This window comes from Chlamydotis macqueenii, chromosome 4 (assembly GCF_036417535.1).
Source record: "Chlamydotis macqueenii isolate bChlMac1 chromosome 4, bChlMac1.mat, whole genome shotgun sequence".
NCBI lineage: Eukaryota > Metazoa > Chordata > Aves > Otidiformes > Otididae > Chlamydotis > Chlamydotis macqueenii.
The window spans coordinates 1154883-1443240 of NC_141559.1; the positions used below are offsets into that span (position 1 = coordinate 1154883).

General features: G+C 39.5%; 2 protein-coding genes, 1 long non-coding RNA gene and 1 other non-coding gene across 10 annotated transcripts; 1 reads left to right on the forward strand and 3 right to left on the reverse strand.

The window, feature by feature from the left end:
- Positions 1-489: 489 nt before the first annotated feature.
- PRSS12 (serine protease 12) lies at positions 490-40765 on the forward strand. The gene is made up of 13 exons (XM_086746837.1): positions 490-754; positions 9159-9297; positions 11567-11745; positions 13930-14080; positions 18610-18788; positions 19458-19599; positions 20520-20716; positions 23710-23851; positions 25919-26124; positions 26760-26838; positions 28461-28583; positions 35750-36030; positions 37980-40765. The coding sequence occupies exons 1-13, from the start codon at positions 490-492 to the stop codon at positions 38285-38287; spliced, it is 2391 nt and encodes a 796-aa protein (XP_086602963.1). The 3' UTR covers positions 38288-40765.
- On the reverse strand, positions 4469-44512 carry LOC147600755 (uncharacterized). 6 transcript variants are annotated; one of them, XR_015258434.1, is made up of 6 exons: positions 44391-44512; positions 43895-43960; positions 43252-43349; positions 16882-17002; positions 11593-11740; positions 4469-4513 (listed from the first exon to the last, which is right to left on the reverse strand). It is a non-coding gene; the product is annotated as an uncharacterized LOC147600755 (long non-coding RNA). The 6 variants fall into 6 exon arrangements; XR_015258433.1 differs by lacking the exon at positions 4469-4513 and adding an exon at positions 7539-8916; XR_015258432.1 differs by lacking the exon at positions 4469-4513 and adding an exon at positions 9314-9566.
- On the reverse strand, positions 44128-44259 carry LOC147600756 (small nucleolar RNA SNORA24). The gene has a single exon (XR_015258588.1). It is a non-coding gene; the product is annotated as a small nucleolar RNA SNORA24 (small nucleolar RNA).
- A 5745-nt stretch (positions 44513-50257) lies between the features above and the next one.
- On the reverse strand, positions 50258-159179 carry LOC104482331 (N-deacetylase and N-sulfotransferase 3). 2 transcript variants are annotated; one of them, XM_086746379.1, is made up of 14 exons: positions 159109-159179; positions 104977-106102; positions 84691-84778; positions 81649-81803; positions 77833-78018; positions 75015-75143; positions 63010-63192; positions 61256-61352; positions 59793-59916; positions 56383-56557; positions 55209-55379; positions 54029-54138; positions 53325-53427; positions 50258-52694 (listed from the first exon to the last, which is right to left on the reverse strand). In XM_086746379.1, the coding sequence occupies exons 2-14, from the start codon at positions 105955-105957 to the stop codon at positions 52575-52577; spliced, it is 2622 nt and encodes an 873-aa protein (XP_086602505.1). In that variant the 5' UTR covers positions 105958-106102; positions 159109-159179; the 3' UTR covers positions 50258-52574. The 2 variants fall into 2 exon arrangements, with proteins under 2 accessions (XP_086602505.1, XP_086602504.1); XM_086746378.1 differs by lacking the exon at positions 159109-159179 and adding an exon at positions 114002-114172.
- Between the last annotated feature and the right edge of the window lie 129179 nt (positions 159180-288358).

Genomic DNA, 288358 nt, shown 5'->3' on the forward strand with positions numbered 1-288358 from the left:
CTGGGATCAGCCTAAACCCTCGAAGACATTTCTTTTCGCGGTGTTTGTTTCCAGTCCCTTTGTTTCCCGCAGACGCGTCTGGGGCTCTCTCCCTCCAGCGGGTCCGTTTTGTCCCTCTTCCCCCGAAGCTCCGTCCCCAAGCCCCGGGCCAGGCTTTGCCCGGGGCTCCTTCTGCTCTTCGTGCGGCTGTCGGAGGGGTCGGGGCGGCCACAGCCGCGGGGGCAGAGAAGGTGGTGGCTGGTAGGGGAGCCCCAAAGTGCGAGAGAGAAGCGGGGTGGCAGGGGAGCAGGGATCCCCGCTCCGAGGCTGCCGGAGGGTCCGCCCCGCTCCCCCCCCCCCCCCCCCCCCCCCCCGCAGCCAGGGGAGCCGGGGGGAGGGCGGCGGGGGTGTGCGGGGGAGATTAGCGGGCCGCCGCGGCCCCGCCTTCCCCCTTCGCATCCCGGGCGCGATGAGAGGGGGAGATGGACCCGCGCCGGCGGGACTGGCACCATGACATTCGCCGGCTTCGTGGTGGCGCTGGTGATCGGGGCGATCCCCGCAGCCCGCGGGTTGGGGCAGGTCCCCGCCAGCCTCCCGGCCGCCCGCCACCCGCAGCCCCTCGCCCCGTCGCCGCCTCCCCCCGGCGCCGGGGGCTTCTCCGCGGCCCAACGCCCCTGGTCACCGACGGCTCCCGCCCCGGGCCGGGGGTCGCGGGGCCGCCGCAGCTCCTGCGCCCTGCCCGGGGGCGGCCGGGACCGCGCTGCCTGCGAGCAAGGTGAGCTTGGGGGGAGGCTTGGCCGAGGGGGGTGCGGCGTGTTCCCCGTCCCCCCGGCGGCGGAGGGGACAGGCGGCTCTTGCCACAGTGACAGCGAGCAGCTTTTCGGGGAGGAGAGGGGAAACTTTCACGCCCGCAGATGCAGGGGAAAGGCGAGGGTCCCGCCTGGCTGTGTGTACTCCGCCGCTGTTCCCGTCCCAGGTGAATCGCGTTAGGAAGCCGTGCCCGGAGCGCTCCGTCAGCCACGTTCCCCTTCCTGCCATCGGACGCGCTTCCCTGGGAAGCGCTGGGTCCGCAGAAGTTAAGCGGCAGAAGGAAAAGCATCGAGGATGCCTTGCTCTAAACGCGAACTGCTCAGCTAGCACCTCTCGCTTTCTTCGCCCCCCCCGCCACGTCTCGGGATAACGGCGTTTGCAAGCCAGCGCTGGAGCTTGAGGACATCAGTGACCCTGCCTCCCCCCCACCCGCTCCCAGCCAAACGCGCAGTGACTCCCCTGGAAGTTTTCAGTAAGGGCTGAACGGCAATTTCAGCTTTACATTCCAGCGGCGCTGGCACCCCCCACAGCGTTAAATGTATTTATGTACAGTCTGGTTTTGAATGACTTCACATTTTCTCCTGCATCGCTCTGGTATTATCTCCTACCTAAATATGAATTACATCCTATCTATAGCTATACTAAAAATGATCAAGCAAAATTGCTGCAACAAAATCTAAAATTCCCTCCTTTGTTGCCCTTCCTGTCGCATATTTGGTAATATCACAAGGTCAGCAAGGAAGTTGATCTTTAATATTATTATTATTATTACCAATAATGTTGTTCTTGTGGAAGCTGTTTTTGGTTTATTTTTTTCATTAATTTAGTCGTAAATCTCTAAAGAAAGATGCTTGTTCTCCTTCTCCTCCAACAGTAGCCCTAGAAGGTGTGTGAAAAAAAGATGCTAATTTGAACCATGTGATAATTATACATATTGGTATAAAATATCATGTGAAGAGCATATGCAGCTGCCAAGGTCCATACTGATCATTTGTGCATTTAAAAAATGCAGCTTCCAAAGCTGCGTTCCAAGTCAAATGTTGTACTTCTTCAAGAAGACAGGATGATGTTATGCATTACAGATGTTTCCCTGGAGAGAATACCAGGCAGCTGATGCCACAGAGGAGAAAACAGATAACTAGACACAGATGAAAAAAAAATCCAGAAGACTTCATACCCTTTAACTGGTCTCAGTCTGGGAGAGGGTGCCACAGTTGCTTCTTTGATTTAGCCCATCATATTTACAACTTTTTTTTTTCAGAATTCTTCCATCTGGTTCCCAAAATATTTTGTGAGGACTTGGTCTAATATGTTACAGTGAAGAAGAACATGGCATTTTACTGCTAAGAACTTAATATTGCACTTCTTAAAGTAAATTCCAGAATCCCCTCTAAGTTCAGCGTGAATGTGATTTAGGTAAAAAAATGTCCCCAAAACTGCATGGTTTGGGTTTAGCTGTGTTTCATCAGTCTTTTCAGAATGATGCTTTTTTGTTTTTTTTTTTTTTTTTCTGCTCAGAAGAAGGAAATACAGGTTAGCCCCAGTTAAAAGCGAGGACATAGCTACTGACCAATAGCCAATACTTTCTAATAGAAAGGTCATCTGCTTCTGTTGGACTCAGTGGTAAACTCTTAGTGACACCAACAGGGTAAGCGCCTGTCCAAAAGCCTTCGTGGAGGCCATACGAAAGAATTAGAGGGTGTGTGAGACGGCTTGAGGTGGAATATGGAAACAAATCAAGCCATTTGTCCTGAAGTATGTTCCTTTCTCACAAGAAGCAAAGAAATGCAAGTAAGACAATGTTTTGGTGCAGTTTAGGACTAGAGAAGGACAGACTATTCAGAGAGAACCTCACTGCATCTGTTGCTTTAGTACATGTGCTAAGGAAGCCTCAGTTGTTAGGCAACTGCAATAACTAAAGACAATACCATGTTCAAAGCCTCCTGGCTTTTCTAGCTTAAATATTAAGACTTATTGGCAAAGTTAATTGGCTAAACTTAGTGCTTGTGCATATATTAAATTGCTTTATACATAAACATTAACAACGAAAAATTAAAAAAAGAAAAGCGCCTTTGCAATTATACTATGTGGTACCAGTCTAAAATCAGTTTTACAGTTTAAAATAATAGATTTTGGTGTTTAATTTCCTTCCTTCTAAAGTGAGAGACATCTGGGTAATATTATTTATTCATGCCTTGAAAGCAAGAAAACCAAACACAAATATATATATATATAAATTATCACAATTAACCAAGGTAATCATAGAGGAAAATAAATGAGTATGAGAGTACTCTGCACACAGAGCGAATGTAAGTCCAGCAGAATTTAGTATTTTAGTTACTGCTAATAACAACTTACCTGTAATGTACTCGTGCCTCAAAACAGAGGCCTACCTTAGTGCCTAGAAACAACTGCTGCCACACAGTCTTTACATGGCATGTAATTTCAGTACTCTGCATGATATGTTGTTCATGCTATGTTGTTACACATCTAATTTAAAGTTCTTTGAGTAAAGCAGGTTAACTATTTTTCTTTATTTTACGAAGGCGAAACAATACCAGAGAGGGTAAGTGTCTTTGCCAGAGGTCAGGCTACCAATCAGTGGCAGGACTGGAAATAAAATACACATCTCCAGAACGGCCAGATTGCAGAGTCTTTCCATTTAAATTGCTTTTACCACAGGGCAATTCCACTAATGCCAATCAAATAATGCTTCACTAAACTTTTGTGAGAGAAGAATCAAGCCTCAGGCTCATAGTCTAAACACTAGATTATTCTCCCTACCTGTTGTAGGGGAACAACAAAGCTCCCTACCACAGCCCAGGCCGCTGATGGAAGGTCTTTAGGGGTTTTTATTACAGGGTTAAAGAAAAAAATATTAAAAATTAAACACGAATGTCTATATTTTCCTTCTAAGAAGCAGCTCTTCTGGAACCATTCTTATTACAGCTGCATAGCATGAAATGAGCATCATTTTCTGCAGCTCTGTATGACATAAGACAACTGCAGTTCTTTAGAGCCCGTTGCATTTCTTACACTTCAGTTTATCTTTTCAGAGCCTTAAACCATTGCTCATTGACATGATGAATCTCACTGCTGCAGAGGAACCAATTCAGCGCATTACACACTCAATATATACAATATTTATGAAACTTCTAATATAAGGATCCTTGACTATGCAATACTGCTATCCACTGAAGTTCTCCAGATAGTTCTTAAAAGGTGGTTCTGATGGATGCACCCTTTTTTCAAGGTTAAAATACCAGGAGAAAATAGTTATAATTTTAGACTAAGAGCAGGGCTCAGGAAAGTGGTGGACAACAGCATTAATTGATCGCAGTGAGCATCATGCATAGTTTTGCTGAAGTCAACAGGATTAATTTCTTTGCTTTTAGCCAGGCCTCATCCTGGAAGGGAAGAGAACTTTCCATTGATTTGAACTGGTGTTAGATTTCACCTATGCTACAGGTAGCTTTTTACAAGGACCTCATGCAAACCCATGAACTAGTTTAATTCTGAAACTGGGATAGACTCTTTTTGATGTATTGTGAATCATCCGCTAGTGTTCTGAAATACTGCGCGTTGTCATGTGGTTACCTTAGCATGTCTCAATGGGAAAGCCTCACACTTCATGTCCATTTGGACTTACCTCATTGACTCCGAGGCAACGGAGACGAATTATCAGTGCAGGGCCTTTCTGTGGCACTACCCCACATTGTAACACCTTGGAAATGAAAGCACGAATAAAAATTATTTGTTGTTTTTACAGATTTCCAAAATTCAAAATACTTCTGCTGTGCTTTAAATCTGCGATTTCAGAGCACTCTGCACCAGCGTGAAAGGCAACTTCCACTTCTGATCCCCCACTGCTGCAGCACTTACACGTACAGCAAAAGCAGAAGTGACTCCCGTTCTATTTTCAATTCAGCCACACACAGTAACAATGCTTGTTCTCAGTGAAATGCAGAAAATTAAATGGGGTTTGAAGTTACCCAGCATCTCTGGATTTAAGAATAATATAGGAAAAGAAGCCAAGCAAAACAGCACAATTCCTTTGAAGCTCTTCTGCTTTTTGGAGTTAATTAAAAGTTGGCTGAGATGTTTTCCTCTCCCTTTTTTCCTGTGTGTCTCATCATGAGCCTACATGGCAGGTGTTGCGGAGCAAGCCTCAGCAGCACCCACTGGATACCCTTACTTCCTTGCATTTGCAAGTATAACTTAATCTCTTTCAAATGGTGATAGCAGATAGGGAAGGCTCTGACTTGGGCAGATACCAGGGCAACTAAAATTATCAGACTGTATGTAAACAACATGAATTGGCCATTAATAACCTTGGCTAGAACATAATTAGAAGAAATATATATGTATTTTTTGAATCTATATAAATAAATGAGTTTCTGTCAAGACAGTAGATTTGTATTCTTCAGTACAGGGCTGAATTAAGTCTGTTGTAAGACCACAGTTCGTGTCCTAGAGCTGCTCAGTGGGCCTCCTTTGTGATCCTTTGGCCTTGTTTCTACCTCTGGTGGGGTCAGTTCACCTCTCCTCATCCTTCCTCTTCCTGACCGGTGCTGAGGGCGGCATTGAGAGCCATGGGAGCGCCTGTACCCGTGTTCCCTGCTGTTGAGGCAGTGAAGGTTTGAGAAGCACTTTAAGCAGAGGCTTGACACCGTATTGAGTTGGTGGAGAGGGGGGAGAGAGTGAGTTTCCTCAGAACACTGCATAAAAGCCAGAGTAGCTCTTACTGCATCAGCTCCACTCTCAACACATTTACTCTTCTTCAGCAACTGAAAGAGCTGAAAACTTATAGCTTAAAAAATTGAGATGCTACCGTATCTGCAACTCCAGAAACCTACAGCCTCCAATGCATATACTTAATCCAGACCTGTTTTCTAAAAAGTAATTAAGATGCTCTTCTCCAGATCTTCTTATGCCCTAGGAGGAGCACAGAAGGAAGCACCTTGGGCACACATTTTGAGGTGCAGGATGGGCTTGAGGTGTTAAAATGTAACAGGAGAAGACTTACGCAGCAAAATTAAGAATTAACCAGGATCCTTTTAATCATGCTAAATGTTAGTTTTCTTGCTGCCTATGAAGTGAAAGAATGTTTCTGGGTTATTATAACAATGCAAACACTGGTTATCTTGCAAATAAAATATTAACACATTCTTAATATCAAAGATTGAATCTAGAGTAATAAACAGATACTTGGTAATACAGCGTAAACGTATGTGATGGCAGATAATGTTGGTCAGCTTGCAATTCCCTATGATCAATTTGCACATGAAACACAGATCTGTGTTTTATAATGAAGTAAAAGTTTTATCTACTGCAAAGAAAAAATAAGCTACTGAAATGAAACTCTATATTTCAAAGTTCTGTTATGTTTTATGAGGTATCCATGTTACTAATAAGATAACTAATGTTATCTCTTGATCCAGTAAAATAACTACCAGGGGTCTGAATACTGCAACATTTTGAGTAAACAACAGAGCAATCATTTGCTCATTAGCTGGCTCTTTGATTTGTTTGCAACAAAATAATGACTTGTTATATGATATAGGTTGATACATGCTTCAAAGTGCATATCAACAAAAAGTACGGTATCATTTTACTCCTGTTAGATCCAGTGCTGAAATACTGAGCTAGAAACACTTAGACTGGACTTAGAAAAATATGTTAGAGATACTAACCTTTCAAAGGGTTTTCAGTTCTGACTTTTCTTTAAAAAAATAGTTTTTTACTTCTTGTTTTGCTTGAGGAGAGCATGCTGGATTCTGCCCTGGATGGTTTAGGTTAATCATAGCTGTAGATATCAATACTGTCCTACGAGGAGAGTAGTGAGGCTGCAACCAGCATGTTAGAATTATTATACCATATATTTGGTTAACTGTTAAACAGCAGCCCTTGTAAGATGTTTAATATTAGTTGCATGTCAAAATAGGATTTCATTTTATTTCTTTCTAGATTAACTTATCAGGTGAAAATCAAGAATATTTTTAATTTATTAGAAAATTACCTTTAACAATCACCTCATGTGTTTTCTCTTCTATATAATAAAAGCTGTTTTTTAAATCGTATTTTCTTGTGAGATGAAAAAAGGTCTATTATGAATGCTACTGCCCCTTCATAAAACACTGATAGTCCTATATGCAGTTGTAAATCTACAGGAAAAAGGCAAACTAAAATATTTGGTTGAGATATTAGACAATTTAAAAAAAAAAATCCCTCACTTATTGTTTCCATGTACGTCTTTTCCCACAAGCACGTGGAATAAGGCACTGTCCCTTCTGGTCATCCTCCCTTCTTTACCAACTGATACCAGTAGTGTGTTTTCCCACTTCAACAGGGACCAGAAGTCACCCGGGGTTCTTAGGGGAGTGGGTGGCGAGGGAAAGGCTGTTTTCTTTGGTTAATGGCACATGCCAGCAGTGAGAACTGTGCTTTTCAGGCTTATTTCCTGAGGCTTCTACCCAAGATGCAAAGGATTTCAGATTTGTTTCATTTTTAATTGTTGGGAAAAGAGTTTCTGAGTGCAAAAGTTCTTTCTTTTGCTCTGTATATGTGAATGAACTCTTCCACTGTTCTAACTGGGAACTCTGTAAATGCAGGAGGAGGAAATAAGCCAAATTCTGCCATGGAGATCTCAGAAGAGAATTTTATTCATCAAGTAGTCCCTTATTCAAATATTTGAATAGAAATATTGTGCAATGTGTACTCAGGAAACACTGTATTGATTTCAGTAGGTGTCATGCAGGACTGTAAGCAGTCATGTACAAAAGTAAATTTATTTTTGGAGATGACATCTTCACAATTGCTTTCTGGTATGTCAGGAATCACTTTGCTATGACTGCAGTTGATGCTTCAAGTGAAAAGAATAGTCTATACAACAGTCTGGTGAAGAGCACACATAAACAAAATTCCAGACTCTCTGTCTGTATGCGACAGAAAAAGACAAAGAGAAAAATTCTAAAGACAGATAAACAATGTGCAACATGCCTACAGTATTGTTACAATTAACTCATTAATAATCCTCTGTTTGGAATGATAGCTCACTCTGTAACATGAGTTGAATAAATTTTGTTTGTAATTTACTGCACAATAAGTTATTGCTGAGAAAGTAAATAGGAGGCAAAAAGGAACACACAAAACCAAGTTTGAGGTTAATTAATTCCTCGAGCCATTTGGCTTCGTGGTTTTATGACACATACTGAACTAAATTAAAAGCAGGACACAAACTGAGTGAAAGCTGAGAAGAAAAAGTGGACCTACCTATGATTATTATTATTTACACATAGACAAACACATATACAATGAAATGCAGGCACAAACATTGACTCTTTTCTCCCATTGCTAAAACCCCTGCAAACTGGATGATGGTGTACCTTCTGATTCTAAGTGGATTACAGAACAGAGGCAGATGCCTGAGAATTCAGGCAATACTAATGCACACAATTAGGCTATGTTTGATAATGTAACAAAAATGTATTCTTATTGAATTACTGCTCTGTTATGACTCTTCTGCTCCTGTAGAGTTACACCTATGACCAGCTTTTCCCTACCTTTACCAGGGGCACTTCGCTGCCTCCAAGAGCAGATGCAGCTGACATCTCAAGTAAAACTATTTTAATATAAAAATGCAAAATCTATTAATTTTCTTGGATTTCTGTGTTCTGTGCCTCTCAAGAAGCTGATTTTTTTTTCCACTTCTTTTAGATGATTCCTCATGTTTTTAGCTTGTTTTAAGAATTTGGTAAAGATATCTCATGAATGAATAGAACTACATCCAGTGTTTTTCTGTCTGAGAACAAGCACGAACAAATGCATTCTTTGGCTAAAATAAATCTGCTAACATTCACAACACGCATAATGTTACATGGGTCAGAGCAAAAGCTATGCAATCCATGTGGTTGTTTTCCGATTGCATTAAGTTGGATGGAATTATGGAGAAGACAAAAGTATACACTCCCTATACTTTTTGCTCATTTGGGTAGAGGTAAATACATTTAAATAATTATGTGTCATCTGTACATACTTTTTTTTTGGTTGGATCTTGAACTAAGTTGTGGTATCAGAAGGATCAGAAATGTGACGTAATTTCAGCATAAGAAGCAAAACGTTTTCCTCCTGTAAAAAATAAGGTTACCTCCTTTTGTTTCGCCATGTATGTAGGATAGTACATGTGCCAGAGTGCTTTTTAGAAGCAGCTCACCCAAAGAGCACAAAGATGGTAATACATAAATCAGGAACTCTCTCTGCAGAGGGAAAAATCAGGTTCGGAGTCTTTTGTGTGGGATACATCAATTGAGCAATGGAATATCTTGGAGGCTTAATTTAATTTTTTTTTTTTTTTTTTTTTTTTTAACTAGGGTCAGTGAGAATCCAGGGTGGCAAGAATGAGTTTGAAGGTACAGTGGAGGTTTATTTGAATGGAATCTGGGGAACAATCTGTGGGAGCCATTGGGACAATAACGATGCAACAGTCATATGTCGACAGCTTGCGCTTGGGTAAGTTTCAGTTGGAGTAAAAATCAGTCAACTTATTTTAGTGATGTTCCAGTATATAGGGCAACCTGTTTTGCAAATCCCGAGGGCTTTTTGTGTTTGATGATTTTTTTTTTTTTGTTTGAAAGTTGTTGAATGCTGAAGTTGTTCTTCCCAGAATCCTTCACTTCCTTCACTTGCATTTACTTCCGAGAGGTTGCTGTGAGAATCAGTATTTCATTTGAAAGCCGCATATGGAATCTAGAGAGGAGCAGGCCAGGACGGATGCTTTGCTTTCAAAGTGAAAAGTGTGAACAGGTCAGAAAAGCTTAAGGCAAACAAAAAGTCCTTTACTAGGCTTCTAGGAGATGTCCACAAGGGCAGAAATATGAGGTCTGATCCTGATCTCACTTATTAAAGTGTCAATAAAGAACAGCTCCAGTGAGGTTACTTGACACTCCAAAAATCTAAATGTGGCCAGAACTAGACTCAACATGGGCTCCTAATCATAGGAAAATTCCTGGTTCTCAGGAGCATGGGGTTACCCTGGTAATCATCCATGCTATCCTGCCAAAGAACATCTGAGACTCATCCTAGGATTTTGGAAAATGTGGTATTTTTGTTGTGCATGTCTTCATCTAGCTAGATAATCTGTATGCACACTGGTAACTAAACCCCAAACCAGACAAGTTTTGCAGCTTTACCTTTTCATGGAAACATTTTACAGAGTTATAGTAATATCGGACAGGTTGACATTTCCTGCATTGTTCTCATTGACCACTACTTCACACTGCTGTCACAATGGAGTTAATCTACAGGACCCTTTAACATAATTTGGTCATTAAACTCTAGATGGTGCCTACAGTGACGCTGCAACTGCAATAGTAAGATGAAACTGAGGTAAGGAAGAAAGTGCCCATACCAAAAGGGAGTTTTAAAAATAAAATGCAATTTCAGCTACTAAAAAATAAAAATAAAAAATCATTGCTGTTCAAGTTAGCAAACAAATTACTTTAATATTCCCCCTTAGCACCCCATTCAGTTTGCACATTCTCAATCAGCCACAAAGTATGGCTGACTTTATTGCCTTTCTAACATTTCTTTCAGTCACATAACAAAGCAGTGATTTTGTCTGCTGCAAGCAGTAAGGGGCTTTTATAGCAAACTTGCACTGTGACATTCCTAATGATTATTCCACTTTTTAAGACTGCTAGCCAGAACTAAATCTAAGCTGTTTTAGAATGTTCAGTACTAATCTGGACACACCATGCCAACTTATAAAAATATGAGGATTAGATGAGATAAAAGTTCAGCCATCTGGAAGCTGTGGTTTTGCTTACGACTTCAGCTGTCTACGTGCAAGGTTTCCTTTCCTCATTTTCATTTAAGTTCTTTTTGCCTTCTGTACCCTAAACATTTCAGTTGAACAAGACCGCTATTAGCAAAAGTAGTTCAGTGATATGGGTGAACGGTTTGGTCTTTTCAACAGAAATGGCTAAAATCTGAATCCAGGCCAAAAAGCCCCAGGCAAACAGTAGTTGAAAGTTTCTGTTCTCATGAGTTTTTGGCAGAAATTTGGATCTATATACTACAAGGTGAACTCACTAGGTATTATCAGTGCTTTTCAGGTGCTTCCATCTGTCTGTTTCTTTGATTTGACAATATTTGGACTCTGTTTTTTATTTATTGTTAGGCATTGTATGGAAGAAAAGATGGCCCAATAATTGTCACTGTAGATTCAATATGGGGAGCAAAGGAAGCTGTTTATAAATACTCTGGATGGATGGGAATGGGTGAATAGAGAATAAAGGCCATGGGCCTGATCTAATGGAGTATGAGCTGGCTTCACTGCCACACGGTCACAGCCATATTATACAGCATGTCTATGGGCAGAGCACTGGTACGTTTTAACGGAGGAAAGGAGAAGATAAGGGTGAAGGCCCCTTAGCATCACCTCTCCTGAAGTATAACTGCAGTGGGATGTTACTGTAGATTCAACTATGGACTGTGGACTCTGTGTTAATTTTTGTAGTTAAGAACCAGGAGAACAGGAATGTAGCTGGCCCTGCAGCAACACAGGCCACTGTACTAAAATATCCCACAACAAAATGGTGAGAACTGGGTCACATCTGTTACATTTCTTTGTGCAGAAGACAATGCTGAACTGTATGAAAATGTGATGAATTTACACTGCTGAAGAAAGCCCTTTCTTTTTTAGTCCAAGTTTATATATGAGAAAATGTTCCACTTCCCCTCCTCCCACTCTAATGTCCTATCCCAATTGTTCTTACAGTGAAAAAGGTACAGCAAAACACATACCATTTTCTGGACTGGGCCTTATTCCTGTTTACTGGAGTGAAGTGCGTTGTCGTGGTGATGAAGAAAATATACTGTTATGTGAAAAAGACATCTGGCAGGATGGAACATGCCCTCAAAAAATGGCAGCTGCTGTCACATGTCTTTCTTCCTTGGGTAAAGAAAAATACATATGGTTTGCTTAACTCCTTACCTTATTTAAATAGAAGTAGTAATAATTACTCATTATTAAATTAGGAAAAAAAAAAAAGACTTCTTGGAACAGGAAATCAAGCAGATTGAATCATCACATCATTAACTGTTTCAAATCCCTCTATGCTATGCCAGTAGTAGCATGAACCACTTTTTACCTTTCCATAATCCAAAAGCAAATTATTGCTTTGAGATGTAGGTTGTGAGAAAGGGTGAAGCAGGGAGAATCTCTGGCTGTAAAAGTAGGATTGTTTCCTCCCACATTAAAAAAAAAAAAAAAATTATTTACTCACAGGCTGTCTTTGGTAGTGTTGTGGTTTAGCCCCACTAAGCAGCTAAAATACCACACAGTCAGTCACTCCTCCCCTCACCTCCCCACAGTGGGATGGAGAGGAGAATAAGGAAAGAAAAGAAAGCAAAACTGTGGGTTGAGATAAAAACCGTATAAGAGAACAACAGAGGAAAGGAAAGCAGAGATGGAAAACAAAACCAATTATAGAATATACTTAAGCATGTAATTTAGAAGACAATAGCTCACCGTGGATCCTGATGCCCAGCTCCCTCCTAAGCAGCAAAAACCTGCCCCTCCACACCTTCCCCACTTTATACACCGAGCATGAGGTCACATGGTGTGGAACAGCCCCTTGGGTAATTTGGGTAAGCTGTCCCAGCTGTGTCCCCCAGCCACAGGTGCCACCAGCTCCAGCTCCAATCCCAGCTCAGGTGAAATTTAACTCTATCCTAGCCAGAGCCAGGACATTATCCAGCCCTTATTCTATACCATCTACATCACGCCCAGATCCTACTCTTTCCAATTAATGACCACAATTTTTTTTTACTGTTTTTGAGATATATATACACACACACACACAGATACCACTCCCTTAGCCTATGGGCCATCCCTCCAAAATGTCTGTTGAGTTCATTTAGCCCATGACTTTGAGCTCCACCTGTCATAACAGTCTCTCAGGGCAGGAGAGATGACGCAGCGTTTGCTCAGCTGGTGTGTCTGGTGCGACTGGTGTATCATGTCCACGGTCTGCAGGTTGAAGATGTCGATCTCGACTTGCTGGGTGCCAGTTGCTAAAGCCAGTTCTGGTTCCATCACCACTGCACTTTGCTCAGTTTTATCAAAGTTCATTCTTTGTTAATCTAGGTGATTCTCCCTGTAACATCTTTGATATGACATATAACTATAGAAGTGATAAGATACAGTATTACATAGCAATGAGGAATATTTTGATAAATTACTTTTAAAAAGTCTTTTTGGTCTTAATTTAGAAAACTATAGTGTAGAGGGAAGGCAAAATCTTTTTAAGCTAGGAGACAAGCTGAAGGACCAAAGCAAGAGAAATAGTTTTGCCTAAAGAAACTGAAAACTACAAATTTGCAAATTATACTTTTAGATCATGAGGTTTGCCTTCTGTTTGTGGACATTTTCATCAGAAAACTTTGTTTTGCTTAGATAAATTTATTAAAGGATTGTTCTCTGTTTCAATTATGCTGAAAAGAAGTTTAGCAGTGATTTAGAGTCCAGGATATCTAAAATGAATTAAATTGATCCTGAGTTTCAGTGGACTAGATGAAATTTCATGTTTTGCAGATTCTACTGCAACTAGCCTTTTTAAATAATTACAAAAATCATATTGCATACCAGTGAAATAGTAAGATGAAATTGGAGAAATGTCCTAAATTTTCTTTTTTTTTTTTTTAAGCCAAGAAATAGATGAAGTAGCAGCATTAATTGGTTGGAAGGCCTACACAAAAATTTAACACATTTTAAAGCATTCAGATGTTAGATATGGTGAAACTTTTAAAAATACTATAGCAGTTATCTTTTTAATATGGTTTTAGGCTGTTTCCATTATTACAGCTTTATGCAGAAGTGATGCTTTCAAGACAATTTCTTGCTGGACCAGAAAAGGGCTAATGATTTGAAAAGACAAAAAATCAAACCGTATCTCAGAAACAGGAAGGGAACAATGTAACACAATTAAAGTGAGACTACACAGTCAAAGAGATTTCACTGTTGACTGGTTCTTGAGTGATGTCAGATAAACCGTTAAGTTATCTTCTTTTTTTCTTTATTATCAGGATAACATTTTGGGAAAGAAATGACCTTTTCCTATATTCTGTGTTTGATCACAGCCCCTGTCTTTACTCCGATCCGGCTGGCTGGCGGGAACAAAGCTCACGAAGGAAGAGTAGAAGTCTACCATGCTGGCCAGTGGGGGACTGTCTGTGATGATCAGTGGGATGATGCAGATGCTGAAGTTGTCTGTCGTCAGCTTGGCCTTGGGTTTGTTTTTCATATATTTTCTAGTCCAGCAGCAAAGCAGGAGAGCTAGTCAGATACAGAGCCTGGAATTGTGAAAAGATGCTCCTTTAAAATTGCACTAATATGTTGAAGCAGTAAGTAAGTCCATAGAAGGTTCAGGTACAGCACCATTACTTTCAATTCCCTGGAACTCTGATTTATAGGATCCAGTTTTCAGTGTCATATGATAGGGGCAATTTTGTCTGTAGAACAGACAAAGGATGTGTCTCAGAATAAATAACTACTTTTTAGTGAAAACTCAATACAATTTCAGTAAAGTTTCAATCAGAACCTGTAGGTGAAGAAAAGGAAGTTGCTTTGGTAAAATCCTTACATCCATTTTACTGAAGAGTCTAACAGCTTCCTTACTTTGGAGTAAGAGCGCTGCTTTGTCAGACAGGATATGTCTTTTGGCATGCCTGTGAGAATCTCTCAAGATTTGTTTAAGTCACGAGTCTCTGGAGATTGTCAGTTTGCATATACTGAGTAAAGATCTGTTTGAAGTTTTGACAGCTAAGCTTGTCAGTGATTCAGTCTGAACTAAGCATGGTCCATAATATAGTCACAGCAGCAGAACAAGATTTTCTTGCTTCTCTTCTGAACAGCCGGGGGTGATTTTGATACCACACAGAAGATAAACATTCAGTATTTGAGGAAAGATGCTGCAGAAGTGGGAGACAAAGAGGAATACTGCTGGATCAGAGAGAAAGGAGATAGGGACAATTGAGATGAAAGGCCAGATGGAGAGGAGATACTAAGATGTAAGCCCCAGGAGGAGAAGGGGATTATGTCTGAAACAGACTAGATGAGAACTAAGCAGGTCAGTGCAGAGGAGACTGGAACAGAACTTGCCTGTTCAACCCTGCTGGGATTATGATGAATTAAAAGAAGTGGCATTGAAGGTAGCAAGCTTTGTGGCATTAATGGGTGGCTCCCAGAGCGTACTTGTTTTGTAACGTGAAACTGAGGCCTTGGACTGCTGGTGCCATCCAACTTAGCTTAAAGGGATGAGAACTGTGCAGTAGTTAAAAAGCTTCTAGATCTCAGAGTGAGCCATGTGGGAATCAAAATGCTCTTCTGGCATCAGATTTTAATTTTTCCCCAGTTTATTTTATGCTATATTTCTATATTCCTGTACATTTTAAATTGGGAATACCTAATAGAAAGTCTGTCTTCTTACAGGCTTTTTCTGCTTTTGAATTGGGCCACTACTACTAAGGTTGGAGAGTTCCTAAGCTATGCTTTACATTTCTGTACACTAATGATGAATGTCGTTCTCTTAATCTGCCTCCTTACTGATTACGCTAAACCATTTGATTACTTACATTTAATGTTCAGAAACTGCAGTTCTGAGATGCTTCTAATTTGATTCATTTTTCTGAGTAAGTAAATTGTATTAAGATGGTGCTAAGTCTTTCTGAAATATGTCTAGAGATTTACAGAATTTCTCAAGTAATCAAGATGTCTTGACAAATGTGCTCATTACTGTGAAGTGAAATTTTACCAACAGTGGCAGTAGACCAGTTATGAAGTAATAAAAATAATCTAAATCTGCATACTGTTAATCCATCTGCAAACATGCCACAAATTGTAGAAGTAAAGCATCTCAGTAAGTAGCTTCCCACAGCCTTTCAACTTTTCTGTAGCACTCCTATAAAACTTCAGAATATTAATTTACCATTAATAGGTGAAAAATAATGATAATTTATTTTATTATTTGGTTTGATAAATACTTTTTGCTTGATATAAATTGTCCTTGTTATAGTAACAGGATGCGTTGTCTCTACTTTATTGGAACTCCAGAGAATCTTACTAGATTATAGTATAATTTGTTTTCAAGATTCAGAGTAGTCAAGCATTATCTCTTTGATTTCAGACAGCTTTTTATTTTTTCCTAACATTTTCTATACATTTGTACCAGCATCAGAACTTTAAAAATACAAGGAACGGAAGCTATGTACGAGAACTTACTTTTTTTCTGTAAGGTTTGTTTATATGCAAATACTACTCAATAAACTTAAATGAAGATACATATAAATGTTCCAAAGTACCATCATCTTAAAAACTATCAGTAAACCAGGCTTTCTGTAATAAGCCTATAATATATTTAGGGTAATATTAATAAAGACAGGTATCCTAAAAGTTGCTCTTCAATCCATATTTATTCAATTCTACAAAAATATCCAGATGTGCTGAGAACTCACACAGCCTATCCCGGTACATCAGAAAGATATCCTGGAAAACCAAGACATTTGTATTTATTTAGATGCTTATAAATGAGATACCTAGATTTGAAATAAGTATTATACTTAGTGTACCCTATGGATTATATTTTCTTAGTTTACTATATAGTCATTCACAATTGCAACGAGTTTGAAAAACAGCTCTTCATGAAATATAAGAGATGGAGGACTTGGCTCTTTTTTCCCATTACAGGCATTGCAAAATACAAGTGTTCAGTAAATTAATGCTACATATAAAATACATGGTTACTTAACAAACTAAATGAAAAAATAATAAGGGCAATCAGGAAATGTTTGCAAATCTCAGGGAAAAATATAATTTCCAATCTATTAGAATTCTTCTTAGGTTTGCTAAAGGAAAAAAAATAAAGCAAGATATCTGTTAATATGTTATTTGGAATCAGGAAGGTCATTAGTAAGAAAAGGTAATGTCTAATTAAAAATCTCTCTCAAAAATAAGGTACTAACTTCAGACTGAAGCTATGTGTTTTGCTAAAATGTTGCTTACTGAATTTTTGAGGATATTTTTTGTTTGCTTACCTGCTTCTTTGAAGCACTTGCAGATTATAACTTTTCTCCCTGCTGAGTAAATAAGACTTGCTTTTTGATATTTTCCATATTCTCCACCGCTTGAAGAAGGTATCGGGTCATCAGAAACAGTCTGAAAATTAACAGTGCATTTTCAAGATTAATGACGCTTGAAAATATTAAAAACAAATTGATGTTAAACAAAATGAAAATGCAAACCACAGATTATTTAATTTACCTTTCTCATGTGTGCTTTTATTTACTGAGCACTACACAGTGTCTACCATGAATTTTCACATCCTTCCTTTTTATAAACTTTTCCCTGATCCTGATTTAATTTTTATAAGCCTCTTTTACTGTTGTTATTTTTCCCATACCCCTTTACTGTTTATCAAGAATTTGTATGATTGCTAATTTTAAGTTTAGTATTGTTTTCCTTTAAAAAAAAAAAGCGAGAGATTGTTACATATTTATACAAAGCACTAGAAATGAAATCCACATCTATCTAAATCCATACATGGATCAATGAGTCAGTGCCTTAAAAACGTGAACTACTGCAACTTACATTAAAAAAAAATCAATCACAGCAATGTACTAGTCTGCCACACAGCTGCAAAAGCCAGTTAAGAGTTTCAGTCATGGTTTCAGTATAAGCTGAACGTACCAATAGGTGTTAGGTGTTACGTGACAATATATGGCTGCTAGCGGAAAACTCTCTTTAAAGCAAGTTAATAATTAGTATAAAGCCCCGCACTCAAACTGTATGTTAATTAATTTTAACTAATCCTTTAGCTAGTTAATTCATTATAATAAAAAATTTAGATGAACATTTCAATCTTACAAGTTGAAAAAGAAGACAGATACTGAGAATACTCCTACAAAAACTATACTGGATATATGAGGAGAGCAACTATTGAGTGGAAAGAAACCAAACCATGAAAAACATTTCATATAAAAGTCATGGTATCTTGAAGGCAATTGGAAAAACCCTGATAGATCATCAAGTGTTAACACTGCATAATTTTTGTAATGCTGAAATGATGGAGCATTTTCAATTTACCTAGGTTTTTGTGCTCAGAATCCTCTATGCTGACATAAAGACTGTAACACATGCAAAACTAGTCGTTGGTCTGCTTTCTGTTCTTATTTTTACCACTGATTGGTAGCATGACATTGTGAAGTCACTTAAGATCTCTTTGCCATGGTTTTACATGACTAAATGGGGAACAATCAGTTTTATCTGCCTCATCTGGGTATCTGAGATTTGATTAATGTGCTTTGAGGACAACAGATGAAAGTCACTGTAGAAATACATAGGATTATTTTTACTACATATAAACATTAAATGAAAATTAAAATTAGAATCCTTATACCCAAGCTGTACGTGTATAATCTCTTCTAGGAAAGGTATGCCTAAAAATCAAAAGGGACAGGAAAGGAAAGTCTCATAGATATAAACCAATAGAAATGGATGTTCTAAGTACGTTCAAACCACGGAGGTGTGGAAACAGCGTGTTTAAGTCGCTCTATAGCCTCAGCTGAGACTGGAGTTGGCTGTGGACCCACATCACATTACATGACACAACGCGGGCTGCGTCGTCAGTTAGCAGTGCAGGGGCTATTCAGGCAGTCCCGTCTGCTATTTTAGAAGGCGGATATGCAACATTTCAGCTCTTCCCACCAAGTCCCAGACTCTTCGACTTGCTTGTTGTTGACTGGGTGTTTGTTACATTTTGGCAGGGGTGTTGCCAAGGCATGGAGCCAGGCTTATTTCGGAGAAGGCTCCGGCCCTGTGCTGCTGGATGAAGTGCGGTGCACAGGAAATGAACTATCAATAGAACAGTGTCCAAAAAGCTCCTGGCGAGAACACAACTGCGGCCACAAAGAAGATGCTGGCGTTTCCTGTACACCTCTCACAGGTACTTCAATTACTAATAGTCACACAGTAATACAGGGACAAATGCAGAGATCACAGCTCTAGAAAGAGAATTTTTAAAGTTTGCAGATGTACAAAACCCCACAGTAATAAAGTGTTCTGGCAGTATCAAAATGAACCAGCTGTTGGCTATGGAAATTGGAAATTGCTGGCTCTGGAAAGGTACAGAAACTCTCAATATTCAACATAAAGCCTTGGTTCCTCTGTAACATGTTAGCTGCCACTTACTATGTGGCGCATGCCTTAAATGTCTATCACATCTATCAATGGCAGTAGGCATTTCAGTATAAAAGCAATGAGAAACCACACAATATACAAAGGAAAATATAAGATGTATATACAGGGAAATTACGTAATCAGAGCCCACTCCTGCGGACTTGGCATGTAATAAGGGTTTGGGGCATCAATATCCTGTGCTGTTTCTCTTGCGCTTAAGCAATTGCACTATGCAACACTTCACAGCTGACGAGGCGCATTACGGCATTTCTTTCATCTCATTAAATGACGCCCGGTGATCAGCACCAGATTTAGTAGTCGAATATTCTGATCAGATGCAGTAACGGCAATGTTATTAATTTTGTTTTAGAACAATACTTGGACCTAAGAAAAACTCATTCTTGTTTTTGTTTTTCCTTACTTGTTAATGACACAGATGGTGCACTAAGACTAACAAGTGGGAAAGGCGGTCATGAGGGACGCCTGGAGGTCTATCATACGGGGCAGTGGGGCACAATCTGCGATGACGGGTGGACAGAGCTGAACACACAGGTGGTTTGCCGGCAGCTGGGATTTAAGTAAGATTACTTGATATTAGATATCTGACTCTTTGACTTGACAATGATGACAAACATTTACTTGAACCCTAAATTATTCCAGAGTCCAGTTTTTTTTTTTAATATTAGCTAAGTGCTTCATAAAAACTACTGAGTTAAAATCCATTAAAGCCTCCTTCCCTCAGTCTTGAAGAGATATTTATGGCTTCGGTTTAGGTAGAAGAAAAAGCTTCAACTGAGGTTGTGATTCAGCAGTCTTTCTTCACCGAGTTCCTTCCAATCATCTTTTTGGCTAACTAAGATCAATGCTTATAAAAGCCTGATTTTTCAAAATCTTTGTAGTCATTAAAAACCACAGACATTTGCAAGGTGTAAGTCCTTCTGCATCTAGCTCACAAAAACCCACAGTCTGGTCCTGGAACACTGTTACGTATTGAAATGCACATTTTAGAAAAAAATCCCATTAAGAGTTTCATGCATTCACTCCACTACTTTTCCTACTGACTGTGGCTATAAAGATACATTCTCAGTAGGTGATTGTTGTCTTGCCTTCAGATTATAACAGCTCACATTAAAAAAATAATTTTGTCTCATTTTTCTCCAGACTGTGTTACATTTAAATGTATATATAATACTAAGAACACACTTTAAGACTCAAAATCAGTGGGACTGCCATATGTTTGGTTGAGGGGAGGCCTTAATCAAAGGTACTACATTCGCAAGTTTGTATTAATGTAACAGTAATTTCTTAAACACTACCAAAAAAGCAGTGTATGGTGCTTTCATTGAATTTAATGCCAACTGAACCTGTTCTGTCATGGTTAACAGTTACTACTTGAGAAACTTTTATTTCTTCAAAAATAATTTATTTTCTTTCTAATACTTAAGTACCACATGCTCACTGTGGACCAAAACGTTATGTATATGTATGTGTTACACAGATATGGAAAAAGCACTTCTGAGAGCCACTCGGAAGGAAGCTCTGGGCCCATCTGGTTGGATGATGTCAGCTGCTCAGGGAAGGAGACAAACCTTCTGCAGTGCTCAAGGAGAGAGTGGGGAAAGCATGACTGCAACCATCAGGAGGATGTCAGACTCATTTGCCATCCAGATAACGACAGCCATAAACTCTCACTTGGTAAGGCATCTCTTCGGTAAAGTCACAGCGTGAATGCTGTGGTGGGTGCAGCTCCGAGTTTCGTATACTTAAGGATGCTCAAAATCTTAGTATTTGGCAGATGCGTGCAAAGAAGGTACAGGAAGGGAAAAAAAGTTCACTTTTCTCCTGAAGATCATACAAAGTAGTCAAGCTTTTTTTTTAAAGGAACTTTTGCTATCAAAAGTTAGAGACATACGCAAGCACTGAGGAATATAAAGCAATAGTATATCCTCCTATGGCCTTACATTCAGGCAATCCAAAAAAAGAGATATGGAGAAAGAGGGAAGTTCAGAGACAGCAAGAAGGAAGGGTGAGAAGCATGACATTATTTCTGTATTACTGTTGCCTATCATTTATATTGTGCCTGGGTGCATGGGCCCCGCTTGCTGACCAGGACAGAATGATACTACAAATGCAGATCAAAGAGCCAGTTCCAATGTCAAAAAAGCCTACAAACTTGTATGAAAAATGCATAAAAAGGCTGATAAGAAAATAAATTAGATAAAAATACTAATTATACAGTGGTATTGCAGAAGAAAATATATACAAATGAATTCCAAAGATTCCTAAATCCATATGTAGTTAATTAAACAAGAATTCTTGTTTAATCTGATAGCCTATCTGCTATCAGATAGGCACAGTAAAAATTATAGGGGAACAATAGGCTTTTCAGCAATTCCGAAAAAGTTTCCTTTTTAAAATCTGCTACGTAGGTTGTCAGTAGGTAGCCTTTTACAAAACTGTTGCTGATATTCTTTAGTTTACCCAAGTATATTTTAGTTGATTTTGAAATTAGAATTATGACTAGTGGAGTTAGACGCATAGCTTCTACTGAAATCTAATGGATTTGAATGCCTGGGTGCCTGAAGTTCTCTGGAAACTACAGGCTAGAGGTCTGTCCTGCACACTAAGACACGGATTTACTGCATGACATTGCTACCTGCTATCAGAACAATTGGCACTTCCACATGTACCTTTCTAGTCTCTCCCTCTTTATAGTATTTTTCTTTACAGCCTTTTGACCTCTTGACAATCCAATACATGTTTTATGTTGCTGTACAGTTCAATTATGTGTGGATGATGTCAAATTGTACTTGGTAGAAAGAATTTTCTCAGACCAAAAATAACAGGAATTCTAATCATGACTGCTGTCTTTACAGATGCAAACCATCTGTGCTGCTTTGCTCAAGTTCCTATAAAATATAATCCTAGCTGAAGGAGGTCTGGTTCAGTTAAATGCATCCATATGGTAACATTCTCACATCCCCCATTACTAGAAAGTTATATTAATTTTGTGGTCATAACTAGATATGTTTTTTTTCTAAAACACAGAAGATGAAATAACAATAAAATACATATATGGAATCATTAATATCCCATGCATCTAGCTGGGTAATACAAGTATAGTTTTCACCTAAATCACAGTCTTCCAGAATAACACATCATTTCAACAGAAAATGAAGACAGTGTATCTGACATTTCCTACAATATTTCTGATTGGAAAGTGGACAAAGACTCTATTGTTACCATTTACTTCCCAGCACTTGAAAAAAAAACCCTGTTTCCTCCCTGTAAGGATGAATTTAGTGGAAAAATATGATGAATTAGTAGATCACATGACATGAGGAAATACAGACGTTAAGAAACACTAAAAATGAGATAGAATACAGTACAATAACTACAACATTTATTTAGTATGCAAGATCATGACAATGTAGCTAAACAGAAAGTTGACGAAGCTAATTCATGTAACCATTCAGACAGTATGAACTCCAGTATAAACAATATGCTTTAAGTGACATTTGAAGCAAACAGACTTTACTTTTGTTCTCAGATCTTTTCTCTTTTAATTAATGAATTAAGCTAGATTTCACTAGCTCTGATCCAGAGTAAGGTTTGGTATACAAAGTCTGGCATACAAATTATTCATACCCTGAATTAATCTGAGTTAAATTTCAAATGCAAATGTCTTAAAATACTGAGAGCATAATTAAGTAATTTATCATCCTTACAGGGTTAGAAGAGATCAGGAGCAGGTTAGAAGGATGAGCAACAATCTTTCCAATTATTCTAAAAATAAACACTAATTAGTGTATTAAGGATTTTAAAGTATGACATACAAAAGATTTAGAAGGTGATTCTCACTTAAACATTATAAAGAGGCCTCAGAGGAATCCATAACTGTTTTAAGGATACTTGCGTTGCTACCATGCTGTAAAGGAGTTTCAACATAAGTGAGAATCAAGTATGTACTTCGCTTAGTAATCCAAAAATAACTACAGGCCAAGCACTGAACGAATCATGATTAATTAAGTTGGACTAACCTGCATAAGTGAGATTTTGTGTTATGAACATGTCTGAATACGCAATTAATTTAAATTGCTAGAAAAATAATCACACATTAGTCTAGAATAACATGCTGTGAAACATTATGCTATCACATAAAATACACTACAGAACAGCATGCGTGATGATAAGCAGTAACTGAATTTCACCACAATGCTGCACTTTTTTTCTGAGACAGTGGCTAAGAGGAGTAGTAGCAACCAGTTTGAGAATGGATTTATGAATTGAGATATAGTTAAATTCACCCATAAAGTTTCTGCACGGAAAATGCGTCCAGCTTGTACGGATGTTATATCAAAGATATGTTGCATGTATTCTGCCTAGAGGGGGAGAATCTCTCTGTGCCCATTGTGGTCAAATTCTGAGCTATGTCACATTTTTGTATGAAATGGCGGAACCAGATGAACTCTGAAGTTTAAAGTACAGTAGTAGTTCATATTTGTCTCATAATTTGTACAAACTGCTTCCTTTTTCCAGCCAGCAAAAATATGACTACTTTAACAGCTGATATTAGACTTGTTGAACATAAACATCAATAGATCCTATAGACTGAACATGATGAAAATGACTTGAGTACTAGTTCTTGCTTCTGTTTTTGTGAGTTGACAGCAGTAATCTATTCTCAGGTCCTCCCATCAGGCTGATGGATGGTGAGAATAAGAAGGAAGGACGTGTAGAGATTTTTATCAATGGCCAGTGGGGCACAATTTGTGATGACGGATGGTCTGATAAGGATGCAGCTGTAGTCTGCCGACAGCTTGGCTACAAGTAAGTAAACTCATTAAGCTGTTTCTCAACTTATCTGTTTGCTGTATCTAAAAATGTTAAGTTTCTGCAACTGCATATCACCAACTTGTGTCTGATAACATAATACATGCCTTTTAAAACTTGCCGTTTGGCATTCTTTTAGAAAAGTGTATTTATACTATTTGTATAAGAAGCAGTAGGCTATGTCTTCAAAAAGGAGTATTCATTAACTAGCATACCTGGAAAAGGAATTTTAATATTCAAAGGCATATCACAGTCTGACTGGCAACAGAAATGTAAGTTATAAAATTTTTTTTTAGAATTTAAATATTCCAAATTACTAAGCTATTGACTAAATACTATCTTTTATTTGTCACTTATGGAACTACATGTCTATATGACACCAATTTTTTTTTTTTTTTTTTTTTACACTTAGTTGCATTGATGTAACTGAGAAGATAATTTGATTTAGTGTATCTGCTCTGTGCTCTTTGCAACTTAAACTGTTCTTAATTTACTTCTTTCATCTTCAGTTTTCAGATTTCTAAACATTTTTTAAAAGTTGGAGTGAAATGTCTATTTTGGAAAAAATGAGGGAAACCAATATTAGCATCTAGAACAGCACAGACGATTACATGTTCTGTGAACTATGTAGAGTCTCTGGTTTGTTTGTGATCTTGTGTCTGAGCTCTATACGTTTCACCATACTTAAGTGACAATTTTCAGTCATATAACAATTCTCACCTATCTTCCCCAACACTGCAGGCGTATTAAAAGAGGTATAAAAGCAAGTGTAAAGGGAAAGAAATACTTTCTTGCCTAATACATTTTCATTGTTAAACTCTCTCTACTCCAGCATTTCATGGTATATGCAGTTACCCTTTTGCATACATAGAAGTATTGTCCTTTACAATATGCAATAACATATCTTTTAAAATGGAAACCTATGACATAGTGCAACATTTCAGTTATCTAGCATTCCATATATTCTTATAACAATAAAATATCAGTAAATTGCTCTTAACTGATACATAAACTTGTAGTTCAGACACACCTAAAGGCAGCTGTGGCTCTCTGTATAGCCGGCTGGGTGGTCTCCCACTCATAATTCTGACACAAACTACATACAACAAACCCTCTACCTTTAGATTAAGAAGCATTATTCTAAGTAATTAAAAGAAAATCTTTCACAAGAGTGGCCAAATTAGATGCTTACATGCACAATTCCTGTTGGTTTTTTATTGTGTTTGTTCACCTACTCCCTCATTTGGGAAAAAAGTTCATCTTTCAGAAGAGGTCATTCACACAACTGATGCTGCAGTCACTGCTGAAGCTGCATGGCACTACATACAAGCGATAAGGATCGGGACTTCAAACCTTAATAAAATGTCCTACGCCTGACATTTAAGTACTTAGGTTTGATACTTACACAAGCACAGGATTATCACACTCCCCTTCTCTGTAAAGTGCCTTGAGGCCTACGTACGAAAATGCTACACAACCACTAAGTATGGGATTCCCCCCAGGAAAAGGTAGGTGCTGAGACTGAACTGGGTTCAACTGTGGGGTACACTTTAAAAATGGCATGGTAATAAAATATGTTAATAACTATGAACAACTTATAGATCTGTACATCACAGGTCCTACTACACTGCAAGTATACAGTATTTAACTGGCTCATCTTTCTGAGGGAATCAGACTAGATCAAATTATTTTTAGCATTCACAGATGCTGGTTTTATAGGAGGATTAAAGAGATTATGAAACAGTAGCTTTCAGATATTTTACTTTATAGATATTTGTAACACTGTTACAATGTAAAATACTTTGCATAATGCCTTCTAACTAGATACATTAAAGCACTTTTTAAACATTAATGAACCGTAGCAATGTTGTTACACTTTTTTTTTTTCTACTTCCCAGAGTAACAAAGGCAATGAGGAGAACAGTTGTCATCAAGGGAATCAGTGACAGGACTTGGAATAAAAGCTCAATACCTTTCACTACTTGCTTTGAAATATTTCAGTTGAGTAAAATGTAGAATAATGCCTCAAAATGCTTAATAAATTAAAATATGCTCTGTTTCCAGAGGTCCAGCTAGAGCAAGGACAATGGCTTATTTTGGGGAGGGCAAAGGCCCGATCCACGTGGATAATGTGAAATGTACAGGAAATGAGAGATCCTTGGCAGACTGCATTAAGCAGGACATTGGGAAACACAACTGCCGCCACAGCGAGGACGCGGGGGTGATCTGTGACCACCTAAGCAAGAAGGCCCCTGGGAACAGCAATAAAGGTGAAGCCCCATTGTGAGTGGCAGGCCAACAGGTTCGGGTGGGGAACTGTCACAGTAGGAACAGACAGACTTACACAATCCCACCTCACGGAGGAAACAGTGATATCAAAAGAATTACGGAAACAAAAGTGGTGGGAAATCCTTTCTGCTTACACTGTGTGATCTTATTGCTGTGCCAGCTGCTCAAAGGAATCAAAGACTACTCAGATGATACAGGGTATTTGTTTACCGTAGTTTGCAGCAGTCATGTTTCATAAGTTGTACAAGGGACATGAAAATGCAAAAACCCAGACAGCTACTTTCAACTTTTTGAGGTACAGGTTATCTTCAGCTGAGGACTGAGACCTATGTGGTATGCCAAGCTCTGCTTCCACTTCCATAAAGGAAGGAAGAATTTTATTAAAAATCCTATACTTGAGAAGCAGGGCACAAATGTCTAAATTGTTCTGTGATCACAGTCAAAATATCTCAGCTAAAAAGAATTTCTATGTCTGAGAATTTGGTTGTTAAAAACTACCATGAAACAGAATAACTTCAGCCTTTGTGATTTTTTTTTTTTTTAATTAACTCTCATTGAAGATCAGCTACATTTCATTTTGAGTTTAATGCTGTCTACATTTCTCTTTCTGATTTAGATTCTCTTGCTTCTGTTTGTGGATTGAGGTTACTACATCGTCGACAAAAGCGAATAATTGGTGGGAAAAATTCTTTACGGTAAATATTTGGTAAAGACAAGTAATTTTGAAAATAAAGCTTCTATGACATGTTATTTGCCATAAGCAGTTCACCTGATTAATGATTTTATTCTAAGTTTGTTGTTTGTTTTTCTTTTGGCTTGTCATGAGGTAGAAGCAGAAATATACCCAAAGCAAACAATCTTACAAAAGGGATTGTAAAAAATACACTTATAGTATCACTATATGACACTGTTCAACCTGTTTCAAAGTACATGCACAGCATCAATCAATTCATTTCAAAAAAGACACTGCCTAAGTGGAGGAGCCTCAAAGAGCAGTAACAAGAGGGAGCCCAGAAAAGCATTTAAATGCAGTCAGACAAAGTAGGATTACTTACCTTAGTGAAGAGACAAATGAGCATTGTACAGAAAAAGAATTATTGTCTTAGAATATATGTATAAAGGACACTGGACGAAATGAAACGGTGGCAAATAATGGATTGCGCTATTGAGTCAGAGCAAGAAACTTGCTTTCATAGTAAGTAAGCACAGGGACGTTAGATAAAGAAAAAAAAAGGTGAGAGAAATCCAGTAGTGCACTTAGAAATGCTTCAAAATCAAGAGGGGGAACATATGAACAGTGTCAGAAAAGGACTTGTCACAAGAAGTCCTTAAGACAAAGAACCTAACAAAGTTTGAAAAGGAACTGCTTACATACATAGCAGGAAATCCAAAGCTGTCTGAATTACCCCATTTTGGAAAGACATATTAAATCCCATCTTCCAAAACTGAAAAATGACTAAATTGTTTTATGCTTTATGGGAAGTAAATTCCTTCACCTTACTTTAAAACATTTGGCACTGGCAACTCTGAGATAGGATGCTGGACTAGATGATCCTGAGCAGCTCTGGTACTCCAGCATTACTTACTCAAGTTGATAGTAATTAGAAACACCTAAACCTACCTGTTGCTTATTCTTGGATATTGCTGTTGCTTACAGGTGCATCTCTCTCCCCCTCCCTTCTCTCTGATTCCATCTTTTGCTCCTCTATTAAACTGGTGAAAAATAATCCATCCTGTCTTGATAGGCCTGCAAATATGTGTCCCAGATGTACTATACAAAACTGATGATAACAGGCTGAAAAAAAGTCCTCATCTGTTACTTGTGGTTTCTTCAGTTGCTTTAGACCTCTTGGTTTGCCAGCTTCCTGATTCAAACAGCTCAGAATCGGCAAAGATATTAATGCAGACAGGAAAGGACACTGGGTTAAGCTTTTCAAGAAATTCCCTTCTTTCGCCTCTCCAGTTGACAGGAAATTTCTGGTTTGTGATTTGGACGGTATTTGGCGAGGACCCCACAGAATGCATTTTTGGCACAATGAATGCAATCTGAGAAGGGAAAATTAAAATAATTGACAGTGGGAGGAAGTGCTCAGAGTGCTGGCTGCCCAAAACAATCCGTAAAGTAGTCCTGACCATTGTTAAATGGAATTCTGAATACTGCAGGAATACAAAGGTATTCTCAACTGCTACGCAATAAATAACACAGTTTGTAAGCTATGTCAAAGAAACCAAATAGCATTTACATTCAAGGTAATTGATAAGCTACCTTAACTTTCCATTGTTGTACCCTGAACACAATGTCTGATGTCCTCTGTAGGGGTGGCTGGCCATGGCAGGTTGCACTCCGGCTGAAATCTTCTCACGGTGATGGAAGACTCCTGTGTGGTGCTACTCTCATCAGCAGCTGCTGGGTCCTCACTGCTGCACACTGTTTCAAAAGGTAGGTCTCCCTTCAATAGTGAAGTGTGTTTTCAAACTATTTTGTTGTCCTGGGTATAGGCAAAAACATTCCAATTGAAGTCCACTGAAAACTGTTCCAAAGAGTTGGTCTTTGGTTTTTTTTAAAAAAACCAACCAACCAGTCTCTTTTCTGCCAAAATAAAACAAATAAAAAAAAACCCCTAATAGATTGAAATTATTATAGGTGTCATCATTCACAGGATTTATGTTCATATCCATATTAGGGTAAAGCACTATTACACATTTTGCTGAGTCTAATAGGAAAGCAAATTTGGACACTGGATGCTAGTGAGATCAAGCTGTTTTGCTTATTTTTCACAAACAGGCTGGAGCAACTGACTTACCCTATTATAGTTCATAAAGAATTGTCTTTTGTAGCTATCTAAACAAAGGTCCCACCCCCTTTAACAAAGAAATAATTGTCTAAGCGGTTATACTGGTATAATTCTCTGACACTGGGATCTAATACAACTATGACAAGTTTTCCATACATTTAGCAACTGGTTTGCAATTTACTCTACCTTGTAAACAACATTTCATCTATTTGCTCTAACTTCCGTAATTCTTAGTACTAAGCTAATATCTAGCTTTTCTAAATGTCTTTTCCTATTTTTTTTAGAAACAGGTACTCTCTTACTGATAGTTCTCCTGTTCAGTTTTTGTATCTCCTCTCCAGTACTTTTGACATCAGGAATCACTGCTAATGAAGTTACTGTAGTGTAAAAACACTGACTTGCACAGTAAGGAAGTTAGTCTAATATAATAAGAGTCAGATACACTTTTATTTGAGTGGAAACTGTTACCTTTGCTTAGCATCAGATGCACATCTTTTAATTTTCATATTTCATAAAAATCATGAAGGACTTTCCTTGGTAGTATTTGAAGCTGAAGCGGTCAAAGTCAGTAAAATTTCCACTACTTCTATTGATGTCCCAGTTGTTTTGGTGGAACTATGAAAGCACTTAAGTTTCTACCATCAAAATTTACAGAAAATGGCTTCCTCTTCCCTCGTTCATAATCTCTATCAAGCCTCCTGAGGATGCAACTTAAACTCTTGAGAAAGCCTTTGAAATGCTTGAAAACAAAGCAGCCTTTTCTGTTCTTTTACCTCAAAGATCCTCTTCAAGGAAAAAAAAAAAAAGGGAGGTCACAGGAAGCCAGTTATGTTTTCTGCGTGCAAATCAAGATCCTACTGACCCAGCTCTGCCTTTCTAGAACCCTTTCACAAAGTTTGCTGAAACAAGTTTGTACTTGCTGTGCTGCCGCAATTACAGTGCCGTCTTACAGTAAGCACTCCCACAGAATACATCACCTGTTCTTCCCAACGCCTTGCCCACATAGCTGGGGCTCCAAGCCGTTCTGAGTGCACTGCCAAGGCGTGTCCCCTTTGGATACTTGGCTGAACACGCACATGATGGGGCAGTGTTATGGATGACCACCAGCATGGCTGGAGCACTGTACACTGTGATACTTCCAGACCTGTGCAGGCACTTGAGGGTCTGTTACAGGCTATCCTAAACCCGTTATGTGTGGTCTCAGGGACCAAAGTATTGTTTTGCCCCAGATGTTGCATTTAAAACTGTGCAATCTAGATCCAAGCATGCAACTCCGACAGTCTGTGGACGCACTACTGTTGACTGTAAAAGAGAGAAGGCACCTTTAGCTCTAAGTTGACACTGGGTAGACTGGGCTGAACTTCCTAATGATCTCAGATTTTAAGGGGCTATGTTTCCAAGAGCTATCTATAGATCAAGCGCCTTCTTCACATATTTTCCACAGACAGACAAGAGAAAGGCCAGTATACCATTTCTCCTATCCTGGAAATTGGAACACTGCTTAAGTAACAAAAGTGGGCTCATCTGTATTATGGATTAAAAATTAAATACAATTTTATGCATGATGATTGGAATTGTTCACCAGTAGTAGAGCAGCGTTACTGGTTTCTGTAATTTCTTGGACACATAATTTAAGATCAAAAATTGTTTGAAGCTGTTTTTCCTTTTATAACCCACCCATCTTATTAGTGAGTTTTGTCCTGAATGGTTTTGACAGCTGTAGGGAATTTGCAGGTCTATACATAACAAAATATTAACTTTGGATAGTAACATGAGGCATAGAAAAAAGGAAATTATAATGACCATGATGTCATTTCAGGAAATATGGTGTTCCTTCAACATTGTCCTGTTCTAATAATATAACCATTATGTAAGTACTGCTTTAGGCATTCCTGAATGCCAATTGTACTTCAACATAGTGCCGGTGATTTTTAGAACTAGGGACTCTGAGGCACAGTGGAACCAAATACTCAGTAAGACACTGGAAACCAAAGTAGATAACCAGAATCAGAATTCAGTTTTCTTAAATTCAACATGAACGGTGAGATAAATTCAGGTGTGCCCTCAATGTCAGTACGTTACTTGACTGGCAGCAGGATGATATTAGCATGGTGGCCAATTACTAATCCGTCCTCCAGTTGGCTGAGAAATAAACCAGCCAGGAGGTGCTAAGGTCAACGCTGGCAGGCTGCACTACAGCTTAAAGTGAGCCCAACCCAGCCATCCGACAGAGGGGTAATACCCTGAAAGCAACATCATTTCCCACCCATGAAGCACTCCCAGACTCCTCCTCTGCCTCCACCCTTCAAATGGGATGTGCGTGTGGTGGCTCTCTGCCATTTCATAGCTGACTTTTAGGTGAGGAAGACCGGACACCCCTGAGCTAGACTACTGTGCTTTTTTTTTTTTTTAGGTACTGAGGCTCTATTACAGTATTTACACATTTGGCAAAGATCAACTACTAGAGGGGAAGATAACTGTCTACAAATTTTAAAAAAAACAGTTTAAGGCAGCCTTATGTGTGTGAGTGTGCACAGAAATACGGTAAATCTGTGCAGAGACTGCTCATTAAGCATCTCACTAGAAGCCTTGTAGCTATTAAAGTTTCACACATTTGCATGAGAAGAAGCACTTCTCATTCTATTAAATGTTTAAAATCAGTACTTTTAATTAAGATGAGCTTTCCTGGACCTCCTTTCTTCATTATTCTGCTATAAATGACCATCATCCATAACACAGAAAACCAGCGGGAACCTATTAAAAGGAACAGTGTTCCTTTTGTCAAAATCAAGCATGTAACACTAAATAGAAGCAGCAAGTTTTCTGCTATACTATCTGATATATGGCTGACAGGAGAGCACTCATTATCACTAGTCATAAACTACTTCATGCTTAGGCTTACGAATCAACAAACAATTAAAAATCAAGTTCCTTTGATTATTAAATCAGTTCAGGAAGGAAGTGGGTTCATTTCTCATTTTAAAAATATAAAGAAACAATTAGCATAGCACTGATAGGTGATTTGCTGCACAGAGCCAAAAGTGTATCTGTAAATTATGAGGTGACCTTTTGGAAATGCTTTTGGTAGATTATGTCAGGCAAATATATATTTAATGCTCATGACCTTGTACATTTGTATTCCAATATGACTCTCAGACATATACAAAAAATTGCTAAAATATTACTTTCAAACATTCAAAGATCATATCTAGCAATACATTCTAGGGTACAGAATACTATATAAAGGCAATGAGATCAACAGTTATAAACAACGACTGTAGCAAAAATTATTAAATTATTTAATATTGATTAACTGGCAAAGGAAACAGCATAATTTTACTTAACTTACTGGGGTCAGTTGCTGTACAATTTAGATTCTTAAGTGGAATGTCATCATGCAATTATGAAATTTGAGCAGAAAAATACATCAGATATGTCAGTAACAAAACCAACTCTTCCATTTATTTTAGTGAGGGTTTTGCATGTAAGTTAGAGTAATTCAAATGAAAATAACACAAAGCCATTTTACTGCAATAGTAAGTAAAGTACTTTCAGTTTCAGCTTCCTTTTCTAAAATACTCTGAGGAAAATAGATCTTACAAAGTTGGCTAATGCATCAGCCAAGATTGTTTGTAATCTTGCCCATGCAAGAAGTGACACCAGAGAAGTACTTCGTTGGCTGCGTAACCCATCCCAGTGGTACTGCACTCTTTACGTTCTGAGCATTACATCTGTTCTGTAAATAGATTTTGTAAAAGTGAAAGACAGTTTGACACTCTGCACCCTGACCATTCAGCTACCTGCCTCTACACTGACCTCATCCACTTTGGAGAGGACGCAGGAATTGCGCCGTCAAGTGTGTAAAACATTTTACAGCTGGATGTTTTATTCTTCTGTTCCACGAGTTTCACAGAGGACCAATGCATTGATCAGCTTATACAATAAAGTGAGCTACCAGGATCTGTCAGTTTGGTTTTCATAGTGTTTTCAAACTGCCTTATATAGCATAGTAGCATGCTTTCTGTCAATCAATCAACGTTATGGGTTGCCCATACAATACACTTGCCCTTGATTTGGTACTTTCTCGTGCTGCAACCAACTCAGAAATCTGTAAGCTGTAGTTCTAGGAAATACACCACGAGGTTATATAGCCTCCACATGAAGAGACAAATCACCATTTAACGTATATAAATACTGAACAGCAGAGGCAACTTTCTGCAGAACACAGGATTAAACTAAGGAATCAGATTAATTTCCCTACTAATATCTTTCCTTAACTAGAGGAATTAAAAGTACTTTCCCCTCTGATTTGTATATTTATATAAAAATATATTTCTAACTTTGAATGCTATGATTTTGTCAAAGCACTACTGGAAATTTTTGCAGACGGGCCAGGAAAATTCGCTTTCAAGTCTGCCTATATGTAAACATGTTAAATTAAACTCTGAATTATAGTTTCTAAAAAGTCCTAGAAGCAATAGCGAGCAAATACATAAAACCTCTTGAGTACGAACTGGTACTGAAATGTACCAAGCATTTTATTGTAAAGTTGCACAACTTATTCATAAAAAAGTCACTTTCATAGAAATAATACTAGAAGAAAACTGTGTTAAATAATGCCTGTACTATACAGTATTTTAACGTACTGAGGATGCTCCTTACTCCTTGCTGTATTAAGGAAAGCCAAATTGATGGCAGAAGAAAAAACAAAGAAGAAACTCCCCCAAGGTCACAGATCAGATCACAGCACTGCTGTTCTCTAGCCAGCGCCCGATTATACTTTTACTGGCTCCCACATCATAGCTCAGAGTAACAATAACAGAAGTGCAGAAGTTTACAAAGTGTCTTGGCAAAGTACGGTAAGATTAGCCTTTTCTAATGTAAGATGTGTAGCAACAGTGACCCAGGAGGGGATTCATCAGCATCAGAGCAGAAATTCTTGGCAGGCAGCAGACGGCAAGGATTTAACAGACAATCTACAGGGATGCAGAATTTAGGATTTCACTGATGTCATACTTCAGGTGGCCAAATACAGATGGATATCGAGAACTCCAGAAACTAATTAAGACCTAACAGCCTTCTTTACTCTGAAGACTCTCCTTAAAGGCAACAAAAATAAAAGCAATCTATCAGGTGCCAACCCTACTTCCATGGAATTTTGCCACTTATTTTATCAGGAAAGAATCAACTGTGAAGTCTTAGTGAGCTTTTAAAACTGGAAAAAACACACAAGGTGATCTAGAAATTAGAATGTGAGATCTAGTACAAGACAGAGATGCAAATATTTGGTTTTTTTTTAAAAAAGCTTACAAATAAATACCGCCATTCTAGAAACTTTGACTGGAGTCAGAATACCTGGAGAACCAGGGCTCATGCTTTCGCCTTTTCTGATGTTCTTTTCCTATTCATGCTCTCATTTCTTAATGGAAAATTCCTAATGAAAATTGATTCAGTGGCAAGTTATAAAATATTAGCACTTTTGTGGTCAAACCAGAGAGATTAGTAATGTGACACACAAATACAATTTTTTTCTTTGAGAAAGTATCTTTGAGATAAACATACTGATCCACAAATCTAAATGGCCTTGAGCTATTTTTTTCAGGGAGGAAATAAATAATGTATTTGGTAAAATACACATTTTCTCAGTTCTCCCTGTGAGACTAAAATCAGTATGAATACTTTTTTAAACACCCCTGTAAACTTTAAAAGTCTGCATCAGTTGCATCTCTTCCCTTCTGGCTGCTACGGAATTTTGATTTCCAACCATAAGGAAAATAAAGTATCGTGAGAGTCTTTCACACAGTGAAATTTTGCTCATAAAAGACCTGAAGGAGAGGGGCAGAATTTGACAAAGCAAGCTTTGCAGGCAACCAGGAATGCAACTCACAATTAGAATAAATATTCAGTGGTGCAGCTATATATTGTTCAGAAGAAACTGTAGTGTTCCTGCTTTGCCTGCTGCTCCCCAAGCAAGCCTTAGAAAGCTATGGAGATCAGCACACTGCTGGAGGGTATAAAAAGAACAAGTGTAGGTTAGAAGGTGACGGAACACTGTAGGGTATTTTCTGCACATGTATTACAAATTCCCTGTTGAAGGAGAGAGAGAAGTCAAAGGAAAAATATTTGAGTTAGCTTAGCCAGATTTTAAAATAAATGAAGGTACCCAACAGTACTCCTTTGTTTGCATTTTCCTGAGAAGGGCTGTGTCCCCTGTAATCCAAAACTCTCCAAAGGCATGTGCAGAAAATTGTTATTTCAGCCACAGTAATCATCTCTAAGGTATTTAGCGTTTAGTCTATGATGTGAAAGAAATTGAGGTCACATTAGCAGCAAAACAAGTCTTAAGATTGACAAGCCTTCTGTCACATTGCAGTAGGAGCTTGTGATGCAGATATGCTTTGCTTTCCTTATCATAACTTCAATTAACATAATGGGTTTTTATCAAGTTATCTAAGTCTCTAGAATTTCTCAACCAACCTACAAAGCAAGCTTGAACACTGTTCTCATTTCAGTAATTATTTGGAGCATCACAATGATGTTCGTACTCAGGTATTCGTTATAATTACTGGCAGTTTGTGTTACCTTTACTAAATAAATTTATAATGCACACCTTGCTTGCACCTTTGAAATAAGTGGGAGTCATGGCAGACGGCCATAAGAAACCTTGCCTGTGAAAATATTTTTGTTCTTTAAAAAAACCCTTTTTGAGTTGTTATTTATATGAGCAATAAAGACCCTGATCAAATCTGTTTGCATGCTTAGGACCTGACATTGCATGAGCCAGCCCTATTTGTTTTCATCTCAATCTTAGGTATGGCAACAACACTCGGAACTATGCTGTGCGGGTTGGAGACTATCACACGCTGGTACCAGAAGAGTACGAGGAAGAAATTGGAGTCCAACAGATTGTGATGCATAAAGAGTACAGGCCGGACAGCAGCGACTATGACATTGCATTAGTGAGGCTACAGGGGCCAGAGGAACAGTGTGCCAGATTCAGTACCCACGTCTTACCTGCTTGTTTGCCATTAAGGAGAGAGAGACCACAGAAAACTGCTCCCAACTGTTATATCACTGGATGGGGTGACACAGGTAAATATGTTTTAATGATTTCATCCACTGATCTTGTTACCTGAGGCTGCTTATTGAAAAAAAACCAAACAAAACCAAAAAATATCTCTAAATACTTAAAATAATAAAATGCTTAAAATGGAAGAATTATACTCTTTTTATATAGAGGAATATTTTCCCTCCTGATCTTTAAACAGGAATTATAACATTTTGTTTACTGAATTTAGTTTGTGTTTGCAAAGCGGTGATTAACCATGTCACTAAACCGCAGAACCAGTCAGTAAAATGGTCTCATTAAGACTGACAAGCATGAATGAAAAGCTTATTTGTTGCCAGGCGCACTCTTTGCAACAGCTTATCACCCCCTGCCTCAGAACGTAACTAAAGGCCCTAATACATTTGAGGTTTTTAAGGTAAGTGCAATGAATATTTTAGAAAGGTTATTTCAATTAACACTACTTCAATAGAAAAAATATACGGAAAATACACACATATTAGAATTCCAAATACCATTTTTTGTCTCCCTTGTTACCACTGACATTTTCAATCAGCAGTTAGATTTAAATAAGAGAACATCTTACCAAAATTTACAAGAGCCACAATGCAAGCGGCAATCCAGGCTTTTGGAACAGACTATCTAGTCACTTTTTAGGTCAATACAAAATTCTTCCTCTTCAAAGGTCTTTGTCCTTTAAATGTTTTACAAATTACTAATCATGTTTTACTTTCATGTTTTTATGGTGCTGAACACAATGCAAGACAGCAACCGCACTTGAGCCTTTGTTCCACTGACTCATGCAAACTGGCAAGCAGAAAAGGCAGCAAGGCCAAATATCAGTTCTTCCTCTGTATTGCGTTAATCTGTGTGCACAAATGTCTGGGTCACTGTACTACAATAAAGGAGAGAGACCTGTAGGGTGGGGTTTTTTTTGCTAAAAACAATTGCTAAGCTCTGTCTAGCTTTTTACACAATTCACCAAAAGTTCTGCAATATTGTTAACTTAGGACATCTCTTTAACGAAACATTAATCACTGCAATAATTGGCTTTAATTATGGTAAGACATGACATCATTGCAGTACTTCAGTTGAAATTTCACACTTACCATATGAATCATAATTACAAGTATTACAATTTTACTTAAAAAAAACCCCAGCACTGACTTTAATTTCCCATATTTCCAACTGAAAAAGAGGTGCAAGCTACAGAAAAAAAGCCGAATGATTTAAATACTGACATTTCACAAGCAGAGCACTGCTTATACAATGCAGGATTCACTACAGATAAAGAAAACGGAAGGACAGGTTCTGCTCGCCCTGACAAAATGAAGCTTCCTGTTGGTCAGGAGTCCCATTAGTACGCTGGTACACGGAAGTTACCAGGATCCGATGGGATTCAAATGACACTGCCAGTCTCTACCAGAGCACTCGTGGGCTCAGTAACATTAGCTCCTCAGTGGCGGTGACAAGCAAGCTTCCGTGTACTTACAGGGCATAAATGCGATGGTTGGCTGGATGCTCTGCTTGGAAGCCAACAGAGGATGCAGCATCTGACAGGCTGAGCTAGACTAGATTTGAACTGGTGACCCAGAAACAAAGTACTTCTACAGCTTTAGTCTCCACTGCTCAAGACTCCCAAAATTAGCTTCCCCATTTAAGTATTAAGGCATATCTTATAGAAGACACAAAGTGTGTTTGGAATAAAATAAATCCTAGCCTTGGAAAGATCCAGTGACACAAGCAGTAAAGTTACATCCTATTTTTTTAAAAGCATCTATATTCCATATTTACAATATCTACATAGTATTTTAGTATTCTATTTAATGCACAGTATATTTTTCAGTATTTAGTCTTGTTTTCAGTCATTTAATGACAGAGTGTGAAGGACTGACAGCAAAAATTGGATTAAATCATATTTATGTTTCCAGGACCAAGCATCATCATAAGACAATAATTTGGGTCCTCTTTTCAGGAAGGGCTTATTCAAGAACATTACAACAGGCTGCCATCCCCTTACTTCCCAAGAGGGTATGTGAAGAGCGTTACAAAAGAAGATTCACAGGAAGAATGCTCTGTGCTGGAAACGTTCAGGAACAGAAACGTGTTGATAGCTGTCAAGGAGACAGTGGCGGACCACTGATGTGTGAACGTCCAGGGGAAAGCTGGGTTGTGTATGGTGTGACCTCCTGGGGCTATGGCTGTGGCGTGAAAGATTCTCCAGGTGTCTACACAAAAGTATCATCTTTTGTACCCTGGATAAAAAGTGTGACCAAACTATGAATGTCCATAATGAAAACCAAACTTTATTAACAAAGTTTGAGGTAAGACAACTTGAACTGCGCAGACAGCGCACAGCTGGGGCCCACAATGGGTGGAAACAGACACATTTTCCTGATTCATCTGTATTTCTTTTTATTAAATCCAAGCTGTACACACACACAGCCTTTCCAGTTAGGGATTACTATCCAAACAAAATCCTTCTGTGTTAAGGAAGTTTATATATTGCACAAACAAGTTACCATGTATCTAAGATAAGGGGAAAAGTGATAGCCAGCTTAGAGTAACACTGGAGCAGGACAGCTGGAGAGTTCACCTTAAGATTCACTGCCCCAGGGAGACTGTACTAGCTTCAAGCTATTTATGCTCCAAGCTTCTCTAGAATTTATTACAGATCCCAAAATTAATCTTCAGTCTAGTTTACTTTATCAGTTCTTGACTGTTTTCCTATTATTCCTATGATCTTACCCTCAGCCCTCTAATTTTGACTCATGTTTCACTAGCTAATGAGACCATTAGGAGGCTGATTCTTGGCAAGTAATTCTGAGTATGTATTAAACATTAGAAGGAAAATAATTGTCAGTAATTAGATCCCCAGCTATTCTGATAAATGTTCTCACAGCTTAGTGTGCAGAAAGTACATTCCCAAGTAAAATAGACAGTACACTGGAAGTTAGTTTTCCTGCAAACATCCTGCACACCTGCAAGAGCCAGATCAAAAACAAATGACCTCGTTTTCTTTTCTCTAGATAAGTAGCATTTGTGTTCTTTCTGAATTTCAAAATTTTCAATGCATACAGCATTTCAGATAGAATTTATTTTTCCTATTTATCACTAGCTGTCAGTACAGTATCAGACTACAAACGTCCCAGTTCTCTCATTGCTGGTTTTGGAGGGGGCTTTACTCAACACTAGGAACCCCTGTCAGTCCTACAAGAGAAAGTTATAAGTACGTGCAATGCAAATACTGGAGATGTTGATCCAAAACCTGCCTGGAAAAGTCTATAAAGTCTTAAACTACTATTTTCTACAAGATAATATTTAGACAACTCTCTCCCGCTTAGTTGCAATACTGGTTCAGACTGATCTTACAAGAAAGGTGAAAATTAGACAGTTTTCTGTGACTTCTATAGTATTAACATATCCTGATGCCATTTAATTCCTTCTACAGATACTGTTCCCCGCACTATGAAAACCTTAATGGTTTATTATAAAAATGCACTGATAAAAAGTTCCTCTCGATTTACAGGACAACTTACTATCCTTTTACAAAGGGCCACCTCACAGAATGCAGGAAGTAACCACCATCTTTAGGGCAACACTTACGGGTATCAGTCTTGAAAATACCTGTGACTGACTGCAGTCAAGAGGGAGACAGGAAAGTTCAGTGCTACCTTTACAATCCCTGTTGAAGGCCATTCTATCTGCAAGAGTGCTCCAATTACATGAACAAACATGCTTCTTAAAAAGGTGAAATGAAAGCTCCGTGGGCTGTGAAACACTCCCGTGTGACAAGTGTGGCAGATGTGTGTCACCACGTAGTGATTCTGCAAACTGTGACTATCAGTGACTATTTTCCTGTGTTTTCTATCCCCAAACACTCTGGCTACCAGTGTCGTGTGGCCTTTTGTGAACAAAGTGGGATGTTTGTATTGATGTTGTTAAGCTGGCAATCATTCATTTCTGTATGGTTCTGTGTCTCTCCGGTGTTGTAACAAACATCCAAGACAACTCAATCTGCATACAAAGGCAATGATATTGCAGAAGCCCATGTGACTGAAGTCTCGGCCCTTAATTTCTCTCCAACCTCAAACATAGTTTTCAAGGGTCACGAGTAGTTTAAATATATTGTTGGAACTGGTGCTAAACTAGTACACAAGGTGCTTTAATACGTTTTACTCTTCTGTAATTCCACACTATTTGAAATAGTGTGAAGTATTTTATTTAAAAACATGTTAAAAATCATAGTACTGTGATCACCTACTGTCAGATCTATACGAAATTCTCTGCTAGTCAACCTTAAAACCATTCATGTTTTTACTTACACATAGTCCTTTATAACTAACAGGGAAGTAAGTCCATTAAAAACGTGTCTACTTGTAGCATCAAAGCTTTGCTATACAAGACCCATTATTTTGAGACTTGTGGTGAACTAGGCTATTTAGTGCAATACATGTTTTGTGTACAGGGGAAATAATTTTCTTTTAGAAGCTGCACCACAGAAATACAATACTTAGGTGGAAAAAAATTAAGCCTGCATACTAAATGTACTAAACATTTAGATTTAGTAGAGTAGTTCATTAGTTTTGCTCTTTTAATAGGATGCTTTATTAGATTTTAAAACGTTGCACTACTGCTGTTTTCATGCAGAGCATGCCTTTTCAGTTTCTAACTAAATGAAATTGTCTTTGTTACGCCATTCTAATTTTTGTTCAATGAGCCCGATTATGTAAATGTATACAATAAAAACTGCCACACTGACCAACTTTTATACATTAATTCTGTGGATAACATACAAGCAGATGCTGTAGGAACGTCAGCTGGATAAACTTCATGTGAGCTTTCTTAAGTGAAAAAGGGTGCTCTTGAAAGCATTTTCTTCAAAGCATATAAGCTTTGGGTCATCTCCTCAGAGATGGAAGTTTGTTCTGTACAATGGAATTCCTAATGCTGGATATGACTGGATGCTCATGGAAAGCTCCAGCCATAGGAAAGGCTATATAACCTCACTGAGCACTAGTAAGGTATACCCACAGCAAACATTATTAGTTTATACTTTTGTATTTGACCATAATCTTGAAAGTTAAACTTCTCTTGATTCAAACCCACTGTTCTACCTTTGCAAGCTCTAAATATCTGATGAAGAGCTCAAAACTGAATGTTCACAAATCTAACTGGCAGGCCAGATCAAGCCACCAGGCCCATTAATTCAGATGGCAATACCAGAGACCCCTTCACTTGGCATACACAATGGACTAGCAGGACAGCTACACGCTCCTCCTCTAAGTTAGTTTTACACAAAAGGATCCCCCATTATAGGGGGCACAGACAGGACAGTCTGTTTTCAAAGGGCAACTTGTTAAAAAACAAAACCAAAACACACCACCAACCCAGACCAATTCAGTTATTACGCACTGAAATTGTTAAAAAGGATTAAAAAGGCAGCTATGTCTCATGAAAGCCAAGGTTAAAATTCAAGGGAATTGGGATAACACAACAAATGACCACATCAGAGCAATGTCATAGAGTAGCTAAAAGCCAACACCAGAAAGTTTAAACTTGTAGCTGTATTAACTTATTTTTTTCCTAAAAGCACCAAGGTTACTAGAAATCCACTCTTCTGGGAAAAAAGGAAATTCACAGTACATGCTCAGGATTGTGGACTACCAGGCCCGGCAGCCACAAACTCGGAATTGTAAGCAGTAAAGATGTCATATGACAGTGTTGTATGCAGAGCTGTTTGAAAGGAAAGAGTAATCACACACCACCAATTAAAGAGGTGTGGTACCAGTTATTATAGCTCCACACAGAACAAGACATCCAGCTACACTCTGGCAATGGCAGAAAAAGTACGTGCTTTAAGAAAAAAAAAAGTTTCCCATGACAGTTCTCCCATCTCTCTGCTAGTTGATTCTTAAGTGTGACTAACATAATCATCAGAAGTAAGTTCCTCAGATTTAATTCATGCTGTAATTAAAACCCACAATTCCATCTTCATCCACTGCAAATGGGAATCCCCTCCTCAACTGCCAAGGACTCAGCGGTAATTGCACTGCCTACTGATCCCAGTTCTAGCTTCACATTTTGTTTCCCAGTCCTTTCAAAAGGACGTCTTTCTTCCCTCTTAACTTTCAGTTTGCAATAACTGGCAAAAAAAAAAAAAAAAAATTCTTATACACTGGAAGATATTCCACAAGCGATTGCGCCAGCATGGTTGAGATCAGCTAAGACAGTAAATTTACTTGTAGTTAAAACATGCATCTTGTCAGATGCTGCAATGATTCACCATCCACTGGAGCTCCATGTATTTTTTTTTGAGTATGTATTAAATACAAGACCCCTCAGCAACTGAAACAGCAACATCCAAAGCCACCATTTCTCCTCTGCAGCAGTAACCTCTGATTACAATCATGGGACTTCTGGAACAGCTCCCAGACAATGTATTAGCCACAGTCACTGCTTTGCCTTGAAACCACAGAGTCAAAAATGTAGGGCCCAGCTGCCAAACACTGTACCCCCACAACAGGCAGATTTGGCATGTATCACTAAATACAAAGAACATATGCAGGTCTAGTCTTGGTTAGCAGTAGTCCCGTAAAGGAAGAAGCGACACCTGCAGTGAAAGTCAACGTCTCTTTATTGATTTATCAATACATTTGAATGCTTTACATTGGCATACATACTAAAATAATGATTGTAGATGTCAAGTTCATTTTCTAGATTTCACAAACTTACCTGCAGCTTAGCGTAGTACACATACACTCCTTGGAACAACCTTGAACACACCTGAACAGCAGAAGACCCACCACTGAAGGTGCACGTATCATCAGATTTAGTAATACTGCAGTATGGCCAGCCACATGACAGTCCAGCACAGCCACTGAACTACCGAGATCGTTATTATAATTGCTTAAGACTTGGTGACAGCCCAAAGATAGGAGCAGCAGAAAATCCCCGAGGGCCGCACAAAATGAGCTAGTCATCTTAACTGTGTTTCTATTTGTGTAGCAGTTAAAGCTCATTTCAGGCACAGTAAGCTACATTCTAGCCCCTCTTCGCAAAGATGAGAAATGGACCGCAGAACATCTCATTTAGGCTCCAGGTTTGAACTTAATTTAAAAAAGCTGTTAAGTCTAAAAAGAGATTAAGAGCTAGCCTAAAATTAACTTTTGCTAGCTCTGCTTGATAATCAGATAATCACTGTTCCAAAAAAAGCATAAATTCCAGAAGCTTCAACAGATCCTTACCCTAAGAAAAAATTAAAAGTTCTAGTCACAGCTACTCCTAGAATTCACATGTGGAATCTAGCCCCATCTTCTGTCATCACAATTCAAGAGTTTTTCCCCTGTAAAAACAAGTTTGAGGCAGTTTAATATTGCTACCAGAAACACATACAAGACAGCAAACACCACTGAACAGTATGATGCCCTCCTAGGAGCTGTAAATTGCTCTGAAACAAAGCTATGAGTCTCAACTCGACGTCTCCCTCTGCTCCTGCAGTTGCAGTTACTCTTAGTCCTCACTACATTAAATCACAAGCACGCTTATTAAAAAAGCATTCCTCTTGCAGACACCCCTGAGAAATCGGTGGATTCAGATGCCTCCAGTTACACAGGCAAAAGTACCAGCAACATCCGTTTTACCATAGCCCATTATTTCTAGCATATCTAACACATCTACACCCAAGCCCAGCTGTTCCTCGTCACATTGACTTATGCACTTGGTTATATTTTTCCGTAGGTAAAACACGAAGCACGCCTTAGATCTAAACCAAGCGTATACCTGGATTTCAACAAGTCTCAGCAGCTTAGTCGCTAAACATAAAATTACCCAACCAGTATTATTCCCGCCCAAACTCCCACTTCTAACAGCTTATTATATAACACATACCCAGTCAAATACTTTCCGGAGGCAGGATCTTCAACGGCATCACACACATCTCCGTACCTTCAGCTTCTGTGCTCGCAAGATGAAAGAAAAAAAAAAAAAAAGGGAAAAAAAACCCAACATATTTAAAAACTGGGCTCTAACCACTTACTGAGAAAAAAAAAATGAGAGAAAACAGAAAACACGTAAGAGGGGAGACGGCCAACCCCAGGGCGCCGTACACCTCGGCCGACTCGGCCTGTTACTTGCCACAGTCAACGACTAATACCCACAGGCGGGATAAAAGTTTTGCCAATTAGCAAGGAACTGCTCTTCCATGCCTAGGAAGGGAGTCAGCCACGGGCGGCAGCTCCCATGGAGTCATGGATCACCTCCCGCCCCCCCGCCCCCATTCGCCACGTGGCGGCCGCCATTTTCCTTCCCTCACCCCGGCCCCGGCCCCACCGCCACCGCCGCCTGAGGGCTCCCACTGGTCACCTCACCTCGCCACGGGGCCTACCTGCTGCCGCCGGCTCCGCTCCTCTTCCCGCGGCTGCTCCGCTCGGGCCCAACTGCGCCTGCGGAGAAAAACGCGCCGCGGTGCCTCACGGCCGGTGCCTCACGGCCAGCGCCTCCGCCTCCGCCTCCGCCTCCGCCTCCCCGGCCCTCGGCCCGCCAACGGCCGCCCCGCTCAACGGCCGCCCCGCGCGCCCGCCAACTGCCCTCAGCAGCGCGCGAAGAGACAACGGTTCGGAGAGCTCGCGCCGCGAGACCGCCACTGCGCGCCCCTCCGGGAAATGGGCGATGCCGGAGCGGGGCCGGCCCCTGGGCGGGCCTTGGGGGGCGGGGCTATGCCGACCGATGGGCGGGGCTAGGCGGCGGCAAATAGTATTAAAACCTTTAATTTCGCTTTTTGGTCTTTTCTGAAGCTACTGAGTGGCATCGCCAGGAGAAAAGGGATTCGGGGATCCGTGGAAAAGAGGCTGTAGTTACCCCCCACACCACAGCAGTTCTTGGTGTTGCTTTCTCTACGGAGATGGCGACACATAGATGTGTGTACACACGCGTGTGCGTGCTCAGTCCAGTCGCAAAATGGGCCTTAAACGCTAAACCACTACCATTTGTTATTTGATAACCACAGACTAAGAAGAAAGAAGAGGTCATGAAAGATGTGCTAGAAAAATTAGGTCTTCCCTTCAGGTGAACATGGGTAGTTTTCCTTTTCCAGTCCACATAAGCAAGTGTATCTGGCTAATGCTGGCCAAATTCCCACACCTTCATTTTTAATTAGACCAGACCAAACCAGACTATTTCAGTTGGAAGGGACCTACAACGATCACCTCGTCCAACAGCCTGACTGCTCCAGGGCTGACCATCCCTGGAAATGTTCAAGGCCAGGCTGGATGAGGCTCTGAGCAACCTGATCTGGTTGGGGATGTCCCTGCTCCTGGCAGGGGGGTTGGACTAGATGACCTCTGAAGGTCCCTTCCAACCCTAACCATTCTGTTATTCTATGATAAAAGTTAAAGCGCATTGTTAAGGGCATTGTCCAAACACCTCTTCAACACCGCCAGGCTTGGGGCATCGACCACCGCTGGAGGAAGCCTCTTCCAGTGCTTGACCACCCTCTCGGCACAGAAACGCTTCCTCATGTCAAGCCGAAACCTCCCCTAACTGCCATACCTTTTACACCATAGCATTTTGATTTAAGTATTTAAAGGCCAGGTGGCACAGGCTGCAAAGGCTGCTCTGTGGCAAAGGCCGCACCTCAAAGGTGAGTCTGTATTCCACGCACGGACATAACTAGAAGGATGAGGCAGGCGATTTTGCCTTTTGCAGGCCAGATGCCAGTGAACTGACAGCCAAGGGACTGAAAACGCGGTTCAAACAGCTACAGCGAGATGACTTTGTATTTGAATTGTCAGGGAGATTTTGAAGAAGAGGCTGGAAGTGATGACTAGTATAGTACAGGAAGCTGCTTTCTGGCTTATATTTTAGTTTCCACATTTCTTACCTTTTTTTTTTTTCCCAAGGAAAAGACAGGAAATTATTGAAGGCATATCTGTTATGTTAGGTGGTTTTCATCACCTTCAGACAATGATGATAAAAAGGGGAATAAGGATAAAAAGGGGAATAAGGAAGACCCAGGTAACTCCAGGCCGGTCAGCCTCACCTCTGTGCCTGGCAAGGTCATGGAGCATATTCTCCTGGAAACCATGCTAAGGCACATGGAGAGCAAGGAGGTGGTTGGTGACAGCTAACATAGCTTCACCAAGGGCAGATCGTGCCTGACCAATTTGGTGGTCTTCTATGATGGGGTGACAGCATCGGTGGACAAGGGACGAGCAACTGACATCATCTGCCTGGACTTGTGCAAAGCTTTTGACACTGTCCCGCACGACATCCTTCTCTCTAAACTAGAGAGACATGGGTTTGATGGACGGACCACTCGGTGGATAACGCGTTAGCTGGATGGCCGCACTCAGAGAATGGTGGTCAACGGCTCAATGTCCATGTGGAGACCGGTCACGAGTGGCGTCCCTCAGGGGTCCGTGCTGGGCCCGGCCCTGTTCAACATCTTTGTTGGCGACATGGACAGTGGGATAGAGTGCACCCTCAGCAAGTTCACCGACGACACCAAGTTGTGTGGTGCCGTTGACACGCTGGAAGGGAGGGATGCCATCCAGAGGGACCTTGACAGGCTGGAGAGGTGGGCCCGTGCCAACCTCATGAAGTTCAACCAGGCCAAGTGCAAGGTCCTGCACCTGGGTCTGGCAATCCCAGGCGCAAATACAGGCTGGGTGGAGAATGGATTGAGAGCAGCCCTGAGGAGAAGGACTTGGGAGTGCTGGTGGATGAGAAGCTTAACATGAGCAGGCAGTGCGCCCTTGCGGCCCAGAAGGCCAACCGCATCCTGGGCTGCATCAAGAGAAGCGTGGCCAGCAGGTCAAGGGAGGTGAGACCCCACCTGGAGTACTGTGTCCAGTTCTGGAGCCGCCAACACAAGGAGGACATGGACCAGTTGGAGAAGGTCCAGAGGAGGGCCACAAAGATGATAAAAGGGCTGGAGCACCTCTCTTATGAGGCCAGGCTGAGAGAGTTGGGGCTGTTCAGCCTGGAGAAGAGGAGGCTCCGGGGAGACCTGATAGCAGTCTTCCAGTACCTCAAGGGGGCCTACAAGAAAGATGGGGAAAGGCTGTTTAGTAGGGCCTGTTGTGATAGGACGAGGGGTAATGGTTTTAAAATAGAGGGGGGTAGATTTAGATTAGAAATTAGGAAAAAATTTTTTTACGATGCGAGTTATAGAACACTGGAACAGGTTGCCCAGAAAGGTGGTGGAGGCCCCATCCCTGGAAACGTTCAAGGCCAGGCTGGATGAGGCTCTGAGCAACCTGACCTAGTCAGGGATGTCCCTGCTCCTTGCAGGAGGGTTGGACTAGATGACCTTTGAAGGTCCCTTCCAACCCTAACCATTCTCTGATTCTATGTGATACTACTGCTTCAAACATATGATTATCAGGCAGTATTGCAGAACAACGAAACAGCTGCTAGGATTGTACAAAAGTGCAGAGACAAATTAGAGTCCTACCTGTGCCGTAAGTTAAGCCTCAGCTGTTCTGGCCTTGCACCATTTGCCTTCAGGAATTTTATTTTCATTCTGTCACGTCTGTAAAAGATTTGGCTCCTGCCTTTAGCTCATAATGTTTTTCCTTCCAGACAGTGTTCTATAGCTAAGATGTATGCACTGTGTTTGTACAAAAAGTTAGGCAAAAAATGTTTTTCTCTTTTGGTTTTGTTTTTTTTTTTTTGTACGGGACTAAATCAGTCCAGAATTTAGCTGAAGACATGTGCTTTACCGGGAGATTTAAGAGGACAGACAGTCTTGATGAAATAACTGAGGACACAATAGTAAGATTTCTTTTTGGGCAAAAGAGCCCATTTCTCTGGTCTCCTGAACACAGATTATAGGACTTGAACTAGTAATTCTGAACCAAGCCCCTGCGTCGTGGTTGAACTAGGCCACTTCTGTGTCACACCTTTTGGAAGAGATCTGATAGTGACCTTGTGCTACTGGATTGACGTTTCTGCTAGGCAGACAGACATCTGAGCAATTAAAAGTACATCAGCCTTTTTTCCCCTCGGAATTTCTCAAGAGAAAGAAGAGGATCAGAACAGAAAAAGGGAAGTGAAGAAGGAAAATACTGCATTAAAAAAAGAAAGAGAAGTAACTTGGCAGAAAACAGAGTGGTGAAGACTCAAGCTCACTATATGATTTTCAAATCCATCACCCTTAGTTTGTCTAAATTCCTCCTCTGTGCAGGTTACAGCTGTTAATTACTTTCCTGTTCCTGTGATTTGTCCTTTGATGCAGACTGTTGTGCTTTCTTCATCCATGTGGTCCACAGAGACAAAAAAGTGTCTTTTGCCTTTGAGCTCTAAGAATTTTGGGATTGGAAGAACTGAAAAGAAACATGAAATGAAAGCAGATAAATTGGAGACAGAGGTCAGGCAGGTGTTACTTGTAGCAAGGATCTTTTCCCTTTGCTTAGTACCCTTCTGTTATTACTTTACTGCTCCACTTTTGTTATTCTTAGGAACTATAGAGATGGGTATCACAAAAGAAGCTTAGACTTCTAAATTATAGGTTGTGTAATTTCTCTGTCATGAATGGAATATTTTGTTGACATAGGCTTCCTGGTTTCTACACCTCTATGAAGATATTAAGCAGCTTTCTGTTCTAAATTTGTTGATAAGAGTTGATAACTTTCCTTTGGACACGCATACCATCTTTAGAGGTTTCTCCTAAGAAAAGTTTTCTCATGTCTGTGTAGGCTGATGCATTGGCACAACCATTGAATCCCCAAGGCAAATAATTTTAATAAAGTCTCCTTGTTATCTTAAAAATAGCAAGCTCTGGAAATGTTTCTATAGCACATTAGCAATTTCTGGCACAAGAAGTAAAACGTAAGCAGGAAGCAAAAGCAGCAAAATGAGCAGCTGCACAAAGCAGTAATATTCACTCACAGAGAGAATAAGCAACATTTTCCATTTCTGAAAACATTTCACGCTGCTCCCATGCTCCTGGACTCTGCTGTAGCTCAGTGTCAAGCTGCAATAGCTGCTAGCAAACCTGAAAAAGGACAACTTTTGTGAACACAAAAATCACTTCCACACAGCGCTACATTTTCTTATCAGAGTTTATTGTTGCACTTCAGATACCATGCCACTATCAGAATAATCTATTTTTTATTTTAAAAAACTTTGAGAAAAATTTTTCCAGCAATTTTCATTCAATGTGAATGACAAGAATATTACATCTATAAACACTGAAATACCTATTTAATTTCTTCCTGAGGAAGTTTCACATTTTTAAGCAAAGAAAAAGGATATTCTGTACAAGATAGTCTGCAAATCATTGAAACTAATTCTTTCTGCACAAGTAGAACTGGGAAAATATCACAGTATTTTCAGGAATGTTTGCTCAAATAATTAAGTGATTTCATATCAGGCTCTGTGTTTACACCCCCTCTAATGGTCACTTTTTGCTCATAATCACACATCGATTTTTTAATGGCACGGATGTCTGCAGAAAGCAAATTTCAGAACCACATTTGTGAAAATAAAGGTGAAGCTCACATAATCAAGCATTTGTTAAAGAAATTGCTTGTGTAGTTGTCTACCAGGGGAACAGAAACCATGGCTGTGTTACCAACCACTATAAAACATCTCACTTGAACTAGCAGATACAAATTTGTTGTCATGAATCAGTATTTTTTAAGAGTGTTAATACTGATAGTCTATTTCTGGAAATCAAACATTGATTGTAGGTAAGCTGTGAAAAGAAGAGGTTAAACTTTGTCAGATAATTCATGCTGTGTGACTTGCTTACTCAGCTGTACTCATGTGCATCCTACGAGCTGGGGAACAACACATCGAGCTGTTGTCTGCGTGCTTTACTCAGACTCTTCATTCTTCACCAAGCTGACTGCACAATAAAAGTAATTCTGTTTCTTGAAGTCTCCCAAGGCTAAGGTCATGCACGTGGCGGGGCTTTCCCTCTCAGTGCTACCTGGTGACCGCAGTTTTACCAGACCACAAACAATTGCAAGGGGCTCCTTGCCATACTTCAGAGAGGACTGCGCAGAAGAGGTCCCCAGACCTGAGACATGTCGCCTTGTCTGTTGTAAAATTTCTGGAGGGACAATGTGCCTGTCTCCGGCACCGCTCTGTCCTTAACTGCCCGCTCATTCTCGTTCTGTGGGGGCCTTGATTTCCCAGAGAAAGAAGACAGAAGGGGAATTCTTGAAAACAAAGAATGAATTATGGATGTAGCTGAAGCCCATTCTTCCTGCATGTAGGAGGCACTCGATTTGCGTGCAGAGGCACTTGAGAGCGCCCAAGGTTTTTCCTATTTTCTTCTATTTTATAATTGCTGCTCTGAAGAACATGGAGTAACTGAGGCAGCAGTGCACAAAACAGCGTGCAATCCCTGCAGATTTTTAAAAAACGTTTGACAGATGTTACATCAGGTTACATCAAGGGTAAAATCAATCATGCCAGGATGAAAACCCCAGGTGTTTTCTCCAGTTATTCAATTTAGTTATAACAAATCCATACAGACGCTTGCAGGACGCGTGAGCTGTCCACAGCACGCGGAGTATTTCCTTTATCGATGTTCAGAATCCAGAGTGTTTCTTTTATCAAATAAGAAGTATTTTAAGACAAGTCAGCTTTTGGGACGAATCCATATGACAGTGAATATTTAAAGTGAAATGAAAATGCTCATTCTGTCTAATAAATAATAAAGATGTTCATCTTAAAACATGTCTACTCTAGTAGGTCCTCATCATCAATCATGCATATTCCCTTAGCAAAAATGTGCTGCGTAAAGAATATTGTTATATACAGCAAATTTGTCTAGATATTTTTCTTTACAGGCCTATCAAAAACGGGAATTACACAGACAAAATCGATAAATAATAAAGATTACCAGTTAGAGGTACAGTAAGGATCTCAACATCTGTTTTCTGTTTAGGGAATAACAGACTGGTTTCCATTCCATTACCTTGAAAGTTAAATTATATCATTACATAAATGTCATAAACCAGTACTGCGACATAGCAAGTTTTCCCACCATTTGATGCATGTTTTTAACTATTCACCCCAAAAACAAATTATGAGAACATTACAGAGCTACTGTAAAAAGCATTGCATTTAGTGCTGAGCTCTCTTTCGTTTTCATGCCTTTAGAAACACTCAGAGCCAAAGTTCAGTGGAGAAGCGCTGAGGCCATACTCAGCTGAAGTTTTCATTGATCTTCTTTCTCAACTTTTAAGCACTATTAATTAGACCTCATCTCACACTTAAACTGATACACTGTGAGATGTATCACTGAAATGTATCACACAAATAAATGTAAGGCTGGATATTTGTGTTTTCCATGACTAGAGTGTCATTTTCCACCGTGGTTACACTGTGTATTTTTTTTTTTTCCCCTAAAGCTTGTTCCTAATATTTAATACCAAACATGTTTAAAATGTCTCGAAACAGAACCACAATTTTCATTTGAAAATCTGATAATTTTTGCAGCTGACACAAACTGAAGGTTACTGAAAGATGCTACAATTTTGATCAGGTTGAGGGATCTTGGAATACACAAAGCATAGACTGAAGGTAAATAAATTAAGGAAAAAACAGTGGTGCAAATTAAGGCAATCTAAGTATGGATCTGTTTCTGCTCTTTATGAGTTTTTAATTTATTTCAGTGGACTTACTTCTGATGCACAGAAATATAAGCCTAGAGCACAGTATCGGGATCTGGCTGCTCACAGAAGCCAGGAGTGAAAGACTGTTCATTGCACTGCTTCAGTTTGGTTCGCCGCTGTTGAAGTGTAATACTGCGCGTAAGGATTATACTGCAACTTCTGTGCTTCACACATCCAATTAAATTTCTCTTCAGATAACAGCTAGATTCTGTATTTTGCCACTCCAGTCAGTATAAAATCAGACACAGTAATTATGCACAAAGGCCCTTACCACACTGTAAAGGTTTGTTGCTACAGGCTATAATCACAGGTAATGTTTTTTGTGTGTGCTTGTTTTTTTTTCCACACTGCTTTTGCCTGTGGCTTCCAGATTTTGCTCTATGTATTTTGTTGCTGTGCACAGCTAAATCATGTATGATAACCATACTTCTCGCCCTTGTCAGTATATACTTGGGTATTAGGCAGCTGATTCCAAAGGCAGAAGTACGCTTGTCATTTTGTGCTACATTAACTTTTCTTATTTTATGCAAGACAATAATCAAATAGTAAGAAAAACTGTCAGCAGTCTAGCAATGGGCTACAAAACCTACATGAGACACAATACTTTTAAACCGATACATAAAAATGTAAATATTTTATGTGAAATTGGACAGGTCATGTATCTCTGAAGCTTATACCAGTTGCAAATAACTTCCATATATGTGCCCAGTAGTTCACAAGTCCACAGGCCCAGAAATGTTTACAAGAAGGATTTGGCCCACCAGAGCTCTAAGAAACGCATGTATTTTCACAATCCACATGCCAGCACATGGAACTAATTTCTTTTTTTTTTCTTTTTTGAAGAGATAAGTCTTACACCACCTTCTGGTAGCTACTGGAGACTTTAGGCATGATGACTGAAGTGTGGAAGAGAGATTTCAAAAAGCCTTTTTTCAATGCTATCTTACTTTCTGTAGCTCCTGTCTCAGCCACGATGGCAGGGGTTGTCCCAATTTGTGCAGGAGTTTTGACAGTTCCACATTGTGACCTCTGTAGTAGCTTGACAGAAAAGCCCTGCACTGATGGATACAAAAGAAGAAACTTTTATTTAGCAAATTCTGTACTGCAGTTGCTGTGAATTCTAGGTTTCAAAGTTTGTTTTACCTGTGTCAAAACCTTACTTTCTCTTACATTATTTCTCTTATTTATATTGTTTTATTCTATCTACTGCATGCAAGTTTAAGCTCTTCAGTTAGGAGCTGAACTGTAAAACATAACTTTAAGAGAAACAAAGGTTGTCCAATATGAAGTCAAAGCCAAGGATCTGATTCTACTCCCAGATAGTCATGTAAATTAAGAATCGTGCTGAAGCTGATGTAGTTACTTTGAATTTACTGAAGTGCGATTGAAACCAAAGCTTCTAAAATACCTTCATATGCAGGTACGTATCAATTAGTAACCCAATTTTCAGAAGTATTTTGAGTTGAAAAATACAACAATAAACAAACACAGTCTTGTGTCTTCACATTTGAAACAAAGACCTGAAAAACTCCACAGCTACCTTAAATGTTTCATTTGTAGGTAAAGGTAGTCAAATAATTAGCATCTACTTAATTTTGTCTTCTCTCCCTTCTTACGATTTTGCCTGTGTGGTGTCCCATATATGTCAACTGAGTCCCTGTAAAATGCCACCAAGCATAATTGTTTACCTCAGAATCCATAGGGGGGTATTTTCTACCTTTGCTCTTTCCAAGACACTTTGTTTTTCCTTCTTCCAGGAGCTGACACCAGAAACCTTTATGGGAATCGAACCTGAAACAAATATTTTGCAGTGTAAAGGCTGTGAGATACTGCAAGGAGGATGCATTTCCCAAGTTTAGACTGAAGACTCAAAAGAGTAAACCTAAGGTTATCAGCCTTATTTTCAGGGCAACCAAATCTAAATGTCAGAATCCAAAGGATATGTGTGCATGTGTATTTGTTATGTACAGAGTGGATGGTACATTCCTAACTGATACTGTTGGATATGTCTTGCAGCTAATGTCAAAAATAAAGAGAAACTAATTCTCCTTCCTTTCTGTTTACGCATGCCAGCATTCCACGTTCCACTTATGGAAAAAAATATTCCTTTTGATTCATCCAAAATTCATATGCAATTCTCACAGGGCAATACTTTGTCTATTTGTCAGAGGTCTACTTTTGTAACAGTCAAGCTCCACATCCAGTGGCTCGCTGGATGATTCACAGAAAATCTAACCCTGAATTGTGTTCTTTGCAGACATGGAAGAATGCATCCTACTGACAGCTTGAAGGAGAAGCATGAGAGGCTTTATTTTGCATTGAGCTTACTTATAGACTAACTGGTATTTTAGGAATGTAGGAACATGTGAAAATGACGATTAAACGAACTCACGTTAGGGCTTCTGAGTAATTATAATGAGGAGAGACTCCCAGAAATTTCTGTACTTCATCCATTACGGTGGATGGGTCAGTTCTGAGCTGCTGTCCATCAATAATTAGCAACTACAAGAATAAAATAAATGGAAGTTTAATTTAAATTCAGGCTTCAAACTGAAACTTTCACCTCTGCCAAACTCATTCATTATATGGGGAGTACTGCCCCAGAGAACGGTAACTGGTCCAGTTTTAATTGCCATCATCATTAATGAGCTGGGAGCAGGCTAAATGGCATGTTAGTTAAATCTGAAATGATATTAAATTGGAAGCTGCTGTGACAACAGAGAAACAGCTGTTAAGGATCTAGAAAGATAAGAAATACTGGCAGAAAATTGAGGGAGAATTGTCCAGACAAAAAACCAAAAAGGTATTAATGTCTAGAGAAATATCCTATAATTCTCAGAGACGCAAACATATACATATACACGTTATAGTAATATTGAAAAGCTTGTCACTGGAAATGACCAGAAAAACAGAAACCAGTAGGTAGATGTTAGGTGCAGGCATTACTTCTAAACCCATACAACAATAGATAATTGTATGAAAAAACGTCCAAGTGTTCAGACACCAAAACCCTTCTCAATATCCCAGTTGACATCCCTTGATGCTCACTGATACTTGCTACCACTCAGAGCAGACAGAAATATTATTGAGCGGCTTGCCTTTTGTTTCCTTCCATTTTTTCTTTTGGGAAACCTGATGGATTATCTGATATTAAAGAGACCACAAAGCACAGCATGCCTGGTTCTCTTTTCCTTAATATTACTGACAAAGAGTCAGACATAGAGTGATGAAAGCATGAGGAAATGAAAAACAGCTGTAAGTTAAAGGCAGTTCAGGGTACAAGAGAGTTCAAGGAGCAGCAGTGACATTTCTTGAGCTTCCACATTATTGTTTTGCTTTGTTTTGTAGAAGAAGCTCCCAGCTGTAAGGTGCTAAGCAATGATAGCCCTAGCAATGTCAACCAACTACTTACCGCATGGCTACGAAGAATCACAATCAATGTCTTGAAACATGCTCTAGTTTATCTAGGATATCCCTGAGGATCAGTATTCAGTAGGCAAGACTTTTACAAAGGTAATATTTTAGGATATTATCTATATAAGCTTAGGATGTCAAGTGACAGTCTTATTCACCTGATAAGGTGGGAAGTAAGTTAGCCATCTTTCAATATGGGTAGCATACCATCCAGGTGCTAGGCATCTCTTTTGGAGAGCTCTAAGCTCAGATGGGGCTCGAGGTCCAGCTGTGATCACCTGATAGAAGCTGAATTTTAGAGCTGCAGGATCTTCATGTGATCGCTGATGCTGCAAAAGAAGTTATATTGTTGGAATTTTACAGACCACGGAAGTTGGGAAAATAAGACAAAACTTATTGATCTTTCCAACCTGGCCTTAGCGACCTTGCCATGAGTGATTATTTACATTAAAAGCTACATAAAGTTAAGAAGTCCTAATCTATATTAATTCATTGTAAATGCTGTGATAAACATCATTTGTATCAATTATATTGTTTGTATCAAATAAAATCAGAAGCTAGACTGATAATAGCAATAACAATACAGAATGTATAAATGTTTATTTTCATTAAACCGAGTGGCAGGTTTTGTACAAACCAATCGGGCACAATAAACACAAATACTAAGAAGCTCTCCCTCTAAGTAGTTTCACATTTTCTTTCTTACACAAGGTAAATACTTAAAACAAGTATTTATGAGGATCATTGGATAATTCAGGTCAGAAGGGATCTCAGTAGGTTTCTCATCAAGCCTCCTGTCCAAAGCAGGGTATGCTACGGAAACAGACTCAGGGCTGTGATTACTTTGCATCAAAAAATAACAGAAAATATGTCATAGAAGTTCTAAGAACTTTCTTATCTTTGGAATTTTATCTTTTTATTTATATCTTCATTTTGCCAAATTCCTGCTGAAATCAGGAAAATAAAAAAGACCAGAGGAATATTTCTTAATCCGTCTTGTATTTTGAGCATGAATTCGACAACTGTGTCTATAAACTAATTTTCATATGTGCTGATTACACAAATTAATCGAGTAAGCAACCATTTTTACATGCTTATATTACAGGCAGACTTTTGAAGAGGTGGCTTCTGGTATTTTAACCCTTGAAAGATTTTCAGGTTTACATTGACAGATACCTCAGCCCACGGGTGATCATATATGGTGCACTGACTGACAAATAAAAAGTTGTATTATCCAAATCCTTTATATACATATATGCTGAAAGGATATACAGAGAGGATTCACAGTGGAAACCTTGACTTGTGCCTGTCCATGTTCTTCAAAGTGCTTACCTGATACCAAGAATACGCCCGATCGGATGGGTCAATGAGGATGGTGATGATCTTGGCTTTGGGGATGAGGGAAGCAGCTCGTTTAGGGGCTTCCTCAGAATGGAAATAATTGGCACTTTTCTCAAAGAGGAAGTCAGTGGTGACATTAGAAGGAGTGGGGAAGAAATCCATATACCTAGGAAAGCAACATCATTCTCAGAATTACTTAAGAGTCACACAAAGGTTGACAAATCTGTTAAGTATATTTTAGTCTGGAATAATCAATTAAAACAATAGCCTAATTGCCAAATAAAAGCAAACAGAAGTTTACATTACATTTTTAATCATATGTTACTAGCTTTCTTCTCACTACACACAACTAGACATCGCAGCTATATTTTGGTAACTGGGTGAAAATTTTATGACATTCATGTATCTTCTTAAAATCAGTGAATTCCCTCTTTTCAGCCAGAACAAACCTGTATCGAAGTCAAAAGCAGAAAACGAGTTTGGCCTTTTGCTGACATTAACTACAGCGCAATACCGTAAGAAAAAGATATTCAGTAGAAGAATTGCTTTTACTCAGAAAAGAGCTCCCTTATTTGGGGAAGACGCACTGACTCCCCCTCCCAGCTTCATCAGGGAAAAGGTTTCTAAACACTGACTGCATCTTTCACTTATTGTTCTATGAGTAACATTTTTTTTGAAACATGGGTTGTATTCCTTTTAAGGTTTTTTTTTGTGAGCTTTCCTCATGTGTTATGAAGTTGCAGTTGACTTCCAGCAATCTCCTATGTCACATACAGACTTCTTTATCCATGGCCTTCAGACCACTTTTCATTATTGTTGGGGAAAAGAATAGATGGGAAATGTTGCTCATTTTGATTCTTCGGTTACACTCTGTACTGATAAAATAAATACCATTTAAAACAATCATGCCTAAGGACTGAAACTTCTTCCAGTGCTCAAACTTTGTTCTATTCACAGAAGTGAAGTACTTCTAATACAAACGACGAAGCTATACCAATTTCTGCTCCCAAATAAAATAATTAGAAACTAATGACCCAACCTCAGAACGTTTTACCAGAACACCAACAGCAAAGGAAAGAGGCAACGGGCACTAACGGCAAATCTGCTCTAGACCACGTATGGTGTCCATTAAGCTGTTGTACTGAAGCCCTGGTAGTAGACTGAGTAAGCACAAGGCAATAAGGACTCCAACCTTATAAGGAAACACTTAACATTTAATATGGCGTTACACCAAATTTTGGGAAAAAGTTAAATGATTCTTTAGGTAACACAGCAAATTTGAAAAAAGTAGAAGTTAATGTGATGTCAGTGAAAAATGGTGAAGAGATGGAACCAGGCAGGGTATCAGGAGATTATAAAGTTTAGGCTCAGCACTTCTGTTGAACACAGACTGCAGAACTCTTGCTTAGCACCTCATTCATGAGACAATTCTTAAAGTCAACAGGGGCAAAGCTGAGAAGATTTTAGAGAAAGTTATCTAAGAAATCTGTAACAATGCTTACATAAAGAAATGCATGGCTGGTCTATTTAGACATCTTCATTTCAAGAACAGAAAGATCAGTTCTCATCTTACTGTTCTGTCATCTCCACTGGGAAACTACAATATACATCTACCCCTCTTTTAAGACGGCGTATTGAGGTTGCTGAGGGCTGAAAGAACCCTCTCCTGCTTGTGTAGTTAGCCTTGGTCTAAACGTAAGCTCAGAGAAAGACTAAGTCAGAGTCAGCTCTGGGAAAAAGATGCATCTCCATAACCATAAAAGAAATGGAACTGATTGTTATTTGTGAATACTCTTGCCTTGACAGTATCCTAGCCAACTAATGGACTAAAGAGGAGAGACCTTCTATCTACCATTTGGTAAGCTCATTACATGCCAGCATTAAACTACACTGTCCGACTGAAGGTCTGAGAGATTTGTCTGGCAGGCAGAATGCAAATCTAAGAGTTAAGCAATTACACCAATGGGTAGTTCTGAGTATCCAAGATGCAACTGTCAGAACCTGGCAGGGGTGAGTGGGGCGTGTAGCGCAGAGGTGCAAATAGCCAAATGGGTGCTGTGGAGGGAGAACCTGTCAAAAGAATGTACCTCATCTGTACAAGCCAGCCACTGGGAGCTTTACGCACCACTGCTGTGTTAAGAGAAAGGTAATTTGGCACATGGTTAACAGACAAATTTTATCTGTATTTTAGGGCAGTGGATACAACAGGAGGAATTTTAGTAGGCATGGTGGTCTTGAGTTGACGGTTGGACTTAGAGGTCTTTTCCAGCCATAATGATTCTATAATAATGAGAGAAGCAGCACAGTGGTCTTCTAGCAATGTGAAAACATTAATTTTGTGGAAGAACTGTCTCACTCTACTTAGGCTGTCTCCATCAGTGTGGATCCGCTTGCATGTCATCTTCACTGACTTCAAAAGTCTCCACAGCAAGGAGTCAGCTTTCTAATTTCCAGTCACCCAGTCAGCATCTCCCCACGGGTAACAACTGGCTGACTCACCACACTTTGTAATAAGAGTCTGCTGCAACAATTACAACTCTGTAAAAACTAAGTGACTTAAAAAGAAATTGCATCTGACGTGTCTGCTCTAAGACCATGTAACAATGTTCACCCTCTTAATTTCATGGATGAATACAAAGTCAAAGGCAATAAATCTATTTCCCCTTAAACTTGGGGGAAAAAAAGAAACAAGACAAAATATCGATAATCTTTTGCTGGTGCTCCCCAGCCTCTACAGCATGTTACTGCTTTTCATCCTATTGTACTTTATACCGCAGCACTTTCTGAGAGAAAAAGAAATTAAGCATGACCTTCTGGGTGCAGCTGTTTGGTGATTCCTCAGTAGCCACAGTGAACATGGCAGCAGCGATACACGCTCTTTTTTAGCACCGCTTACTAACTATCACTAAAGTGATACTAACATTCTCCTAATTACCTGATCTTGGAAAACCATTTTGAGAGGCTTTTCCTGTCTCCCTTTTACCTGATTGCTATTTCTAAATCCTACTTAAAGGAAAAAATGTCTCTACTGATATTTTTTTTTTCTCTTAAGAAACAAGATTTCCAACAGGAATGTAATTTTTACGTCTATATATCCAACTAAAAACCATTACCGTCCCAAATGCAAAGGCATATGTAACGAGAAATACATATTTTGTTACTGTTTGCATACATTCAGATATGAATATTTACAAGAAAGCCTCACGAAAGTTAGTGCATTTATGATATTCTGTAGTAAGACTGTTACTCCCTTGCATTTATTTATCATTTTAGAAGGACACTGAAGGTTATTGTTTCATCTCACTCTCTATTATAAACAGTTACCATCACCAACAGTAATGTCATTTTTGTATTGTTCACAAAATATAAACTTTTATATTTATACTAATAACCCATCTTACCAATCAATCCCCCTGTGGTAGTTATTTCTATTAAAGAACTGTACCTCCTCAAAGGTTTTTGGGCTGGGGGAGTTACTAATGATGGAAGGATGCATGATCAGGAACAAATACAAGGCTGTGGTACCTGCAAATAGGATAAAAGTCCAAGATTAAAAAAAACACACAGACACACACATTTTTTGAAGGGTCATACCCACAGATGGACTAAACCAGCTTTATTAGTTTCATTTCAGCGAGGGGATGGTGACTTATGTCACCTAAGAATCTGTGCTTTCTAGGCTTTTAAACTGAAGACATTTAAAGAACTGTAAATACTTAACATAGAAACTGGAGTGCCAGTGCTGAAATGTTTTTCACACCTTTAATAACTGTGTTTCAAAAATAATTACTGTTTTTTGTGACACTGTCACAAAAATAATTTTAAAATCTTGGACTCAGTAGCTATTGAGGATTGGTGAAGACGAAAGGAACACACACGCAATTCTCTGATTACAGAGGAGAAAATTAACCTTTACGTTAATTTATAAACTACTGCAACCTTGCAGTTCATAGAATCACAGAATGGTTTGGGTTGGAAGGGACCTTAAAGACGGAATCACAGAATAGTTTGGGTTGGAAGGCACCTTTAAAGGACAGCTAGTCCAACCCTGCTACAAAGAGCAGAGATAACTTCCACTAGATCAGGTTGCTCAGAGCCTCATCCAGCCTGGTCTTGAACACTTCCAGGGACGGAGCATCCACAGCTTCTCTGGGCAACCTGTTCCTGTGCCTCATCACCCTCATTGTAAAAAACGTCTTCCTTACATCCAATCTAAATCTACCCTCTTCCAATTTAAAGCTATCACCCCTTGTCCTGTCCCTACCTGCTCTTGTCAAAAGTCCCTCCCCATCTTTCCTGTAGGCCCCCTTGAGGTACTGGAAGGCCGCTCTAAGGTCTCCCTGGAGCCTCCTCTTCTCCAGGCTGAACAGCCCCAACTCTCTCAGCCTGTCCTCACAGGAGAGGTGCTCCAGCCCTCTGATTATCTTTGAGGCCCTCCTCAACTGTCCATTGGGAACTTCTTGGCTTGAACTAAATGCCATGAAATATCAAGTTTCTATAAACAAGACATTTGTGGGACAGACAAGAACTTGCAGTTAAGAATCTACACCATTTGAAAAAAGGCTGTCCTTTGCTCCTTCCGCTTTGACAAGATCTTGTCTATCTTGTTGATCTGTTTATCAAAATTTTACTGATTTTGACATAAAGTAAAAAAAATCTGACACACACCTGAACCCTGCATTTTCAGTATGTGTACTGTCTGTTGTTGTAACTTACATTATTAAACTATATTTGGCTGATATCTGAAAATTAAAAAATGCTATTAGATGATCAAGACACAGCAGTCTCAGTAAAAAGTGATTAATCAGTAGAATTATTTGAGCTAACACATGGCCTATCTTGTTGAAACACAATAAAACCTCACCAGTTTTCTGTGGTCCTACAACCAAGAATTTTGGCAATCGATCACAGGTTTTTTCTTTAGACCAGATATCTCTGTGCCGTTTGTCATCGCAGGGATTCTAAAACGGAGAAGACCAAGTAAGAATTTAATTGCTAATCACACCTGATAAGGTTCTCCTATGAAATGTCGGTACGTTCAGCAGAATTATGCCCAAGATAAATGTGATCCCACATAGTTGAGATATGTGAATCATTCAAAATCAATTGATCAATTACTTACAAATTAGAAGTCATAAAATTGCTAGTAAGTTCTCTAATTACTGACTTTTTCTTTTACATTACTGTAACAGCTACCACCCTATACATGCTGTAGTTTTTAAACTAAAATAGTAAATTAATTACAACTTAAAGATTTCCATTCACGAATACATATCCTGATCCTCCAGTTCAAATCAGTACATAATAGTGAATCCTGTTTTTTCATGTGTGCTTGACAACTGAAGCTGTTTAAATTTGTTTTAGAAACACTGCTTGCAAACTGTTTTTGACACTGTTGCTTGGCAGTCCTGCACCAAGACAAAGGGAATTACTAGTCTTCTAGGCTTAAAAAAATGTGACTGTATTCAGATTCCCGTGCATTATAGACAAAGGACATCACATTCAGTATGGTAGTCACTATTACTTACAAATTTATTTCCTAAGTAATTCTAACTTTTCAAGTCATTTGCCTACAGGCTAATTTCCATTTTTAAAATTCACTCTTTCTTAACATCATGCAAAATCCTTGACATTTTTTCCCCTAGTTGAATGTTTTATTCAATAACAAAACGAATTTCAAGATGTATATTTAAGTCCAAATTTGCAATCTCATACTCAGATTCTAAGTTGGGTATTGAATTGCCAACACCAGAAAACAGTTGAGAAAGCAAGTCTAAACAGATTTTTATGTTTGATCTAGTAAAGCTTGCTTCTGAGGATATTTCTACCAAGTCACCCCAAAAGGAAGATATTTGGGATAAATATTATCACTGTAGGGACGCATCTACCTACAGCACTCAGACGTTCCATGAACTGGTTGAACCGTCTCTGAGCGCGTGCAAAGGGAACATGACAGCGCTCACCGCTTGGTGCAGCGGTTTCTCTTTAGGGACCGTGCTCTTAGCGCTGGGTGATGGGCTGAAGACGTGTCAGCTGCAAGGTCAGTGCAAGCTTCAGCCTTAGCACGTCTTCACACTCCTGATATTTTCAATTTGTGCACTTACGAGAGTGAGGTAATCAAGCAGCAGAGTTGATAACATCAATGTGGTAAGTGCTGGTAAATGTCTTGCTTGGGCAGTTCTCAGGCATTTGTGAATAACTTCCTAATCTATCTAACCTATTTCTACTTGGCTGGTCAGTTTTAGCATCAAGGTAGCCATGGTCTTAATGCTCTTTTCTCTTTTTGGATGCCCTCACACACTTGGAAAACAGCTCATTTGTTTAATGGCCAATTGCTAAAATATGCTTATACCTCTGTTAAATGCTTCGTTCCTGTTCGCAAGTAAAGTCACAAATAAAATGAATTAAAGACACATATTTCACAACCTCTCTATGGAAATTTAAGCAACAGGGAAAACAATCACGTACACTTAAGCTTCAGGAAACTGTTTTATGGAACCAAGCAGTAAATCTGACTGCTTTTCTCTCCAAGAAACTGAAACAAAGACCTTCACAAAAAACACCATCAAGACATTTTTTTTTTTTTTTCCTGATATCTTCATCAGCAAGCCTGCCTACCTGCCAGAGAGGGTCCTTTTGTTCAGGGAATAGTTCAAAATACTTGTGAGCCAGCTGAACCGGAGGAAGAGTTTGCAGTTTCAGGTTTGTCCAGGTATGAACAAAGTTGGCCAGATTCACAAAGGTGTATAACCCCAGGCGGTCGTTTCCATAATTAGACAAATGTGTCATGAAGATGCTGATCTGTAGAAAACAAAATAAAGCAAGCAGACGTTGACTCTTTGTATCACTAGATGGCAGTGTAATATAAATTTAATTTACATTTTGCTTCTATTTAGAACTGCAAGGTTTATACCGTATTCAGGTAGATCTTACTATCCTTGTTCTTCGTTGAGTTACATCCTCCTCCTCAAGTCAACCCGATGCAATCAATGAAAAAAATTGTGCAATAGGTACCATGAGCTCTGTGTAAACTACAACATGCAATCCTACCCTGGGATAGGAGACCAAGAGGGTAGCTGACCTCTTGCTGTGATTTAAATCTTGTTGCTCCAACTGTAAATTTTATAGGATAAATAGCTCATCTCTTCTACAAAGCTATCCTGCAAGCACTGCGCAGACAGTCAAATCATACGCAGAAACAAAACGTGAAACCTGATTGAGTGCTTTCAAATAATTGTGCATAAAATACTTCCCCCACCCCACTCCAAACCCTCTCAATATCCCATCAGTTGTAAGGCTGCTTACAACCATCTTCAAAGTAATTTTTTCATGGATGAAAGAGTCTGTTCTTACACAAAAATCTGCAAACTCTTGCCTCTCTAGCAATGTTTTTTTTTTTTTTTCCAAAGATTTTTTAAAACATGAGAACTCTCCTAAGATGAATTCTCCGGAGTAATTTCCATTAGAAATTAGAAACATGACTCTTTTTATAAATAAATCTGCTAATGCCATGAATGGGCAATTTCTATTTAAAGTAAAACCTGATGTAAGCCACTTCAAAAAGAAAAAGGCTTATCATGGCTGTAATTCTGAAATTAGTTCAGGAGCTGAAGTTAATCTTTCGTAAAGGAATTCCAGCCTTCAATTTAAAAAAGGAACAAGAAAAGAATGAAAAACTGGAATCTACAGCTGTATTCTTTTGTTTCAGAGTATTTAAAACACTGCCTTTCTTTGACATAAAAGGTTCAAAGCTACTGAAGTTCTGGTTTTGACCACCTAACTGTAACACTACAGAGTCCTTGCAGTGGATGGACACAGAAAACATGTTTTATTAATAGTGTCCTTTGCTGACACCTCTTGACTTATAAAGTGAGCTGAGGGCTTCAGTTTGTCTGACTCAAGTAGAATTAGAAGATATACACTGCTAAATTATTAGAATACAAGCTTTCTTTGCAGATAGGACTGAAAAAAAAAAATAATCCTTCCCCCCTTTAGGCAACTAACAATAAGCATTTTGCCAAACGTATAACCTTTCCGAGTTTCCTTTTTTATTTCAGTTCTCGAAGCAGTAACAGACCAGCCATAGGACTACGTTGTTCTCAACAAGGATGCAATCAGAGGGTTTCCATAAAAAAGGTTAACTTGTTTTCTTGATAGCCTCTTTCCTTCCTACATGTGGGTTGACCTCTGACATTTATAATGTCAGTTCACCTCCTGGCAACTCCTTACCTGCCAACAACTACAGCACTGCCCTGGAAGAAAAAGCAAGAGAACTTTAAAAGATTGCTAGTTCAGGGAAAATGTGCATTATTCTTTCCCTCAAGGGAATACGACTGTAATTTTAAGAATGTCAGAGTGGAGGCTGAAAAATTGTTTGGATGTATCATCATAAATAATTTCCAGCATATGAAAGTGTGTCAATGAAGGGGAAAAATGCATTAGAAGCCTTAGTTCCCATTTTACAGGTTGGTTTTTTTTAATGTCAAATACTTTTTGGTTAATTATTTACAACAAAAAGAAAGATGATCAAGTGCATCTTGTAAAGACGTCCATACTTAGTGTAACCAAAAACATGATCTAATACACAACTTGAAATCATAGAAAAGGTCTCCTTTACTTTTATATGGCATCAAAGATACCACAGATCAGCTGAGACTATCTTCCAGGAAAACCTGAACAAAAGCTTTTCCCCTCCTGTTGATACCGTACAAAATAATTCCTAGTAAAATCACTACCACCACCTGTGTAAAGTTAGCAGACTGCAATCCTGTGCTTCACAGAACAATGAAATATTGCTGATGCAGGGCCTAATTCACCCCATCTCACCCGAGAACTACTTACTCTTGCTTTCAGCTGCAAAAGGTCTTCAGAGGCTAAGCCAGCAGACTGCCTATCCTACAGCAGCGCGATGCTGCAGTGGCCACGTTCGCACTTCTCAAAGAAGGACCTCGCACCACGTCCACACCAAGGATCCCTACGAGAGGCAGCTCACAGGACGTGATGCCAACTGCCCTCTCCTGCTCTAGGAACGTTCCTGCGCGTTTGTCAACAACAGCTACGCAGCGATGGCACTGGGAGAGGTGTATGAGCTGATCTTTCCCTGGCTACAAGGAGAATATTACATCCAGTCGCCATTTTGAGGGATCTCACGTCGGCGTCGGCCCAGTTGCAGGGGGACAGTGTGCTGCAGGTGTGCGCTTTCACACCAAGATAAAGCATAAGACTTTTTGCCTTCCATATTGAGTTATGCTGCTTTGTTTTGCTCTATCACAGCACATTCTGTTTTATTCAAACAAGTTCTAACTAATGAGAATGATTACTCTTCCTGTGGCAACTAATAGCTATTAAAGATTTATCTTCTTAAAACCACAGATCAGGAGATATGAAAGGAACCCTTTGGGGCATCTTGGAAGACTAGCTCTAGTAAATAACATTATTTGTTCAATAACCTTGCACGTCTGGGAAATGCTGTAAAAAATAAATAGAGCTTCACATATTTCTTTATTCCCTCTTCAAAAGGGAAGCAGCTGTGAATGGATTTATATTTACTCTAACAAGCATTTTAGCCTCCCTTTCAGTTAAAAAGAGTTTACTTGATTTTATTATTTCCAGCTCTCTTCTAAAATAATTTCTTTCAGGGCATCTTGGCATTTTCTTTATCTCAGTGCAAGAAGGATCACCCTTTTTAGCTGCTCCTCATAAACAAACTATCATCTTGGTTGCACCTCAATGCACACTCTCCACAGGATTTCATATCTTTCACGAGGGGACTGAAACGGAATGCAGACAATTTGTGAAATGATGCTTTGGGACTAAATCTGGCCTTCGGGCAGCAGCTCCTTTCTTGCTCCCACCCATCTCTGGATCAGAGTAGCAAAGGTGCTTTACGCTGCCTCCTCAGAGCCTTTTAGGCTCTGACCTGCTCCTTTCAGCTGCTCCTCAGCATTTCTGTGCTTCTCCTTCCCCAAAATGAAAGGGCAGAGGGCTCTTTCTGTTTTGCCCTCCTTTCCAATCCCTGGTTTTATTTGGGATTCTGACTAGTACTGCAGAGGTGGAGGGAAATGAGGACAAGCACTCAGGAGAAACAGCTTTTATCTCTTTGAATGCTCATTCTGTGCTGCATATTTCCTTACTACAACATTTCCCAATTAGAAGCAACAGCTTCTAGGCCAACAAATTAGAGCTGAGACCAAGACTGAGTTGCTGCTATTGAATCACAGGTATCAGGAAAAGATGAACCAGCATGACCTAAATTATGTATCAAGAACAGAGAAAACAATAGATGCTTGACGAACAATTTACACAAAATGAAAAAAATGCAACAAGTTACCCAGCTTCTAGCGATAGATGTTATTTTAGCAGGCTGCATATTTTTAAAAATATTGTTTACTACAAAATCAGCAGTCTTAGGATGCTGCAGCTATTAAAATTACACAATAAGGACACTACTAACTAAGCTTCTGTCTTGATAACAGTAGTTGTCCTTGACAAAACCAGAGGTGCCTGCCTCCCAAAGGAATGACACCGCGCTTCATTCCCAAGTGCGAGAAGCCCCTCTTACAGCTGCTGGCTTGTGGCACTCTTGCGTTCCTGGCTTCTTCCCCCTGGAGTCACGGGGTGTCTATTTTTGAAAGAAAGACAGGGATGAGAAGAACCATCCAAGGATAGTCAGAAAGACCTTTGGGTTTTTATTTTTCCCCCTTACCAGGCTCCCTGGGAAGGTCTGGAAGGGTGAATTATGAAGCTTCTCTACGTTGGGACAGAATGATTTATGGTGAGCAAGACTAGCTGCTCTGATGGAAAACAGCAGAGTGGATATCTTTGTGTGGGTAACCTGCGAATATTCCCATTCCTTTCCATACATCCTGATAAACAAAATGTACCTTGCTTCACGTTGAAACTCAAAACTTTTACACAAAAATTTTGCACATTAATAGGTTGCACCACACTATTATTCTTCTTCATACTCTTTTTCTGTTTATACCTTCTTAATGGTGTACTGTATCAGCAGGACTTTTCAGTTCCAGCAATAATCCAGGAAAGAAAAAAGTGTCAATGCCTACAGCAGAGTGAAACAAATTGAGCACAAAAGCCTCTAAACAGTAAAAAGCCTGTAAAACAGCAGCACACTAAGCCAGTGGTCTCTGAACATTTTTGATCAAACACATCTATCATAAAAACTTCTTGACCGTGCACCCCCAATGTAGCTATATTTATTTATAAATTATCTACTACTGAAGTTCCAATATTTTCTTCCCCCACCCAAATGGATCATCTTGCACACACCCTGGGGTGCACGTACTCCACTTTGGAGACCACTGCACTAAGCTGTCAGGCTCGGACGGTAACCCAAAAGCAGAGAGAACATCCCCTTTCCAGAGGGTAGCTGTACCCTTTTTGGCAAGCATAGGGAGCAGAGGGAGGACTCAGCCTTCAGTGACACTGATGATGTTAAACAGATTCACTATTATTTTGGCATTTTAAATCTGGAACTAGAAGAGCTGGAGTAGTAACCATTTCTTACGGAGTGGACACATCTTTCCTTTTTTTTTACCACATATAAACCTATTGCAGGCAATCCAACTTGAATAAATGCACACTATTAAACCAGTCATCAAGGTACTTTTGTCATGGGCACTGTGTCACCCTCCAACCTGTGCAAAAACATTAAAAGGCAGCTCTGAGGCCTCCCAACCCAATGAAGTTATGCACAATACTTTAAAATGAAGTTAAATTATGATTGACAATTAATTAGGTGATCGCTGCTAGGCACTAGAAGCAGATGCATTACCAATTTAGTGTATTGCTGATATTTTAGCTACTGAACAAATGTTTACAGGCCACAAGAGTACGTCTAAACTCTCAGAACACCTATATTCCAATTAATTTGGCATTGTGCACACTCTGTTTGCAGTCCTGATATTGTCTCCATGTTACTCAGAACAGTTTTGTTCAGGTATTCAGAGACTCGGTAACAGCTGGTTTTGCTCCATTATACTAACAAAGTGATAGAATAATGAATTAGATTGCAGTCTATGCTTGAATATGTATTTTTAATAGTTGAAAGATATTCCTTTTGGACCTGTACGCTACCAGAAAAGCTGTGTTCTGTTCCACCACAGAGAGATTCCAGCTTGCAACTCCTTTTTTTTTGTTCTGAGGCCATCCTGCTGGTTTCACAGCTGCCATGGATCTGCCCACTTGCAAAGACAGCAAGCCAAGCAGTTGAATTTGATTTATGTAGCAGTGTCTCCGCTATAAATATAATGGAGCCAGGGAAGATTTATAAGATCAAACAAAATTACCTGTTTGGTGTAGTTCTGAATTATTAATCTGACAAGTCCGGAAACCTGAATTTATTTTCAGCTGTTGCAAAATGGGCGTGAGAGGACAGAGAAGAGATGAAACTGTCGCCTTTCTCCTTCACCCATGTAGTGGGACAAGCCTGTCGAACTGGAACCCCACACATGAAACCCACACATCAGAGCTCAGGGAGATACCTGCACATCCTTCCTGCTTCTCACACTCGGAAAGGGAAAGGGAAGACTTGAGCCTGAATGCCTTTGGGTTGGTATTTTCCTCTGTAGTCCCAAAGCCTGATTACTCATCTTGTTCAGGGTCACATTAAGATACAGTAGGTTCTGCTGATGCTCATATAAATCTTCTCATTTTCAGTGCTAAAGGAGATAATTTCTCCCTTGCTGCAAGTCAATTAGCTTAATAACAGCTCTAGTCACTGTAACTCGGGAGAGGTAAAAATTAAAGGAAAATAATACTTAGAACTGAATGCATACAAAGATTACCATTATTTTACGATCAATCAGACACAGGGCCTAAACCATTAGCGGTCTTCCCTCTTGATCAGCGCTGCTGTAAACCATACAGAGAGCACACAGCTGGCTACACATTAGTGTCATTGTTGGGCTGCCAACTATTTGAAGGCTTTCACCAGATTCCTCTCCACAGGGCATTTTCCCTTTCCTTTAGATCCGTAGACACACAGCACTTTGTAAGGAACTGCATGTAAGTGCATGTAATGCAATTACTGTATTCCGTTTGTTTTCCTTGGGGGCAGAAAAAGTATCGAAGATTTCCATGAACCGTTTTCCCTTCAACTTTCATCTTGTAGGACAGCAAAGCTCCCAATCTGTATCTTCCATAGGTCAAGGGATATTTTAGGACTGACCTATCTATGCCTTCTACAAAGTTAAACGGAGACACTTTAACTTTTACTGATGCTATCAGAAAAGGAGAAGCATACAATATCATTTTAGACCATGGCTCTCATCCAAGTTGCATTCTTACATTAAGAAAAATTTGGTTTATCAGATTACTTGGATTTTAGAATCACAATACATCTTCCACATCATCATTTGAAAACCAGAATAAGAAATTGTAATAAGCTTTAAGAATAAAATCTAAAGATCTGGTAGAAAGCACATGAGATGTACTCCATTTCCTATTGTTGATCTGCTTCATGAATTTAATTTTTATTACTGAAACTTTGCACTTCAAAACAAACCAAAAACTTCAAACAGTAAGTTTTTCCATATTAAATATGAATAAAACTATTAGATCTGTCCTGCGTTTGGCCTGTTTATCTTGTGCAGCATGCTGTCTACAGAAGCAGATGGTATCAGACATGTATGAGGAGAGTACAGGATACTTTACAGCTGGGAGATGTGTGAAAAACAATCCCCCATGAAAAACTGCCCTGCTTTCAAGGGTTACATACAGCATGGAAGTTTAGATGAATCCATGCCTTACTACTACCGGCATTAATATCCAATCAAATTTAACTCTGTAATTCAAATCTTGATAAGCTCTTGATGTCAAACGATGTAAAAAATGCTACCTTGGAGGAAGATCCCAATACAATTCTCATTTAAATTCTCATCCTCATTCAACCGGCTATCCTCCAGTTTTCTGTTTCAAGACAGGTAACAGGAGTTCATTTTCTAGGTTCTTCATGAAATGTCATAGTGGCTTCTGTTTGTCATGTCTCTTCAAATAGAATGAATCTCAATCATTTTTTATTTCTCTTCAAATTGGAGTTTTTTCTCAGTCCTTCACAGTCAACTTCTTCCAGCTTTGCCCATAAGATTGAGTCGGCAGAGTACGATTTCCAGAACTTCATTATACAACACTCTGCATTATTTTCCACTATAGTCCTTCTACAGTGTGTCAATGCCTCAAAGAACAAGGAACATGGATACACCTACTTACTATCCCACGAATGGGAATGACAATGGGAAGGAAATGGGAAAAATTCCGCTGACTTCACTGTGTGAAATGTGCAGGTCCATCTGTTAAGATCATCGATTCCACGGAATCCAAATACACAAACTCACAGATAGGAATATTTCTCTCCTGTTCCTGGGAGAGTTCGGAATGATGCCTTTTTAAATCGGCTTAACCATAAGCAAGTTACTTCACAGAAGAGTGAACTCATTTTCCTATTGTCCGTGTGGCACAGAGGAAGCTAACACACCACTTGCGTCAACTTAGCTTGCTGTCCGTGCAGCCTCAAGGAGAACAAGAGCTGTTCAACGTGCCTGCCTCTTACTCTGTAGCCTCCATCAGCCCCGTGGGACAGTGAGTGAATTCCAAGTGCTCATCGGACAATAGCTGCTCTAATAGCTCATCTCTAATAGCTGGTCTCATGGGAGAATATGCACATCATTAGAGAAAATGCTGCAATGTGCAGTGCTCTCCTCAGCAGAATCCTGTGCCAGACACAATTTTGACTTTTCGTGGAAAGATGAAGGGTGAATAGCCTTTACTTACATGTATTATCATCACATGTATAGCTGTCACCAAGACAGTCGGATTTGTTATGTTCCTGTTAGTGCCTGCACAGTACTGTTATATATCAAACAAATAATGTCGCAACAGATAGCCTTAGTTACTCAGTTAATCGAGTTTCGGTACTTAAATCCTTTGCAACACATGTGCAAGCTTAAAAGCAGCTCACTTCTAACTTAGGTCTCTGAAAACGTCATCACATCAGTGCTTTTTGAACCATTCTGGTCTCAGTTCTTGCTTAGCTTATTTTATTGCACATGTTCCACATCAACTGCCTACAGAAAGAACGGCTATGGCACAGACCGGTAACTCGTACAGACATTTTTTCATAAAGAAGCAATATGTATGTATGTTTCTAGTTGCAGATAAGGAAAATACACAGTGGCAGACAAAAAAAGAAATATTCAAATAGTTTTTACAAAGGTATGTTCAATTCAGCTATGTTTAGTTCGGCTTGGTTCTTAGGTCTAATTATTTTCAGAGCAGTTCAGAGGTATTGATAAGAGTCCTATCAGTATTGATAAAGATTTATTAGCAAACCTGAGAAGAAATGATACAGCTGTCTATACCTCCCTCATCTTTATTTACAGCTCAAAGTCTAATCACTCACTTCCTTCATCATTTACAAGACATATTTAGGAGACTGGTACAATTTCATTCCAAGAGATGTTTTAGAGAAATTTGTTTTATTAATCCAAGAACTTCACCGAATGTTGCAGACAAAGACAGATTAATCTGAAGTCACTGAATATTCTAACAAGCTTATCAGGAAAAATACTTGCTAAAATGTTTTAAAGTCAGTACACCGCTGGGAAAAATAGTAACAATGAGAAGAAATAAAAGAGAACTGTCTGACTGGATAAGACATGCATCACTAAAGAATTCTACAATGCATGGTTTCCTTGTGGCTTTATTATAGAATTCTCTGGCTAAATTAGTGCAAGTCACACAACCTCCATCTAAGCCAATTACTCAACTGATTATGTGGGGAAAATAATGCCAGTATACTAATAACAGAGGGTTGCTGAAAGCTTCTTTTTTAAAATTATTTTTCTTTTTTTTTTTTTCTGTAAAACATTTTGTGCAAAATCCTGACACAGTATGATCTCGCCTAAGGGCTGCTGGAGTCAGCAAGAAGACAGACATACAAAATATTACTGGAAGAGTAGATAGCGCGTTATATTACTGCTTAGGCTCTTTTTCAGCTTGGTGGCACTTCTGCACTAGAGACGCCTTATGAACGCAACGGGCATAGCTGTCAAGATCTCTTTACAGCCACCATCAGATCGCAATCGAACCGGCAGTGTGGGGATGTAAATGCATACCACAGAAACAGAGCTTGCCAACCACAAGATCAGCTACTCCAACAAAGCAGCTCTGAGTTCCCATATAAAATACAACTGGCAGAGATCATCTGCAGAGCAGGATTTCCTGACGCGTTTCTTACCTGCAGGACTTGTGACTGTGCAACGCCCTGGGAACAGGGCAATAACACTGGTTCTCACGTCAAAAGCTTGCAGATGCACATGTGGTCCTGTGGTTTTTTGTGGTTTATTCCACAGATTGTGGTTGATCTAGCATACTGTATGGAAGCAGAGCCTCTCTTGTGAACAGCTGCCATCACACAGCAAAGAAATTTTGGGCTTTATTCTTAGGGGCATTTATTTCAGTGTAGGGTACTCAGTTTCTAAAGCCTCAGCCTAGGAACTTACACCTCAAAAACTGTATTCACTTAAGATCAGTTATCCAAATTAAACCAGGAAACGTAACAAAGGCCTTTGTCAAAATTTACATTTAATTTACACCTACAATTTCCATTTTTGAAAATTAAATATTTATGTGCTCATTGTTGAGAATATTATTTAGCTGACTGTAATAATTCCTAGGTAATGTTTCTTCTTCGTTAGTTTTACATCAGCAAAAAACAGCATTTAGAAAATGCCTCATAATGGAATTTTCGCATCCTCTGAAAAGCTGGAGGTTTCACATTAAGAAATCCCAGCAATTTTAATGAAAATACAGGAAAGCTTATGAAATTCAAAATGTCACTTCACAATTAGACAAATTCTTAAAGCTACTTAGTTTTCATTTTAATGCCTAATCTTTGCCCAACTCTGACTTGCAAATCATGGTATAAGTACATGTAACACTTCAAAAACCACAAAGATGCAAACCTTAATCTTTAAATTGATTACATGCCAGGTTAATGCTTAGAACTTTAGAAACTGTTTATAAGCAGATACTTAAAAGCAGACACATCATCTTTTCAAAGGCACTCCTTAAAAGGATTGCAGCAATTTGTCTTGGGTAAATTTTGGTCTGATATTAATTTACAGTTGTATTTAGAAAACAGTGTATTTAACTTCTTTCAGCCTGTACTATATTGGCAATATCATGTTTCCAAGCACTAGGTGATCAGACAGTCTACATGGCAATGCATAAATCAAAGATCTAATTGTATTATATAAAAAGACATTACTGTACTCACATTCAAGGATGTTAGGCAGGCATGATCAAACTTCTATGATTAATACCAATAATCACGACTGTTTCATTGCTTATCTTGTCTTCCTTTCCCTTCCCTTGCCCTCCCTGTTAAGCTAGTAACTCAGTTCAAGTCCATATATTGCCAAAGCATTGCTACGGTACCAACACCACCCATCCAAGGAATTTTGCAGGTCTCACCTCTGTTAACATACTGTGCCTGAAATCACACACATTATCAAAGTTAGGATTGGGACTACTGCCATCCTCTAGAAGGGAGACCACATACGTTCTGAGACAGTGAAGTTTTTATTTCCTAATTCTGCTATGTGAACATGAAAAAGGAGAAAAAACACAGTAACTGCTCTCAAAGAACTATAGCCTGAAAGAATGTGAGGCTTGAAAAACGTACCTGCACACGAATTGCTGAAGTAGCTGACAGAAGCTTTTTTTCCTTTGGACTTCTATTAAATTATGGAAGATCAAAAAGGGCACAAAAAAATTTAGGCTATTATTCCAAAGGATTTGAGTGCAAATATGCTTCATTCCCTTTGGTGTTCTGACAAAATGAGTTCTAGCGATTACATTTGTATAAAATGGGTAAATTTTATTTATGTTTCATTTGGACTTCAGATGAACAACTCGCCTAAAAGCTTGTCTAAAAGGTCAGGTTTTGATGCAACTAACCTAATCCCAGTGCCATTTTAAGAACTATACTGTTCTCTTCTGTCAGTATTCTGTAGTTTCATAGCCTTGTTTGTTGTTTATTCTTCCATTAAAGATAAATGAAACGTTAAGCAGATTATTAACTACGTGGTTCATTTACTTGGATCTTTTCTTTGAAGCTATTATGAATCAGCAACTGAAAATTCTCAAAACAGACTGAAGTGCAAGGACTCCTTTCTTGCAACTTTCTCAAACCAATGAGTTCTCCCAACATTTCTGATTATGAATTTGGCAACATAGGAAAATGGACTTCACCTGAAATACTCCTCCTATAGTAACATCTTGAATTTTTTTAAAATTAAATCTCAGGGTTCCTACCTAATGCAAAAGTAAAGAACAACAAGAAAGGCTGCTAATACTGCATTACCAGCAAAACAGTTGTCAAAAAGCTATAGATTATCCTTGTACAACATAATATACTTATTAGAATATTACTTATTATTGCATACATATTAGATGCTAAATTAATTAACTGAAAAAGCAGAAGAGCTCACTGTGACTAACCATTATTGCTTGGGAGACCCAGCTGATTAGCCTTGAAGCATTTAGTAACTTCTCCTTTAAGTAATTAAAAAAAAAAAACATTTCAAAAATCACACTGTACTTACTGGATTGAGAACCACTGTGAAGAACAACTCTCCTCCTTGAATACTTTTGTCAAGTTCCTTTGGGCCTCCAGGATATTCTTTATAGAAAATTGTGTGGGTGAATAAGCCACAAGTTTGCCTAGGAAGCACCTGAATTTATTAAATACAAAAAAAAAAAGAGAAGAAAATAAAAATATTATATTCAAGAGAAATTAACAAAACAGAAATGTTCATACTTTCAATGAGATAATAAATGCCAGATAAGGAACACACAACTGATAACGTTTCTTTGGGAGGATTGCTGGGTAGATTTGGCACCACAAGTTTGCCAGAAGTCAGTAACAATCTAGTCGAACTTATACACTGGCAGATCAAGAAACAGTGCTTTCTGAAAGAAACAACATTTTTACCATCAGTGATCTCATAATGTGCAAAAATTCATCACATTTTGTTTGAAACTGGAGACTGATCTCAATCAAGAAGTTCTAATTCAGAAACCTAAAACGAATTTTGTCCGTAACATTCGATCCTAACACCACGTATTTGAAGTCTGGTCGTCAACGATTTCTAAAATTTTAAAATAATTCAAATAATAATCTGATAATATTATCAATCTATACTGTATTAATCAGTTCCATTTTTTATTTGAATGATGGCTTTGTTGTAAATTTAAACCAGAATTTGAAAGTAATTTTTTTTTTTTTTTTTCGCTTAGGCATCACCACCAATAAAAATTCTCCACTGGCATATGATGAATTTTGCTGATAATGCTCACAATATAAGAAAGATTGGTTTCTTACTCAACTGTGCTAGTTTTGTAAGATCAGTTGCAACAAAAAGTAGCATAAACAAATGTATTTGTAAGAACAAATTTTTTTAATAGAAAGAACTAATAAATTCAGTTAGGTTTTCCAGTAGAACTTAAAAATATTTTCTAGCAACTTCAGAAAATAATTCACTGGAGAGTATTTGAATTATGTCTATTTTTAATGGAAAATCAACTCCTGAGTATTGACGTTCATGTACAATTCTTAAACTGGGATTGTTCTCAAACATTTGAGTTCAATTTAGAACATTTATTAAATGATAGCTTAAACTTTTAAAGCATACAAATCCTTTACTTGACATAGACTGTGGCTTTGCACATACTTTTTATTTGTTGCAGTTTCATTCCTCAGCATCTTTTTTTGTAATGTACAGGATACTGTGATCACAGATCGAAAGTTCTGTGTTGTCAGAAAATGTACGGAATTTGTATGTTTGCTATAAACCTGCATATACTTTTAAAAAATCTTTGTATTTTACTGATGAAATATGAGAACAATTCTTCACAGAGTCAGAAAATGAAGCTGTACTGGATGGGAAATGCTCTGGCAAATCTTACACCATGATTTTGTTCCTGAATGTATTCATCACCATAAGCCTGCAGATGTAAAATATTATTGCATTCGCCCTGGAGAACTGAAAGCTTGAGACGCCAAGAACAGGTGTTTTTATACGACTGTTCTTGGAAATAGATTTTTGGCCCCAGTGTCCTTGTGTTTAATCTCATTACGTGTCTTCAAACAACATGTTTTTACAAAAATTTATGAAAGAGATTCTGAGAGTCAATCAGTCTTCCTCAAACGCTTCACGCCCCCTGAGCGGATCCACAAACCCATTATTTTACAGGCAGCTATTGCTTTGAGGAGAACCAACTGTAGCTCAAATCTGTATGGTGTGATTTTTTTTTTTCCTGAATGTCTGCAGATCATTTTAGTTTTCTCCATCCAAAAATAGATCAAAACTTTTAAATATTATTATTTGGCTTAGAAAAGTGGTATCCATGGTAACTTGAGGATAATACCAGAATTCTGTTATAAGCTAAGTGGCAGTCTAGCACTAAGGCACTTGACCCTCCAAAACTGCTTCTTGCAGCCAGAGGCATAACACAGTACGGCACTCTCCTACGTGCTCCAAAAGAAAGTTACTTGAGAAGAGACCATCAAGTATTTTGGAAAGTTGTTTTGAAACACTTCTCAGATAACAATGACAACACGTGAAACAAAAACAGCCTACGCCCCAGTGACCAGACAGTATTAGCGTAATGCCTTCCATGTCAGTTGTGCATAACCCCTTTTGGCAAACACCACTGTCAGTGAACAACGCTGTAAATTATGTAACATAGAAAAAAAACTGTGTGATTTGACTCGTGGCTGCCTCAACAAAGCAGTTTCATAGCCTGGAGAGGGGTGTGGGGTGTGTGTGTCTCCCTTCTCTCCAGACTTCTGAGTGTTTGCCTTGCATGCAGACTGATCGCCTGGGCCCAAAGCTTAGCTGTGGGGTTAAGCCGCAGAGCAAAGCACAGTTCAAACTTCCGTACAGCAGGAAGCAAAACGAGGGCAACTGTGCACTGTTCAAATGGAAGAAAAAAATATGTAAGCATCACGATCCAGATTCTCAGATGGCATAAACTGGCAAAACTCTTTTGCTGTTAATGGTGCTACAGAAATTTCCAACCTGCTAGAAATCTAACCCATAATATTCTGTTAAAAGATGCAAATTTGACTTTTTCCTTGAGAGCTCTGAACCAGTATTAACAGTAGGACTAGAACAGTTAACAGCCTGTTAACTGTTAGCAGCAGGGTGCCTAGAGGCCACCTTCATCAGCGGTAACATCATCAGCAACAGACTGATTTTAATTAACAAGATACTGTCAAATATATCTTGCTACTTATGCATTGCAATATGTGCTTCTCACACTGTGAACTTTCAGGATAGCATGGTTTTTCCACTTAAAAATAAATTGTGCATAAAATGGTAGAGTGGTTACAACATAAACATCACAAATACAACTCACCATGATATTTTTGTGGATGAAGCCTCGTCTATACCTTGCAGGCTTCAGATGGGGGTATTCTTCTGTGCTGGTAACTCTGATATTCCAGACTTTTTTCCAGGCATCATAAAGTTGAACATGTACTGGATAGACTCCAGAATGGTGTGGAGCCACTGCATAGCCCAAATCAGTTGGAATACCATGTTCCTAAAACATAACAGAACAACGACCGCTTTAAAAAATTTAAGAAGCTTGATGGTTTGGAGTGTCTCAAATCCTTTGTTTGTGAGAGATCCAGAACAGGTCTGAAATGCAAATAACGGCGATATCAAAATAGCTGATGTGTAAGGGAGACAGAATGCAGCACGGTGAAGATGAAACGCAGGATTTTAATACAAGGCCTTTTTAACAAGTATTTTATGAGCACGCAGGGAAGAATGATATAGAAGTATTTTACATTGATGTCTTCAATCTACATTAAACAGAAAGCTGCACTCTTTCAAGTTCTTGCAAGGAATTTGCTCACAAACTAAGAACTCAGAGAGAAAATTACTGGCACATATTCAGCACGACAGGTAGCATTTGGCAGTTACAACAACAAAAGTGTGATTTCCACTACATGTCCCTACACAGTTACTTGGATTGTTAGCTGAATTTCACAGAGAGTCACTGCACTTGACCTCTAATTCACTCAAAACCTAAAACCATATTCAAAACCCAGCTTAATCATTTTAGTGTCATTTTTTTAAAAAGAGGAAAGATAACCACTTGCAAAATTCTGAGGATAACAGGCAGATGTTGCAGACTAATCCCTTTTGTAGTACATCATCTATTTTTGCAGGCTCCTGTCATTTCTCTTGTTTACGTACTGACCTTGCTGGTGTTACCTTCTCCTGACATTCACTATATTTTCTTTCCAATTTCTGGTTTCCAGCATACTCTAATGAATTTTGACACCTCTTCTCCTGTCTTTCAGGTTACTTTTCAAAGGAACAGTATAGAGCAGGTATTTTTGCAATAGTCTGATTAGCAGAATACACTGTCCATGAGATGATGTTGTGCTGCAATGATTTAGGAAAATTGCCTTTGCACAACCTTTGAACCTTGTTTAAGAGTTTTTTTGATGTTGTTTGTATCTGTATGGTCATCCATCTTCACTGCATTTTCTAATCACACTTTGTGTGCAAAGGTAAGAATTGGTTGATACTTGGGTCTTTTCCTTTGAATAAACTAGTTACTAAAGAATATGAAAAACTCTGTATGTCTGATCTCAAAGGAAAACAGATGCGTGACCCTAGTAAAACCATCTTTCTTCATCTTTTCTGGAGGAGGACTGGACTACTGCAGGAAAGCTAATGTACTGGATTTAAAAAGCTTAAATAGTCAGGATTCAATATTAGACATCTGTTATAATTTACATACGACAACTTTACTAACAGCTCAAAAGAAAGCAAACTCACAAAAAGCAGGCTTTGCTTCTGCTCTGGAGGAGCACGAGAAATAAGACTTTAAAGATGTGAAGTCTGCAAGGGAGGAAAGCTATTTTTTTCCTTGTTAAAGGGCTACTTGGAACCTAGTGTAATGGTGTGTGTAACAGACAAGTATGGTACAGCCACAGTTGAGAACCCTCATTTTTCTACGTTTAGAAAACTGGTGAAATGATTATTTTCCTTCAACAATCTACGACACACACGATGAGCCATAAGATTTTACCACCCTGAGGCTGGTGCAGCTTTTGGAATTCTCGTAAGGCCATACCACTGCTGGGTGAGATCCGAACACCCCATCAGCGACCCTGCTGCACCCAGGGAGCGCGTCATCTCCTGGTTTACACCTGGGGTGCGCTACATGCAATTGCCAAAGCAGGAATGAGTAAGATCTGGCCTATTAATTTTACTGCATGGGAGATAAAGAATAGGTATGTCATCAGTTACACAGCTTTACACTATTTAATTCCATCACAGATATTCTAATTCCTCTTCCTTTTATCTTTCCTACTTCACTTAAGCACGCATAAACATCAGAAAGAAAAATCTGTACCGAACATGTAAGAAACTGCATTCTCTAATGTTCCATTTAATCTCCTTCATTCAGCTATAAACAAGTGTCTGATTTTTAAGATTTTTACCCTCAAGTTTTACAATATGCACTAATAACTACGTAATTAAAATCTTTCATCCTAATTATGAGCCTATCATCTCTGAGGTATTAGGTATTAGTATCTGTTGTTTCTTAGTGACTGCAGTTCCCAATATACACATTCAGTTTGGTAACGCAAGAGGCATCAGCAATTTCAGCCTCTTGAATAAAGCAGGATGTTTAACTTTGTTATTAATTTAAATGCTTTAAGCAAATGAAACATAACAAGTAGCTTCATGTCTATACGCCCATACATAGCTTCAGACATGAAAAACATTTAATATAAGGTATCTGTAAGTGTTAAAAGCGTTGAAAGTAGTGAAGAAAATAGAAATTTGTGAAGTTTCCTGAAACAGGGTTGAATGAATAATTCTAATAACATACTTTAATGGCTACATACTGTAGACTGATCCAGAGGATCTCTTACGTCACACCAGAACTACAAGAACTAATCTAATTTCCAGTGGAGCTTGCAGCAGTACACAGAACCACAGAAAAAAAAGGCAATTTTGGACAGAGGGTTTGTAAATTTTCATGTTTCTTACTTCTATTGAAACTTTTTTTTTTCAAGGAAACTGCAAAATCAAGTTGGCCTGTAGTCAGTACAACTACAGTTTATAGTAAACTTTGTGAAACCTGTGGTTGAAAGAAAGCATATACTTTACTTAAAAGCAAAGTTTTCAAATGCAAATTTTAATTGCCTGATATTCTAGGTCTACACCTTCCTCTTACACTCACTGACACGTGACCATAAGTGCACCCTTTTTTTTCCTGGTATTTCAAATCTCCCTGCTCTTTCATGGAACAAAGTTACTACCTGACAGCTAAAGAACAACCAGTGTATTTTGAAAAGGGAGAAGTAAAATCAGATGTATTTCAGCAAACATGTTTGCTGAGATGTTCTGATATAACACTTCCTTATGTCTTTACACTGGACCATTTCTTCAGACAAATAATATGTACTACGTGTAGCAGTTTGGTTTGGTTTTATTGTATGAAATTAACTGTAGAGAAAAGGTAAGTCTGTTTTTTTTTGTACCCTCACATCCAAAGATCTGGTTTTATTTTTTATTTTTTTTTATTTATTCTCAATGAAACACTTTTTTTTGCCCCCAGAGCTTTGCTGTGAATAAATTAGTAAAGGCAATGCTTTTCAAAAGAAGTTTTTACTAATCTGATCCAAAGGGAATATAGAAGATGTTATCAGGTATCACCACAGAAAAGTGTCTTTGAAAATGTGGCACACTTCATTAATTCTAACATCCAGTGTTTTCATAAAGTCATTTCACACATTTTGATGGAGTATTTACTCTTTCAGAAAGTTGTATTTTTTTCTAATCTAAGCCGTGTGTTATTTGGACTAAACTTCATTTATGAAAATACTGAAATAGAAGAATTTCTATCTATATTGACTTCCCAAGATGGGAACATACTAATTCTTCATTCTGAAAGAATCTTTCCCTTCAAAATTTTTCATGAAGTAATACAAAAAAATCAAACTTCAATTGAGATGGAAATTCAAACTGCAGAGAACCAGAATTTTAATAGACAAAAAGAGAGTGATCGCAAAAAGCACTGTATCAAAACTTCCTTTTTTTTTCAAGTCATTGAGATGAAACCAAATTATACAGGGATCGATTTTCCAATAATGGTTTCTCAATACCTAAAATCAATATAAAACGCAAAAATGTAACTCACTAAGGCAAATTTTTTGTTGAGGATCATCTGCTCCACCAGTGACGACTCATTGTGGAAGAGGTGAGGCTGCATGTGACTCCACATATGGGGAAACCACCAAAACTCATCTACAGATCTCAACAGCAGGTCATCACCTTCATCCTCCTCCTCAGTGCCTGGAGGGGAAAAGAAAAAAAATGAAAGATCTCTTATTATATTTTTACAAATGTTTGAAAATATAAGAAAGAAATCAGCACAATAAAATGTGACCATTTAAAGTACTGAGGATTTTAAATGTTTCCAAGTACATATTCCTTTTCCTGAAATAATTATAGCCAAGTAAAAGACCGAGCGCCCCATTTTCACAGCATCTCGAAGGCACAGTACAATGGCTTATTCAGGAGTTCCTAGAAATCTCCATCTTTGAAGAGATTTAAAGGACGGCTGGAACTCACTGAAATATTTGTCAGGCCCCAGGCCTGTCTTTTCAGATGCTCCCCTGCCTGTTCCCAAGGATGTGGTGCTGGGAACAGGCCCTGCAGCCATTTCTAATGGTGGCAATGATGAGGAGGAATCACTTGGGCAGCAACATATGGCGCTGCCGTTCTCCCACACCTCACACTTTGACATTCGTAAATCCTCCCAGTCTGCGACAGAAGCAGCCGCAACCCAGCTACCCACTGGGACGGGTCCCTGCCCCTGCTCCCCTGGGTGCAAGCAGTGGGGGCTGGCTGGGACCCCAAGCACTCCAAAGGCCATTTGTGTAATTGGAGGGCAATGACAATTTTGTTCCTACTATTCCTGCCAACAATCAACACAACTTGACAAATCCCTTCTCTCTCTCAGCTTTTTGCAACATCTATTTTCCTCTGTCAGTCTCTAACGGAACGTTCAGCTCCAATGCTTTCTGCATCCGTACGGCCATGCTCTCGCTAACCCTACACATGCCTTTTGCTTTTTCCTCTTTCCTTCCACAAACCTTGTCTGACATACCTTCACTGTTGTGATTTTATTCCTCATTACCTCTGAAGGAACTACAGCAGTGAAAGAAAAACATGGATTGACACAGGTAATGATGTACCAGTATGTGTAGGATCGTTAGATTTTAGGACTCCACACGAGTCCCTGGGGCCCTGTGTGGTGTTCACCTGCTATCAAAGAAAGTAACAGGAGCACCTAAAGGTGCCAAATCCTACTCAGTCAGAACTAGGAAACCCATCCACATGTTCCCTCCAAAGCATCTGAACTGTCAACTGAGGCAAAATAAATGGTCTGGAAAGCACCTCTGTCTGCTGAGACACTGGCAGGTGACAAACTTGGCAGTCAGGACTGTTTTTTGGGACATTCCAGGCAAAAGAAAGGGAAGGAAGGGATGGAGCAACCAATGTCGTCAACATGAAAATGTTAAGGCATCTCTAGTCTCTCTGAGCTGTGCAGGTGACACCTGGATGGCAGGGGTGAAACCTGGACAGTGACCAAGTCTAGCTGAAGTCTGCTGAGCCCAGGAGTGACCTGCGGAGGCACCGTGCAGCCCCAGCTGCTTTCCTCTCCAGGTGTTCAGCTCTAAATAACAGACTCCTTCCCCTGCCTCTTCACTCCTGAATGACAAGTAACAGGAGCAAGGTGCACGGCCGAGCACAAGAAAAGCTATGCTCAGTTCTCTGCTGTGCAACATGCACAGAAGTCGAGCATATTCAAGCTCTGTGTATTTTTCTTCCGTTTTGAGCAAATTCAGTTTTGGTTCCTAGTCTCAACTCACATGTTGCTTCACTTCCCCCTTTTCACATTAATATCCTTCAACGATGACTTTATCTTGTGTTGTCTTTTGTCTCTCTCTTCAAGGCTCTGATGCTGTCCTGTTCTGCATGTGTGCCTTTTTCTTTCTGTTTGTCAGTAGAGAGCACCTTCTTCCTTCTATATCACATCCTATTGAACACCTTATCTTTTATTTGTCCCTATTTCTACAGTGGTTTAAGTATAAAATCATTTTAATAGGCAATATATATGGCTCTATCTCTACAGTAGAGATTAAACTATCCAGAAGGATAAACTGTGCTAGCTCAACAGATCTCTCAGTGAAATCAATAGAAAATTTAATTGGATTGGTGGAATTTACCACTCAACAACAGGTTGAAGGGAACTGAATTTTGCCAGAAGGGTTGGAGGAATTCAATCTGTTCCACACCAGCACCTAACAGAGGCATCACAGCTTACTGGAATTACAGGTGTCTCATCCCGAGATGTTCCAGCCTGCCTAAAACTGTCACCTAAATTCTCTGTGTGCTGAGGAAAGGGATGCAGAGAAAAATCCAGTTCACCTACTCTACGTTTCTCCCTCTCCCCATTTCCTGAGCGAGGTTCAGTAGTGAGTGTCTGAGCCAGCTCAAATTGAATGCAATTATACAGCAACATTAAGAGCTGTGTTTATTTCACCCTCAGGACCGATTTTACTGTTACCCAATGACACACAGGTAACACGTATAACCCTTACAGAAAGCTGTCATCCCAAGCTTGGACTGCTTCTTGCAAGGTCTCCTCCTGGCCCTGTGGCTCTGCCATTTCTGCGTGTCCCAGCGTGCAGCAGCAGGAGGAACAGTTCCCTCAATCAGAAAACTTAATAGTCTGACAGTACACTTTTCTGAAGGGCTTAGTCTTTCTCTTAGAAACTACAGCCTGGCTCTCCTACTTCCATATCATTGCTCTACTTATTAGACTATAATGCAAAGAATTGGCATTTTTTTCCTCTTTTTTTTTAAAAAAAAAAAAGAGAAATGTTGCTGCAGATTAGTGTTTACAGACTCCACCTACATGGTTATTTCCAGACAGACTACAGCTCAAACAAAAGAGTAATCCAGTGTAACAACTTTATGAGAAAAAATTGATTTGGTAAATCACACAAATGTATGCTCCAAAGCAACTGGGAAGAAAGGACAATCTGATATTTAACTATCCTGTTACGAAGGAAACCTGTGTCTCTAATCAGATCCTTAGTCTCTGTCATTCCTACTTTCCTCATACTGTAAAGAATATCACCAAAATGAAAGTGATTTTAGTATTTCTTACCTGTGTGATAAAATTTCCCTGAAAATCCCAGGTTGAAAGTAAAATTCGTAATCTGAGCTCTCAAAAGATTCTGAGTGTCAAGCAGGGCCTGGAAAAAAAAAAAAATCCTGTGATATAAACATATCTGTAGAAAACACTACCTGGCCCAGAAATTTAATATAACAATACAAATATTTTTACAGGCATATATATTTTCAATTGGTTTTCCCATTTAAAAAAAGCTCTCTCTATATGACAAAGAAATAACAGATATTTTCATTACCATTTAAAGATTAAAGACAGCATGCAAACTCTACCGTTTTCCTCATAAAGACGACCAGCTATTAAATACTGGTTTACTCCCTGGATCATGAGATAGGAAAACAAAGGCACATGCCAGAGAAAAAACCTTCCATGGATTACTCAGTAAACCTGGGACACAGCCAGGAATGAAATTCAAATCTCTTGTGCCGCTGACCACTGCTCCACTGACTGGGGTGAACAGCATTTATTAGAATTATGTTTCTCTGGGTCAGCTCAAGTACATACACAGTGTTTTAGTCAGGTTTAAAAAAAAAAATTCAGAAAGACAGAAAGCAGCTAGATGAAGCTTATTCCACATCAAAGAACTTAATCCTAAATTCCCCCAAATTCTGACTCATTTCTCAGACAGTTAGCATACTGGCTGTCAGCATACATGTACTTGCACTAAATTACTGCAAACAAAAAACCAGCATGCAGGAAGAAAGGGGAAAGCTATTATTCATCAGATACAGCTTCACTCTTTGATTTCAATATGTTCCTCTCGATTTGTCACTGCCAAGATTTACATATTAAAACTCTCAACGCTCTGCTGTTGTTCGCTCTTTTGGTTTTCCAGGTGCAGCAAAAAAAAAAAAAGTAGCTTTCCAATATAAAATAAAATTTTGCAAAGCAAGAACAAAATGTAAGAACAAAAAAGCCTCCTCTAAAACGAGACTTGGAGCGCGCATTCCTCCCAACAAGCCTGCCTTCAGCTGAGCACTTGAGAGTTGGTAATTTATGGACACATTGGACTTGGGAGATTGGCGACACTGTACACAGCACATCCAAAGTGTACGGCCCGCTACAGCGCGCACGCTTGGAGACAGGCACTCATGCAGTAGCTTTGAAAGAAAGGAAAATACTTGTGCATCAAAGGTCATCAAAGGATTTTCAAAGTGAATATACATTATAACACAATGATTTAAATAAAGCCATTAAAAGCAATGCAATTGTCAGAAATGAGTAACTCTAAGCATGTTATCAAAGGGCAATGTATTGAAAAGCACAAAAAGATTAAAATCACTGGAGATTTTCAAAGGTTTAAATGTCTAGTAGGCTCTTCACTCTTGAAATTCAATGACAACTTAGTGCCCTGAAAAACACAAGCCAGTAATTTTAATTACAGTTTCTGTGGACACTTCCACTATATGAGTAATTTGTCTACAATTATTTTTTTAAGCAGAATGCCAATGACAAGAAAATGTCAGCACGGAAGTCAAGCCCAGCTTCAGATATCAGCATAGCATAGCCAAGTTACAGTTCCTTAAAACAGGACCCATTTTACAGACGGAGGTGTTATCCACTTTATGAGAGAAACGTTGGGGCATATGAGCTCTTCCTCACGTCTTTTCCAGGGCTCATCTATATCGGTTCCAATAAAAGTACAATTTCCATTTGCAAACCCTGTCAAGCCTGTTTTCTCACGCTATCATACCTACATCATCACAGCGACAAAAATCAGGCAAAGGGTGACGATAGCAGGGGCTCTCCTGCGCACCAACCTCAGGAGAGGCCCAAGGCAGCCGGCCCAGCGGAGCTCCCCATTCCCAGTAAGAGGTGGCCACACACCGCAGCTGGTGCATCTGTCCCTGCTCTGTGCTCACCTTTCCTAATATTCCCTTTCCAGAGCTGAGCATCCTCACCCGGCCCCGCTGAGAGACCGCAGCACTGCCCAACGCGGGAACGCGGCCGCTCCTGTTCTGCATCCGAGGCGTGAGCGAGCTCACTAAGCTCGTAGCTCTGCCTGGCTCAGGGAAGCTGGGGCTTGAGGGAGCTGATCTGCAGCAACAGGAGACACGGCCATTTGGCGCTGTCCTTGGAGGGCTGCAAAACTGAATATTGCTGACACGGCTGATGAAATATCAGTGGTTTCAATTCTGAGTCACCAGCAGTACTTGCTCTGTTTGCCATTTCAGCGGACCAGAACATTATGCCTAAGCATATTCATTAAATACATATTAATCACAAAACTAAATCTGTGAAAGAACCGTCACTTTTCTGCCTCCTGTTTCTTAACAGGAGCAGATCTGGAAGTAACCTGCCTCTCCCACTGTTGTCTTCAGCAGTCTAGCTCCAGCAACAACAGTACAGGCTGTTTCGAGGAACAATACTAGTAAGGTAAAGATCCTCTTCTTTCACTGGAAAGCCTGCGAACAAGAGACTTTCTAAAGAAGTGAGCAAAATGAAGCACAGAATGGAGATAATTGAAAACAAGCTTGAGACTTCTGAAGTGGAATATTAAGAGAAAAATCTGGCAACGCTGTAACGAGGGCTTCCGCACAGAGAGTGCAAAGATCACCAAGGAGACTTCTTATTCTAATGCAAGGTAGGAAATCTGCAGAGGATTTATTATGAAAACCATCCTTGAGCTGCTGGGAACCTATTCAATGAAATAATTTTATCTTTGCACGGTTAAAAATGTAGGAGGCAAATGATACGGCTATACACTTCTTATGTTAACAGTACATATCGTCACACAAAAGAGATACCGAGAGCAGCTTGACTGTAAGGTGACAAGAATGGGCTGTACAGTTCTTTCCCTCCAAATTAAGAACTGTGAGCATTTTTTGAGCTGAAGGTCTTATCCTGTACCTTTCTAACACTTCTCAGCTTGTCAGCACCAGTCTAGTCTCGGCATGACAGAAAAACCAGAATGGGAAAATCGAAGAGCAGCTGGAAACGCCAGAGAAACTCGACCTGGAAGGAGTACTTTGCTGCACCTCCCTGGCACATGCAGCTACAGGGCTGACAGGAGACTGCAAACTCAGGCTTTCAAACGGGAGGAGGAGAAAGGGTAGTAAAAAACCCACGAACTTTCTATGATAACACAACAGAGAGTTTACTTTTTCACTGGGAATTAAGTTTGCTTAAGTGTAGTTACCACCTTCTCATCTCAATGACTGCACTTTATTTAAGGCAGCAGTCAGTCACGGTAAGACACCAAATAACATAAAACTCTAAAGGAAATCTGAAGTTCACCTTCCACAGAATGAACTTTGAAAGCGATGCTGTTGGTTTTTTGGCCGCGTCACTCTCATTCCAATCAGCAGGACATCTTCTGCTCAAGTCTCGTGGCGGTGTTCAAAAATACATCAGCTAATACCAAGGGTGTCTCTGCTCACCTGCTCCGCCTGCGCTCTCTGCGAAGAGGGAGGGCGCAGACCTGCTGTGAACCACTTCTTGTACAGACAAGCTGAGATAACATTTGAGTTGTCATGCCTGTGATTATTTTCTGGGTGACTTGACATTTTACTCATCTTTCAGGTTCTAAAAACAAAATGTTAAAACTCATGAAAAATATATAGCAGCAGATGGCAGGGTCTATTACTGTGAGTTGCTATCAGAAAGAGAGAAAGAGAAGTAGGGGGAGGAAAAGCCTGAAATTTCATTTCTAAATGCTATTTTATATGCTGAAGGTAAGCTGGTGATATTTTCTGTATATTTTATGATTGGTTTATGAACAGCCCCTCTGGGTATCTGTACGAGACGTTATTTAAATACACTAGTACTGTAGATTATATTTTTAAAAGTGTTTAGTAAAGTCTTCCTATGTTTATAAATAATTATTTAGTACATATGTTATACCTCCACTGGTACTACAAGGAAAACAAATTGGTGGGTGCATAATCACTTTCATGTAGACAGCCACCATGGAGTACTTTCTTTTCAACTTTTCCTAAGCTCACATACCAGGTTTAGGAAATTCCTTGTGCCAGAAAGCAAATGTGAGAATTCAGTATATGATGAAAGACCCCCTTCTTCACCAACAGTCCAAAATAACGTCAGAAAAAGGCCCTGTTACAACCCAAGGAATAGACAAAAGTTATTCTGACACCAAAACAACAGAGTTCTTTCAATCCCTGCATCTGACAAGTTCGCAGCGTAACAAAAGGAACAGAAGAAATCATGTATGTCATAAAGCCAGATTCTCAGACGATTAATCAGCATCATCCATTTCAGTTACTTCTATTTCATTTCTGATGAAACATCTCAGCAAACGTAAGCTGCTGTAATTGCCAACAGGATCTCAACTGACTGAGAATTTCGCAGAAAATGGACTCTTAAGAACACAAATGGAACAGAAGGAACCAAGAGAATTGTTCTGTAATTTAAATATTCATGAAATGGAAATGTATGAAAATTCCTGCCTTTGTAGAGATGGCCTCCTCCTTTCTTGACAACCATAATGTTTAGCTCTTTTTATCACTTTTCATTCAGAAATATCAACTTTGTTTACAAATGAAACAGGTTTGTTTGTTTTTTCTCATCTTACAGACAGGACAGAGGCACAGACAGATGACATGGGCTGTCAAAAGCTCTTGCTCAAATAAACCAGCAGCAAAGCCAAGGATAAAACTCATATCACCAAGCTTGCTTCCCATTTCCATAGCCAGGAAACCTTCCTGCCTCCTGTTCTCAAATGTCTCTTTGCGCGATTTCACTTTATAGTCTGTCACAGAGAAGTCACAAGCGTCAACTTGTCTTCAGTAAACAGACAGAAGTTATCTCTTCAGCATCAACCAAAATATTCAGACTCAAACATCTTGGCTGATCAAACAAATAAATCAAGAATGCTCTGTTGAACTCTGCATCACCAAAAAGGAACTACGACTTGTTTCGGGAGTCATACCAACATATTTACAGCTATTTTGCTACTCAAAAGCTGCTAAAACACTTAGCCACTTGAAAAGCGAAATAGTTCAAAATACTGTTAATTTTCCTTTTAATCACATGGACTTTAATTAAATTGGCAATCAGACAGACATGGCCTCACAACACTGCAGTGTTAATATCTTAAGCTTCAAATCAGTGCATGTTTTTGTGTCAGTAACAAAAGCAAGAAATGTCAGCTTCATAATTTCGCAAAAAAGCCCCTCTTCTCCCCCTTTTATTAGGAAGCAGATCTCATCTCTCAACACTTGCTTTATTATTTCCAACAATACTATCAAAAGGGTCATTAAATTAGGAATTACTTTGCTTTTGAGGAAAAGTTCTAATGCTGTAGTGGCCCTTTAATGAAGGCAAGGACCTTCTGAAAAGGGAAAACAGATTAATAGAAAGTGTAATGTGAAAGCACACGGGTTAAACACATGAAACCCCTTTATGGGAGCTCTTATGCAGAAGTAGCTTTAATTTTCTGTACAATTATTTCCTCTCCAGTTTAATCCCTGCAAGAGAGGGAAGAAACAGAACTAAAGCTATTGTAACTTCTGAGTGGAGTTCTTAAAATGGGGGTTTAATGAGCTGTAACTGATGCGGTGTCCTTTTCCTTTGCACTTTTTGTGACATCATTCTGTCTTTCCTGAGCACATCCATGCTCTAGAGTTGCCTGCGCAGTATTTGAAATCTCCCAGGTATATTTTGAGCTTTACTTTATCACGTTTTATATACCAGTCCTTAAGCTTCGGAGCAGTAGCGAAGCATCCAGCACGAGAGACAACACATGGCACGGTGCGGCACAGAAGAGAGGCCAGGCTAACGAGCTCTGCTTGATGATCAGTCCCAGGTTTATCCTGGCACTGCTGGGGTTGATGCCAGGAAAGGCAGGGGAGGGAGACACACTGCCTAGGGAAGGGAGAGATAGGAGGGAGGGAGCAGCAATGTTGCAGGAGCAGTGTGGTAGGTGCCCAAAAGATCGTGATGGCAGGTGTTCAAGGAGCTGTGGCAGACATCGGGCATAGGAAGGCAGCAGGCAAGGATTTGGGACGTTTGCAGGCAGCACGGCAAGAAGAAACAGAAGACAGCCTCAGTGAAGGTCCGTCCCAAGTGGCTGGGAATCATTATTTTATTAGACAACTTTGCTTCTGAGGAAAAATGTTTCCCTCATGATAAATTATGTATTTTGGAACATCATTAAAATTCAGTATCTATTCTTTCTGGATTTCCAAGATTAGCATTTTGACACCCATTACCATAAACATTTAATCTATGCAGGAGAAAGAATAATTGCTTTGGGTATACTGGATGTATCTGAAAAAAAAATATTTTGAGTATCCTTCAGACACAAGGAGAATAATGCTTAAACATTCTTTAACTGTGCACCCCCTTAGCGAAGCTGACACTACAGCAAGGGCAAGAGAAAAAAACCAAAGAAAATATTCAGCTTTTTCTGCAAAGTGTTTACCTGGCAGAGATCATAAACAGACCCTGAATTGTGGAAGTGGAGAAAGGACACTGCTCTCCAGCTTGGTGAAAGCAAGGTGTCCATGAGGACACAATCTGGCAAAAACAGAAAGACTGAGGAAATAGGGATGGAAAAGCTAAACTGCTGCCAATACATATGTTGAAATCTGTAAAATACCGGATTCCATGTGAGATGAAGACAACTATTCCTGCTACTTTGTACAACAAAATTAAAATGAAGGGGAAACCTGTGTATTAATATACAGTAGCTTCAAGAAATAAATTATTCTCTCAATTAAAAACATGGATTTTGACAAGTCTTCCAAGCCCCTCAAAAGATGTTCAAAAGTACCACATGCCAGCAGGATGCCTATTTACAAAGGGCCATGTAACGCGGTAAAATTTTAAACAGCAAATGTGTGCAAAAAGTCCTTGGAGATGAAACAAAGTACCTGGTTTCAGTTAATTACTGCAGTTTACTGACAGCTAGATTCTACCTGCGGCCACTGTGTTTTTCAGTTATCAAAGAGGGATGCCTTGGAGCCTCACTCCAAAATGCGCAGAAGAGGCAAAGCTCCCATTGATTGCTTTGGTGAATTTGGACTGTTTGCCAGATCCATTTGCCAGTGTATCTCACCTGACTCCCTGTAATATTAAGGCCCACGCTCACCATCTGAAGAAGTCAGCATTCTTCTCTTCAGCAAATTCAATAAGCACCACTAAATGGGTAACCCAGCTTCAAAGTGTCAATAAGATAGCTCGGTTTTTCGGTGTCCTATATAAGACAACTTTATTTTATGTGCACATATGCTGTAACTAGGTATCTGAATTAGAGGCCCACTAAAGGATACTAAAAATATAAGTAGTCACTTTGGAAAATGTTGTCTCAAATGATTTCAATCAAAAGTTTTTTCATCAGAACACACTGTTTTAATGTTACCGGGTCTTCCTTTGGAGGTTTTTTTAATATCATGTACAATAATGATCTTGATGATGGTCCAATTATACATTTTCAAGTAATTAGGCTCTTTCATCTAACTAAATCATTTGTACAACCAAGAGATTTAAAAAATACTTCTAACTTCCTTCACCAGCTCCTCGCTTCTTGGAGGCTGAGATAGCTGCTAACGAGGAAAAGCTAATTATGGTAAGGTAAATTGAAGGTTTTAAATACTTGGTGCCAATACTATTTAATAAAGTAATTAGCATGCTGTTTTCAGGATTCTATATGAAATTCTGCATTTTAGCTTTTAATTAGACTAGACTTTGATGAAAGAGGTTACTATTACTAAACAGTCAGATTATCACATTATTCTGCAGTTAACAGAAATAAAACTCCACATTTATCTTAATTAAGGGTCAAAATAACCCCAGGACAATTGAAATTGCTGTACTGCAAAGTCACACATCCCCCTGCCCAAAGCTGCCGCAGCTCCGAGCATGACAGGCCATCTCTCAGGGTGACGGAGTAGTTCGGATCCTGTTCCAGTTCACTTCTGGGCCACTTTGCTGTGCCTGCTTACCCCGGCTTGTCTCCGTTGCATCCCATCAGCAGCAGGTAAATTATCGGAGTTGTTCACTGATTCACGTAGACACTTGTTTAGCTACCAGTAAATGTGAGGCCTCAAAAACTTCGGTTCAAGCAATAACCTCAGATGCAAAGCATTTATACCTCTGCACCCCTTCATTAGACAGCCCACACTTGCACAGCTTCACATCTTGTTTGGTAGGATGCACAACGTTTTGCCACAGAAGTCAGAACAACAGCACGCCATTCAGTCTAACGGTGCAGATATTTTATAGTCATCCAGCTCAGAAAGAACAGAGGTCATTATCCAACCTCCTACTAGCACATTCATTATCAACAGCACGCTTGATTCTTATTTAACGCTTCCTCACACACCAACTTCAGCTTTAGCTTTTGCTACAGCCAACAGCCACTGCAAGCAGAGTTTGGCTGGAGGACAAGGGCTATTTTCCAAGCAAGACAGCCCTCCGCTGCACAGCCTGGCCACGAGCTTCCGCTGCAGCAAAGCCACCCTCCCAAACCCATCGCACACCGCCTGGCTCTGCCGCTGAGGGCACTCTTACCTCGCTCTCAGCATCATGTGGCTCTGTACAGCCACTGAACGCTGAAAACATCTAGAAGGTCCAACCCTGGAAGAATTTCTAGGCCTAACCTCTCAGCAGGAGAGACCATGGTGGCCTCAAGTGAATGCAGAGGAAGCTGCGGCTGGGTCACTACACTTGCTCCACCCTTCAAAGTTTGTCAGTGGCTCCATCACTCTGTCCAAAAACATCGTTTTTAGAGATGTAATTGAGATCGCAGGTCTACCTCTACATCCATGGTTTCCATAAAAAACAATAAATTGTGAATATGGTCTTCCAAAAAAACCCCAGTCTTCTTTTTCTCTTCAATGTGAGTACTCTCTGCACCTCAATGTCCGAGCCTGGAGAAATCAAGATTCACCTGTCCCCACAAGCCCCAAAGCCTGCATTGCCACCCAGCAGAATTTGAAATAAGCAAGATTTCAAAGTTGTGTCTACATCATTCTATAGATGATCTCAGTTCAAAAGCGGGTGGTATTTATCTGCTCTTCCAGAGCAGATACAAAATTCAAAGCATTTACATTTTTACAATATTTTCCCAGCATTTAGAAAGCGATCGCTGAGTCGCAGTGGCTACAATTACAATATAAATCTGTTAGCTGCCCACAGGAAAACTCAAGTTCAGAGAGCGTGGTATAACAAGCTGCTGCTTAGGTAGCTTTAAAGAAATAATGGACACTACAAGCTATTTCTAAAATGTTGGCACCAAAGAGAAACACTTTGGGGTTTGCTTCTTAGTTTATACTTTTTTCCCCCTAGTAAGACTAAAGCTTCTACACAAGCACAATATTTGTGTTAACGCTTAGTTTTACATGTTAGAGAAGAAATAAAGTGGAAATAGAAGACGACTCAAATCCTCTAATTTTTATTAAAACCACAATAGAGCTGCTTGCTCTCCCTGTTTACAAAGCACAAGAGTTATCACATCCCTGGCATGTTAAATAAACTGACTGCTCCTTGGGCTGGGCAACACACTGACACAATCTGTTCACAAATGTTTCTTAATTTGTGGGTTTGTTTTTTTTTTTTCCCTAACAGAACTGAAAAAGATTCCTGTGCTTCTCTTAATACTGTACCTGATTTAAAAATATCTACCTTCCTTTGTCCCTGTGTTTGGGATGAGCCAAGGCATACTGAAAGCTCTTTTTTTCCTCTATGCTCCACCTTTTTTGAAAGAAAAAAAAAAAATCTTTGACCAAGATTTTAATTTTATCCTTCTGCCTGAAAGCTCTATGTCAGAAACAGCTGGGAATTCAGTTTTCAGCTTATTCACTAGCTAAGCATCACAAATATTTATTTTTTTCCTTCTCTTTACGAGTAATTATGAAGTTGCTGAATGAAATTCTGCTGCTGCATCAGCATCAGTGTCAAAGAAATGACAAAGAAAGCAAGCAAGACAAGCTTGCATAAAATCACAGATAAAACTCTTTTCTCAAGCCATATTTTTTATGATTCTATGTAGTCAACACAGAAAAGACATGGTAAGAGCTTACTTCAAGTTAATAAAAATTTGGACAGTTTCATTGACTCCTACACAGTACCTAGCCTAAGGGATATAATTCAGCAGAAAACACTCCAAGACTTTAGTGAAACATGAGACATTAATAAGAGAAACACGGGGACATGATTTTGTTAGAAGTGTCAATACACACTTCTCCTGTTTTTGCACAAGTGTTTGCATTCCTAAAATACAAGAATTACAGAAACTACATCTATGTAGATAAATATCCCAGCTAGCCAAATTCTACACTTGCAGGCTCCAACTGACACACAGGACTCCAAACTGAGCTCTGCACTTGATTATACTGTAAAAGATTGAGAAAACATCTTAGTACAAATTCCCTGCCAGTATTATATTCCTTCCAATTGCATATTTCATACTCTTCTGCCAAATCTAATTTTTAAAGACTTACATAATCCTTTCACTTCCTTTCAGACATTAGCCTCTATCCTGCCACTTTTACTGGCTATTCAGCCTGCACTAAAATACCTCTGTGCCTTACATTAAATATTTTTATCCATCCTCACTGTTTGTACCTTGCAGACATCTGCAGCCTATTGCTTTCTGCTTTGGTCATTACTTACCGAATTCTTTAGCTTTTTTTTTTTTTCTTCTCAGACATTTCCAGACTATTCTGATGTCTCTAAGCACTCTCTAGATATTTCTGACTAGGTGGTGCAGAACTGAGCGGAGTATTTTAGAAACTTCCTCAGTCAGTAAGATGAGTACTTTCCTGATGTAAAATAGTATTTTTCAAAGTCAGCTTAAATTTCAGACCAGCTTACATTACAAACATACGTATACTTCAGCATTCATCTTGTTTTTAGGATATTTTCAGGATTACCATTTTCAACATCTCTATTACCCTTAACAAAGGCAGCGAGAAAGGACAAGGGATAACAGACATGTTTTGCACCATAAAAGAACCACTTTTTATATAAATGCAAAATATTTTTTCAGTCTCCTTTCCAGTTCCATTAGAGTTCTACCAAAGGCAACACTGAGTTATCTTTAGTCCAAGTTCACTTCACAATGGGAGCAGAGACACTTGGGTTAATCTTAAGAGTGCTAACACTGAAGATTAAATATTTTTAAAAATTGGTCATAAGGTTTTTATGCTCTGTCAAACATGACTTTACAATAAAGAGTACCACTTCTACCTCGTAGAAGTGTTGAAGTTTGCACAGAAAAATAAATTGAAATTGGAAATAGATAGGGCATTGTTATTCCATGAAGGATTAGACGATATAGACTGGCAACTAACTGCTTTTCTTTTACTTTGTTTTGTAAGCATAACCACCAAGAATCAGGCATGTCATTGCATAGACTTCTTCCAGACTGAGGAGGCAAGAAGAAAGGACGCTTCCCATGCAGCTGTACTGTAAAAGAAACTAATGAAACAGAGTCCCACTCCTACTCTCATTTTTCTCTTTTTGCCAGACTCTGTCTTCTCAATGTGACTGAAGGCTGGGAAGGAGGTAGACCCAATTTTGGTATCACGTTTTGCAGTTAATTGCTCTGATTTCTAGATCTGTCAGCAGTGTGTTTCTACTTATTGGGTGTGAAAATTTTATTCAGCTCTGTTAGCAGCAGGAATTGGATGGCTAGCTTGTCAGCTGAAAAAGCCCTGAATAAATCTTGCAGCAGCCACTGGTACGGCGATGAATCTGTACAGCTCTGCAGTAAGCTCTAGCTGCATTATTTGTATTGTCAAAGTGCTTCTCGAACAAAAAGCACTGAACAAAATGAGCCTCTGACCAAGAGAACTTGCAATCTGAAGAAAGAGGGGGACTGACAGGATAACTGAGGGACACACTGCCAGGAGGCTGGAAAGCAGTTTCAAAATTCTGAACATAACTGTTCTTAATTATGCCTCAGGAGCGCCGCAGACAGAGCTAGAACCCCGTCTCAGCTCCGGTGCATTAACTCGGTAACATCCACACCCAGCAAGTGCCTTCTCTCAACCTCCTCCTTTTGCTCTCTGAACCCTGTTACTCCGTGAACAGGCAGCTTTTCAAATACTGATCCTGAAACCCTGAAAAAGCTTTTTCAGCAGAGACAAATTATCCAGCAGATTTGAACATCTTGCAGTGCACACTAAGGTTTCAATACGTCTCAACACACATTTCTCTTACTTCATAAATTTTGACATGGCAGATTTTACTTTCATGGGCAGATGGATCAATCCAAACAGAGCCGAGCTCAGGTTATGTTGACAATACTCACAGTAAAGTGTGCAGAACCACATGTGTTTTTATCTCATCCATGAAAATATTCACGTACATTCGTAAAGTATAAGTTTCTAAGTAGGCAGAGGAAGGCAGAACTTACTAACTACATGGCTGGGAACCAAAAGTGATCACTGAAGGCTGGCACGCTGGGTGGATGTAAGCATTTGAAATAAAATAGCTCTTACAGCACAAAACTCCATTGAGAACAGGAATCTGAATACAACAGGCAGACACCATTGTTAAGAGCGTTCCATAAGGACAGCAAAGAATTCACCACTACAGAGAAATGTGGGGAATTAAAAAATGAAAATATTACTGTAATTTTCTGGAAAGATGTAGATGACTGCATCCGTAGTGCACATCTGTTTACTTGGGAAATCAACAGTGGATTCATAGAAGCCACCGTTTCCTTACTTTGGTTCTACCACGAAGACAGACCAGGGACCAAGGAGTGTGTAACCAATAGTCAAATCCAGTGCTGGGGTTGAAGAGCTTAAAGCAAATCATGCTTATCGCCCTCGAAGATCTCATGGGATTTACCATACCAAGAAGCAGTTTCTGCAGCCTCTTTTGACAATAAAAAAGTTGCACCTGAGATGGATTTCTCTTCTTTAAGTTTCCTGCCACTGAACTCATAACAAGAAGAGATGGAGCAACACTTGAAAAAAAAAAAAAAATAGAAAAAAAAAAAATCACTCTTTCAAGACTTAGGTTTGCGTGAAACTGTAGAGTTTCACAGCTTTTAAATTAAAAAAAAAAAAAGAAAGAGAAAAAAGAAAAACAAACCAACCAACCAAAAAGACCAGATTTGGTTACTCCAGCATTGCAAAACTAAGCAGAAGGGGAAAAAAAAAATCACTATAAACTACTTTATGATTAATGATCTGCCTTGTGCTTTTGCGATATCTTTTGTCTTAATGCTTCAGAGGACTCTGCACTCAGCAGTTAAGTTTCTCAGCAGTCAATAAATACAAATGAGGGAGTATGAGGCAGTACCGCTCTCCTGACCCAACCTTCCCATGCGAGACACTTCTGAAGTGCAGACTGTGCACGCCTGTGAACGTGCAGAATTTCCACAGGACTTCCTTGGAATAGAAAATACTTGGCACATTTTAGGCCCAGGTGCAAAACCAGGTAGGAAAACAGATACATAGAACATTGTCCTCCTTAACAATAAAACTCTGCTTTGCTAACGCCTCAAAGGCTGTGCCACATCAGCACCGAGTTGTAAAATTCTAAGTCTAGGACCTGATGACTCTCCTATGTTCAACAGAGCTAAGGACTACCACATGTAACTGCTTTATTTTTCTAAAAATTGATTTTTCAGAAAACCAACTCCAAAATACCATTGACAAAACAAACAAGACAAGTCACAAATTTCAGCAGATGCAGAATTAACAAAACCCACTGAACTAACAGGAACAAAGATGGAACTCTAGTTTTCTCGTAACAGACATGGCACCGGAATTCTAAGACTGCTCACACTTAAAACTGCCAACAGGAATCGACTCTGTGCGAGAAAGCACATCCGCCGGTCAAACAGGGTTCACTTTCATCACATTTTCAGGATAGAACAAGATGGCTTAGATACACAGCATCCTTTTCACAGCTGCTGTGCCTAAGAAGTATTACCAGATGAACAAAGTGACAGTTGAGCCAATGAGTAAGAACAGGTAAACGCTGTTACCGTTTGGCACAACTCAAAAAAACGGCGCTGCGATTTGACAGACACGCTCCCTTTACAGATTTCCTGCGCAGGGTCATGCTCATCCCACAGCACCGGGGAGGCTGGCAGCGTTGTGTGCACAAACATTTCTGAACCTCAGTCCTTCCCACGTATAATACCTGTACGTGTAGCAACATAAAGCACGGACCAGGGACATTCAAACACACAAAAAAGGTGGCCTCCTCTCCATTTGCCATGGAACCAGGCTATCATTAGACAAAGAGTTACCATGCAAGGTTTTTGCCTTCATACACTGTGGATAAGCTGTAAAATTCATCTTGGCACCAAGACTGCTCCGTGGGGTTTGGTTGTACCTAGCTCTATGCAGGTGCAGAAGAGGAGGAGGAAGCACGCATGGAATTCCCAGCATTGCCCTGGCAGTCCCAGACGCATGGTACCCAAGGCAGAGCCAGCTCTTCTGCGTCCCCATCATCCCTCCACAGCCACCCTCCTCTGGTCGAGGACTTTTATCCAGCTTTCTGTTTCAAACATCACGATACTTTTCTTTTAAGAACAAAAGCTGGGCTGTATTGAGCAGCAGTCGTATCAATCTTACCAAATTAAAGTTCACAGAAGTTGCTACATAAACCAAATTGCTTTTAGAAGTTAAATGTTAAGATGACTGACCGGTAAAGCATTCTAGATGCTGGTAGCAGCCCACAAAATAAATAAAACAATTTTCATAACTTGTTTTAAAGTTATATTTTAGTTCTGAGAGCTAATTCTCTATTGCCTCACAGTGCGTAATATTCCACACTACTAAATCTGAAACAATACGCTCAAGAAGTTTAATCGGTCTTCCTAGGGCATCAGATAGCTACAGACACACCACAGTTAATAACATTCCTTCTCTTTGACCTTTTTAGGGACAGAATGTACATTTTACTTCTTATTTCAGCCAAGTCAATATAAAATACCTTAGGATCTTCAGGTCAAATTTAGAAAGAATATATGTATGTACACACACAGTGAGCACATTGAACAACAGCATAAAGGTACTATGGCTAACGGACTGGGAATGCAAAATGGTTCAGCAGAATAAAAGATCTTAAGAGTGAACTCCTTACATCATCTAAAGAGGTGATTAAAAAGATTTTTTTGAGTCTCCCCAAAGGAAAGATTTACATCTCAGTGCAACCAAATAGACGTGGGTATCGCTGGTGGTTTTGCAACTGATACATTTGATGACACATCTATCATTTCTTTACTGATAACCTTCTACATGATCCTATAGATAAAGAAGCAATTAACTTACAGAATTAGACCTCCTCCTGTGACAGGAATCATCCCGTGTTTGACAGTTCAGGCTTTCTGGCACCTTTTAGCCATTCTGCCTTAACACAAAACATATCTAAGCCTCTCTCTTCTGAGGCGAATATTTAGATTATCCCTATGCAAGAGTAATTGAAAAGATAAGCCACTGTATTATTAAGGAAATAACACAAGTGTGATACTGGCTTTGGAACATGGAAGAAGATTGATCTGACCAAATACAAATGTCTGCATTTGATCTTAGTCACTCTAGAAGCATTTCATGAAAAATGGGAACAAATATATACTTTTAAGGTGCAATTCAGTTAACCAGTGCCTGCCTGAAGACGAGCTACTTTTCTATGTTGTCTTCTATGGAGAGTTAGAGGACTAGCTCTGATATAGGTGTCTACCTTATAAACCTGCAAATCTGGGCAAGATGACAGACTGTGCAAGTGATGGAGACTAAAATGCTACAAATTTATTCTTTCTGGCTAAATCCTCTCCATTATCAGAACACTGTTTGGCATAGATGATACACAAAGAGGACAGCTCTTGTTGTCCAGTTCTTCAATGACTTTCATGCTGAAAGACTGCAGATTCAAGCTTGAATTGCCCATTTCAATACACACACACACTAACAGATGCATTGCCTAAGTGCTCACAAAATAGAATGAGAAAAAAAAGACACATCCTTCTCCCAGTAATGGATATGGTTAATACGAAGCTTTTTCCTTGGCAATTACAAAAGAATAATTACAAGTGTAGAAAAAGATTAGGCTCACATGAAGAAGCTGAAGAGATCCCCATCCTGACTTCAATTCAAAAATGTCCGTTTTGAAAAGCGCACGAAGGACAAGAAAGTTAAGATGAGATCACACGGCTAATAATTTCAGAGTGTTCTCATTTTTCATTTTGAAAACCTGACCAACTCTCAAGGAAATACAAAAGTGCATGTATTGGAGAAACGAAGGAAAAGGTAGGTCAACTTACTGCCTAGACCACTAGCACTGAACAAATTGTCCAATGGAAAAAAAAAAGTAATATTTAATTTCCCCTCTATTATCGGCTGCTTTTCCCTTGGAAAAATCCCACTGTTTTATAGTAATAAAATTTTCACGAAGAGTAACTGTAACAGAAAAAGTTATTAAATTAGTAGACCGTCAACCAGGACAATCATGGCCTATTAAGATAAACTTACTTTGTGGATATCTAGATAGATTTTTCTCTGAATGTCCATTTAAATTAATTATTTGTACTGCACAGGCTCTTAGTCTTCTAAAAGACACACAGAAAATAAAATATAAGACTGTCACAGCATAATGGTCCCTCCTGCCTGACAGATATTAGGAGAGAAAAAAAGTGACTGAAAAAATGAACGTTGAGATGACATTACCAAGCTTATTTTCAAAGTGGGAGGCAATTAGACTATGAAAGTGTTCTCTGCCATTATTTCTATTATACCAGAGGAAGAGAAAGTAAATAAATATGAAGATGGATGGTTATTGTTGATGCACAGTGACAGCTACTCAGTATGTTTCATTGAAGAACTATCTTCTATCAGTCCAGATTTTACACAGTGGCAGGCAAATCTGTAAGAACAAGCTAGTCAAACACAGTTTCACGTTTTCTGGGTCTTTTTTTTTTTTTTAATTTAAGAAGTTGTGGTGAAACCAGAATAAACTCAATCTATTGTTTAATAAAGCAAACCATCTATTAGTTTTACAGGATTCATGCTGATAAACTATGTCAAGAGATTTTCAGAAGGGCTCTTTACACTTGTGTCCCTGAGACTATAGATCCTCAAGCTGAATTGCCACCACACTTTGCCCAGTCTTTAGAGGTGCAGAAGACACTCATTTTAGAGGGTCTGCTTTTGACTTGATCTCTTCTGAGGTCAACATATAATAATGATAAAAAATTACCACTTAACCTTACGATAGCAATTTTCATGAGTGCTGAATTCCAATTCACAAACTTTAAAGAAGAGGGCAGTTTAGCCTAACATCCAAATACTAACCATTGTGGCCACTTTGCAAACCTCATTTACGTACCTGAAGAAGAAATTCCTTTGAAAACCTGATCTTACACGCAATCAGGATCTGCCTTTTTGGAGAGAGCCAAAACGCACTTGGAATTGCCCAGCTCAAGCAGGGGAGTTGGAGCAGATGACCTCCAGAGGTGCCCTCCAACCTCCGCCATTCTGCAATTCCGTCAACAGCACTGTAACCTGCAGGACTGCAGGGTAATGGTTATCTGCTGTTACGATGGTTTTAACTCTTACAAAGAAAGAGCAGCCTTCAACTTGCTCACCTAACCTGTGCCTGAACTTCAGGGGCTTAATGAATCAGTCCTCCTAAAGCAAATCAAGGTTCTCTGTGCACTCAACAGAGAGAAGCCTTTGTCTCAGAAGAGCCAAGACAAATGCTGCCTTCTTTAGTTAGCTAAGTGATTATTTCTGCTACCAGTTCTGCACTAACCCTCCAGTTTCTGAACTCTAGAGCCAATCCTAGAGGTTCTCGGGACGTTGGGAGCTTTCTGAAGTGTTTCAAGGTTACTTTGCATTAACAGAGCTCATGTAGAAACATTCACCTTACTCTCACAGCAAGGCTCACACACCGACCAGATGTGAGGATATCCAGAAAATATCAAATAGGAGACGTCAAACAAAACCAAACCACAAAAAAGCATTACACTCAATTCTATATTGCTAGTATTAAAAATGTAAGCTTAGTAGAAATGAGTTAATCTTGAGTACTGAAATTATACAAAGTCTACATTTAGCAACCTATTTTCACACTTACAGCACACAATTCTGTCACAGTCAACGCAGCAGAACTCAGTAAAACACTCCTGTTTAATAGGTTGTCATTTATCTGCAAATATACTTTAAAATAACGGATTTTCAACCACTTCAAATTGATTTTGTTTCATTCCTTCCACATGTCATCATGCCACAGAGGATAACTCCTTTGATATGAATAGTAACGAAGACGCATTGCATCTGACAGCCCTAACAACATGTTTAATGGAACATTTTAACTTTAAGTAGATGAAGAATCAGAAGGGAACACTCTTTTTTTTTCTGATTCCACTGTTTCAGAACACAGTTCTGGATAAATGAAATTATCCCACTTAAAAGTTATTTCCACTTTCATATCATTTGTATTTAATTTGACAGTTTTATTTTGGGAAGATAACATTCTGACATACTGCAAATTATTCTCCCACAATAATACAGTTTATCCTTTTGTATCTGCTTTAATCAAATTTGTCTCAATAGCCTCCTCTTTCTGCTAAGTAATTCTGGCAATTAATCATCCTGACTTCTCCTAAAATGACAATCCTAAGGTGTCACTCACAAAGAGAATCGATACAAAACACACTGTTTCAAACTGCTACTGCACAACAGGGCAAGAGATTTATTCAGGCTTTATTTTACATACTTTGTTACCAGAAACTGCTGCTTCTGCAGAAGACCAGGAGTTTTGCCAGTGATGTGGGTCAGACCTTATTTCTTTCCTGCAATTTGAGTTTGCACTTAGGAGATTCTCAAAGCATGCTCACCCACCTAACTCAAATGCTGCCATCACATTCTACACAGAAACTCCATTTATCAAGTTTCACCTTCATTCCAGCTCTCTCCCATGCAATTTGTTTGCATAAAGAAAATATCTACTTATCCAGGAGGCATATCTTATTTATAATTGCATGTGCAGAGAATGTTTTGGAAAAGAGCGTGTGCTGCAATTTTAAAACAAATTAAAATGTAACTACAAGTTCAAGCCTTTTGTTTAGGGAAGCAATATATGCAGGGTTACTGCAGCTTAACAAACACATTAACACTGAAAAAAACAAAAATCAAGTGAAAAATGAAAGAAAAATGACCATCAACTGCACACAGTGCTGTCATTGCTTTTCCTTTCCCCAGCTCCTCTTTCCATTACGAAAGTTCCAACAAAACATTCGCCCTTATTTTTAGCACAAACAGGGCAACAATCAGCACCGTACAGATTTTTATCTGCCAGACCAAGTACAGTTGTGCAAGGTGACCTCTAACTACCCGCTCTGTAACAACACTCTTCACAAAAAGAAAGAGAGGAATACAGCAAGAAATCCCGTTACTCCTACTGATCCATAACTGCCACCTCACTTGAACAGTACAACAGACTGAAAAATGACCTTCAGGAACGTACAATTTAAAATGTTAAAATGGAAATCGTCAAGTCATTTGGCGACAGAACAAGCCTTTAAGACCAATATTAACACACATCTTGCTTGCAAGCAAGAGCCATAAAACAGAGATAAGAAAGGTGAAATGCTGCAACCAAGTCCTGACATCTGAAACTTATTTCAAACAGCTAATAATCCAGTCTATTCTTCAAAATTTATGTCGACATTTACCTTTGCTCACTGCATTTACCTCCTGCTTGTAAGACTAGCAACATGCACATCACGTACGAATAGCTCCTGGGCCCAGCCCTGAAGTCCTGCGCTGTTTTCAAACTCCACTGAAGTGCTTAGACAGAAGCCATCATCAGACTAGAGAGTTACACATGGTGCGATTACGTTTAGAATTGTGCGCTTTGTGGTGCATGTGAAAACACTACCACTTTTACCCTCTTCTCTTTATCAGTTACTTAACAATTAGTTGTCTTTAATTTCTTTTGGGGAGATTATTCTATGGTAAGGTGAATGGAATTCGGAGCTGCCCAGCAACCAGCTGATAGAACTCGGCTTAGTAGGGGCTTGAGTGTCACCTGAGAGAAAACAAGTAGTAACCAGTGAGTTGTCTTATCTTACATTCTTTCCTAGTACAGGTACAAGCAACACTGCATAGACTCTCCTCCAGCCTGAAGGCCAAAGGAACTGCTACGCTTGGAATCAGCGACTACTTCAAAGCCAAACAGACCGGTTTCTCTATCAAGGCCCAAACAGTTTGTGTTGGTACTTAGTGATCCGCATCCTCCGTAAGTTCCAACTATTAATAACCATTCACTTTAAGATTAAAAAAATAAATGGCACTTTGCTGTAACGACCATGAGTTTGTGCACATACTGTACCTGTACATCGTTGGTGTTCATCCTCGTTCCCTCCTTCCCAACGAAGATGTCATCTATGTCAACCAGAATGTACCTATCCAAGGACAGTCTGAGCTTCTTTCCGGACAGGAAAGAGATGGCATCTATGAAAATCAGCTTGTGGAGCCAAAAATTCAAGTTATTGCCGAAAAGGACTCGTTGAATCCCATCGTGGAGCCCCAGGTCATGAATTACCGTGGCATAGAGAGCACTTTTAGCAGCAGGTGGTGAAAGGTTTTCTGGTGTCTTTACTTTTGCAAATATCACTGGTTGATAAGCTGTATGATTAATCTGGAAAACCGCCCAGTCATTTCCAAGCAAGGGACCTTTCTCAAGCTTAGAAGATTTAGTCACATGGAGCAGTGGGGAATGAGGGTTAATGCAGCAGTCCTTAACACCCAGATTGCTGTGGACATGGAAAGCAAAGCCCTTCAACTGAAAGCTCTGCAAGCTGTTCTCATTGCCTTTGTGAAATCCAATAACACCTACACCGTATTCTATACAGTACTTATCTAGAAGGCCTCTGTTCCAAGAGTCCATATTCACATACTTTAGAATGTTTTCATATACTATGAGAGCATATTTGCCTTTATTTTTGTCTATAAGCACGGGGAGGTCACCTTTCCCGGGTGCAATCTCAATGTGAAATTGAAATCTGCTAGATTCTAAAATGGTTATTATATCTTGGCCTAATGTTGAGTACTGACTTTCCACAAACACCAGCACTACAAGATCTGTCCTCAGGGGATCAACAGGCTTCACAGTCTTCATCTCCATCAGCTTGTATGGCAACAGTTGAAGATCACCACATTCCACTTCTGAAGAGATTTCAGAAAGTTCATTTTCCTGTTTGTAGCCATTATACAAGTAGTACGCAGAAATAACTATGCTCACCATACAAAAAGTGGCCAGCAAAATAATTGTTCTTTGAAAATGTCTGTGAAGTTTCATGATAAAACTCATATTGTTTACTTGCCTTAAATTGTTCTCGCCAGCAGCATTAAAAACAAACAAGATTCTCAACAACTTGTTCCAGTCCTCTGAAATATTTATGTCACCATTGCAGCAGATAAATCTATCTTCCACAAGGCTTTACAGAAGGTGTAGTCTAGAAGAAAAGAAAATCAGAGCTTTAAGTGAGGCATCGCACTTGTGAATTATCATCACACTCAAACTAACGAGCAAAGAAATCGCTGCCAAACAGAGGTTTAGAAACAAATAGCTCAAAACTTTGATAGTTTCTGAAATTTTGCATTAGCAGTGTTATTTCCTCCTGCTCCCACTAGTGGCCATGTGCGCTGGAATAACTAGATCTCACAGGCTCCTCACCCCAGAGGAAAAGATGGTACGCACAGGAGGCTCTGAAAAGCAAGATACAGCAGCAAAGAACGTACTGGTTTTCTGAATGTTTTTTACCCAAAGATAAAAGTTAACTTCAAATAGGCAATTGCTGACAACCTAAACATCAGTGAAAATTTATAACCTTCCTCCTTCCACCCCCAAGAAGCTGGGGGAATACCAGTCTACATGATCAAACAAATTCTACCTTACGTTAATTTTTGAAGAACCAAGAAATTCTTAACAAAACATGCACATTTTAACTCTACTGTATACATACATACTGATATACTCTATACTACATCTATTCTAAGAGTATTTTTTAAACAAACTTTTCCCTACAACACTACAAGTAAAGAAACAGCATTTTCCCAGACTGTGTACTATTTGCAAATTGCTGGAAACACTTTGTATTTCTTTGAACAAAACCAGAATAAAATAATTCACCTCTTAAATTTGAGAAAAGAGAGTAATAAATCAAAAGCTAACTTAAGAGGTAGATCTCCTAAGGATATACTTATGCTTTACCTTGTACCTAAGGAAAGCAGTCATTTTTCAAGTCAACAGTACAATTGCTGTCAAAAGTTTCTTGTAGAACAACTGAATGATGTGACAAGCATAAAATAATTAAGTAGCCTAAGTTGTAAAGGAAGGTTAACAGCAGATTTTGAAAACTACTAAGGTTATTAAGACCTAGAACATGCTACTGTAACTTCAAAACATAGTACACATCCATTCCCATTTGTAAATGGGACCAGGATAAGTTATGTGCATGTTAACGTGGTCATTTCCCGACTGAGTGCTTAATCCTTCCAGGCACTTTTTTTTTTTAAGTAAAGTAGGGCTTACAAAGTGAATACCAAGAATGCCCAGAAGTATAACCAATATCAAATACGAACTTTTCTTTACAGATTGGCAGAGAGAGTTAAAATGTTCTTGAGAAATCATGATAACAAATGATATCTACTAAAGCTCTATCCCACATTATGTACTTTATAAGGTTTAGTGGGTTTTTGTTAGAAATTTGGATTCTTAGAATGGCTGACAACCTTCAGTACTGAGAATCAGGGAGCAGATGGTAATAGAAGAAATACGGTCAGCTTCTGAGCCAAAAGAAATTGAAGTATATGAAAGATTAAGTACATATTAATAAAGGGGAGGGGAAAAGGAGGCTCAGGCAGATGCCTCTCAGCTTCTCTTCACTTCTCTCGGCCAGGCCCAGTTGGCCACCCGGCGGGAGGCCAGAAGGTGAGGGCCGCAAGGCCCACAAGGCTCGCGCCTCCCCCTCTCTGACCCCTGCTTCTGCTTCTTCACACTTTCTTATCTTTTTTTTTTTTTTAATTTTCCCCTTCTAAAATACGTTATCTCAGAAGCATTTATCAGGGAACATTCCATCACCAATTGGCTGGGCCCTGGCCAGCAGCGGGTCTGCCCTACGCCTGGCCAACTCCACCAGACAAAGGGGAAACTTCTAGAAGCTTCTCACCGCAGCTTCCCCCTCACTAAACAAAACCAATATGTCATGCCAGGCACATGATAAGCACAAAGTAAAAATAAATTAGGAGGCAAATGAGATAAGAGGAAAGAGAGAAACTACAAGGCATCCTATTTATCAAAACAGCAAAATTAAGCACCGAGAGCAAGCACACAAACTGTCTCTTTCATAATTAGGATTCCCTTTAAACCTGCGTCTCCCCAGATAAGCGTGCTTTCTGCATGTATTCTACTCTCAGATACCAGTATATTAACCCTTTCTGCTCTGGGTGGACTTACAGTTGGCCTTACCTGAAGCTGCACAAAGACTTGCACACAGCTTTTAGACAAGAGACCTGCCTTTCACCCAGGGATACAGGCTCACTAATCAGCATCAGACAAAAGTGACATAATCCCAGTTTCCTGAGGCATGTATCTGAAAATAAGTTAAAGAACACCTAAAGACTCAATAACAACCTCAAAGCACCTTTAGAAGACCTCAGAGAACACATTTAAGTATTGAGGTGTCCAAGCCTTGTCACACTAGCTCCATCCTGAATGAGTAAAACCAGAGAGATGTTTCCAGACAGATGATTCTTCATTACACACACATCTCATATTTCCAATTCAGTTGCCTGAATGCCAAGAAACTCTTAATTTTATTGGCTAAAATTAATACTGCATTCTCTAGAAAAGCTGTCCATACACCTACTTATCTTCAATAACCACAGAACTCTTGCTGACAAAACTACAAGGAATTGCTTCTTGGAACGACACAAAGTCAACCACCACACAACCAACAAGCACAATGCTTCTTTTAGCCCTAAGCTCCTCTAACGCGGCCCCCAAACATCCCTATTCTTATGACAGAAACCACCAAAGCTCTACTGAGAGGAACGTCCCAGTAGCATGATTTAGAAGTTTATTTCTTTACCAGCCTATGCTTCTGACAGTCACCTGAACCTGTGTAGAGAAGAAAAAAAAAGGGACCTAAGCTGATGGCAAGAAAGAGCTGATTAGACAGAGCTGTTTGAATGAGAACGACAGAAGGGTTACAACACAAGGGCTGCTAAATTAAGTGGCAAGAGCACTTCAAACAGCAAGGATGCAGCTCCTAATGCCTTTCCATAGAGCAGAAAATCTGGAACCAGTCCAGAAACCTGTATATTCTTCAGGAAAACCTCTGTTATTTTATCTTTAGCTCCTAATTGCAGGTACCTCCTGCAGCTGCAGAGCGCAGCTGTAAGGAGTGGATGGAAATGCAAGGAGAGATGTGAGGTTTGACTCTGAGGAATGAGGAATTCTCTGAGACCCAGCAGGACACAGCCAGGCTTGGCAGCCTCACCACTGAAGACAGGAAGGAAGGGGAACGGAACAGGATAAGGCACAAGTTTTAAATTCATGCTCTCCTCAATCAGCTTAATGCTTTTGTAATTTTCACTTATTTAAGGACTGTTGTGCATGGCAACAGCTCAAAAGAACACAGAAAGAAAAAGAATAAAAAACATGAAGAGAACATGCATTTAATAATACTAAAATAGTTTCAAAGCCTTGCCAAGGTACAGTTGCCTTTCTAGAGGAACAGCAACTATAGTTGCTAGATATTCCACTGGAATCTTAGAGCACCATGCTAAAATAAGTCCTCATGCACCGAACTTGACAGTGCTATAGAGCTCTTCGGGATGCATCACCCACAACACGCTGTGGGACCTATCAAACCCACTGTAGTGACCTTTCTCACTACTTTTGCCGTGGCTTCAGGGAAAATGGTCCTTGTCCGCTGTCACTTCCCACAGTAAAACCAGACAAAGGGTGAAATTCAGAAGGTCTCAACAGCAGGTAAGCCATTAGAAGCAGCATTTGGCAACAGGACAGTACTTATGGAGTCTTACTTTCATGACAAAAGAATAAAATATTTTCCAAAAGAATGAAGAAGTCATGATAGCTTGAACTGCAATAGAAAAAAAAATAAATCCAGGTATAAGAAAAAGCCTTAAAGAAAAAGAATATCAAAAGAGTCTAGAAACTCTTCACAAGAGTTCAAGCTTGTTAGTATTGTTTCAGTGAAAAACCATGAAAAAGACCCATGGCTGGCACAAGCAGGGTCAGCTCACTAATTTCAATGGAGTCACACAGAGTTCAATCAAAGCAGGATACGGCCCCACCTACATCTCAAAGCGCTCGAAAACCGGTGTCAGACACTATATGAATCCCAGGTTCCACAAAGGTGATGTTGAAATAAATTTTACCTATGAAATAATTTGTACGGTATTTTTCCACCCTCTGAAGCAATAAAAGCTCATTGTTCTTTATCTAGAACTTTACTATTTTAGAAGAATTTGTATTTTATCTCATTCAGACCAGAACCTTTTACCTGTGTTGTTCCAAGTATAAGATATCAAAATGCCTCCTTAATGTGAAAATTACCATCTTGAATATTTAGAATTTTGGTTTTAACTTGTGGACTCAATATGGAGGAGAAGATCTTGCTAAGAGAAAGCTGAGTCATGGAAGTAAGCTTTGCATTTTATTCTGAATACAGCAAAGCTCAACATCTTTCTCACAGAATTTCACAGAATTATTATCAAGATTGGAAAAGACCTAAAAGATCATCCAGTCCAACCATCACCAATACTTCTCAGCTAAATCATATCCCTCAACACAACATCCAAACGTTTCTTGAACACCCCCATGGTCGGTGACTCCACCACCTTCCTGGGCAGTGCATTCCAGTGCCTGACTGCCCTGTCCGAGAAGTAATATTTCCTAATGTCCAGCCTGAATCTCCCCTGGCGCAGCTTGAAACCATTGCCTCTAGTTCTATCACTGTCTACATGAGAGAAAAGGCCGACCCCTAGCTCACTACAACCTCCCTTCAGGAAGTTATAGAGAGCTATCATCTGCTGTAGAAGTGATTTCTGCAGCCCAAGACTAGTCCACAGGAAAATCTTGCGGATACAGAAAATAAGTATCACCTTCTTAACCGGGAGACTTACAATTCTAGGTAATACCTCTAGGCAGTCACAATTACAGGTATCTTCAGACAGCTAGCATGAAACAGATGCATTAGAAAGGAGATCTTCAGTTGTGGGTTGGTTTGTTTTGTAAATTTTGTTTTGTTCGTTTATGTAAAAACGAGGTAGTACTGATGAGAGAACAAATACCATGATGAACTCAAAAGAGCTCAACTGTGCCATAAGGAGTCTGGTGAGTTCCTACCATTTGCAGCTTGCTTTATTTTGTTGTTTCATTGCTAAGTGCAAATGACCAAATTCTTGGCTTCTATAAATCATTTCAGCACAATAACCCTAATGGCAATACTTACATGAGACAGCACTGGCTGGGGACTTAGCCTAGTAATGAGACGCAGTAAGCGAGCAGAAAGAACACAGAATTGTAAGTCTTGATTTTCGTGTTTTCTGGCAGTAAAATTTCCACGCTAAATGCCAAAGCAGCCTCCCCAGAAGTGTTTGCAGCCAGCCTGGAGCCCAGTCCCCGGGCTCAGACTCAGGGCTGGCACTGACAGACTCAGCTCTGCGAGTGTCATGGCAACTCCGCAAACATTGTGCCCTCCTTGGGATATTTTTTCATGGTGCACGCAGCTCCTTTCCATGGGCTTTGTACGACTGGCTTTTCCATGCAGCAGAAAACACACTATTTTCTGGACTCAGCAGATGGAAAGAAATGTGGTTCTGACCTTTCTGTTTCATAATTGGTATTTATATTTTTTTGGAACAAAAAAAAAAAAAAAAAAAATCCCTCCAATGATATCAGTTTCAGGTTCACATAGAAAGCAGTTACTCAAATAAAGGCAGACACATAAAAAACTGCACATACACACACAAAAAAACCCTATTAAAGTTGTATCATGAATATCAATAAGATCCTTAAAACCACCAGAAACATTTTTCTTGAATTCAGTTGTCTTAAAAACTATCAAGACTAAAACAATGGGCTGAGCTAAAATATCCAGAAGGAAATGAGAAATTGCTCTCAAATCACATTTTTCAAAGCCTAGTTAAAAAAAAAAAAAAAAAAAAAAATCTAGTTCAGTCCTACCTCAGGCCTGTGCAAGGACAACTGTGCCCCTTGATGAGAAACAATAACATTGTGTCATCCTTATACACAGACATAAAAAAGTATTGTAAAGGGTAACAAAAATCCTTTTCATCAAGAGCTGCCAAAAAACCAGGGCAAGTTCAGGACTGGTTAGTTAACAATATTACTCAGGTAGTTTACGTTTGCCTGGTTACATACACCTGGGCATATTTTTAATTATCTTTACCCTCCTCTGATAACCCCCATCATTATATTCTGGTTCTGTTCTTTACCAAACCGGCCGCTAGTGACGTACTCCTGATATATTAAAAGAAAGATGAGTTTTAAATGAAGAACAGACAGAAAAATAGGCAATTGTTCAGCATGTTAGTATGGGCATTTAAATCTCCGCTGATTAGAATGCTGTTTAATTGCTTTGAACAGAAAAGCCTGCTTTGGCCGGCCACTATGAAATATGACCTTAAAAGAAGTATTCTGAAGTCATTACATTTGCGTTGCCAAAATGGAAATCTTTGGATATACGAATGACATGGTAGGAAGCAGCCGCCAAGGGCATTTGAAAGCAACCAAACCTGGGATGGACAGTAGCACACAGATTTTAAAATCAGTTATGGAACTGGTCTCCAAATACCGAGTACCTCAACTTGCAACACCATTCCACTGACCGACGTATTCAAGCAAATCCTGGTTGAGAACGAGATCTTACGACTGCATATTAAGAAGACAATTTCAACTTCAAAAGATGGTGATATGAGACGTGAACTGTCAAGGGAAGTCATTGAGACCCTTTAGTACCACATAACAAACCCTGTAATGCGTGAAGAGTGAAGGCTTACATTCTCTTATGTATGCTTAAAAAAAAAAGGGAATGGCTTAGGCAGAACAAAAATTCTGGGAGACAGATATGCTTTTCCAAGTCCTTGGCGCAAGCAGTTTTCAGTTTCTATTGTAGCTATGTTATTCTTGGCTCCATGCGGCGTTGCTTCACGCACTACTAAAGAACCTAACAGGATAGGAATCCATACATCAGAATTTGTCATTATAAGATATTTCTAAAGATTAAATAGATGTTATTTTAAAATACTTTCAAAGAAGGCTTGGAAGACCTTAACAGAGTACAGAAGTTGGGTTCGTCTTCAAATTACTACTTTACCTTCATACAATATTTCTGTCAACAGATCTTAACGCACCTTAAATCTCACACAATTTTTCTGAGACAAACTCTATTATTTTCCAGCACTTGTAGAAACAGCGCTTTCTAAAGACAAAATGATTTGCCCAAGGTCTTTTGAGACAAGTGTACAACACATTCACCTGTCCATGCAGCTACTGTTACTTTCTCCTCTCTTCTCCCACAAGCCAAGCGTAAAGCGGTGATGAGACAGAGCTCATCCCCATTCCTTCCCAGAGACCCGATGGGTGATGCCGACAGCAAGAGAAACCCCATTTGTCCCATTTTCCATTTCATTAAAAAGAAAAAGCAGAACAAAACAAAAACAAACCACCACACCAAAACCTGAAACAATTCTCTAGCACACCAAGTAGTGAATTAAATAATATGAAAGTTTTCTACCGTTTCCCAAAGGCTGCATGCGACAGCTGAAAGAAGCAGTAGCGCACACCGGTTTCTGCATGGGATTTTGGGACTCCGAGTGGCCATGAACACCTGAAGTGATTTATTAATAATTCCTGCACTGCGATGACTACTTTTTGTTCCCCCACGCAGCCATCCGCCCATCTCCGCAAACACTAGAGGGCAACAGTGTCACACAGAAAAACTCCACGAGGAGAGGAGAAAGGAGGGGGGAATAAAAAAATCACCCAGCCGAAGGGTTGGCGTGGGTACCACAGGCGGATGCTAAGTGAGCTGGCGAAGAAGAAAAACAAAACCAAACCCCAAGAAACATCAGAAAACAAACCCCAAAACGCTGCCCCACGCAGCGAGACGCTCCCGTGTGCTGGGCAACACGGGAACCGGAGTGTCGGCCCCCGAGCAGCCGCCCCGTCCGGTACCCGCGGAGCCTCCGGAGCGGCTCGGACAGCGCTTGGCCGGCGGCGCTCAACTTTGCAGGGAGGGAGCGGGGAAGCCCCGCGGAGTTCGGGCACCGCACCGAGAAGCCTCCCGCCCCCCCGTTACCTCCGTGCTTGCTCCGCCGCCATGCCGCCCAGCCCGGGGCCCGCCCGAGGGCCGGCTCCCCCGCCGCAGCTCCCGCTCTCGTTCACCGGCGGCGGGGAAGCTGTGGAGGCTGCTGCGGGGGTGGGGGTGCGGTTCCTCAGCCGGGGCCCTCCCGCCCAGCGGGGAGGTGCGGCGGGGCCGCCCGCCCGGGGCTGCCAGCGCCGCTCGCCTGGCCTCGCCCTCCCGGAGGAGGGGCCGGGCCCCGCGCCGCCGCCGCTCCCGCACTCAGGGGCGGGGGTTGGGGGCACGGGAAGGGCGGGGGGGGGCAGCTCCGCCGCGCCGCCTCCCCGCCACGGAGCGGTAGCGGCGCTGCCGCTCGCTGGTGCTCGGCGCCACCGCCTCCTCGGGGCGAGGGGGGTCCCGGGGGGGGGGGGATCCTCCCGCCCTCGGCGGCACCTGCGGCGCCTCCCTCACCGGGGAGCGGGGCTCCCACTCCGTGCGACCTCCGGCAAATCCCAAATTCCCCCTGTTGGGGGTTCCCCCCCCCCATTTTAAATCAAGTCTCATATTTTTGCTTCTCCCCAAAAACCATGAGCCCTTCCCTTCCCATGAGCCCAAACCCTTCTGCCACCGTGCTGAGGGGAAATTTACCTCGAACCCCCTTCTCCATCTGATCGCTCTTGGTGCGATCGGATGGAGCCGCCTCAGTTTCCCGTCATTTTCCACGATGCTGGAAATTCCTTACGGTCAATTCTATTTTCTCACGACAATTTTGGGTTAAAATCTTGAAAGAATGCCAAGCGATGGGTTTGCAGCCTCACTGCTTTTCTTTATTGAATTTTCTAACCCCATCTTGAAGGGAGTCAGTCCCTCCGTGTTTTCACTGATGCTCTGCATCCGTCATGCCGGAGATGGGCCGTTCCATCACCGCGCGTTAGGGAGTTACGATTCCCTGCCTGAACTGCATGAGCTGACTTCTAGCTTTCACAAATGGGAAATAAAATTAATAATTTTTACAAGTGCCCTCTTGATCTAACCATTTTACTTCACAATTGCACGGCGATTGTTAGCTCATTTAATGGCTGATAATTCAATAGACCGGATTAACTCCACCACCGGCAGCTGTCTGTCCAAGCCTTTCTTTCCATGACTCACTCAAGACAGAAACTTAAAGGAAGAAAGCCAAACTCATCTGAATGTTCCTTTTCCAAACATCGGCAGAATTCACAGCTCTTGGTTGAGAAATATTGTAAGAATAGAGGGTCCACCTGAAATCCTGTTGCCCTCTCAATATTCTACACAAAAGGATTTTTCTCCCATGTTAAGCTTCTGGACTGCATGGATATCCTGATAGTGTCTTGTTTTGGGGCCTCTCTATTATGAAGGATCTTTCCTACAATGTGCCATGAGGTATGGGGGTGGAAGCCAGCCAGAAGCAACCGAAATTTTTGGATGTGAGTTCAAACTCACGAATGTGCATGGTTTCCCTCCTACCATTCTTTCTGAGTTGCCGACACTGTTTTCCAGTTACTGCTGGCCAACGTGGACAGAGGAGCGTTACGTACTGCTTGTCCTCAGAAGCACTTGGATGCTCGCAGAGATGTGCTAGACACCTCACACACAGCTGAGGGCTCCGGCACCGCAAGTCGGCAGCTGCAGTACCGAGCGGTTCTGGCAGGAATATTAACAGCTTTGATCTTCTCTGGTGCTACTTTCCAGTTTTCTGCTCTTGAGCTGTCATTGCAGCATGCAGCGGGCATGACGTCTTAGCCGTTCTTTTAGCAACACATCCCGAGACGCTGCCGAGTGTGCTCCTGGCCAAGGTTTCTGCCTGGCTCCCAGTACCTCGCAAAATGAACTGCAGGAGGGATGAACACTGGTCACTTCAGTGTGAATTAACTGAACTTGGGAAAAAATAAAATGCTTTCTACACACAAGCCTTTGCTCCCCAACAGAGACATGTAACTCGGGCACTGAAATGCTATTCGGTATCTGGCGCTGAATCCTTACTTTGAATATCTGTCCTGGTTCTGACAAATTGGTTATTTTCAAGCTAATTACTTCAAAAATTGTCCTTTAATGAATTCCTATCTATACAAATTACATTGTGTTCTGACAGCACTGCTGCCTGCTTATGCCCTTATACATACACATAGCTATATGTGCATCCTTACACACAAGCTGGGAATTCTGATTATGCTTTCTTTTGGAATACTACAGTGAAAAAAAAAGATAAAAAAAACATATATTTAAGAACTTCCAGCAACAGTTCCATCTCAGTTCAGCTTGGCTTTTTAGTCATCCCCTATCTGGAGCACGCTTAAACATGTTTTCTTGCAACAAAGATAGGCTGAAAAAAGAGATAGCCTACCTTCCCCGGTGATAGCCTCAGCTTTTTGCCTTTTTTACTGCTGGCCTCTACACATAAATAAATGCTTTTTTATTCGCATTTCTCTTCAAATTCAAGTTTTCACACAGTGCTTCTTCCTTTTGCGTAATCAGCAATCTTTCTGTCTTTCTCAAATGAACTGAATCCTACCTCGTCTTGTGGTCTTCACTCTTTCAGGCTATTGCTGAAAAAAAAAAAAGTAGTTCTAACCATTTCACGATTCTGAGTCTGCAAACGAACTCTTGGTCCTTCCAAGTCCTGCTGAAATCTGTATAAAACACAGGCACTTTTGTTATGGGGGTTATCACTACGACTCCCACCACGATTTGTAGCTATGAGACTGACAGATTCATTACCCAGGGCATCGTTCCATAAGCCAGGTAAAGGTTATTGGTTGGAGAGTCACATCTAATAACATCAGTTTTCAATTAATAAAGAAATACTTTCTCTAGCCCTGCCATTCCAAAGATGATATACATCTTTTGACCAGATACTAATTATTATTTTTATTATTTCTGTTGACATTGTGTTGCAGGGAGCCATTACGGTGGCCTAGGTATTTGAAAACAAGGAGTATCTAGACAATTGCCTGTTACTAGTAATTTCACTGTTACTTTTTAAAGCTGTTACAAGTACTATTAGCCAAAAGGCAAAGTTCCTGTAGATTCATGATGCTCTTCAAATTAATTAAAATGTCATTTAAAAACAAATATAATAAATATATAATATTAAGAATGCTTAATGTATTTATCTTTAAAATACTACGCAAATATTAATTAATGAGTCCTTAAAGGGTGGTTTTGGTGCGAGTATTGATATTAGTATTGCTCCCCACATACTTGACGTAGAATATTACACCATGAAATTGCCAAAGCTCAGGGCAGTGACTCAGTGAAGGTGGCGATTAGAAGTCACAGGTTCTTGACTTGGGGCTGAGTCCAAATACGAGACCGTACCGCACCGTACCAGAACAGATGGGGTCTGAAGCCCGCAAATGCTGTTCCGTCTTAAAATGCAAAGTGCTAATTTCTCCCCTTGGCCAAACTGGCAAAGGCTTTCTCTACAAGTTTCATCTATATAACAAAGAGAAAAACGTGGCCTAAGATTTAAGAAACACATGGGGTCAAAAAAGTAATTAACTGAGAGCTATCTCAGAGAAGAAAAGAAAAACTCCGCACTGTTCAAGTTTATAATCGTACTACATTTTTTCCATATTATTACAGTACTTTTCATTTGTGAAGTGTTTAAAGATTATTCTGTAGCAAACAATAGGGGAAACCAGCCACACGTATGCATTTTCTCTAAAAAGTCGCTAGCGTTCAGATGGAAAATACATTTATTGTTTCTTTTCAGTAGTTTCTGTTTCATTTTCAATACCTCATCCCAAAAAATCCTACTATCTGCATATATTGTCGTCATATCTTTCAAACCAGTGGAAGGCAAGTCGCTAATTACATGCTGTGGGTGATGACTACTTGGCAGCAGAAAGGCATTTTTATCTCTAGGCTTAGAATAAACTATTGTTATAAATATGTTTTGTTCCATTTTAATCGGGGTATCGAGACAATTGCCATCTTTGTACAAAGATCAAGTGGGCAGCTTTAGAATTCAAGAAGCTCAAAAAATCATTAGGTGTTTCTGTTCTAAGCCGCAAAAATCATCACTTACTGCTCAAGTCACATGCCACGTGAAGTGTAAGACAGATTCATTAATGAGGAGGACTGAGTATTTTCTGACACAGTTTGCCAGGAAATTTGCTCATGAAAAGAGAGGAAAGACTCTTCCTTCCCATTATACCAGCTTCTTAGGTTTCAAGTTAATAAATATTCAAAAAAATAGCAGCACAGATTCAGAATGTATTAACTGTAGTTAGCTGTTTTGAATGCATGTCAGTTTGACTGAAAGCTCCTTAGTAATATTCAAATTGGTTACAGGAAAGTGATAACGGGGAGGGCAGAGAATTAAAAAGGAACCAAGTTGCTATAAGCACAATGAACACTCTAAAACATCTTTGCCCTTTAAAAGTAATATGTAATTAAAATGTAATTAAAACTTCTGTTAAAAACTGATTTTAGGATATGTCATTAAATAGGTCATACTCTGGGCTAAGAAGAACTTGCATTATTACCCTAAACCCAACTCATTTTTCCCATCAATAACGAAGGAAAAGTTCTAAAAAGAGGAAAAAGTTAACTTGCTGTACCCAGCTCTTCGGTCTGACAATAATCCAAACTCTTCCCAAAGCAGAATGTCATTTACAGTCAGCTGGAAAAATCACCATAATTTCATCTTTCCTTTCCCTCAGCAAAAGTAACTCTGGAGAACAAGGCTAATTTAGCTTTTTTTTTTTTTTTTTAAAGAAAAGCAGCATCCTTCAGCCTTCAACTTTCTCATGCCCTTCCCTTTTTTCTATACTATACTTTTTTTCTATATTCCCTGCCTTCTCTGCTCCTTGAACGCGCAACCCCTTAAAGCACAGCCTACCTTCTCTGTGCCCTTGGAGGCAGAAAACAAAGAGCAGTAAGCAGAGGAGTTTGCACAGGAACGGGAAGTTATTCGGAACGCAAGGTAACGCGCCACAGGATCAATGACATGAACGTCTGCTATAAGCGGGGAGCTCATCAGTTGGAAATCACTGAGGTGAGAAAGGACGTGGGTACTCAGAGTGAGAGAACGTCTGTCAGCTGCCAAAGTGACGCATCTAGAAAACACTACAGGCAGCGCCTGCAGAGGAGAAGAAGAGGTGGAAATACTGAAAGTGTTGACGCTGTTGCGTAAGGCTGTGGTAAGTCCTCACCTGGAACATTGTTTAAAGTTCAGGGAAAGTGATTCCAAGTGGAGGAGGTGGCGAGAAGAGCTGTTACCGTGACCAGGGGAATACACAGCCTGTCGCGTGGCAAGGTGAAGGCCGAGAGGTGATATAGATGCCGCACATGATGGGGAGAGATACATATGCAATGGTAGCTAACAAGTATTCAAGATGAAAGAGATTTTTGGCATAAAAATGATTGGTTAAAAACTGTGCACATAGTTAGGCTGGAAATTAGAAGCAGCTTTTAAATCACTGGGGTGAAGCAGACTCAGTCTGTGAACAGCGAGGGCAAAGAGCGTAGCTAACTTAAAGATGGAGCTTCAGCGAGTCCAGGACATTATTCACCAGAGAGCTAGATTGGGCTTGAAGACTTAAGAGGATCTTATCGATCAGTGACCCTGCATTTTTTATTGTGCTGAGATCAACAACAAGGAGAACACTGACAATAAATCCTCACCGTTGACATTTAAAGTTGCTATCAGCTGATAGAGCTGCAGGGTTTTCTTTGTCACGTTGATTGTTTCAGGCTGTCTGTAGGCACTAGGCAAAGAAGAGCACCTGCATTCTGCTCACACAAATATGAACATCACCTTCCAAGTCATAATTTTTTAATAAAAGCTTGTATTCTGGAACACAAGATGTTAGCCTCCAGGGAAATGTATGAGGTTGTCATCTGTCCGAGAAGTCAACAGGTAAAGAAAAAAAAAGAGGGATACCCCCCCTCCCGCTGCTAGAATTAATTTGAATACTTTATTTTTTTCTGCTTATTAATATTTCAGTTCTCTCCAAACATAAAATAGATTAAAATATCAGATATCAGAATATCAATATCAGCACTCTTATTTTGGTCTTCAAAATACTATTTTGACTTCATCATAATGAATTATGCCAATAGGTTGCCCATAGGTAATCACGCACCATACCCAGAGATCTTAATTACCCTGTTCATCAAGTAAGGATGTTCACGATAGCACATATTATCCAGGGTATTATCCTGTATTGTAATATGTGATGCCACAGGAACACCATACGGGAGAGGGATTTTAAAAAGGTTACAGGCTAATAAGTGTATTTTATTCCACTCAGAAAGCTCAAGAGAAACAGTTCTTTGCAAAGAGCCAGAGACTATAATTACATGCAAAAAGTTAAGTCATCTTAAAGGTAAATGCTAACCCAGAAAGACTAAAGATTAACATTAAAAGCTGAATTTTCCTATTGTTGTTAGTGCCTCACTGCAGTAGATATTGTGCAAATACATGAAAAAGGTGGCTCCCTTCACAAGGAGTTTAATTCTACCTTTCAGCTTGTGTTGTTCTAGGGAAGAAATTGTAGTAGGTTTTAGCTAGCAGCTGGTGGTCATATCACAGCAGTGAATTATAATGCTTTATAATGCCATGAATTTTGTATGTAATTCCCTGTTAAATTTTCTAGGAGCTGTGCCTAGAAAATGATGCTTCAGCATAGCCCCAAATGTCAGACTTCCCATTTCATTTTATTCACCCAATATGTGCCACAGCCCTTGCGCGTTGTGCCTTCTCCTAGGTCATGAACTCCACGGGACAGGGCACAGAAGGAGCCGCACAAAATCTGGGTACGGCTCTCTGCCCGTTATTTGCCAATGAAGCGTCATGTGCATTTGAGATTATACAGATATATTAATGGAAAGTAACGTGTCTATCATCCTTCAGTTCAGCAGGGGGAGCACGACCGGTATCTCTGACGCATGACAGCACTACTGCGATTCCGTAATAACTACGTTGTGTCCTCCAACATCATTTGTAATCATCCAGATCATATTTAAAGACTTGATCCTGCAAATGAATCAAGCATACACCTGACTGTACACATAGGAGCATTCTCTGCAGCAGTGAGGCCAAGTAATCTCTGTGTGACTTCCAATTCAGAGGGCTGGGCTCAGTTACGGCGTCCCTCTGCTTCCCTCCTCTCTTGCATTGCCTAAGTCTTCCGCTCCTGGGCAAGGAATCAACACAATTTGCAATACTGCGATGAGGATACAACTAATTCTAGTCCTGTCGTAAGGGAATTAATTAATTACGGGTTGAGCTGGGGGTGAATGTCTGTCCCCGTGGCTGCAGGGGGCTGAAGCGCGTTCAGGGTGGCATGTCGCGTCCCCTGCTTCTGGGCTTGAGTGCACGCTGGGCTTTGATGATGTCCTGCTGTGGGGCTGGGTGGCTCTGCACAACCCATCAACACAGCCGGGTGGAAAGGGCTGTGACTCCATGGGAGATAATTTGTCCCTTCCAGAAAATAAATTAATCGCTATCGAATAAAGAACAAAACAAAACAAAAATAGCAAGTGACTTACAAATCTTGTATTTCCTGAAGTATTACTCTCCCACCACAGTGAAAGCCCTGATTAATTCTCAGAGCATCTTCTCTTCAAGAGGCAGTTCAGGAGGGCTAGATTGCCAGCTACGAACTGCATGTGGGGTGCCCACCATGCTCTCCTGCCAGAGCAGAGACATCAGCAAAGCAGATACATACTCGTTTCTCAGAACCTCTTTGCCTCTTAGGGGAATTGCTCCTTCTCCCTTTTATTCCTTTTCTACCAGCACACTGTCCCCAGGGTTTAAAGCTAAGAGTTTCCTGGTCAAAGAGGCTGCAAACAGGTAAATCTCAGAAAGCAAGGGGAGAATTCCTTTTCCCCCACTTCTTTCCTTTTTTCCTGCCTTTCTTCTTGCTTCTCATTCTTTCCTCCTCCCCTTTCTATTCCCTTCTTCTCCTCTCTCTTCTCCCCTTTTTCCTTTTTCTCTTTCCCCAGAGAAGCCAGACATAAATAAGATGTACATGTTTAAAACAAAACCACACACATTATACAAAACTACAATAATATTGATCCCAGCAAGGCTATTATTAGATGAAAAAAGGACAAAATGAACCCTATAGCAGCAGTGCTTGAAAAAAATACAGAGAAGTATTGTCTTTTTATGAGCCAATTTACACAAATGTAAATTTAGCATTTAATTAGATATTGAAATGTCTAAGCCACCTGACTAGCAATACTTGGCCTCAGAGGCGGTCAGTGACGCTGCACCGAAAGAAATCTCACCATGGCGACTGACTTTCTCTCCTTCCCTCCTTTTCATTTACTCTCTACATAAATCAGATACAGAAGTTTTGTAATTTTAATAGTATCAACATAACATCCTCCAACTGAAATGTCTGTAGGCTACAGAACTTAAATTGTCATTTTACCATGTAAGAAACAGGCACAACAGAATCACTGGAAGTGTTTGTAACTGTGCATCTCTAGGGTTGCAATACGATAACCTTAGACAGAAGTTAGGGGAACTGACTTCACTGTGATACTGGAGGCTGATCACTGACCATCTCTGCTTATCATTCTGTTTAATGGGTGGGCCCCCAGTCCCCCCAGTCAGTTAAATGAGCTCCAGTCTTAAAAACACAGTGGTTTGATGTGGTCACAGAGATGTTGAAAAAGCCTGAAGGTTTCCTGAATCCAACTATTCTATTGGTCTCCCTCATGCCTCGGGTCAGTAATATGAGAACATTTACCCCATGAACTTTTCCCCCTGATCTAGTACCCAACTGGAGTATAGGGGCAAAATACCTAACTGGTTTTAAGATGAACCTATCTATTAAATGCCATAAGGCATGTGGGAAAGCAGAGGCATACTGAGTTTAAATAAAAGGCACAAGCTCACGATGAGGGAGCACCAGAGCCAGCAGAAGAAGTGAAGAACGGAGGAGCTTCCACCTCAATACATTTTTGTGTCAGGTATTTTTCACTATCCCATGCCAGGCCCTCTCAATTAGTACAGGACATTGTTTTTAAACGATTTGTCTAGAAATAGTATTTTTGCTCTTCTGGAAAATATTTGCCGTTTGAAGCTTGTCCCTGACTGCAGATTGGTGGAGGTGAACGTTTTGCCTGTAGCGCAGGAGCATTCTCCTTCTTTCTGTATCTTAACATTGCAATATTTCTTCTCTTTGACATAAACAGCATCCAAAGTACTCTAATCCCATACACGTACAGTACAAATAGAACAAACAAGGAATGATTTATGCACACTTGACTGTGCTCTATATCTTACTAGATGAAGATGAATTACTGTGCTGGACAGGGACACATTCTTCTGAAAAATCCATCCTTGTAGATTTGTGGTGTTCAATCTAGTGTCTTCTGCAAATGCATTTTAGCATGCTATCACCATTTTCCACCGGCTGAGCTCTGCTGTACCATGCACGTATACGTGGCCCTGAAGAAGTACTTGGTACCAGACCGCCCTAGCTGCAAGATTCAGCTCCCGTTATAACACTTACTCACAAACGATTCTGCTCCTGTGTTCTGTAACAGATGTCATTTCCCAATTTCTGCCAGATGTTGACGAGGTTATTTAAGCAAAATAATTAATCCTCTCACTCTTTCCTTCCATCATCATGTTGTATAAGCTACGCTCTCTGCCTTTGCAGTCACTTCTGAGAGACAAGTCCATCAATTTATACACAGAGCAAGAATTTAACTTACTTGGCATTTGACAAAAAGCTTAGGGTTTGCATCTTGTCAGAAGTCATGCACACCGCTATAGTATATAATTGATGCTTTCTTCTAGAGAAAATCTGTATTTGAAAAAGCATGAATTGGTGATATGTGTTCACTTGGCATCAGAAAAGGCCCAATACAGTTTGTACTTAAGTCACTGGACAGGTATATTAGCTATTGCTCAAACCAACAAAGCAGTAAATTAACAACAGACAAGCTAATTTTTCCCCTTCTCCTTTCATTTTCTTCAGCTTTCAATATGAAGTGATCAAATTCAAATTTAATTTGTCTCCTCCCACAGTCTCTTACTCTCTACCCGTGTAAACATTGAATGAAACAGATTTTCAGGCTCCTTCTTTCAAAGGTAATATAGCGACAGCGTTCATGTGAGACAAGCTGCATCGCAGTTTTTAATAAATCAGTCTTTACAGAAACATTTCTAGAACTGTTCTTCTAGAACTGGCAGAGTAATGAAGAATGTCCCCCATCTCTTTGTTCTCAGACCGGCATATTAAAATACTTCTCAATAGGTTTGACATTTTCATGAATATTTTCTAATGAGGTTTAGGGTAGTACTGTCATTCTTGTGTGAATATACATATCGATATGAGGAACAGAAATGCGTTACCCGGGCATCCTCTGTCTTACATTTAAGAGTCAGAAGCTGAGGAGAAAAGCAAATGAGAGACTCGGTGGTGGTCCAGGAATAAAGCAAAGAGATGGAAAAGCCAGAGGAGCAACAGGTAGAGGAACAAAAGGCCGCACTGCAGCCTGGCAAGGCAGGCAGAGCAAGCTCCCTGCCTGGCACTGGGAAGTTTCTTTCAAAAACCAGCTGTCTGTGCACAGCCAAACTCCAAGCAGGGAAGGATATGGATACTGTCCTAGCATTGTACTGTGTTAACACTAATAATTATGAAAGGCATTTAAAAGACAACATTGGACTGCTAGGCAGTGGTGACCAGTGCTTTCCGGTTCGTTTGGAGAGTAGCACATCTGCCTGCCTTTGAAACGGATCGGCTGGGGCTACTGAAGAATTTCTCTACGCCACATGGGAAAATGCTTTTGTAAAGTTTTTAAATTACAGTCTACGTTCCTATTTTACTCAGTCTTGTATTTTTTTTTTTTAACTTATACAATGATTGTGAAAGATAAGATTCTCAACAAATGAACTTTTCCTATTTCTCACTTCTTACTTGCTGGGACAATGGAGAGGCAAACCTGGACAGCTTCACTTGAAAGAGGCAATACTCCGTGATCTCAGGGTGGCAGGTAGCAGCGAGTGGGCAGGTACCTGTTCATCCACTGTGTCCCAGCTAAGACACAGACAAAACTGGCTGTGGGGGTGCTGGTTACTCTCCCTGCCAAAGGGGAGGAAGAGCACTGAGAACTTTCACTTCACAAAAGCCACTGAATAGCAATTAAGAGAGGTTTATTATTAATTCCTTCTGCATACAAAGCTACTGTGGACTTAAGAGCATTTTTTGTGTGTCAAGAAATGTAGGACCAGGTCTCAGATTGTAGGGATTTCCAACTAGCAGGGACGCAAGCCAACTTGAAATACCAGCTCTAGACTCACAAAGTTCTACAAGCGTAACGATGCCCTTGAGACACTCAGTTATATAGGTCTTTGCTTTAAAAACAATGAATCACATCCTTTTCCCCACCCCTTTAAATCAAAAGAATAATCTTTTTCCATCAGGAGGCTGGAAATACGATCTCAATACGATCTAATGAGTGTGATGACAACTCCCGTATTCTTTGAGGAAGTTATATGACTGCTGCTCAGCACATGTCCCCTATTTTGCAGTAGACATTTCCTAGTGCAACATTTTTCTTCTTTCAGCCTTAATTGAATTTTGAAGCATTTGCTTGTTCACGTTGTTGTCTGCGTAAGCTTTTCATTTTTTTTTTTTTTTTTTTTAATTAGATGTGCCATTTACAGTACACCTTCTACCAGGTGAAAGAATAGAAGACTAGAAATCCAACTTTACCTAACAGCTGGCAATACAAATTTTTAAATCAAGCTGAGAGATGGTAAAATGCAGTGTTAATTTTCATATGGTAGATAGAATATAAAATATTTTTATATCCCTAGACATTAACAAACAGAGTACATCGGTTTTACGTTTTGAAATCAGACACTGGTCTTTAGAACTATTTTATGAAATCAAGAAAGGAAAAATGCAATACTTAGGAGCTGGGAGATCGTCACCATGTTGAACACTCTGTTACTTCTGCATTAAACTGACAGCTTAGGCGGTACTCTTATAGGAGAACTGGGAGAAGCCAAAACACATTAACCTTCCTGCCACCTCATGCTCAAGCGGTTGGGGACAACCCAGATATTTAAATTATACTGCCTGTTCAGTTTAACTTATTTCTTCAGCTGCTGAACTAAAGCAGTAGGATTTCAGAAGTGATTTCTCCTCTTCTGCTATTCGTAATTACACGTTTTCTGAACTGCCATTTGTACTTTTCTTGTGTACAAGAGGGAGAAGAGCTCTGACTATTAGCTGGAGCCCTGGGTCTACTGAAACTTCGTGTGAGCTCTCCAGCGGGTGTCCAACCGTCGTTCAACGTTCAATGTCAACTCAAGAACTCAGCTTTATTCTATGCCCTCTTCCAACTGACTGTGCGTAACAGCAACCACCTTCTATGTGTAGATGTGATGGAAAATGTCAAGTACAAGAAAAAGGACACAAACCAGGAAGGTCTCTGTGCTTGCAATGATGAGCTTTTACAGTCACAACATCTGATACTCTTTCTTCCTTTCCATACCAAAACTACCAGCAAACTGGAAACTAACACTGAACTAAGATCAAATTGCACATACACCCAACATTATGGTAATCCGCATGCATCCTTCTATTGTTAATTTTCACTTATGTAATCTCTTATTCAGAATTAATTTCACTGACTGACTTTAGCTCAAAGCCTTTTTATCCCAAAGCTGCCTGAAGTTTGTTACAATGTTGATCTACCTTGATTTCCCCAGAAAAAACTGAATCTGATAAAATGGTAGAACCTTCTACCACAAAAAATCCACTATATTTTCCAGAGAAATAGCCAAAGCATCAGACACAAATGAAATCTAAGTCTGGAGAGGAAGTATCACTGCCCTGTTTGTGCAAGAACACCTGTATGGTTTCCTGAAGACACCTGGCAGAACCCTTCTGAAATTACCACCACAAAAGCCCACCTGGCACTGGCCAGCTCCCCAAATGCTACTCTCCCTATAGGGCAAAAATTTCCTTTTGACGCATTAATTGCTTTGAAACGGCCTCATTTTTCCTTTATAACAGGCAACACGACATTCTCTATTTGGTCTGTGATTCCCACAAAATCAATCTACCTAGCCATCCTGTGGGCCGAGATGAACGTCCTAGGGATCTTGACTGTGGAGTAGCTGGACTTTTCTCTTCTAGGAGACTGGTCCTGTTTCCTGAAAAACATCCTCAAATCCTTCCTCAACTATTTCCACTCCATGACTTATCAATTAGCCTCTCATGAATGAGATGAAGGACTTCACACTTTAAAAATAAAAAAAAAAAAAAAAAAAATCACATGATCTTTCATTTAATACTACTACAAGACAGCAGCGTTACTGGTATTATGTGTCTCTGTTCAAAAATGCCCCTTCTGAGTGCTCCATAATATGCACTTCTCTAACATTTACAATAGTTACTTGCTTTTTAATGAAAGCTGATTAAAACATCAGGTGCTTCTGTATCATCTTTTTCACCAGGTTTCCATTTTGCTGTCACCCACCACTTCCAGACGAAAAGCAAACTCCCCTCGCTCCAAATTCCCAAAACTTTTCTCATTCTTTTTTAGCTTTTGTACAATATAGTGCACAACAGAAGACTACCTGGTGTTTCAAGTGGCTGAAAAACTACATCTACTAAGCCTTATCCAAATATTCCTGCATAATGAAACCTTTTCTGTACTCCAGTCAGTCTGTGAGACTGAAGTTCAGTCTTAAAGGCTCATTTTCAGTATCTCTGCTAGCAGGAGAAATCCAGGAGGATATTTGTTTTTTTTTTTTTGAGAATGAGCAGAGCCTACAACCATGTTGCTGCTGAATTTCATTTACCTCTGAGAAAAAACTGTTTTCCTTTGCAAGTATTAGGACATAGAACCATAGAATTGATACATTACTACATTTTCTATTCTTCTTTTAAATGAAGGCAACAAGATTTAAAAATAGGAAGCTTGGACATGCATGTAAAGGGTCCTAAAGCGACAAGAGCAGGCAAAGTTCAAAATAGCAGGGATCCAGCGATATGGGATGTGTTCAGGGAAACTGGACTGTACTACTGAGATGGACTGGGTGAAGGGATTGAAGTGGTAATCTTAAAGTGGGGGAATCTATAATGACCCTTGAAAGCTGTGAGAGTTAAAAGAAAAATGCACCGGATGGGAACGTTGGTATGGGTCTCTTTTAGTCTATCACATTTGGTCCACCAGTAAGGTAACTTAGCCTTTCCTGCCTTTTCCTCCAGTTCTTTGACACACAAATTACCTTATCTGAGACGTATCTCTACACGAACAGAGTCTAAGAGAGCAGTAAAGGATCTAACATGCATATCCTTGCATTTAGTTTGTTACCTCTAGCAGATGGGTAGAAACCGTGCTGACTTAGCAGATCTTGCACCTCTGCACCACTCCCTACTGACAGGTCAAATTAGACTTTGTATAAAAGTAGTAAAAAAAGCAAAACCAGAATGCCCAAAGCAAACTATACCATCTCTCTGGAGCACCTGGAGCATCGCTCCTATGAGGAAAGGCTGAGAGCTGGGACTGTTCAGCACAGAGAAGGGAAGGCACAGGAAGGACTGGTCCATATGTATGAATACCTGAAGGGAAGGTGCAGAGAGGATGGAGCCAGGCTCTTTCCCTTGGTGCCCAGTGCCAGGACCAGAGGCAATGGGCACAGATTGAAACACAGGAGCTTCCCGCTCAACATCAGCAAACGCTTTTTCACTGAGCGGGTGACCAAACACTGGCAGAGGTTGGCCAGAGAGGTGGTGGAGTCTTCATTCTTGGAGCTATTCCAAAGCCATCTGGACATTGTCCCGGGCAGCCTGCTGTGGGTGACCCTGCTTGAGCAGAGGGGCTGGACAAGATAACCTCCAGAGGTGCCTTCCAACCTTAGCCACTCTGTGATTCTGTAAAACCAAAGGATTTCACTCTATACTTGCTGCTGCCATGAGGGCATTCTGACACAAATGTCTTAAACTCAATTTGTGCAGATTCTCGAAAGTCACTGGTGAGATAATCGACTTGCTTGACTTCCTTGAGAATAAATTAGTTCTTTTCAGATACGCTTTACCTTTTCTTATATTATTATCTTGCTCCTCTACACCTTATCCAATGAGGCAAAACCTTCACTGATTTTCATGACAATATCATTCTAATAATTACTGCAGGGTTGAGCCCTAGAAAATCATCAAACTTTTATCTTCTTTTTTCTAATTGTGTTTTTAGAGGCAAATTACCTATGATGCTTCCTGCAGCTTATTTATGCTTGAGAGCGCAGGAATACACAACTTAAAAAGTCTTGTGCTGCAAAGCCATTCACCCTGCTGATAGCTGATATGATTAAAAATCAAAACCTAGTGTTCCTAACTCATACTTGAATGCAGCCTGGTGCTATGTGAGCAGCCAAATAGCCTCTCTGCTCTCAGGTACGACTGGATGGGCTCCTGTTGTGCCAGCTTGACAGCTCTAGCCAACCTTGGCAGCTTCTGAGCTTTAGGAGTCGCTTTGCTTTCAAAGCAGTCTGCGGTGCTGAGGGCCGAATAAGTACAAAATATGTTACCATCAGATATACAAACAAATTCTCTGAGGCACAGATGTTCTTACAAGAATGTTCTGCTCTGTTTGGTTCAGTCTTCTTGGTCTGTAACTTTTAGACTATGCCAGAACTGGAAATAATTCAAAAGGAAAAAAAAATAAATCTAATTTCAGAGAAGCTTGTAGTCATTTTCAAAGAAAACTCAATTAGTTTTCTATCTTTGTGACCAAAAAGCATGTCTTTTTCTTTTGTCAAACCTGAAAGAATTATGGAACTTAAGCACAAGTATATGTTGTGATGCTAATGAAGCTTTTCCTTAGTTTCAGTTCACTGTATGCAGAAGCAATCAGACTGAATTACATTCTGAAAAAAAAAATCAAGACAAAAAACCAAAACTAACCCCAAATCCTATTTGCTCCTACCTTTGAAAAATTTAAGAGAAGAGTCTGGTTAATCTAATTTGATTTATTCCTGTCTTGGCTATTTTAATTTCAATTTTCTGAAAAAAAAAAGAAGATATTTATTGTTCTTCTCTGACCTCCATTATTTACTTAACTTGAAGTTGATCACTCTTTTCTTCTGGTTAATACTTGACCTATACTCAAGAACAGCAGCCTGAGGAACAGTCCACTTCAAAAAATGAAACGAAATTACTACAAAGTTCCATGGCCTTATTATGATGAACACTTAAGAGTCTTTGTTCATGTTCATGGAGCTATATATATCTCCTTAAAAATAATTTATTTCGTGTCATTCTCTTTGGGGAAAATCTGTGGAAATAGTATACGTGAGAATGTGGCTAGGAAATAACTCCTGCTTTCTCTAAGCAAGTTTAAGATAATCAACTGAAGGTCAAAAAGCTATTTCTCTTGTTTTTATTTCTAATACAGACACTGGGATGTGCACTGTACTTCAGATACGGAACAGATGAGAGGTATAACTTGGATTCTTAGATATACAATTTAGAGTTCAGGTCAATGTAGAAAGCTTTACAAAATACCAACTTTATTTTTGCTCAATACCCATGTACTTTCATGTCACACACAATATTTAAATCAGTTCTTATATTCATGTGGTAAGTACATGCACGGTGATATTTCCTTTACTGCACAGTATAAAATTTTACCTTTCCAACTTATTAGCATGTTGGGATGGGTTCCTGCCAAGAGTGAGTGGAGATGGTGTCTCCACATTGTTCTGGGTGTGTAAAGAGGGAAGAAGAGAAAGGAATAAAATCTGCAAACTTCATTAAGATGGTAAGTGAATGTTCTGGTTTTGTTAGTGAGGGGGGGCCTAAGGTGGTGGCTTCTGTAGGAAACTGCTAGAAGTCGCTCCCCTTTGTTCAGTGGACTCGGCCGGGCCTAGGGCGGACCTGCTGCTGGCCAAGGCCGAGCCAATTGGTAGCAGAATGTCCCGTGATAACGCCTCTGCGATAACGTATTTAAGAATGGGAAAACAGAAAAAAAAAGGGAAGAAGATGTGAAGCAGCTGAGCAGGGGGCAGAGAGGGGGAGGCGCGAGCCTCATGGGCCTTGCAGGCCTCACCCTCTGGCCTCCCGCCGGGCAGCCGACTGGGCCCAACTCGGCCCGGCCTGGCTGCAAGAAGTGGAGAGGAGATGAGAAGTGAATAAGATGTAAAAAGGATCCTGAGAGGCGTCTGCCAGCCTGTTGTGAGGAACGGCTGCAGACGCCAAGGTCAGTGAAGGAGGAGGGGGAGGAGTAATGCGGCTCCTGGCCAAGATTCCTCTGCAACTCGTGGTGAAGACCATGGTGGAGCGGGTTGTCCCCCTGCAGCCCATGGAGGTCCACGGAGGGGCAGAGACCCACCTGCAGCCCGTGGAGGACCCCACGCCAGAGCAGGTGGAGGCCTGAAGGAGGCTGTGGCCCATGGAGGGCCCGCTGGGACAGCTGTTCTAGAGGGACTGCACCCCGTGGAAGAGATGACCCACGCCGGAGCAGTTTCACGAAGGACTGTGGCCCGTGGGAGGGACCCCACGCTGGAGCAGAGGAGGAATGCGAGGAGTTCTTCCCCTGACGATGATACAGCGGCGTAAAACAACGTGTGATGAACTGACCGCGACCCCCATTCCCTTCCCCCCCGCCCCGTGCCGCTCGGGAGGGGAAGGTAGTAGAGATAATGTTAAGCCCGGGAAGAGGGAGGGGTCGGGGGAGGTTATCTTGTTCCCTGTCTCATTCTCCTGCTAATTTTAGAAATAAATGAATAGTTTTCCCCAAGTCGAGTCTGTTTTGCCCATAACGGTAACTTTAAGGATTTCTCCCCGTCCTTATCTCAAACCTCGAGCCGTTTTTCTTATATCATCTCCTCCTATTCTCACGGAGGGTGGGGGGAGTGAGAGAGAGACTGCGTAGTCTGGTCCCGATCGGGGCTGAACTACGACAGTGAAAGAGTGGTGATTTTGCAAATGGTCAGGGTTGTGGTTTTTTACTCAAAGCTAGGGAGTTCCTTCTACAGGCTGCTAGAACAAGGCACAGATTGAAGACTTCACAGAAAACCAGAAGAACAGAACATGTGAGCATTCAAATGAAGATGTGTGTGGACACCTTAATCGTTTTGCCTTACCCGTGTTGAAAATGAGAGCAAACCTTCTTTAAGTAACAAGTTGAGGAAATGCTTGCGTTTAAACTCATAACAAGGTTAGAGTTAACAAAAAATCTTGGTGTAGAAATATTTGAACACTTTATCCTAATATTTATTGCCAAAATTATTTCCTCTAAGCCCCTGACATCGAACCCCTTCAATTTGTTAACTGCTGGACAAACACAGAACAAAAGCGACTGTGTCTGCTGAAGAATGCAAATATCGGGGAAGAGATGAACACAGACACATCAAGGACATGCAAAGAAACCTGTCTGAAGTAATTTTCATGCTTCCAAGCAGTGCAGGCAAAATTAAGGACAACATGACTGAAGGGGATGAAGTAGGAGAATCACAAAAGTTGGAGGACGCTGGGTTAAGGAAGCTAAGGTGAAGATCAGGGGAGGTTTGAAGAGCAACGATAAGCTGTGGAGAATTTATTAATATGGATAGGATCTCAAGATTGCTCTCCTTCCTCACTAAACCAGTCAGACTTTGAAGCATCTCTGTTCCTGAGATCCTCCCCTCATTCCCATTCCTCCCTCTGGCCCCAAGTCAGAACCACAACCACAGAAATTAAGATGTGCTACATTCATATTTCTGGTGGTTTGCAATAGCATGGGATTCTGTACCAGTTACTACACAGTTAAACAGCATACAAAGTAGAGGGGAAAAGAATTTACACCTTCTACACAATATCTGGTCGTGCGGTCATCTGGTTTTAGTCACTAGTAGTATGTTCAGAAATAAGAAACATCCGTTCTGAAGCATCAGGATGAACAGGATATGTTATATTTTAATTTATTCTATGTATTAGAAGTACTGCATAGTAATCTGAATTCCTTCCAGATGTCCTGCAAATAAGACTCTTACCATCATAAGAATTCCATTTGCAGGAGGCTGTACAACTTATTACACCTAATATAAATATATTTGAATAAACAATCATTTAGACAGGGTGAAAATATACAGCTCAATGGAAGAAGCATTTTTTTTTAATCCATTGAATCCTAACTCTGACATGCACTGACATTTATCTATGTTATTTCTCTCAATTGTTCTCATTAAAATTGGTCTACAGCTACTTGTAGCCTTGCAATGTGTTAAAATGAAGAAGAAGAAAAAAAAAAAAAAGGACTTTTGAGAGTAGTTAATTTGGAATTAAATTAGTTTCTTCACAGATCAGAAGACATGTACATAGCAGAGTCTTATTGAATTATACCAGCATGCTTCACTGTGTGAGGAAGAGCAAAGGACAGCGAGACATTGCTCCTCACAGAACTGCAAAGGTGTACCCCAATCAAACCCTATCAAGGCGAGAGAAAAAAGAATATGAAAACAATTCTGTTCTGAAGGATCATTTATCTTTTTTTTTTTTTTAAGGCAGGTAAAAATAGAACAGCTTGCTATGCCAGAAAATAGTTTTAAACAGAGACCTTATTCAAGGCAGCAAGCATTTTTCCACCAACTTAATAAGGGTCTTTCTACCCTAAAAGGTACGGCAGTCCACCTGGGATAAGTCTACTGTGACGTGGTGATGGTGCAGGAGGTCAGATGGGTTACTGGCTATCGTATGAGGAACAGTGATCTCGACTCTTCTAGGTCCAGTTTGAGAGAACAGGAAAGAATTCTGACCAAAATACACATAGATGGGTACTTCAAAGGGGTTAATTTTCCAAACCAGAAGAAAATATGAGAGGAATGAACTGGGAAGAAAATTCATATGGAAAAATAAGAATAAAATTTATTTAAAATCAAAACCATACTATGAAGAAGGAAGAGAATTCCAGGCAACTTCTGGTTAAGTATAGAAGTAAAGGCAACAATAAAAATAAAGCCTATTTCCAAATCTAAGGATGGAACAAATGAGGGATAGATAGACATCAGTACAAATTACAGATTAAAAAGTACAGAAGTTTCATATGGGTTGCTAAAGACATAAAGGCTCAAATCCAGGATGAGCAAAGGCAAATACCTACAGCTGTTAGTAGAGATGCAGAAGAGTGGGAATTACTTAATAAATATTTGTCCTGAATTTTGAAAAAAACAGGACGGTGCACCTTATTGTGTGAAAATAGGTGCTCCCCAGTCTATCAGTTGAAAGAGGATGCTAAACCACAGCCATGGGGGATAAATGCTTTTTTAGACAAGCATTCTAGATTATTTCTACTCTGAAGCCTAACATTTTGGCTCAGCAACTGTTTACTGCTAAAAATTCTTTAATACATCTTGGGATAAACAGGGCAAAGAGAGAACATTAAGGTACCAAAATCTTGTGCCAATATTTTAAAACCTCTGTATGGTACACTCTGCAAATACGGTGAATTCGTAAGGAAAACATAGTTCGGTGAAAATCAAATCGGGTAAATTGCCTTCTGGAGAACAGGACGGCTGAGCTGCAGCCGCAAGCCAAAAAAGGTTCATGACACTGAATTGTCTCCCTCAAATCTGTGCAGGCGACAGAAGACCTGGAGTTCACCTTAAGAGGAACTAGCTAGACAGAGAAAAGCTGGAAGTAGCAATGTTCTACAACAAAAACTGAGGGAGAGAAGGAGGAGAGGACTGGGAGGAAATGAGGAGTCAGTATAGGATATCAGAACCTATAGGTATCAAAAGCAACTAATTAAAACAGGTATGGAGAGACACGATTGGTTTCAGTTTTAATCCAATAAAAGCTTAACAGCTTTTGTTTTTTTGCAAATCCAGTGAAATAAAAATTGACTGTAGGTCCAATAATCAATTCAATTAAAAACATGGGGATAGGTAAAAATGCATTTACCTATATCCTTCTGAACTAACCACAAAGAAAATTAATAGCTTAATTTTAACCTTCATCCCTACTGGCGACAAGGAAGCAAATACAACATTGTTAGCTAAGGATTCAGCTGGTATAACGAGCAGGCGTGACTCAGAGCTGATGGAGAAGAAGCAGCCGCTCACCAACACGCACTGAATTTACCGCCGACGAAAGAGCAGCCTGACAAGGGGGGCAAGATGAAATGACTCCGTGGCTGCTGGTACTCGACCAGCTGGTTCAAAGTGGAGACAGAACCTAAGCAGAGCAAGAGATTCTGATTCAAGGTGGGAGAAAAGGAGAGAGGTAAATGCTCAGCTCTGTGAAAGGAAAAAAAGATATGTCTTGTAAAGAAATGCCAGAAGGAACGAGTGATAAATAATGAGTAAAGATTCCGCCCTGTTTGTTTATAGACTATCAAGAGCATCCTGCTAGATTTTTTCATTTTCAATTATCATTCATTCTGCAAAGCCCTGTTGTGATTGCTTTAACCTTGATTTTAAGGCAGAAGTAATAGTAACGTGCAAGCATATTGGTACAGCCACGGCATCAAGGAAAGAACGGTGAAAACTGTATTTATAAAGCAGTAAAACCACATTAAAACTGCTATGCAATAAAAGTTACATTGGAGGCAGCATCTGGGGAAAGGGGATTCACAAACCAATAATATCCTATTAAAGCTAATGTGCAATAAAAGCATGCCGGAGCGGAATTTGTAAGTTTTCAGACCAGGGCCCTGCCAATGGGGTTTTGACCTATTCCAGTATCGCTAGCTTCAACTACTGCTCAGGATGCAGCCAGGACGAGGTGTTTGCCCTCATTAAACAAACTCACAAATGTGGCCTGTTAATCAATTATGCAGCAAATAACCTTAGTAAAAATAAAAAGTACTCCTGAACCTAATTGAACTATCCTGATGGATGGAAGAATGAAAATATGTGGCTGCTTCAAAACAGACAGCCTTCAAATAGCACGTGGTCGTATTTTCAAAAATGTTATGCTCCCACACCTACGCTGCAGTCAGAATAACTGCACTTGGGAATAAATAATGTTTTGGGATATTTTTAAGCCATTAAACAAACAAGCAAACTTGTGATTTGACCCAAAGCGGTTGTTCTGGTTTCTTTTTCCTCACCAAATTGAATCTGCTATTATACTTCCAAATTTTTTTTTTTAAACCGACAATGAAATTAATCTCACAATACAATTCTGAAATGAAAAAATGTTTTTCATGTTGTGGTTTCAAAGCTTCAGAATGTTTTGACTTGTCATTTTTTTGGATAAATAATCTGCTGAGTTCAGTGCAAATTGACAGAAATAGTTTTGATCCTCTCAAGAGTGCATGTTTTTAATGAATAACTGATTTGCTTATAATTTGAACCACCTTTGTTCCATCTCTGATTCTGCCCTATAGAAGATGCAATCTAAAATCCACTGAAGTCAATTGGAATTTCTGAATGTCAGTGAGCAAATGTCAAACTCCCCACCGCTCAGACACTCTAATACTAAGGGAACTTGATACAGAAAAGCAAGAAAAATTAAAAGTAAACACTGGAGAGTAAAATTAATGTTTGTTAGAGCTGCGGTAGCTTAAATTCTAAGGTTACTCTGCAACTGTAAACAAACCTTTCTCAAGGTAAGCTGCAAAACAGCACACGCAAAGCGATCAGGGTACAATAAAGCTCCAGAAACATACGCAGGATATAAAAAAGGGCAAGGAAAAAAGAAGAAATGTTGTGGTTCAAATCAGATTCTGCAGTGACATGGAGATACAGCAGAAACTGGGGTGACCAAAGGGTACTAAAGAAATAATTTCATTAGGGACAAGTTTCTACTGTCATTCCCCATCCTGCACCTGCTAGCAAGAGATGCTGATGAACATCCCCCACCCCCTCCAGGACAAAGCCCACGTGAAAGACATGGGGCTCTCACAAACATCCCTGCAAAGGGCTGATGGACACCAGAGTGAGGGAGAGCGGGATGTAACCATATGTTACTGCCCTTGAGGAGATCCGAGGACAGTTATTCACGTCCCTCATAGATTTTGCATCTGACAGAAAGAAATCTAGGTGGTTCTGCGATCTGCAGACCAAGTGTAAGTCTTTCTGGAGATCTTCCTCAGTCCCAGGAACAAATGATTTTTCTCTGCACCTGAGGAGATTTTTCCCAGATTTGTTAGACTAGAGTAAAATTCACCACCACTGCTGCAGATGCATCATGCTCCTTGCATTACTGCTCTTAACAGCTCCTGTGGACTATTTAAACTACCATCATGTCTTAGCCCAAAACCAAACCCTGGAAATTCACACATGTGCCGTATGCCATTATAAGACCCTTCATTAAGTTCTTTACCAGAAACTCATCTCATACACATTACATACATGAATGTGCTGGCCTCACGTTTGAGGCAGAGATTCAGATCAATGTAGCTGGGATTGAAATTTGATTTGGTCTCTCTTTTTTTTTTTTCTCCAGTGTGAAAGAAAAAAACCCCGTAAACTGGAGATGGATACAGGTTCTTTCTCGCTGCAGGATAAAAACTGAGCACAAGCTAGAGATAAGCAAATACAGCTCTCAGAAGGCAGAGCACTGATCTTGAGCTTCTTGATGACTAACACTTCTGCAAAGCTTAGTGGAGAAGGCTCCCTAGCACAATTTGGGCTGTGACAGCCCCAGGTAAAGAAGCAAGATTTAAATGTTTACATACGATTTCTTTCTGCACTTTGTAAACTTAAGAAAACACTAGTCAAGGATGAAATTTAAATTGCTTTTTACTTCCTCTGAAAGAGACTGCCAATGTCTAAGCAAATTTTTTTCTTGAAGGAAAGAAATATATTTTGGGTGTTTGGGGGTGGCACTTTTTTATTTGCACAGGTTGCTGGCGTCTGCTTTTACCTGGATGCTTCTTGTGAAAGTCCTTCCCACTGAAGCTACAGGTGAAGCCACATGAGTGAATGCTCAACACCACAGATTATCACCGCGGCGTCCAACATGGTGATGCTTAATGCTTGATGCTTAATGTTAAGCACACGCTCACGTTACTTCCCCGAACGAATGCATTTTAACAATCTTTGGCTCAGGACGCATTTTCCAGTTACAAGAGGGGTTGAAAAATAAAGTACTGGTATGGCATTTGAGTGTTTCTTTAACTCAATTTGTAATCTGATATTTTTTTTTCCACTGGGGACCAGGGAATTTATTGGTATAAAGGGATTGATCCGGTATTTGTGCATTCAGCTCTTTATACTGAATCCGCGCATGTCTGCCTTGGTCTTACAGGATAAAAGTGGTGATTGCAATTCTTTACTATTGAGATGATTTCTAGATTAACATGCTAATTTTTTTTTTACTAAAAACTGTGAAGTGAGGAGGAAGGAGGAAGTTTTCCATCAGAATACAAAGATAAATGATTGCTCTCCTCCCAGACTAAAGGACAAACCAAACACATTTAAAAGTAACTTAGTGGTTCAGGCCTCTATTTTTCTTCATTATTTCTCTTCTCATAGGAAAATCACACTGATTTGATTGAAAATAATAATTAGGAAAGTTGCTGTTGTGTTTCACGTCGTGAGAAATTAATCTCTATTTTCATCAATCAGCAGGAGCAAAACTCATCGGTGCGGTGAGTCAGAATAAGGGCTTCCACGCAGCACAGAAATCCAATGTCAACTTGCTCCTGACATCAGTCATCTCTGAAGTCTAAACTTCACACTAGTTCCCTGACTATATTTGGAACATGATCTTTCCTAAAACTGCACAGTTCTTTGTCCATATCCTACTGTTACTACTGTCTAATTTGTTGACTAGCTTCACCTCAGGGTCTCTTCAATCACTACCATTTCCCAATTTTCTCTTGCTCGCTGAATGCCTGTGCTCAGGATTAATTTCCCCAGGAGATTTCTGTCTGCATTTTTTTTCAGGTTGATTCTCATTTTGCATTTCCAGTGCATATAATTTTCTCACTAGGCACTATTTTGTTCTATTATGTCTCTATTCCTGTAGTGTTTATAGCACCTCTCACCTCAGTATCACCTACGAATTTTATTAACGTTATTTGTTCCCCTTTTCCAAAATGCAGCTTTTTTTTCAGTATTTCTTTACAATGAAGCATCCTCCCCTCCAACCTCCCCAACAGAACGACAGATCTCTTAAAACAATGACTTAAAGAAGTAATTTTGCTTAATTGGAAAAATATCTCCTGTATCTCCTTTACAGAGGAGTTTAATCGTGTCTGGTTCATAAATTTGAAAACTTTACAACCGAAAAATAGCAGCGTAATTCAATACTGTGAAGCCTGGAGAACACCAACTGGTCCACACTTGTACCTGGTGCATAAAATATGTTCATTTCTCCCTGGCAAGGCTCAGGCATCCGTGTCTTTACGGAAAAGAAAAGCAGATGTGTTCTCTTGTTCTCGATGCATAAAACCAGGCACTGACGCTATTCACCTTCCTCCCTTTCATTTTCTCATTACCTTTTGTCAACGAATGCCACTGAAAAGGTTGACTATTTTGAAGCCCCCTGTCCCTTTCTGTGTTATCATCTGTGTTGAGGAGCTACAGCGAAGGAAATCTCCTTTAAGGGACCATCTATACACTTTTGAAAGGACTTTTTTTTGCCTCTGCAAATCACTAAAATGTTACAACTTGGATAACTCAGACAACAGTCTGACGTACTTTCTCACAGCTGCAATCCAGGTCCTTGCCCTGCAAGCACACTGCTGCTTCCTAACCCATTCCTATTTTTAGGACAGACATACCAAGGTTGCAGGAAAACATATTTACAGTAAGATCAGAAAAAAAAGGGACCAATATTTTGCAACCTGACTACTTTTCCCTAACCAGATATTAAACAGGCCACATCATAACTATGTATTTTCTACCTTGCTGACCTTTGCTGCCTACTGATGTATTCCCAGCCTCCCTGACATGGCCTGACCCATACGAATGTTTTTCCATTACGAGATGATTACAAGCCATGTTTTTCCTACAGTCTCACGGAAAATATTCAGATCAATAGCACAGAATAATCATTAAAATCTGTGCTAGAAGAACCTAGAGGCTTTATTTTTCTCTTGATTGCAGAAGAAATTTATAAAGTTTGGCAAGCTGTTCTTTATGTAAATGCTTTCTTTTCTCATCTCCAATACAATGTCCTAGTTATTTAAGGGTTTGCTAGCATGCTACGAAAAAATATAGTTTGTTTGCGCTTCAGAGACTGATGGGGATTATTTTTAAGTTTGTAAACAATGTAGTGGAGCGGCTGTGAAGTAAACACCCGAAAAGGAGGAAGGAAAAAATAAGGTCCAGGTGGGGCTGTGGGGAGATGCTCTTCCGGGGGCTGAGGGAAGCTCGGCTCCAGAAGCTGCTCTCTGCCTGTGCGCGTTCCTCGGCGGTTCTGCTGGGCAATGGGCACAACACGGAGGTACGGGGATGAGGGTGTGGGTCTGTATCTGACCTACTCCCTGGAAAAGCCAATGTTGGAGCATTTGCACTTGCATGGCGCATCTGCTGTGTGACATAGATGCTCAGTCCTCGTTCACAGAAAGATGAAAGTAATTGTGAACACTTGATTACATTGCCCGACCATGGTTTATGACCTAATACAGATGTTATCCATACCGTATATTTGAGCCGCATATTGGATGCCCACCCCTGGAGTTCCTGAAGTGCAGACTGTATAGTAGCTTTATATTTATCAGGAAAGATGAACAAAGAAACAGAGATGCTGTTTATAAACCTAGATGCAGATAATATCAACCTCAGCGCTATCCAAACAGCATGCTCCTTAATTAGCATAGTGGGGAAACTTTCCCCCCAGTGATTTCAAAATCGACAGAAATATCCAGAAGAATATAACTTTTTTGACCTTCCAGCAGCAACAGGAAACAGATTACTACAGAACAGACAGCGGAAACCTGAGAAATATGGGTGGTATCAAAGAGAGCTTTTAGGGAGGTGACACAGAGAGGTGGCCTTGCAATATAACACTGTCTCTCTGTTATAGGTTTTGAAAATTAAGAGGGTAAGTTACAGTCTGCCTGACACTCTGTAGGCAGACAGCACCCTAAGGTAACCTTCCACATTGGTTTATTCTAAGGAATAAGTGTGCTGACAAACTCTAGAGCTGCATGAGGCAGAGAAACCCCACTGGAAGCAAAACTAAAGCATAATTACAGTAATTAAGCTTTGTAGCCATAAGGGCGGATTACTTTTGTGAGGTCGCTGCAGATAAATACAGAGAATAGTTCAGAAATATTGTGCAGCTGTGGAAAAAAACATTCTCACACTGTCAGATGCGGTTTTCTACGGACACGGCACAGTCAGAAACCACCAACTTTGTCTGGAAGCTGGCTAAGTACTTTTCAGTGGATAAAAGAAGACAAAGAAAGCAACAAGAGTCACAAAACTAACTGCTCCTCTGTATCAAAATTCTGCCTGACAGTGGTAGAGGATAACCCATCTTTGGGTCTTGAGAAAACATTGTTAGTTATGTCTCGTACCTGCTGCTAGTAACATCAGGAAGTTTCCAGTGGGAAAGCTGTCATGGGCCAGGACAACCAAAAGGAGTTAACAGCGCCTTACGTCTGTGTCCACGATTATGAACCTAGCACATGCGTGTGTCAGGCTGAAAACTTAACTGCTAACCTTCTTCTTTGACCAAACTTCTAAAACAGGCTTTGCCACTCGCAAAGAAAAGAGGATTCTATTGAAATAGACGTATAACATAGAAAAAGTCTTGTGGACATCCAGCAAACACGTCAGGGCTACAACAACAGGAAAAAAAACAAAGCTGGCAAGGTACAATAAGTAATTATCAGCCCAAAGAGGACACGGAAGTCAAGACGGGCTCCAACTGCTTTTCCTCTAACTCACAGGAGAGTCTCATAATCTGTCTTCACACCATAGGTGTGAAAATACAAAGCCCGCTTGTAAATTTGATGCAATTAATGGGCCGCTTTATTCTGCTTCACACGATACAGAGTAACGTGTCTCCATGCGCTGAATCAGAAGCATGACCATAAAGGTTAAAGAGGGTATTTCACAGTCTGAAACGTCTTTATTGCAACAGATCTCTTGGTTTACAGCCATAGCTCTATACTCACTATTATTCACTTCTCCTGTCCTAGACAACTTTATTCTCCTTGAGTAACAAGGACTCTTAATCTTTCTATTGATGGAGTTAAATGAGAAATCTCTTATCTAATGAAGGTAAGTAGGAACCCAATTATCCATTACTTGCCTCTATGTGTGGGTAATAGGCTAACACTAGAGCTGTCTGAATTTTCAGATAACGCTTTTATAGGACTTTCCATACTCAAAGCACTGTGAAAAGAAGTCATCCTCTTAGCAGCTCCGTAAGGAAAGGAAGTATCACTTCTCCAACTTCATAAAAAGAAAAACTGAGGCTGAGAGAGCAAACCCTTCCAAAACCAGATGCCTAAAATTTCGGATTAAATTCAGAATTAGCTGCCCAATGGAGTGATCTAATCATCCAACGTCAACATTTTCTAAATCAGGCTGCTTGTTTAGGTGTCATCATCTGATGTTTTCAGTCTGTATTTTGTCACTCGGTTTCAAAGGTCTGTACGGTGTTTTTCCATTAAAACCGAATTACCTTCTTGAACAAACAGTCACATTTCCAAATTCAAAATTGGTTTTCAGCAATTTAGACAAATGCTTACATATTATGTTTGCCAATTGTGTGCAGATCAGGCTTAGTAAACTCATTCACCACACAGTGTGAAGACCAGAAACAAAAGAACGCAAACACAGAAAGAGAGAATTTGTAGCCCTTAAAGAAGGCGCCCTTGCAGCACTGGTCCATATTTACTGGACTAGTCCAGCACTGGACTTCAGATCATGTTTGCATTATTAATATCTCACCTTAAACACTTGTCAAAATGTACCTGGGTAAGTTTACTAAAAATATGAACATTTGCCACTTGTTTGCCTATTTCTTTATTTCGCTGTTCCTGGCCTCTCCCGCGGTCATAAACTTCAAAGGGATTGCCCACCGTAGCGCTAATAATTTCAGCGGTGCTGTGCTTGTAAGCATCACAACAATATTCATTTGAGCCTTACGAAGTTTCCTCACTTCGTTAATTGCATTAGGCTTGGATTTAAACTATTGGTTTGTATTTCAACAATAAATTAATTTTAATTTAAACTTCAGAGCCAAATTAGAACTAATTCTATTTTGTGAAAGGAAAAACTGAAACACCTTTTCAAATCCAGTCTTAATTTGCTTTTGATACATTAAACAAGTATCTTGTTCACATTTTAATTTGGATTGTGTTAACTTAATGAAATTGTATTAAATGCAACTGGGAAAATGCTCTTCTGAGTGTGAATTACCGTAATGGTATTTGCTTTTATTTGTTAAAAAAAGAAAGAAAAAAGAATAATCACAAAACACTACCTCTACAAATTATGGATACCTTGACAATTCAATAGCCTGATTAAATCTCATGGAGATCAACAGAGGGGTTTCTCGGCCAAGAAAGCACACCAAAATTCCAAAGCGGATTGCAACTAGATGAAATGAAAGAATGCCACCAACACTGACTTCCCTCTGGCTTTTGAGAACTTCGCTTTCTGTATTTGAATGCTGCTCCCACACTCCTATCGCACCTTGACATTTCTGAGCGCCAAAGTGAGTTTCTCATGAAAATGATTAGTTTAAAAGGAAAACGTGGTATTTATTGTTTTCTAGCAAATGTAGCCTCCAGCCCACCCACCCTCTCCTTTCTCTAGCCTTAATCCTTTGGACCATATTTTCCTCTTCCTACCTTCTGCACTGAAACTGGCGATGCCATTCCCAATTCACTGCTGTGGAAACCTAACATTTTTCACTTTTTCCATCTCCTTTATGACATGACCCTAGATAAGACTAAGTGTTTTGCAGGATGTATTCACCTGGAATACAGTCTTGCTCTTGGTAATAGCTGTGGTATTTCAAAAAAACAATTTAGAACCTTTACCCACTTTCAGGAGTATATGGATATCCGTGATGTTTATCCTGGAAAGAGATTCCAGTTCGGTCATTGTCCTGTTAGCTGGTGGCGAGGGTCTGGGCTGGGGAACACGCCTGGCTGGAGGTATTAGGAGAGAAAAGAAAAGGTGGTGACAGTGAGGCTTGCTTCAAAGTGATTATAGACAGGACAGCGTTCACTTCAGGAAAACTCATCCTTGGGCCACGGAAGTGATGCTGCAGAACTAATATAGGAATACTAAATTTAATTGTTTGATACGTGGATAGTGACAGGACAAGGATCTAATTTTCCATCTAGTTCAGACAAGGCAACTGGGTCAATGTAATTTTCACCCATCTGTCTTCTCCTTGCCATACCTCCTGTAGTCCTTCTGCCAAACTTGCCCTGAGTTACAATCTGTGCAATCAACCTAGAAATCAAGATGGAGACTGCGGGCTGCAAATAATCCCAACAGGAGAGGATGAGGAAGACTGGATAAATGTTGTCAAATCCCATTTAATAGAACACAAGCCTGGCTACTGCAAGGAGGTGAAAAATTACTTTTATCAATCAAAAAGTGCAAAATTACTTCCCTCAGGTAATTAAAGCTGTTTGAATTAGAATTTTTAGAACTGACAGGGATACTAACCAAACTGAGCTCTGATGACTAACGTGGCAGAGAGGGAGCTTTGCTTATGTGTGGAGCACTTCAACAGCAATAATTACTGATGTCCTGTTGTTGTAACATAAAAGGCCACGGATTTTAGAAAGACAGCAAAGCACAAGATGAAATGCGCAGAAATAAAACAAATGTCTATGAGAATCATCTGCTGTCTCTGAGAAAATGATTGGCAGCAATTCAGTTTGCATACAATCTCGACAAGCATCTCTCTGACACAGCAACTGACGTGCCTCAGCAGCAGCTGCAGAAGTAGCCCAAAGTGATTAAGTCTCAGTTTTTCTCTCAGCAAATTGCCTACACAACTACATTATGTCTCATTAGAAGTTCTGTCTCCTATATAGATTGGACTTCAGCTTAAAGTCCCACAGAGCATCTGCTGTTTAAAGTTTCCTATCAATACGCTGCAGATGAGAGGAATGTGTTATACATACACATTATTGGAAATCTGAACATTTTTAATCATGTCTTAGAATAGCTCCTCTGTCATTGGAAACACCTTTGTTTCTATTTGCATGTTTTCTTTACTGGAACCAGAGATGCTGAGAGCTCCTTTTTGTCACATTGTTATTGAAGGTAGAGAAATTCAGTGAAGGTAAACTCCTCCAACCTAAGACAGCCACCACAATAACTTGTAGAGGCTGAAGAAATCCCCATTATTTTTAAGACAGTATTAGAATACAGGGAGATCCATGTTGAAAATGATAAGTTAGTGGGCATCAAGTTGTCGAAGGGCTGTTATAACACACAGGGGTCCATAACTCTTCAAACAAACAGCAACTGTTACCTGGGCTGAAATAGTAAACTTGCCTCATTCTGAGAATGTTTAAAATAAAAAAAAAAAAAATTCAGTGAAGGACACTCAAGAAGTCTATAAGTGAGTACACAGACAACTTTAAAGTAGAAACCACTTGGAAAAGTATTTTTAAACAGTAGCCATTTAAATTGATTTTCATAATTTCTTATAATAAATAGTAAGTTACTGAGGAAGTGCAATACACATAGCGGTACGTCCCAAGGCTTTTGCTATGACACTGTTTCTGCTGCCTGTAGAGAAGGAGCTTTCACTTCTACCAAAGCTTTTGTGCCTTTTTTCATTCTTAAGCTTTTCATCCCAAGCTGTCTATGCTACCTCACAGCGCTGGGCTAAAAAAGAGAGCCCACCTTTCAGAGAGCCTCCCAGACAGACTGAGAACCTGACTCTGGTCCAGACTGCACGGGATGGGTCTTGTAGAGGAGTAAGAATTCCCACCAGACATGGTCTCATTAGCTCACCACCTCAAGTACTGAAGTACGAAGGATGCTGCTGCTACCCTGGAAGGGATTTGGGAATTCAGGCTGTTCCTTAGAGTCCCTGTCAAGGCCACTTCTGCCTTGGGGCACCACCAACTTGTAAGAGGGAAACTAGCTGCCTCCAGGAAACCAAAACCAGCCGTTGTGCCATAGTCGTGTTGTAAAGGAGCTGAAACAATAGCCTTGAAACCGGCCTTCTATATAGCAATGAAACATCTTCTGTATCACATAAAATACAAACATGATGAAAAGGATTAGGAATTTCGAGTCCAGCACTGTTTATTTTATATAGTTTGTTGGGATTTTTTTTAAACAAAGTACTACTGAGAACAACAGACATGACTGACTCTGTTTTTCCCAAATGTTCCCATGTTTGATTTAAAAAATAATTGTTCAAAATCCTATTATTACACCAGTGAAAGGGACAAACTGACACGAGAGGAAGGGACTTGAACACCCTCCATTAGCACTGTGCATTCCTGAACAGCCCTCAGGATGCGCTGACCCCTTATACCAGTTAAATTAAGCTGTACCTGCCGGGGAGATCCGTGATGCTCTTTTCCTAGAATATGTTACTCAGAAGTTGTGAGGAATTACTGTAAATTGGTACTATACAAATGAGTATTTAGAGCAGACTCCTATGTTAACAAGGAAACTCCACTTCAGAGACTGAAAGGTTTTAGTAATCAGATCTGCACTTGATTATTACAGTATGTTACCAAAAGCAAAAATGATTTACTGTTTTCTATTTTCTAGGCTACGTAGTAATTTGGACAGTAGAAAGAGGAAAGATACATAAAGCCTTCTCATTCCCTTAGAAGAGATAAAATCCTAAGGCTTAACATTTCTTCCTAAGAGCCATCTGTAGGAAACGTCACAGCACATTTTGCAAGCCAGTGGCTGCTGCATACATTCCCTTCAGCAACATATACTGACTCTTGACGAAGGCAGGGTTTATCCCACGTGGCCATAACCACTCAGGTGAAATACGCCACAGACGTTAATTAGGGTGAACCCAACTGGATTTTACTTATGCACAGAGAAGTCCTTTAACAGGATGTTATGATTTAATCACAATCGAAATGAAGTCATCAAAAGAAAGAAATCAAAAGGAAGTCTAGAAACCCAAGAGGAGACTGTAATATGGTGCGAAACCTATTCCTTCTCCTGCCTGCATGCGGAAGGTGCAGAACTTCATTAGTGCACGCGCCTGGCACGTTCATTCACGCACAACTCCCTTTTGAGCACCGATGATTTGAATTACAGTGGCTTCTGCAGATCCCTCAGGAAAACTTTATTCCAAGCACAGGAGAAGCAGTCCTGCCCCAGAGGATTAATAACGTGAAGAGATGAATGACAAGGCAGAAGGGTACTGTGTCTTACCGGAGCGTGGCACAAGGCAAACAGCAAAACTTCAAGGGGGAAGAAAATAAAATGCTGTTAGAAACTTTTCAAAGCGAGTGTTTTCCTGAAAATTAAAGACAGAGTGAAATAAACAGTGATTGCTGAAAGACTTGTGCAACATCTTTGCCAATTTCCATTTCAATGGGATGGATTTACATTCTCATCTGAGTTCAGGACTGGTATCTCCAACATAGAACGGCTGTACTGCAAAGGGGGAAGCTGATGATTCTTTGGAACAGACACGCTGGAGGCGGACAAGAATAACTACCCTCCCGGTTTGCCATCAATAATCCTTTCTTAAAGAGACACAAAAGAACAGTGGGCACTATCAACAGAGAAATATTTAAAATTTATTGACTGATACGTTCAAAACCATGCTCACACACTCAGTGGTATTTTAGATAGGGGAAATCTGGTGTTACATGAGCTACTAGCTACAGTACCACAAAAAATGCTTGTAGGATTCCTGCCCCCACCCTGTCATTTGTCTCTCAGCTATTTTCAGTCAAAGCACAGAAATCAATAGCGGCACACTGATAGAACCCAGATTGGTTTGAAGACCCAGTACACGCTATCCAGTCAGTCAAGTGTGATGGATTTAATTCATGCAGCACTTATTATTCCCAAGCTTTGCTTGTCAATAGGAAAAAAAAAAAAAGTATAGATCTGAAAAGCAATCAGGCAGTTTTCAGAAAGACAAATCTTGCAGTGGTTCCACTCTCGCCCCTTCCCCCATTAGTTTAGATTTCTTGTATTCACTCTCAATTCTCTACTTTTCATATCTGTAACACTGGCATCATAAGAAGGGCAGCAGACAAAATCTATTAAATTTTCTGGTAATTTCTATAGCACATACACAAATGTTTTAACTATAGCATGATGACACATTATCTGATGGGCAGAGATGATAAATCGTGATGAAGCACATTTAAAGAACTAAGGATCACAGATATTAACATGCAGACCCCTATCAGAGAGTTTTAGTTTACATTTTCAGATGGCTTCCCTTTTTCAGACAGAGACCAGTATTTTACTTTGTATTTTCACAGAACAAATTGTCCTGTCTTTATTCTTCCCCAAGCTTATGTCCACCAGCGGAAAGAGGATATCCAGATGTACGGACTCCTGTAATAAGACAATTCTGATGTTCTTCTAATTAGTGTGCTGGTATGACTTAGCCTACTCACTTTTTACTGGGACCTGGCTTTCTGAAAGCTTGTCTTCAGTCATTAAAAAGGAATTGTGTGCTGTCAAACACGTAATAGAACCAGTAACAGGGGAATTTCACAGTCCTGACATTAAGACATTTCTAGCACCAAACTGTGGTGCAATATCACAGCTCTAAGACCCAGCCAGGTGTTGCCAGAGAGCAGGAACAGCTCATCCCACAGTTCCCACCTTTGGGTGCGCATGTCAGTGAAACCTCGCCGTAGGTCAGGGCCAGCCACTGGCACGCCGTGCTTGCCGTTTGGCTGGTTTTGATTTGCACTTCCTATCAGCTAGCAGGTCACAGAACGAGCTATTTCATACATGCTACATCTGAGATCGCCCAGGACGGGCAGCTCCGGTGAAAAGCTTTGTGCTGCAAATTAACGCCTATGCTTACTACCCAGTATCATGTCTGTAAGGACAAGCCCTGCTAAAAATCTTAACACTGTCTCAGAATAAATCAAAGCAGAATGGGAATCACATATTGCAGAGCCTAAATATCATGTAGGGCTTCCAGCACTGCTACAGCAAGAATGACAGCCATTGGAAAGAGTGGCTTTGTAACATCCCCGAACAGGTGACGTATTATGCAGCTTTCTATTTTAAACTCATTTTTTGCAATTATTTTTCCAACTTCAACAAATGTAAATGGCATTGCACAATAACAGTTCAAGATTAATCATGCGTATCAGACATACACCTTCACCGAAGCTTCAGGGAAAGTCCATAGTTTTCATACTGTTTCAGCTATCAAGTTGTTGCTTTCAAGTATTGGATCAGGATGTTAATTCTTGGTTTTGACTGCTGCTAATAACAGGGTAATAAGCTTCATCTTAGAAAAATTAATCTATGTTCATGCGTCAGCTCTAGGTTTCTATCTGATAATCTGTTTTGACGGTCCCACAGGGCTGAAGGCCAAGGTTTCTAAACTAATGCCTGGCTACACCTGCATTGCCATTTGCTCATAGCAAAGCATTTCCAAGATGACAGTGGCAGGGCATGGAGAGAAAGAGAAGAAGAATAATGCTTTTTTTTTTTTACGGTAAGTGAAGAACAGCGTACCTGATTTTGTATAACCGCCATCATTATCTATCACACGTGCAGAGTCAAAGAAATAGACCTTCATTTACAAACAAGAAGAAAAAGAGGTTTCTGACTTCAAAACGTTAGAAGTTACGGTCGCAACCACTTACTCATCTTTGTACACCTCGCTTAGAAGGCCTGGAATCTCTCTGTTACAAGGCTGGTGCCCCAGAAGAATGCACTTCACATGGATTTCACTGGCAAGACACATGTGAATGACATACAGAGTTCGATTTTAATTTCCGTGTAACGAAACAGGAAGTCTCGGGCAGAAAGGCTCTAAGTATTTTCTTTAGACTTGTATTTTAATATATTTTATTTCAGAGTAAGATTATACTTCAGTGGAAATTAAATTAAGATATTATGCATGAGACATGAAAACAGGTTTTTCGAATGGACAGCGATCAAATTGCAAGACTATTTGTATTGCACTGGAGGATGAAGATTATTTTAGGTTTAGACTGCAAATAAAATACCAGAATCAATCATTCAGTGATCCGACTGAGCAGGATAATTTTTTTTTTTTTTTCTGAAAGAAACATATTCCGTGCCATGTTTTGGAAAAAAAAAAAAAAAATAAAATCAGTAAATAACTAAAGACATAGTACCAAACCTCTAGCATACCCAGAATCTCTGTTCTCAAAGATGTTTCACAGATGCCAGGAAAAGGGTTGCTATAATTTTTCATACAAGATTTTTAATTACTATGGTGACGCATGCTTGTACAAAATCTTAAAATAAAGTTTTCCCAGTAAATTAGTGAAGGTTTCTGACTTGTTATTAACCTTACTCCTAGGCTTCATTAAGAGTCGAGGTTTCACAAATCGAGGTAATGAATAATTAGAAGTAGGCAGGCTACTGCAGTCGTTAAGCCAGACTTCTCATCAGCTATTTGAAATGGTGGATCTTCATGGAAACTCAGGCTAGATGGGCTCCAGTGCTTCCCACTGTCCAAGACAGGACAGTTATATTTAGGACTTTTCTTTAGCAATTACACCCAAGACATTCTTGACTCCCTCCCTTTTTTTTTTTAAACTTTTGATGGTAAACATTTCAGCTTCCCTATGTGATTTATTTTAGTGGCTAACTAACCTTTACTATCTGAGAGAACTTCTCAATGCTAAATCTTGATTATCCCTTTCTGCAATTTGTGGTCCTTTATTTCTTGTCCCATTCTATTTACAACCACAGAAAACACCAAGAATAGATGAATTCCCTTTTCTCTTTAAATGCTTGTGCTCAGTTTGTTCAGTCTTTTTCCAAAGGAACCCTGAATATTACTATTTCTTTTTCAAACTCTCCATAATAGGTGAATGATAAAGCTTTAGAGGAAGGAGTTGACATTGTTGCTTGTCAGCCTTCAGCACCAGTGACCCTGGCAGTGCCCAGCTGAGAGGAAGCGGGACATTTCTGTTCCGTAGCACCCTGAAACGCTGCTGAGGTTCTTAAGGGCAGAGCACAAATCAATCACCAAAATCCCACAGCAAGGACTAACCTACCTGGTAAATGCCATGCCGTGATGTTGTTTTCTGTCTCTGCAACTTGTGTCCCAGTGAAACTCAAATCAAAGTTACTGGTTACATCAGTGCTACCATGTCACAGCCACAAGCAAACAAGAATTTTCATGCTCTTCAATAAATGTCACTAATACCATCTCCCACTCTTTGAGATGATTTGTTGTAGGCACTGAACTTTCACATCCTCCTCCCTCTGACACAAGAAGGTTCCTGAAGTATTTGTTTGAAGGGTTGGATGGTTTTAAGGTAACAGATCTTAGGATTGTATGCAACAAGAAACACCTCTGGCTGCATGTGAAGGATTTGTGGCTGTTTCAGCAACACAGTCATCCAGCCTTCATGACTGTGCATCTTTCTACCATCTAGTGCCATTGCTATGTACCACTGCAAGACCATAGAAACGATTCATAAGACTGAATAAAAAATGTCATAATTCAAAATCACTGTGGGAACTTCAGTTTGGATTAAAAATATGCATTCTGAAAATGTGCATCCTACTAGTTCTATTAACAACCCAGTTTTCAGGTCACTATCAACCCATTATTAATCCTCACAGTTTCTTAAAGGCAAGGCAGGGTCACGGGAAGGCAGATCAGAAATGGGTTTCCAAACCACAAGCTCTAATTTATCGCATTCTCCGTAGCCACAGTGAAGCACGCAGTGTGAAAACAAACTCTGAGACTAAAAGCAGGATCCAAATTTGAAAATTTGCTAGCACTACAGTTTTATCTTCATTTTCCAGAACAAACTCAGTGACCAAATGGAGGTTACAGGCACCCAGTCAATGACAGTATTATTTGGTTCTTAAAAAAAAAGAGATAATTCCATTTTCTTTTTGCGGCTATTGCCCTCGTTGATGCCAAAGCCTGTACTCTCCTGGCCCTGCTGAGCCTGCAGCTAGACAGCCTGAAACAAAAGCACCCAAGGAGGTGGGAGCTTCCCACCCACCCACCAGTTGCTCACTTTACAGCCTGGATGTGTTCATTTACATGCTAACGCTATTAACAAGTAAGCAAAACACAAGTGGATTTTTTTTTTTTTCCCCCCCAAGGCAGCTGGGCTCGTTTGGGGGTTTTGACAGCAAAGACACACAAGGCAAAACAAAACCCAGCATACAAAACAAAACCAACCCAGATGTCCCATGCCAGCTTAGAGGAATTAAGGAAAGGGAAAAAAAACAGAGAACAGAAAAGAAAAAAGTGTTTTCTAAACTGCTTCTTCTAAGCTTTTATCTAGATTTAAAGGATACATTAATTCAATTGATGTGCAGTTTAGCCAGCCGGCAACACATGAATACCTTCCACAAATGGTAGGATTTGCCTTTTTTTTTTCCTCCCCCTGCAGAGATGTTGCCACAGATGTGAGCTTTTTCCTTCTGCTCTTTTCCTTCCCCCCATCCCCCTTCTGTGTAATATTTTAGCAAATAATGAAACGTACCACATGTCTCCGAACAACCAGGCGCAATAACGCTGAGGGGGACCTGCTGCTGACTCTATGCTGCTGTTCCGTCCTTAACTGCGTCAGTCTCTTAATACAATTTGCTTTGCTGGACAAATACTAATATGCTAATGACTTTCAAATGAGTATCCAAGAACATATTATCTTATTTAAAACAAACAAACAAACAAACAGATTTCTTTACCTGGGACTGGAATGATGTCTGAGGATAGGCATAAGAAGAAGCAAAAATGGGAGTTAGGAAAAAAGCCATGTGGGTAGAGAAATTTTTAGGAAAAAAAAAAAAAAAATGAATGCAAAAATAAAGCAAAAGAAAAGCAAAAGAAAAGGAAAAGACAGTAGTGGAAGGGAAATCTGACATTTAAACCTAGGCTCCTGGCTGGTGCCCATGGCAACTCCGCTGACAAGTTGGTAAAAACTATTCTCTCCTTTGATTGCTTTCAAGGATAATCCTTGCTTCTCTTTCCTGGGAACCATGACAGATTTTCTCTCTTTAGAGACAGTGCAGGAGTTTATTTTATAATGGCTCTAATAAATAATGGAGTGTTAATGTCTTTTAGGAAGACTCATTGTGAAATTTGATCTGTTTAGGACACATTTTCACACTTATAAACAAGTGAGGCATTTTGTGGTAGGGAATACAGGTATCTTCAAATGCTTCACCTCGTGTGTTTATGCTATTTTAAAAATGTTGGAATCCAACATTAAAAAAAAAATCAACAAAAAAACAACCAAACATTCAAGGGAAACCAACTTGAATTGCTCCATTGAGCTCAGCATGTGGTATTCACGGTTTCTAAATTTAAATAAAGTTTCCATCTGCTCCGTTGTTCAAGAATCTCAGGGAAAACTATTAGAGAGCAAGAGAGAGAGAGAGGAGAGTGCGCATACGCATATTTATGCAAGGTCGTGCTTCATACATGGGATACTTCTTAAGCAAACACGGGTCCCGCAGTGCGCTGGTTCTTTATTTGAGACACGTAGCCACACATCTCTACTTTGATCCAGCAGTTGGGTCTGGACCTGGGAGAAGGCCAACCGCATCCCGGGCTGCATCAAGAGAAGCGTGGCCAGCAGGTCGAGGGAGGTGATTCTCCCCCTCTACTCTGCCCTGGTGAGACCCCACCTGGAGTACTGTGTCCAGTTCTGGAGCCCCCAGCACAAGAAGGACATGGACCAGTTGGAGAAGGTCCAGAGGAGGGCCACAAAGATGATAAAAGGGCTGGAGCACCTCTCTTATGAGGCCAGGCTGAGAGAGTTGGGGCTGTTCAGCCTGGAGAAGAGGAGGCTCCGGGGAGACCTGATAGCGGTCTTCCAGTACCTCAAGGGGGCCTACAAGAAAGATGGGGAAAGGCTGTTTAGTAGGGCCTGTTGTGATAGGACGAGGGGTAATGGTTTTAAAATAGAGGGGGGTAGATTTAGATTAGAAATTAGGAAAAAAATTTTTATGATGCGAGTCATAGAACACTAGAACAGGTTGCCCAGAAAGGTGGTGGAGGCCCCATCTCTGGAAGCGTTCAAGGCCAGGCTGGATGAGGCTCTGAGCAACCTGACCTAGTCAGGGATGTCCCTGCTCCTTGCAGGGGGGTTGGACTAGATGACCTTTGAAGGTCCCTTCCAAACCTAACCATTCTATGATTCTATGATTCTGTAACACCACAATGCCGCGCAGGTTCCCTGACGCCTGCCCAGCACATCCTGCGGCTTATCCGGGGCTTCCAGGTGCCGTCAGCTGCACAGAGACAGCTGGGAGAGTCTCTTCCTCTCCTAAGCGAGAAAAGATTCTCTCTTCAGCAAAAATCATACGACTAAGAAGCCAGAAGAATAACATTAACAGACCATATCTACCAGGGATATCTCTGAATCGTAAACCAAGGAAAACTTGGTCTTCAGTTCTTCCAAATGAAGACAGGGCTCGGTTCCAGCATTTAATTCAAAACTGTCTCAGCTACCAAACCTGTTCATGAACGAAGTGGGACTTGCAACACTCACTAAATATTCCAATTATGTTGCTTTTTTGGGGAAAAAAATATAACAATTAAATGAAATGATCAAGAGAGTGCATGAAATTCCTTCAACTAGTATCTTCGTTTCAGTTTGTAAGGGAAAGCCAAGCCACCTAAGCCCCTTCCTAAACATGACACACCGTATCCTCAGGTATAAGGAAACTAGGCTCTTCGGAACAAGAACGGAATCAGCTGCAGGAATGAAGGTTCTCTCTAGAGAGGTCCGCTGCTCTTATTTCCTCACTGGAATACAAGCAACACATTTAGCATTTCCAGTAACTTTTACCACATTAGGTAGGAAGAGAAAGAGTGCCAAAAACTGTACAGCCTTGTACTAACAAGTCGAAGTCAGCATGATAAAATGTAGTCAGAAATCCCAAGCAGCATGGACAAGAGGTATAGCTCTAGCCCAGAAGAGGAAAAATATAATGGAAATAAGTAGTAAATTGTGTATGTTTAAAGAGAGTCAAGCAGTTTTATATTGGCTTTACACTACAGGTTTTTAATATATTTACCAGCCATCTGGAAAATGGGCATGACACAAAGATGGTGATATTATATAATGTAGAAAACAAACGTCTATGAGAACACAGAGGAGCCCAAGAAAGGCAAACAAAAGAGAAGCATTACTGTAGATGGAATTGGTTGTTAGCAAAAGCAAAGTAACATACAACCAGTAATCATAACGTAAAACTATTTGCACTTTCTGTGCATTGAAACGAGTTAACCACCCAAGAAAGGTAAGAGAACACCTTTCTAGGGACAAGACCATGAAAACCTCCTGTCTCTGTGCCGTGGTGATTCTAAAAGCAAATCTCTCACCATGACGCTGGTAGGAGCATGTAGGTGTCTTAGGACTCTAAAGTCTTTCCTTTCCAAACCCTCCGAGAACGGTCAAGGAATGGGCTAGGAAAACAGTTCTTCAGTGTTGTTATGTAAATCAGCACGGCACTTTTTTTGCAAAACCATTTTGTTCGTTTCTTGGCATCGGTAAAAGAACACACACGAAGCTTGGAGGGGGACGGGACAGGAGACTCTAAAAGGATTGATCGAAATTATTAAAGGAAAACAGACACTTCCATGCGAAGGATGACTAACAAGCTATGGGGCTGGTCTCTATGCTCTGTTTGTGCCACGCTCACTGCAATGGAACACAACCGACAATGATAACGAGCAGCAGGAAGCGGAGATCAGTACCGTTCTGATTAAAGAGGACACATCTTAGGGAAGCTGTGATACCAGGCTACAAGGTACCACGCAGATAAGCTGTGCATTTTTATAGGCCTTCTTACAAGATCAAGGAGGATGTTTAAAAGCAAAAAACATAGAACTGATATAATGCACTGCATAATGAACCCGTCACCACTATCACTGGAGGCACAGGCTCAATGAGGTTTGAAAACATGCATTATTACAACCATAAAATCCATACCTCTTTCTAAAATCAGTAATAAAAACTTACCTAAACACAACCGTAAAACATTACAGACAGGATGAAGAAGGGGCATCTCATTCTTCAAGTGCTGATTCGAGAAGGCAGTCAAAGATTAGCTTCACTTTTACTTGTGGATATTTCCATATCGCTCATAATGATAACTCACACACTCAAAATTAGAAAAAAACTTAAGCAGCCTGTACAAGTTGATGACTAACCAATGAGAGGGCAAGAGGACCTCCAGTGTGGACAGTCCACTGCTCACACTGTCACCATGCTGTAACTCTAATCAACAGCAAGATTTTCTTCCCTCAGAAGCCATAGTGGCTCCAGCAACAGACTATTTGACAAGATGGAGCACAGATTAATTTTTCCTGAATGGCTTTAAAAAAGAATTTAGTGAATGCTAACAAGTTTGAGAAAACATGTTTGCTTTTGAAGCAGAAAGGAAAGGTTAGACAAGGATGGCATAAATAGCCTGGAAAAAACAGATGGTATGGTGGTTTTGATGGACCATCAGAAACGTCTTGCTGCAGCTGGGATGCAAATGAAGTGTGTCTCAGCATTCTTACCTTTGAATAGAGGCGCATCCAACAGCTATGCAAAAAATACATGCTGCTTTTTCCTTACAGGCTTTTTTTTTCTCCCTGCAGCATAGCCATAACAAATGACCACATCCATTAGTTGAGAAAGTTGAGTAATAATTAATTTAGTGATTATTAGCAACAGCTGTTAAAAAAGAGTAAAAAAGAATGAAAAAAAAGAATGCAAACATTCTGCTCTTCAAAACCAACTGATAAAGCAATCAATGAGTCCCGTTTTCAAGCAATTTTCTGCAACCACGAAGGCTTGAAACTTTTGTTTCTAAAGGAAGTTGCGACTCCTTATTTAGCTGCTTGAGTACAGAAACTGACACTTGAAGAAAAATGTCAAATATTGCAGCAATCACAAATTTTTTAAAATACGAGCTCTCATCACCCGGATTGGCATCAGTGTACTGGAGTGCCAAAATATGCCTGTATTAGAGCCTGTTCTAGTGGTGAGAGTATTTGTCTGAGAACGATGAGACAAGAGCTATTTGTGGCTTTCAGCAGTGTCTTCTGGGGTGATTACAAAAACCACCTGCAGAGCTGCTTCCCATTTTTATTTTGAGAAATGGCATTGGGTTTATGAATCTGTGCAATGCTTAGTAAAATTGGTCCTCGATTTCAATTGAAGCTGTATATGTAACATCACTACAAAAAATAGCGAGCAAGATACTCCAGTGCCCTACTTGTCATTCCCTGTGAGGATAACAAGGCACAGGTAATCTTAGCTGACGTCCCAGCTACAGCAAAGAGAGTAAGGGTTCAGAAATATCAGCAACAACTGCTTCGTACTGGTGTGTACAGGCAACACAGGTTGGTCCTAATGCACTCTTTCTCTACTCCTTGAAATTGAATACAAACATCCATCCATACATCCATTACAGCTTCAAGTTCATCACCTCAGCCCAGGAAACATTACTTCTAGCAGTCTATTCACAGAAAAGGCCCTTCAGCAGCATCAGCATCTGTCCCTTCTCCTAGCTTCTCCATCTTACAGTTCTGGAACATTTGGGAATCAGGAAAAACTCATTTAAACAGAAATATTGTCTAAAATGTAGCTCCCAAAATACATTTTCAAGGATAGATTTAAAGGTCTTTCAGTATCAGCCAAGCTGTGTGGGCGGGCACAGCAGGACACTAACAAGGCTCATGAGAAAGGGTGGGAGATGAATTTCATAGGCAAATCTGGAACAGGGAAGGAGGCAAGAAATTAAGTACAAATATTATCTCTTTTTATCCCCACAGCTTCATATTACAGATATTATTTATACTGTTTGTTCCATAAGGAAAGCTGTGGAAAATAAAACGAAGAGTTTTCAGCCTTTCAAAAGACAAACAGCTCGCTAAGCGGAGGCGAGGAAGAGCTAATAGCTTGCATGCTTTTAACTTTAGCACATGGTTCTTTCATGTATCACAGTAAAGTTATTTTCATGACATGATAACATTGTTCCTGTAGATATCGCTTCATGAAGACATTATTTCTGTCCTAACCCTCAGAGAACAGTAAAAAACCCACCTGCCTGCCCTTGAGGTACTCTAAGTGATGATTTGAGTATCGAAGTACACCAGTAATTCAGATCTGTGTTGAGAGCTACCCGAGAGTTATCTATGAGAGCACTATTCTTCAGGCATTGCATTTGGACTGAAAATAATATGAATAAGATGGAAGGAAGTACTCAGGTTTTCAACCTCATGCTACAAAAAGTCTTGCTCTTTGCAGTCAAGAGAGACCTAAACACCTCTGGCCACGAAGAGTGCACGAATGTGGCTACCCCTGCTTTTGTGAAGAGGAGAGTCCCAAGCACTGAAAACTCAGCTGGTCATGTAGGAGGTCCCAGGAATGAAATTACCACCGACTCTGAGGCCCTACAGGTACTACAGCTGATTAACTTCTTACAACTGCAGGCTCACTGACCCCTGAAGAGCATAAAACCAGCAAGAATGAGTGTGCTCTGGCCTTGCAGCTTCTTTCACGGTGTGTGGTACTTGCGCGAGCCAGGTGACGTTATGTCATTTCCAAACAGAACAGCTTGGGAAGCGACTGCAGGACTCTCACGCTTTCTTCCCCCTCCCTCCCTGCAGGTGTCCTTTGGCCTTTGAAACAGCAAACAACTCTGTTACGCTGTCAGAAATCTCTGTCAGAACTGTATCAAAACTCCCCTAGCAATTTCCTCCTCGCTGCCTCCAGCCCATTTGACTCTTTTCCAGGGAGCTCTCATGCTCCGCTTCCATCGCCCTGGCACAGCTCCCTCACTCCAGCTCCCCTTTTGGGTTACACATCAGCTCCCATTCCAAATGGATTTCCAGGACAAAATCATGTCTGTGTGTGACAGAGAAGAAAGGAGTTTCTCTGCTGGGATATTTAAAATCTACTCCAAACTTCAAAAATGTCTGTCAGCAATAGAAGTAAAACCAACCTTTTTCCTCTCCAAGCAATTAAGAAGCGGTGAAGGTGTAAAGACACGTATCTTCAGCAAACCTCAGAATATCCCACAGAAAGCAGGGCTAGATGTCACTGAACCTACCAGCCCCTACATACACCCGCCAATTTTGTGCTAGGTGCAGCCTTACCAAAACACCGTCGCTCTGGCAGCAAGGTGTGCTTCGTTCAGCCGATCAGACTCTTGTCCCGTGGACCAAACTGCAAGAAGTCTATACGTGCAAGTTAGTTACAGGCTGGAAGCAGGACTGGTAGCTGGACTCTGTTCATGCTACAGAAGTGCAACAGGATGAAAAAACAGCTCCCTGCACTCTCGCTGCCCTCCAGCCGCGTTCCCTGTAGTACATGGAATAAGCCAGGAGTCGTGAACTGGTATGCTGCTCTTGCATAACATAATCACATACTGTTATTTCGTACACGCCTAATATTTTTGAGGACTATTTTATTTGTTGATATAGAAACAACTGAGAAAACAAACTTTTTTTTTTTCTTCTCCTAAAATCCACTCAAGACAGACAATGGAACATCTGTGTATAGGTCAGCGTTACCCTGTCTGCCCTTGTTCATCATCAGCAATCACCTCTGCCACAGCCAAAATGCAGTTATTTACAGGAATGTAGACAGCTTGAGCTAGAGGCATTACTCAACAAGTGAGATCAGGAATGAGAAAAAAATAGTACATGTTCCTCAGGAAATCTTCTAAATAGGCAGAAATTAATTCCACAGTTCAGCAAAACTCTTTATGCTTGAATGTTTTGAAGACACTTGGAAAAGACCAACTTGTTGATGGCACGGAGCTGCCTAGCACTGGTCAGCACTTAGTTCAGCAGTGGTTTACAGAGCAAAGCTACTAAAATTGCCAACATGGTTTCATTAAACACCCTGTACATCTTCAATTACAGTCCCCATCCAAGATGATATTGCTCGAGCAGAGTAGCAGGCAGGGCACCTAGCAGATTAACAAAGTGAAGCCTGTAGAAAGAAACAGAGGAACAAGCTTTTCCTTTACATTTCTAGCAGAAAGACGATTCCTAGGGCCTGTGGAGGCAACATTTCAACAAATAAACAAGAAACTAAATTAATAAGGGAACATGATAACATGCTTTACATCTGACATTTCTACTCTGTATATAAGGAAATGTTAACTCAAAATATCTTGGTCTTGGCAACGCTATCAGTGGAAGATTTGACATGTTCTTTCCTGTAACAGCCGCACAGGCGGTAAGCAGAATCTATCGAGCTTCTATCAGCCTGAATTTCTCTGCAACTCAGAAGGATACTGAAACTGCTCTCCACTACGCACATGGATTTTTTAATAAAATACTCACCACTGCTTCTCATGAGCAAGTTCAATTAATTTGGTAGGTTGGCACTTCAGCTCCTTGATGAAATTCAGCAGCACTTAACAATTTTAGAAATCCTAAGAACAAACGAGAGAGACCAAATGGTGTTCCTGCCTTTGTCAGTCCATGGAAATGATAGCATCCTTCCTACAACTCTCCGAAGTCTAAGGTTATAGATATAACATTTAATCTTCATCTGCTTTTTGCACATCTGTATTGCTGGTTTATACAGCAGTTCTGTAAATATTCCCTGTAGACCTCAAAAGATTTTTGTTTCAAAACTGATTTATGAGCTGAGAGTCGTGTTCAGTGCTTATGGTATTCATATCCCTAAAAATGAAAAGTTGAGCGTGAGTGATGGATATAATCTGTTAACAGGACTTAAAGACTATTTGTCTGTTTTTCATTTTCATTCCCCTGCACAGTCATAAATCAGTGCAAAATTGATTCAATGACCCAGATATTACTACTTTCACAACGGGGTCATTTTTATCTCCTGATCAAAATGGCCGCAATCCAGGGAGAATCTTTATGTCTTTTTCTATCAGGTTGCTACGCCAGTCATTTGCAATATAAATGCTACAACGGCCATGTCAAAGGAAAGACGTTATTTTTACTGTGAATAGAACAGAATTAGGCATAGCTGCAGACTCCAACTAAAAATCTTTATTCCTCAGCCTTTTTATAAAATTAGCTCGCTTTGTCATCTGGTGGCCAATTACCCCTCAGACAGATAAACTGCATATTCCACAAAGAAGATAAAAGCTGATCGAACGTTTTCACTTGAACAATGTTTCTCTTCTGGTCCCTCTTGGTAAGACGAAGGTATAAACAGCCACGCGTATCCCTCTGTCCTACACAGGAAGCTTCCCGTCTGTCTACAAACAAGGGCTCATTTTTATTGCTTTGGATATATCCCAGGGAACAGAAAATACCTCTGCCAGTTTCTGCCCCAGGAAGCAGTATGTTTGATTTTAATTATATTTCTAGAGCTTTTTAGGACTGCAGCGTTTCTAATTATTAGTGCAAACTGAAGGTATCAGGAAAGAATGCCCCCTTGACATCCTCAGCGCAGCAGAACAGCCAAGCTAATCACGTTGCTCCCCACCTCCACACACACATCTCATGGCATTGATTACTGCCAACGGAAAAATAACAGATTTTATAAACCTCTCGTAGGCACTGGGGCAGCAAGCAGTGAGACTGGGAAAAGGCACCTGAGGAGATGCTTTATTGGAGGTCTCATCAGAGCTTTCTGCCACGGGAGAGAAACATGTTCTGACTGGAGACGCCACTGAGCTCCTGCAGAAACCTGGTGAAAGCCCTCTGGACTACCCGAACCCCACACGTGCGCTATAAAAGTAGAGAAAATGCCGGAAATATTGGACAGCGAATGCACTGCTGAGAAAATGTGTTCCTCTTGTAGGCCAACGGTGGATGCACAACGGGTGAGAATGGGTAGAGACTACTTCTACAGTTACCTACTTATCCACTGTTCACCTTCCCACTGCTCCACTCTTTTGGCTTAGCGCCTGCAGAGGATCCCAGCTTTGGTACCCACATACTGAAAAGAGTAACAAAACTCACCAACAAACTGGAGAGACTGTCGAAATGATATAGCAAGCATTAATTCTTTCTAAGAATAACTCAACTAACAAGAAAGGCTTTTACCTCTTTTTCAATTACAGAGCAAAGAAAAGCTTTCACTGAAAATAATTAAAATTCACCAAACCTTAGAAAACAATGGATTTAGTTAATATACGAAATTCTCTTTGGCGCTACAAGAGTAATCAGGATATGAAGAAACAAGAGAGAAGGCTTTGTGTCATGAATCAAGATAGAGAATTTCATCACAAAAGCACAGCAATACCAGGGACTGACTTCTGAAAACAAAGTCATGGAAAAAGAGCCTCAAAAAAAGCTCCATGGTAATATTTAACATCAAGGATGGCCAAAAATGGTGTCAAGGAAACAATTTCAAACACCATTGCAAAAGTATGTGGAGGAACTACATGAGAAAAGAATCAAGTATGTGAGCTGTCAAAACCTGTCTTGGAAGAGGTAATCAATCACTCTTTTCCCCCACATTTACATAAAATGCTTGTAAGAGACGAATTAAAACTTTTTTTTAGAGACTGAGTGATGAAGGAAATCCATCGAAAAAAGATTAAATGCAAACCAAACTATAAAATAAAACAAATCTTTCTCTTCCCTTCTAGCCTAAACAGCAATACAAAATGCTGAAAGAGGATGGTATGAAAACTCCATATCTGCAAACAGGGGGTGAGATAAAGCACATTTTCTCACGAGTTACCTCCTCTGGAAGCCTTCTCCTTGCTGGCTTGATTCTGCCACATTTAATCCACATTTGCTCTTCTAAAATCAGCGAGCAAGCACACGTGTGATACTTCTGTTGGCATATGGATGCTGTCAAGCACACTCTAGAGCCCTGCTGAACGAAAGCGCCAGTTTGTCTATGGGAGATTAATTACATTGCTCTGTAATCAAACACGGGATCACGGGAGTTCGCAAAGGACTTCTTCCCGAAATAAAGTTTTTTTGCTAATTCCAATCACCTGTCTGTTCACCCAGCTAATTACACATAGGAAAGCCAGTGCATCACTATCCTGCCGCTTGAGCACTGCAAATTGTCTCGAGTAGATACGGCAACAATAAAAAATTGCCCAGAGTTTAAATTTGGCTCACCATCACAAGGGAGAGAACTCAGTTCTCTTCCTGAATTTTCAGTTGTTTTCTGAATTGTACATTTTTGACATATTTTTTTCTCTCTCATTTACTTAATTTTCGGTCTCTTTTCACTTCCTAGTTAAGACCTTGTATCCTAGATACCAGCCTGCCTGAAAAGGCGCGGCTGCAGCCCCCCTGAGGTTTGTCAATGTTTCCACAATGAATGTATCTGTCCTGTGTCCCTTCAGTCCCACTCCCACTTCACCCAGACACCGGTTATCACCTTCCCCTCTTAATGAAAGGCTTCAGAAGCAGTTTATTTACGAGCCATAAATCTGAATTCACTCGATATTTATTAGGACAGCCATATAAATTCAGACGAGGTCCAAACTGGAATGTGAGACACTAAAGCCACAGTCCTTGCAATGCCTGACGGAGCTGGAAGGAGACGGATAATGAATCACACAACTTTATCTGCTCCCCTTCACCTTCAGTTTGGCTTCAAGTTGGGATTTTTACTTCTGGTTCCTATTGCAACCAAACATTCGTTACTGAATCCAGCGAGCCCAGTGACATTTTTTCAGGCCCGATGCAAATGTTTAATGGAATTGAATTTTAATTCCCTCGTAGACTTTTAAAAACAAGTAAATAAACTTCACAATAACTTGCGTCCGCTCAGCTTTGTTCACATCACATACATGTCCACCACCGTGCTCTGCTGCACTGGAGATCTGCTCTAGGAGGGAGAGAACCCGTGCGTGTGCACTTAGGTTACAATTACTGACATCAGACTGCAAAACGTCTTTTACCAACATACAAATTTGTACTTTTCATTAATTCTACTTGCTTAATAATTAATCGGCCCACAACCCAGACAGCAATGTTGGGTTAATTCAATTCTGAGAACTAAGTTAATGCTTGAGAAATTAAATTAATACAATAAAAACTCTACAGTAGCTCACTCTTCAGATATACGTAGTTACAAATACTAAAAAAGAAGAGAAATCTGAAGTTCTTACTGCTTTTAACTCATCTACCTGACAGATGTGTACTATACTTTCATATCAACAAAGACAATTTAATTTTATAGGCAGAAAAGGAGAAATACAAGTTACATTGTACCTGTAACTGAGCTGAGTTGTAATCAAGATTGAAAAAACTGGTGCTGCGCATCTCATGTTTTGTTGTTTTAACAATACAACCATAAAAAGCATTTCTACTTTGAAATCACTTACATAAATACGCCATCTACTCAGAACACCTGTTTTACTTGAGTATTCTGACATGCCTTTGCAATTTTAATGATTAAAATAGGTCCTCTGCGCTTTTTATTGCTGATGCCATCAGAAAATCAGAACACTACCAGAACAGGTCGATCCTCCTTATCATTATCCACAGAGTAATTTACTAAATTAAAGTAAGCTTTTCCATCTCAAGTGATTTAATACAATTAAATATCCCCCACCCCCACATATTTTTGCAAAAAAATAAAGAAATGTTTAGAAAGCAAACGTATATTTCTTTGTTAATCAACAGGAATTCCCAAGGAATTGGAGGAAAAAATGGTCTAGGTCAGTAATTGAAATTAAATGAATTTTAAAATAAGGTCAACATATCAGCAAATAGATTGCTAATGGAGATCAGGGAGTGCATCCTCTTGTGCAACGAGGGTTCTGAGCAAAGGGGCGCAAGCAAAGATTTCTGGCTTTGCCTGGATTGCAAGAAGAAAAAGTACGCAAGCAAGAAACATTAGGAGTCCAGATGCCCAGAGACAGAATGGCCACCTAAGTTTGGGAAATCGTAATTGACAGGATAATCATTTGGGTAATTAGGGACCTAGCTGTGCAGATTCTTATTCGTGTTTTATCAGATAAATCTGTGCCTTAACAGATGAGTAATCCGGTCTTCTTGTGAAGCTGAAAGGATTGAAATCAATTTGAAATCAGAAGACTCTTCCACTTAAAATATGGTGTAAATATTCTTTTCGTATTTGTTTATCAGTCTAGAGAGACAGGCTCATCATAGTCAGCTACTGGTTGACTCAATTATTTGTAAGAAGCTACTGGCATACTAATTATTAGCAGAATTGGCTAAAAAACAATTAGCGTGTGCCATGAAAAAATAGAAAAGATATGAAATTCAATTCTCATCTCATTATCTGGGAATTTTTTTTTGATTTGTGAAAAAGAAAACACTATAAAATGTTTGTTGTGAACCCAGCAATTTTTCCCGGAGACTTGATTTTGCTGGTGCCACCAATTTTTCACACCACTTCAACTAAATGTAAACATCAGGGGTTTCTATTTCTGACTTGAGGAGAAGATGATAATCAACAGATCACAGACACAACACACCGGAGCCCGTGTGTTTCTTCTGGTGGGCAGTGTGACGCAGTGAATTGGACATGAACTTGTTATTATGCTGTGAAGACACAGCCTCCGTTCCCTGCTACTTCTGAGCTGTCTGGGGCAACCTGTCATTTTAAGCAAGGGATAGACTGTGTGTCTCAGCAACACCAGATAATGAGGTCTTGATGAACCAAGTGTCATAAAGAAAAGAGAAGCTGCAAGAGTAGTGACTCAATGAGCACGTTTTCTTTCCCTACAGCTCAGCATGAATTTTAGGGCAGGAAAAGGCCTACAGGGTCTGAGATAGTTTCAAATAGCACACCACAATGGCCATTTCAAAGGGAAAGTGGGTGCAGTCATCCCACCAATGAAAAGTAATGACCTCCACATTATTATTGGGAAAATGTTTATGTGGCATGTTAGCGTGTGGTCTGTCTCAGACGTTTGAAGCATCTGGACGGATTTGAATGCAGAATTGTTCCCCAGTTTTATCTCACAGGACAGAGAATAAACTGGAGATGGAAGCATGCTTGCTTTCTATTCCACAAGTGTAATACTTTCTCAGAAACTCTGAATTCACCACAGACTTCTCAAAAATCAGCCCCAAAAGAGGAGGGACACTTGACAAGCCTGCCTGTTGGAAACTGAAGCTCCACAGCTGACAGTGGTTCTACCTCCAGCTCTGTTTGATCTGTTACGTTAGAAATGTCTGCGCCCACAAGAACTGTGGCTACTTTACGTCCCCTTGCATGGAGTCATGTCTGCACTAATACTAGTGGTAAAACATTTAAAAATGAACCTTGCTACAGACACAAGTTACAAATACTTCTTGACACCGACGACATGAGTGAGATACTCTGTCCAACTGCAATGGGTTGACCCTGGCCGGCAGCTAAGTACCCACACAGCTGCTCGCTCACTTCCCCTGCAGCAGGACAGGGGAAAGAACAGGAAAAGCCAAAGAAAACTCATAGGTCAAGACTAAGACAGTTTAACAAGTGAAGTAAAGAGGGGAAAAAAACAAGTGATGCAAAGGCAATCACTCATCAACACCCACAAGCAGACTGATGTCCAGGCAATCTCTGAGCAACAGTTACCTTGGAAGACAAATCCCCCTCACCTTCTTCTTCCAGCTCCCAGTTTTATTGCTGAGCATGACATGATATTGTATGGAACACCCCTTTGGTCAATTTGGGTCAGCTGTCCTGCTGTGTGTCCCCCCAGCCTCTTGCCCACCCCCAGTCTACTTAGTGCCGTGAGACAAAGAGAAAGCCCTGACGCTGCCCAAGCCCTGTTCAGCCACAGCCAAGGCACTGGTGTGTTATCCACACAGTTTTAGTCACAAATCTAAAACCTGCACCATATGCACCGCTATGAAGAAAGTTAACTCCATTCCAGCCAGATCCAGCAGAACAATATCCCCTGAATAAAAAAAAAATGTCTTCCTAGTAATTCAACGGGCAGTGAGTCTGAGCTTGAAAGGGTTATCATCAGCATTATTTATTTATTTTAATAGTTAGTACATCAGGATTGCTCTAGGCTTTGCCTTAAGCTTTGACTGATATTTTTGGCAGCCTTTCTCCACAAAATGAATCTCCAGAAATCAACAAAACAGGCTGATAAACTTCTTCCTTAGTGAACATAAAACAAAGCTCTACCATTTATTCTGCTCCCAGATATACTTTTTAAAAGCTTACTATGTCTCTTCTAGGGAAAGAAAGAGGGGAAAAAAGATACACAAAAATGAAAGAAAAAGTGTGTGTGTGGGGGAACTAACAGTCTAGATCCCATTTTTATTTTAGAAGATATTCCTTGTCAGTGAAGTAAAACATATTATTTTTTTCCCCAAATGAATCTTTGTCACTGGGGTTGCATGTAATCTAGACAGTAAAGTTTACCAAGACCAAAGAAATACAGTGAGAAAGTGAAAAGATAGTATCAGTGACGAAGAACAGCTTTGCATTGCTCACTTCAGTGAAATGAACTAAGGATGATGACAGATGCCAAGAAAAGTTTGGGTTTTTTTCCCAAAATGGAAGGCATGAGCACCATTTCCACTCCAGAAGACAGCAAGTGCATGGCAATTTCGGGCCATACTCTGACTCAACACATGTACTGCGAGAACACAGAGGAAGCACAGAGGAGTTGGCTGCGGAAAGAACACTACATTATTTTTCAAAAGTTAGGCATAGTAAAACACATGCTAGAAAGACCTCACCTGGGTTTAAAATTATTTTATTATACCTAAATGAAATAATCATTTCAGTCAGTAACCAATTAGCTACTCATTCTGCCTTCCCATGTTTTAAAGCCCTCAGTCTATTTAATGATCATCACAATAAAGCACTTATAGATTTTTGTGTTTAAATAAATTATATCAGTGAGGACACTTTGACTACCCATTGCCTGTTACTGCCTCATTCCTATTCTTCAGAGGTTCATGGCTGAGAGGAGACTGGAGGAAAAGCTAAACTACACAGAAAAGCTCACATGAAAAAACAGACTGTCATCACCTCAAAATCTCTACTTCATAGGAAAAAAAAATAACAAGAAAAAATATTTTCAGCTGCAAGACTAGCAAAAAGAAATCTATCTTCTCAATCCTTACTCAGTCTATTCCTACAGCCCTTATTTTAGAAGCTCCGTATTACCTTGTAATAGGCATACTTCCTAAAGAGCAAGAGGAAGTCATCACACAGAAGACTCTGAGTAGACAGAAAGAAATACCCTCAATATTTTGACCCGAAGCTTCTAAATTGCACTCTTCCCAATGCAAGTTTGATGAAGCTTGAAATCAGATCTGCTCATTAGAGGCCAGTTTCTTAAGAAAAGAACACAAGGAAAACAACTCAGAAAACCTGCAAGTTGAAGATTTTCCTTGGCCTTTGGAAGAGTTTTTCCCAGAGAGGATGATTTTTCAGAAGATGAACTTCAGAGATTTTGTCTGTGCCTTTCTGTCAAACTCACAAAGTTAATGAAAGGAAATACGTGCAATTATTGTTATTCCTATAATAGTAACAGCAAGATAAATTTAATCTGTTGACTTTACTCCATTAGTAGACAGCCCATATATAACATGGCTCACCAAACCTATGCCAGATTTACAACATTTCAGACCAGAGCACTAAAAAGCTTTTATTTTTTTTTTCTTCCCAGTAAAGTACCATACATTCCAAATTATCAGCCATGGCAGCCACAATTCATAGCATGAAACAGCAACGGCAAGAGCATCTTTCTTTACATCGAAGTTGTCAATTAATACTGCAGCCCTGAGGGGTGACACGCACCAGCACCTGGGTGGGGACCAGGCACCGCTGTCAGCTCCAGGCACTGCCTGTTTGGGGACCCATCAAGCCTGGAAGCAGCTTCCATGATCTGCTCAGAGGATCCTGAGTAATTAGGTGACTAAATCTCCTCCAGCTTCAGGGAAAATGACCAAAATAGGGGCCAGCTCAGTTTTCATGGCTTTTTTTTTTTCCCACTCATTCTACCAGTCCCTTAATCAGACTTTTCCTTGAAGTGTTTGCTTTGCCACAGTCAGACAACTCACATTTTTTTTATACCTTGAAGACAGATCTAATGATTCAAACTATTTATCCCTGAGCTTTAAAATGCTTAGAAATGAAAATGAATGAGAATATCATTTAGGTATTAATACCTGATGAATAGGAATATCTTTAACTTGTTCCTTTGATCTCCTATATGCATCTGGAGTGGATAGTAGTCTATAAAAGGACAGCAGTTTTGGGGAAACTGCACGTCACAGCTATAAACTTCCCAGAGACAGGAGAAAATAGCATGACGAACAGCAAGGTGCAGAAAAGCAGATTTTTAAAATTGTAGCAAAACCTAAACTTGTGTAAAGCCAATTTTTACATAAAAGAACTATAAAAGATGGAACTGAAGTACTAGAACTGCAGTACGCAGAAAAACATTCGCCAACAAATACACATATTTATGCATAGTACTGATTTATTCCTGAAGTGCATCACTGTTGGAGAGTTTCTTGTGAAATGTGTTTTTAAGAGGAAGCAGAAATTAATGGGTAACCACTTGGTGCACAGAACAGAATGCGTTTCACGCTTGAGAGCATCACAGAAAGTTAGGGGACAGATACAGCACTTACTGAAAACGTGGGAGGCAAATCACAGAAAATAAAGATTAAAGTTGGCACCGGTTCTGAAGAGTTCATGCTCAGTTTGGAAGGACAAGAACAAAAGTAAAAGGTTTAGAATTCAGAAATGACTTGCTTGACACAGAAGGAAATACAGAAAGGTTTTCTCTATTTTACTTTTGGCATATGTGATGAATAGTACGGGCAGTGAAAAGCCAAAAGAAGCAAGTCACAATAGCTAAGTGTCCAAAAATGCTGGACTGGTGAAACCATTTACAACTGCTTTCAAGCTCTCCTGCTAAGCAGAGAGCAACTACTTGCCGTAGCGCTACATTTCTAATTGCCGTTATCCTTACCAGTAAGGGTTTGGCTATTTCCAGTTTATTTAATATGAATGCTGAAAAGTATATTCTTCTTAAATGCTTTTGCATGTACAAATGCAAAAGGCTTTACCTTCCCTACATATGGAACAGAGATGCAAACAGAATTTTAATCAAAAAGGATAAGCCATGTGTGTACAAAAAGCCAAAAGAAATATTATTATCTTGAATCATACTGCTCTCATTCTCTTATAACAACAAATATTAGAATTCTTCTTGTAAAAAATTTTGTCCCCATACAGAACAGATTTAACGTGTGTTGTTTTGCACTGACAGGTTAGCAGAAGTGAGAAATCTCCAAAAACTCTTGTGGTCTTTGCTGGTAATGTTTATTCAGCAGTACTTTAAAGTTATAGCCATCTGAAGATCTAAGAATTTCTGCCACAAAAGCTGCATGTGTCGTCTGCTTCAGATGTGCATTCGCAGCCACAAAGTGGAACTGGAACTCAGGATAAACATAACCTTTCTACTGCTTGCTCAAAGAAGTCATACTGAGGTATTAATTTAGTACATTCATAAGATCGTACTCACAAGCCAGTTAAGATACCACCGGGGTCAAACCTACTGTTTATAGATTCTAAGCCTCTAGATAATATAAGTAAAGAATTATTTTATGTTTAGGGCCTAAATAAACATATTATGAAGTTCATTGATAGATTGAAAGAAAATTAGTATTAGAAGAGACCACAAGAAGTCATCTAAGCTATCCCCTTGCCCCAACAAATGACTAATAGCAATGTCATTCCCTAATCCATTTGCAAATATCCGCAGGAGACTACACAACCTTCCTAAGCAACCGGCTCCAGTGTCTCATTATCTGGACCACTAGAAGGGTTTTCAGCCGCTTACCCTAAATCTGTCTTCCTACAGCTTCAGGTCATCTGTCCTTGTTCTGTTCCCCAAGGACATGACATTTATGTTTTGCTTGTAGCAGCCTTTTACGTACCTTTTACAAACTGTCACCACATCCCTCTCCTCCTACCTCCTCCTCTTCTTCATGCCCAGTCTCTAAAGCTAAGCGTTCCCAGTTCTTTCAGTGTCTGCTGAGATGTCATCCTTTAAAAGTTATTCAACTTTTGCCTTTCCTATGCCCCTTTATAAATGGGAAACTGTCACTCAGAACCAGTACAACAGTACACAACCCATCTTTGCAAGTGATCATCATTAATTAACATAAACTTCCTGTGAAATTAGTAATTGAGATTCTTACAGTATCAGAAGATCTTTTAATATTGGATTTACATCATGTAACTAGCATTTAGAATGTATAAATCTTTTTTTCTATTTGATCCCCTACGAGGAAGTACATATCCCCTGTGTACTTTTATTTATCAAAGCAAGGTCAAATTGTCTAAAATGGATAACTAAAGAATAACATGGCCACAGGGTGCTCAGGTGTTTCTTTTAACTCAGGCAAAGGTTTCCATTAATGTAGACATCCCAATGTTACAGGAACAACCTATCCTTTCATGTGACACTTGGCTAATGCCACAGGAACGTACGAAATGTCTCTACTTCAGGAATGACTTCAAGAACTCAGTCTGAGATAAAAGGTCAGACAGCTAAACAATGTATGTTTTCATTTTCATTTTCTCTTGGAAGCTTTAATTCCACAGCAAAAATCTGTCAAATAGGAGTACAAGCTTTTTTTCCCCCTATTTTTCCTGACTTGTCTTTTCTATGTATCAACATCTTACAAAAACAAAATAAACAGGAGAGACAAAAAAGAGGTGGCTTGCTATTTCTTCAAAGTGTAGTTAGCATCCACAGCTCTTTGTGCAAGGCTCTTCCTGTTTGAATTTTGGATAGGAGGCGTTGAAAGGATTTAATGAACATCAGTCCATTTAAACGCAACCCCAGGGAGACAGAGAAGCACTGTCCCCACTCAGCAGTAGATCTCTGAAAAAGAGGCCAAATGATTTGCCCAAAGATATAAAAGTTAGCAGCAGTAGGTGGTACTGAATGTCTGGGGATATTTAGAAAGCATGACATGAAATAAGCATAAAAGAGAGAACAAAAAAGAAGTGGTGATAGGCTAATTTCTAGGAAAAAATATTTTTGTCAGATCAATGATATCTCCAGGACAAACACAGAAACCACGTTATCTGGAAAACTCCACCAAAACTGGATAAAATGCAAATAATCTGATTTTTCTGATAATATATGGTGCAATTTATTTTCTAAGAAGCAATTTCTAAAAAATGTAGAATGTTATTTAATGTGCTAAAGTGCATCTCCATCACCTGTCATAGAATTAATTTAAGATTTAATCACTGCTGAAATATGCAGAAAGTCCTTAAAAAAAAGAGAAAGCATGGGAGTTTTCAGAAATAAGTTTATCTTTGTAACAGTATTACCGTTACTTTTAGGCTGACAATCTTACATGATTCCTACATATGACAAGCTGCAATTCCACACAAATCAAACCGAACCACAAGAGGTTTTGGTGCATTTCTTACGTCTAGGACAGTACTTCCCTGCTATCCTTTTTAGTTCTGAATTACAGCGCCCCGTTTTCTTTAGCCAGATGGAGATGTAGTGACTTGCTGTGACCCAAACACAAAGCAGAAGCACTTCGACCTCAAGAAGAAAGATTCAGCCAAGCCTTCAGTGAGGGGATCCAGTTATCTCTCCCTTTACCTGGGCACAGGAGGTTGCTGCTTCCACTTCTTCCCCCTTCCGTTTAGATCCTGTGAATGCAGCTGGCATCTGTTGCTCCCATCCTGAAATTACTGTTGCTGTGTGGAATGGTGTCGTAGTTCAGCCCCAACGGGGACCAGACTACGCAGTCTCTCTCTCACTCCCCCCACTCTCCGAGAGAATAGGAGGAGATTTGACAAACAAAAAAAAACCAAACACGCGGGTTGAGATTAAACAAAAAGTAAATTTAACAGTAATGACAAGAAAACAATAGAGTGATGGAACACAAATACAGTATAATAGCTCACAACAGATCTCCACATCCAGTCTCTTCCAACTAGGAGAGCCTCCCTTCAGCACCCTCCTCACTTATATACTGAGCATGATGTCAGATGGGATGGAATAGCCCTTTGGCTAATTTGGGTAAATTAACCCCAGCTGTTAGCTAATTAGTTAACTATCCCAGCCATAGGGGCTACCAGCTTCAGTTCTCCACCCAGCTCAGGTAAATATTAACTCTATCCTGGCCAGAACCAGGACATTATCCACCCCTTATTCCATACCATCTACATCATGCCCAGATTCTACACTTTCCAATTAATCATCAAATTTTTCTTCCTTTTATCTACTTGTATGCAGACACACAGATGTAACTCTCTTAGTCCATGGTCCATCCTTTCAAAAGGTCTGTTGAGTTTATCCAGTCCATAACTTTGGGCTCCATCTGTCATAACAGGCTCTCAGCATAGGACAGATGACACAGTGTTTCCTCAGGTAGTCTGTCTGGTGCAAGTGACTTAGCAAGTTCATAGTCCGGAGACTGAAGATCTGTTGGCAGGTGCTAGTAGCAAGAGCCAGTTCTGGTTGCATCACTGCTGCAATTTTTCCTATTTTATTAAAGTTCATTCTTTGTTGGTATAAACGATTTTACTATAATACTTTTGACACAACATAAGTATCTCAGGGCGTGGAGCAGGAAGAAGCAAGGAGGGACACATAATAGCTAGATAATGACATACAGTACTGTATAGTAACCGACATCAAGCACTTCAAATTATTGGCTCTTTTCACCTAAAATTAGATCTCCTTGAGGTACACATCGGACTTTCCCATCCTCCTGCATTACCCACCAAGTACACCCAGGTCCTTGAGCAAAAGCAATCCCATGCATGGGTTTGCCTTTGCCCAAGGGAGAAATGACCCAGACTGTCTTCCCCAGTATATTCCTTACATGCACCACAGGGACTTTATCCCCTTCTACAGTATGTAGAAGTTCAGATTGGGCAGGGCCAGCTCGATTGGTGGACCCCCGAGTGTTGACTAGCCAAGTGGCTTTTGCTAAATGTTTATCCCAATTTTTGAAGGTTCCACCACCCATTGCTTTCAGAGTTGTTTTCAGCAGCCCATTATACCTTTCAATTTTTCCAGAGGCTGGTGCGTGATAGGGGATGTGGTATACCCACTCGATGCCATGCTCTCTGGCCCAGGTATCTATGAGATTGTTTCGGAAGTGGGTACCATTGTCTGATTCAATTCTTTCTGGAGTGCCATGTCGCCATAAGACTTGTTTCTCAAGGCCCAGGATGGTGTTTCGGGCAGTGGCATGGGGTACAGGATATGTTTCCAGCCATCCAGTGGTTGCTTCCACCATTGTAAGTACATAGCGCTTGCCTTGGCGAGTTTGTGGGAGTGTAATGTAATCAATTTGCCAGGCCTCTCCATATTTATACTTCAGCCATCGTCCTCCATACCACAGAGGCTTTAACCGCTTGGCTTGTTTGATTGCAGCACATATTTCACATTCAAGGATAACCTGTGCAATAGTGTCCATGGTTAAATCCACCCCTCGATCACGAGCCCATTTGTATGTTGCATCTCTCCCCTGATGGCCTGAGGTATCATGGGCCCACCGAGCTAAAAATAGTTCACCCTTATGCTGCCAGTCCAGATCCACCTGAGCCACTTCAATTTTAGCAGCTTGATCCACTTGCTGGTTGTTTTGATGTTCTTCAGTGGCCCGACTCTTGGGTACGTGGGCATCTACGTGACGTACTTTTACAACCAGATGCTCTAACTGGGCAGCAATATCTTGCCACAGAGTGGCAGCCCAGATAGGTTTGCCCCGACGCTGCCAGTTGCTCTGCTTCCATTGCTTTAACCATCCCCACAGAGCGTTTGCCACCATCCATGAGTCAGTGTAGAGATAGAGCACAGGCCATTTTTCCCATTCAGCAATGTTTAAAGCCAGCTGGATGGCCTTCACCTCCGCAAACTGACTCGATTCACCTTGGCCTTCAGCAGCTTCTGCCACTCGTCGTGTAGGACTCCACACAGCAGCTTTCCACTTCCGATGTTTTCCTACAATACGACAGGACCCATCAGTAAATAGGGCATACCGCTTCTCATTTTCTGGGAGGTTGTTATATGGTGGGGCCTCTTCAGCACGCGTTACCTCTTCCTCTGGTGGCTTTCCAAAATCTTTGCCTTCTGGCCAGTCTGTAATTACTTCTAATATGCCTGGGCGATTGGGGTTTCCTATTCGGGCCCGCTGTGTAAGTAGTGCAACCCACTTGCTCCATGTAGCATCCGTTGCATGATGCGCAGAGGGGACCCTTCCTTTGAACATCCAGCCCAGCACTGGCAGTCGGGGTGCCAGGATGAGCTGTGCTTCAGTACCAATCACTTCTGAAGCAGCTCGAACTCCTTCGTATGCCGACAGGATTTCTTTTTCGGTTGGAGTATAGCAGGCCTCAGATCCTTTATATCCCCGGCTCCAAAACCCAAGGGGTCGACCACGAGTTTCCCCTGGTGCTTTCTGCCAGAGACTCCAGGTAGGGCCATTCTCCCCGGCTGCGGAGTAGAGCACATTTCTTACCTCTTGCCCTGTCCGGACTGGCCCGAGAGCCACCGCGTGAACAATTTCTTGTTTAATTTGTTCAAAAGCCTGCTGTTGTTCAGGGCCCCATTTAAAATCATTCTTCTTTCGGGTGACTTTATACAGAGGGCTTACAATCATACTATAATTTGGAATATGCATCCTCCAGAAACCCACAACGCCCAGGAAAGCTTGCGTTTCCTTTTTGTCAGTCGGTGCAGCCATAGCTGTTATTTTGTTGACTATATCTATTGGAATCTGACGACGCCCATCTTGCCATTTTATCCCCAAAAACTGTATCTCTCTTGCAGGTCCTTTCACCTTACATCGTTTTATGGCAAGCCCAGCTTTCAGGAGGATTTTAATTATTTTCTCCCCTTTTTGAAAAGCTTCTGCTGCTGTGTTGCCCCATACGATGATGTCATCAATGTACTGCAGGTGCTCTGGAGCGCCACCCTTTTCCAGTGCAGTCTGGATCAGCCCATGGCAGATGGTGGGGCTGTGTTTCCACCCCTGGGGCAGTCGATTCCAAGTGTACTGGACGCCCCTCCAAGTGAAAGCAAACTGCGGCCTGCATTCTGGTGCCAATGGGATTGAAAAGAACGCGTTGGCAATATCAATGGTGGCATACCACTTGGCTGCCTTGGATTCCAGTTCATACTGAAGTTCTAACATGTCTGGCACAGCAGCACTGAGTGGTGGTGTTACCTCATTCAGGCCACGATAGTCCACTGTTAACCTCCACTCTCCACTTGATTTTCTCACTGGCCATATGGGACTGTTAAAAGGTGAGTGGGACTTGCTGATCACTCCCTGGCTCTCCAGCTGATGAATCAGCTTATGGATGGGGATCAGGGAGTCTCGGTTGGTGCGATACTGCCGCCGGTGCACAGTTGTGGTAGCAATTGGCACCTGTTGTTCTTCAACCTTCAGCAACCCCACAACAGAAGGATCCTCTGACAGACCAGGCAAGGTGGACAACTGTATAATTTCCTCCATCTCTAAAGCACCTACACCAAAAGCCCACCGATACCCTTTTGGGTCCTTGAAATATCCCCTTCTGAGGTAATCTATACCAAGAATGCATGGAGCATCTGGGCCAGTCACTATGGGGTGCTTTTGCCACTCATTCCCTGTCAGGCTCACTTCAGCCTCCAATACAGACAGCTGTTGGGATCCTCCTGTCACTCCAGAAATACAAATGGGTTCTGCCCCATTATATCTTGATGGCATCAAGGTACATTGTGCACCAGTATCCACTAGAGCTTTGTACTCTTGTGGGTCTGACGTGCCAGGCCATCGGATCCACACAGTCCAATAAACTCTGTTATCCCTCTCCTCCACCTGGCTGGAGGCAGGGCCTCTCTAATCCTGGCCACAGTATTCATTATTCATTTCTTTTAAATATGCATGAGAGGTCCCTTCAAGAGGGTCAGAACTAAAGCTATTCCTTCTACGCTCCCTATTGGAGACTGGTGCAACAATTTTCCGGGGAGAACTTCTATTTGCAATGGTTTTTCCACGCAACTCACGTACCCGCGCCTCTAGGGCAGAGGTAGGCTTCCCATCCCACTCCCTCATGTCCTCTCCTTGGTCACGCAAGGTAAACCACAGGGTACCTCGCCGCGTAAACCATCTCTCTTGAGCAGGGAAACGTTTACTCCTAATAGCTGAAATATTGGCCCGTACCGGTGGGGAATGGGACATATCTGCTTTGAATTGCTGGAACTCCTGGGATAGTTTCTCCACAGCCGAGACACAGGCCCTTAGGGAGGAAGACAGGCTTTCCTCATACTGCCGGAGTCGGCCAGCCAGTTCATCCACTGTTTCTTCCTCTCCATCTTTCCAGGTCATAACTGCCAATGAGTTGGCATATGATGATGGTGCACTTCGAACAAACTTCCGCCACATTTGTCGTGTGCACCTGACTTCATCTGGATCCTTAGGTAACTGATCATTGTCCAGGTCATCATAAATAATCTCCAGCACAGCTAATTCCCTCAGGTACTGGATACCCTTCTCCATGGTAGCCCACTTGCCTGGATGACACATTATATCCTCCTTGAAAGGATACCTCTCCTTCACACCTGACAGGAGTCGCCTCCAGAGGCTGAGGGCTTGTGTCCCTTTTCCAACTGCTTTGTCAATGCTTGCTTCTCTAGAAATGGATCCCAGTTGCCTAGCTTCTCTGCCTTCTAATTCCAAGCTATTGGCCCCATTATCCCAGCACCGCAGCAGCCAGCTGATAATGTGCTCCCCAGGATGACGGCTAAAATCTTTTCGCATGTCTCGCAGCTCGCTCAGGGATAGAAATCTGGTGCTCACTGTCTCCTTTAGGAGTTCTTCCCCTGAGGAAGAGCCTGCCTGCCGAGTTCTTCCTAGGCATGTAGCAAATAAACCTTCCTCTTCTTCCTCCTGCTCCGTCCTAAAAGGGGCTTCTTCTTCCCTCACTAAACGAGCTGACTTCCGCTTCCAAGTCTTCTTGGATACAGGGGCAACTGAAACTAGCACAGGTTCACCCTCTGATTCAGCTGCAATGCCTGTTGCTGGGGTTTGAGTACCTACATTGCAGGTCAGTTTGTTCTCCCTCACACCATGCCACATATTAGTATCTTGCCTTAGGGTAAATCTCGGGAGGAGATTCCCAAAAAGTGGGTTTGCAGCTCTAGACAAGACTTGGCACACATTCAAAATACATAACAACAACATCATAGTGGCTTGAATATCCCCCAGATCTTTAAAGTTCTCAAAAAGTGGCTTAACTACCCTGGAAGTGAAAGAATTCGGGAAGCTGTCCACATAGGAATACCAATTTATCTCTAAGGCCATTGATGTCACCATGTCATAGATGTATATGGCATAGTATAACAGAAGGATAATTCTCATCATTTTCCCTGAGGTGATAAACACCACCACTGGGAACACATAGTACATATAGGAGCGTAGACAATACAACAACATAACCAACCACTGCAACATCATGACCAATAACTGACAACCAATACAACAAGCACGTATAAACAAATTTGTTTCAAGCAATAAAGAAAGTCAGATCTGTTATTATCTCAACCCTTCGTGCCCCTCGTTGGGCGCCAAAATAACTGTCGTAGTTCAGCCCCAACGGGGACCAGACTACGCAGTCTCTCTCTCACTCCCCCCACTCTCCGAGAGAATAGGAGGAGATTTGACAAACAAAAAAAAATCAAACACGCGGGTTGAGATTAAACAAAAAGTAAATTTAACAGTAATGACAAGAAAACAATAGAGTGATGGAACACAAATACAGTATAATAGCTCACAACAGATCTCTACATCCAGTCTCTTCCAACTAGGAGAGCCTCCCTTCAGCACCCTCCTCACTTATATACTGAGCATGATGTCAGATGGGATGGAATAGCCCTTTGGCTAATTTGGGTAAATTAACCCCAGCTGTTAGCTAATTAGTTAACTATCCCAGCCATAGGGGCTACCAGCTTCAGTTCTCCACCCAGCTCAGGTAAATATTAACTCTATCCTGGCCAGAACCAGGACAAATGGGTATTCTTATAAGAGAGGCTGTAGATGCCCCATCCCCAGAAACATTCAAGGTCAGGTTTGGAGGGGGTTCTGATCTGGTTGGAGATGTCCCTGCTCCTCGTAGGGGGCTTGGACTGGATGGCCTTTAAACCTTCCAACCCAAACCATGCTGTGATTAAAATGTGATGCCAAAATACTACAGACTTACGAATGAACCAAAGGACAACACAGTGAACAAGCATCTGGTTCCCTTCTAACATTTACCGGAGTTTAACTATCCCAGCGACCAAGATACTGAAAAGCTACTGCAGAGACGGAGGACAAATGGTGGAGGAGACTTCAGGTGAGACCATAACATGGGAAACGAGGGTCCTCCTCATAGGATTAAAGATCTCAACTACGTGATTGATGGTGTGCCATGTATTTGTGTCCTGATATTATAATACAACTTCTACACCTTGTTGAAACAGAACAGCGACAGGCAAGACACTGTGGAATCTTGTACATCAAAATAAACAGGATGTGATGGATCTTTAAATGAGCAGTTATTTTAAAAAAAAAGGCAAAGAGATAGGAAACGGTTGTTGTCTTACTCTGCATCTCCTAAGGGAGTTGAGTTTTATTCATTTTGTTTTTTAAAAATAGTATCAGCAGAGACTTGTAGGAAAAAATAGGGCTGCCTACCAGCTACCAGCTTCCACTTCAAAATGAGAAAAATAAATCCCCCTGCCTAAAAGCAAAGCTTAGAGCATTTTGTTTATGTCACAGCACTGTAAGAGATACTAATTTATCTTAATTTTAAAAAGGGAGAAGCATATCATCTTACTATGATGACTTCTTCCAGTTACCTCAACTAGCAAGGACTGAGCTTAAACTGGAATCTGTGAGTGTGAAAGGGAATAATTTACTTCAACTCGGTATTTGTAAAAGCACATCTGGAGGAAGGAAGGGTCATTCCCATCGCGGGAGGAAGTTACGTACAGTTTCATGCTCACTGTTCCGTTTCAAATACTGGAGGGCTGTTATTTCTGCCAAAGCATGCAGTGTTCCTAGCCAACAACTGTAGGAAAACACAACGTGCCAGTAAAGCAAGGCCACTGACTGTGCAACATGGGAATATACCTTCAAGAGTGGAAGAGAGTCAGCTATGGCCTCGAAATATATCTTACGTTCATGTAGTCACTCATGTGAAATAACAAAATATAATTAAAACTATTATTTGCACCTGCAATGTTTATTAATTTTAGTTTTTCATCAATGTTTTGAATTTTGACAAGAGAAAGGGAAGACCTCATGCTAAGTTTAGCAAAATGGTAAGTTGTTTATATCATCTCATGGCTTCTACGGAAGTCTCAGTTCCCCTTGCATTCCCTGGAACATCTGTTCGGAACGTGGAAGCACTGCAGCAGTAGAACACTGTACAGTAAATATCTAGCTATGTACTCTAGTTGACAAGAAAAATCTTAATTAAGAAGACTTAAACTGCAAAGAGCAACAAAACGTTTCTGGAAGCTTCTGCCCTTTCATGTCAATCTACACTGAGAACCCTCAGCAGGTATTAGCTTAAGAAACGCTACACATAGGAAGGTTTGGGGGAAAAGACAGTAGGTCTAATGATTAGACTTGATCTTCAAGCTAAACAGCTTATGGCAGTAATGGCTGACATGTCCCTAAGTAATTGCTAACGATGTAGGTTTTTCCAGGTGGACAAAATGACTGACTTGATATAACATTTCTTGCTTAATGAATGGCCAAGATTTAAGTGACTGGCAGTTTAACATCTCTCTCATTTCCTTCAGAGACTGTGAAGGAAAAGAAATCATGTTTTGGTTTGCGTTGTGAAAAGCTGACACAGAGCTGTCAGACATTTCACTTCAGCTAACCCTCCCTAGGAAGCACAACGTTGTGTGAGCTCTGAATTCCCAGTGAGTTTATCAATCTCTCGTTTGCCAGATAAACAAGTGACATCAGCCCTGCAGGCCCGTTGCCAGAAAGTAAAATGGCAGTTTCTGGTATCCAGGTGCGGGTTTGGTTGGGTCGTTTGTTTAAACTGAATGAGCACAAGATGCTGAAAGATGCCTGAGCAGATACAGAACGCAACAGCTGCTGGGATGTAACCTCTTACCTCAGGCACCAACAAGCCGAAGACAATCTCATGGAAGGGCTGTTTATAAATGCCAATTTTTGTATAATGAGTGCAGGTCGCTTGGCGATGACGTAGCACGTGCCATTTGTTTTAACTGCAGTTGACAACACACTGCTTAATTGACTAGAGCTAATCTAGCACGATGTACTTGCACACAAATATGTGGAAGAAGCAGTTTCCTGAATATTTAAATGGACAATGTCAAGGCAGCCACAAAACACTGTATTACATTAGCATGACTATTACAGCTTGCTATCTGGAATTACAGAAAAAAAATAATCTTATTGCTGAGTACAATACTTTCTGTAGCCTATTAGTACTTACTTAGCATCTCCTGTCTGCCCTCACTCTTAGAAACGCTGCTCATTTATCAGTGAACGGTCTGTGTAGCCTAGATACTCGGCACAGAGCTGCTCTCATACATCATGGAACTCATTAGCCATGTACATTTCTTTCCCCAAGTTTCAAATGAGCTGGCCTAATTTGCTACACAGGTGGGAGTGAAAGGTATATAGAACAGCGTATGGCCAAATATACGTAGTTCAGTTACAAGTAGGACAGCACAATTACAAAAATATGGTGGATAACTAATTGCTTGGAGAACATGCCTTCAAACAGGAGCTGTTCTCCCAGTGCAAGCGTGAAGCACAAGCAGATGGATGATAAAATACAAAGAGAAGCATCTTAGGTGTAACTCCACATTCACATTTAGGATGGGATGTATTTCTTCGAAGGGAGCTGAGTCTAAAAGCCTCAGACCCTATCCTCATGCTGAAAACAGAATGAAAAAAACTTGTTAACATTCTCTCGCTAACTTAAAGTTGCTTTGGAGAGCAGCCCATGGCATAACTGTTGAAAGACCTCTCTCTCTCTGTGAACATAACTGCACAACAGTTTGTTGCTTCCATTATTTGCTTGATTCTAAAGCTTGCTGCAGGAACATTTTAATAGGAATCAAGAAAATGGCTGTTTTAGACACTTGTATTTACATCCTTACATCACTGAAAAAGAGGTTTTTCTCTCTGCAATCATCTTTTTGAATTATGTTCTGCAATATTTTTTTCATAATATCTGGTTTCATTAGATATTTTTCCTACGGAAAAGATTTACCCTTCTACTTCCTGAACATTTTCCGATAGATTGTTTTCACTATGTTGCAATTTTTGTTTGTGAAGTTTGTTTCAAGTCAGTTTCTTAAGTGCAAGCAGTGACAGTAGCAGTAGGGGTGACATTCTTTTTGATGCTTTCATGTCCAGTTACTACTCTTTTCTGCAAATGCCTTTTGACTTGTACTCTTTGTACTGTTTCCTGGTTTCATCTCCATTAGATTTCTGTCGACTTTTTCAAATATGTTCTTTCATTATGCAGGAAAATCGGCTATGAGCCACTTTTTCCTACTCTTGCTCTCAGCGAGTAGTATCTACTTTCCCAACAAGTCCCCCATTGTCTCTGGCACTGCCTGCACTGCTCTCCACTGGTGGCACTGACAGCACCCCGAAGGCTAAATTCCTTGATCTCCATCGCTGTCAGAAGGCTAGGAGCACCAGGCCTCTGTAGGACTTTCCAAAGGGGTCACAGACCACTAAACAATCGAGTAACAAAGCTTCACTCTTCATGCAAGTGCCGTGCACGCAGATCCCCCAAGGTTTTCCTTGTTCAGATCCATACAAAATGCTAGGGTCAGTCTTCTGAGAGTTGCTTGCTACTTTCCATACTGCTTTTGCCAAGACATTTTCATTTATGCTTTTAACATCAAAGTCTCCATACTTTGAGAACTGAAGTAAAAATTACATAGATATCTTCTACTGACAATTTTACCAACTCATTTTGAGTGAAAGATTTGGCGAGGTATTCCATAGAACTATTGTGAAATAACATTTTAATGAAACTCAACTGGAACTTACTGAAACTACTTAGAAAAGGCTCAAATCTAAAAGGTACACCTGAAAAATAGTGACTTCCCAAGGGAAACTAATTCAGAGCATTATCACCTCTTGTAGATCCATATTTAGCATTCATGGTTTGTACTGGGTGAACACAACAGAGAATTTGTGAAAGAACTGAACAGTAATTGGTCCCTAATGAAGGTCAAGCCAATGCAACTACCAAAGATTTATTTCCAAATATTGTACTGTACTGTGCTGTCGCAATACTGACATCATTTCCAATGATAATAAAAATGATTCTAACTTACAATAAGACATAACTTGTAACATAAGATAATTGCAAGTTACAGTAAGACAGAACTAAAATTATTTTTCCCTTGTTAATTTGCTACATCTTAACAAATTGATTAAAAACACAGACACCAGAATTTATTCTTTTTCTAATGCAAACTGCTAAGAGGCATAATAGATACTTACTGTATTCCCTACAAAGGAGAAAAGGATGGAATTCTAGTAATTTATAAAAAATACCTATATTTTCACAAGATTGAGCCTACACAATGAAAACAAAGTGGTATGCTATGATGGACGACATGCATGTCTCGTACATGAAAGGTGCTGGTCTGTTTTGCACGCACTGGGAACGCAGAAAAGGGTTTAACAACTCTGTGATGATTCCTAGCGTGGTTAGAGTCTCAGCACTTCACTTGCCCTGCAGGGTGGGAAACTTTGACAAGAAATACCTATTATTGAAGGAAGTTTATTCTCTAGGGCCCAAATTTCTCTACTAGACACTTGAGAGCACAGGTTGGTGTAACCAGAGAAGGTAATTCTATGTCTACCTGAGTGAAAATGAAAGTAATGTTAATTTTTTTTGATATAAACTAAAAATAAATAAAACCAAACCGATATTGCTACTGTAGGCTCAATGCTTGGCAATGTTTTTACTCTTGGCAGCAGTGAAGACCAAGGCGAGCGGGTCTATTACCAACGCTTGCATGAAGGGCCACCTAGATTACTTAATGATGTGTGCTTTGCAGTTAACGAGCCATTCCGCAATTTTGTCTAATAGAGGAAAAAGAGTTATTTTGAGAAGTGCATTTGTCATGGGGGGATGAGTGGTTTTGATGCGTACTGTTAGAGAAAGATATTGGATGTAAATACATACATACGTAGTCTAAAATGTACACTTTTCTCTTTTACTGAGCATAGTGTTAATATGACACAGAGCATTATGTTCATATATTAAACATTTTCTTATAACTTATGCTGCCTTTGAAGTTACACAAAGGTAATTTTGTGACATAATTAATGAACTTTGCCTTAGGTGTGCTAAAAAATGTATAAGTAGTGTAAGGTACTACCGATTTCTTCATTGTACTAGCTAAGTTGCATTTACTGTGAAGAAAAACAGAACATCCTTGTAATACTGAATTACAACTCCAAGGTGGCTGATTCTTAACGGAATATTCTAGAATTTGCTTTACCTGACTTATCCCTTTGATAACACCTATTACTGCTTAGTACGCAAGCACAATTAAATATAATGATAATAATATAGCAAGCACATATATGTGTTTATAATAGATATAATTTCATATATATACATTCCCCTAGTATATTGTATAACACTACATACGTGTACCTTTTTCCCTAGAAGCCTATTGCTAACAGTTTTTTTTTAAGGTGGTGTAATTTCTTTCCACTATGAAAGAGAAGCTGTTAAAAAAAAAAAAAAAAAAAAAAGGATATTGAACCTCATGGCAGAAGACATGCCAGCTTTCAAAAAGAAAAGGTTTTGAGACCAATCAACTGCTGAAGTTCTTCCCATAAGGCCTTCTCTCCTATTCTTACAAACAGAATGTTATAAATTGCTTCCACCTTTGGAGGAAGTGACCAGAATTTGTCTAGAGGATAACTAGTTTGTTGGTCACCACCGGCCAATGCAAAATAGCGCCCCAAAGGGAAAATCAACGAGGCTCAAACCCGCAGGAGTTCAGCCTGCCCTTCCCCAGGCAAATCAAAGGCTTAGCTCATTACAGTTGATGTCTGCACACACACAAAAATGCGCATGCACGCACACACACATGCTTTGAAGTTCTGCTTGGTTCATATGTTGTATTATTGTGAGAGACTAAATAACTTTCCATTTTAAAGACAAGAAATACGATCTACTTACAGAGCTAAGCACCCTAAAGATGCAAAGATTTAATTCAGTCTGAAGTACTATTGAGAGAGACCCTTACATGTGGTCATAATCCTGTGTAAGGGGCTACAATGCAATTTTTGTACTTTATGAGCAAGGCAGAAGCTGAAAGATCTAGATAGTGTGTAAACTGAAATGTAACTGTAACATACTCTACTATCAAATATTCTGGTTGGTGTCTCAAAAATTTTTCCTTATTTTGGAAAGAATGCCAACTAGCCTTACTAATTTAAGTTGTCCTAATACTACACAGATTTTTCCATTTTACTGGGCTCACAGAGCATTGATTATGATCTTTATTACTATAATAATCTTTCCTAAAAACCACATTTTTCTCTGGGTTCTGCAGTAGGAGTTTCAGGTAGTATTTGTTATCATTATAAAGTTTCCATGTTTTAGAATTATTACCATCTCCTGTAACAGATCCTGTAGGATTGAATTTATGCAGAATTCACAATGACAAATAAAAACCAAACCAACCAACCAAACAACTTTCTTGCCTCAGGTGTTATACATTTTACTTCACCAAGGTGCAAAATTCAGCAAAACACAGCTACAGTCCCTCACAGAACGGCTGACACGTTAGTTATTTGTATGAATGATTATGCAAAGTAACAAAAGCAAGTTGATATCTCAGCCACATCTAAAATAAAATATTAAACAGCACAACCAGGTCTTCCTCCACTTAGATACGCTAAAGCTTTAATCTATTCTTATTTTGCAGTCTGCCGTACTCCATCAGAAAGCAGTACATTTCCCAGAAACCTTGTTCTTCCAATAAACAGTCTGAAGCACCTATGATCCTAGCAGGATTCTGCCTTTTAAGGATGAACACAGGAGGTTTTGTTTACCAGGTTCAGGGTAAAGTGCACTTGTGAGGGAGGCAGTAGAACCCGCCCTATACTTAGCTCTCTAATCACAACCAATTTTTGAGACAGTTTTCCCCTGGCAGGCAGGCAATAACTTTGGTATGGAATTTCTGAAAGAAGAGATTGCCTCTGCAACTATACCACGCACATGTGTGTAAATAAATTCAAATTTCACTTACGTAACAATCGTACTTCACATCACTGGATTTGCTTCTCTTGGGAAGCTCTTCCTGCAAGGCTTCTGATACCTTCTGCTCGTTGGCATGTTGGCAATATTCCTTTCAGTGAAAGGACACTGGTAAAAAAGAAAATAAAAAGTAGCATTACATTATTATTTCTTCATCTTTGCACAATTCTCTAGATAAATCAAAAGTTAAACATTATTTTTATACAGGCTGCCATCTCAAAGCTTCAGGCATGTAGTGGAGATCAAGTTCTGCTAATGTCTGTCAACATCCTTTGCCAATAAAGCATCTCAAGGCAGCTCAAGCTCCATTTAAACTGGTTTTACTGGTCCCTAAGTACAGTTTTACTAACCTGCTTTCTCAATTATAATTGCCCATGGGCCTGCCTGCTGGTGGTGAAAATCTTCCACCCATTATTCAGAACAGAATCATGCAAGCGTTATTATTAACAAGGGAGAAGTTAGCTAATGACTGGCAGCTTAAAAAATAATGAACTGTTAATATTTGAGGCCATCCTCCCTGCTCCTGTCTATCACAAGTACTAGAATTATTTAAATTAAATACTTTATGTGACTAAAACACACTTCAGATGATATAATGAACTGCAGCTATTGCTGGTTGAAGGCATCTATCATTTCTAAAGTTAGGCTTAAGTTCAGCTGCTCTCCGAGGGCTCAGTTTTGCCCTAAATTACACCTGGATGACTCCATTGCTGTGAAACATATGACAGGAGGTATATTAGGGGAATATTTCATCCTCCCAAAGTATTTTTGCTAAGCTTTTTGAAAAATCAATTCAATTCCAATAATTTAAAAAACTTCTTAAAGAAAATTAATTTGTAGAAATCTATTGTAGAAAGAAGTACTGCTGGTTTAATAAGCGAGTTACACAAAGGAATGTAAAAGGGATTCCTGTAAAAGATTTTTCTCAAATGCAAAAGATTTCGTTCAAAGGAGATTGAATAGAAATCAATCTACCAGAAACGAAGTATTAAAACTCTCTTTTTTCCCCTGAGGGAAAATACCTCTGCACTTAATATTCATAGTCTTCAGTTAGTTATGAAGTGTTGCAGAAAGTTCTGCACCTTGAAACATACGGGGTATGGGGATTCCATGTTCAACAGGCATTCCTGGGCTGACCCTACTACATGATTACTGCAGAGTTTTGAGACACATGATATAACACTCCAATTTCTTCTTGCCACTGCTGTCTTCTCAGTTTAGGAGCTTAAGTCGACTTTAATATTTTTTTTTTTTTCCCCTCCTCTGCTATGAAAAGTCAATCAGCACACCAATATAGAAAACATATTTCAAATTAAACAATTATTCACAAGACTTCCAATTACCACTGTATCTAAGTGTGCTTGCTGTCAAGATACATTAATTACAAAATTGACAGAAGACTAGAGTTGACCCAATGGAAACTGTTAGAACTTGTGATCTTTGTCAATTCAATCGAGTGACAGGCTGAATTGTGTAAATAACTGCACCCTCCACCACCAAAAAAGATGATCATTTCAGGTCAGTTGAAGCAAAGATTTTTAATTTTCTCATGGAAAAAAACCACAAAGTTCTCTCTGGTCAACTAAAGCTTTGTTTAGTCTGAGGGTTTTTTTTTTTTACAAATTAAAAAAACCAAAACACTTCTAAAACAACTTTTGAAATTTATTTTCAGCTTTTTTTTTTTTTTTTTTTTTTCAAAGGGAACATTTACCAATCTGATTCAAACTCATGTTTTGGTTTTTTTTTTTTTTTTCACATGACTAAATATTTATTTTGGTGAAAACTTTTCAAATGAGAAAAATTGCCTTGCTTTTGCTTCTAGTTGTCCTCTTAAGGAATAGTCTATTTGGGATTACTTAACTTAGAATTTACATCACAGAACAACACACAAAATACAAGCAGTAGTCTTAGTAGCCACCAACTAGGAGGTTGGTCAAGGAGCAGTCACTGAAATAAAACTTCAAAAAAAAATTCTGAAGTAACCATGGTCCTGAATTAGCTTACACTGAATGTGAAAGTCATCAGCACGTCCATGAAAACGCTGAACTTGCCTGCTAGGTATACAGAGTATCTAGAGCACATAATATTCTCTTTGAAAATCTTGTAACAAAAATCCTGGGTTTCAAACAGGACCGTTTCCTTTGCAAACATGCCAAAGACACCAAAAGCCTCCAGTCTCTTAAGGATACCTTTAACTGGGAGACAGAAATCTAATTTCAGATCAATGACTTAAAATGGCTTCCCAGCTTGAACACCCTCAAGACAGTTCTGCCCGAGTTTCCAGGCAAGCCTTGTTCTTACCATCACTTCTGAAGCCTGATCTTGTGTTTGCTCCTCAATTCATGCAGGCCCCCTACTTTTAGAAATCTTCCAGTCTGTAACTCTGCCACAAGCTCCTTCCTTGCCTGGCCCTTCCTGATTTCTGGAGATTTTCCCATCTGAACATGATCAGACGCCCTGAGCAACATCTCTCACTCCCTAGAGCTTTCAACCTCCTTCCCAGTGACTAGCTGCTCCTTCCCAGGACCCTCTCGCCTATGTCCTGAGCCAACAAACACAACAGCTTTATCATTTACCATGCCCTGCAGTATCAGAAGCCTGAATAAATTGTCTCTACTGGAAAGCTTTGCTTCTGACCCCCTACTTCCATTATTACACTTGCGGCTGTTCTCTTAGAGAACAGTAATCTTTGATCAAAGACAGTATGTGCTGATCTTCCATTTATTATCCACTAAACTCTCGCTCCTGTTTGTTCGCCAGCTGGTAGTTTCATGGAATTGCGAGCAGATCACCTGAATATGTTTATGCAGTGCAACTTCATCAGCAGAAGGAGCATTCCTACAGTTTCCACATATGTTAGCAGTGGCAGAGAGTGTGGAAGATTCTTCTTTGCCTTCCAGGACAAGGTTGGAATCTGACCTGGAAAGGATTGAATGGTAGAAGTTTATGAAGTACTTGGTGGCTATTTTTAGATGTTTCTGCTGAGGAGGTTTCTCTCAAAAAAAGGTGAAAATGCTCTTCTAGCTAGCTCTAAAAAGCAAAAAAAAAAAAAAAAAAAAAACCAAAAAAAAAAAAACCGAACCAAATCTATAGGTCCTCCCATTACTATATGAAAAATACTTGTAAAGTTTTATCTACTCTTTGTTAATGTAAATCGATCTATCGCCTGATGATCCCTTGAAAAACATGCGTATGTGATTCAGGACTTAAGCTGTTTCCAAGTCCACGATGCTGAGAGATGCTGAGTACCCAAGGATTACAAATTGAGCATTTGCTGTAGCTAATATCCTCATTACAATCCTTTTGTTTTCTTCTGCTTACTCCGTTTTTTTTTTTCTTGTTTTATTCCAAGCTTTCAACAGTCATACACTGTCACATACTAAGTATATAATATTTTTTTACAAGAAAAAGCTTCTTCAAGTGGCTTCTGCTTTGACCTACAGTGATCTCATGTAATTCTTCTGTTCTCCATTACATTTCATGGAAAGCACAGTACTGTAGTTAATCACTCAAAAAAAAATACATATATATCTACGGAAAGTAGACAGATGCTGGTTTGCTTTCAGCTATTTTAGGACTTGGGTTGTGTCATAGATGTTTGGACTGATCCCACATAATTTTGGTGGTTAATTAATATGACAGCGCTTACTATTGCCTCTCCCACTCTCCCAGTGTACCTCAGCTTCTTTGCTTCAAATTATAAGATATCCTGTAGCTCAATATCCATAATATATGAGCTCAGTCTTGACATGATGACAGTGCTGCCGAGTCCCACAGTTGACAGGATGCTAAGAAGTGGTTTTCTTCTTCCTTCCCATGGGGCGCTTTCCCATCTCAGCGTGCAACCAACTGCTGACAAGATGGTTTATGTGTACTGACACCAAGCACAGCTAGCTACCTAAAAGAAAATTAAATCTCACACTGAGAAAGGACCCACTATCAGTTAAGCGTGCAATGAGCTGTATGTGTGCCAAGTACCATCATTAAGAGCCAATTTTTGTTTTTTTTATTGTTGTTCAGTACAAGAGATTCCTTCTCTAAGCAATGCATGGCCCTGAAGAAAATATTAGGATTTCACAATGCAGCTGGTAATTTCCAGTTTTCTCATTTATAGTCATAAACTTCAGAGCAAAGGCATCCAACTGCTTGGGGAGAGAAGGAGGGAAGATGGTGGTAAGAATGAAAACGGCAGTAGCAAGCTGGTAAATCAAGCAATTGGTGTTAAATAAGTGCAATCTGAACAACTGAAGAAAACTCCAGAGCTAAACAAGACTTGTGGGCCAGAATACAGCAACAAAGAGGAACTCCACTTCACAGCAATTTCCCTCCTTTCAGAACATTTTCCTCATTTCTAGAGTCAAACTTTTCAAATGCTTTAATGAAAACTGTTTTGGTTTTGTTTGGTTTTTTTTTTTTTTTTTCTGATTTAAACATGAGGCTAATTCATGAAGGTGTGAAAATGTACCAAGATTTCACCTTCAATAGAGGGACTGTGCAAGACAAACTTCAAATATATTTCTATCTCACTCAGAATGATTTCGTATTAAAAAAAAAAAAAACAAAAAACAAAAAACTTCTTTGAATCTGATGGCAAGCAGAAAATAAACAAGAGACTCCCTCCTCCTGGGCTACTGTCTCAGCTACACTGAGACAGAGGCTTTGTTAAAATCAGTATATCAGCATATTTAGTTGGTAGCAAAGCTCCTCAAATCATATCCAATTTAAAGCCTTCCAACTGAAGTGGTAATTTTTTGGCTAATTCTCAATTTCCTTTTCCAGATTTTTGAAAGTAAAAAGGGAGAGATGAAGAATTCACAGATTCTAAAGACGTTTTTTTCAGTGATAAGTGAAACAAAACAGCATTTGCTGTTGACACTTAACAAAAAAAAAAATTCACTTCAAAATTCTTCCAAAATGATGCTATGCCACTTTTTTCTTTTGACATTTCTAAAATGGTGCAGAAATTTTCTAATAGAAAGTCTAGCATTTGCACTATGAAAATTCAATGAGGGAAAAATCCTGTTTCTTAAAAATATGTATCTTTTAAGAAATTTCACGTGGAAGGTTTTTTGTAAAGACATTCTAGTTCTACTGCCAACAGCACTGAAATCCTTAGAAAAGGCAGCCAGAAGCCTGAATTACATCATATTGAACTTGCCTAAACTGTGTTTTAAAATGGATTTCATTGTACTGGTGCAAACACTTCTGTGTACACATTTAAATAATTTTAAATTTGATTTATATTGATTTAGTATCAGTCAAGTCCTTCTCAACTCAAGGGAAGTCAATACAGGACAGGTTTAATTCACTTGATGGCTTCCTGTACAAGAGTTTAATAAAATCAATTTAACACCCAAAGTTGATTAATCAGTGCAATCTCCCAAGTAGCCAAACCATCAAAAGTAGAGGAAGCAGCACTATTTTGTCATCTGAAAATATACTACTAGAAAAAGGAAAGCTGATAAAAGAGATGCTATTGCACATATGCATCCTACGCTACGACAAACACCAAAAGCCAACCGTTAATTTCTATCGTCTATCACCTGGATCTGCTCCAGGAGTCTGAAGTTATGCACTCAGAGGAAAATCTCGTATCTGTAATTAGCCCATGATTAACAAAGCTTTGTATGACTTTCTAAAAATAAGAGTCAATGGTATTTCAAAACTGCTCAAAGGGGTGGTGTGAAAGAGCCAAAGGGAAGACATGGAAGTCCAAAATACTACCACTCTGAATTTAACGCTTTTCCTCAGACCTAGTAGTTTCCCGATTATAAACCAAAACCAAATCATCAGGAAAAACACAATGCAGTTCACTAATATACTTTAAAATGAGACAATAGGCAATAATGTTTGATTCAACACAACTGCTTGTAAGTTGGTGGCTGAGCCCTTGGCACTGGTTTTCTCACACAAAACAATGCTGCCGAAAAAAACGCGTAACAGATGCTGAATATGCACATGTCTCGCACACTGCTTGAATTTGTTCATCACTGACTTCCTTTGGGATAAAAGAGATATTGTCAAAATGATAATGATGGTGTAAACACTTTGGCCACTTCAAGCATTTTCTGAATGCCAGATAAATTCAGAATAATTTTTAGCAGTAGGCTTGCCAGAACATCAGCTGAAGCCTTCATTACAGCTATTCATATCCCTACAATAAAGGTTGCATCAGCAATTCCATTATAGATGCTTTTTCAGAGGGTTTGATAATTTGGTTGCAAAAAGTATTTTTGGCTGAAGCTTGGCATGTAAATTGTCTTAGACATAATTTTTAAAGTTAGTTTTAAACTGTTCAGCTGTTTTCTGCATAAAGATGGAAGAAACAAAGCCGTTTTAGCTAGTTTAAATTCTATTTTTTGTCCTACATAAAAAAGCACCAAGGTTTTTTTTTTTTTAATACAAATTATGTTAAGGAAGAGAAAAACCAGGAACCACATATACTCTAGGGCATAGAGTGCATCACGATCTGGATGTCAAGGATTAAATGATAGCAAAAACCGTGGCACAGTCCAGATGTCAAGGATTAAATGATAGGGAAGAAATTCCACGGAGGAATGGGGATATAGAAAGTCACTCCAGCTTTTCACTTTCCCAAGAAAGGGTAACCTTGACAAAATCACCAGCCTGAGGTCAAGTAATGTGCTTCTAGAAAACAGATGTAACGAGACAGTCATTTTATAAATGTAGTCAATAAAGGAAAAACTTGACAGACCATTCAGCTTTAACTTAATAACAAAATCAGTAAATTGACTTGGGAAATCAACCACTTTGATGGCACTGATCTTTCGCAGTGCCTAGAGGACCCACAACCTTTTACGGATGCTTTCATGGATGTTTATTTTTCACCATAATTTAAGGCAGAAAAGTACCATCTACTTTTTTTAAGGACAGAGGCTAAATAGATTCCAGCAGATTTATCCCAATGACTACCTCAAAAGTTGGAAAGGGGATGAAAGAACACAAAATGTCCCTACATCATAAAGAGAGGACAACACTGGTTTGGTCCAAACTTTAAATCTACTAATGCCACACACAGAGTAATTGCTAAAGGAAAGAGGAACAAGACATTAGAAATTCAATTGAAGGATTTTCAGAGAACATCTTCACTGTTTAGACCAAAATCTGGATAGCATTACCACCAACACTGCTCTGGTTACATCTGCTTAACTTTGGTTAACTTCCTCAGCACGAGATTTGGGCTACTGTAGTCAATCCCCCAACATGAGCCTTTTTTTCTGGCAGGTGCTGGCACATAAATTATATGTGTTGGCCATGTTTCTGCAGGAAAGAAATTTTGAAGTCAGAACAAGAAATGCCAGCTGTCCTTGCTACACATTTCTGTTCCCTTTTTAAGCACACAGGCTCAAGCCAGTCTTCAAGAAGCTCCTGAACTTTGGTAATGATGGGAAGAAGAATAATAGCCCTAACCTACAGCAGCCAATTTCTGCTCTCTCAAAAATGAGAGCATGTTGAGATTCTTCCTTATAAAAACTTCTTCCTCTGGGGAAACAGAAGAAAGCTCTACACTGTAAAGATTTTCAGGAATAAAACAGAAATAGTAACTAGTTTCCATCCTGTATCTTATAAGGACCATTCACAGTGTTTGTAAGTACAGGAACAAGCATGCTTAGGTTTCCCTCTCTGACATCCCAGTGTTAATGTTGTACGCTGGCAGGGTCACCTAAATTAGTAGTTTTAGTAAATTAAATTAGAGTGCCAGGTACAGGACAGATTATACTGTGGATAAAAAAATTGCACACTCAGTCTTTGTCTGGGAAAAAAAATAATTAAAGCTTCATAGAATCTTATCCCAGACTGGGTTCATTTTGCCAGTCATCTTGCTCCCTGCTACTCTGGCTAAGAAAGAAGGAAATCTCATTAAAATGTGGATTGTTTTGTTTTTCCTAGAACGATTATTTAGACCAAGATCAGTTTGGAGATATTTATTTTCCCTCTGTTGTGTAACCTCACACACAGAGGCAGCTCAGGGTTACCAGTCCCTTGACAGGTAGGTACGATGCCCAGCTCCCTTGCTAACAATCCTGCACTTCATTGGACTTGTCTGACATCTTTACTGGCACTTAAATCATCCTTTCTTTCCTGAGATGGCTGATACAACTGCATCTCCCAGGCAGGGACATATTTCCCCCTGTCACAATTACAACCTCTAGAGGTCTGAAAGGAGTGGGAGAAGCTCTGGTCTACACAGGAAAAATGAAAATAGATGATATGGTAGCGGAAAATGATACTAACTTCAAGCACGATGTATTCAAGTTTGGCTACGCTAAGCTTTCAATGAATATAGTTATCATCAGCAGAGAGATCACTACTGGAGAAGGGGGAAAAGAAAAAACTTTTTCACAAAGTGAACTTAATCTGGGTGAAACTCACTTTTACAAAAAATGTGTATTAAAGGCTTGCAATTACTAGAGAATGAACATCTGTTTGCAAGAGACAGCAAACGCTGTAAAGAAATTAACCTTTAAGTTCTTTTCTAGCAAAGATCTGTATTTGTTCATACATTCAATTGGCACCTCAGGGCAGGGGCTGTATTTGCACTTTTTGGACTCGCACAACGTGCACCCATCTTTCCTTATTGTCCTCAAGAAACTGCCACCTCCCCATCCTGTACAGGAAGTCACTAGGGTAAGAATCACAGCACACGACTCGACCTTTCTTTTCCAAGATGTATTAAATCACTTCCAATCACAAAAAAAAGAAAGTAAGCTACTTGACAGATGGCTTCAAAGCACTATCCTTCATGGTTCATTACCAGAATCTTGTAAACAGGAATAGGCTTTTCTTACCTGCCTGTGAAGATGCTGCTTAATGTTTTACTTCTGGAAATGCTGACTAGAAATGTGACAGTGTTATTTTGTGACACAGAGCTTCCAGAAACTGTTTTCCTCTTAGCAAATAAGCTATTTTCAAGTTAATATGGGTACAGAATTTTAATACTCTCACATTTCTAAATGTAAATCTGCCTTTTCACAGTGCCCGATGTGCTCCAGATACTCTGTCACACAAAGAATAAATGTAGAACAATCTCATTGAAATCACTCTGGATTTCCTCTAAGCAAATGGCAAAATTTAAATTTCCATATATGACACGAAGTTCTCACAATTCAGGCCTCAATTCCTCTGCAATAACAACAGTTATGCTGGGCCCTGGAAACAGCATGCTTTTTGACTAAAGCTTGATGTTGCAATCAGACTGGATGCTAAAATATGCCATCTTTCCTTTCCGTATTTATATTAGCAGATTAAATATGCTTACAAGAAAAACTGGAAATGGAAGTATCCACACAACATCACTCTGGTCAGCATTTTCAGTGTGTGTTTGCAATGGCTAAACGCTAAGTTTTCAGATAATTTTTTTTTTTCACATAAGTAGTCTGAGAAGTACAATAAATTTAAAGTAAGATTCTTCACAACCGGCTCAGGCAGATGCCTCTCAGGTTCTCTTCACATCTCATCTCTTCTGCTTCTTGCAGCCGGGCTGAGTCGGGCCCAGCTGGCTGCCCGGCGGGAGGCCAGAGGGTGAGGCCTGCAAGGCCCACAAGGCTCGCACTTCCCCCTCTCTGCCTCAGCTTCTGCTTCTTCACATCTTTTTTTTTTAATTTATTTTTTTAAAATTATTTTCCCTCTTCTTAAATACATTCTCACAGAGGCGTTGTCAGGGAACATTCTGCCACCAACTGGCTCGGCCCTGGCCGGCAGCGGGTCTGCCCTAGGCCCAGCTGAGTCCACCGGACAAAGGGGAAACTTGTAGCAGTTTCTTACCGAAGCTGCCACTGTAGCCCCGCCTCACTAAACAAAACCCGCACAGAGAGAGATGCAAAAGTTTTGAGATTATTTTTCAAATAATTGATATTGACATAGTTTGGTTTCTGTCTTAAAATTCAAAAGACTCAATTTCCTTTAAATTTTTTATCCATGCTAGTACTGTAACTCTTCTACAGGAAAACATACATTCATTAAATAATATGATATTGGCTTGCAACTCTAAAAAAATACAAACAAACAAACAAAAAGCAACATTGTGGAGAAAAAAACACAAGCAGAGAGGAGTTTGGTTTGTTTCGGTTTTTTATAGTCCACAAGTTTTCCATTTAAAAAAAATGCAAAGGCTAGCAACACACATTTACTGTCCACTGGACAATAACAATGACCACGAGGAAATGACAACATAGTATTTTGGGATAATTTCTCCTACCAAAGGCAAGCGAGTCCTCTTGCAAGGTCCTCTACATCTCAAGGGCCGTCCTGGACAAAGTGCACTGAAAGGCAATGCCACCCCAAGCTCCAGCATGGACCCTATGTCATCTTCAGAGCCTGGATGACAGGAATGGCATTATTTTGGCCATGCACTCTGCTCTGGTAAGGCAAACCACAAAGTCTTCAGCAGTCCAAATGAAGGTGCTTCAGCATTTAACACAGAAATGAATAATCGTTGCAATAGACAACATTATTTATTTTACCTTAAACATGATTTAATTTTAGTATTCTCTCTACATTAGCAGCTCTTTTTAAAGCTAATGTATTGAAATTATAATTACTGTTAACGTATGACTAAATTACGGACATCTTCATGATGAATGCTCGTTGTTTTAGCAGCTGGTAGACATGGAACAGCTGGGGATTAGGTACTGAAAAAACACAGGGAACTGCTTGTAATTTGTGTGTTTGGCTGATTAGGTAAATGTTTAAGATGTTAGCAGTGAAAGAGTTAATGCTTTCATTGAGAAATATAGACTTCTCACTACTATTAATTCAGTTCAGCAAATAGAAATGAAGAGGAGGATGACACTGATGAAAGAATGTATTCAGAGCGGGAAACAGAATAAAGGGATAGAAGGAAAAGACTTTTTCTGTGTCAAACAAGTCAGACTGTACCCTAAACAGAAGAACATGGAGCTGAATTAAAAGGAGCCATCCTGAAAAAAAAAATACAACTACATACATTTTTTTTACTTCTGTATTTAAGTTCGTCATGTTCATTTAAAGTCAAAACTCCTGTTCAAAAGTTGGAACTCTTGGTTCTACTCTTCCTATGCTGTTCTTCCAGCCACATCTATCCACAGATGCAAAACACTTGAACTAATTAAGTAACTCAGCTTTTAATCAAGTTTTTTTCAGCTTTGTTGGCTAGTAACACACAAAGGCAGTAAATTTTGTTTACTAAATGTTGCTGCACACAGCTCTAAACGGCCACAAACAGCTTCAGAGGCTCCTCTTAATGCTCAGTTTAAGCATAAGACTGCATGATACCCTACGGAGTTATAATTTTCCAGCTTCTGAATAAGTATCACTATAATCTACAGCCAGCCCAGCTGACTACCATAGCCTTCCTTAAATAGGAAAAGACTACTGAGCATCAGTAAGGGCGGCAGAACCTAGCCTTTTCTGACCGTGCCAGCGTCAGGCAAGTCACTGCAAAGTCCAGAGGAAAAGCTCAAAGGTTGTGATATTCAAGTTGTTTGCTGGGAAGAACGTGCCCTGGGAACAGCATGTGGGCTTTTGCACGGAGAAAAAAAAAAGGTTAATTTTTGCTGAAAACATGTAGTTTCCTGGTTTTCATGAAAGGCTGATTTTTTGAACTAAGATGCAACTACATAGAGTATTACAGAAATCCTCTTTGCATTGCTGGGTCAGGATTTCAAGAGCAAACATTGCTCTGGACTGTTGGAACAGACAACCGTGATGCTTTTGCTAGATAGAAGGGAGAGATATTTTTTTTACAGTGCATTACATGAGGTACAGAGTGGATACAGAGCCTGACCTACAGAGAATCCCTACACAACGCTGTAATAGCCCACCTCGATGATAATATTCTAACTGTAAGATTCTGACCTAAAATACTTGTGGATTTTTTCAGGAAAAAAAAAAAAAAAAGTATTTTTTTTTTCAAGAAAGGGAAATTATTTTCATTGTATAAAATATTTACAGGCCCAAATCCTCCATTCTTACATCTTATACTCCAGAAAAAGTATCGTGTTATGTATTACTAAGTCGGTACAATACCACTTTCCCAAGAAAGCTTTTCGCTTATGCAAGTGAAATAACACTGTTGCAGCTCCAAAATCCAACTGCCAGTAACACAAGAGCACTGCTAGGAAAAGCACAGCCGAGCTGTGGGAGTCTTCTCCAATCCTAAGCATCCCAGTAACTGTGGAAACTAAAATCACGTACGAATAAAGACCAAACCTGCTCTGCTATAAACACCTACCCTTTGCAGAGCTGTGCTGTTAGGAAATCCGATCGCCGCTGTTTAAGCTGTTGCTGCAGACTTTCTGTTCCCTTTCTTGTGACCTGCGTTACGAATTGCGATCAGAATGGAGGGCAGCAGAATACTTGGATTAAAATTACATTGGGAGCTTGCCAAGAATTAAGTATTTTTCATGTTGTTCTTCCCCTTTTTGGGCTATAAAACAGAGCAGTAGGGACAGGACTGCCAGACTCATTTTTACATGTGCGCTACAGTGCATCTGAACACCTGTCTGCAGAAGGAGGAAAACCAGTTTATTATTCTGTTGCACCACCTAACCCCCGATGTGATGTCAATGAAAGCATCACAAACCCATTCTACCGAAATAGGGAGCGTTTTTGTAAAAATGGTATCGCTTGTATCCATGTCTAGAATATTGATGCTTAAAAGACAAAATAAAAACAGGAAGCACACTGCTGCTTTTATAGAAAAGTTCAGGTTTTTTAGGAACTGCTTCTTAAAAGAACAATAATCAGGTCTTTTTTTCTGATTGTTTTAAAAGGACCACCTTCTCTCTTCGACCCCTCTATCTACCAGATAAATCCTCTCGGCTTTCACAGCGCCCTGCCCAGACACACAGGATAATGGGGACTGCACTCAATCACTCACTGCAGGGACTCCCTCATCCCTTCTCCTCCTGAGGGACTGGAAGGATGGTCAGTGGACCTGCTGCTAATTTAGAAAGATTAGTCAGTCCTTAAAAAGAAGCAGGTGCCAAATCACATATAAAGAAGTAGCCTACACACTTCTGATCTCAAGTACGAGCTTTCCTGCTTGTGCTCAACTTCCAGCCCTTGTACAGGATGGAGCAAGACCTGTACTAAAAGTATTAACAGCTTTTCTGCAGAACTCTACTGACTAAAATTAGGCCAGATACAGCAATAAGAATACTGAAGTTACCCACTGGGTATATTCCTCATTAGTTTTGTGCTAAACCAATACTGTATAAAGGAAAATGTCTTAAAAATCGGTATATAATTTAAACTAAAAGCAACTTCTAGCCGGAGTGACAGTGACTGCTACAGGAATTTTGCTAACAAATCTCATCACCAGATACAAAAGAAGAACTTCAAAACACTAGTATGTATAAACAAATCTGTGAAGAAAGTCAAACAGAAGCATCTAATCTTCAACAGTGAATTGTCCAGAGGCACTAAACGAAGAATCGCATACAAACAGCATCACTGTGTGGCATGCAGTGCTTATGTTTACTTTTTTAAATGCTGTAAGATACTACTAAAAATACAATTTGTCTTGAAGAAAATACAGTTTACTCGCCCTCCCGTAAACAGTACGCTGAATCCTTCAAGGACTCTAGAAACATACAACAGGAGCAGTTAGGAAAACAGGAGTGCGTTCACAGAGTCACCATGCTGCATCACAAATTGAGTTCCCTGTTACTTGTCTGACAGAACATTTTTGACCATGGCTCCTATTTCTTTCTCAACACAAGCATTTTAAGCAGAGGGTACTTACACATTTGTGCCATCTAACATTAAGGGGACTGATACTAATTGTATCTTTCCTTCCTAATTGGTTTCCTTCACGCAGAAATATGACACTGACAAACACGCAATCTTACTCTTACCATTTCGTCATCAGAGACCCAATTTTAGGCCAGACTCCCCCGCTGCACTGGGTGCTGAACACCACAGCCTAGGAAAATCATCAATCCTATTCATTTCTTTAAGTGCTACATTCACTGTATCTAGGCTCTGAGTTCATTTTTTATATATTTGTCCTGCCTTCACGCTTTTAATGCAAATAGGAATTACAGCTTCTTGTACGCTTATGATCTTTAGCTTAATCCTGCTTATGTCTCAAAAAAGAAATCTGAGAATGTAGATATGGGATAAAAATTTCCTTAAAAACTCCACACATCCCTCTCCCCAAGAAAATTCTCCTCAAAGGCTTTTGAGCAGGAGCCCCGTGGAGCAGAGCACGGCATATGTTATGGTGAGAAGCAGGAAGGTGACAGATGTTGAAGACCTCTCTGAACAACACAATTGGATCCACAGATAGAAGATACAACCGTATCTGATTAGGTAGACAGCTCCATTCATCTGTTTGTGCAACAGCCAGGAGGTCTCTAATTGTTTTGCAGATCACTTAGGAATTAATGATGCTGTTGCCCTTGGACAGATCATGCTACAGATCAATATTTTCCGGCAAAGTCAGAACTCTGAGTAGACGTAACGATATTGAAGTTACTCTATTAATAGAACCTACAAGCAAGGGTTGGAGTGGGAAACATCTTGGACAAGAGTTTATTTCTGTCACAAACAAATATTATTTCTAGTGTTGAAGTGAGTCAGACAAACCTGAATCGGAAATAAAACAAACGCCAGTAAAGATATTTACCTTTTCTTGAACTGACAATAACTATTACTGTATGTTACTTCACACAAGCATTATCTCAAATATATCATATTTTTTTCATTTAAGTTCTCATACCAAATAACCACAACCCTTTACAAATTCTACTTCACAAAAATAAGCCTATATAAAGAGAACTTGGTTAAATTTCCCCCTTATTTTCTCGGCACATGAATATGACGGATATTGCTGCTACGTCACAGCTTTGTTTTAAGAGATAATTCCTGTGCTGTAAGCCCTACAATTCTGCACGGGAAATACAGAAAAAGTAGGTCTGTAGAGAACTCTCTGGAACTGAAGTGACCAGCCTGGTAGTCCTCAGTAAGCTCATGAAAGTAAGGTATTCCACATTACCGGAGCTGATTTTGTTTGCATTGTTCTCTAGCGAAATCCAGTTTTAGGGCACTGGGTAAGAATTGGTGTAATTAAAGCCAACGGTAAAGTTTCAGCTGATTACACCAGAGTAGGAATTTTTCATCCATTATTTCCCCAGTATGAAAAATATGAAAAATGGCCTCCAATTTCCTGGTTGGAACTTATTTGAAAACCAAACCAAAATCAATTTTAATCTATTTTTTTTTTTAAAGTGTAAAGTTAAATAATTTACAATAAAATGGAGGGCTTTTTACTGCTCATATGACTCAAAATAGTTATGGTACCTAAAAAAAAAAAAAAAATCACTGCAAGTGAGGACTTGCTTGGATTTCTATTACAATTTTACATTATAGCTTTTGAGTGCCTCAGGATAATTTTAATTGGGAAAGAATTGTAGTTTGAAAATCAATTATCAAATCGTCTGCTTCAATTCTTCACTAACTACCCATACAGCTATCTGTGTAAAAGAAATCTTATCAGCCTAGTATCAACTACTTGGGAGCATCTCTGTAAAAAACCCGGTATCTTACACACTCAATACCATTTGTTTAACCACAAATTCTCCATTTGTGTGATTCTATTAGCTTCATTGGGATTATGCCTATGAAAAGTGCCTGTGAAAAGCTACCTCGCGGGAAGATTGTCCAGTCCTTTAGAAAACCTATGGGAGATCAATGCAGAGATAGGAAAGTTCATTTTCAGAGTAAGCTGAGGATGTAGGGACAGTCTTGGGAGCTCTAATCATGCTCCTCAACTACTCCACATATATATTTAACCTAGAAATACTCTAACAGAGAATTTATAAAAATATATGTGTCTCATCTTTGTAAAACTCTTTACAGGAACATACTGAGAGAGGGAGGGGTATTGAATAGCTTAAAAAAAATAAACTAAGTTAGCTAATCACCTTCCTTCTCTGGATATTTTTATACCGCCATTTCACCCATAAGACGTCCTCACCAGAAGCTGTATTTGCAATCGGACCCTTTCTAAAAGAGTTCTCACTACAGCTCTGCCCCAGGACACGATCAGTGACAGTGCTAAAATGATTGTCAAACCCACTGTTAACGAACTCCAGCGATGGAGGCTCCTCACGCTCCTGCCTTTGTCAGCTCTTATTAGGACTTGCTCAGGTAGCTCCCTCTACTTTCAGCAAGCTTTAATTTTGCTGAGACTTTTCAGGATTTGACAAAAAGTCCTCCCAAACTTGGTCTGCTCTTCTCCTTGGGGCCACCATGTTCAGATCTGTGATGGCAGTATAGAGGCCATTGCTGCATGCCTGAACAAAGTGTTGCAAATCAAGAGCAAGGAGCTAGAGGAGAAGCTCCAGGTCCTTCCCATCACCCTTTCCACTGCCTGGGCAGTTTCCCGCTCACCAAACCATTTCTCTAAAACCAAGGGGTGGAGGAGGAAAAGTCACAAAGAGGGGGCAGGTGCGCATCCCTCAGTTACGGGCCCTTGTTATTCTGGGCAAAGGGTTTGCCTGGTCTGGACACCAAAAAGAAGCTGATTGAGGGAACAGGTCTGTTGTTTCTATGATTTTTTTTTCTGTTTATACAATTGCTTATTTTGTTTTTCTTTAAACCCACCCTTGCTCCAGTGTTCAATTAACCTTACCATTAGGAAGTTTTCCCTTACGTTTAAAGATGAATTTCAATGCATTTGAAGTTTATCGATTCTTTTCCTACCCATGGACATAAACAATGATTTCCTCTTCGCCGTGTTGAAGCTACCTTTTATGTATCACTCCTTTATCTTCTCTTTTCTATGTGAAGTAGCTGCAAAAGCCTTTCCCTAGAGGGCTTATTTTGGAGCTCTCTAACGTTCTTTTTGGTCTCCTACGGATTCTCTTCAGTTTGCACAGGTCTTTTTCTCACAGTGCTGTATCTTGACTCTGCACAGGTACTCTAGATGAGATCCTGCCCACGCTGAGCAGAGCAAAGAGATTACTGCACGCCTTTTGTGAGGGGTACTGCCTACCACATACATCCAATACAACAACTCCTTTCTTGGTAACAGCTTGCCTTTGTTCTTTGCAAACACTCTAACTCCCAAATGCTTTTCTGAAGAACTGATTCTTGGAAATTCAGCTCTGTTATTTTGAAGTAGATTTCGTATCTGCTATTGGTAAAAATCTCAAGTTACTGATTTAGAACTAAGAAAAAAAATCTGCATTTTATAATTTCCATTGCTTAACTTGTATTTTCTATTTATTTCTATAAATTGAAAAATTAAAAAAAAATTACTTTAAGATTTTCTTGCTTTTCATGATTGCTGACTTTAATTTAGACTAAAACTACAACTGATTTTATAATTCTAAGGGGTTTTTTTTTGTGCCGTGGGAACCTAATACACTTTATTATGTGATTATACACAATTCAGATACTTGTGTATTTGCAGAAAAAGTCATCTGGCTGTGCTTGTCCATCTGCTTTCTTCAGAAGCCTATGACATCTAGAATGATGCACATAAATTTTAAGTTTGCTATATACTAAATTGTACTTGCTTCTTCCACATGCACTTTCTCTTAAGCACATTAAATAAGAAGAGAATACAGAAATACAAATTAAATTCAAGAAAGAGTACAAAGTCAGCATTTTTTTTTCTGCAGTTCACACTTTTTTTGATGTACACTTTCTACTCTACAGCTTTTCTGGTAAAACATGATTTGGAAGCAATTAAATAGGTAGACAAGCTGTTAATGAAGGGCGTTTTATCAGTAAACAAAGCATGAAATGAGTTTTTGACTCAAATATATCCTTAAACATGACCAACATGCATTCATAACAATACTGATTTCTACAGACTGTCATGGATTCGGTCCTGATTTATCCCACAGCGTTAACACTCAGGTTTCTCCTGGTGGACACTGGCACATCACATCAGGGTATGCCTCAAGTTGGAATGCACACAACTTCACATTTTAGCTTGAAGAGAATAAACATACTGCAAGGATGTACCAGCGATTTTGAAGAGCGCAGGGCACAAAATACATATTTTTTTTTTAATAATAGTATCTCTAAGAAAAGGTAACTACTTGAATCACTGCTTATTCTTGCTGGACCTGTATAACCTTTCTCATGCACTTTGTCAGAGCAAATCCCCGAGGCTGCTCGGGGATCAACAACTTGCCAAAGCACCAGCTGAACCAGGAGGTTCCAGCTCACGAGAACCACGGTTATTACACGCTTGACTAAGTCATCAGACAGTTGGGAACCGAGCAGGAGTTTCAGACAAGGGCAAAATAATCTAGCTAGGATTGATGTCCACCTCCTGAGAGTGAGAATGACAGCGTTGCCGTCTTCCTCTGTGGTAAGGGAAAGATTATGAGTGGGCAACCTGCATTGGAGCATAACATTAGAACTGATAACAGCAAAAAACCACAGGCCTATTCCAAATGTTGGAATGAATCCAAGCAGAATTTGCAAAGGAAACTTGCAACAACTCTCAAACACTCTGCAATATGTCTTAAGTGTTTGATCAAAAACATTACAGTCATTACTGTTTCTCATTTTGAGAATAAATTACGAGATCTTGGCAAGGACAGAAAATGAAAATTTTCCCTCATATAAAGTAAGTCTGAGGAATTCAAGAAACTTATTTTCTAACAGGGGTTTCAGTAGCAAGATGAAAATCCATTTTGTTTTCTGTTAATAATCAATGTTTCATTGGTTTATCTGCTGCCTGTATGGGGGGTGCTGGGTTGAAAGCTATTCAGAGAGAGTGATAGGCTCTGCAGCTCATAAGGTGAGACAGATTCTTTCATTTTCAGGTCTCTTGTGTACATTTTGGTCCAGGTTGCTGGTGAATAATGAAATCACCTTCCAATATATATGAGACTAATTCTCAGCCAACAAGGATTTATATCACATAAATAAAATCCATTAAAACTGGGTTGGCAAACTTGCTGGCAGTTTCAAATGAAAGCAAAAAAATAATTGGACATCGAGACAAAAGTGTTTCTATTCCGAAGACAAATTCCTGCATGTCAAGGTTGAGTTACATTTAACAGCGTCTAGAGAATTTTCATTTCTGGGAGTGCTTGCCTGGGACTTATAATAAAAACTAGGGAGAACATCCTAGAGCTCTGTTTTAGCGAGATTTTTATGTGATGTCCATCACCACGGTAGTTGGTTGATATATGCGAGCCATGGGGCTCTTGCGATTCAGATAGCCCATTATTATTCATAATAACAACTCTCTCAGATTATACGCATGTAGAAGCAAATCTCACCCCTTTCTTACAGCAAAATATCTTTTCCTGAATTTGGCCCAACCAGAGGAAAACAGTTAAATCATGTATTTGTTTTACTATCTGGCAGTTCTGTGGAGATCTACCTAAATAAAACTAGTAACTTGTCAAGCCTTTTTAAAAGAAGAGAATTTGTGCTTTATTTAGAGGGTAAGTTCACCTCAATAGACCTCTAGTTTAAAATATTGCCCTTCCAAACAATTAAGAACAAAGTTGCACTAAGATAGCTATTTATTGCAAAAACATATTAACAAATTCAAACTATTTAAGATCAACCAGGGAGTGCATCCCAAAGCAGACAAACTCTCAGAACAATCTCTGCAAAGGGTATATTTTCCTTTAAACTCTTGCAAAATTTTGCAAACCCTCTTTGTATTCGAAGACCCATGTAGGAGAAGAAAGTGTTCAGCAGGCACATCAAGTGAGGAGAGTGTAAACTAAGGCATGCTCAGCACGGCTAAGTGACATGTATCTCTAGAAATTCAGCACGGAACATACAACTGTCAAGCGCGGCTTTACCAATCTTTTGAAGATGACACAGGAGGCCACAGGACAGGACTTTGGGCTTTGGCTGCTCTCATATAACCCTGGGGAGATGAAGTTTAAGGAGAAGGTGAGCCAGCTGCAAAGGATGAGCTATATATAAATAACTGAAGCTCAGTAGACTGCGGCCTCCAGGAAATCCCTCGAGATCTGCAAGATAGCTGTATTTATAGAACGCTTTTCCCATTCCCAACATCTCTTAATGGCTTAGAAAACCTCCAAAATCCAAAGTCACTGCAAATTATTGTATCTAGCCAAGAAAATAAAAATAGAAGTGAGTTCTGAAGAGCTCCCTGCTTTACCAAGTTTTCCACTCCCACAGCGGGACAGCAGCGTATGCTGTCCCTCTGGCCCCTATACCTGCTGGAAGACGGCAGCTTGCGTTCTAAAATCTGCTGCAGAAGTAGCACAGAATGTACAAGAAAAATGAGAAATAAAGCAGAAACAGACAAGTCACATCTGAACTGAACTAATGAAATTGTGGGAATCATCCATATGAAAAAACACCCCTTTATTATTAAATAAGAGTGAAACAACGGGAAAATCCAGAGTGCTCTAAAATCTAAGGGGTCTAAGGCTATCATGAGGGTAACAGTTTTAGTAAAATCTATAAATACAGAATTACTTGGTGCTATATACTCCTATAATTGTGCTTGATAATTTTACATTATTTTATATAGCACTTGTTTTAATTTCTTCTTCTACTTATTCTACTTCCTCAACTTCATATTCTGTTAAATTTTCAAAGACGTGCAGCTTTTCTTCCATACCACTGATTCCCTTTGCATCAAGAATCACAGATAACACATCCAAATAATCTGAATCTCTTCCACTTATTGCCTTAACACGCCATTACTGTAATACCTTGTACAAATCCTGGTGTGCTGGAACCATTGCTGTTTTTCCAAAAAGACTGAGTCACCCGTCTCATGTATCCACCTGTTCTCTTTCAAAAAAGTGCTACTCTTCAATAAATGAAAACCAGTAATTTTATTCTTTTTTTTCTTTGCATTTCCTGTCAACCTAAAAGTATGGACCAGAAATAGAAACTTAACTGTCTCTTGAAGGACAGAAAAATCTTCAAAATCAACTGGAAATTTGAGAGCATCCAATACTCTTCAGAATAGAGCAGCATCTCGTCATGTCCGTGCTGGGCAGTAAGTATTTATAAGCCGATTCGACCAAAAGAAGAATAGGACAAAAGTAATATTTAATAATTATGTATGAGATTGAGACTCAGGTGTGTTAATCCTTCTCTTCAGATACTAAAGTCTACAGTTAACTTCAGATACCGGAGGATGAAAATAAATTGATACAAACTGATTAGGCGTCATTCACCATCAAAACTCAGGATGACAGAAGGTGCAAAAGCAGGAATTAAATTACTAAATAAATTCCCCCAAGAAAAAACCAGAGCACAGGACACTAAAATACATGCAGAAAATATAAGTTTAAAGTAAATGTACCTGTTCACAATACACCCACCAATACAGCCAGTAGTTTTTATGATCCGATTAGAGTCCGCGAGTACAGTCACTCATGGAGCACAGGTTAACAGAGACTCCTGAAGAGAGCTCCAGGTCTGTACCTTTACATCAACTAATAATTCAAACGATCCACCTCCTTTATTAAAGTTTACTCATTGGCAATGCTGCAGCTTCTGCTAATGAGTATAGAAGGCCAAAAAAAAAAAGAAAAAAAAAAAAAAAAAGAGATAAAATTATCTGAAAATAAATGAGAATCGCGGGCCAGGAGGAAGCAGGAAGAAAGGAAAGCAAAAAGCAAAATGCTGGTGAGTGTACATGGCAAAAAACTACCATGAAGTGAAATGAAACTCCCGTCTGGAGCTTTATGAACAGCTGCCTCACAGGGGGTCAGGAAGATGAGCAATTAAAATTAAACCAGTTGATTTTAATATGCCTTAGTAACTGTGATTGATCTCACAGAGTTGCTGTTGACTGTACATCAAAAAACAATTTCGGATCCAGTTTAAAATGAAGCTTATAATCCTTGTTTAATAGATTTTAGTACCTTAGGCAGTACAGTGTTGTAAAAATGATTAAAATGTGCCCTGTCTCTGTGTAATCAATAAAGCTTCCCACTGTAAGATGGGACTCCTCAGCATGCTTGGCCGTGCTGTGTCTGTAGAATTCCAAATAACTCATCTATCATTATTTCTATACGCAGGATTCATTAGACATCTCATCCTTCAGCTTATTAGCACTGAAGTCAGCCAAACAATCAAATCAAAAGGTCACCTTTTAACAAATACATAGCTAGACCAAAACATACATCAAAACCTTCGCAGATATATGTCAAAATATAGTAGCAGGGACGGATAAAAGGCTGGTGGAGACATTCAAGATGCGAACTGCAAAGTGCCTACAAACAGAAATTGAGAGAATTCATTCTGGTTTACCAGACAATGTCTAAAATTCGTTAGGTTAAGAAACAGGTCGTGCATCTTTTAATAGGAGAAGGAAACCTCACCTCTCGAACCATCAAAACTCTTACACTACTGAAATCCTGATCTCTTCAAATAAGAAATTTGACTTAAAATCTTTCAGATGCAATGGACAACAACCAGTTGGGGACTCCAGGTCTTTTTCCATTTAAAAAGGTTTAGATAAAAATGTAATAATCAGGTTTACAAATTCTGTATCTAGATAAGTCTACTTCCTTTTGGTCCTGTCCTTAAAGAAGTTATACAGTGCTTTTCATCAAAAAAATTAAAGAATAGTGCTACCAACTAAATTCAAGGTCTCCAGCAGACCTAACAATGAAAGCTTAATGAAGAATGTTAAGATGATGGCTGGCAGGCAGTGATATTTCTTTGAATTGCTTCTAGACGTAAGCAAATTACATCACAGACTTCATTCACATTTGTATTTGGTAGCCTTGCACAGAGTTTTCTTCCATAAATTCATAACTTTTTGAAAATAAACCTTCATTATTTGGCCTGTGAGGAACTAGTTTACTTACTAGTCTCATTTGTGGACATTTAAGTTCTTGCAGTGGAAAACTGATGAACGCTCATCACCTTCTCACATCTCTCAGGCTCTTTTTCCAGGCTGAAAAGTGATGGTGTATGTTTTAATGTGGGTTAGAAGCTGTTCCGTATGTCTGATCATCTCTGCAATCCACCTCTGAATATTTTTCAAACTCACATTATTTCTACGAAATAAAGGAACTAGAACTGCATACAAAGTTCAAGAAGTAGACATGGCATGGATTTATACCATCCTGTAACCATCTCCTCCATTTCGCTTTTTCTTATTCCTTTACAAGTCGCAGCGTTCAATAAAGCAAAGCACTGGACTCAATAATGAGAAGGTTCAAGTGTTAACGTGAATTCAAACGCTCAGATTCACATTTAGCTTGAAGATCACAACGACAGTCTGCTGCATTGCCAAAAAGCCACCAAACTGGACAGTTGGCAAAAGTGCAATCCAGTTTACAAGAGCTAGGCAGGGGAGTGACTGTTATTTTTGTTTTGAGAGGGGGAAAAGATTATGTGAAATTTCACTTAATTGAGCTGAAACACTGGGAAACAGTGGATGAAATGTTCACAGAGTCATTTACGGGACAGGGTACTTCTAAACCAAAATATGCATACTTTATTTGCTATACAGACAACTACAAATGAATAAACGTTGCCTACATAAAAATCAAATCAGCTGTTGGGATGCCTTTTAAAAATAGTATTTGAGGCCATTAAAAACCTTGAACTCAAATTTTTTTCGGCACTACTTGTCTCTTTTCCCTAAATACCCGGGGCCAAGTGTAGTACACAAGGTAGGATTTACTATGTTTCCTTTCCTGTTTTGTTTCCATCATAATGCTTGCCTGCTACGTAGTCCCTAAGACCACAATTATTTGCAATTTGAGGAGATACAAAGAAAATGTTAGCTTTGCTTCCTTGCTTTTCCCTTATGTTTGAATATTAGGGAGCGTATGTGGAGGTCATCTTGAGTTAGCTTTCCATTAGAGCAACATACAACCACGATGCGTGGACTATCTGCCCGTATTTCCCCTGGGTCCCGGAAGGTTTTTCGCAGATCGTACAGTGCTACAGACACACCTGTGCGGCACTGGCAGCCCTTCCTGATGGATAGCTAAGCCTGGGAACGCCTACATAGACTTGAGTTAGCACTAAGGACACACATTTAGATTCTGAATCACCAAGCTAGATTTTAAGTAGGACTTAAAGTACACCACTGACATCAGATTAAAGGTAAACCTGAAGCATGGATTTTGAAGAAAAATCCCTTCTGACACAGTGCTATTAGGACGTGAAAAAAAAAAAAATCAACCAACCAAACAAAAAAAATCCCACCTTCAGTTTTCAAAGAAAATATAGCTAGTACCAACAATGCCTTTTGTGTTTTCTTAGTTATCATCACTAATACTCTTCTGTTGAAAAAATAAATTGAAAAATAATTTAATAAACCATGCTTGGAGTTCAACCCAGTAGCTTTTTGCCTTATGCTACCTCTCAAGAAACACAAAGTGGCTTTGCTCAAGGCAAGAATCTAGATGCACATGTAGTCTGGTTCGTCTCCATCTGATCTTATACACAACAAACATGCACATGAAGGACGACCACAGACTCTCCTCTATATCACCTATTTTATTTGACCACTACATGGCTGTCTGTCTTTTTGTTTTTAATGGAGAAATCAAAATGAATCCTTCATGTGCGACTGGAGGTCTGAATAAGAAAAAAAAACAAAACAAACCTCTTCTTGGATAAAAGCTTGGTTTACTTTCCCATCAATCTAAATGTCTCCTTCCATATCTTTTATACCTCAGACTAAACAGCACCGGCATCTCCTTCCTATTTTGTCTGCTTTGAAAACGGTGTGATTTTTCATCACATAAAGCAAAGTTTCTGATATGAAGATGAAGTATCTTTCAAATCAAGCAATCCAAAAATGAATTATCTCCCTGTGTACCTCTTGCCACCCCAAACACTCTGATGTTCCTGGTATAATCTGATTCTTCACTTTGTTCTATATTTGTCACAGAGCAAGTTATTCTTCTAACCAAAGACATTGAAAGCTTAGAGATATTATCCTATTTGCTATGCCACAACTTTTGCTTTTCACAGCTGCAGATTTCACTTTACCAGACTTATTTCTCTACTGTTCTTTTATCAGAGCATTCATCACATATTATTGTGCGGAATCACAGGCAAAAAGCTCTGGTTTCTTGCAATAATTTCATAATAATGAAATGGATCCTGCTGAGAAACACATCAGAAGTAGGTGTTTTCAAGACCTCATGTCTCCAACCTATAGGAGATCTGGTGCAATATTTCTCTGTAATTACTGTAATCTATATAAAACTGCACACAAAAAGCAATGATAAGGTAAGATAGAACACAAAGAAAAAAAAATAAATACAAAAAAAGTGGCTAGCCTGGATAAGCAACTGTTCTCATGCTAGCCCAATCAGGCAGCTTTAAGAGTAAAAGAGATTTCTGAGGGGCAGAAGGAAAAGCTAAAGTTTGCAGTAAAGCGTAGGATTCTTTCAGAAGAATCCAGCTTGAGGCAAGGAATTTATCTTCAATTACCCCTTTATGCTTTACTCAGAGTTTTGGCTACCTTTGTAACACAGAACTCCAGGAACAACTGAGATTTTGACAGCTCTTTAACAATAATCCTCTGTGAGAGGAGACGGAGTAATTTCTGACCCGTACCGTAATCCCTGTCTTCCATGGGACACCTTCCTCTCCGTTCCCATGAAAGGGTAAGAGGCGTGTTAGATGCCACAAAGCTCCTTGAAAATTATCCTAAGGTCAGTAGCACCATTTGAAAATTTACCCCCAAAAACATTTTAGGAGCATTTCAAAGGACAGTAAATCTTTACGGATGATGATTTATGCTTTCCTGAAATGTCAGATACATAACTTCCCCTTAAAGCCATGGGAGAAATTCTCTGATCTTCACAGTATCCAAAAGTTACTCTGAGACAAGTATGTTTCTTCCTATGATCTCTCCTGTATCTCATTTCATATTTTGCTCTACTACCTTCATCTCAAACTCCACGTACTTTGGCCTCCCTAGTTCCTCTAATTGTGTTAATTATACATAAAGAAAGACATTACAATGTTCTTTTCAAGCAAAATCACTCTAATGTTCAAAATTTAAAGGTAATTACATTTGACAATCTCATTTGCTTCAGTATAATCATGGAAATTGAGTCATGAATTTAGGTTTTAATAGTTCCTTTATCCCCATTTGAGCTTTCTCCTGATGAAATACCGTTACAAACATCCTAAAAAGAATCCTTATATTTGCCCTAATTTTGTACTGAAGAAAAGTTTGGGTATCCTTCACTAGTTTCCTTTGGTTTTTTTTATTTCCTTCTACTGGAGGAAATTAATCTTCTAACTCCCGTGCTGCTTTGCATCCCCAATTAGCTGTTCAACAGTGTGTCTTGGTCTATAGCTTCCCTTTTGTGTACTTCACCCACTTCCACCAAGCAACAATAGCTATACTTTTTTTTTTTAGCTTATATTAGTGCTTTGGAAGAAGAAGAGGGAATGTTACATGTTATTTAGATGAACCGTAACATTGGCCAACCAGCGACTAAAAATATACAAGTGAAATGAAAATATCACAAATCTTAAAATGCAGAATACTATTTTTGGCCTAAACCTGCACATTCCTCATTGTGTTCAGCAGGCGCAAAAGCCTCCTCTGGAACGATGACATGTATTCCACTCAGCATCATATCCCGCCGATGTTCTCATACATCTCAATTTAGTTAATATTCCTCTATTTCTTGCTTAACTTACATAAACTGAAAAAAATTGTTGGCAAGGTAACATCTCTTAACTCATCTACTTGGCAAATACGTATTTTATTTTTTTTTTTTAAGGAAGGAACACTCACTTGCAAGAAACTTGCTAACTCTGTGGGGGAAGTCTGTTTTTTAAATTTCTGCAACTCTCTTTCAGGAGAATTGCAACTGTATTGCTAAGTTACACACTTGCAATGAATCTTTCCTGAAGCAGGAACACTTTGTTAATTACTGGCAGTGAAAAGAATCTATACTGACAAATTGCAGGGTTGTTTTCTTTTAATTAAATATAGCTTTTGAAGTAATTAGCCTTGTATGTAGGAAATACTCATTGGTACTCACGTACCAAAACAACTAGCAATAACAGTTTGTATTTCTACAGCACCTTCTAATTGGAAGTGGTTGACTAACTAGTTAATTAAAATAATTAATAATGATTCATATAATCTAAGAAGAGACGAATACATTTTTCTTTACTAATTTAATGCTAGTGGTTTTTAGCTACATACAATTTTCTTCTGTTTTCTTTTCAGAAAAATATTCACTATGTAAAAAACATTTAAATACCACCCTCAATAATAACTTTAAACTGCAAGAAAATGAAAACTTTTGGATTTCTGTCATCTAAGTCTGGCGTTTTTAGATACTTCTCTAGCATGCAGGCATTAGCTTTTGTAAGAGCATTAAAAGTACAAGCTGGCCACAAGCCACTTGAAAAATCAGTTCAAATCTGCATTCACAGCTACGACAGAAATATTTCATTCGTTCAAATGCAGATTGTGCTGTGAAGTACACTGAGACTATTAAATCTAGTTGCAAAATGGTAATATTACATCTGTTTTAAACTAGTCTTCCATGAAGGATAATTTTTATAACAAAGCCACCAGCCTTCCACACCTTTGCCTGCAAGCTCCTCTGACATCTCAGTTTGGTCTGGAAGCGGGCAAGCCATGCTGCTAAGTGGCGCTGGAGTTTTTAGAACATTGTGAGGTTCTAGGTGCTGAGCTACACCTTCATCCTCCCTCACTGTGCTGTGACAAGCCCGTTAAAGGGAGATCTTCACAGCCCACAACCATCCAGCGAGTCCCTGACCAGGGTTCCTATGTCGGGTAAGGACAGGACTGACCCAAGTGAAGGCAGAGATTTGGGCTCTGGCCAGGACGCTACCCTGCAGCTGAGCTGCGTACGTTTGTCTGGAAGTACTGCCAACCACTGGAGGGAGATGTCTGTTCAGTTGGAGGTTGGAGGGTTAAACGCAAGAAATAAATAATTTTGAATTAACAGCACTACTACAAAACGCAAAGGATGGATTTGCTTAAAGGCAAGCAACTCCTCTGACAACACCCATTCTTAGGGGATAGGCTCTGGATAGCCTTTGGTGTAACCTAGATGTCACCTCCTCCTTATGCCTACAAAAACTTCTTCAGGAATTTTCATGGAAGAAAGCAATTTGAACATTGGATCAAAGCAGAACTTGGTTTCAAGAGCACTCCTACCTTCAAGCTATTTTCATTTATTACTTTTTCATTTTCAGGCATCTGTTAAAACCCATGTCTAACACTTATCCATAAAGGACACCATTATTGACTCACAATACCTTCTGTAGTTACTTGACAAGCCAGAGTTCTGACATATAACACTGTGCTAACTCAGCAGACGTTTTCCTTGTCTATGTCCACCTTAAGAGTTTGTACAATCTTGGTTTTCCAATATGATAAATGCTAATTGCTTGGCAGCAATTCCCTTAACAGATAATAAAGACAATTCTGTGAGAAATTAAAGCAAAATGAAACAAAAAATACGCTCCAGCTAATCAAGAACTTCCTAATTATGCTCATTTTACTTTGAAAAAAAAATAGGTGCCAAATAACATTAAGTTCTTATATGAAAGATATGAAGGACAACTGATGCACATTCAATTAAATTTCAGATTAGAATAGGCTACTTTATATACCAATCCTAAATCTACTGAACAATTTAATCAGTTAATTTATAAAGGCATTAACTGTAATAAAAACAGTGGCTTACATGGTCATGAAATCAAGACTGCCTACACCATTAAACTCCACATATATTTCTGGTGTAACAGAAAATTATACACATTACTGAAACAATAAAAAAGATAAGCAAGAGCATTACAATGTATTTGTCCAGTACTAATCTAGCATTTTTAATGTAGCTCATTAATGATTGATTTTTCCACTCAAAGTAGTCATTTTGCTGAATTAACACAGAAAATACTGCAGGTGCCAACTCATCATGATTCTTCTTGCAGAATCTCCACTTGGAGCTCATTGCCACGCTCTGCGTCGAGCGCGCCAAGCAGAGAACACGCTTCTCAAACGCAGATTTTACAAACTGGCAGCAAGGGAGGAACACCGCAGTTGTATGCGTAAGGAAATAACCTCCGAAAACATCTTCGGCACAGCAGAACCAACTTCTCCTGAGCTTAGTAATGCCAGTTGGCGATACCAGCACGTGGTTTGACTTGCATTTCTAGAAATAATGTAATAGCTGCTCTCCAGGCAGGAGGCTGGTTAGCGGCAGCACGATTCCGACTGCCGGATATTAAATGCTTTTCCGTTGTCATTCTATTCATTTTGCTGAGGGCAGCCAACAGGCTATGAAAGTGATGCTAAAAGGCCCCACAGCTAAGCGTGGCTTTTTAGCAGTGGAAATAAATGCGATAACTCGGGTCTTTTATGAATGAGCAGTGTCCAGAGAGTCTCGTGGCTCCTAATTTGCATAATTAATAGTGTAAAAAACTCAGCCATTCCCCTTCTGAGCTTAGACAGTCCAGTGAGTCAGCAGGAAATTACAAGCCTTGTTGGAGAAGAGGGTAGATTTTACTGTGAAGGTTTCCACGTAGGCTGCTGCTAAGGGATGCAATAAAAGCTGAAACCTTGGGCTCAAGATTAGAAACTACTTGGAAGAAACTGGTGCTTGCATGGTTGCTGGGAGGTGGAAAACAATGACGCTGGAAAAGCGCTCTAGATGTCTGTGACAGAAGGAACTCTTGCTGATAAATCTGATTTATTATCACTTGGAGTGAGTTCTGGCTGAATTATTTCATGCCAATGAGCAGCAAAAGATTCTTTACCAGCAAAAAAGAGTGGTTGGCATCTGCCAAGAGTAGGAAGGCTAAGCTTCCAGCCCAACCACCGCTGCCTGTTAGTCCTCAGAGCAGGCCGGCAGCCTGAACTGCAACGCTCAGGCCCATCTCTACTAATAGAGGGCTCTAGCAGAAACTGAAAAAGTCTGTGATGTGATGGAGAAAATCATCTTGAAACTGGGAACACTCAATCATTAGATCAAACTCTTACTGCAAGGCCTGGAAGCTCATACCAGCAGCTAACATTTTAAAGCTAAAAGCCTTTGTGAATTAAACTTTTCACACATATGGCAGAGACAACTGGACTGTGTGAGCTTCATTGCTCTGATTAACTGCTGTAGGTCTGAACAGTAGTATCGTTTTTATCAAGGAAAGAATAGCAAACTGGGATGAACTGAGGTTTTGTCAGACGAAGATGATACCTGCTTCACATTTTAATGAATCAAATGTAAGTTAATGCAGTTAAAAATCTGACTATATGCAGTTTCAAATCACATGAGTATGTGCACATACGTGCATACACACACAGCACACAGGACAGGAGCCTTTTGTAGATCGAGATACTATTTTTTCCAGTATGAGAGGTGAATAAAAGCATTATCAAATCCTTTTTCCACAAAATGACCGACACCAACATAATGGTTACCGCAGCTAGAAAGAATATTAGTGAAGTGAAAAAGACTACACTGCCCCTTCTGATACCTTCTTCACAGGAAGAAATATCGCCTGCTGTACTTTGCTGCAAAACCTAAATTCTTTCTCCATCAAGTACATATTGATTTTTTGGAACTCTGATTATCAGGAGGTGAAAAAGCCCCACACAGTGGATGATTTACCCTCACAAGGATGCACCAGTTATCCACAAGAATTACATTTATTATTCTGTATCATCATCTCTAGTTCCTAGATTTGTGATGGGGCAGCAGAGAATTACAGGACTGTTCTAAATAAATGGATTAAGCAAATATTTGTACTACTAATCTGAACAGCCACCCTTGAAGCATCTTGCATTCTAACTCTGCTATTCACAGCAGCTGACCTTTCAATTTGCTTTCTCACTCCCTAAAAGGAGAGCAGACAATATACATTACCCATTGCCTGGTTATTAACCCAGAAATACTTTTCTAGTTCCACCAATTATTTATTTTAGCTAATAAGTCCCATGGTTAAAACTGTAAATGGCTTCTAAAAATCTTGCTTAGCAGTCAAGGAGGAATTGCTACAAGTCTAGTGTAACACGGGGCGCCAGCCAGAGCTACTTCCTAATTTCTTTCGTTGAAGAAACTTCTAATTTGTGACGTTTCGTTAAAAAAAAAAAAAAAAAAAAAGGGCAAAGCTGCCTACACACAGGAAAAGACTCATTGTATCACAGTCACAGCAAGACCTTTGGATGTCCTATACTTTTAGAGACTTTCCAGTTTTACATGAGTTCAAATTCTCCTAATTTCCACTGGTTTAGGATTTTTTGTTTGGTTTTGGCAGGCTGGGTTTGGTTTTGGTTGTGGCTTGTTGTTGGGTTTTTTTTGGTTTTTTTTTTGGTTTTTTTTTTTTTAATTCTAGCCTGATTAACATAATAATAATTGACTCAGGTAATGATTTTAAACAATCGTTAGGAAATACTCTACTGATTCCAGTTCCTCCTTCCAATATGTTAGAAGCTTTATTCAGAGAATGAAATAAGCTTGCATGAAACCGGGTAGAAGCTCCATGAATTTCAAACTCTGTTGTATAGCACAATGCAGCAGGAATGAAATTACTTTCTGTTGACTATATCATTAGCTTTCATTACAGAGCTCTATCATACATAAATGGAAAAATCTTCTTTAATCCTTACTCAATAAGGCAGAGACACTGAGTGAACTATTTTAAGTTTAGATCTTCTTATCAGAAGTCTTCATGTTAAAGGCATACAGAGCTTTGATATTAAAGCAACTGTCTGTGCAGGAGTACTTAAATACTAAATGAGATTTTTTTTCTTCCTCAGAACTCAGCATCACCAGAAATCTTTTAGGAAACTAAATTCCCAGCCGTCTAATAAAATATAAAAGCAACTGTGTCTTTAAAGTGATTCTGACCTAACATTACAGAGCTAAACCAGGCTGCTGTTATCTGACATATTCACTTCTATACTGGTTCCACATCTCTGACTGTGCATTGGGTTGGCTTTGGTGGGCAACACCAGGGTTTTTGTTTTGTTGGTTTTTCTTTTTTTTTTCCCCCCAGATCAATACAATTTAGAGTTTTTCCTTAGTTAAGCGAGCTATTTCACACGAACACCATGAACCCAGCTATGAAGGAAACCCTTCCAGACCAGGATAACGTTACACTCTACAGCTGAAAATATAGATTTTTTTTTTTTTTTTTTTTTTTTTTTTTAAACAAGTTCTAGCTGAAGTGGCTCAGCAGAGTATAACAACCACCGGAGCCAGCACAAGGAAGGGAGCAGGTTTGTGGACTGTGAGCAGAAATGCTTCTCTCAGGGGAGGTGAACAATGCAACTGGCTCAGCCACAACACATAATTTCACCCAAGGATAAAATATCACAAGTCAGCTTTGTTTGAGCTCACTGGAGCCATGTACATTTACAACGGCTGACGATTTATCTTCATAAATTCATACTTCTAAAAGCATAAAAAACTCAAGGGCATATACTATGACAGGAAGCGGTGCCTCTCTTACTGCTCCAAAAAGTCATGTCCCTTTGCTCAAAACCAGCATTGATCAACAGCTACACACACTGCTCAATAATGAAACAAATCTGAAAAGGCTGTTGAAAAAGAACTCTTCTGCACAGGATGCTGGTAAAGATCTGATTTTCACACCATTATGGTGTTTTCCTTTTAGGTGAAGCTTGCTACCTCACTTCCTTTTTGAGAAGCAAGGGAATGCCGTTGATGCTGTAGGAAACATAACAAGCATTTCAATGCAGAGAAACACGTAGTCTCTTCTGGTCTTAAAAGTGCAAAACAGTGGTCTATGCAACAGCCAAAAATCTGGCTTCAAACTGTTCAGGGCAGCAATTCTATAAGGGTAATTTCTTTAAAATACATATACACGTTCTTAACTAATTTTATTCCGTTGAACCCTACAACAACCTGGAGGAATTCATTCCCTGAGACACTGACTCTGCAAGTTACGTACACTCCCCAGCGACAAACAGGGCAGCAGAGGGTACAAAGAGCCTAACGCTACACTTAAGCTTCCACCAAGAAAAAATATCCACTTCATCCCTCCTCTGCCATTCTGCCTTCCTTTCTTTTGCTCCTTGACCCTACGCTATATGATCCCATCGTACGCGTGTGTGGAGACAGAAAGAACACAGTGCTGGGAACACTCCCTTTGGCAAAAAAATGGGGTATAAATGGGCTCAGAGACCTAGTCAATCCATATTTTCAGGCAAGCAGAGATTTGATTCACCTTGTTTGAATAAGCCTACAGCAGAGCCAGGCATTAATCATTTGGCCTTAGCTGCTAAATTTTGTGTTTTACCTATAGAAAGTCCTCTCTGCCTAGCAATTGTATGTGCCACACTGCTCCTTTACCACGTAATCAAAAGGCAAGGACACAAACGTCCATCTTGAATGTGGAAAATGAGACAATGAATGCTTCTTGCACTTTCAGTACAGAGTTTTCTTCAAATAAAAGGCACTAAACCAGAGTTAAGGCCAGCGTAATGACTCCAGTAAATATTAGGAAGGAGATAAAAAAAGCAAGCACAAGTTTTATTGGTTTCAACAGAATGTGTTCCAAAACGACTCCTCCAGGATGCACAGAAGGAACTCACGAGCTGAAATAGTGCTGTTAAAAATGAGAAAGTGTAGTGCCCAAGGTATTTCACAGTTCTCACAGTAGTCACAAGCAGGCAGGCCCGGTGAAAGGCTTTCTATGCTCTTCGACGGATACAAAAGCAGTCTGGCTTTGCTGCCCCTTGTATTCTGCTCTGCGGTGCGGCCGCCTCAGCTGCACATTTGTCTCCCTCCATTTCCAGGACCTCCTACGTGGACAAGCTGATTGAGCAGCTTCCCGCAGCTCTGACCTACTATCCTGCCTTGGAATAAACAGCTGGAAGGAACGTGATAAGAGGGTATTACGGAAGACTTTCTGTAGCCTTAAAGCTTCTATGTTCTGTCCTCATTGCAATCTAGATCTTAACCCTTTGATGCACTCAACGTCATGGCCTCAGACAGTGTTCATCAGGGAAATTCCACCGACATCACTGGAGTTCCCCAACACATCCTGAGTGCAGACACATTCTGACTTTGCCTGAAAAAACCTCATCAGTTTTGGACAATTGAAAACTGAAAATTCCAGCTTCTTTTCCAGATTTATTTTTTTTCTGTTTCTCTTAGTTGGCGCTTTTTTTTTATATATACTTATAGTTATTTACTATAGCCCTCTTTATCAGCCATAGGCTTCTTTAATTCCTTTGTCTATCTACCATCTGTTTGCAAATCAATGAAAAGGAAGCTAAAATGACTAAGTATTCAACTCCTTGTGTTTAGGTTGGGTTTTCATTTTTTTTTTTTTAATAGTTGTGCATAAAATACGATAGACTTTCTAACAAATGGAAATGTATACTTCTCTTTTGTACCTGCAGTTAGATATGCATAAGTGATATTTAGATACAGTAATCCTCTAGGACAAAGTTCTAATTTGCTGAACCTACATATTGCAAAGCAGGTCAGGGACCTCCCAGAGAGCTGGTCCTGGCTCCCACAAGTTCTGACCAAACCCTGATTGCAGTGGTCTGTCACACGGAGGAGCACAGGTAGCACAGCACACACCATGTGAGACTGTTCCCTGCTGCTCTCCAAAGGCTGCAACAAGGAAAATAAAGAGATGTAGAAAAGTTCAATACCACTGAAAACTGCTCTTGATACACTAACACCTCTAAGCAGTGTGAGTCAGCCAAAGAAATAAGGTTTTAACATTAGCCATAGATTCTTTATCCCAGCTTTCTATGCTGTACCAAACAAACCAAGCCTAATATTCTCCATATGTAACTAGCAACCTATATTTTCATATATGTTATAAAAGAGGAGCAAATTATTTCTCATAAGATATGTAATAAATACAGCTGAAAAACAAGCACTGCATTCTGTGGGGAAAATTATCTACATGTTCCCCTGAGTTTTGAATCTGTTTTTCATCTGCTTTAAGCAGAAGCCAAGCCATTTCCAAGCACATGAAATATCAACCCAGCACACAACCCAGTCAGAAAATGCAACCAAAACACCTGGAAACTACCAATTTGTTAACACAACCACAGAGGAGGGGACAGAAAAATCTAAAATAGGAAAATTCTAAAAGAAAATCGATATATGCAGTTCATAGGCAGAGCTCTCAGGATAGTTATTCCCAGTGTTGGCACTGGATTTTTTTATCCTGCCCTAATTACGTTAGGTATCTTCTGTGTGAACTGAGAGCTCTAACATGCTTTTATAGATTTCTCCACATTTCGTCCTGGAGCTAATTGTTAAAGGCAGTTAAGTCTCTGCAAAAAAAGCTTGCTGAATTACCGAGGCTAGGCTGTTGGGAAAACAACACACCGATCAGTTTTTTATTCCACCCGGTGTAAGAAACAGAGTCAAGTGCATTCAGAAGAGAGTACTTTTAAAAATCACATTAGTTACTCCTTTTTTTCCCCAGTGGAACAACTTGCCAACAAGGCGTAATGAAAGGCAGGAGAACTTGACCCTTAACGATTAACATGAAGGCCAGAAGCCGCTGCCATTGAAAGACATCAGTTGTGTGTATGGAATTCAGTATTGTGTGTATAGAATTCAGTATTGTGTGTATGGAACCCAGTAGATTAAAATTAAGATTTTATTGTGAAATGGAGTTGCAATACTTCTGATTGCTTCTAGTAAACCTTTATCACTGATGCACACAGAAAATCTATGTCTCTGTTTCAGCGCTAATAGAAATTACAGAGTTTCCTCTGACAGATCTTTTACAAATGTAAGTTACGGGCACAATAAAATTATTTTTCTGGTATCAAAATTAAAGAGTTGCCTTTGTCTACTGTAGCACCAATACAACCTATTTTGTATTAGTAACTAATACAAACTATTTTCTATTTTGTATCACTGTGGGGTGATAATTTCCACAGTGGCAGTTCTATCAATGCTCTTAGCAGCCCTCCCAGTCTCTTGAGAGAGCTTTCACACTCAACCTAGCAGCAAAGAGTTGGAGTTGCTGCAGCAGGTGAAAGCACAGACAACAAATTTGCTGGAAAAAGGTCCTTCTTACTGATCCAGTGAGAATATAATAATAACATAAAAATTACCTTCCATTATAAATATTTTTTCCAACATCCTAGGAGCAAAGCCTCAAAAGAAACCTCTGAAGTTGACCAAGTGTGGAAAAACTGCATTTAATACTACCTCAAATTAAAGGACAACGAAGCATCTTTTAATGTTTTACAACAAGAGATCATAACATCTTATATTCACATGTAAGATGTTCCTGAACTTAATACAAGAGCTCAGAAACCTAAGCTAATACAGAAATACACACTTGTGGTATTAAAGACAGAATTCACCTCACTTAACATCAGCTGCCCATGAAGTGTGGATCTGGGCTCTGTTCAATTAGTGGAGACACAGAGAAGCACTGGCATTTCTGGAGCACGATTCTACTTTACAGACAGAGACCTCTCTTTAGGCTAAAAACGCTTATTTTTCTCCATCTACTGTAAAAGGAACATAGATGACAAGCTCAGATATGAATATAACACTTGCCTACATTTGGGCAGTCAAATCCAATCTTAATGATGCAAAAAAGCTTTTGAAATAGGCTGTATAATCAAGATTTTTTTTTTTGCTTTAGCATTTATATCACTTTGATATTTCATGGTCCTCTTTGATATAAAATCAGAACTGGCTGTTGGAGGAAAAGCTGTCTTATATTCCAAGTAAACTAAGGAATTTTAATTGTAAAAAATTGTTAGGATGGGTTTGGATTAAAAACAAGTTGAAGGCCATAAACGAAGACTGTGGCTGAATACGAGGTAGGGAGCAAGATGGGACTACAGTATTTGGAACTGCCAGCATATCCAGTTGTGATTCATTTTGTCACTAGGTAGCTGGAAATAAGCAGCAGCGCCATTTCAACAAAGCTGCTCACAATATTAAGTTTCAATGAAATTGAAATACTAATGTAGATTAAAACACATGACTAGGGTAGCAAAAAACCAGACAAGAGGTCCTCCGGGAAGAGAAGATTCAGACTGGAATAAAAGCAAGCTAATAGCTGGAGAGTGAAAATCCAGAGTAAGGATGCTCAAGAGAGGGGAAAATTTGGAAATCGGTAATTTTGAAACAAACCTAGGGGTGACAGTGGGAAGTTAATTAGACCTCTATGCGCAATGCAAAGTGTAAGTCTGAAAGGTTAATGAAATTTTGTGCTGCACAGACATACGCGTTATATAAACCACAGAGACCTAATAGCCTCCTTGCCACAGCCTAGCTACACCTAACATGTTGCAATGCCTTCTAAGAAACTCGTTAAAATGATTTAGAAGAGTAATTTATGACACTTAATTGCAAGCTTTTTAACAACTTAGTTTGGGTGACATTTCTCAAACAATTTTATGAGGATTTTGTCAACTTTAATAAGCTGCACGCTAGATAAAAATGGCGTGACTGTATGATCCATAATGACTAACCATGTTTTCCATCCGATTTTACTCTTTCAAAAGTTTTTCAGGCCTAATTTAAACTTTTAATTAACATTTCTGTAAGGCAAGGAACCTAGACACTGCATCACCGCACCTTCTGAAGACGCTGCCTGGGTACCCGTCAAAAGCAAAACCCACTGCCTCCCTGTACGGCCAGTCTGCCCTTTCCTCCGCACATCCAGGAAACCGGTCACTCGTAGGCTCCGATGTTACAAATTTCAAAGGTACTTTTAAACTGTGCTAGCATTCCATGTATTAACATATTGGTTAAGTAGAGTTGACAGAAGGAACCTGACAGTTTGGAAATTATTTTACCTTAAAAATTACAGCTAGAAGTGAAAATGATTTATAAATAAAGTAACCGCCTACTCAAATGGGATGCAAGTGACCACCTTTCTCACAGAAATACTCTCTTGAGAATGTCATTGCTAACATTGCCAACAAGTGAGGATCAAGAATGCAATAGAGATCAGTGATGGCAGAAGAGGAAACAGAAAATATTTTCTGTTTTAGAATTCTGCTAAAATTATTGCAGCTTTCAGGCTTTCAAAGTGCAACACAATCAAAAAGGACATTATTAATCGCAGAGAAAAGGCTTTTCTTTGCCTTCTGCGTTATCAACTGTGGCAACTTTTCCTATTCTGCTGTTCTTAATAAGAGATACAAATAAGCAGAAATCTCTGCTGAAGCTGCTGAGCAGTTACTTGAGACCATATCTAGGACACAGAAATCGGTAGATCTCTTGATTTGTTTCTTCTCAGGTATTTGGCAATAGTTTGATGTGAATCACTGTTACAGTGATGACAACACCCATCAAGTACAGTCTGTTGAAAAGTCTGCCTTTTTTTTTTTTTTTTTTTCCCCCAGTTTTCCCTGGAAATGTTCTTAAACCAGGTTGTCAGTATCAACATTCTTTTCTTTTTCCCCACTCTGTTTCAAGAAACACAGGTCCAAATGGCTGACTGTATTATTATTTCCTCAATGCTCTACCTCCGCTAGCAATCCAAGCGCTGCACTCAGTACTTCAAGCCCTTGCTCAAATCTCTGAGAACGTCTGAAATTGCTCTTATCCTTTGGGAACTAAACAGGAAAATCTGAAATTGGCTTTCAAAATAATTTGAAGTGAGACTTGATAAGTTCATAAGCTCAGGGTGCCTGTTTGTCAGAATTTGAATCCCAGGGGATAGGCTTGCTGTAAATTTCAACGTGTCATTGATTTTCTCTCTACAGAAATGAAGCTTCTGTTTGGATTCTGCAGCCTGCTACCCACACACATTTGAAAAGTAGATGATTGTAATTTTTTAGCCTAAGAACAGTTCTATAAATACAACTCAACATTCACTTTTACAGAAGAAAATGCGTCTGGAAGAACTCTATGCACAAGTGTTCTGCTACTGTGAGTAAGTCTCGCTGAGAAAATGGCACCAAAACGTACATTTGCCGTAGCCCGCCAATGTGTCATCAGAAGCCCTTTCAGCAAGCAACTGTTCCATGAAAAAATGAATGTGCTACACAATCCAGCTCAACAGAATTTGTCAAATCAGCAGCTGATTTGCTAGATAAGCCAATGTTGATGTAAAGCAAGAAAACAATTTTTTTTTAATCCCTGCTACTGTTAATGAAGTAGGATATTACACTGCACAACAGAGATAGAAAGCAGTAAATGCTCCCAGCTTGATGACTCCAACAGCACTGTACTCACCACAAAACTGGCCCACAAGCCATCTCCTGGGCCATCAGCTGACAGACACATCTTCATTTTCCGCAGAGCTGCACAGCTCCAGCTCCTAAATACTTTTCCAATATTCCTTCATTGAACATAACCTACCAGCTAAAAATCTCAATTGCCTTTTTAAGTGTTAAATGTTATCAGTGATACTAAAAAATACACTGCTGCTACTGCAAAAAAAACCAAAAAAACCAAACCACCCAAACCACCTCCTTAACCAGGAAATACTATCTCTAACGAGCATGTTGTTCATCACATTGCATTTATTTGAGGAAACTGAGCTGGCTAATTGCACAAAATGCAAGGGATGATATTTGGTAAAGAAGATTGTGTGGTATAAGTGAAGTGAATCCCCTTAATTGAATGTTTATTCTCCTTCCTTCACATTTTGAGGAGGAGAATCAGTAGATGTTTTTTTTTCCTCTTATTACTTTTCTGCCTTTAAAAAACTCCAGTAGAAGTTGAAAAGAGGTTTCCCTCAATATTCAGCCAGATCTGGATATTACAAGGTATTTTCTCCACAGAATTCTACAGTCAGGGCTCCTGTTCATCCCCCATCACTGTTTGAAAGACTCTCCTATTTCAAAATTGCTAAAGATTTTCAATTTGATGTCTTAATATCATGAACCAGTTCAGATGAAAATACAGTGATGAAACATAACTGGGTAAAGCGGTACCTATACTTTGTTGATGAATACCAGCCAAGCGGTGTTTTATCCAGTTAAAAAATATACTTGATAAGAGACATTTTGTTATTGCTTCCCAAAAGCAGCTGAAACAAGGTAGAACTCCAAAGCAGGCGACACTTTGAATTCTAAGGGCAATAACAGCAGAATGCCAAGTGCGCGGAGAGGACGGAGCAGGGCAGGGGCTGACATGTTTGGGTCCAAGTTGGTAACACAGAGGACGCATCTTTTCGACGCACGCTGCAGGTGAAGTGCAGCTCTGTGGGAAAGGGTAGAACAAAACCCATGCACATTCTATTATGGGGAAAGCCCTTTCACAAGAAATTATACCACTTGCAAATTCAAAAAGGAAAAAAAGAAAGACTGTGAAAATCTGGACTCCCCATGTGAAAATGAATTGGTGTGCATTTCAAAGCTCTGGTTCTCTCAATCAGAAGAATACCCAAACGCAGGCGTATTCCCTCAGTCTGCTAAAGGCTCGTTTTCACACACGGTGCTGCAAGCCCTTCTGTGACACATTAAGTTTTAATTCTTTATTAGTATAATCATTCCCATATGCAGAATACAGAAAGTTTGGCTGCACGAGTCTGAGAGCATTGCACAGCCCCCTGCATGCCGATTACCCCTGCTGCCCAGAAAAAGCCAAACCGAGCCCAATCAGTATTGCAGGCGTCAATTAGGCACGCGCACCGTCTCAGTTGCTGAACCAGAGACACCTCTACATCTTGCCAACACCGCTGGGTACCGCCCGAGCTGCAAAGGACTCAACGGTTGACACTGTGAAGTGAATCAACAGTCCCTAACGGTTCTCAAATATTCTGGAGGAGAAATCTTGTCAAGGCAATTATCGACAGAGATGTCTTCAGATTGTTTTTGGCATAGATTTATTAAATGAATGAGTTTGGTGATCATCTCCAGCAGGCTGTTTCCAAGCAAAATTTCGTGTCTAACTGAAAGCAGATGCTTCATAGCTCTATTTCAGGAGACAGCTCTCTTTTTGTTATTTTATGGAAAGAATTTGGTGTTTGTTGACTGGAACAGAGACAGTTTCTTGCAAGAGATGTAGGAAAATTAAAACATCCAGATTTGCTAATTCAAAAAGTGATTTCCTACTTAGCATGTTCTTCCCCTGACATTGTGGAGTAGTCGTTGCAGGAGGTCTGGGCAGTAGGCTGCTGTTCTGGGTTCCATTTCAGGCCTCATCCTGTTCAGCACTTCCAAGTTAACATAGCACCCCATTTTTTTCCACGATCTGGGCCCTTCACCAAGTCCCTCGTGGTCGGGACAGTTGTTGGCAAAGCTTTCACTGATGTGGAACTAACCTGGACAAAAGCTCAGGTAAACAGGTTATGTCTACCTGAGAGTCATTTTTCCTCTGCTATCCTGACTCAGACTGGTGACTCCCATTGTTTTGACACTACATAGATGCTTTTCCACCTCTTCCTTTTGGAATCCCTACACGTGTTGTTCACACAGACATACTCACAGCACAGTGCAAGTGGTGGTAACGTTGCTTTGTTTGCTCTCTGATATGAGAAGAAACTCTCATCCCAAAATAAAAACATGTGACAGCATGAGAATACTCCAGCCTAAGTAATAAATCTTTCCAACTGGCATCGAAAAGCTAGCAGTAAGGCTTTGAACCGTAGGTTTTTCTCATTAATATCTGTTGACAGTGTAGGCAAAAATACCTTCTGTTTGTCTTTTGTTCCTAGGGATGGAATCCATGGCTAATCCTTTCCACCTAAGCCTAAACACTTCTTACATATTTCTACTAGCTTTCCCCTGCCTCATCTCTCAGAGGAAAAAACAAAACAAAACAAAAACAAAAAATAAAAAACCCCTCTCTTCTCCTCCTCTCCAATTCAAAGTCTCCTTCCTATTTTTTTTTTTTCTCCATTCTTTCTCCAACCTGGCCGTACTCCATCTTCAAATGTATCAGCTGAGATGCATACAGACCCACCTTCAGGGTCAGTGTTGGATTTTACACCTCATCATAGCTGCAAAGGGTTGCTTAGCAAATACACACAAACTTACACATCCTAGGTGGCCTTCTAGCTAAGACGGCTTGTCCTGACACAAGACATTCTGAACTGATACACAAAGGACTATTCACCAAGGGAACTTGGGAGAAACTTCCACGTGTACAGCAGAAAACCAGGAAATGGAACCGACTGACAAATGCAGCAAGAGGGGTTCAATCTGAGTGATTTTACAAATGAGGGACAGAAAAAGGATCAAGTAATTACGTAAGAAGAGGGGAGTACAAATAAGAGAATGACAAATGGACACACAGAATATAAGGGCTGTGCTACCTTTCAGCCTCCAAGATGTTCCACATAATCATTTACTATTAGCTCTAATTGACTTCAGTGCAACAAAAGCACAATGAGACTTTTCCAGGCAAGGAAAATACACACGCGCTGCTGGGTATCGGCACAAAAGAAGTGTAATTACTCCGGGAAAGTTATGGCTTGGCAACTGAAGAAAAGGAAGAAAAGAGGAAAGAGTTATTCTTTGCATACTTTTCTCAAGCCTCTGTAGTGCAAACACCTGACACAAACAATGGCACCTGTCTTAAGTGACCACCCTAGGGATGAGGTAATTTAGTTACCTTACAGAGACCAGTGCTTAATTAAAGGTCAAACTAAATTGTACTTGGAAGCCTTAGCAATATTTTCAAGTTTGTTCCTGCACCAGAAAGTTGCTATTGGATGTGGCTCCCATCAGGGGCTTTACTGCTTTTCATAATAATCACGTGCTGTTGACCATTTGTTCATCACATTTCTCAGCTAAATTCTACATGAATTGCTAGACTTTTACACCATCATATTTTAATAACACCATTCCAAAATAAAATTTTTATTATTAGCCTAGCAAGATAACAGAAAATGAGAATAGAAAAAGTTATACTTCTTGAAAAACAGAGCATGGTATGTTTATTTGCTCATAATATGCACGTCAATCACTGCACCATATGAGCACTTATTGACACCGTTATTCTCATACTGAACTACGCTGGTTTTGCTGACGTGCAAGTACGATCAGCTTTCATGTTACATTTGGCTAAACATTGTACAGGTGAATAATATTCTTTGCACTGTAACCTAAAGATGTATGTGTCACTACAATACCAAAGGCCTCAAAAATTAATCCTACAAATAAACCTTGTATCAGCATGAACTCCGTATGTTCTGAAATATGAATGGTAGGTATCGATGTTAAAAAGGTAGCAAAAGCAGAGAAGAAGTTTAACAATAAGTTACAAGTCACTGAAATTTAGAAACATGTTACTTTTCAGAGTCAGAAACAAATGTGTGTAGCAGTTTCAGAGGCCCTAGCATATACTTTGGAAACATAGCATTTTTAAAAACAAACCTATATTTACACCTTCTGTTTTTCTACGCCACTTCTACGTTTTAAAACCCAACACTTGGACCAGGATTTTGATGCATACAAATCTAGGACCATCATTTGAATAATTCCGAGCATATAAAAAATACATTCCTTCTCCTAAAGAGGAAAAGAAAACTTTGATAACAGCAACATTTTAAAGTTGAATCATAAATACTTATTGACAGCTAAGAATACATCACTGGCTCCGTGTTAAGTTTTTAACAGCGCACAAACTCCCTGAAGTCTCAGAGGATACCACCTACAGCACAGAGCTGCAATTGAATTGGGAGCAGTAGGACAAGTAAGTGGATAACAAAATTTGATCACAAAGAACTCCCTGAAAAATAAAACTTTCTGTCTCCAGGATTCTCTTAATAAATGCTTTTGGCTGTTCTCATCCGCACGTGTACTCTCTGTCACGTCGCTGACTGCAGCGTGGCCGCTGCAGTTCAGTGCGCCACGTCTCGCCAGGGTCCAAGAGGAACACAGCAATTTATTCCTCTTCCAAACATGAAGATGAGCTTACTGCAGCTAGAGAGGGACAAGCAGGTTGTATGCAGTCTCCTAATACAACAGCACAGGGAAGCACAGCTGGGCTGCAAGGGTCATACTCTGTCACTGCCTTGTGTTGAATGGAACCTGCTGTTCCACAGAGAAACATCCCTGCTCTTGGAATGCTGAACAGGACCGAAGACAGACCAAAGCCGTCCGCAAACACCATCCTGAGCTCAGCATCGTAGTTAAACAGATACAGAATGCAATCCTCACCAACAAAAATCAATACAGTTTGACTGCACCAGTGCCCCGGTTAATGAATATTTATCATTCCCTACTGATGCTTCTAATGTTAGCCTATTTTACTTTTTAACCAAACAGGAAACCTGCTTGTTCAGGAGTCTTTGGTAATTTAGATACAGTGCTCTTTAAACAGTTATAGAAAAGCTCTGCACCTGTAATCACACACTGTATTCGTACGCACTTGTCCCTCAGAACAGAAAATCATGAGAAATTATTCCCCTTGCACTCAGTTATGGGAATGACTTGATCGTGGCTGCGTTGGTATTTGTAACTGAAATCTAACAATTTGAGATAGGCTGGATGAGGCTCTGAGCAACCTGACCTAGTCAGGGATGTCCCTGCTCCTTGCAGGGGGGTTGGACCAGATGACCTTTGAAGGTCCCTTCCAACCCTAACCATTCTATGATTCTATGAAAATGAAATTATATACCTTTAAGAATACTTTTAAAAGTTTTTTTGCCTTGTTTCGAGTGTTATTTCAGACATCATTTGGGGAAATATACAGGAAAGAACTGGCAGATCTTTTATTTATTTCATCATTCCCTCTATATAATAATATAAATTAACTGCTAACAAGGTATGGAAAAGATAATTTAAAAGGATACAGACAACGGTCTGGTGGCTGGGGGAGCTGCTCCCGCAACCCGTGTTGCAGTTCCTTTGCTGCACTGCCCCATGGCATGGCATTTCAACATACCATTCCACTTCGCTCAAGCAGAGCTCAAATGATTCCTTAAATGATCTGTCAAGCTCACTGTCGCTAAAAGGCCTTTCTGGAAAGGAACTCAGTTATCCACAGAGCTGAACAATTCCAGTGACGAGCTGGAAGAGAGGGGGAATCAGAATATCCAGGTCTTCAAAAGACTAGGCCAAGGACCCTCAGCTCCAGCACTTTCTGTAATTAACAGAAGCCTTTCCACTCATTTCAGTGAGCTTTCAGGTCACACACAATTAGTAAAGCTCCAGAAGTTTTGTTTTCACTCCCATTGCCCTAAGTGTGGCCACAACTCCGTTCAAACATCCTGCAGACTGACACCGCCAAGACAGAACTTCATCATGAGGAGGTCTCAAAAGCGGTTGTGTTTGCACTGGAAATAATCTTCACCTTGGTTTCCAATACTAACGTTTTTATTCCCTGAGAAAAACCACACTTGTTTTGAGATACATCAATACTAATAATCTGCAATTTCACACAGATTTTTTTTTTTTTGAGATAAAACTTCCTAATGCAGTAGAGCAGTAAAAAAAATCACTGCGATACCTTTGAACAACGACACGAGGAAACACCACAGCCCAAACCAACATTTTTACCCCTTACTTTCTGCTTTTATAACAACAGTTACGAAGCCGCTAGCTGAGATTTTTGTGCAGTCCGCAGCATTTGTAAGTTTAACATCATTGCAGACAGGCCCGCTTTCAGCTGTTTTCTGTTCAGGCAGGGTTTTCCATTTGCCCCAAGCCTGAGTTAATCTGAATGCCACTTTCTCGTCTTGGCGAGATCCTCAGGCGCTGATCAGCGCATTATAATGCAAGACAGATTCTAACTGCGATTATATAACCCTGTCCTGCGCTTGGGACAAAGATAATAACGAGAACAGAAAAATGTATCTGCGTTCTCCTGACTGTGCCAGTTTTTTTCCTAATGGTCAGTTATGCAAGTCTCCCATGGGAATCTTTCCTAGTAATTTTGCTACAATGAACTTGCTCAGCTCAAAAGATACTTTTTTTTTTCTTTTTTTTTTTCCCCCCCCTAAAGAACCATAAAAATGAAAGATCACAGAGTTGCCGGGTCATCTTACCCTTCCACAATATTCTACACGTAAGAGTACATTCTATGCAGTTTTATTTCTTACTGGTCTGCCCCTAAAAGAACTTCAGTGGTGTAAATTACTGAAATCCCATGGGGGTTTGGAGGGAAGTGGATGATAAATTATTTAATTCAGATTAATAATCTAGCTTATTCTCTTTGATAAAACATTCACATAAATATGTAGGGCTGTAATTTCGCATGGCATTCCAAAATCAGGATGACACGGGATGTAGTTTCGATCCTCAGTCAGCAGCGTCCTGCTGGGGTGGTGAAGAACTACGGAACGTCTTGAAGTCTCTCCTCTCAGGGACAAACCTAAATCAGCGCTGTGCTGCACAGCAGGATACAGCTTCTCCTCCTCTTCATCTGCAGCACACTCTTCCTGAAGTGCAATATCATGAGATGACCTGTGCCTGGTACCCTCTGGGACACAGCCTGAACTCTGGCTGGAGGTACAGAAGTCCCAAATGTGCAGTTGCCATAACGTGAGGAACTGGTGCATTCTTTGACTCATAGGAACCTGCACAAGGGCCAGCTCTGGTCTGGAGCAGGAAAACAGAACTTGCTGTGTTTGAGGAAGCTAAAGTAAGCATTCCAGAAGCCAAGATTTTATTTTATCAGACCATTTCCAGCACATCAGCCAAGTGCTCCTTGATGTATACTGTTTAAAACAATGCACTTAATTCTACATGATTGATTTTATGCAGTATCACGCAAAGCACGTATGAATCCTAAATACAGAGAGCAGAGGAAAGAAAAAAAGAATGATGAACAGCTTTAGGGAGGACAATGATGCAAAAAGAATTTTAGTTTAATGGAGAACTTAGTACTTCACACGTGTACAGCTGCTCATACCCAGGTGAACACCTCAGAGCAGCACATTCCTTCAAGTCTCTACATTACAGCAAGCGTGCTGCCAGATTGTGAGCTGATCACCGTCAGGAGCAGGCACGCTGCTTTAATAACCACATTTGTTGATTTGTAATCATGGATAAGTGACAAACTGATTATCGGCAAGATGTTGAGCTAGCAAGATAGCACTTAGAACGAAGGGTAGAAAAAATTCAACTGGTTCAAATGCCAAACAAACTACATGGCTCTTACTCGAGTTTTCTGGTTGGTTAGTTGTTTCTTTTTTTTTCTTCCTTTTTGTTTGTGTCTTTGCCACTAAGAGTGGTAACTGCTGTGTAAGGTGTGGAAATACCATCAGAGTTGGAAATAGTTCTACAGATTTTTATTTTTTTTAATGATGAAACAGATGGAAAGGCTGTACGACTGTAGGTTAAACCCAGGTGAATGAGAAACAGCTTGCGTAGCCCTGCTTGATTGAAGTGAGTTGAATTACACTAGTATCAGAAATTATATGTAACAAATATTCAGACTCATTTGAGTCAGATCACAATACCCCACTGAACACTGCGATGAGAAAACAACGAGAATTCCATGAAGAACAGAGGAATTTCCTCAGTAAACATGAATGTATCTGAGATGTTTCTGTGATAGAATACTCGCAGGAAGCAGAATAGGAGGGCATTAGAAAAACCTAAGGGAAAGAGAAGGAAACAGATACGTACAGAAAGAGCATACAGAGACAATACTGTTCTTGTGTTCTCAGTTTTACAAGTATCCTTCTTTGTCATTCTTAACCAATGCAAGATGATTTTAAGGATGAAGTTTGCTATTCAGAACTTACGAGAGATCTTTGTTGAGGACAATCCTGCAGACAAGGACAGCATTTCCACCCCAGTGCTCCAGGGCTGATACTGCAGCACCAGGGAAGACTTCGTGCCTGCTGCCCTTCCCTGCATCTGGGGCTTTGGCAGATGAATCCCTGCAGCTTTTAAAAGTTTTTCCTCCTTGTAGCTTTCATGTACACTACCCGCTGAGACTTCACCTCCTGGCACACCTCAAACCCTTTCAAGCACAGATGAGAAGTGCTATCATCCTTTCTTTAAACTTTCATCTCACCTCTCCATTCCCAATTAAAACCCCATTAAAACTGTTGCACAATCATATGAAAATTACATTCATCAACATTCCCAAAGGCCATACACACATAGAAGACACAATCATGAGTTTGATACTTTAGGACACCTTCTGAAAACAAAAATAGCATATTACCCCATAAAAGCAAAACTCATTTAAGCAGAAAGAAAAGAGAACTTGCTCAGAGGAGAAGGATACGTAGAGAGCTTTACAATACAAAAAGCTGACTGCCATCATGTAATGTCACGATATGTTACCTTTTACACACATTAATTCTGCTAACTGGTGCCTAGGGATTTTCACAGCCATTTCGGCACCTCCAAGATGACATCTAAGGGGAATTACGTTTTGCATCAGCAAATAAGTGTAAAGGCACATAGAACACAGGATGAGTACGCGCTAAAACCCACTATCACAGAATCCTTTAAAAGGCTTGAAGTTTGGCCCTTGCTGTTCATCCACACAGTCCACTAGTAATTTGTATCCAATCCATACACAAGAAAGGAAAGGATTCATTAGCACGGAAATAACTTCACCCTTCATGCATAATTTCCTACTTTGTTCTTGCAAAGATTTCCCTCTTGCTGTGGAGTGTGCAGCTCTTCAGAAATCTGGGTTATAACCCAGTTCTTCAAGAGAGTTATTGTTGGATTTCCCATTGACAGATCATGTCAGTTCTATGGGTCTGGACAGATCTTCCCCAGATTCTTTGCTACTTTTTTCCCCTTTTCTCTCTTTTCTACCTTTTGCTTCCCATATTGCTGCAATGAGATGACCTACTTGCAGTACAGAGAGAAAGGAAATAGCCTTTGGAGACCAGCTGTCAGCACGTCCGATGAGAGCAATGGGTGGGCTTGTGGAAACACAACAAGCTCCTGCCAACATTCTGAAGAAACTCTTCAACTAATTAAAATCTCTGACTTAACACTGGGCAATTGGCTTAAAAATATTTGTTAGAATTAATATATAATGTCCTAATAGAGTTTCAAAATACTTTGTATCATATTAATACATCATAATTTATTTTTACAATTGGGTTATAACAAATTGAGGCTACTGAGCTGCATGATATTTATAAGCAGTATCATTTATGGTTGGTTTTCTCTGGCACACTCTTCTCGAATCTCATTATCAGTTGCTTAACATTTTGCAGGCTTTAAACAGCCTGGGCTCCAGTCCACAGCAAAAAACTGGTTTATAAAGTTGTTTTTTTTTTTTTTAAAAAAACAACAACAACAACAACAAAACCCAAACAAAACAAAACACAACAACCCAATCAAAAATGCTGAGCTTTCCCCAAGAATAAAGCCAGAGAAAATACAGGAGTTTAACAATTAAAATCAAGCAAACAATATTTTAGTCCTCAGTTGATGGGCTTTGTAGCATTCATGCTTTTGAAATGTGCACTGGATACTGATTACTGCCGGATTACTTGCAAAGGTGACATTCAAGAATCAGGGAGATACTTATCGATGTCCAAGAAATATCTGCCTAACTTGGACTGAATTGCAGTATCTGAAGCTGCCATTTGCACACATTCAGTGGAAAATAATTAAAAAATGGCAAAGAAATTCTCAGAGGAGTCTATAATAATACCACCACTCAGAATGAGTTGTGAAGATAAACCTGTTAGCATTTGTGAAACACTCAGATGCTATGATAATGAACTCCATGAAAAGCCCATGAGAACAGTAATAAATCTGTAATCAAGTGTGATATTAGGATGTTGTCTAATAACTAGAACTGTGTACCTGACACTGAACACTAAAAAAAATTATTGAATTGCCACTCAGTCACTGGTAGCTGTCTACTCTGCAGACTCCCTAAAAGGAGGGCCATAGAGAGAAAACGTGTATATATTGATACAGGGAGATATATGAGAGTTTGGTAAATTTTACACGCAGAAGTGATAGATTAAATTCAGAAGTTCAAAACTGGGATTTCTGTACTTCAGCTTTCGAGGGTCTGACTTTGCCAACTTAATCCTTGAGCGTTATTAAACTGGTGTTTATTTTTCTCTATGTGACCGAGCATTGTCGTTATGTCAACCGAGTAGACTAGAATATTGGCCTGCTAATAAAGTGTGTCAACTGGTTGAATATAGTCTATTTTTTTTTCCCGTACGGTTGGAAGCACATAGGAATTAATCTACTCTAATGTAAGAGCCCATCCTCTGCAAGAAGTCACCATTTATTAAAATGTCATCTTCAAGGAAAAGTTGGATCCACTATTGCATTTTACAGCTGTAGCTGTGCTCCCTGTTTATACAGGCACATTCTGTTCCCTACCAGATCCTTGACCTATTGTACACTGCAAATTTATTTTCTCTGGCAGCGAAAAGGGAATGATTAAACCAGGTGAGCTGATTACATTCACATACTCACGTATAAAAACCAGCTCAAATACTTTTAGTTTAGATGTCTTAAAATGTTTGTATTCATATCTGTTATCTATGTTGGCTCATTTCATTTTTATTTTGTGCTGAGGGAAAATTGTATGACACAAGTCAAGCTAAACAGAAGACATCCTATGACAAAGGCTTTCTCTTTTTTCCCCTCAAGATTGAACTCCTTGAACAGTACAAGTTGATGTGAGCCAGTATTTCTTGGAACTTAAGTCTCTTCCTCTATATAAACATCCGTTTGATTTGATTACAAACCTCTAAAGCAGTTTTTTTTTTTCAGTTATCAACCAGAAATGCAAACACTGGTGAATAAACCCATTTCTCTTTGTGGAAGATCATCACAGGATACACAAACACACCTTTTGAGTTCCACCATGCACACCTCAGCAGGTTCTTTAACGGGAAGAACAGTGTAAGATTCAGCTACTTCCTCAGAAAGCTGTGGATGGAGTCAAAGCACTTGTTCTCTGAGCTGGGAAAAGAGAAGGCTGAGTCTCAGCATCTTCAATAAAGTGATGGTGACCGAACCTGAGAGATTCAAGGTGGAGAAAGCAAGGCTCTCCAGCACACAGCAGCACTGTGGCTGTTCAAAGAAAACGCTTCATTCCCCTTATTCATGCAGAAAACTTTGTAGGCTATGGTGTGTATTTTAACCTTAAAGTCATTAATTTTAGAGGACTGGAAAATGAAGAGCAATATTTTACGTATCTACCTTTACAATTTGTTATCAGTCCCTGCACAACTAGCCTTTTTGATTCTCTTATTAGAAGGAGTGAAAGAAGGAAGGGCTTTTAGAATTTTTCATTTTAAGAAACTTATGTGATAGAAATAATTCAGAGTGCATTTTTCCACAGAAGAGAAGCCGGCCAACAAAAGACAATTTTTTGTTTACTGTCCAGAACATAGCATAAACATTTAGCATAAACAAAGCTAACAGAGATCAGGTGGGAATCCCATGTGCCTTCAGATTTCATTCCACTGGAGGGAACATTCCTCTGAAGATACAACCCGCATCAGCTTCCCTTCTTCACTTGTTGAGCTAGGGCAAACAGAACATGATTGTCCTAAATGAAGAGAATGCTAAAAAAACCAAACCAAACATAACAGAGCAGCACCAGAGCTAAAAAAGCAGCTAGCAGATGTTCACTGTTCTCAAAGATCTACAGATTGATCTTTTTATTTTGTATTTTATTTTCTCAGCTGCTTGTGATTTCCTCGTCTCTCCTAGTCTTTGGTTCTACATTGTCAGAACTGGAACAGATCTCCAGCGCCAGCATAGTGGGTACCACCCCAGAGCTTGTGAGCAGAGATGACACTATTGCTTCACCTCCTTCAAACTCCTTAACACCATTCGTGGCACAGTACCTAGACTGCTCGCTGGCTTCTTTCCTCACAGCATCATCTTCAGTGGGACAGTAACCCACTTTTCCATCCTTCCTTTTTCACAAATTCTCAGCTGTCATTCACCTCCTTCCACATTTCTCATCCCTCTCTCCATGTCTTTCGTAAGATAAAAATAAAAATGAACATATTTGAAAAGCGGAAATGCAACTATCGCAACCCTGATTGCCTTGACAAGGTCATATAACTTCTCTCTGCTACGAATTCAACTCAGCCTAGCAACACTCAATTTATACTTTAACACAGTGGGTTCCCAGGTCTACATGGAGACTACCACTGTGGCCAGAATATAAGCAATAAAATAAGGACGACACTAGTTCCTGTCTCATTGTTTTCTCTGAACATTCACTCTATTTTGCCCACAATAACCAGAAGGGATGCACTGAAGATGATAGCATTGCCATTGCCATAATTTTTTTAGGAGATGGTATTTCATTTGTTACAGTCAGAAACCTCCAAAATACTATTAGCTCTCTGTTAAGAAGAAATTCCACAGAACAGCAGGCAGGGAAGTTTTTGAACATTATGCCATATTTCAGAAGTTTATTTAATTGTAAGTGCACAAAGCCTGTGATTGAGATATTATTTGACCTCTCCCAGATCTTTCAAGAGACACATTTCGGATTTTTGAATTGTGAAGCTTGCGTGTTAAAAGTCAGGAGCTTAGAAAGAACAGGCAACAGGAAATTACTGATCAATTTAACAAGTTCTATCTACTGAACTCCTTACTCTTCAGATTAGCATGTGGTATCAGCTGACAAAGTCCAAATATCACTTACCTTTGAAATAAAATACAGTTTGAGAAACTTTATAATTTACAATCGTTATTAAACTGATTAAACACTGCTTTTCACAACAATACACAATTAAGTACGAGAATTGAGTTCCAGTGGCTTGAACTATAACATTAGCAGTACTTAATCACTAGCAAGAGCACAGCACAATTTTGTTTCTCTCTAGAAAATTTCTTCCAAGGCCCCTTACGCTTTGGGTTAATTTTATTTAGCCTTCCCATAATGTTTTTAGACTATTAGCTCCTGTACATTCCACCTCTGAACTATAAGTAGTCTTGAGGGGAAAAAATAGATAGTTCTTCACCAGTATCACTACCAGCTTCCATCGGCCTACAGAGAACTAGTCACTCCCTGTAAAAGCATGCGCAAAGCGGCGAGGCCACAGCACACCACACAGACATCTCCCAGCGATCCCAGTGTAAGCGTAGGGACAGAGGGACCATTGACACTGCTGCGACAGCAGATTTGTCGTGTGGTGTGGCAGTGATCTCTCCTGCAAATTCAGCTCACACCTTAGAGGGCAAGTTGCCATTGCTGCTGGGAAGGTGACTGCCTTAGAGCCTTGCCTACTCCCCAAAAGTCCATTCTCTAGCAACAGGATTTCTTAAAGCACAAAACATTGGATTAACTCTTCCCTCTTCGACTTCAGGTAGGGGTTTTAATAACTTCAACGTCTCAGATCAGTACTGAATGCTTTTAAAAATTCCACAGCAAGTTTACCATGTTCTCTGTCTTCCCTTTCCTTAGCACTGGCCTTTTAACAAAGAGAAAATAAACCACAGAAAAAGCAAGCTGCTGATTTACTTCCCAGTCCAGAGATCCTTACTCAGTCCCCCTGCCAATCCCTACTTACCAATGCCAGCACTAGTGTGTGAAACAAGCTGCTCCTTCTGCTGCATTCAGGATTTCTGCCACAGCTTCTGTGCCCTCCATGCCCTCAAAAGAACTTTGAAAAAAAAAGACCAATCTGCTATTAAATGCCTGGTTCAAAAAAAAGCTTCTGAATAAACACAAAAGTTGCAGTCCCTCACCCATTTTTCTCCTCCCAGTGTTTCCATGTTCCACGTGGAGAAGGGGGACTACGTTGCTGTGCAAGGTAATCCCCGAGAAGGTGGTACCGATAATCACCATTTAATTTTCGGGTAGTTAATAAAACCAAGAAGTATTGCTGGGTCAGTGGTAGCATTACCCAGTATGGGAGAAAAAAAGTAAGAAATAAAGTAAAATTAAACATTGCCCTTCCTAAAGCGTAAAACCTGGCCTTCTAAGAATCAACTGTGAACTGCCTTATAAATCTCTTCTTCAGCTGTCTAGTCAGTGCATAAGATGCAGATATCAGAAGCAGTGATGAAGGAGATTAAATAGGTTTAGAGTGACTTTGTGGAACAAATGTAACAGATTCTAAAGACTGCTGCTGAGGGCCTTGCTCGCTGGATTCACTGCATACCAAGCAGCACGCTGGGAACAACTGCTGTGATCTGCACTTTGTATTTCCCAAGGTTTGCTTTCCAACAGGCGAGAAGGACAGTCTCCTGCTCTCCACAAGTACAGCGTTCTGAATTCTCTGCCTTATCATTTATTTTATTTCTGTATATTTCTACTTTCTGTATATAGATAGAAATCAAAAAGGCTTTTATGTTCAAATGCGGTGTCCCCCTCCATTCTCACACCCTTCCATCACAAAAACATGTACCACGATTTTCCCCTGCTAAACAAGAGAAGACTGTAATTCAGAGTTAAGAGCAAGAGTTTAAGGCACTCTCATTCACTAAAAAAAGGCAGTATTTAGTGAATCCATGCATCAACATTAATATTACCAGGATTAAATTCTGTCTACAGGTTTGATCCAGCTCCTATGTCACTGACAAAACTCACATTTGCTTTGCTGATGCGGCAAACACAAGATCAAAGAAAGCATTCAGCTGCTAAAAATATCAAGCTTGGAAAACTGTTCAAAGAAACCCCACCTGAGTCTGTTTAGATACCACATGTAAACATGTGTTATCAGGCATTGTCAGCAGGCACAAAACTGTCCAGGTACATATTTGCTGCTAACAGTTGACTGAATCCCAGTTTAAGCATCCATAACCTTAGACCCACTAACAAGCTTGGTTTGCTAGGTATGCAGAGCTAGCGCACCTGGAGATCAGCTCTATTTTACTAGAAGTTCTGCATGCAAACATAAAATCCAGAAAATTTGGGAGTATTTTATCACTTTTTTTTTGGATTACACAATACAACATCTCTAGGAGTTCCTTCCTATAAAGGAGCATTTGTATGATGAGTATTTGCAGATTAAAATAAAAGTGGAAAAAACCAGACCAACCCACAAAAGGAGATTTTGGTGCATCTTTTTTTCCTGATTCATTCTTCCTCCTGAATTCCTAGACAGGAGACATTCCAGACCTTGATGGGAGCTGAAACTCAAGTCTGGTCGAACTATTTTCCGGTATGATTGAGAAATGCTTAAATCTAAACCAACTGCACGTAGAAAGGTCACATTACCAGACACGCAGAGTGGTGGCAGACGTGTCTATAGTTGTGCATGTGCAGCACTGCGCAAGGAGTTAGATCTGAGAAGAGATGTTGAAGCATTGACTTCCAGAACCGGCTCGTGAGCAAAACTCAACCGCTATCCTAATGTCTCTGATGAGAATGAACCTCCACAGAAATATAAACAGTTCTTGTCCTAAGTGTGATCAGCCTTCCTGGTCTAGCTGCGGACTGCTGGAATTCAATCTCTATGAAAATGCTAGAAAACCATCCTCCTTCAATGTGTAACTTGCATTATTTGCACGAATGGGGCTTACAAGAGAAGACAAAACATCAAGTTTCATGTGGAAGGTATCTACCTAATATATTTACCTTGTGGAGCCTGGCCTCCTTTTTGAGCACTGCTACCAGAGAGTCTACGGGTGCTGTGTGGCAGTTTCCTTCATCTGGAAATATAACTGCAATTTTCTGTCTACAGAGGAAATACACGTTTATCCTGGGACACTGAGCCCAACCAGAACAAAAGCTCATTTTTAAAAAGAGCAGAAACAGAGAAAGAAAGAGATGCTTTAGAGAAATAATATAAATGGATTATTAATATCCATCTAAATCCAGTAGCTTATCAATAACATTTGTGAAAGTGTCAGAAGAAGATTCATTTCCCTCATCTACCGCATCTTCCATAGCATTTGCCACTACCTGACAAGTTTTACTTATCTTTTAGTATTAACCTCACATACCTAGATTCCTTCATTTGCCAAAAAACCCCCAAAAACAAACAAAAAGCCACACACCCAAACCAAAACAAACTCAAAATCAAAACAACCAATCTGAAAAATCCCAAATAGCAATAATCTCTTTTTTTTTTTTTTTGTTAATTTTAGGAGTTTATAAAACCAGCCTTTTCACCCTTAACTTCCAGTAATCAGTCAATGGTTCTGTAACTTCACATGACAAAGAGCTCGAGACAGTTTATAACAATGTAACAGTTTTACTGAGATAATTACTAGCATTACCTTTTTAGTAAAGAATTCATGTACTCATCTGTGTTTGAGTAACTCACATGGTCCCAGCTGCGAGGAGGGAAACTTTTTTTTAAAATAAGAAATAAGTGGAAGGACTCATCCATCAAACTCATAATCACTTATTTTAAGTGTTTGCTGTGACATGTGAGCACCAAAGCTCTGAAGTAAAGCAGCCAAGGTTTCTTTTTACTTGATTATTTCCAGCGGGTTCACAGAAAGTAGCCAGCATTAACACACAAAAAACCTCACAATCACAAAAACAAAAAAAAAAACCACAAAAAAAAACCAAAACCAAACCACCCCAAACCCCTTCTCCCCAAACCAAAACAACAAAAATCCAAAACAAAACAAAAAAAAGGCAGAATGAAAAAAGGATCTTCACTTCTTTGACCTGTTAACACTGTGTTACTTCCTCACCCAAGGTGAGAAGGCAACTACGTATATCTACGCCCACCTCCCCTCACACATACACCCCCTAACACATGGCTTTGCCAAGAAATGTAAGCAAATGAGTGAGAAACCAAAGATGCAGACATTAGCTGGCGTTCTTCCCCTTTGATGTTACACAATCAAGCCTGAACAAATTGAAGGACTTCTACTAGCAGAGGGTTGTGCCAGATCCTACTTCCCTACCCTCCGAGACAAACAACAAAAGCTCAGCTCCTGGCCTCAGACATGCCAATACCTCCCTCTATGATGTTACAGACACAAGGACAGATGGCCAACTCAAATGTGTATTTCTGTGCTTCCTTTTCAAATCGCTTTGGCACGACCAGATGGCATCCTATGTCTGCCTGGTATAAATCAGAACTCAAAAAGTGGCTGCAGCGCTGCCAAAAGCAATCAATTCCACATCCTTTCGGGCATACCCTTTTCCAAACTGGGATGTCCCTTTCCACCATGACAGATATCTGACTGGAAATCCACCAGAGAGGAAAAAATCCCATGGAAGACATGACTGTGGAGATAACCGAGGTATGGGAGCCAGAATAGTTACATCACAACATAGAGCACAGATGATAAGGTGCTGGCAATAGTCAGTCTTTTCTGGAATCTGAAATACGGTACTTCTCCAGTAGCTGATCTACAGTTAGGAGAGAAGTGAACGTTGTTTGGGTGTTTCAAAGTGTATTTCCATTTCAAGTGGCACTTAACATTTTCTACATGAAGGACGGAATAAAGCAAATGCTGAAAGGACTTGTGTGCTTTCTGATGCTTTTCAAGTGCTACTTCACTTTTGACTACTATACTATGCTTCGTCTCCGATTAGCCAAGCTCCACGTGGTGTATAACAACATTGTTTGCTCTTTTCTATGGAAAAAAAACCCAACCCTCTCTCTTGGAGAGAGCTCTCACTTGTTCAGATTAGTCTACTGGTTCTCAGTTCACTGTACTAGTTTTACTTTAGCGTAGCTCTACTAAATTTTCCAAATATTCCAACCACCCACTAGTGCACTTCACTACTGAGACACTACAAATTGTGCACCTCTTTATTTTCATTAAGTCCTCAACTGCATTTTGTTTTAAATACTTCATCCTCCTAACTGATAAAAGTTTGCAAGGGGAACAGCAATGCCATTTGGCTATCGCGAGTTATTATTTAAGAGCAAAATGGTCCTTACAGCTCTGGGAACTATAGGGTCAGAACAGCAGGTGTCACAATTCTAAGAGAACGCGGGAGAAACTTATGTTAATTTTAAAAGCAAACCACCGTGATGATGAGTTTTAAGGAGAAACATTACGTAACTGAAGTATAAACTTCTGTTTCTACTCAACTGTTAGTCAATAATAAAAGCAGATGTAAATACCATAAACAGGGAGCGATCAGTGATGTAAAATAAGTTCTGGCTTGTTTAGCACAGGGGAACCTGTGCATAGGTCATTCTGGACACTTGCTCTCAAACAAACATGGGTAACAGAACACCACGAGTATCCTTTGGCTCTAAACTCCTTTCTGAATTGTTTCAAGCTTAAAAGAGGCTTTACAGCTACAGGGCTTTATGCTAACATTCCGGCTAGGAGCCAAATTTCGGTCTCCTGCAAATAAGGACTTTACAGGAAATTGTTATTCTGATTTAGAAGGTGATCTTGGTTTGGGTTTTGTTGGGAGACAGAAATGCTTTGCAAAGATTATTTTATGGGTACTGTCTGGTTTCAGCAGAGTCACGAATTTTAAGATCCCGAGATGTAGGGGCTCAAACTCAAGTTCAGCAACTTTTAAAACATTTCTCCAATATGCTGGAACTTTCAGAAGATTGCTCTTGGAAAAGCCTTTTTAAGGCTCTGCTTTCCTTTCAGGTCTCTGCATAAAGATCCCATTTAGGAAAGTTTCAAGCTTATTTATGTGCGAGAAGCGGTTTCTCCTCTCTGGTCTTTTTTTTGACTGAGTGGGACTGAAGGAGGACTATCTTGCCTAGGGCATTCCCTGTTTCTCCAATGCCTCGTCCAGACAGACAATGATACATTGTATTTGTTTTAATACATCTTTGTGTGCTGTACAGAGTAGTTTAATATTGCTGCTCGTGAAGAATGCTTTGGTCTACACCGCTGCAGGCTAGGAAAACTGCGCTTACAAATTCTAATGCAGAAGGATATACAGCTATTTTTAGTCAACATATTGCGAGGTTTCAGATGCGCAGTAATAGTCATGTTAGATCTTCAAATACTTGTGATAGAATCACAAAAATATAGGGCTGGAAGGGCTGTCAGGAAGTCTTGAAATGAGATTAATTAGATTTTGACCATCCCAGAGCTGTTTGTCTAATATTGTTCCAAATGAAGGACATCACAGCCATTTGCAATGTCTCACTACAGTTACAATCAGACATTTTCCTTATTTTTCTCCATTACTCCTTGTCATAGCTCAAGAGGCATTAAAAAAAAAAATGTTACTGACTTCTTTGAAGGAACTTCCTTACCCCCTTCTCCCTTTTTTTTTTTTTTTTTTTAATATTCTGCGAGACTGTTACTAGATCCACATTTCCTTACCATTTTCCAGACCAAGCAAACACAGTTCCTATGCTCTTTCACCTCAAGAGCAGTGCCCAGACTTGGCCATAGTACTCCATCCAAGGCCTCTAGTTCTGGGCATTACTGCATTCATATAGTTGCATATTGTATTCTCTTTTTTAATCCACAGAAATATTAATACCTCCATTAACTTACATAGAGCAATCCCGTCAACACATACTGGCTGTGTTGTTTGGTTGTTTTTTTTCCTCTACAGTGTAGTATTTTTAATTATTCAGTCAAATCCTGATTTCTGTTTATCTTGCGATTCTTCATTTCGCATGCTGACTAGAACTGGATTGAGGAGAACACAAGAAGGTTATTAAGTCTGCAGACTAGAAAATTCAATGGTCTATGAAATTTCAGTAAGTTTCCTAACTCAAAACACATTTCCTTCTTCCTGTTTATCTGTTCTGCTGGCCTTTTGATCAAAACAAGAAACTGGATTTGTTTGATAAGATCTGTGCTCAACAAATTTGTGCTCATTATTCTTCACAACCTTACTCTGCTGACTGCAGCACAAAAACCAAGTGTTCCCAAATTCACCCTGGTACCTGCCTGAATAATCCAGTTACTCACGCTAGACTTTCCTTCCTTAGGTCATCCTCATCCTTAATCTTTGACCTCCTCCAGTCTGGTAGGACCTAAACTCTTCCCTTTCAGTTCTTAATATTAACTGCTCTGGCTCAGAAGCAGCTTGGACACACTCCTTAATAATATAAACAAAATTAATTAACTCCTGCTGACCTCATCTATCTAAATATACTCTGAAATACTTTAAATGTAGTCACTGTTTTCTTCCTCTATTACTCTTGTTAAAATTGCGTCAACTAAGTGATAAAATTAACAACAACAAAAAGAATAGGCAAACTAGAAATGCCAGAAGAGGGGGGGGGAACAGAAGACAAAATAACGCCCAATCAGGTATTAACACTTACCAAATTTAAAGTTATTTCAACAGTCATATAGTCTGACTCTATGTAATAATAATTTTCAGCAATAAAATTGAGTAGTACTTAGTCACAGTCTTTTAAATAAAATAGCTTACTGAAATCAGTGTATTTGCTTCTTGACCAACTAACTTAGTAATTATTTACACAACAAACCCACAAAGTTGATATTTAGCCCTCTGCATTGTGAAATAAACAGGTTTTTAAGCATATTACAGCTTATCTGATGCAAGATTTCATTCAGGTCTACTATTTTATGCATGTAATACAGAAGAAATTTCACTGATACAGATTTTACTCATGAGAGTCAGGTTCTGCATACAGAAGTTGGAAGGATGTGGCCATTATGGCAGCATCAACGTGCTCTGCGTGACAAAAACCTCACAGACATATTACAAAAGGAGGAAACTAAATCACGAGTTGAACAAAATGATGGCAGAAATAGTAAAAGACAGAATTCCAGCTTACTTTAAAGTCCACATACCTTCCCACAGAAGCATGCACGCACAGGCTTTAATTATTATATACAGTCTGTAACAGTATATTGTTTTGTTCATACATTGTAAATTTTCACCTGGAATTTTATTCACTTTATAAAGTGTATTCATATATATTAAATCAAACAGCAATTAATAGAGGCCATGATGCACAGACTACTAAATAGTTTCTCAGTATTCAGGGCTAATTTGATAGAATCACAAATGTTAGATTTTCATTAGCCTGAAGTTTAAGAGTATAATCGAATACAGCACTTTTTTAGATATAATTTATTTAAAAAGAAACAGAGGGGTTAGTTTTAATGAAAAATGAAAACAGTAGCACTCTGCCTATAATACATTTTTCCATGCCTCTTTGAGCTATTGTTCCCCGTCTATTTTGAATTTAGCATAACGAGAGAGGTTTACAATCTGAGCAGAGATTTTGCAGGATTAGTTGGCTCTTCAGAATGGTTTCACTTTCCTCCACATTTAAAAGGCTTATTTTTCTTTTAAGAAAACAAACCAACAAACAAAAACCCAGTAAACCCTTGATACAGTCTTTCAGTGAAAGAAAGGTTGAGAGATGGGGGACCTCCTAAAATTTACTGAGAAACAGGGCAAATGTGTGTTTGGTTACAAAGGGACTGTATTGACTTCAAAGTGGGAAGTTACATGAAACACTAGATAACGAAACAGATGTGAACCTAATATTCATCCCAAATTACAGTCTGACTCATGCAATGATGCAATTTAACATCTGTGAATCGGCGCCTAACTGCGTTCAGTGCTGCTGTTATGCTGGCCATGGATGGGACTGATGAAAAACTGTGTAGATCCTAACTCAGAACAGCAATTTCATCCCACGGGAATGTCCTTATCTGCATGGCCCCTGCCCTTCTCAGAGCAACCAGGATGGAAATATCCATCCTGGAATATCAGATAATATCAAAGCTGGAAGCGAATCTTGATGTATTTCATACAGGATGTTCAAAGCGCTCAGATCGCTTTGGGAAAGTGGAGCTTGTTTATCACATCACAGAACTGCATCCTACAAAGAAAGTTTTTATTACCTAACTGTAAATGTTGGTCCTGATATTGGAAATGACCCATCAGAACACTAGGACCCCTTGCCGTAGGCTCACCTGTTAATCTTACTTTCAATTATGTTGAGAAACACTGCAAGCATAACCAAGGATTAGTGGTTGGGAAAATGACCTAAAAACATAGGGTAATAACCAAGTAATAAGATATCAAAACAGTTACGAAGCTGCGGTACAACATTCCTTCAACTTTTACTTTCACCTGTCTTTGATTCTGGGAACACAGCATTGTGCCCTCCAAATCTGGAAAAACCAGCATATGAATGACCAAAACAATGCCTGAATTTTGTGATGCAATTGCCCCTCTTTACCACTTGCTGGTCTCTCTAATGAAGTATCTACAAGACCAAGTGCTTTAGGTACTATTATTTCAGAAAACCAGGTATGTTCTTGTCAACTGCTATCAGCTGTCCATCTCTAGTCTTAATGCTCGACAGGAAGGAACATACACAGATACTGGTCACATTCCTCATCACACTTGGCGTGAAAGTGGAAACCAGACTGCTCCTGAACCAACCAAACAAAAACCACATGTTCTCTTTATGCATCTTTTAAGTCAGAAAAGTCAGAAGATAGCCGCCTTCACAACATAACTACCTACTTAGGTAATCAGACTAAATATTACCACAGTAAAGGTGGTACAACACTAAACCAAAGAAGGGCTACAAAACCACTTGGAAAAGATATGTGAACATTCAGGCAGTTAGGCACATTGAGCCCCTTCTGCTTCCTTTACTTCAAGATGTAAAGGCTGTGCAGAGAATAAAATGTACGTCTATAACTTTACCACTACATTTTCAAAATCTGCTGATGATGTTCAAGTAAATCACTGCTCTTGATTTAAACACAGTTAGGTGTCTATCTGCATCTAGCGCTTTGGGAAGTTCTGTTCTGAGGTTCAGTGAAGAACTATGGGATTGATGATGTTGATTTCTAGAAAAACTGAGTAAGTATTACTAGGAGTTCAGTATACGTGACAATAATACATGATTCACTAACTAACAACAGAAAATGTGTGCTATTGTTTCTTCAAGATAAGGTATGCTTTTTTTTTTTCCAGATGAAGTTCCAGTTTGGGGCTCAGTTTCAGTAACCAAGCTTACAGGAATTCACAACAGAAACACTGCTAGCATTCCATCCGCAAATATTTGGGACCCAAACCTCCTGCATAATTGAGAGAAGGTAGGTGAAGACTAGAACGATTGCACTTGCTACATGTTAGACAAGCAACCTACCCACTCTGTCAACCTGCAGCTAGGGGCAACCCTGTGTTCGAAACTCTTTGGTAGGCAGCTATGACATTATTTGCTTTCAAGAAAAAATTCATATAGTTTAAGCCCTTAAGCATGATGATCTATATCCTTCTCAAAGCTCTTGAATGTTCACAACTGTAATTCTCAATATTCTTATGGCAACAATTCTGTGAGCTGAGTTTTAAGACGAGGGCTCAGTAACTGCAGATGCAGGGAAATAGGAATGAGGAAACTTTCCCAGTAGAAGTGGGAAAGCAGAGTAGTTTAAGTGAATGAACTTTTGTATTAAATTTTGTACTTTTTAGAGACTTCAGAAGCAAAAGATCAGTGAACAGGTGGGGAAAAAAATAAATGATGTTTCTGAACCAAGCTCTGGAGCATTATTTCAAGCTAGACTCTAGATTGTTACAGAAGTTCTAGAGACTTTCCTTCTCTTCCTCCTTTCAGAGTGAAGCTAGTTCATACCTATCTTCTTTTCCCCAAGCTAAATAAAAATAACAAAGTCACAAAGGTCAGATCTGCAAAGAAATAAAAAGTAGTAGTTAGTCAACTGTCATTGAAAACAGCTAGACAAACCACATTAAACATCATTGTTCTTTCTACCTTCAGGACCAATATTGCCTCCAACTTCATTTTAGAAGTGTTACTTGGAGTGCTGAAGGCATCAGGCAGTTATTGTCTCTCCAGGTGTTGGAACAAAAACAAAACCAAACTACTCAGTCACAGATATGCTTTGATCTTCACATCTCCAAAACATCTAAAAAGGATTTCCTCAGCAAGTCTTACATGTCTTTCTCAACTGTTAGGCTTATGAAAGGAGGAAATTAGAGGATGAAACTTCACACCTATACTAAAGCTTTCCTTAAAATACAGTTTCCACTGACAATATTTTGTCCAGCTCTTCTTATCAAACAGTATAAACAATGATTCATAAAAATACGCTACTCTGTCTGAGGCATGTATCTAGAAGAGTTGAGTTTGCATGCGTGTCTGGCTTTGGAAAATTGATTGGATCACAGGAGAGAAGAGGGCTTTGTAAAGATAAAAGAGATGTATTAATGTCATAGTTGATTTTCATTATCTCAGTTCATGGTTAAAGAGTTTCTCCAGATATTCCATACAACTCAACTTTTTCATATTGTTCTTCAGAACATGGTATTTGAAACCTGAAACTAAGTTTAAGCATCATTCTGTGATGTCAGAGGTTTATGTTCTTTACAAGTGAAATATCCCAACACACATACTACTATAAATACAAATCCATTCATGCAGCTCATGGCAATTTTTCCACAGGTTGCTGTATGTGGGTGTTCAAAATGTGTGCACGTTTTAATTTTACAGTACTGAATGCGATTACTGTGCTTCATTAAGCTTCTGGCACACCTGAAACACGGGTAAATAGATTGTACTTAATATTTTAAGTATTCATTGCCTAGTAATTACAAAACTAATTACCAAGCTAGCAAATATCTGCTTCTTAAAAGCTTATAATATTCCAATATATTCTTATGAAGACTGTTAACCAAGTTTCCTTTAAAATAAACATCTTAATAAAGGAGTGTCAAAGGCCTAACGATGTCTAAGCATATTGACCTACTATATCAAGGACAGATTTTTCACTTCAAAAATACTTCTGAACCCGAGCCAATGGAAAAAATAATATACTTACAAAATCCAACATTCAGACATTCATTCAATTATTTTTATTTCTCAGACCCAGGACTACAAAAAGATGAAATGCTGAAAGGAAAACTAAAGCAGAATAAAGCATCAATATCCCAGCAGGTGAAACTTCAACCATCATCAATCCTTTACATGTGAATGTTTTTAGCAGCATCCAAGTTTTCTTCCCTGTGTGATTAAATTTTAAATTTCTGTGCCATACTCAGAATTGATTCTATGTTCACGGAGTTGAGTAGTCTCACGGCCACGCTTTCTCAGACCATCAAAATAGATGCCTACCTGCTTGTCTTCCTCTAGGTCCAGTCTAAGGGATGTCCTTCAAACATGCAGAAGATACACTTCGATACAAAACAGCCCTCGAACATTCCTTTTTCAATGGGTAGCTGGGTCTTAATTTGAACCCCCAGAAGGGTTCAAATTAAGATATCTTAACTGAGTGCTTTATGCACCTGAATGTAAATTGTCTTGGCCTTGGGGAGACACTGACTACACCCCTTCGGGAAGCAAGCTTTTTTTGAGTAATGTCTTTTTTAAAGAAACCATTAATTGAAACAATAGGTGAGAACAAAGGTGTGCATGACTTTTCAGCCTAGTGAATAAGACAGTAATCTAGTAGAGAGAATATCTGAGCTAGAGCTCAGCTAGCCCCTGCTCCCAGAAACAAACTCCTACTTCATTTTATGTCCCACAGTTACTGTAGCCAGCTGTGAATTCTGATCGAACATAGGCTGCTTTTGCAGCCCTACAGTTATAAACTTAACCTCCTGAGAAAGAAAGGATTAATATATGTCCTTATCATCAGTATTTCTTTTAGGTTAAGTAAAGACTCCACAGTCATCGAGCTGATCTGCTGTGACCTTCCTGTTCCAACACCCAGTGCAGGATTACAGATGCTAAGGGAGCCAAAACAACTAAAAATTAAACAAAGATGGCCTTTGGGGGTTCCAGACATTCCCTCCTCTGCTAGCCATGGCCTGGTCCTTTTATGATCTCCTGCTGTTTTGTAAAGGCCTACATTCTCTACCCATGTTGTCAGAGGAGAGATAGGTAAAGTCAGACGGATTATGTTTTCAATGCACATTAAATTTCCTGATGGCACGAAAGTAAAACTTAGTGTGCCAAAGTCTACACGTGTGTATACACATACAAAATTATGAATAATAAAATCTTTTCTGGGAACAAAACAAAACCAAAATGTTTTCTTGTTACTGACATTATGCTGGAAAAATGTTCTTTACAGTAAATCAGCAACATGCAGACATCCTAGATTGAACCCTTTCACAAAGTGCCGTTGCATTTGAAACACAAAGCACAAAAGGATGCAAATCCTCAAAAAGGTGTTTGAACACCTCCAGTGTGTGTCACCCTCTGCTGTAATTAGTCATGCCAGTGTGCTTCACACAATACCATCTATTTCACATGTTCTATACTTCATGGTATATAAAGTTAGTACATGAGTTAAAATGAAGAGACAAAGAATAGACTCACGTTGTGAGACAAGTTGACTAAAACAACTATAAAAACTGGAAAATAAGAAAAGTTCTTACAAATTAAAAAAGGATCTTCTGAGACTTGTCTTCATTATCACTGCTGTTAGAACATCTTAAAATGAGCCATTAAAACCAAGCTGGCGTTAGAATTGTAATAAATTGCACAGCCTAGACTCAAAACACTCCTAGGCAATTGCTCATGCAGGAAACCTTTGTGACCAGCAAAAACATTCTTCTGATTGAGGTGTTCTGTCTTGGAGTGAGGAACTAGCTTAAAAAGTAAAAAACAAATTAGGTAGGTAGGAAGAAAGCAAACTGCTTTCCCAATTATCTCTGTCAAGGCTAGTTACTGCAGAAAATGCTCTTATTAAATATAGAAAGCATGTGGGAAGTAGGAAAGTGGAAGGTTTTAGTAAGTCTGAAGGTTGCATAACTGAATTTGATAAACTGACATTTTCCTAGGAAGTTTTAAAATTTCAGAAGATAAATATGTAATAAAAATAAACCTATTTCAGCAGGTTTTGCTCTGCAAAATGGTGTACCTTCATTCCACAAAAAACCAAAAAACTAAATGCATTTCTCCTCGCTTTCAGAGGACAACCAAAATGCCCTTTCCCCCTTATACTGTCTTTCTCAATACTTAAAAATAAATAATCTGAGAAATACATTCAATCCAAGGGACTATTAGATTATGGAAAATACTTCTTTGCATAATTTATGATTCAGCCAACAGTAATTAAATCATACCATGTTTTTCTACAGACTTCAGCTCTACGCCATCAAGAAGGAACAGTATAGACAAATACCCACCAAGAAGAAATCAGAGGATATATGTTTTCCAGGAGCTGGATAGTTTCACAATGACCTCCGCTTTCTGACTCTTTTGAGCAGGACAATATCACAATTCCACAACAAAAGCACAGAGAACTTCCAGTTCATTCAGCTCAACTGTTTCTATCACTTTAAATTAATTTAAAAAAAAAATCTTAAATAAGATGATGGATTGGTAATATTGTCTCTTAACTGCTAGTAAAAGCACAGATTTAGGTCTCGACTTCTAAATTTGTCTATTCTTTGTTTCCATTGCTGCCACTTGGAATGACAGAGTGCAACAAGATGTCATCTTTTGAGAAAGTTCCTGGATCACAGCCTGGAGTACACACAGACACTTCTGTTGTCAACGCTTTGCTCCTGATGTGGCAAAGAAAACCTCAGTCCTGTGATCTAGGTTTATCTAAACCGCAGACCATCTCTCTCATCTGAGCTGGATTTGTGGTAACTCAAGTTTCGTACTATTACAGCTGGATTTACTAGCCCAGAGCTCAGGGTAAACCATCAGATTCAGTTTTTACTTTCCAGGTAGAGGACTGGACACAAACATGAAGCTTCTGTTAAATAGCTGTTTTCCAATGAGAGCAGAAGCCTGTATAGAGGAAGCCATGGTGAGTGGCCAGGAACTGAAAAGTATTAATTTGAAAGTTAAAAAAAAAACAACCAACCAACCAACAAAACCAAACTACAAACCCACAACAAAAAACATCATACTTTTCTGTTTTACAAATGCAGATGAGCTTTTAAAATCAGCACAGAAGCTTTAAATTTCAAAGCTGAAATTTCAAAAGGAGTTTGTTGGGAAATGAGCACCGAACCTCAGAACCTCAATTAGCGTTTAGTCACACAACTCCCTATGAAACCAACAGAAATCCTACCCTGAAAGCTGTTTTTCTTTTTCACCTCAACAGAAATAGGCTATTCACAATGACACTGACTGAATAATTAGGTAAAGCTACAGAATTTAGAGCTGTGGCTCTCACAGATGGGTTACATCACACACTCGGTCTGTAGGCTGCCTTAGGCAACATGCAGAACTTCCTCTTCTACAGTCTGAATAACTAACCAGTGCAATATCTGGAAAAAATCTGGACTTTTGCCAGTGCTATACCTTGTAAGTGCTTTGCTTATCAACACAGGTTCAAGGCGGCCCCTCTCTATAACTTTAGTTTACAAAACATGATGTGAAATCAGGGATGAGTATACCGGCACTAAGTCTCATAGGCAAAACAAAAATGATTTCTATCAAAGACAGACACCAAGGCAAAAATTGTGGGCATGGTACCAACTCAGCACTAAGTTACTGACAAAGACAGTGAAGTTCAGTATTTAGCCATTTAAGCCCTGGGATCCTGAAGACACAGACCAGGACCTTGAACTTTCAGTTGCCCAACCCATCACTTAGCAGAACTGTGAACAAGTGGCAGCATTTGCTGAACAAGTGACAGCCGGGAAAGGAGAACCGTGACAGCTGATACCAAAATGCCAAAGGGTGCCGTATTATGAAAGCACTTTTCAGATGAACAATTGCATCAGAAACTACAGCAATGACATCTCCTGACCAAAAGATCTTACAAGCTGGTACCTCCACCACTGCATTTCAGTTTTGCTTTCCGTTAATAGTAATATTTTTGAGAATGATTGAGGCTTAATTAATTGCTTTCAGGGCATTAACTAGTATGATTTATTATTTTTATTTTGGAACAAACTAAGAACTGCAGTTACATTGCTCTCTTCCCCATCTCAAGAAAGCCTTACCAGACCTTAGAGAGACAAATATTTCTGTTCCCATTTTATTCATTAGCCAGCCCATCAAAGCATACAGGAGTCATCCTATCTGCCTTTAGCCACCCGTGCCACTTACTTGGCTTCCTAGATGTGTAGTGGCTAGAAACACTCATGGGGCAATTCAAATCTTCACTGATTGCAAACCAAACTAGAATGGAACAGCTTCTAACTCTAGTTAAGCGGTGAAGTGATCAAACACAAAGTTCTTACAGTTAAGCAAAAGTAGGCTGACAGTTTAAGAGAATTTTCCAGCACCACAGAGCACCTGAGCTAGAGGGATATAAATGAAGTCCATTTCAATTTGATAGATCAAATCCATAACTTTGTGCTGGTAGGGCTCAGAACAGAGCTATTCTTTTTTACTTGCATACGGCTCCAACTTCTGCAAGCCATTGCCTGTTGTACAAAAACCACTCACTCTCCCAGTGTTGTCAGCTCAATTTCTTGGAGAAGCGTATTTTCACTTAAGGAAAGAAAAAAGAACTGAAGTAGTTTCGCAGTCTCTGTAGCAGCCTAACTACTCAGCTGTCAGCATTCTTTGGTTATGTTCCTCGCTTTATCTCTGGGCAAAATCAAACTGATACTAATACAACACAACGGTTGTATCTGCAAACTCTTACAGACCATTACAGGTCAACTACAGAGATGGAGTTTTGTACTGCTATTGAAGGGCTCTGGGAGGTTAAATTCATTGAATGCAAACTTCCATTACTTTCCCAACATTCCTGAACAAGAAATGAAACAAACAGCAAACCCCACAGAACGGGCCCAGAGTCAGATTTTAATCTCGCTTACCTAGATGCAGTACCAGGTAACCGCAATGATTGAATGAAGTTACTTCAGAGTCACAACACAGTAAAGCATTAGAATCCAGCCTCTGATTTTCATTTTAAACCTGATTAACTGTGTAAAGAAGAGAGTAAAAGAGAGAACCTTCTTTTTGTGTATTTTAATTACCATGACTCAGTTGTAGTATGTTAATCAGCAAAATGGACTGTGCGCAGCAGGATTTCTGACATCAACTGGCACTGTTCAGTCTCTCCCTAAAACAAAGTTTGAAATCTTTCTTTATTCTACTTTCCTCCTCTTTATCCTCCAATAAGAATGGGTTGACATCAGCAAGGATCTTGGCAGCTGTGCTCTCTGAAGAGATTGGAGGACTATTTCCTGTGCACCACTGGAGTCAGGAAGGGCACTTAAGCATGGCATCTCCTGAGGGGCCCACGTTTGTCACATGAAGTGTTCCATTAAAAACGTTTCCCTAATGCCCCTCTCATGTTGCGCTCGTACTCTCAGAAGACAAAAAGAAGCCTCCCAGAGTGACACAACTGTTCTTTTCTTCATCTTTTACTTGGAAAAGTATTTCTAAATTGTGAACATGGCACTTTTGCTTTCTTCTCTTAGTAGCTACAGAATATGCATGAAATACCCTATGACTCTCCTTGTATATCCTAAAAACCTGTTAGTCATATGTGTAGGAGGTCTGCTTGTAGTTTCCCCACTTCTGTGATTGTGATACCCAGTGAGAGTCCGAAGTTGCTGAACAGACCAAATGTAACTAAACTAAAGTAGCACTGCTTTTGTACTTTTGGATGTGACCGAGACCTCAGTAGTCTGAAAGCCTCCTTTGGGAGCAAGTAAGCCATCTGTATGGAAATAAACCCTTCAGAGATGTACCACGATACTATGACAGTCACAGAACTTTGCCATCAGAGCCTGGCTTTAGATTTCAAGGTTATTTTACACATTAGATGACACATCATCCACTGAATCAATGGCTTGGAAATATCTTTTGAATGTTAAAGACCTAAGAATGAATTTCTCTTTAAGATGCACAACATCTTAAGCCAAAATACCTCAGAGGTTTTGCAGTAAACTGTTGTAGGGTGGGATATGAGGCAGAAAATACTTTTTTTTTTTCCATTTCATTTCAAGAGAAGATATTCTGTTTCAACAGCCATGAATATGAAGCACAAAGTCTGAATTGCTTCTTTCCTATGCTATTGGCAGAAAATTAAACAAAACAAAGAAGTCAGGTCATGTTGCATTTGAACTATACTAACAGCAAAGTTATCTTTTTCTGCTAAGAAAAAAAAAAAAAAAAGTAACTGTCCTTGGTCATACAAACTGAGCATTGCAATTCAATAAGCTCCTTCTGTTAACGTGTTATGAAGACCACACAAATTACAGGCTCTTCAATGATTAACTGAACTCCAACAGAGATGTAACCTAGCAAATACATTTAACACTACGGTTACTTACCTGAGTAGTTTCCTGTGCGAGCTTTGCATGTTTCTACTCACACTTATCTTTGTATGCCACAGCAGGAAACAACAGTAATAAAAAAATCACCATGAAGGACTGTTTCCTGTGGTTACTCTATCTGTCCTCAAACCAGTGGGAAGCCAGTGACAGCAAAGGTAGATTTGGGTCTCCTATGCTCCCTGAGGACATTATTTAAAAAACAACCAAGACTGACCTCAAAGTCCTTTGTGGTAAGTCCAAGTGGTAAGACTCTGGCTTCCCAGTGCCTAAGTGTCAGTTGGCACCTTAAGGACTTGACTAAACCATTAAAACCTGCTTGTTATCAGCAGCTATGAATCAGCAACACCATCAACTGCATCCCTTCTTTACTGAGATGCAACCAGTAACACATCCCACATACAGAGGTCGTCATATGCTAGCCAGCAGTACTGGATTCTGTCCTTCACCTGCTCTCTGCCCTTCCTCTAACCAAAAGTAGCAAGTCACCCTAATCTGATCCTTACCAAATCCTTTTGGGAAGTGAGACCAAACAAGCTTCAAACCTATTTTGTAAAGGAGCAAGACCCACAGGAAAAGAATATCCTTTTGTTGTTCCTGTGTTTTCTACACATTTTATACGGGATCAAAATTTCAAAAAATTATTTAAAACCAACTCAGATGAAGTTCACAAATAGAACAAAACTTTAAACTTCTAAAGCTCTCTTTACCACAGTGAGGGTATCACAAGGCACATCTCTCCTGTAGCTGACAGGACCAGCCCCTACGCGAGCTCTGTCACCTGCTGTTGAGAAGGATCAGAGTTCTTTGTAGTCTTATTTTGTATAGCTACAATAATCCGAGGCACTAAAATCGCAAGTACCATAAGAGTCATATAGATATTCCAAGGAAGCAGTAACTGCAAGAGATACTGAACTTGCACAGAGGTGTTGGCTCTTGACCTCTTCCTCCCTTCCCTGCTACTTCATACATAATTCCTTGCGTTAAGTACATCCTGGAATATAAAAAGAGTTAAAAATAATGGAGCAAAAATAAGGTGAAAAAACCCAACATTTCAAAATATCATGACAAAGAGCCGAAATGAGAAAAAACTTTGAGGGCCAAATAGAAACAGTCTTAATGCAGTTCACTTATTTACAGTAACATCAGGGCCAGTCTTTGCAGCACTTTGATTCTTTGCACAGTTTACACTCATACTACTTCTACTTTCAGTTGGAATAAACTGTTCAGATGACAATGCCTAACAAGTTTTGTGATTATTAGCTCAACGTGTCTTCCCCATCCTAATTCAAGGCATAAGGAAGGTATGGCAGTTAACTTCACTGTAGCCCTCGGCAAAATCAGTATTTTCACATATTTAACACGGGTTAGCAGGCAGATGGTACTCCCTGCTGCCATCTCATGGTAGAGAGCACATCCCAAGTGCTCAGTAAAAGAAGGAAAGTTTCTAATTTCTCATTTTCACAGGTGCTCATCGACATAGAAAGATGGGTTTCTGTCCACATGTAAGCTTCAGTTTTACTGACATAAAAACAAGTGGATAGTGAAGAAATTTTAAGTCACAGGTATCAGCAATACTTCACAACAGAAAACCGCGTTAGCACAATGAATGGACTGAATCCCAGGTTCACATAAGGTAGAAGAGTTTTACCAGTGTTCAGCACCTTCTAAAAACAACAACAACAAAAAAATCACCACTTCACTATAGTCGGTAAAATCTACTTGAAATCCATGCCTTCAGGAAAATAAGGCATCCTGTGATGATCTGTATTTGCTGTCTAATACTTGTTTCCCTTGGGCTTCATACAAGTCTAAGTGCTTAATCAAAGAAAAATTAAAAAAAAAATTTTTCTACAAACACTTCGAAAGAATGGATGGGAGTTTTCTCTTGAAGATTCTTAATTGAATTAATTTTTCAATGCAATGGTATATTAAAATGGTAAATAATGAGTTAAATACTACAGCTGCTACTAAGTTCAAATCAAGACCTAAGCACTAGCACTATCTGAGTTCAAGGTGAGTTAGAATTTCGGGGTACGTCTCAGTAATTATTCTGTTTCCAAAACTTTAATTGACATAAAGAATAAAAATAAAGGCATACAAAGATGGCATGAAGTGGCAATGGATTTTAGAAGTTTCTTCCCACGGAAGCTTTATGTTTGGCAAAATTGTTGAAAGCAACTAAATGCCCACAAAATATCCTGTAGTAGCACTCAGAGCAAAGCTGGCTGTCGGTCCCTATATCTCCGATGACATTAAGGGAATTGCCCCTTTCGTGAGAGGGGTCAGCAAGTGACAAGAAGCTGTAACATAGAAAATGGAAATTCAGTGAAGGAGCTCAGTGAGTAAGTTTATTTGCTGCTATGCTCTAGGTCAGCCGCAGCTATGGAAAAACGCAAATTATTGCCTTGTTAAGAATTAATATTTAAGCACTGATTTTGAGTGCACCAAACAGGCACCGTTGTTTGGCAGATGACACAGCTTCTATAAACTCCACAATGAGAAAAATGGTGCCATATCTGGGGCTTCCTCAAGTTTTCTCTTGAGTAGGCAGAATGATGTGTAAAGCCCAGTTTCTGCACATTGTTCAAGACAGCCAACTGCTCAGCCTCATATTTATGGGTTACCACTGCAGGTTGCTGATGTGCACAATTCCACTGCATCGATGTCATCTATAAGTAAAAACAAGAACTGTACTCTTCCAGAACAGAAAAAAATAGGAGGCTCGATTTCAGCATTATTATAAAACAGACCTTCACAGTACAGACCATACCTCCATAAAAGAATTAATCATCTGCGCTCTGATTTGTGACTGTGATCTAAAACTAGCTGGGAAATACGTAACTATTTTTTATATTGCTGTCTTGAAGACAGTGATAATTTCGTCCATTTTGGAATGAGTAAGTCATACCACTACTCCTTTTGCTCTTCCTTTTACAGGACTAACAGCTCCAAAATCTACTGTAAGCCCAGCTCCCTAGGCTCCAAGCTCTCTCGCCAGCTGCTGCTGCCATATCCTTGTCCTGGCACAATTAAAGCAAAACTACGACACAATTATTGGGTTCCTGCAGTATAACCTCCCTCTGATTTAGTGAGTTCGGTTGGCAGTTCTTATATTCAGCTTTCTACATTACTTAAGATGCAATTATGCAACAGATAAAGCCCCCTTTAATGCAAATGTCATCTCTTTATGATGCTGTATGTGCCTTCATTAGATCTCTTGGTATCTGTGATGTTTTATGAGTGTTATGCCTCCAGGTTCTCAAGGAGAAGTGATAAAGTCATAAGAATTCTGCTATTTGCTTCCTCCCTCTCACCTTTCATCTTCTATTTACATGAGGTTGCACTAATGCTGTCAATTATCCAAGCACCGTTTGATTTTTGGAAGATGTACTTTTTCTACCTACTGCTCAGATAAGAGAAATACTCTGAACTGCATAATTTCAATTCTTTACAGCATGTGCGGAAAGAGAGAGAAGTTATTCCTGAATTTTAGGACAGTCCCAATTTTATTTATGACTCCAGTATTGCTTTTCATTTTCATTTTTAGGGATAATGACTTGCTGTCTTTGATATGAATTTTCAAGGTCCTTTGTGAACTCTTCTTGCTATGGTCTCGTGTTTAGATTAAAGAAAACTTCTCAATGCTTTATGAACAAAGCTACCAATTAAAGTCTCATACAATCTCAGATAAAAGGAAAATATTTAAAATAATTCACGGAAATACAAACACTAGAAAAAATAATAAAGTTGTAGGGATTTCCATCCTGGTAACATCCTGCTGTGATACATCTGGTCCAGCGAGCAACTTTTGGTACAGGATCAGCACTGCTTCAACCAGTGCTACCATAGTAAGAGGAATCAATGAATACTAACACGCGTGAAATAATTCACAGTAAAGACCCCATTAATGAACTTAATGCAAGTTTTAGATTTCCAAGAACATTGCTTCCCTAGATGTACGTATATACATACTTTGGGTACAGGCTGTGATAGTTTAGTTTAAAACATCCACTAATATATTCAGTATCTCAAAACCTACACCAATGAATAGTATTTCCATATCATTTTACTGTATTTTATTAACATTATACACTATTTCAACTTTTATTACATCTAAGACTCACTGAAATGCATGAATAGTAGACAATCTATCCTTTACTTGATTATTCAAGAGAGAATCAAATCTATTTTCCTGTTGCAGTTAAAGTTATTAACATTTCACAGGAATTAAATTCACTACTTAATAGAATGAGAAAAAAATAATCTGTAAAGACTGTCTTAACTGGGTCTTGTCAAAGGTGTTGTAAAAAGTTCATGATCTATTGTCAATGAGACAAAGTTCTACAGAGACACACATTATACTGATGTTTAATCTTGGCTCCCTAAAGAAATACTAATTTTTTAGTTATTGTTGCTAGGTTTTGGTTGGGTTTTTTTGTTGCTTTTTTTTTTTTCTTGTTTTTGTTTTTTTTTTTTAAATCTCAATACAGCTAGTGTTTTAAGACAACAAAGCCAGAAACAGTAGTAATCCTCATTAGTGTACAATTGTATGAAATGTTATCATCCTTTAACGATTAAATTACGGTAGAAACAATAGTTTCAAAAGCTTCATTCTACTAAAACCATTAACAAAATGGCTGAAATCTGGTACGCATTTACGAAACATCTAACTTAAAGAATAAAACTAGGTAACTTGTTTCCAAGGGAGCCAAAGTTGTGCAGGATTCCAAGGACCAATTTTAAAAGCAAAAAGGGATAGAATACCAGTAAAGGATTCACGTTCCTGGACGTCTGATGTCAAATGACTTTTGGGATTGGTTGTCCCCACTGGGAGTCTCCGTCACCCGAACTCAGGGCCTAGGTTCAATATACAGGATGTGGGCAGAAGTATGTACCTCATGTGGGGTTCAAAGCAACCAACAAGTTGAACAAGGAGCCGTGGAAGTCGTGAGACTGATCTGCAACTGCTTGGAGGGATAAGGTTGTAAAAAGCACTGATGAAAACGAGGAAGTGCTCCAGTCAGAGCACCTGTGAAATCCCACGCCCCTCCAAGGCAAAGCTACCACGCTCAGGCCTAACAAAGCCATCTCTGCTCACTGCAGGAGCACAGATGCAAATGCTTCCATAGTCAGGCTCCTGCAACTCTTCCCTAGAAAGAAAATCAAGAGAGGAAAGACTTGTAAAACACAGTCAGCAAGGGGGGAGGAATGAAGATAGTGGGACTGATAACGTGTCCACCACTTCAACCTCGCGATCAGTCAGTGCTCTGAGCAGTTTGCCTTTCCATCAAGGGGAACACGATCACTTCTGCTCTGAGCTGAGCCTGTGCTTCTTTAAAGAGCCTGTTCCTGCCTCACGGGGAGGGTGATGTCTCTTGCAAATCCCACCAGGCTTCAGCTGGAGGAACATCTAATTCTTGCTCAGAGATGCCAGAGGGCTGAACTGCTCGGATTTTCCAAGTCAGCAGCAACTCTGGACGTTTGCACACTTCGAGCGTACCCCTGAGTGACAGCTAAGCTCCACACAGACGAAATAGGAAAGAAAAATCATGTATCTAGAAGTACCAATAAACAGATACTGAGGTTTTCAGAAGTCACCAAAACCATCAGTCAAATAATTCTAGAAGGACCAATGTAACTTGCTTAGCACTTTAAAAAAAAAAAAAAGAAAAAAAAACAAAACCAAAAACAACCAACAAACCAAAAAAAACCCAAAAAACTAGGTATTACTAGGTACCTTACCTCACAGCCTTTGAAAATCTCAAAGTTTAGTAAGTCCCTTCATGAAATGGGAATAACTACTGCTTTTACATTCCTACCCAGAACGAAGCAGTTATTAGTGTAGGATTTTAGATTACATTATCACTGTAATGATAAATAAATTCTGTACTTATCTTTTACTAAACCTGATATAGTGAGCAGGTTGCACAGAATTACTTCAAAAATTAAGAACAAAACCCCTCCAAGTTACAGCTTGCTGGTTTGTCTTGTCATCTCTACATCTGTCACTCACACTGACAAACCCTTTGGGAAATGACATATCCTCATCCCCTTTTCAGAGCAGTATAATGTACAAATTTAAATAATAAAATTAATAATGTATTTATGTGCCGAGTCACACAGCAACATCAAGGAACTTGTGTCAGGCTGCTTTCCCCCCTCCCTAACCACCAGGTTTTTGACATAGAATTTGAACCCTCAGAAAATAACATAAAATCTGCAAGCTATTATAATAATCCTGGACTATTATAATAATCCTGGCCTAACTGCAAAGAGAACAATTTAGCTTCCTAATTTGTGTTCTATTTTTCTATAGCCATCATCAGATTCATCATCTTCAGGTTCTCCACGTAAGCAGGCAACCATAAATAAAAATAATAATAAAAGTGGCTGAGAGAAACCAATGTATTTTGTCTTGAATTGTTCGGGGCACTTAGAATCTCACACCTTTTAAAAAGCTGATTCTGGTGTTTCTTTATCCCCTTTGAGCATGAGAACTTTTCAGAAAGGAGCTGAGTGCCAGCAACTGCTGCTGCCAAGGGAGAGTCGAGCGCACCACAGGACCACCTCACGGACAGAAACCGCTCCAGAAAGCACCCTAAAAATCGTGGGGAATCCAAAGGATACCAGAGCCGCCTATGGTTGCCTTTGGTTTGCATGATGGAGTGATCCTGAACAGAGAACTGAAACATGTTCTGTGACTACAGCTATTTGCTGCAAAGGTGCTAAGGTTCTTCATACCTTCAACATTCTTGACTTCACAAATGCACAAAAATAAATGACAACTATTGTTCTGAAGCCTATCAGGTTATATACCATCTGCATTATATTCTAATTACAGTAGCTCAGGCTGAGTATTTATAGTAATTCCTTTTGCTTATTAAGCATCACTATACCCTCAAGCCAAGTTTGGTAGCAGAGACCAGTCAAAATACATTTTTAATGCTGTCTATATTCCCCATGGTACCTCAGCAATTTTTCTTTCTCTCCCTCCCCAAAATAATATGCCTTCCGGGCACCAAGGTTTCAGGTTTAAATAAGACTAAATTGATTCTGTAGCTCTCTCAGTGCATGTGTGCTAGTTTGTTTTTGGGGGGTTGTGGGGGCTGGGTTTTTTTTGGTCTTTTTCCTCAGACACTTTTAAAATTAAATGTCAAATCCAGCTTGGCACTGGAAACACACTGTATGACTCTTATTTGAGGAAAAGCTGTCAGCTTGTTTCTTCCCCTGTCAAACTCCCATCTGCTCTACCGGGATTAGTTTGGGCTACGGGATCACCATTTGGCAGGGTATTATTCTGTATATGCCTCAATAAAATACAACACAGGGCACGAAAACAAGACCACCTATGTTTTCCTGTGAGTTGCTGAGTTACACTTCCCAAAGCAAAGGATATTTTGGGGATTTCCTATGCCACTAAATTAAAAGAAATGTGAAATATTGCTTAACATTAAAGCAAAAGCACAAAGCGTATCCATTCACATCTGCCGCTCTCCCAACCCATTTTTAGTATTAGCTGAGCTATATTTAACCCCAACCCTGTTGTTCCTAGAAGTGATGTCTCTATACGCTGGTGGCCCACGAGGTAGAAGGTTTTAAAAGCTAGTGTCCCTGGTTGTCTTGTACAGTACTGACTTTACTGCACAGCCTCAAGGAAATCACTTAATTAAGTTAAGTTTTCATTCCGCTAAACGGCTATGGTTTCGCACCAACACCTTCACTGCCTTAGGATTCAGCCAGCGCACTACTTCAACCCATTCCTAGCTGCACATCCATACTGAATATGGGTAAGGCCTTAATTAGCTGGTTGAATGGGGGTGCTACTTACTAATAGTGATTTTTATATTTTGGGTAGGAGATGCCAGATATACTGAAAGGCTGCATATAATAAACATTATTGCTAAAAACTGATGATAATGCCAAAGAATTCAACGACGTTTTACACAGTTGATAGCTGCAGAGCTATTACATGGATTAATATGAATTAAATACCAACCATGACTTTTTCTTTCCTCATAGGACAAAAATAATATTTTTGGGCTTTGACCCTACTGGATGAGAAAGAAGGACTAGTAAGTCAAACTGAAAAATCTAAGAAAATGGTTGGGCAATCAAATGAAGAGCAGTAACTTGCTTGATTAGAAGTACATGGCTTGAAGTGTTCGTTTACTTAAGTTATTTGTTTGCTTTTTTTTTTCCCCCCAAAGAAAGGACTAAAGTTTTGGAACTGTCCTGTGCAACCATACCTGTTTATACTATACATAGATTATGCAGGACTCATGATATTGTGTGCAAGTCAATGAATTACCAAAAATACCAGATGTAGACAGCCAAAAATCAATAGCAATATCCATAAAGAGTACTTATGACTTTAATTATGTCTTTTCCTAATTATGTCTGCAATCTTAAAAGCAGTGTGGGAAATATTTCAGTGGATTGGTGCCTGATGAAAAACATGCTCAGAAACGAGTACACAGAGGTCAAATTATGCCTGTGAAGCTCTGAAGGAAGCAGGATGAACCACACTGACTGAAGACTAGGGCATGCAGTATTTCCAGCGTCACAGTCTGCAGAATCTGCCGACTGTTGCATGAATTACATGCACGCTAACTCTCCTCCAGTGTAAAAGCAGATGGTTATGGTTCAGCGGCAAGTTTTTGGCAGCAGATTTTTTCTTTTTCCCTTTGTCTAATTTATCAACTGTTCTGATCATGTCTACCTCCTCTACCCACAGTGCTAAGAAGTTACGTGAATAACTGAGATCGAAAGAAAATTTGATTACGCAGGACCCAGCTACATGGTGCTTCAACGGGAGCTACCCTGAATAGATTATGGAAATAACTGCATGTCCTATCAATATCAGTACAGCTCGTCTCCACGTCACTATAGATCTTTCTGCCAGAACCTATTAAGTTTTAACACCTCTCTTCGATCCACTGGCTGGTTTTTTTCTCCCCAAAGACCAGAAGCCAGGATGAAGGGAAGACCCTTTAATAATCTCACATCACAGCTTGTGGCTTAGAGAAGGAATCTTTGAGGGGTTTAACACGAATAAGAGAAACACAACAGAGGCACCTTACGTGAGCAGAGAATGAAGTCTAATTCACTGCTAGCATCTTCATATGTGCCTAGCTAATTAAGACCACTTTAATCTCCGTAAATTTACGATAATGATAAGACTCATGCATTATGCACAGTGGTATGTAATCGCACATTTCATTTTTATATACAACAGAAGAGCACAGATAACAGAAGACAAACTTGCTTTAAGATCCAATTCTAACTAGGTCACACAAATTTGTCTGTCTTAGGCACCAGCTTGGAACGGAGGTATACACCAAAGATCAGGATAAACAGCGATGTAACTGGTACCAAAGTGGCTTCCACAGCAGTTGTAAGTTGTTCCTGGCACTTTCTGCATTCAGACCTGCGTACAGTACCGCAAAAGGAACATACAGAAGTGTTCAAAATAGTACAGTTTAATACTCTTAATTTTACTGGGAAATAGAAATAAAATAACTTAGTATTATTAATATTTGAGTAACGCATTACTTTAAAGAATGAATTAAAGTACTTTGAATAACATTTAGCAATTCAAAATAACGGTCAAGAAAAATGTCAAACTGGGAGACAGGAAAACTATTAAGCAAATATGCAAAGAATTTTTTAAGTGGGCTAAGTATATACAGATGGATATATTTTATGTCAATATCAAAAGGTCAGGAAGAGGCAAGCATCTCTGCCTCAGACTGTTTCTCCATCAAAGATTCCACCTGTCTCCCATGTTGCACTACTCCATCAGCCACAACAGACAATACATTTCTAGAGCTGGAGATCCTTGATCAGCTTGGAAATGGGACAAAAAAAAAAAAAAAAAAAAAAATCGCATTGGCTATACCACATACTTACTAATTCTTAATTTGTTATAGATGTCTGTTCAAACTTTAACTGCCTGTTGAGGGCAGGGCTAAAGCAGGTAGGAATGCACTTGAAAAGCCTAATAGCTTAAAGTGTTATGGACTATTAGAAGTCCTGTAAATTGAGGTCCCTACACAATTTTCTGTCTCGTTTACAGACTCAGAGTTTTTCCAAACTTTGAACTTAGTTTTTTGTATTGAAATTGCCCACACCAGAACTTACTCTGAACAAGGGATTCATTTAGACCCAGAGTCTAATGTCAAGCCAAGTCAGTGAACGGGTTGTCAATGATATTTGGGGACAGGAAAAAAAAAGAAAAGCCCTATTTGGGGTGCATATGTTAGAGTGCTGCCATGTAAATGAATACTAAATGTTGCTATATGCCAAAACAATGGAGAACAGATAAATCAACACTAGTGTATAGTTTGACTGATTGAATGATCTATAAAAGAAAAGACTCAGAGGAAGGAAAGTTACTTAACTAGTGTTCAAAGTTAAATTCAAAACTTCATTAAAGCTTCCCCCAACTTCATTTAAACATCCGACTTCTCTAGAACTGAGTAGACTTAACACCACAATACACAACATGTCTTATAACAGGCAGCATCCTGCTTTGGGTCCAATCCTGTCGCTCTTTTTTTCAAATATTTACTTAAAATTTAGTTTGTTCTGCAGACCATAAGCCATGTATTGAAAGAACAGAGGATGTCACATGCTTTTCATTTATATTCACAGTAACTTGTTTTTCTTCCAAGTTGTGTTAGACAATGAAGAAATAAACATAAGAAACAGCTGCTTATTCTTTGAGTTAGATGTGTACTTTTCTAACTTTCTACTGCTTTCTTCCTCTAACAGGGTACAAAATTGGTGTTTGTATGTTAAAGTTGACAAAAATTAAAATGTAGATGTTGCCAAATTTTATTTTCCCTGTCATTCATCTGCCCTCATACCTGCACGTGTTAAGGACATTTAACACATGTACATGAAAAAGGAGTGACAATTATTTCAGTAAACATCCACATTACTTAACAGATTAAGACTTTAATATTAAAAAAAACCCAAACAAACAGCTAGCTAACCACACCAGTCATTCCTGTTCATTTACTGAAAAGGAATCAAACTTAAGAAAGAACGCAGACGTCTACATCCATATTTGTTATTTCTCAAAATACCTAGAGACCTCTGAAGTAACAGAAAGCTTCCATGCTGTTCGGCATTAAAATCATACCTGCAGGACATTTACATAGACTGACAGTCTGTACTCTGAGGCACTGAGAATGAGACTTGCAGCTTTTTAGAAGCTAAAAAAAAAAAGCAATTCTGCATTGGGCATCACATTGATTTGGCTAGACATGTCTTTTAAAAAAAGAGAGCGTAACATCAAAAGCCAAACAACTCATCTGCCACAAACACTGCACCTCAAGTTGCAGTCCACATTCAGGTCAAATGCATTCTGTTGTTAGGGCGCATCGTATCTTAAGCATTCCAAGCAGTCACTCTTAGATTGCGTAAATAAAAACTCAAGCTGAACTTAAGAGACTGAAAATACCGGGCAAGGTGATGTTCCATCCAATCACAAAACCAGTGCAGTGTGGGGAGCAAACACTATTTCCCTTTAACAAGTACACTGCCTCAGAGCTGTGAATTTAGCACTGGAGTGAGAACCTGATGTTCTCAGCCAACCACTTTGTTTCCGTGTGCAATGATATCGTATCCCTCGGGTCTTCCCAGTAGACACATGAAGTCATAGGGGAACACTCCAGCCCCCTCTATGAGATGAAAGGTATTACACAAGCTACCACCACATTTAAGAACTTCCATTAGACAAATTAAGTTTTTGTGCTGTTGCTTCAAGGTTGAATTCAGGGATGTGCCTGCAACTGATCCTTAAATCTTTTTGAGTCCTTACATGTAAGTTTAGAATTAAATGTTCCTCTCCCAGCTATTAAAGCAAGCAATTGTATTTATTTTCTATTTATTATCAATATGGAAAAACACAGGAAAATGCCTAGCCATGAACCTCTGTGCATCCAAACTACAAAACTGATCGTATTTATAAATTGCTTACAGCTGTCACCTCAAGTTTTGCCTCAGTGTAAACATGTTCTCCTTATTCCCTTAATTTATTGGCTTCCCTCCCATTTCAAATTTTCTGTGTAAAAGGTATTTTCCAAGTCCTACATAGCCCTATTGTATTTTTCCCCTCAACTTCACTCTTATTTTCTTAATTTTTTTTTTTTTTGTACTGGGAATCTTTATTTCCCCCCCCCCCCCCCAGCTCAAACTGAAAGGGATAATGGGAAAGATCAAGAGCTAAATGTAATGACTTCACTCAGTTTTGGGTTAAGAGTTTGTTTTTGTTTTTTTTTGGTCGGTTGGGTTTTGCAATGGGCTTAAAAATTGGTAGGCTTCTCCAGGTTAATTTCAGACATTGGTAATATTAAGCCACACAGCTTGTTGCTTTTTTTTTTTTTTAAATGCTATACAGATGAGTTTTCACATTTGCACCTAAGCACAAACAGAATTGATTCAGCATACCATAAAGACAATGGTCAGCTATTTGTAAGTGGTTTGAGTTCAATAAAAATAACTGTACTGAGATAAAGTCTGAAACTCCTTGAAGGACAAGGTATAAAGCTTTTTTTTTTTTCCCCAGAATTTAAAAAAAAAAAATCTGAAACAAATGCTACACAACTTTCGTAGTTAAGCTGTGATTTTCCGCCCACCCTTTCTTCAGTCGCTGTAAGATGCTACCTGTTTCATTTCTGTTGTATAAGTGACCTGCAAGTCCCTCAGACTCACAGCTGCTAGCTAAATGACTCTTCTATTTCACTTTTAAAAACAAAATTTTTCAAGCAATTCCCATGGTAAAGAGAGAAGGAGGATCGAGAATAATACAGCAGTAATTTCCTTACAGTATATAAGCAGCAGAAGACAGAATGCTTTCATCCTTGTCACTACGTATCTTGTGCTTTCAAATGCTGGCCTTACATGTTTTGAAGTACGCCGCACCTAGAGGAGAAGATTACCATGTGTTCTCTGAAACAGAATGTAGTGGTTTTCAGTGTCTGAGAGAATATTTTAAACATTGGACAAAAGATGAGAGAAGGAAAGCAAATGCCTCTGCAAGTTTTCATGATTCTCCTCCCCTCTGAAACCAACAGTAGTTTAAAAAGCATTCCCATTTCAGTGAAATGGGAATTTCAGTTCTGGCTTTTATTCTAAAAACCCCGCTGTTTTCAATAGTCTTTTGCATGGTACTGATGGCCTTTTCCTAAAGGACATATTCTTTCAAGGGGGAGAATTATTTTCTGTGACCCCTGAGTTTGGGGATCAGGGCTCGTTACAAGTCAGAGATAGACAGAACATTTCTAAATTATTCCAGAGATGTCATGCTTTGGTGGCAACAGCTCACACTGCATATCTATCAAGTGCTTAAACAGAGATGGAGGAAGCAGAAGACGGACGAGAAAAGGTGGCAGGTTTTCAAAATAAGAGAAAGGACACTGTTGAAATGTGTAAAGTTCTAATAACAGATTAACAAATAATTCTTGGTCTTCCTCTCCTTACTTTTTTCCCAGCATAAGCCACCAGAGAGGAGGAATTACCCATGACCTTTCCCTTTATGAATGGAAAGCAATTCTATTGAATTTGCATAAATGTTCATAATTCTGGTGACAGTTAATGGCTCTTGAAAAATAAAATTTGAAGGAAGTTTTTTTTTTCATTATTGTTTCTTAGATCAGGAAAAGTAGAAGCAAATTTTACAGTGGAATGTGTAACAGAAATGCTACTTCTCCTTTGGATAACGCTATCATGTGTTGGGTTTAGTTGTCTCAGAACAGCAAGAGAAATCTAACCCTAGTCAGGCCATTTAGCAATCTGACTCAGATTATCTGTACATTTTAACTGCCTGAAGCTCCTCCTCCCTGCCTTTGAAATCACCCTTCATCCTCCTCTATAAGCCTCTTCAGGAGGGCACGGCTCCAACTCTTCTTGCTTTTACAGAGCAAAAGCTACAACAGTCTCCGTGCCTGGAGTTACCAGCACCATCAATGACACGAGTCTCTTGCGCTACAACGTTGGTTTCTGTAGATTGCCACTGCTTCAGAATATTGCAGGAGTGAAAACCAAAGTGGCACTTGTGTCACTGAAAATTTCTAAAAATCTGGAGCAAAATAAGGCAAATTTTCTAATACATGGTAAATCTCTGCAATAGGGAGAACTGTTTATCCATTTTTCAAAACAGTAATATACTCACAAGAGAGTATTCCATGCTATCACCAATGCCATTAAGTTTTAAAAAAACACATCTATTTTTATCGATGTCAGCTGTCAGTGATGTTCGCTGTTGCCTGTCTTCGTTATTCCAATGTTACCAGGTCAATCATAATGCAATGATAGTCTCCAACTTGATTTATTAGGGAGCTCAGGATCTTAAGACTTGGAAGAAAATAGTAAATAGTCATCATTGATTCCTGGCCATGGATGCTAATGCATATGACGGAGAGTTGCGCACTCATTCTTTCATGCTCATCTCGGGCCTTCCCAGTGGCTTTAAGATATAATCAGACTTATTAGCAGAAGAATTACCTGTCAGCTCCATTTTCATCTACTAAATGAAGAAAAAGTTGCATTTTTAAAACAAAAACATCACAAAACATGAAGTACAAGGATTATGAAGCCATCCTGCACAAGCACACTCCTGGCGCATACCTTCTTTTACGCTCAATAACAGCAGAAAGGCTACATTAGCAGTTGGCTTTAAACAAACAAGAAAAAAACAGCAAGAATGGGGAAAAAGCATAAAGCTGTATGTGAGAATGCCACTAGACTCAGTATGAGGTATAACATTTTTGTTTACAAGATAGCCAAGAATATTTCAAGTTGAAATTTGTGCATTTGAAGAGCTATGTGTTCTCATTTAAACTGAACGACAATAAACAGCACTGCTAGTACAATACGCCATTTGATTCATCGTATTTTAGGGATGGGAGGCTGGTTGCTGTCTGCCCACCCGACACAGTTCTGTATCCGGCATTGGAGACTGTCATAAACATTCAAGTGAAGCTTCGAGATGATCTAACGCTCCGTGTCTGCCCACACAAAAATAAAATACTGCTCCATCTCCATTAGCATAGGCACATATTTGGCAAGGGATGGTAAGTGAAGGGAGTACAGAAGTCTGAAAACTGTTAGATGGATGAAGATAGAGTATTTAGCATTCTATATGCAGTAATAACAAAAATAAGAGGAGGAACATATAGTGTCATATCAAAGAAAAATATTTTGACAGACGGCGGAGAAATTTTCTAGGGACATTTCCAGCTGAAATGTCACTGCTTTTTAAATGAACCTGGGAGAAGATGAGGAGGCAGTATGAAAAAGTAAAAAGCCTGATGAGATGAGACGTGTCATCCATTTCCAACTCTGGAGTTGAGGGGAAAGCACACACACATTAAAACAAATCCATGAAGATCCCTCTGCACCATGCACTCCTAGTCCTTCCCCGTGCTTATGACAAAGGAAAGGCAACTTGGTATTCGCACATATCTGAAAACAGCTACCTGAGTGGTTGCTTACCATATTCCAATGCCTCAGTATTAATTCCTGTAAGGATGGAACAGTGATGTAACTAGAAAATTGTACCCCAAAATTATCAGAACACTACCATCTTTTATCTGACATTGTAACAGAAATGCTCCCTGTGTAAACACAAAGCACTCCTGAGACTTTTTCCCATTTAGCTATTTTTTCTTCTTTAATTTATCCCATAGAAGATAAATATCTAGTTGTCTTGAGATATTAAATTGCTTCCTGGTGAGACTTCCATTGGAAGCACTATTTAATGACACTCTTGAGCAGTTTTGCTGACCTTGCCTGAAGTATCCTCTTTGCTTAGCAGAAATCCAAAATAACCACTTGCTCTTCCTCCTTAACTATTACTTTGTTCAATTTCAATTTCAAATGCAATATCTTGTAATAGTAGATGACAAATAGAGATGAGTAATAATGTTCACTGCTAAATTTTGGGTGTGCCCTTACACCAAAATGGGAATTCGTTTACAAAATTACCTATAGAAATAGGAAAAATATACATTATCTGGTTTTGGTTTATATGTAACTACTCCCACATTTTCCATGATTAAATTACACAACCTATGATTTCTGAAGGAGAATTTCTGTACTTTAAGGAGCACTGACATACTGATACACAGTAAGATAAACTGCTGTATATTCTGAAGTATTTAATTCCAATCAAAAAAAGAACGGAAAGTTTGCAAAACAGAAGAAAATAAAAAGGTAATAAATCATAGCTTCTGTACTGTCCACAGTTTTCACAGGAAAGTTTAGTATTTATCATTGTTTCACATAAATACAGGCCATCATCCCAGTATTTTGATTCTTTACAAGAGAGATAAACTACAATTCAACAAAGTTTCAGAGACTAAGCTTCTCCGACCTTCATTTGTGTTTAGTGCCTCTATTCCATAGTATTGAGATAAGGATTACGAGGAGCCGCTAGATTCAGCGTCTCGGCTGCTTGCCACTACATCTACAGGGGTCTATCGTTACCATCAATAAGCTGCTTCTCTAGCACTTCCCAGAACCATTACACTGGGCACACAGGATTTTCCTCTATAAGATTCGTCCTATACAGAAGACAACTAAGACGCACAGAGAACAGAGGGAGGGTGGAAGATTCCTTAAGATTTCTAGCTGCACTCAAGAAGCCTGCCACTACCCTGGAACAGAACAGTACCTTTATGAGAATTTATGAGAAAGGATAAGAATAAAATAAAATCAAATTTTTAAAAAGTAGTAAAAGAAGTGTTAGCTTAAAAATTTAGGTGGCATAATTTTATGAAGAACACATATAATGAATACAACTGTAATAGGGATCTGTCCCTCTTGATACCTATCAGGAGACCTTAAGACACATTTTAAGGGTTTGCAAATGACTTCATAAACTTCCTCACACCAGTAAGCATATAGTTTTAGGATTATACCAGGATATACATCCATAAACACTGAAGGCTTGGGTTTTCAGTCTGCATATGCTACACGTAAGTGCATTTTGTCAAAGAGTCTTATATATTGTTTTTAAATATCTCATCTGCAGCAACGAAGTTTTTTGGTTGGTTGGATTTGTTTTTTTGTTTTTAAGATAGCTGAATGTCTTAAGAACCAAAATCTTACTTCTAGGTACTTGTAAAGGGATTGCTTTAGATTTCAAGTTCATACAGATACATTGTCTGTGTGTTAATCTAGTTTTCACATGAAATCATTTGAAGTTATAGAACACAGTGAGGTTTACAAAAGCAGTGAGAAGAATGAGTCGATAAAATCCCAATGAAGATCAGCCACTAATATAAAAAAAAGGAGTAAAATACAAGAGTAATTAATATCTTTAAATTAAAGATCTTAATAACAAAATGAAACCCATGGTATTTTAAGAATAAACACATCCCTCCCACAATTTTTTTTTTTATATACCACTGTCTTCTCCCAATTTTTAGAGAAATAACAATACATCAAGACTGATAAAATACATTATATTTTAGCACGTATACAATGTGTAGTTCATCTGAGTAAATCTCAGTACAATAAATGCAGTCTAGCAAGTTTCTTCACTGCTATAACTTCTGTGAGCTTCAGGCCACACGTACAATACGTTTGTGAACTGTAAACTCAAACTCCCAAGTCCCTTTAGTCTTTTAAAAAGAACAGAGCTTAAAACAAGATTATATAAGCCTAGAAAAGCTTATAGGAGTAGGAAGTGGTAAATCCTCAGTTATAATGAGAGTAAAATCCAGTCCTGAAAACTTCTGTTGAACATAGGTAATTTTTTCCGCCATGTGCAGGAACATTCAGGATAATCTCTTCCCCAAAATATTATTTTCTTGTGGACTGTTTTTTTTTTATACCTCAGCTAGATATAACAGCCACAGAATTTCCTTTACTTACAATGCACATGCTACACAACATTTGGAGTAAATGTTATTAACAGCATGATGTTGTACCAATTCAGAACTCTTACGTAGATTTCTTTAATAGTCTACACTGTTCTGCTTTTTCAGCTGTTTTCCATCAAAATTCTTCCATCCCTTAAAAAACAAAGCAATCAGAAATACTCTCTGAATGCACTTAAGACATTGAATGATGCCAGTTGAGAAGCACCATTAGTGAACGGGATGGGAAGCATTAAGGAAAGTAGAAAACTGAGCCAACACCAGACCCACGGGCAGAATAAATTACTTCAGTGCCTATAAACAACATCAGGTCAATGTTCACCTCCATGGCCACACTTCTCTTCCTAGCAAGGGTGGCCAAATTGAAGGTGAAGAACACTGCCATCTATTAATCAATTTATTAACTCTGCAACAGTGAGTTAGGCAGCACAGAGGCATAGAGAATCATACACATATTTAGGTTCCCAGGACCTGCTACGGGTCCTCTGGGACAATCCCCCTGCTCAAAGCAGAGTGAACACACATTTCGCATGACTGGATATTACCAAAGTCCAATATTAAGGAGGTGCATTCAAGTAGGAATTTTCCACAAAACTTCAGAAACCTTTACTTGGATTAAACTGCAGATCTCACTAGCCAAAAAGTCGAATCCACCCCTAAGTAAATCTCCTCCCCAAACACAGAAACTAAGTTCAAATCACATGAAAAGATGGACAGCCACAGAGCACAGACCGAGCTCATCCAAATCACTTGACATTTACTGTAACTGAACTTCCTGTAACAAAACTGCAACCCTCGCCTTCTAAATCCACAACGAAGCCCTAATCTCAGCATATAATAAATAGCTACATCATAGCATTAGAATTATATGAAATGCTTGGACAAGCCAGAGTAGTTTTCCCAATGTATCCCTTGATACAGTTAAATATTATTGCACAAGTTACAATAATATATGCATTACTGTCCCCTCAGTTGGCCCCTGAGGCTCATATTGCTGTTCTGCCTATGCCACTTTGCATGCTAATAAGATCCCAGAAAATGATAATTATCCTTAGGGACTGCACTCAAAAGCTGCCCTTTTCATTAAAAAGGCTCGTTCAGAGCCCAGGTTAATCCAGATTTCAAAGGAAACCTTATGCCATTTGCCAGACTCCTGAAACTTTCAAAACACCATTATTTGCTTGACAATCTTTACTTTTTATTGCTGTTAGTTCTTGAATTCAGACTAAATAAAGTTACAAGATATCAACAGAGATATTCTAAGGATAATGCAATTAAAGCAACAGTTGAGAATTGTTTGGAGAAGGACCGGAGTGCTAAATATACTTTTAAAAAAACTTTAACAAATCCAAACACTGGGAAGGTGTCAGCTTAGTTTCTATGAATATGGCCCAGTTAGGCTAACCAATGATAGTGCTTTCTCTAATCCAGCCATACACCCTACAAAACCAGCAATAACAACAAAAAACCACCCCAATTATTTAATCATAGGAACACTGGAGATCATTGCCAAAAAGTGCTCTCAAGGAGGTAGGCGCCCAATCCCTATCCACTTTTCACAGGATTTAATAATTTAGGTTATACAATCTCATAGTTATAAATCCCCTGTATTTGTGATGCAAGTTCCGTGTAGAAAATTTTTTTCCAGGAGAAACATTACCTACAGAAGTTTGAGTCATCTTAAATTAATTCTTAATTAAAAGGTTTTGTTTGAGTTACTTCTCCCACATACTATTTTGACCTTTTGGTTTTGACACTGGTGAACTGCTAATTCCACACAGTCAGTAGAAGTGGTCACATCATAAAAGAACTTTCAAAATTTCTGGAGAAAAAAAAAAGTATTTCTATTTTAATTTAGAAAACTGTGGAGACTCACTTATTTTCCCCAAATAACTCATAGCTATCAGAATAATAAAATTAAATGGAATTTGAAATCAAAGCAGACAGTGAGCAGTGCTTTTATTTGAAAACGTATTTATAAATCAGGTTCGCATTGCTCATTTGTAGATGGTGAAGCACCATGAGCATCACACAGGTGACTAATGATTACTGAGCACATTAGCTTGGTCGAGTGGGTTATTTAGTTCTTGTCATCCATCATCCTTTATCTCCCTCAAAATAGCATGACTTAATCTTTCATCTCTGATAGCCTCCCCTTAAGTTAATCAGATGTAATCAAAATGCAAACCATAAAACACAACAGCCTAAAAATCAAATCAACATTAATATCTCTCTCAAAGTAGAATACGCTGTTAAGAATTCCTTGTCTGCTTCTAATCTGATTTTCTTCTGATGCACAGGCAGAATATTTAATGATAGATGTTGAGGAACACAGATTAAAGCTGCTTTATGTGCAAGGTCTGTAATACAATGTCTCAGGAAAGCAGGTTGTCAGTATAAGATATTAAAATTTTGTAAAATATTGTTCAGATAGCGTAGTTTATTAAATTTGAGATGAACCAGAAAATCAATTATTGCTGGGGTCTCTTGATGCATCTATAATATTTGTTGTTTTCATGAAGTCTACAGCTAAATAAACACATACTACTGTACCTGGGCATGTGAGTGTAATGACCTCCTCTACCAAACCCATGCTCACCCTTCTGTAGGATGGAACGATGTCTTGTTCTTTACCGCAGTCTCCCCTTGTTTGGGGAATTCCTCACTGTCCTCAGGTCACTTCATCAGCTTTCTAGGCCTGTCTTTTTTACTTAATATTTAATTCTCTCGAATCAAGAGCATCCACAACTGAGAAAGACAAGTCTTTACAACACAATATTTTTTAGAGATGTATTCTTTTGCCACTTTCTCAAGAGGCCATATACACCAAAAGGTATTATCCATGAGCTCGGCAGGAGGCTGCACTAGAAAGAACCACCTATTCTTATCTAGGGCTGTGCAAAATCCAAAAGGCTCATTTTTTAGGATACTTGTATTGAATTAAATCCACAGTGGCATTCTCAGGGCACAGGTAGATACAGTCCCTGGGGGAATCCAATGCCATCCTAATTACAGTCTTTCCTCCTAAACCTGCCCTTAATAGCTCCTTATTACCTTCGGTTTCTACTCCATCTAAATCATTCCCAAGTACTTGTAACGGGTTAAGAATTTTGCTGCTGTGCTACAAGGCTTTGCTGAACTAAACTGCTAAGCTTCAGAAGCAGGCTGCTAGGCTTGGAATTCAATGTCAGTGTTTAAATAAAAACTTGATCCTTATTCTTTTGATGGCATTTAACTATAATGCTCCTAATCAGCTACGCCATTACTGGGTTTGTTTCCTCCTGAACTGCTGTACACATATACAGCACTCAAATTTAAAGATCATTAATGCAGAAGTCACTATGCAAAACCATTTAAAGGTCTCTACTTACTGGTCCAAGTATCTGCCATACAGAAGGAATTAGCAGGAAGGTGCTAATTTACAGAGCAGGTTTTCATAAACAAAGATGACAGCAGACAACAGAATGGTCTGTTCAGATAATGAATATAAAAACCCCATCTGGAAAATATTTATACATCTGTATTTATGGCATCGTAGTGCCTTGTCTGTGAACAACAGAACTTGACCAAATCTCTATGAGCAACATAGTATTTATGTTAAGAGACAAACAAGGAGCTTATATCTAACAATGCGATGCTCCAAAATGTCCATACCTTCCTGATAACACACAGACACAGCACACCATTGTACTATCTTCTGAGGACAGAAATGCAAACAGCAAGCACACGTGCAACAAGAATGGTAACTTTTTTTTTTTTTTTGCTGGTGAGCTGTAGGCAGAACAAGCAAGCCACTGTTCCTACTCACACACTGTTTGGGGTCCCAGACAAAGTCTGAGGCACTATGAAAGGTTTTGTAAGTGATGCTTCACTTCATTTTTTCCAATCTGGAAAAAAATTAAGACTCAGTAAGTAACAGTATCTGTACTTTAATCAGATATCTACATTAAGTAGTCTAACTGGGCTGCAAAAATGAGACCTGGAGAAAAGCATTGCGAAAGATGCGAAAGAAAACAGGACAACCTAAATACCTCAGCCTTCTCTATAGAAAAAGGGGGTTGTGGTTTGGATTTTGGGGTTCTTGGTCTGTTTGGCAGGGAGTTTTGGATGGTTTATTTACTTGGACTTTTTTTTTTTTAATCAGACCATAAAATTTTCTTTAAGACTGACATACAAAAAAAAAAAGTACAACTAAATTCAGAAGTTCTTTCTCCTTAATTGCTCTTTTGGAATCACCTTTTTATGAAGGCACTGATATCACCACAATCTTCTCAGCATTCAATGTACACTTATTTTAGCTTTGCATGTTTATCTCCATATCATTTTGCATGTCTCAGAAAAAATTACCATGACAATCCAGTCTTAAATCAGGACCCGAATATAGATCATTGACTCACTTCTTCCATTTAACTAATGCTTTATTTTTATTCAAAAATGTTAAGCTTCACTTTGTTGTGCATATGCCAAAAGGCCCATTGCTATGGGCAAAAGCTCCCATACCAATAAAACATCTGTCAGGACTGCAGGGATTTTGCTATTATCCACCACTTCCTTGTTAATGTATGGTCAATACTACGACAAGAAACCTCTCAATAAATATGCAGTGAGAAGATAAATTGCCAGAAAGTTGAACTACCAGCTGCCAATACAATTAGAGACAAAAGAGCACTGCAGCTAGCCTCAGAGGATTATACAGCCATTTGGGAATTGATTTCCTCAGGGGTTACTCATTTGGAGCTTTTTATCCACAAGAAGAGCTTATTTGTTGAGAAGTATCACTTGTCAGCTCTTTACTACATTTACATGAGTTATTTCTGCCCTTCCCTGCACAGACAGATTCTCTTGAAATAACTTGACAAAACAGTGTATCTCTAAGCATACTTACTGTACCTTTTCTCTACTGATAAATGGATTTTTATTTCTTCAATTCTAATTGTCAAAACAACAAACTTTTAGATCTAAATTGAAAAATAAGACAATATTCTCATGCAAGGAATCCTCTACTTCCCTGTTCTCATATCCAGGTCTTGATAAGAGAAGAAGAATACAGCAAAGAGGACATGGAATGGAAATTTATCTCTGGGAAATGAATGGAGAATGCAAAAGACGGTGATGAGAAACAGGTAGAATGAGTGCTTGCGCTCTCTCCATGTACTTATCATGTAGGAATAATTCTGCTAAGTGAAACAGTATAATTTCCCAGTTTTCCTGGCAGAAAGTCACTGCATGCCTTCCTCTTTCTTAAGAAATGAAAATGCAAAACTTATTTCAGTCTTCTCCACAGCAGTTTGCTTTCAAGGCCTTGCAGCTATACTCATAAGCAGAATAAATCCTCTTCCAGAAAAAGTTTGCTTTATCCTGTAGATATCGGAGTCAGTCAAAACTCTTCTGACAGAACAGCTTTAGGAGAGCAAGTTGTCAGTTTGAAAGAATCCAAACACTCCGGAGAAACACATTGATTACATCAAAATTCCAATGATGTTTACTGGAAACCTGCCCAGTTTCACGTCTGCTCATCTTCCCACCTCCTCAGCCAATATTTCCAGGCTTACAATGAAAATAAAATGTAAAAACAAAGTTAAATTAAAAGAGGGAGAGGTTTTTTTTTTTTAAACACATTTATTTTACTGTCTCAGACTACTATTTTTTTACATTTTGGAATTCTGACTAAAAGGGAAATTACTCATTCCATGCAGCCACTGCTGTTCAGAAAACAACACCAGCATCTTTCACCTTCGCTGTTCTGCTTACTAGTTGGCACAACTGAAATATTGACAGCGTGACATCGGTTGCATCAGAGACAGAGCTGTCTAAGCAAAGCCTCCCACAGTGACTTGCTCTGTGCTTTGTCTTGAAAGTTGCAGGAAACACCACACCAAAACACATTCACCTTGTGACTGCTTCAAATGGAAGTAAAGAATGGTCACAGAGGGTTAATGCTGTCCTTGGTTGTGCTAAATGCCAGAACAGCATTTATCAAACTATGAAACACCAGAATGCAACTGTTCAAAGTTTTGCCAGTGCTTGTGTTCTTCACTGCAACCTTGGAGAATCCTGAACAGAACAGCTCTGACCTGACTTGAGCTCTCAGCTCGTTCATCCTTCACATCTTCATTTTTACCACAAATGAATCTTTGTTATTTTCCTCTGTTTTCAGCTTTTTCTACATTTTTGCAGAACTATCACATCTCCCTTTTTCTTAATGACAATTACAAATATTATCACTATATCACAAGCCAGCTAAGGGAAGTATAAATCAAAGTAGGATCCAAAGCAAAAGATTAAGTAGTACTATCCCATGGTTGCTCAGATTTCACTGATATTAATTAAATTCTCTGTGTTTGAGCTGCAGTGCTCTATGCTTCTTTGAATTTCACCTCTTCCAGCTCATTTGTTGTTGACCCAACAACACAGCATGCCAACCATCATTCCACTGCAGCACTGATCATCTAATCAGCTGCCATTAAAGGACTTGTACACAGTACATAAGGAATCTCTTGATACTTAATCCATGCATGCCTCAGTAGCTCTTCTACTTTTGTTTTAAACCATATCTTCTTCTAATACACCATATAGCTTCCTGTTTCACTCACTGTAATTACCATCCATTAAAATCAGTACTTTTGTTGTTGTTGTTAACACGTCAAGTCTTGTGATTCTACAGTACTGTTGTGATCTATGCCCTTATTATGTAGGGCATAATCTCAAACTCTGCTTTATTACAAGAAACAAGCAGCTTTAAGTGTCAGTAATTTATAAGGTGAACAGAAGTATTGGATCCATCAAATACAATATGCTCAAAACAAATAGTGGTATCTGGGTGTGGTAACTAAGTGCCAGCAACCATTTATAACAGAGAGATGAGGGAGAAGGACAAGGAAGGACTGCAGTGACCCTAAACAATTCCCTTCCAAAAATGATACAAGGTTGCTGGCTTTGGAGTAGGGCCTTTTCTCATTACAAAAAGCTGTATCAATCATATATTGAATTTTTTTTTCTCTCCTGGACAGGTGACTTTTCACCAGGCAACATGTTGATCACCTAAAGCTAACTCATCTGAGAGGCAGCACCTTCAACCTTAAGAGTCTACTCCTAGAATACAAATATAATTTAATAATCCTTAGAATTCTTAGATCATCCACACTCCTATCTGTTTCCTGTTGTCCTGTCAGCAGCTCATTTGGAGTAGGGCTCTTCTCAAAGTTGAACTATCAACTATACAGATGTCCTCTAGCATCACGGAAGAAGATACACTTCTGAAGTATGATGTATGAAGCAGAGAAATAAGTTAGACAAATTGTATCCCAGAAGAATCTGGTTCTTCCCGCTGCATATAGAGTTCATGATTACTACCTTTAATGTAAGCAATAATAGGTTACTAGAAATCTGCAAATGTCTAAAACCTGATGAAATTAAACCCCATCCTTGGTTTCTCTTGGTTAAATAAAAACCTGGGAATCTTTTTGTTTTCAGTATGAGATTCCCCGGATTCTCTGGTTTGCATGTTTGAGTGTTTTACACTCACTTAAGAACACTAATTTTACTGGGATTGATGGACCAAAGCAAGGAATTAAGTCTACTGGAATGGCAAATACCTACAGAAAACACAAGAGTAGCATAAAAAAATAGCCCAACTGCCCTCGGTCAAAAATATGTCTTAATACAGATAAAGTAAAAAATTGATTAGCAATAATACTGAATTAGCTTGGTTACTGAAGTCTACATGGATGAAAGCTACCACAAGGAAAAAAAGAAGAACAATATGGAGAATTGTAGCAAATTACTGAAAGCATAAGATAACTGATGAGATTTGGGCAGTGTGGGAGCTATTCTACCTAGTGTACTAAAATACTATAAGAGAAAAAGTTTATAACGCTGAGAAGTCTGTACAGTGAAGAAAGACAGCTTTAGGAAAATCAGATCTCCCTTCAAAATAAAATTATTTTAAATCAATCTCAATTAGGTTAAATTACACTTGATGTAATTCCTTTTTCCTAAAACTCTTGATATTAACTTCCATATTTTACTAAATTACACACATACTGTGCTTTGCATATGAATCACTTGATATGATGAGCTATCTGCATTTATTTAAATTTGATTTAACCAGGTTAATACTAATAGTCTGTTTTGACAATTAAAAAAAGGCTTCACAAAGACAGAAAATATATACGGGAAATATTACACATTAAAATGTGTTATCTTATCCTGACATCTAAAAAAAACTTAATAGAATAAGGCTTAGTGTTCATTTAAGGCACAGAAAAAGAATATGAATAAAATATTTATTCTCAAGAATATAAAAGCCACATTATAGCTCATAAAGACCAGTTTTGGTCTGCCTGAACTGCTGATTGAGGACTTAACTGTCACAACACCAAAATACCATTAAATATAAAAAAGGAACAAGGGCATTCATTCTTAATAAAGTACAAAGTAGATCACAAGAATTAGAGACCATTTTGAACAGGATACAAAGAGGAGAATTGGTAGCTGACAAGTTCATACAATTTTGACGACTTAGTTAGAGCCAACCAATTTTGGCCAAATTTTACTTCTACAATATCATCAGAAGTCTCTAAAAAAATTTCTATGAGATTGCCTATCAAATTTTGCAGGCATAGGAAAGCTAGATTTTTTCCAGAAGTTTAGCATATATAAAAAGAGTATTCTACAAATGCTGAAGCTTGTATTTAACTTTAAATGCCAACATTCAGCGGCTGCTAAGCAGAAAATAATTGATTTGGCCTTTGCTTGTGATTGTTCAAATGTTGCAGGGTACAAATCAAGACTGCTATTCATGCTGGTTTGAATTTGCATAAGCAGTTCACATTTTCAAGCTCTCAAAGCCAAACTGGGCTTTTAAAATGTTTTGACAGTAATGATTTGAAACGTGCTTTCTTCGTGGTTAATCAATGAACTGAATATCGTTTCTGGCAGTATTCTGAACTAGGTTATGGACCAGTGGTCTCCTCATCCAGAAGCTTTTTAAAAGAATTTCCAGGATAAAGACAGACATTGTGGAAAAACAAAGTCACCTACATGCACATGTAACTCCAGTTAGCATCAGCAGCAACTCATTAATTCATCATTAAAGGATTGTTATTCTATATACTCATTACATTTATATAACCTTTAACTCCAGTTAGTCAGATTTTAGAAAGGGTTATTAATACCACACTAAAGGTATTTGCAATGGCACATCAGGCTCAATGAACCTGAAAATCACATTTTAAGAATTAGTATAAGAGATGTCAGTATAAAATCTAATGCCTGGTAAGATCTATTAAGTAAGGACCAAGCTTTACAGAAGTCTCCCTTTTATCTCTCCTGTAGCAAGAGACCGAAGCCTTCAAGATGTCACTTCTCTAATTCACTTGAGTACTTGGAGAAATAAAATTATGAAAGAGGAAAATGTGTTACTTCATTTATCTAACTGCCACTGGAATGAGTTCGGACCACAGGAATAATCCACAACTATGCTAAACTATTTAACATAACAGATGAAATAAAAAGCGAATAATGAATTCCTAGGAAAGATTTATAATGTTAGCCTTTTGCCTCTTTAAAAAGAAAAATGCAGATTGCTGCATAAGTTTTGTAACTGTGATCAGCATTGAACAACTTCCCTAAGAGTACCTACACACAGTACCAATATTACTAAAGTGTAAAAAAAAAAAAAAAAAAATTACATATATGGCAGATTCATTTTATTCTTACTATGAAGTGTTCTAGAGGATATACCATGGGATAATTTGGTTTGTTTTAATGAGAAAATCCAAAGTCATTCCTGGCAGCAGGAAAGTTCAGTTACTTCAGGATAACAAATGCAAGGAAAGTACCAGGGAAGTTCTTACAGTATTTGCACTTTGAACGGGTGACAGTCAATAGAAGAAATACAAACCTGCTGTGCAGGCATTCATTTTTCATCAGTTTACAAAACAGCCCAGTTTCATAAATATCTAAAGCTGAAACTTCACCATGGTAAATACCAACAACCAACTTAAGAACATGATCATGTCTAACCAGAAACATATAAAAAAATAATAAAGAAGAGAAAGTAGACAATAGCAGATACATTACTTTGAGGGTGAGGGAAGTAGTAACATATTTCATCTGAAAGGAAGGAAAGTGGGATTTGCCAACAGAGAAACTGGACAGCAGGTCAGTGTTCACAGGAAGATTTTGTCTAAAAGGGGATGTGGATCTCCTAGAGAAGGCAGAAGCACCTGTTTGTACTTAAGCAAGTAAACTAATCCAGCTGACAGAAGCCAGTCTTGCCTCATAAAAAAATTACCACCTACCTCTTCAGAACAGGGGGGAAAGGACAAAGAAAAGCAGCCTGACGACATGGAACAAAGGGAAAGGCTGGGAAGAGCGTGATCGGTTATATCATGGAACAAAACAGACCTGGCAGGAAAAATTCAAGTTGTAGGCTGGCAAATTACCAGAAGTGCTGAAATTCCACTAGGGTTGATAAGCCAAGAATGCACATGGTAGAAATATATAACAAACATTGGGGTTTATGCTTTCAAAAAAAAGCCCAGCACCTATTGAATAGTGTGATTTTCTGCATTGACTGTAACTATAGCAACTATGATTAAATGTAGGAAAATCATCTGTACCCACAGCAATAATGAAACATCTGTGCACTAAGTCTTCAATTTACAAAGTTGTCAGTTCTGATGACTACGGGATCATTAAAAGACTTTTACTGCAAAAAAAAGAATACCATCGGAATCTGGAATTTTTTTTTCGAATGGCGTCTAAAATCCTGCACAGTGCTTTGAGAACTAAGAGCACTCTCCCTAATAGAACTAATGATAATCTTCTGGCAGCATTAGTGAATGCACCTCAGAAATGTATGAATCGGTACAATTTCATATATAACAACTCTTTCTAACAGCAAAATTACTGTGGTTAAGCTAAATGGTAAACACAGCAGCAGAGAAAATGTCCTGGCAGAGAATCTCTACAGAAGACAGCCAAAACAGGAATAGACCTTTGCTACAGTAAGGTTGAAAGTATGGAATAGGAGTACTCACCCATGACGCTCTGAAAATTTAACTGTATAGCCAACTGCCAAATGGTCAGAATTAAAAAAAGATGAACAGGAGACCCCCACAGAAATTAAATACATGAATATGTATGATCCTATTTAAGGGACCGGACAGAATTTTAACAATTGAAGTAAAATAGTACCATCTTCTCAATTTTTTTTCCCTGTATAAGTATTTGTGGATGTGGCAGAAGGCGTGGGCTGGTGTGTTCTTCAGTCTTTAACAATATTTTCTATACTTCCCATGTAGATCTTTGTTGTGCCAGCCTGATCAGAAACATGTTCAAATCCAGCACTGGTTGGAGTGGAAACTGCTACAGCATAAACTTAGCCTGTAAAGTTTTAACTTAGACCAAAGAAGAGTTAGTGTTCAGTTGCACACCCCAATTAATACACTAGCATGCAACTGAAATGTCTGACTCCCACACTCAATATGAGAATTTCCATTTGCTATAGATTTTCCAAGTCTTCCTAAAACAGATTATACTCACATATTTACTTGCTGTGCCACCCAAGTCTACCACATACTACTGATGTAATTTTTGGCTTATATATATTTCTCAGTGTAAGAATATGCCAATCACATTCACAACAACACACATCAAATCTGGAGGGGAAAAAAAAAAAAACAAACCAAACAACAAACAGAAGACTTGCAGCCAGCCTTCAGCAGTAAAAAAATTAAAGTCTAGATATGAATGCTTTACTAGAAAGTCTGTATCATGAGCAGACATGACTGGCCTCTTTTTGTTTGTTTTTGACAATTTGCTGGCAGACACACCAAAATATTTCACCTACATACAGAATACAAGAAATCTAATTAAAAGCTACGCAATTGAAAAATTGCTGGAAATGAAGTGCTCAAAGTCCACAACGTCAAAACTTCCTAACAGTAGAAGATTTCTGAAGCTGAAATCTAAACTAGATTTGTTTTTGTCCCTCTATGGTGTTTCAGTTTTTCCTGATCTCAAATATAAAACTGTCACTAGTTCTAAATGCAAATTCTTTGCAGGTATTTGAGGGGCAGGGAGGTCTACACGATCACACCTTCTGAAAAAAATGCTGTATTTCTCCCCAGATGGCAGTATTACACAGCCTGTGTGTTGCACTGATTTTCATTTCGTGTATCTTCTCTCATAAGATGGTGACATCCAGGCATTCAAACAATCAAAAAGCTAAACAAGGACTTGCATATTCCATAGAATTATTTGAAGCAAGTCCGCTGTTGCTGACTATTCCAGCTTCATATTATTCGTGGGGTTTTTATTACACTACAAAATTCCCAAAACATGGCAAATACCAACTGAGATAAAGAGAAGTCAGAGCACTCTCTGATGATTCAATGTCCTATGATGTCACAATTTTCTCCCACAGATGGAGACCAAGACAAGTCTTTTAGACTAGAACTCTGTCTTCCAGAACTTTAAATTATATTTCCAAGAAAGAATGCCCTAGATTTACTTTGCAGTTCAAAGGAGAAAGACTATTTGGTAAGATGTACCAATTATTCAGTGCTTACATGACAGAACTCTTCTGCAGTTGCTTCTAGCAGACTTGTTCTTTGTCTTTCAAATGTCCTATGACTGCCACTCAAAAGCTTAAAGATGGCACTCCTCTGCCCAAATGGAGAGACTCGTGCCAGAACTGGTACTTCCTAAGTTCCCTTCAGAAATAGGTGTATCAGCTTCTCCTGAGGTAGGCATCCAAAAATCCAAAATATCGCACCATCAAAGTTCCTTTGTCTCTAGATAACGGAGACATTTGAAATTAGATACTCATCCCATTCCTGCTCTGCCATTAACTTGATGACTTTGGGCAAATTAGATTTTTGTGTCTCAGTTTGGTATTTTTTCACTGACAGGCCCATCTCTGAATATTACAAAGGAACACTGGAAGACTTAGCCACAATATTTCTAAAGCACACTGATCTATAAATCAATCTTTGTAATATTACAGCAGAGAAATATTTCTACCCCCCCACAAGCACTGTACTTAACATTCTGAAAAATACTGTGATTCCTTTTCAGATCATTAAGAATCAGAAACCATCTCTGTAATGCTTCAGCCTGCTTGCTTTATTTCTGGGATTCGGCGCATTCCTATACATCACATCACCCTTCAAAAAGGCTCAAATTTCCCGCAGCTGAGAGTCAGTAACAAAGTGTTAGAGAAATCAAAGCCATCCATGTGCTCATAGGCTTTCAAAATCAATTAGTAACTCTTATTTTTAAAAGCATTATTGATACAATTACAATCTCTTTTCAGAGATTCTAATTACAGGTTTTTGTTTTGTTTCTTTTCTTATTGCCTGGCAATGTGACCCCTATATTCCCTGGGTGAGTGACATGAAACACAGTTTTTCCTGTGAAATAAAGTACCTGATGTTGGCTCTCCAGGATTCACAGAGGGTTCTCAAAACTTGTTTGAAACCAGTCTTTTGTTAATA

What these genes read in the sequence shown, in the direction of transcription:
- PRSS12 (XM_086746837.1), top strand. Translation starts at nt 490, where the DNA reads ATGACATTCGCCGGCTTCGTGGTGGCGCTGGTGATCGGGGCGATCCCC. An exon ending in CCGCGCTGCCTGCGAGCAAG is followed by an intron (nt 755 to 9,158) that starts GTGAGCTTGGGG and finishes TTTTTTAACTAG; the next exon opens with GGTCAGTGAGAATCCAGGGT. An exon ending in TGCCGACAGCTTGGCTACAA is followed by an intron (nt 23,852 to 25,918) that starts GTAAGTAAACTC and finishes CTCTGTTTCCAG; the next exon opens with AGGTCCAGCTAGAGCAAGGA.
- LOC104482331 (XM_086746379.1), bottom strand. Translation starts at nt 105,957, where the DNA reads ATGAGTTTTATCATGAAACTTCACAGACATTTTCAAAGAACAATTATT. An exon ending in TCAACAAAAAATTTGCCTTA is followed by an intron (nt 78,019 to 81,648) that starts GTGAGTTACATT and finishes GTTATGTTTTAG; the next exon opens with GAACATGGTATTCCAACTGA. An exon ending in AAAAGGACCCTCTCTGGCAG is followed by an intron (nt 61,353 to 63,009) that starts GTAGGCAGGCTT and finishes TCTCCGTTTTAG; the next exon opens with AATCCCTGCGATGACAAACG.